The following is a 281,101-nucleotide window of genomic DNA, read 5'->3' as shown; positions in this document are numbered from 1 at the left end:
ACAAGCATTGTGCCATAGAGTACAGGATTAAATAAAAATAAAAATCAGAGACAGGAGAATCCATTTGTTTTACTATTTAAATAAAAGTGTTTTTCCTAACCATTTCCAAGAAGGAAAGCAGCCCCTCAGTCAAACAAATGCTTATTAAGTCATAATTCTCTAGGAAATAATACCCTTTGCTCCTGAAGAAACACATCAAGAGCATTGCTTTTGACTTGTACACTTCCTAGTCACTGACCATCAAATTTTTAAAATGCTGACTTCTGAGATGAGGGCTCCTAAGCTTTTGGACTGCTTTTGGACCTGTGCTTAGACTTTTCTGAATCCATCACCTTATTTATATTGGCTCTTGGCCTTTCACCTGTCTCCACGATTTGCTTTCTCAGCGATGAGGGGCAGTTAACTCTACAAAAATATCAAATGCTGAGTTACCTCTATTTCACAAACCATTCAGAGAGAAAAAAGCATTATATACACCTTGTAGGTAAGAAACCTGTGGCAGAGGTTAAGGACAAACTTTTCAAAACATGCCCTCCTAGTTCTGAGATTCCAACAGAAGAGAGCAAGCAGTTCAGCGCATACAAATAAGTAATGCCTGTAGTGGAAATTACAAGTGCTCGGACACCTTGAGGTGGGTTCAGAAATACACAGAGCCACAAAATGACCTATTTCTCTCACAAGTTTAACAAGGTTGCTCAGATGCAAGTCAAGAGTGGAAACCAGAACCTCAGATGTTTCATTTCTGTGTTTTCAGACCAAATCACCAGGACAACGAAGGCAGACAAGCATCCACAGAAATGCCTACAGCAGGATGTAAAACTATGTAAAGAATCTATTTCAGTTTCTTTACAGTGCTGCCGTATGCAGGCAACATGACACACATATGGCTACACTGCTTCCTCCTGTGCTGTTTGGTGATACCACCTGCCAGAAGAGGTGGCAATACTGGGCAAAACCTCTGAGGGTTGCTTTAGCTTGTGCCAAGATCCAGCAAGACATTTGGCCAGTCCGAAGGTTTTTAGAGCATGTGATTGCAGCTACTTTTTGACTCAATTCCTGAGTGGCATTTAATTTCATAATGGCATATACCTCAAAAAACATAACCCCACCCTCTTGCATATGTGCCTCTTCCCCCCCACTTTAAGCAAAACCCACATTGCAATAAAACTGCACACTCTCCCATCCCTCTGCCTCTGCTCCACCTCAGGGGGTAACTGAATGGAAAAGGCAAGTGACAGGGTTACAAATTTTCTCCTTTGCTTTGCAAAGCTTAAAATCCTTCAGAAATTCCCTAATTTCAGTCTTCTCCCCCATTTTAGCCAGACGCTATTTACATGCCAGATGGGTTTTCCCCAAGCTCTCACACCACTAAGAAAACTGCAGCATTTTTTGTTAATTTATCACTGCATTAAAATATACGTGAACCATACATAGATAAAATGAATTATAGGTGTACCTCCCATACATTCTGTACATCATGCTAAGCAAAAGCTGTGTTGTGTTAACTGTCAAGCTGAGAAATAGCTGACATTTGTTATTTTAATTAATAGTTTACTGTGCTGAAATAAGCTTCTATGAGAAGCTATGGCTTTTATTAAATCTTCACTGCAGCATTATTTTCACAGATTGGGAGGCAAAAACTAATTTTCAAAACCGCTTTGCCCTACAAGGTCACCGCCAACAGCTTGAATGCACATGTCAAGGAGACATCTGCTTCAGAGATACCAATCTATGTTAAATGTGCATTATTTCAAAAACTTAAGATACTTTTCATTGAAAAAAATGCTTATTCAGTAATTACAAAGTTTTTAACTGGTGTTTAGTAGTAAAGATTTTATCCCCTGTGAATTTTTTTAGTATTTCGTAACTGCCACCCTGAATTCTTAGACCTCAGCATTCACTTTAGAAATCACAGCAAAGCACACCCATGGATGAATTCAGACAGACAAGCTGTCTGTCACTGATGTAAATCATTATACTATTACACAGTAAGTTTATACATTTTCTTTGCCCAAATATTCTGAGGTCATCGATGAGACCAGAAAATTTCTCATTTCTCTTTTGTATGAAAAGAACCACTTTATTATCAACTAAGCAAATTTATTCCATTTCAAACCAGTGCAAGTATGCTTGGCAAATGAGAAAACTTCCCGGTACACTGACCCAGTGATTCTCTGGATGTAGTTCTTAACTTAGAAGTTTCACAGGCTGTACTGTCATTGGTTTTAGAAGAGCTCATGTGTAAAGCAGACACTGTGTTCTGGAGAGCCAGACCTTTTCTTCTGATTCTTGATCCACTTGAAGACTGTAAAGCAGGATTCTGTTACAAACAGCACAATTTTTTTTTTCTTTTTTGACATCAGCATACGAAGATCAATAAATCAATTGATATCTATGAATTATATTTCACTTAATTTTTTTTTTATTGAGGTCTAGCCTTACAATGAATAAAACTTGTGCTTTCGGGATTGATCTGTTGCTTCATGTTAATGGAAAGATTCCCACTGACTTCAAGCTCTCAGTGCTAGAAATAACAAGCCTGAATGTTTATGACTCTGTAGTGTAACTGCAGGCAGGTAATAGCTCGCTCTGCCTCCACTCTGAAGTGATTAAAAGTTCCACTGTCAAGATTAAAATAGACCTATTGGGGTTTTTTTTTTATTATTATTATTATTATTATTTGTTGCTATATATATACTATGTTTTGAATTTTAGAAGATGGAAAGTTCTGCTCATCACTTAGATATTTTGGGGTTATTTTTTGAAGAAAGGAGAATTCTTTTTTTGCTGTTCAAAAGTATAGTAGTAAAGCTGTTATAGCCAACTTTGGTCTTCAGGATCCAAGAGCAGCATAGGTTATGGAAAGAAAGAAAATAATTACACCTATATTGGAAAAATGGACAGAGTTTGGGGCTAAAAACCTTTCATTAGGGTTTTTATAATAGAAATATACTAGAAACAAAAGAAAGAAATATACATTTGCTTGAATATAAATTCACTAACAGGCATATGCAAGAGACTGTTTCTTTCATGCTTTCCCTTACAAGCAATGAAGGCTGCTGATCCTGTGCGTTCTCTTCTCCCATGGTCCTCAGGATCTTATCACTGACCCAATGGGACCACCCAGCAGCAGCTGGTAGCCAGGATTGGGACATCTAGTACATCGGTGTTTACGCTTTCTTTGCTTATACCTGTCCCTCTTTCCACATTCAAAAAAAATGACTTTCAAAATCCTCCTACAAAATTCTTGGTTTCATAAAGCACCTTTCAGTTAATAGGTTTTTTGCAGGAGGTATTACCTGATTCCCAGTTCTGGAGGAATTCTGGGTTTAAGGAGCAAGCCAGATGTTGCAAATTGCATGGCTGACCTGTAACTGCACGCCTTCGTGTAGCTTCTGTAGCATCCCCACTGCACACATTCACGGATGAACTGCACTGGTGACAGGTCTGATTTTGTTTCTGCAGGAGTCAGCTATACTGTCCTGCCTCAGGCCTGAACCTGCTGCAGCTTAATCAAGTATTTGCTGAGCCCTAGGCCGTAACCTGCTGCTGCTGCCTTCGTCTTTTATTTGATAACTGCCTGATGCCACCTGTCTACCTCACATGATACAGCAATTGGAACCAGATTGTCTCCACCACACAGAAAGCTGGAAATAAATGTCCCTCCGGTGTGTTTATAACTCCACTGATATAACAGGAAGATATTTTCTCTTGGAACTGAAAGAGCACAAAAACGCTCCCATCACAGCTCAAATGGAACAACTTTCAATTCAAGTATCTCTGGAAAGGCAGAGAGATCAGGTTTGCAGCATATTAGGAGAGAGTCAAACAGCTAAGTTACATGCAACCCAGGGACATCTGAGTCATGGGATCTCCTTCCTGACAAAACTGTGTGATAATAAAATAATTCCTCATTATAACCTTATTTATCAAATGCTGTGCTTACTGTGTGGTAACAATGCAAAGACAGATCTTCAGAGGAGAGCAGGATCAAGAGTAAAGCCTTGCTGAACCCCAGCAAACCATCTGTACTGATCTCATCGCCATAAAACTGTGATGCACCAAAGGAAGCTTGCAACCCTGTTCAACTGGCCATCTCAAAGAGTTGGAAGACACAGGAATGCAATTCTTTTCTAATTAGTTTCTACAATTTTCCGTAAATGCCACTTATTATAATCTAAATTACTGCAAAAACATGATTTTCTTTTTGTTTGTTTGTTTTAGAAGAATAAGTTGAGATTCTTTTACATTAATAATATCAAATTATGTTTTAAACTTCTACATATATTAAAATATTATCACAACTTACACACAAACACTGCATTGCTGTCTATTCATATATAGTATTAAAAAGTAAAAATAGAAATAATAATGGAAATTATAAAGGTAAAACAAAAATTTCAGTGACTTTCATCAACTATAGACCTATATCTGAAATCTGGGATGGGGTTTAAATAAATAAGAGGAATAAAAGGGGTTTATAATGCAGGGAAACCATTACTTCAGCCTTTTATCTTTGTTTGGCCAGGGAACAACAATATATACATTTATTGCCTATTAACATCTGCCAACAACAAAACAAGATGATATCAATCAATTTTATAAGGTATATAAAGATATTTATTGAAGTCATGTCATTCATTTTCAGTTCCTGGCAGTTTATGAAAATTCAAACTATACATCATTGCTTAGCAATAATCCCGAATACTGGGAAATAAATATTACAAACCAGCACTAAAGGAAAAGATAAACCTAATAGCAAACAATTCTGACATTTGCTTTTAACTGCATTTTTTGTATAATTGCTATGTACTTTCCAATAGGATAAAAGGCAATATACAACATATAACCTTTTTAATACGGAAAGGCAATCACCTTTGAAGCTTTCCTAAGAGCTAACAGAGTGGTAACTAGTAAATATACAGATACAAAGTAGACGCTTGCAAGGTAACATTCAGACTGCATGCAGGGAAACAAGCAGCACTTGAATGGTTAATCCCATGTATTTTTAAAGAAAAAATATTTACTGGTTTTGTTTTCTCCAGCTCTATCATCAATAATGCAACTCTGCTTTGTTTACATATTTCTTACAAGTCACCTGGGCTTTATTCTCCTTCCTGTCTCCTCTCCACCCTACATTTCTAAGCTCATTTGTTTTGGGGAAAAAAAAAAAACACACCACCACCAAACAACATAATATTAGGATCTTTTATGGCTGAGAACTATTAGGATGAAATGTAACAGATATTAAACACAGGGAAGTTGTTAAAAATGTGCTAACACAAGTGAAATCCCAAAAAACTAAGGTGTGTGAGAAGCATATAAAATTATTTTACGCATGTCCTTCAAAAAGTTTAATACATAGTCAGGTCACATTATTGCACATCAAATTCTCCAGGTCTCTAGCTGCCAGTAGCAATTATCTGTAAGAGAACATATTTTCCCTCGTGACTAGCTATCGGGAATTTTTGACTATACCTAAGCATAGCCTTGAGCAAAACTCCTACGGGGCATATTTGGAATAGAGTATTTCATTTGGATGAAATATTAAGGTTTCCATGCAATATGTCTGTCTATATATTTATACATCTGTTTCAACATATTGATCTGTTTATCTGTTTACTTTAATTACATGAAATAGTTGTATTAAAATGTAAATAGTTCTGAATCTGTGTATTTCTGTGCAGAGTTTTAGAAAGTATGGCTTCCTGGCTCCTGAGGCTGTCATCTGTAACAATGCATCCCGCATCACCAGCTCCCACCAGGCCAGGCTGCCAGGGGGGACCCCAGGGCTCAGCCCTGGGGCTGCATCACTGCACCCCTCACTCGGCTCAAAGACCCCTCATGCTACATCAGCTCAGGGTAATGGGACATGCTGGTGCTTGTTGCAGCAGGACTGATGATCATACATGCAACCGGGGGGGGTAAAGAACAAAAACAAAACCCAAAAGGGTGGAGTCTTTAAGGAAAAAGAGCAAATTCCATCACTGCAGAGGGAATGTAAAGTCCTGTAATTGATCATCTTTAAAAATGTATGAGGCAATCCAGCTTGCTAGAGGACTTTAAATAGTGCCTGCTGTGGTGGTTTACAAACCTCTGCGTACCCCAGGGTCAAGTTTGCTACCACAGGTTTTCACACCAGTTTCTATTTTCACTGCGCACTAGATGGAAGCATGTTCTGAAGTTTTCTAGAAATATGGTGCCTATAAAAAGCACAGGAAAAGAAAATTGTGTAGCTGGATGATAATGGTCCCACAGCATACAGGAACCGCTGGACTCCACTAATAAGAAACACAATGCAAGTGTGTAGTAAACCTACTAATGAATGAGATGAATTTAATTTTTATCTTGTTAACACAGGTGCAGCCACCTGCTTTCAACTGAGATTATGTTGGTTTCAGTTTGATATGGGCTGGGGTTCAACTGCACATTAACTGTAAGAACAGTTACCTGGTCTCATACTATACTCGCTGAAGTCTACAATAATCTTTCCATTTATTTTAGAAGCAGTCAGATCAAATCCTTTACATTTATGCATTATGCATGTATATTTATTGTATAACCACATTTAAATGTATGACAACATAGCTGTAAAAATTAAGAGACTATTATTCAAACAGAGAGAGTAAACTTTATCAGGAGGCTAGTGAAAAATTTCTAACAGCAACAGACAATCACTAATTTCCATTCAGGAGTCTGAATAAATGCAAGAGCAACTATAGCAAAGACTTTGATAGCTTTTATATGCACTTCTATTACTGCAAAAGAAAACAGCATTATGGCTTTGACAAATGAAATACTCTGTGAGTCTTTATAGCTCTGCTAGAACAAGAGTTCATACTTTCAAATGACCATGAGATGTATGAAAAAGCAAAAAAGCAGAAATTCTCATGTCTCCTCTTAATAATACATTTGCAGCCTTAAATGGTGATCTTCCTTCCTTTGGATTTTTCCAAATCTATCCTATTTATCTGATTGGATTTCTGTCCTATCTTTCCACATACTACAGCTAATTAGTACCCCCCGATGAGAAACAGTCCACCGATGGAAAAAGCAGTTGGATAAGATCTACATTAACAAATGTAGTTCATTTAATATCATTTGTACTGCTGCATTATTAATAATACATAATTACCCTATGCAGGCTGCAAGGGGGAAGAATAAAATCATTCATTAATTTCTTGGCCTTTACAGAAAGAGTATTATATTTGCCAGGAAAAAAAAACCAAGGCAAAAAGTATTGGACTTACAGGCTGCCATTCATCAGCTTTGGATGTCACACTAAAATATTAAACTTTTTGCATCAAAAGTATTGCTATATTCAAATGAGATCCTTACACTAGCCCAAGATATGATGTGCCGTGCTGCTGCTGGAACCCTAACTTGTTATTCTGAAAGCACTGAACAAAGAAACATGACAGCCGACTTCTAAAAGTTGAGATTTCCAGACAGCCACCAAGGGATCTTTTCGATTCATACAAACTCCAGGACAAAAAAACAAACCCACATAGAATTTCCCATGACCTACACCAGGCTATATTTATCTAATCATATATTTGGGGGGCGGGGGGGTTCAGTTACTTCAGGCTTTGCATACTGCAGGAAGCAAACACAGACCTGCCTTATTTTTGTCCCCCCTCTTTAGTCCAAATCAGCATGATTACATTTTACACCAGACACAGAATGATGTAAGAGCCTACTAAATTGCAGACTAAAAGTACCTTTTAGGATATAGGACAAATTAATCCAAATGTGAGTCAAAAATCTGTTATTCTCACTCCAGTAGCAGTCACAGTGTTGTTGTGAAGTTGTTGTGTTTGCCTGAAGAATTGATATTTTTGATTTCTGACCCTCGCTATAACTTTATCAGACATACCGAGCTATTCTGCATAGCCACCCTTTCTAGAACTCTCATGTTCTTTAAAGACTGAAAGAGAGAGAGCAAAAGAGCATGCTAAAACCCAGAACTATGTCTCTATATTTTTCCTGGAAGCAAGGGTCCGGTTGTCTCCTAATGCTGTAATACACATGCCTGCAATCATTAAAGGAGGAAGGTTCATGTCTCTAATGCACCTTCCCTCTGACCAGACGTGGGAGAGATGAGGCAGTGACATATGAAACATCTGACTCTCTTTTTCAGTAAGATTTTGGATCACAATCTGACTTGCTCTCAGAAATGCTTAGCTCAGCTGAGACAGTACCTCAGAAATTCTGGGGAGTATTCCTAGTACTTTCTACATACTTCCTAGAATAGACTCTGATTTAAAGACACAATTCAGCTGTGCCAAAGTAATCTTCTGTAGGATACCGTGTTCATGTTTAGAAAGGGCTACAAGACTGAATGCACTGCTGGAGTTGCTGGATGGGAAGGGCCATCTCCAGGTTTGGGCACAACTGGGACCCACCGGCTCAAATATGTTCAGCTCAGGAACATAAATGGAAATACAAAATATTACCAATGGATCAAAACACAGTGGTATGCTAGCACTGAAACAAAGCATGGAAGAAGAAGAAAATATTACAAGGAAAAAGAAAAGGTAAATTAATGTCTTCTCATATAAAAGTAACAGGTTAGAGGCCCTTGAAATGAAGACAGAGGTATAAAAATGTGAGAAGAGAAAAATTAAAAAAAAAAAAGTAAAAGCTGTGTGTGTGAGAGGCAACAATATTAGCTATTAAAAAAAAACCCACACTGAAAATCGAGAAAGAGAACATTAAAATGCATGCACAAGACAGAAAACAGAGTATGACAGATATCACTAAAATCAGAGATTTTCCAGGTACAAGACAGGCTGAGTTCACAAGACAGAGTTGAGCTCTTCCTGAGGAGAGGGGGAAAAGGTTCATTCTGTGTGAATTGAATTAACATACCTGCATGACAGAGTATGTGGGAGAAGCGCCCAGCTCAATTAAAGATGATCAGCAGGAAAAAAACAGAGTACAGTGAATACAGTTTGTCCCACTCAGTTAACCACAGAAAAGAACAGGAGTCGTTGTGTCTGCACTACTGTAACAGAGGGGATAATTTGGATTCGGGTTGTTAAATGTTACAGATTATTTAGCAGAATGCCTAGAAACATACTGCCAAGCAAAACGTTGCAGTGAAGCTGCTTTCTGAAGGGATGACCTAACAGTGGACACAAGGTCACCTGAAACTGTTTCTATCATTTGGTACAAGCCTGAGGGGGAAAAAAAAAAAATACAACAAACCTCTAATATTGAATTGTAGCAGAAGGAAGTGTGGGGGTCATGCTTTACGCTGAGAAGTCAGCACGCAGCTCTCCTCAGGTCCCCAGTTGGAAATGAGACATGCAGAAGAGAAGACCATATAGCAACAGCAAGGAGTCGGATCCATCTGGACTCAGCAAAAGTTGCACAGCCAAAATTATAATGCTTAGAGACAAACTTAAAGTGAATAGCCTTCTGTTTGACAGTGCTGAGGAGGGAAATTTAACCCACCTCTGGAGGTACTGCAGACCCTTGCAACACCTGCATCCTTTTCACATTTCCTCCATCACCCCCCAGGAAAAAAACAAAACCAAAAAAACCCCAAAGCCTCTCACCTAACAGAGAGAGAGCCAACAAGAAAACTGTGCAAGAAAGTAGAAGATCCTTTTAAAGGACTTAAAGACGTATTTCCAAAAGATGAAATGCAGTGAAGCAGCGTAATAGAGACTAACTTGAAGTTTGGAGTATAAAATGCATTCCAGAAAGATATGACCTGTTTGAAATCAAATATTTTGTTTGGTTGAGTTCTCAAGCTACTTATTTTAATTCTATCAAGTGTGAGCAATCTGAAAGGTTTCAAGTGACTATTAAGTGTTTTAGAAAAAACAATATTAACTAACATATGATCAGACAGGACTTTTAGGATTGTTCTGATTACTGTGTGTCTTATTATGGTCTTTTACTTTTTTCCTAAGAATCACAACATTAAGGCATGTTCTTCATCTGGTTTTCACATACAGCTACACAGTGATGCGTGTGTCTATAGCAACACTTTAAATTAATGAAACCATACGGTCTCAAATCTCCAAACTAAGACTACTCTACACGCAAAGCCTGTGAATTCTGAATTATTCGAAAGCCATTATCTGACTGATACAACAAATGAAAAAGTTGTATCTTATTAAATAGCGTAGGAATCAGCAGTACATGTACCACCTTTTATTTTGAGAAGTCACAAAATGTCATTATATCCCAAGTATTTTCTCAAAATGTATTCAATTGAATATATTCTATATATGTTCAATATAAATAATATATATTTAAATAAATATAAAAATATATTTCTTTATAAATAATGCAATTCTAAAGGACCAGAAAAGACTTCTAATCTATTTTAAGTCATACAATACAACTGAATTCAACTTTATCCTAAGTAGTGTTCACTGCCAACAAGTCCTAGTTTCACTGTATTTACTACAGGATGCCACACTGAAGATCTATCACAATATAAAATAGATGATAACAAATAGGAAAAGCTAGAAAACAAGACAACTAACATTAAATGAAGGAAAACCAACACACAACAGAGGACATCAACTTGACAATCAGTCCAAATCCCCTCAATATAAATGTCCCATAACTAATCCATCATGACTCACACATGTCACTAGCAGCTGTGAGAACAGGGGCCTGACAGTACCTTCCCCAACATAAGCTGCTGGCTCACCACAAGCAGAGTTTCGAGGCAGCAGAGGCTTTTTTTCCTCACTGGCTATTCTAACATAGCTGGGTATTCCTCCCCACTTTCCCACAAGGGTCGGAGACCTTTATTCTGCTCAACCCAGTTGCTGTACATGATGATCAGGAATTCCTGGAGAGAGGAAACTCACAGGATACATTCAGAGAAGCTGAAACTGTATCTTATTTTTATCTACTTGATTAAATATTCCAAAAGAATATTCAAAGTATTCGAAGTTATGATCTACTCCCTAATGATCAGAGATGCTTTGGAAGTAATCCACTCCCCTTAATCGAGAAAAGATGGAAAGAGAAAGCCAGAAGTCATTCAGCAATTTGTCATTCTCTCATTCTTCTCCTCACCATAGGCTGTGCTGAATGGCAGTGGGGTTTTGTTGGGGTTTTTTTAAGATTTCTACAATGTTTAGGTTCAGACAGATTGTGTGAAACTGAAGCGCACAGATCACATTGCAGCTTAATGATTCAGATGCTCTTGAAAAATTGGGCATGTTTATTTCTACAAATGATACACTAGCATCCAGAGCTTGAAACAGGCAGCTTTAATAAATTAATATTAAACATTACATGAGTAACATCTTTCCATACCTCTCCTCCAGGTAAGACTGAACATTGTACTACATCCCACCTCACCACTCAGCCTTTGCTTCCATGACAAAAGACGGAGAGACCACAGTCATTGCTGGCACATTTATATTGATGGGATTTTTGGCAATCCATGCTGACTTTTTAGTAGTGACTATATTACAGCCCTGTCTGCCAACGAACTACTGTCTGCACTAAGAAGCATAATTTGTTTCCTTCATCACAACTGTTGTTAGCGGTATACACCAGCAGTAACACTGCTGAAGACACTGCAAGGAGTAATGTAGCAAACTGTCCTACATGGATGTGTATGGTAGGGATTTGCTGACTCCACAGACCCAGCCTCTGAGCTATCATCCACAAGCCACTGTAACAAGTTTCTTCATTCTGCCTTCACTGAGATACTAATTTCCGTCTTTGTTAACTGAAAATGCTTTACACCTGAGGTTTTGTTTCTCTAAAACCAGAAGGAAGAAAAGGAATGCAACACCTAAAATTGCATTAACGAAATTAAGTCCCCTAACACATACTGCAAAGCATTCACACCATGAAGTCGAAGCCTGTGTACATTTGGTCATGTTTTTTAATTTGTGCATTAGCCAACTGGGATAACAGTATTCTTAATGCCCTTGAAGTGAAAACATATTTTTTACTCAAGATTTTTAAAGCTGTCACATATCTAAACCATAAACGAGACTTGGTCACTCTGTTTTCCCTTCCTCCCTACCAAAGGCAGGCGCAGTGCTTTGTGCTCTGTCTGCCTCCAGCAGCTTCCTGCTCCTCCTCTCCTGGCTCACCAGCACCTGGGAACAGTGAGCTTCCTACTCGCTACAGCTTCAGACCAGGGTTTGTAATTCTACTCTATTAAAATACAGCATCATTTCAGCAGGCAAATTATTACATGGAAATATTTTAAAAGTAGGATTTTTTTTTTTAATTTTATATATATATATTTTATTTTTTTTTAAAGAGCAGGCCAAAATTCACTGAAGTTTGCATATAATGAAAATATTTCAACAAGTGAAGCATAACAATGCAATAGTAAGTCTAATATTGGTGACATTTCACAGATCTTGTTAAAAACTAGGGAGCAGGCTTTATTTGAACTTTGTTGCCCTTATATTAGATTTCTTCTTTAGAATTAATTTATTTCCTTGTAGTTCTCATTATGTTTTTATTGCATTCATGGAATAGTGGAGCATTTCTCTAACTAATTTAACACCTGTAAATTCCCATGGCTGCTAATGAAAGATTGTGTAGACTACCAGATAAATTTCTAATTCATATTTCAAAGGTTGTGAGTTCAAATCCTATTAAGGTTGTACTTATTAATGTTTCTATTAACTCTTTTCCATATCTGAAGTTTTAGATTGAATTAATACTTTCAGTTTTTCTAAAAAAGACACGGCTGCTCCAAAATGTCACACAAAGAGAGGACAACGAAGGAGAAGGGAACAAACTTAGTAAAGGGACAGTTCAGATGCAACGTCTGCACTTTTCAAAGGGATAATGCCATTCTTGCAATTAAAGGCAAAACCCACTGAACTACACGTCTTGAATCCTTCAAGTAAAAATAAATTCTGGTGTATAAGAAATGGTGAAAATCCATAGTTTCTTCCATATAGTACAACTGCATCAACTGAAGCTTTGGCTTCTATTCCTACCTTTCCAACACACTTTTCTTTCCAACATTCATCATTTAACCTCCCACTGCCTCAGTTTATTCTTCTGTAAAATGGATGCAATACTTATTGACCTCCTAGTTTAATAATCCTTAATCCTTTGCACATCTATAGCTATTTCCATTAGAATTTTAAAACTAATAAATTAAATGCAACTCCAATGGGATTTTGTCAGATATAATTCATTAGTTATGAGATTCTTAATGGAACAGCGATAGATGTTCAAAGGATTAATTATAGCTAAAAAACAAGCACTTTTAGTGCTTTATTTAGAAATAACCCTGCCCAATGAGACCAGGAGCTAAGCAACCTCTAATATTGCCCTTGACTGACATAACTTTAAACACAGGAGCATTCTGGAACAATGCTCTAATTTATGCTGACACAGTATCTACATCTGTTATCACGAATAATTATGCAAAAGGTTGGAGTATATTTTTTTTAATATATTGTTTTGCATATTCGATAACATCTGAGGAGCTGTATTTTGCACAGCCATTAAGGAAAATAATTTGAGATTCCCTTCTCATTTCTTGAATGGTAATTACTTTTTTCAAAAACACATCATTTTTGTCAGTGTAACATCATGTTTTCCCCCTGTATTTGCAATTTACTATTCACTGTACCCTTACACTGACCTGCAAGTCATGGGGCTAAAAAAGTGGGTTGTTACCTTCATTCATTTCTTTAGCTTATTTTGCTTCTCAATCACTTCTTAATTAGTTTATAGCATATATTTCCAATTAATGCATACAACTTCCTATTGAATTTCAAATAATCCATCTGGACCCAAAAATCTGCACCTATCATTTACCTAGGTTCAAAAATCCCACCAAAAAAATATTCAAAAAAAACACGGGAATTTTTGAGCCGGAATCTGAATCATCATTTCTGTGGCTTATACATACAAGCATTAGAAACACCTTTATTTATCTGGTAATTTAAAATGCAGCTTATTCTCCCACTTGGCTTTCTCTGTAATTAATCAATGTAAAACTGCTCAGACCCATTAGGCTCCAGTTCAGAGACAAAAACACCTATTTTCTCTACATATGCTACAACAGCATGAGTCACCAAAAACTCCAAAGTGTACAGTTTCTGGTGGAAAGGCTTGTGAGCAGTACACCCTAACTGACAGTGCCGTACGTCCTGATTCACAGGAGCCACCGTACAAGGTCAGAAACTTTTTGACCAACTTCTTGCATTAATTTTAGCACTGCTTTGCACTGTGCCTCATGTTCGGGCCACGTTTATACCTTTAGCCCAATGACAGCTGCAGACTGTAGCTTCCCTGCCGGAATTTGTTTTGAAAAAGACTGACTGACAAGTTCCTCTTTGTTCATTTTCTGGGAAAAAAATAACATATATATCTGAGGGTCATGCTCCTGGTATTTTCAGAGCTCTAAAAACTCTAGAGACGTAAGGGAGACAGAACTGACTTCTTGCAGTTGATCACAAACTCCATCACAAGGAGAAAGAAGATTGAGGCCTTGATGTAGATTGTCAGGATTTATACCAAAGGGGTCTGTCTTCAAAAGAAGGCTGTGGATAAATAAAAAGCCAGATATCAGGCTCTTCAGACAGAGCATTAGAATGAAGGTGCATGGGCTGAGAAGCCCATCAATAGTATTTCTGCAACAACAACCTGCCAAGAAAACTAGGAAAGCTCTGAAAAATGAGTGAACGGGGAATGGGACAAAGAGTTTGTTTATCCATATGGTAACAACATTCACATGGCTCCTAGTAACATGCAAGATGTAGTAATGTACTTGAGAGGAAATCATTTTAAAATATATTGTCTCCAAACTCTTATGATTCATACTAGCTTATGAAATCCTTAGGGCCAAATACCACAGTCCCTCCTCAGCCCTCATTCAAGGAAAATCTGCTCAAAATCAATAGGAGTTTGCTTATATAAGGAAAAAGTGAAAACTAAGGATAAAATAGGGCTATGATTCACAGTACACATGAAAATTATTCTGGTTGTTCAAAATACATCATAATAAAAAGATGCTGTCCCACTGATGACCTAGTCTTCAAAATCTGTACACATTTATTAATGTAACTGAACACAAACTTCAGCGTATGTGCAAAACCAAAGTGTTTCTATCACCTGGCTGCCAGTTTACACATTTGAATGCCCTGGTCCTTCTCATAAGTGTCCCGAAACCATCAGCCCCCTACATTGCACGAGTTTTCTTGTTCACACAACTGCGTAGGAGTGTTTTGAGAAAAGACTGTATGTTAGGATGGGAAATGTTCTACATTTTTTACAGTGCCTCTGCATAAAATTAACAGTCCTATCTATTTATTTTTTAATTTTTTAGTTTTTTTACCTTCTAATAACACAATCTGGGATTTATTTTGGAAGATTTGAGTGCTTCAGAATAATTCATCTCTCACAAAAAACATTACCATGACAAATATTTAGCTATTACGCAGGTCATGTTTAATTCATTTTACTAAGCAAGAATGTTATTAGTACAGACGCTTATGAAAATAAGTAGGATTGGTTTATTATTTGTAAATAATTTGTAGTGAATTTTCCCAAACAAACATGAAAAGGACAAAGGCATTTCACAAAATATGTAAATCACACAGAAAATTATTAGTCATACTCTTTTATTACTTTTATTTTTTAAAAAATGGAGACAGAAAAGTCTGCTCAGCATCAGACACTGATGCAGATTTTAGGGCTTCCTGCATTTAATCATCTTCGCGGAGAAGTATGAGCCAATGGATTTCAGCCAGTTCTACACCACTTCTCTCATTATATTTTCACTTCTTTCATTCACCTTAACTTATTCCACTCACTGATACCAGGTTCTTATTTTAGACTACAAATGCAGAAAATAATACAATAAACCAAAACTGCCCAAATTTTAGCAGTATGTGTACTACTGCTTTTCCTTTTCCATTATTTCTTTTTATTTTGTATTCATTCTTTACCCCACCCCTTCGTCATCATTCTCTGCTCAGACACACCATTGCAAACCTCTCCCCACCCAATCACTTTCATACTTCTAATTTGCTTGTGCTCTCACTTCCTCCTATCGGCAGGTCTATTTTCCAAACTGTTTCATGATACTTAAAGCTCTCCTTTCCTCTCTCTTTTACCATCTTCCCTCTTTTCCACTTTTAGTTCCTAACAGCCTTTACATCTCCATCGCTCACATTCAGCACAGCACATTTAGGAATTTAGCTTTTTTCCCTTCCTTATCTTTTTTTCACAATACCTACTCTCTCTCCTGCACCCTGGTCCCTCCCCTGCTGCAAAATTTCCCTTTGAAGTGAGTTTTTCACACCCTCTTTCTCCAAGATGTTTTCTGAAGACAAAGCAAGATTTCTCATCAGCTTCTTTGCTGACACATTAGTGCATCTCTCCCTCTTACTATGCAGCAGAACAGCCTGTGTGTGCATAATGGGGTGTATATTCTAGCAGATTGCAAGGATGGTGGGTGTTAAAAATGCATAAATGTGTGTATATGTGCATGCTGGTATGTGTGGGTGCGCATATAGATGCCAGTTGCCAGCTACGTTCCTAGACTCTATGAATGACTGCAACATGCACCAGAACTTTATCGTTATTAAATTCTACTTCCAAATCATACTGTAAAAATATTTTGCCTTAAGCAAATTAAAGCAGATACAGAAGCATAGTATGAAATACAAAATGTCTCCACCTGATATCCTTGAATCTGTTAGAGAGTCTGAACTGAAACTAGAACACAAGGACAGTACAAGTGACAGAATTATTATATTTTTTTAATGTAATAAAAAAATAAAACTGCTGAGTCTCAGGATATGATATTCAAAGGAATTATTCTGCTACTGGACTGCAGAAGTTAGAGAAGCAGCTGCCTGTTGACACGGGGCAGTTATGAGCACAGGGGACAAGAATCCATGGGAATGCCGCAGACTCTGGCTAAGAACAGAAGATAAAGGAACAACAATATCCAGCTAATAGGCAAGGACAAGCACGCAAATGTTGAAATCTCCTGAACCTGAGCTAATCTCTAAACTGAGGGGCCCCATGGTCTGATAATAGACGTGTTCTCTTTAGATGAACAAAATGTATTTCAAATCCTTAACTCTTTCCTGGAACTAGAAACTGAGATATGAGCATGCATGTACAACTTAACTTGGCAGTTCCTAGTGCACGCCCATGAAAAAAGGTTTATTCCATGAAGGGAAGTGTAACGAGACAGGAATCTCACTTGTCATTTTCTAGATTCCTTAAGAATTTCAAACAACACTCAAACTATCTCTGTCTCACAAATGAAATATAAACTACTGACATATCTGTTTTCCAGAAGCCTATCTTTTTTTCATATAATTTCTTTGCAGTGAAGCACCATGACTAAGGAGACTATGCCTGCTGCTAACCTCTCACCTCCAGATTCTGCTGTTGCCTCTTTATTCTTCTTTTACACCTGCTGTTTTTCAGTGCAGACTGGTAACCTGGAGGTCACGCTAATCGTCATGTAGCAAGCCAACCGCATTTCATCTGAGTTACTAATATGAGAGACACTTGAGTGCTACTGCACCTCTGAAAGTACTACCTGGATGGTTCACTGCACATATAAGAGGTTGTGTTTCCCATTCACTAGAAAGAAAATGCATGCAGAAAAAAACTTTTTTCAAATGTAATATAAGATGGGCTACTACACCATATATTAGCCCAGTAATACGTTGTTAACCACTAGTTGTGACTGTTGCTGAGTTGCCATCCCTTTGCTCCCCAAGAGCTTGGTAAAGCAAGTTCACTTCTTTGTGTATCTTGATTTGACAAACAGTAAAACATGGAAGTTTTGAGTACTCCAAGATTTAAAGGCCAAAAGTCTGTGTCAGGCAAACAGCCTAAAAGAGCAAGAACAGTTTTACAGTTAAGATACACTCAAGTAAGCTGATTTTAATCTGCACCCAAAATACAGGGAAAATCGTTTCATCTCTCATGTAATTTATTTTGAAACATTTTCTCTCTTCTGTTTCTCTGTCTCCCCACTTTCATAGAATAAAAAGAAGCAACTACACTCACTGCCGACACTCTTCAAGAAGAGTAAGTGTGATAACCAGAATTAAATGTAAACACAGGACATTGGCAGAATAATACCAGAGACAGGAATAACTTCACGAGTCACCTCACATTTACCTACTCATCAGTTCTACAAACTGGAACGTGCTCAGCTTTCTATATTGAAATAAAAGGTCGTCTTTTCAAAAATAAAGAAAATACATATAAAGGTAAATGCAAACCTCTCTTTCACAAGATATATATATATATAATAGTGCTAATGTTTGGTGACATTTTTTTTCATTACTGCAGCTATGTGCTGACTACATTCAATTTAGTCCTGTCACCCTGCTTCAGTTCCACAGACATATAATTGTTATTACATTTCCATCAATACCTAATTTACTTGGAAAATATAACAGTCTCTGTCCATCCACGTCTAGATAGAAAATTATTTTTGTTTCTTATCCACCATTGCTGCAATACTGAAATATCTCCAGAATTATTGTCAGATATGTTTCTTTTTTGAAATGACATCATTACACAGTGCCCCATGACAACCAGAGATGAAGAAAGAATAACTTTTCAGAAGTCACATTTCTCAATCAACACGGGCTTACGATTTTAATAGTGCCATCAGTCAGATGGACATAGAAGTGATTGTGTATTTCATAAGATTCCAGAACTACTGTCAGCCAGGAGTTATGTGTCACATCCATACAGGAAAAACACTGGAAATATAAATTATCCTTCTGTCTTCTGTAATGTATTTATACACTGACTCTATTGAGCAGCATATAATGAAGAGACTTGTGACTAACAGAACAGCAGCATGCTCAGTATGTGGAAAATCAGGCAGAAAAGTGTATTTTTGTCATTTTCAGCAGTAGAGAGACACCTAACTTTTCACCTACTAGTTTCACCAATTTTGTCAGAGCTGAACAGCAGTTCAGGCCACCCGACCTTGCTTCCTTGATCTTCAAGCCATCAGCAAAGTGTCCCAGTTCAGAGGATGGACACAGTGCAACTAACGCACACAGCAGGAACTGAAATCACCAAGTAATGTCACTGTCATGGCCACTAGAAGTTATGGTGGCCCAAGGCCAGCCAGCTGGTACACATAAAAGATGGAACCACCACATCCACAACTCCAATGTAGAGGGTGAGATGACTCTTGTCAATTTGATGTTTTTATCCACTACGTGCATTTAGTAAGTTACTGCAACAAGGAGATGAGTGGTTATGAACTCTCCACAAAATGCAGGACTTAATATAAATGGTGGTTAATGACTAGCTTGAGATGAGAGATGTTATTATTCTGACGGAGGTCTTGGCCTTTTCCAGAAGCTTCTCCCGTACACTCTGTGCCTTTGAAAGAAATTGCTAGCCTATTCTCTGTAAACAGTAGGCAGAAAGTGTCAAGTTTTCTGGAGGCAGAAATCCAAACCCTGCATTACATGGTCAAATTCCTAAATCATTCCTACCCATCCAGGACTTTGATCATATTGCATTAACCCATGACTGCTCTCTATGATGACCAGTGTCTCTCCTCTTTGCACACATTACTTATTTAGACTACACAGAACAAACTGACAGGCCTACATACTGTAACATACAATCATTTCAAAATGAGCATTAAAACCATGAACGGAACTAGTACATCAGAAGAGCATCAGAATGGTACAAGCAGTGAAGATCCCTTGTAACTTCTCTGTCTCACCAGGGGCATGATAGCCGAGTGGTGAATATTCTTCTATTTCATACTTAGTAAGTATTAAAATATATATTTTCCCTTGAAATTCATGGTTGGATCATCTGTAGGAAGAAAATACAGAGTGCATCTAATGCAGTTCTTTGCAGTTGCCTGCAGTTGCCTTCGGTTTTTTTTAATGGAAGCGTAGCAGGTTCTTTTTCTTCATCTTGTGCTTATCTAACTTATTGCCATTAAACTTGAAGATAATAAGTCTTCCATCTTCTTCTCTATGATAGAAATGAAATAAACTCATCCCACTTCAGCACTGCTTTGAAACTCTCCCTTCTGATGTGTCATCAAAGCAGTCCCAAATGGGCTTTAAAATGAGAGGGTTAAATGAACTGCAATTCTGCCGTGCTTCCTCCTCCCACCTGTTGAATCCCATGACCTACAAGTGAAAAAGCCACCTGCACCCGTACCTGCTAGCTCAAACTGCTCCTTGTAATTACTGCAGCTGTATTCAGGATGCAACAGTGGGACACAGACCATAACAAATAGTACTGAGACAACAGCAGAACTAAGTGAAATTCAGAAAAGCAAACAACATAATTGGGGGCAAGCTAACGGCTACCTGGACAGACAGATCTACCTTCCTCAGTACACATCCACCGTAACTGACATACAACTGTTACAGTCTGACCCGGCAGCATTTCATTTCATTAAAATATCGCTGTTCTTAAATTAAGACAGAAGGACCCCAGACGCGTAATTTTTCTTCCACCCAAAGGATACTGCTGTTTTGGAAAACATCCCAGTCTCCAGTCTCCAGATTATGAGAAATCCCAATCCATTAATACTCTTCCTTAGGAGTTAATTTCATCTCTACGTAAGTCTATAAAAGGGTTCTTACATGGAGGGCAATAGAGTTGAACTAAAGCTGTGCAAAATGTTCAAAGAGCCACATGAACCTATATAAAACTCACCAGGTCTAAAGAGTGCACTAATAATTTGAACCAGCAGGGCTTTGCTCTAAATTTTATTGAGCCAGGATACCTTCCACTAAAATCAGAAATGTAATATTGAGCACTATCTGGAATTGTACACATTTCTGGAGGCTAATTATTTCACTTTTGTCCCCCCGCCCAGTTCCCCTTCCAGGTTGAATGCTGTGGCTATTGCACAAAGCCACTGGTCTAAGTTTCATGGTTAGACTTCTGGAAGCCTAATTGGCTCCGTGTGACCAGCATGACACCGGCTGCAGCTAAGCAGAGCCTCTCTGTGGCTATTTACAAAAAGTAAAGTTCTAAAAAACTCTTTTAAACACTAACACATTGTATTCCAGTCTCCCACTGCGACTGCCCCGAAGAGAACAGCCGCCCGTCACAGCTCGCAGTGAGCACATCAGTCCTTTGGCTCAGCAGCAGAAGTCTGTGCTTTGGAGGGAGAGGTCTCAGGTTCACTCCCTCTGACAAAGCAATTATGGTGTTACAAACCTCTACTAGTTTCCACACAAAGTTTCACTACCTATTTGTGTAACCAGGGAGAAGGAAGTAAATCAGTGTTAACTCTTTATCTGGCTCTCCTAAAAAAAACCCAGAATAGGGATTTAAATTTGAAACATAAACTATTCTTCACATGATTCTGTCATCTCATTCAGGTTTCAAGGCTACAGTAAATCCAATGGTAGAGCACTAAGAAACACTTGTTTTCAGCAATTCTATTGTTAATAACTCTCCCTTAAAGTGTTTAAGTATAACATATGCGCTCCATTCTCTTGATTACATATGCAGTATGAGCACTTCAACAGCCAAAAACTGTTTATAAGTATGCAAGTTCTACATTCATGCATACTGATGAAAACTTTTTGGATACACCGTTTATTTGGGGGAACTGGAGCTTCATCAATCCTCAACTTATATAAGCCTGGTTATCACAGCACTTGTATGAACAGATGCATAAAACAAGAGCAGTAGCAACTCCTTATACATAAAAAAATAAAATAAAAGTGGAAAGATCTCCCTGGGAAGGGAAAAACTTTCACAGAAACACTAACTGGACCAGGTAAGGTGTGAAAGTCAAAGGGTGAGCTTTGGCGTATCATTCTCATCACTGTTATTTTTATTTAAATAGTTTTAATTCAAGTTACAAGAAACCTGCTCTATTAAAATGTACGTGAACTAAAAATTTTGATAATAATTGAACCTTTTAGACAAAACAGGATCAAAGACCTGGAAATGCTGGTATAGATTTTAGTGATTACAAAATAAGACACCACTGAATTTGATGAGGGCAATCAGAGCAAAAAGATGCAAGACGTGAAAGAAATAAGAGAGATTAAAATTTAATAAGAACTGGATGACCTTAAGAACTCCAGAGAGATTAAATTGGATAATAAGCTGTTATTAAGCTAAAAGCTTGAAAAATAATAATTAAAGATGACCATAACCGACAGATGACCCATGGTAAAGTTAAGCAAGCACCCTGTGCTGCAAAGCCATGGTGTCATGGACTTCCAGGATCTGCGTATCAGTGTAAGGCTTGCTTTAAAAATAAATAAATAAATAAATAAAGGAAATTTGTTGGCGATATCCTTTATTGACCATGGCCTGGCAGTAGACATACAGCATTCTGTCTTGCCTCCTGAATATTTGGAAGTAGTAGACATCAGGATTTACTTTGCTTATTTTAAGGGTGGAACATTCAGCATCTGTTTAAAAGCACAAAATTATACTAGCAAACAGTTCGTGATCAAAAAAAACCCAACCATACTGTAGTGTGAAAATGACCCTGAGAGTCACCAATGAGGAATAAATAATTATGGAGAGTAATTAAATTCCCATCTTTGTTAGCACTTGGAAACTATTTTTCCCCCCACAGACATCTGAAACACTGAACTATCTTCATTTTTCGGTCATTGTGAGGGTCTTTTTGTTGTTTTTTTAAACAAAGTCTCCCTTTAACCTGAGCAACTGCTCACAGCCGCCTTCTGAAACTGGGAATTTTGTTCCTTTGCATGCCCTACACCCTCCTGACACACCATAAAAAGTAACGCTGAGAAGTGGGCACAAGCAGCATATGTGCTAATCATCATGTTTTCCTTTCCCTTCACCATTCCAGAAGCAAATTTTCACTGTAAACCACAGAAAACCAGACTCCACTGTGTCTTCTTTCCTTCCACCCACAGTTTCATTTCAAGCCTCAGCTCACAGAAACATTTTTCAGAGAAAGAAAAAAAAGGGGAAAAGAAAAAAGAAAATCAACTTTTCCCAGTGCTTTTTTCCAGTTGATTGCTACTCCTTGGCACCAATTATAAGTAACTGCTTCACAGCTGAACCAAAGCAGCACAGTCAGCAAAATCACGGCCTCTCCATCCTCAAGCAATCAGAGACTCGATGCAAAGGAACAAAGGTGAGACAGACACCAACCTAATAGGCCAAGGAGGAATATGCCCCTAGTTCTCCCCAGTCCAAGCAGCCTGGTTGGTCTGAATGTAAATTTGTGGTAAACAATTTCACTGCCTGTCTGACAAAGAACTGCAAACTCAGTAGACAGTACAAAACCACTGGGACAAGCAGGACTGCAGATCCTGCCACACTGAAGTCAGTGTTAAAAATAAAAGCATGTAATAAACTTGCTTCCCAGCTGGGGTGAGGCACCTCTGGTCACTGGTCAGTAGCGACAGAGGTAACAGAAAACAAAGCCCACATTCGATGCATCTGCTTAATGACAGGAGACATCAAACAGCTGTCTGTACAAGCAACCTACTGGGAACTTGCAGTCTGCCTCAATACCATACTTCGCACCTTGATTCCTGGGTCTGGTCCTTGATCCTGCTTCCTTGCTGCTCAGCCCTGATTCCTCTTACATTTTCATAATCCTGTCCTCTGTCCTCTCTGCATTACAGCTTGTCCCTAGCTGGCCTGCTTGACCAGCTCCAGCACTGCATGCTGGCCTCTGCCTCGCTGCCTGCAGTCCTTGGCAGCTTCTCTCAGACCTAAACAATTCCCTCAACCCTGAACTGATGTATTTTTTAATTACTGCGGGTCCTTAATTATGACCCCAGAGCTGATTTGCTACTCTCTCATCAGCTTCATCTGCCTCGAAGCACAATCATCCTATCCAGGTGATGCAGGATTCGGTTCTTCAGGTCAGATTTTCTTTGAACTCCACTAGAAGTCAGCACCACAGCATAGGGGGTCTCTTCACATCTCTACTGCTTACAAGCTTTAGCAGAGAAGACAGCTTTATTAGGTTTGACTCAGTCTCCTGAACAGAGCTCAGTCCTGCATGGTCAGGTTTAACTGATAAGTACCACAGAAGGGGAATGAAGAAACATGATATAGATAGATATGCATAACACAGAAGGCAGCTCAGATCACTTTGATACCACACCCTGCTAACTGTTGGCAAGTGATTTAGGGGTTTAGCAGTAATTTTGGGTACAGTTTTTTGCACAGATCACCACAGAAGTGCCTGTCCTTACCATTAAATAATGTCCCTGGCTGATCTAGTAATAGTATCAGTAGATGCCAAAGTGGATTATATTAACCTATTTCCCTGTATTCATAATGAACTGCTATGTGGTCTCCCTTAAAAGAGATTGAAAAATAATAACCAGCACACAGCGAGAGTTATAGCACAAGCATGAAAGCTGCAGGCTGGAGCAGGCAGTAAAGTCTCAAGTTAGAAATCCTTTCCTGCTCCCGTGGCAGTACAGGTCTCCTCCACACTGGCTCAGTGGCAGCAGAGGGCACAGGCTTCTTGGAAACATGCTATACATCACCAATGAAGGGACATTGATCAGCTGGTAAACCCCAGCCATCAGTACTAATGCTACCTCCAAGAAGCATTTAGCTACACTAAAGGGAAGAAGGAACTGACAGAGCAGGATAAAAATATCATGGGCAGATATGGGGTGAATACCCACTACTAGAGAAGGATACAGCACACCATGCAAATAAAGAAACTTTGAAAGCATTTCTGAGAAAATGATAGTCAAGGCATTTTCAAACAAGAATGTGATCTGGGAAATCTAATTTTAATAATCTAAATTTAATTTAAGTTCACCATGACCCAGCACTGTGCACTCACAGCCTAGAAACCAACTGCATCAAAAGGAGCGTGGCCAGCAGGTCGAGGGAGGGGATTTTCCCTCTCTACTCTGCTCTTGTGAGACCCCCCACTGTAGTACTGTGTCCAGCTCTGGGGCCCCCAACACAAGGGGGACGTGGAGCCGCACAAGTAGGTCCAGAGGTGGCCACAAAGATGTTTAGAGGCATGGAGCACCTCTGCTATGGAGACAGGCAGACACCTGGGCTTGTTCAGCCTGGGGAAGAGAAGGGTCCAGGGAGACCTTAGAGCAGCTTCCACTGCTTAAAGGAGGCCTACAAGAAATCTGGAGAGGGACTTTTTACAAGGGCATGTAGTGACAGGACAAGGGGGAATGGCTTGAAACTGAAAGAGGAGAGATTAATCTTAGATTAGATATGAGGAAGAAATTCTTTACTATGAGACGCTGGCTGGTGAGACACTGGCACGAGTTGCCGAGAGAAGCTGTGGCTGCCCCATCCCTGGCAGTGTTCAAGGCCAGGTTGGACACAGGGGCTTGGAGCAATCTGCTCTAGTGGAAGGTGTCCCTGCCCATGGCAGGGGGTTGGAACTGGATCAGCTTTAAGGTCCCTTCCAACCCAAACCAGTCTGGGATTCAATGAAATAAATTCGCTGTCAGCCAACTCAAACTACAGTACCACCAGCTGGACGAGCTGCCTATCATTGAGTGACCAAGGATTGCAAGATCCTCTCTAGCCTAGGGCCAGGCTGCTCTGCAATCCTTCAACACTTCATTAATAGTAACTGTTACTTTGTTGGTGTATATAGAGGTCAGAAGTCCAATAGCTGGTGCAACTCTTTGTCTCTTTCACTTTCTATTTATACATTGACCTTGCTGACTTTCCTTATTCACTCTGCTAAAAATAGTACTACCTGTGAATGGCTACAAACTGTAGAACTCCCCTTTGCCCCCCCCAAAAAAGAAACCCCTTCCTCGTTTCCTTGTTGCACACTCTAGAAGACATGGACACCACCTGCACTACGCAGCCAATTTGAATGTACATAATTTTCTCAAATCCTCCCCAAAATTTAAGACAGGAACTTAGATAAAGCCTACCAAAGACATGTCCACTGACCATCTCCATGAGCAGAAGTTCAGGGATGATAATCCAGAAAGCCTGTTGCAAACATGTCATTGTTTGTCTTGCAACTGTGGGGAAAAGTGGGGTTGAAGCACATGTCCTATGTCACACAGGAAATCACAGTAGAGACTGACAGTGATCTGAGAATCAATGCTTCTTTTACGGGTTAGTCATTTTTAGAGGACACTCCTGCATCCTCTCTAAGGTAGCTGAATTAAATTATTGTCATGCTTTCTTGTTCTACAATTCATCATAAGAATTGCATTTAGGATTCTTTTTAAACATTCATATCATTTGACAATGAAAATTCCTATTAATGCAGAAGTCATAAGCAATACTTACTGTGATGTTCTCTTCCATGGGTCTTTCATTTCTCACAAACATGAAAAACTACACAACAACCAAACTAACAAACAGTATTTCATCACTTTTCTTTCACTTTCAATAATTCATAGCCCTAATATTTACTCTATTACCTGTACAGCATAAATATTAATGACATGCCACTACAAACTTTAGAGTATTTTCTGACTATATCAACCAAGGAACTCTCGCCCTTGGCCTAAAGACAAAAAGATTGTCACTGTGATTAATAACAAAAACGACAAAATCTTGTAAGTACAATCAAGAAACATTTTCTTTTAGAGAAATATTTCACTAGTTTCTACATGCATTTCACAAAGACTTGAGATGTGTTTTATAAAACATCTCAGAAAACACACCCTGAAATTATTGTACTGCATGGAAGTACTTGCAATCTTTATTATTGCATTGCAACATTCCGAAAGATCTATGCCTCATGTTTAACAGGTCTTCCATTTCATATGTTTAATGTTACAATGCATTAGTAAAACTGAAGGTTGCTCCCCTCTTTCCCTGAATGATTAATTTCACCTCAGTTCCTCAGTTTTAGAGGAAAGAAAATGTAAATCTTATGTAAGGGGGGAGAATGGAAGGCACTGTGCCACCAAACGATCCACCTATACACAAATAAATTAAACAGGACTCTTTCTTCCAGTCTTCCCTGAAGTAAAAACAAAACTCATCTACATTTCATTGAGTTAATCTACTCAAAACCTAGAAACTTTCGTTGACACAAATCTGCTAGCGCATTCAAAAGGTTCTTGCATTTCCCTAATGCTACTAACTAATAATGCTTTATCTTAAATTTCTTTAATACACAAAATTCTATTCGGTGCAGTACTACCTACTGCCTCTTGATGAGCCAAGGTTAGCATTCACACAGTGCTGGCACAAATACAGTTAGCCAAAGTAGGAATCTGCAACTCTGTCATTCTTTAAAGAGTTGTGTCTGGTGAGAGACTGTCACCATATACAGTCAAAGACAATCTGGACTGCTGGACTCTAAACGAATACTCATTCTAGTTAACACAGACAGCGTCCTTTTCCCCCCTCTGAGGCACCTCCTCCCCCAGATTTTCTCAATTTACTGAAGGAAGAAAACAAGAAGATACTTCCACACACACCCACCTCATGAAGCTGTAAATCTTCAAATGCATTTCTGACATTTGGACAATTATTGACAGTCCTCTATTAACTGGGGGCTGCCTGAGATAGGCAGCTCTCTCTTCCACAACATTCAGGAAGAACTCAATATCAAGTCAGATGTTTAGTAGCAGATGAGTGTAGTGTTTTGGCAACCTTCACCACTCTTTGTTCTTCAATTTCGTTCAGCTCTTCTATGTTTGGCTTGCTGACCAAAGTCCAAAATGTGAGGGCTACAACATGCCTAGTTTAGCACGCAAATGCAAAGATCAAAAGCACCCCTCCTTTTCATGAACACACACGCACTCTCTTAGTCAACAACCAGATACATCCCACTTCTGGTTTTGCCATGGGGAATATGAGATCCAAATTAGATTCAGAGGACAGGAGAGAGAAAATTAGTGGTGTGTCAGTTCCACTCATTCTAGCACAGTTAGCCATGAGCTGTGGCATAAGCAAGAATTTATATACTATGAAATTTCAAATAATTACAGTCACTCAGCGTATAATTCCAGTGTTTATCTGTTTCTTTACTTTGCCTTTATGTAAATACTACTCTGAGTATAAAATAATTTTCTGGACTGCTCAAGCATATGGAGGCAGGGATATCTGGACCCGTCATTCAGGTAGAGAATGACCTGTGCTCCAAGCATGGACAAGGAAATTCACTTTGAGTAGAGAGAAAGCGATAACCAGTGTCATCCCCTAATGTCATTTAGCTCTCAAATTTAAAACCTAGCAATTCAGACTGACGAGGAACTACTCCGACACAAGGACAAGACTTCTCTCTTCACTTTCCTGTAATTTATAAACCTTCCCTACAAATGGTCCCTTCTGCTTCAGGGAACCCATCTGTAGTTCTCCCTTGATACGTCCATCAGAGTATATACTGAGTTATCTTCAAGATCAGAGTTTGATAGCTTTTTAAATAACATCACCTCTGATCCTTTTTTCGCCAAGGACTTCCTTTTTTGCTTTATGCAAACATTGCCTTTCTATTGCCACAGTGACAGCTTTTCCTCTTCTTAAAAAAAAAAAAAAAAAAAAATGTTAGAATAGAATATTTCAGTTGGAAGGGACCTGCAGTGATTATCTACTCTGACTGCCTGACCAATGCAGGGCTGACCAAAAGTTAGAGCATGGTATCAAGGGCGTTGTCCAAATGCCTCTTAAACACTGACAGGCTTAGAGCATCCACAAGGAGCCCTGAGGGAGCCTGTTCCAGTGTTCGACCACCCTTTCAGTAAAGAAATGCTTCCCAATGGCCAGTCCAAACCTCCCCTGGCATAGCTTTGAAGCATTCCCATGCGTCCTGTTGCTGGATACCAGGGAGAAGAGATCAGCTTGGAACAAATTAAGGAAGGCCACGGAACAAATGAGGAAAAGCATTAGGAAGAGCAAGATGTACAGTAGTCAACTATGGAGGAATTACATGTTATTTAGGTGTTTGAGTCCCATTCCTGCCATCCCTCTCCACCAAACAAATCTGAGGGAACAGAGCAGAACACTCCCTCAGGTTAATGCTTTCACAGGTCCTGAGTCAGAGTCAATACTTATAGAGAATGATATAATTTTTACAGAAAAGCTGGAGACTCAGTGTTACCCTAATCTGATCATAAAGCAGAAAGGATTGTTCAATATACCCTACTAAAGAAACTGGAAGAAAAAAGAGGCCTTAACCTAGTCTACCATTCAGTGAATTCCTGAGTTGGTAAATAAAAGGATCAGATCATTAGGGGAGGAACGTGGACAGTTTCTATTGATCCTTCCAAGGCCATTTAATTATTTATAATTTCCTTGATTACATGTGAGAGGGGTCAAATCACTTTTGTAACATGTAAGGTTTTTATGTCATTTTTCAGCTGGCAAGGTAAATGATTATGGCTTTTTCCCTCTAGCTCCAGATGGGCTATTGTTGTTAATGTCTGTTATGTTAATAGAGTATGCAATATTAAGGAATATAAGATATTTATAACAAGTTATAACAGAGCTATGACCCAAACAAATCAGGTATAAAATTTTAATGAATTGGTCCCTGAGCCTATTAATTTAGTCAGAGGGTAGAAAGCTAGCAAATATATTCTGCCTCTCTCAGGCACTGCAACAGGAGCAAAACATTGGCCAGGGTCAAACGCTGTTGTACACCACTAAAAGAAAAGAGTATGTTCGAAGGTGACATACAGTTTAATTTCAGGAGATTTCCTACTAACATCACTAATTCTAAACAAAAAGCTGAACTGCTTTTTCCACAAGATGTTCCTCTGTATCATACAATGTTGAAAATACACATATATAAAAACCAAGATTGTAAAAACCTAGCAATGGTCCCTGTTGAATTTACCATTATTTGTAGCAGAGTAATGTTATATCTGCAGTCACAATGGTTTCAGTTCCTTCTGGGAAACAAAGAATGTCTTTTTGCATATGTGAATACATATGCATATAAACACATCGGATATACTGATCTCAAGGAATATTTCCTTGGGATACATTCTTCATAAATTCCTACAGGTTAGCTTTACAAACTGCTTAGAAAGTACATCAGCTTTTTTCCAGAAAAATGCATTCAACTTCTGTAGAATTCTTCTCCAGCTTTTTTATAAAGTTCCTCTGGAAAAAGCCTAAGAAAATTATTAGTGATTAAAAAAAATGCATTCTACAGATCATACTGTAAACTCTATTTTCTGCAGCCTTATTAGGCTACTGGTAGCATTCGGTACCAAACACAAGGTTTTTGCCAATAAATTAATGAATCAATCAATCAAGGGGGGTTTGTTTTATTTTAAGAGATTGCTTGCTAACTTATAACCAGGAATGTGTAATAGCTGCACACAAATTCATTTGATATTCTAATGAATATCAATCCAACAATGAATATCAATCCAACTATGTGACTTGCTGTTACACAAGGCTTTAACCTGGACATTTAATTTTGTTCCTTTTCTCTTCCTCTCCTTCACTTCTATACTCAAATTTCTCACTTCATCTGACTCAATTACCCTTCAGGATAATCTGTCCATACTTTTCTATATACCCACTTAATTAATAGCTCTGCCATTGCATTATGACTGTCAGAAATGTTACATTGGAAAGTGTTGGAAGTTATTTAATTACACTGTATTAAACCATTCATTCCCATCAAAATTATATTCCTGTACGCCCCCATGCCTACGGAAATAAACAGAGATTTAATTCCCTCTTTTCGCTGGCTCTTGACCACAAACATCAGTACTGCATAACTGAAATTATACCTCCTTGAACCAAACCAACCCAGATCCCTCTCAGAAATACTAGTTCAGCTGCTGCAAGTGACAACCCCACTGCGTCATGCGTGACTCATCTGCAAGGCGCTCATGCTTCTGACACAGCAGTGACTTCAAGAACAGCTCTAGACGGCTGCCAGCGGACAATGTGTCTGGCATCCACTGCTAAGGCCTCTTGCCAGCTCTGTACCAGTAAAAGCTTACCCAGATAGAGTCAGGGCTCAGCTTGCCTTGCTGGTTTGTTGGTTTGGGTTTTTTTCCCTAACATATTTGTTGTCTTTTGTGATTCTTGGCAGCCTCCAGGATTTGTGTTTTTTTATATTTCAATTGCCATATAAACCATTAAAAGCTCCCATAAACACAAATATTAATGTACTAATAATGCATACTGATCTGCGCTGCAGAATAACTTACTTTTACTGCAGTTCTGCTTTGTATAGGGTGCAATAAAAACAGCATCTTGGCATTTTATATTCATATCCTCTCAATTACTTTAATATCATTAATTAAGTTCTAAGTTTACAAGTTAAATGTTGTTTACTTTTCTGCTTGCCAACATGCAAATACGATATCAAATCTGAGAGTCAGGCTAGGTCATCTTCTACTTCATGAACAACAGTCAGCAGAAGTCGAATCTACCACTTAACTCTTTGCTTAGTGTTATCTGTGGAAATTCACAGAGCATTTCCCAGCTGGGGCACGCTATTCTGGAGATTTTCCTGACTGGAGAAAACCAGAAAGGCAGGGAAAATTCCTAACCGCTGCTTTTTTTACTTGGTCAAAAAGGTATTAAATAGATATCATGGTTCACAAGATTCAACATTTGGAAGCCTTGACTTGTGACTGCTTTCTGTGAAATAATTGCTTATTGATATCTCTGCGCTCTGTTTCCCATTTCCCTTCAAGTACTTCTCCAAGCACACAAAGAATTGATCTCAGTGGAATCAAACCAGTTGAAAGCTGCTTCTGAGAAGTGCTCGGAAACAATCTCTCACAGTCATACAACATGAAGAGTCTTATTCAACGGGGGACAGGGGAAATCTATTCTTAGTTATACCTTATACTGAGATTTATGAATTTTTTTCCATCATATTTGGAAAAATATCAGAACAAAGTGGATTTCCAGGAGAAACATGAGTCAAGCTTGTTTGGATTCACTGCCTCTAGCCAATGGCTTGGTAAAAGTTTAATTCAGGACACCAGGATCCAGCCATCTATGAAGAGACTAAAAGGGAGGACCAGAAACTAACCAACATGGAAGGGCTCTGGCTGACCTTTAACACAACTGCTACATGACAAATAAGATCTCTTTGCAGAAGCAACACGGAAGCATAAGACGATCTAGTGAGAAGAGTATCACATTCTACTTGGCACACTCCCTTTTCTGTAGCGTGCAGGACTAGGGTTAGACCACCATACTCACCACAGTTGGTTCCACACAAAGAGCAAGCGGGAAGTCAAAAGTCACCCTTAGAAGACTCATGAGGAGAATGTGTTCCTCATGACAAAACCAGAGCACTTTGGCTCACACGGGGGCTAAACTGCTGACATTCCACATCCCATGCTATGGAAAGAGAATTTTAAAGCATCTTCTAAGATAATTTCTCACTAACAAGTACCTTGGAATTCGAGACACTGCCTATATTTCACAAACAGTTTACTGAAAACTCAAATATTTAATTGTCATCAGATCACAGAGCTCACATTTTTCTCCACTCTGAGGCAAGACATTCAGCAAGGAAACCAAAAAAATCTTGTGAATGCTGAAACAATAAAATAACAACTAGTTGCATTAGATATCTCATTAAAAAATTTCATAGTCTGATAAAGTAGCAGAAAGGGAAAACATCTGGATGACAACTTATCAACTGTCTTCTATCCATTAATCTCAGGGCCTTTGAAATCTACTATAAAGTTCATCCCTGGACAGCAAGTATTATAACCATCATGTCACTGAGAGGTAAACTGGGATAGAGAGATCTTTGCGTCTGAAGTCTCTAAAAAGAGGGGGAAAAAAAATCATGCCAGGAGAAAACAGCAGAATGAAATCAGCAGTTTCTGTTCTTTTAGCTACCATACCACCCTTTCTCTCTGCTTTATCTGAACAAAACAAAAGAATATTAGAAACTGTCCTCATCAACAGCTACAACCGCCATCTCATTCTCTCTTCCCAGTCATACAAGTACCAGACCTGCCACCAATAAATGAATAAAGGCTGTATGAACTGTGCTGGTTCCAACATCCAGAAACTCTTCCCACTCGGAAGATGCTTATACAAAGCTTGTATGCCTTCAGATCTGCAGTCACCTCTGCATAATGACACACACTAATCCTTCTATTATGTAGAAGAAACTACCCAGGTGCATGAAGCTAAGTAATATTACAAGCTCTACATAAAGAAATAAATTTTCTTACTTTGTCATTATGTCAGTAAACCACTGAAGAACTTTGAGACTGTTCCTAATGCCTGAAGATTTAGTTCTCAGGGAACAACAATGGGCAAGGAGTTCTGTTTATTCAAAATTTTAAATATATGCACACAAAGATTTCCAAACTGTGCTTGATAAAATGCATCACATAGCTAATAATTACATAGAGTACACATACGTACTTGCTACAATTGTTAAGTAGACCAAATACTATGTACTGCTCCAGCAAGCATAAAGAAGAAAAAGCTCTGTGTGTACTGATCAGAAGCTGGCAGCTGTAGCGGGTGCCCAGGAAGGCCAAATCCTACGGCTGACGCTGCCTTTCCTCCACTATCCCTGCCACTCTGGAGAGCTGGGAGTTCCAGCTTGGGGAGGAGAAGGCAGCAAAAAAGGTCAATAGTGGCCACTGTGACACTATGTTAATTTTCAGTGTAAAATATTCATTACCAAAGTACAACTTTTCCCCACTTCTCTCTAGAGGAGCCCAGCTGCAGAAGTCAGGAACACCGCAGGGCACTGAAGTGGTGCAGAAGTTCAGCATATATTTTAAATTCCAGATTTTAGAAAATAACTTCCTTTTTTGTTCTCAGGCCTCAGGCTGACAGGAGATCGAGAGAACTCTGCAGTCACAGTGTTCCAAATATCCCTCGCACCATCCCAACCCAGGGATAACCCCGAGCACTTGAGCTGCGAACTTTCCCTCTCCATGACTACTGGGGCATGGAATACAGAGGTATAAATGAAATACTCACTTCTCTTTCTCTCCACTCAGCATGGCCATTCTCAAAATCACTACCTGCTATATTTAGGTTTAATCCTAATTATGAGAAAACAAGCAGTCATCGTATCAAAAAGCAACTTTAACATACCAATGCCTCTTAGCTCAAAGTCCATTCTGTGTTTCTCAAAAAAAAAAACCAATTAACAATAAACAAGCCCACAGACTATGAGTTTTATTAACAGCTGGGTTTTTTCAGGCATTAACAGGACAAGAGTATAATACTACAGAAATTTTACTATAAGACTAAAAAGAAGAGTTATTTTGTGGAAAAATGGTAAAGAAATTCTATATTAAAGCAGCAGAGGAACGGATTTGGAAGCTGTATGGCAGCTGTTTCAAATAACCATAATTTGCAACTATACTACAGATTTTTTATTTTACCTTGATAAAGTAACACAAATCTTTATGAACTGCATACTGTTGAATTTTGGATTAAAGCATTACAGTTAGGGCTGTTTATTTCAGATATACAGAAGACAGTAAAGCTCATTTTCAAATAAAATTATCCATGGATCAGAAAGCTATGTAGAGATGAAATCGTACTGGGAAGAAATTCAAGCTAGAAGCAAATCATAGAAACATTGCCTTACATTGCCTTGTGTACAGTCTAGTTCAGTGCATGTATATATAGTGTGGCTTGTTGTATTTAGAGATCATCGTTAAGAGTTTTATGAGCATCACAGCTCTGTTAAAAAGCACTTCTTTTCTTGAAAAGCAGACACACATTTTCCTTCTGAGCCTGTTACTTTGTTCATTTTTTAAACAGCCCTTCATGAGGGTACTATATAACTAAATACAAAGTGATAGTTCTCATTTCTCTTCTTTAGAGTGATGATGCCACTTTTTAACAAACAGTTGACTTCTGTTTTACATCACCCTTTCATTAGCTCATCTTGCTCCCCTAGGTTATCCTAGCCATACATCACTCCGAATTACATGTAAAAATAAGTCCAAAAATCATCTGATTGCTATCCTCTCATACTTGCACAACTTCCACCACAAAGCATGGGAGCGCAGTCTTTTAACCATTAAGGGGGAAGAAGGAGGAAACACATAGGCTCAGTTCTGGTTCTATTCAAATCTTTCACTGTCCCTAACCTGTAAGAAAAGCGTCAAATATTTTAGGGCATTTGCCCGTCTGCAAGTGGCTTGTGCACTTGTGTGAGAAAATTAACAAGGAGCTAATCTAAACTGATAGATGTTGTACTTCCATCTGAAACTTATTTCTGTGGCCCGTCTTATCCGTGAAAAGGGTGAGCTCCGCCCTCTGACCCATGCTGGTCACTGGAGCCCTCCAAACCTCTTGCCGGGGGCTGCTGCCGGCAGAGCCAGGCTGGAGAGCCCCGCCACATCTCTCAGGCAGCCACAACCACAGTCAAGCTGTCGTCTTCCCCTTAGAACTTCCCAAATCAAACGAGGCAAACTCTTTTAAAGCCCCTATCCATCTTAATAAACATTGCTGAACAAGAGGTGCCTCAGACGATGCAGGGCTCAGCTCAATCCTTGTCTGATCTCAACTCTCTGAAAGCGGGTCATAAAGCAATCCAACTGCCCACAGATGCCTCACTCCTCCCCTGCAGGTATTTGACAGCCGCTCTACTAACCTGCGTGACTTCACAGTTCTCCAAAGCCAGTTTTGGGTTTGAGATGCCCAGCCTTTTCCTCCTAAAGTCTATCTTTACTACAGAAAATGGCTTTTTAATGTCCTCTGTGCCAGAGTTTATCTGTTATAAAGGTAAAATATTTCAGGCAGCAGCATGACTGACATTAAGAAAATACTGAGCATAGAGCAGCATGGATTCCAGTCAGGCTAGATTGCAAGAGACAGAAGTACATGTTTGCAACAACAGCAACATGCGACAAAAATAAAACTATCTTTTCCACCAGCGCTAATAAATGATGCGTATTTCTTTTGTCAGCAGTTATTTTTTCCCTTTTCAACTTCTATAGCATTCAAAAAAATATCTTAGACCATAACTCAAGTTAGAATAAAAGACGGTCCAAGGAAAACAGTGACTATAGGCAACATAGTGACTTGCAGCCCATCACGGATGAGAGCTGCCTGAACGCAGTGTGCTGTAACTGTTGCAGATTTTTCACACTTCCAAAGCATACCTTTTTTAATGCTTGGTTTACAAATGTTTATAACCACTAAAAGTGTTTAGTGGTTATGTAGGAATCAGAAAAAAATGTAATTGAAGGTTATGGGATAAATTAATTTGTACCAAAGTAACTACAGATTCCCATAGATTTTGCTTTGTCGAGTTGGGGTTTTTTTTTCCTCCTACAAAGCTATTCCAAATGTGTGATAACATTAGTGAAAACAAAACCACACGAGTAGGAGGAAATAAAGGAAGGACCAGCATATCTCTTGCTGAGTTTGTACAACCTCTACAGATGCACTTACCAGCCATACAGTGTTCTCTCTCAATAGTGCCTACATTTGCTGAATTAATATTTCTCTTCCAATGACATACACTTTGAAACAAAAATGGATTAAATGTGTTGCTTGAGTTTCCAGAGAGATATAACAGCTCCATTAATATGACCATATTTAGGGAAAAACACCAAAAAGGTTATTTTTATTTGTTGATCTTAAGGAAACTTGGAGTCAAGATCAAAGGGCACTTTGATTTGTTTGAAAGTTGTAAATGATCCATTTCCAGATTTTCTGTAGTTAGTGTGCAATCTGTGAGTACTTGTGCCATAATGGAGAAGGAAGGCTCTTCAGCTTCACATGTCAATGCTGTAAACATGTAAATCTGGAAAATATTTTCCAAGCAGGCAGCCATGTGTAAAATTTACAGAACCTGTCATGAAAGAACTGCAGCTGCAGAAGTGCAAACTTCTCGCTGCATCTTGAAGAATCCAGATGGGGGGATGTGAGAGATTTTTTTTCCCAATATGGAGGGTTCCAGCTGGATTGAGTTGCTGGTGCCATCAACTTTTAAAGCAACACTTCACCCAGTAATGAAACACTGATTATTCAATCACAAACAACAGAACAGAGGAATCTCTTTAAAAATAAAATAGGAAAAAACCTTAAGTTAATTACAGCAGTATGTGAAAGACTGTGGGCTAATTTATGACCATTTTGCAGCATGTCCAGATGTCACTGCGCTGAGACCACCAAAGTTATATTACATGAAACCAGCAAAAATAAAGGAAAAATACCAATTCAGAACTGAAGAGCAAACCAGACACGCTCTTGAAAAGCAAAGGCATGAAACTGAGGTTTGATATATATGTATTTATACGGTGCATAGTGCATATATATACACACAAACCCAGTCAGTCTCAAAATCCCCTCACCTTACAGTCCTTCTATGGAATCTTAGGTGGCATAAAGCTTTGACCACCTCTTTAGCCAAGTACTTTCATCACTGTGGAGAAATGGGAAAGCAGAGCCATGTTCTTCCCTTACTAACACTGTGGTCTCAACTGCTTGGCACCAGACCTCTATTCACCCACTGCCACCGCCAGCATGCTTGAACGTGCCAGCACAGATCAGTCACTGTAAGCATACACAATGAAGAATAATTCTGGGAAGGCTGAAGAGGAGTGATAAGCACATCCCACCCATTTTCCTGCATGCTACTTAGTCATCTATTCTTTTCTACGTCATCTTCTTTGAAGATGCCAGGAAATAGAGACTAATATGCAGCAAAAATCTTTGTCAAGGCTTAAAGTATCACTATCCACCAAAGCTCAGTGAAGTAGGAAGAGTTAAGCAGAGAATCCAGTGATCAGCTTTCAAAAAGAAAGGAAAAGCCCCATTTCCAGTTGAGGTAAGCTACCACAGTCCCACAGCTGCTGCATGTAAATAAGAATGTAGTTGAAGAATACACTGAACAGTCTCAAACAAAAATCACTATTAAATCACATACCTACAAAGATACAATTGTCAAATTTAAATCCAGGACCTCCCTGTAACTGTTCAGAAAAGTCTAGACTTCTGGTTTAAAGTTTGTCACTTGACACTGAAGCCAATTCTGGGTGATCATTTGTGCCAACCATCTTTTAAAATCTTCACAGAACTATGCAGTAGTTGCTTTCCATTTATAGTTATATTAAAAACCTCTTAGGATATATTTAAAAATGACATGTATAAACTACCAGATGGCACAGAAAATAGACAATTTGATGAATATAGAAATCAGTGCAACTATTTCTAACACCACTAATATGTAATATTTGTGATATGTAATAATCTGGTATAATATATACTATTTCAAAATGAAATCTGCACTTAAATGCCAATATCCTCTCCTTCTGGCTTCTCACTTTATGACACTAACATAGGATCTCATTCACCAAGCCAATTGAAATTTTAATAAAAGAAAGCTGGAGTTTCTAATAAACTCCTGCAGCGAGCGGATAATACTAAACATCTTTAGCAGCATGGTGTTTTTTATTATTATTTTAGCTGTATATTAATATGCTAGTATTTGTAAACTCTCTAGTGTCACCAGATTTATTTCAAAAGGCTTCTCTGCATTCTTTTGCGAAAAGTGTATGTGACAATGAAATAATAATTTCTGTGGGTCTTTACTATATAGATGTCTAAACTGAAAAAGAAGATACATCTCACCTTAAAAAGGAAACTTTCGATATTACTTATTTGCCATCTGGGAAGACAGTATATTGAATTTTCTTGTTGAGGGTAAAATTATAACAGCAAGACTGGCAGCATCCACTATGTGAAGATTTATTACAGATTTTGACACAGACAAATGCACATGCTTTTTCCTGCTTCTGTTCTGCATGCACAGCCAGGTGAAATGTGCATGGGATGCATTGCCCAAACAAACACTGGCCCAAACCCACAACTGCTCACAGCCAGCAGCACACCGGGTGGTTAGAGAACAATTGCTTTACATATTTTTCAGACCTCATCAGCATCACTTGCAGCCCTGCAAAGCGCCGTCCATCCACAGAGAGCACTGGAAGGCATCAGAGCCCAGAAGCAAGCTTTTGCTTTCCCCCTGGCAACAAAGAGCTTTTCCCTATGGGACCCAGGCTACTAGTCTGCTCAGTCTCCTCTCCTGTCCCCAAGGCCTCTAGGATTTTAATGCCACTGGCATTAGTAGATTAGTAGTTGCAAGAGACCTAATAGAGCCTTTGAAATCAATCCCAACACAGCCTTTTGTCTTCAGCAGACATAAGGTAAGACATCTAGGAATCAAGTTCTCCTCTTTCGAGCACAAAAATCTGTCTACAGTGTTTAATTCAAGCAGGTTGCCTCCAGTATTTGTGTGGCAAATCAATTAGCAGCATGTTTAACAACATTTACATAAAACCTTGTACTGATTTTCATAGATATTAAATTTAGCTTTCAGTTGCCGAAAACACACATACACAACTTTCTTATCTCATTTCAGGATAATAGCTGTGATTGTCATTGACAAAAAAAAATCATTTATTTGATTCCTAAGCTGCCTTTACACTACCATTAATTCATTATCTCTTTCAACTTATTAGTTATGTTCTCAAGCTGTACACTGCACAAACACTAATTTGAACAGTAACCTGCCCTTAAAATGCCAAAGTTTGTATTAGGTTTTGGCAACTTGCAAAAAAAAACAACCCTGCATTCATTGGCTTGCAAATGAAATGTAGTCACAGAAAAAAAATCCTCCCATAAGCTGAAGCTCATCATTAACATTCAAGGAATGTGAACACAGGCTTCATAGAAAAACCATTAAAATATAAGGCAGCTTTCAGCCTATTTTAAGAATTTCAGAGAAATTTTGCATTCCATTTCCCATGATGCCATGGTGATGTCAGGCTGCATTTCAAATAAAATGACAATGAAATCATTTCAATTCCATGCAATGTGCAAAAAAAAGTCAATTTTTCTCTTGGCAAACCGAAGTCTAAAGTAATTAAGCACTGCTGTGTGGGTGGCAGCTTCTTCCTCTGAAGTCAGCCTGAGATAATTACCATATTAAAGTCAAAACATCATGTGCTGCGCTGATAGATAGATGGATGGAGAGATTGGGCATCTATTAAATGATCCATTTTGTTATGCTCCCTGGGAAATGTGCCATTGATGCCAATTAAAAATATACATTCCAAGTGAGTATTTCTAAGTGACAAAACTTCTATTCAGTAAACTGAATTTACTATTTACTGATCATGAAGTACTTAAAGACATAAAAAAGCCGATAGATAAGAACTTAGAAGGAGAATGACATACATTACAAAGTTTACACACCCTCATTACCCAATTGCCACATTCACATACTGTGCTCTACAACACCATTTTTAGCTATAATACCAAGCTATTTCTCTTCCATCATAAAATCCTTACTAAGGTGGAAATACAATACAGTAGATATAACAAACATCATCTAAGACTTCTGAACTCACAAATGTTCTGTTGTAAAAAAAGTTCTTTTTCAATTTTAATAATAAAATATCCCTCAGTACATATTCATAATCAAATATCTTCAAGTCTACATTTTTGGCGTCAGAAAAGTAAATGGACCACAACTAAGGCATACCAGCAATGATTAATCGGTGCTATTTGTTGAGATGTATCTCTGCGAGGCTTAGCATGATAAAAACACCCAAAAATTTCCATATGTAACTAGTATTAACATGTATTACCAACATTGTCTTTAGTGCATACTACTGTCACTTGCAACAGTGAAAGGTTTCCTCTATTAGGATGTGAAGAAAATGCTTTCACTAAAGTTTAAAGGTAGCACTCGTTTTTCTGCATTAGATTTGGATTTCATTTGCAGTGGTTTCGGAGCACAGCCGCTCATATTCACACTGATTTAACCTGGTATCGTAACACATTTATGTCGTGCTTTAACAACAAAGGGCTAAAGGCAAGGGTTTGCTATCAGAAGCATTATGAAAAAGAGCTAAATCTCCATACTATCAACTCTGCAGGTTATATTTGCTCTCATTTAAATGCTTTGAATGAGATTTACTCTTCACTGTTGCTATGATAAAGGTCACAGAACTAAAACTATATCTCTTTAAAATTAAGGATAGGAATTTCTGAGGCTCGGAAGAAGGGCTTTTTCATATTGACCAAACATAAATTAAAAGAATGTCATATGAAAATACACATGCGCTGATATTAAAATGCAAATGGGTTTTCTCAGCAAGAAATCAAAACAATCCATATTTTATCTTTAATATTAGATTCAGCTCTTGCTCTGAAGCACCTTGCACGAGGTAGGTAGATTCCAGAGAGGCCAGCATTTGAGTAAGCCCAGCATTTATGCTACTGTCTACAGAAAACTCTAACAGTCAGTCTTAAGACCTTTCTGTTTAACAGCTTTAAGCTAAAACCCTAGGCTGAGTGAAGCTTTAAAGTGATCCTGAGGAAAGTTTAAGAATCTGCAAGGGCTCAGCCTCACAGCAACTGCAAGCCAAATATATGATTTGTAACAGTACAATTTATTCAGAGTTTGTGTTGTATTTTCAATACCAGCATAATTCAATTTTTGATGCACAATATAATACACATCATTTTCGGTATACTAACATGCACATACCTTTGCTACCTCTTATGAGGTATTTAGCACAATGACACAGAGCTGTGAGAATGAAAAATCTACATGTTCAAAAGGAAAAAAAAAAAAAGGAAAAAATGGTCCTGTAAAATACTCCAAGTGGGACAGAGCAAACAGAATGAGGGGGACTCTACTTGCCATCCCCTTATTCAAGATGAATGGAGTTACCGCAGAGTTACTTTAGTCTAATGAAAACAATTCTATCAAATTCTGACAACAAATTCAAATCCTTCCAAAATTAAGATGTTAAATACTAGCACTAGTAAACAAAAGATTTATAAATAAATAAAAAAGGATTAAAAATTAACAATGAAGTGACTTTAAAAAATGGTACTTAAAAATAACCTACGTAAAGCTTGTTTTAAATGGCTCCCCATTTTGAACTGTTCTCATTGTTCACTTCTGAGCATTTTTTCAAGCTTTTCTTTGTAACCTTGAAATTTTCCTTACAATTAATGAAATTTCAAATTCTCTAATACTAATATGAACTCAAGGGGTAACATTCTGAAAACCAGAAAGATTTCATAAGGCAAGCAATCAGGCAACAGGAGTGCTTTTTCTGTGGAAAAATCAGCCTTTAATTTAAAAGGCGATTGATTATTGCCGATAGCTTCCAACACACACTCCCCCCACCTCAGTTGTCCTTGACAGTCCATTTGCTTTTTGGTTCCCCAGTGCTGCTGATCAGCTGCTGCTTAAGAAAACGCAGAATATTTAAATTCTTTACAAGTTATAAGGTTTTTTCTTATTTAAACTGCATTTTTTGGTGGTAGCTTAGGATACTTTCATTAGTTTATGCATTTTATTTTAGGAATATCCAAATGTAAAATGTAAATAATCTCTGGTAATTAAAATCTAGAATTTGTACAAAAATGCATTTGATTTACTGCCATTCCTCTCACCTTCCTCTCAAAATTTATCCACAATCATAATGCTCAATTTAAAAAATAACAAATAAATCTATAAATAAATAAATCAAGAAGCAGTTCTCAAATAATCCCCAAGAACATTCATCCTCCCATCATCATAACAAACAGCACTTGATTATAAATTTTGAGGACAAATCAACATAAAATGACATCTTGGCACACCTACTCTTCAGTCTAAAGTGAAGTCACCTTCCACAGGAAGCAAAACCACTTACAGACCTGTAGGTGTCCTAATTACTAATAAATCTCCCTTCAATTTCTGGCATTGCACCTGCATTACTCATCAACCCTGCCTGTAGACAGGTTTTCTGTTTTAACACAGAGAAGGAACTTATCGGGGCCTGTCCACCAGTAGAACTTTTGGAAGGATTAGGAAAACTGAACTTCACGGGTCTGACTTTCCCCTCATTAAAATTTGTACAAACAAAGCCATTTTTGACTTGTGCCATCATCAGGCACACTGTTACTATTTCTTTCATCAGACTATGATCAGATTTATCAAAATTTTACTCTTATTCTCTGTAGACACAATGGCCTTGATATCAGAGCTCTAGAAAAAAAATCCTCTAAAGTACTATAAATGCAAGTGTTCATTGTCCAGTTCTTTCAAAAGAATACCACCTCATCTCTAGGAAAGCTTAAATCAGGACTTCATATCCCCTCCAGCTGTCTCTCAACTGATCATGAAGTAACTGAGGCTATCACAGCAACTGAGGCTGTCAGAGACCTCTCTGTGAGTGCAGAGACCACTCTGCATCTCATGTGCCGAGAATGGACCAGATGACAGCCAGGTTTGCAAAGCCTTCCAGGTGCAGCATTCAGTGAAGCCAGAGAACTGGCAGGTTCTCAACCAGAGACCTTCTCACCACTCTCTTGAGCAGATGCCCTTTCTTTTTCTTTATTTCCTCAATAGCAACAGCTACTCATTACTTACTTGATGTGCTACAGTCCTATATGGTTTTATAGTAGATGTAATATATATTCATTGTATGTCATCATCAGAACTAATTCGAGGAGCTTTACAGTGTTTGCAAAACTTTGTGTTCCTACAACATTCTGCCAGTGAAATTTCTTTTTTAAAATGCAGAAACATTTTTTATTTATAGAGAAGGACACCAAGGCTCAAAGAAATAGAATAATTTATCAACTGTCGCAAAGGAAAAGTCAGTATGTGAAGTAGGCAAACAGCACAGGTGTCCTAAATGCCAACCTCAATGAGCTCTTCCAACCTTTGGTCATGGTTTCTTCCCTCATTTATCCAGCTGAAGCCCCTCAACAGTCACACCAGCAAAGTGGACATCACAGCAGATCCAAAGATCTCTTCCCCTGCCCTCTGCAGTGTGTTGCAGAGCATATAGATGTGTAACTTCCTCAGCTGCTGGAGGCACAATTCGACTTTTTCCGTCTTAAAATCCAACACCTTTTTGCAAAGGACAACTTTACAAAGTAGAGCATTGTCCAAAAGCCCAAGGATTAATTTAAATCATGAGTGTAGAAAATCAGGACAAGTGACAGGTTACCAGGTATTCACTTGCCTCTAGTACATCCTATTAACCATTTCAGTGTTGAAAAACAGATGAGAAACACGAGGCAACAGATGTTGCCCATCTGGGGTGAAGACTGAAGGAATTCTCCTGCAAGCTGAAGCAGAAGACCAAGAGAGTAACCCGCTCAGCAAGAAAAACTGAGAACTTCAGATGAATGTACTCTTAAATAATCAACACTGCACATTGTTAGTAGTCCTATTTATAACAGCAGCAATACAGGTGCTCAGGAGAGTGTTACTTTGTCATGTTACTTGCAATTATGTTTTGCTGTAACCCATAAATCTGTCAAAACAAAGAAAGCAATTAGGAATTTCCACATGAACAGGCAAGGTTTCTCCTTCCCACAGAAATGGCACAAGTAAACACCTTAACCCATGTGCTGGGTGGGGATTAGGCACCGAAACCTCCTCCTGCCTAGTGCTGCCAAGTTTTGTGCTGCTCCATGCGCAACGCTCTTATGCCAATTATTAAATGAACTGATTTGCAGTTACAAATAACATGCATATTAACTAGGAACTTCGATTTACAGACTAAGTAAAAAGAGATGTAGAAAAAAGGAAAAAATAGAAAAATAAACAGAAGGAAGGAGCATATGCACATTACAGAAAGGCGAAGGACAGGAGGTAGCTGGAAGGAAAATGTCTTGGGAGGAAGCTGAGGTACAGCTGAAGGTCTCTCGCCATCATTGTTCCTGTCTTGAATGTAGTCCCTGTTTGTCCTTGGTGTCAGCAGCTGGTCCTTCTCCACTTGCAGCTTTCAGGGGAGCAGCAAGAGGAAGAGCAGAGGGAGAAGGCCATATGGCTTCCAGCACACGAAGCATTAGTGAGCTCCCGACGGCAAGCTGCAGCGATGGCAAAATGGCCAGCTCATGGTTTCTCTGCCATGGAGACAAAATGCTATTTTCTGCCAGCCCAGTTGCAGGGAACAGAAAAACTATTATTCTGCTTTTCATTAAAAAAAAAAAAAGTATGAAAATGTACGTAAATTCTTAAAACCTGGGAGCCTGGAAGGGTGGAAGGCAAGTGCTTCAAAGCAGTAAGAGGTCAGGTACAGCGGAATAAACAGCAAAATGTTGTGCTGCATCCATTTTCCAGATATTTTTGAAAATTGCAGTTATCAAATAGAAACACACAGCCAGGTAGAATGGGTAAGTTTCACCCAGCTTTAGAAAGCTCCAGATTACTTCAGACCGTCTAATTTCCCATTAAAAAGTTGTTTTAATAGTTAAAAAGAAATGGACTCCATTCATTTCTACTTATTACAATAAGCAGCGTTCAAAATAGTCAATTAATAAAGCATTTTACTTTGATGACTATAATTTAGTTTGTCCCTTGTCATAAACAGGGTAAGCACTCAGAAATGTTTAGAAGTACTGTATCTTTTATACAGTACAAGGCACAACGTTTGTATTCTTGAAGACAGAGTGACATCTAAAGGGATTCTGAAAAACTCAAACCTTGCACACTGAATCCAAACTGACAAAGTCAAGGGCATGTCATATTTTTGAAAACTGATGAGTTTTCAGGTTTGCTGTGGTTGATTGTCCCAAGTAACCATGAAAAGAGGATCAAATTCCAATTTTAATGACATGCCTCAGGGTGCCCTGAGGACAACTGCCATTTTTATCTTAGATTCTGCAGGTCCTCAGTGAACAAAAGGGGGAAATCAGCTTTGAATGGATTCCTTGCACTGTTGTCAAAAGTAATCCAACTGCTTTAAATATCTATATCCTAAAATATTTTCTTACAGCAGTTTTTATTAACCTGAAGCATTAACAGAGCAGAAAATTTAAATGGCATTTTTAGCTACCAATTCTCCGAGCAGATCTCCTGTTCCCTAACCAATAGGTATTACAGCTGCAGTCTTTCATAACTGGAACCTCTCTCTTCATTACACGCACACACGCAAACAAAGAAAAATGAAAATACAGTATCTAATAGCCACTTTTGGGATCCAGGATAGTATTCTCATGCATACAAACAGATTTCTAACATATGGTAGAAATATTATTTAAATTATATCATTCTAGATATACTCCTGAATATAAAATCTGATTTAGGGAAAAAGAAAAAATCAAGTTTATAATATCAAAGACAACAGCACAGCAGAAATGGGCAGCATGCATGTGGTAATGATGAGTTAGGTGCCTTTACAATGGACCTTTATTTCATTCTCCTGTTAAGTATCTTCCTGAACTCACTGACAGGAAAAAAAAAAAAATACCTACATTAAAAACATATTTTCCCCTCTTGGGTTGGAATCATAGTAAACTCCTGTGAATTTGTTTCTAGGGATTTGAAGTGGGGAGTGGACACGGACACTATCTTTAACTGTCTATTCCTTAGAAGTAGAACGTCTTCTGATGCAGTTTTATTTATTTATGAAAAAGATCACGAACAGTTGTCAGGATGCTGTATCTCATTTACAGTCACAATGCCCCAATGAACTACTTAAATGTGGCTCAGCAGCAAAGCGCTGGCAAGCTGAGTTAACTCTTTCCAGCTAAAGAGACAACATACCTCAGCTCTGAGACTTGTAAATACTTGGTGACAAGTACTTACTAGAGGAGGGAAAACCAGGCATTTCATCAGCAAAGTAATACTCGTAGCAAACCTGGGGTAAGAAGACAATATGGAAAACAGCTCTGAAAAGCTGTTCAAAAGAATATTTCCTGTGTATCAGTTGTAAGAAAGTGATGTCTTCTGTCTTAAGATAAAATTTATTAATGCAATTTTAAGATAATGCATAATTAATATAATATTATATAATAATATTAAGATAACTTCTTTTTTTATTATTATTATTATTATTTGGTTGGTTTGTTGGTTTGGTTTGGGGGAGGGGGCTTGTGGGTTTGATTTTGGTTTTTTTTAATGGAAAGTCTCATGCCTACTAAACTTGACTAAAATTTCACTATTTCCTTTTCAAGCCAGAGGCAGTTGGTGCAGCTAATGTAAAACAAAAAGTGGGACCTGAGGCATTCAGACAATAAATAATGACAGAGCCTCTCAGCAAGTCTTAATCAGGGAGATTAAAGCAACATGTAACTCTAGATGCATGTTAATAAAACAAGTGGTGAAAAATAATAAATGGAACATACAGAAAGATACCTATCTCTATGCTTCAATTAGTCTTTGTGAACACTATCTTTTTTCTTCCTCCCCCAGCACTTTCAAATATATTGTAACCGTCTTAATTTTTTGATGATTTTCAAAAGAAGAGTTCACATAAAGAGGAACATTTAAGTTCTTATTTAAAACATTATTCTTTAATCCAGTCCATTTTTTTGGTAGGCTATTTGAAACAGCCTGTGACTAGCGCTGGGTTTGGGCCCCGTTCAGATCCTGACCTGTTTCCGAGGATGATCCATGTTCTCACCCCATCTGCTACAATTCTGTTAAGGATTCACAGACAGACAGACAGGGCTCTAAAGTCTTGAAGAAAGGACAGCATTAGCATTAGACTGGTCTTTATTAGACCATGGATGAGTGTCTATGGCTGCAAAGAAATTCATTTGCGCTATATCTACAATGCAGTTTGAACTTTCCCTTCGTTTGGCAAAGCACATCAAGCCTGATTTAACAATTCTCTTTGTGGCTTTGCTTTTCTCTCTACAGCTTCATATATTTACAAAAGGACAGATGCATGAAGACTTCTGATCAAGTATAAAAAAAATAGCCAATACTATACTATAGTCGTACACAACTGAGAACCATCACCTTATGAGGAAAACAGCATTAAGAGAAAATATGAGTTATAAAAATCTCTGCATATCAACATCATGACGTCAGCTGCCAGCATTTTATAAGTCATGGTCATTTACTGCATTAAGGTAAAACACAAACCTCATTTTGCATTAAGAAAGCAATCATTTAGCTTTCCAGCTAACAATGTGAAAGGAAAAGCTGGTTTCCATAAAGCTGAACTGAGTCTCTGGCGTGAACTGCTTACAAGTAGCACCTACTACACAATTCACATGCTGTCAATACTGACATCACATTTTATTCCTGAAGCAGTCCTAGTTAACAATAGTCACAAGCAAAACAAAAAAGTTACAGTTTGTTCAGCAGCAGCAACCTGGAGTTTTGATACAGGAGAGAACAGGAGTGCACTGGGAGAGGCCCCCTCCAGACAGTGGTAAGGGACTGTCCCTGTTTTGAACACCTCAACACGGAATTAGCAGGAGGAAGGAATGCAAAGCAGAGCAACATAGGTTTGCCCAAGCTCGGTGACAGGAAAGGGGGTTCCTGACTGCCCAGCAGGTCATGCAGCCTCTTTTTGAGTCCACAAAAGATAACACAGGATTTACCTAATGAAGAAGAAGAAATGTAGCCCTACAGGCAATGCAAAATACAGACCTATACAGATTGAAAGTACTTTTTCAAAACCAAAAGTTAAATTGGGCAGATTTATCTTACATCAATTCTGCTTTTTGTTTTGTTGTTCTTTCTCTTTTGAAATTTAAAGCAATTATGTTGCTATGGAGTAGATCAAGTGGAGATCTGAATTTGACTTTTAGAGGATGTATGCAGAAAAATATTCACCATTAATTCACTGAAATTACCAAATTTTAAAATACAAATAATAAGCCACAGGATATTATTTTTTTTCCCCCAAACATTCTTTAAACTAGAGGAAGGGTTTGTTCATTTAATGGAATATATATATATCAATGCTTTTCTAAAGGGTAAAGAGCCTAAGAAAATAATATATTCAGTTCACAGTAGAATGAGTCACAGATGCAAAATCTCCAATATTCAGCTATCTTTGCTACAGCTTATGCACATATCAGTTTCAGCAGAAGAAAAGGCAAGCTCAAATAACAAGAAGATTGATCAGGCAACAAAGGAACACAGAAAATGAGACAATAGCGAAAATTAATGAAGTAAATATACCTGAGTACATCTCTTGTGTGCATGTAAGCAGAAACAAACTCCATTACTTTATGAATGTCCAGTTGTCTGAATGTCTGAGCAGTCATCCTGCTGCCACTGCACCCTCCTTCCCCAATTTTTCTATATAAATATTCACATTATAAATTACCTAGAGCCAGGAGCAGATTTTCGGTTTCTCTAAATTACACATCCCTGAGCCCGGATGTGCAGACATAGCGGGCAGCAAGGACTGGCATGCAAAACCATTGCACTTCAGAAATATTTGGAGAAATGGGACAGAAATAGACACTCTTTGCTCAACTTCCTTTCATTTTTGCTGGACCCCTGTTGTCTCCCTGAAGCATAAAAAGAGAAGAAGCAGAGGCAGAGGGTACTCACACATTCAGTGCATGTTCCAAGTATCTGCCAGCATTAGCTCATTCGGTGCACTCCTACCCTGCCCCTCATGAGGGGCACCCCTTCATTCAGAACCAGGAGCAGGACACAGATAAGGCCAATGCTTGGCTTTTGTCAGAGCTACAGACCTTCTTCCTAAATATCCTAAACCTTTCTTCTCTCTATCATCTTGGTGCATAATCAAATAAAACACATTTATCAGGAAGGACTGTGAGAAACCCATAACAGAACAGCATACCACAAACAATAAATTAAGGTCATCTTGGAAAGTGTCCAAACCAGAGACATCCCGGTTAGTCAAAGAAGAATGTCTCTAATACACATGAAAAAGGTGCCAAGTTTCCCCCAACTTCTGTACAGAGCTCAGTTCAGTTAAGTAAGTTAAGTATTCAGATGTGTAGATTTACGCACATCAAATACAAACACCAATGAAAATTAAAATCAAACTAAAGCCCTCCAGTGACACTCCAAGAATTCATTTAAAATGAATGGGTTCAACGGATAGATTAGCAAAATCTAAATTTGCCAGTGCCCACTTCTTGGAATAATCTTAAATCTCAAGTACAAGACAGATGCTTCTAACTTCTCAATTAAATTAAAGGAGTAGTCAGTAAGACATGACCAGTAATTTACTTAAGACATTTTTTCCAGTATTTCATGCTGCTCTTTTATAGTAGGCTCAGTAACTCTGGTGTTTACAGATCAAGAGAAAAGTTAACCAAAACAAGCTATTCCAAGATTCGTAATCCTGAAGCTTGCTCTAAGTTACATACGTATTTTAATTCACATGCTCAGTCTTTGAAAACTGAGATCTCAGAACATTATTCTGACATTTCATCCCAGTTCAAGAAAATAACACGAACACAGCTATTTAGGAACGCATCAGTATAGGAAATATACTGGAGAAGACCTCCTACATTATTCAGTGATGGTTATACTACAGCATGTCTTATACCACCATATGGATATGTGCACATACCAACGATGGTACACGATGATAAGAAACTTTTCATTTCCAATTTAACTGCAAGCATTCCACATCTATTTGTTGGTATTTGAACATTGCCCTTCAGCTTCCAGAACTTTTCCTCTGTGTTGTCATAAAATAGGCTTTCTACTGCCCTAAGCACTCCAGAAGACCTCTCACCCATCCTACACTAATTTATCATTCTTGACTAGGGCTTATCAAGAATGTACAATGGTTGTAATACTTACCTGTCCTTACTGGAAAGGCAACACCTGATGAATGCTATTACCACTTTTACTGTTTTCAATGCCGGTGAAAATGGCTGTTTTTACAGCCACCCCTGTAACCGACTCTCATAACTGTCTTTGAGAAGGGGGGTGACTGGGGGTGGGGGTTTAGTTGAATTTTTTTCTCCTTTTTCTGTTACACCTTACTTTGAAGCCCTTCAACATTAAAGCAAACAGCCTGATTTCAGCTGAAGAGCATTTTGCATCAGAACGCCAAACTCTAGGCCAGGGCTCCCTTTAGTCTGCGTAAGGAAGGCCAGGGGTAGGGGAGGAAGGAGGGGAATCAATGACCAACTGAAGGTGGCATTGAACAGGAAGAAGGGAAAAAAAACAATATAATGGAAAAAAGAAAAACATTGTATAGGAAACCCTGGTACTACCTTAAAGAGGTCAGTTAAGAAATCATTCTGAATACCAGAGTCTTTCCAATGTACAGTTTCCACTATATATAGCACAGTGCCGGATAGCTAAGTTGCTTTGTCAATGCTTTGCTTTCAGAAACCAACTCAGATCTTCAGAATCACAGTATCCTTTAGCCCAAATTCCTCACATTAACTACCTGCTAGTAAGTAGAGCCTTTCTATGTTAATAAAGGTTATTTCTATTCACTGCCCACATCTACTTGCATGTATTATAGCAGCTTTTTTTGTCCTTTCTGAAAAATATATCAATAGGAAAACTCCAAAGCTCTCCCCCCGCACCCTCCAATCTCTTTCACAGTACTAAGAATTGAGAAAATCGCTTTATGTAAAAAGTCTGGAGTATTCAGTCTTGTAGAGAAAAGCAGAACATAGATAAAAGTTCATCTGACATAAAAAAGAAGGATGGTCAAGATAAAGTGTGCTTTGTGAACAGCAAGCCTCAGTGGCCTTCTGAATGGAGAATGGTCCTTCCCGAGGTTAGGAGGCATCTTTTTTCACTGTGGGTGATCCAGGATTAATCTCAAGCAAAGTAGTAATGATTACAAATTACAGACCAATTTCTATCTTGCCTGCTGTGACAAAGATTACTGAAAAATTGGTTCACTCACCAATGATGAGCTCTCCAACATGGTACACACTAAAATTATACAGAACTACCATCCAGATTTTTGGCACCTGATGGAACTCAAATGGCCGTGGAAATGTGACCAGTAGTTTCTTCTGCACACAGATCAAGAGTCACATTTCTGGGTCTGTGGTCATGAATTCACAAGCCTTGGGGATTTGGGGTTTTATTTTAGTTTTACTTTTTCCTGAATTTATATCAGTATACTGCAGCAATGAAGCCGGCTAGTGAATACACTCCAATTGTGAGGCTAGCCCTCAGTGGGTGCCTCGATTTGCTTTTTCACAATGTTCAGGTGGGTCTGGGGAAACAAAGAATGGCTCATTTCATGTTTAAATTCCCTTGAGCATGTAACTCATAACAACTAGGTCTACTCATAGAACCCCAAAATGGAACCATATTTATTTCTGAAGGATGTATTGCTGTATCCGAAGTCAATAGTATTGCAATACCCAAGGAGAGGGCAGGTACTGAACGGTGGAGAAGATGCTTTTATGAGATATATGAGAATTTAACAAGAACAATACAAAAACAAATGTCCTGAGGAACAGGTCTTACTAGGCTGGAATAAGGTGCTGTCTCCTCCGATCCTCAGATCTCTATTCTAACTGGTTTATAAACTGTTATCTTTGGATGCTCTCAATGCATTTTACAAGCACAGAAAATGCAGAAAAGCAATATTCTTCCACAGTGGTGTTTCATTCAATATGGTACAGGAAACCTATGCTCTAGAATTGTTTTTTTCCAGCTCAAGGGCTTTTTGAGTTACAGAAAAATAAGAGCAAAATTCTCCCCCACAAAAGAATGAGAGGGGCCTCTCTGACTAGCTGGAAAGGAGGGAAGGCAGATTGGACAAATCAGAACAATGACTATAACAAGGCTGATAACCCCAGTACTGGTTGAATTTGGAAACAAGACAAATGATAAAAGTAGATCATGACACAAATACTCAGGTAGGAGGTTACTGTGTACTAAGATAGTGAGCTAGGGTTAAGATGGGGGGAGCAGGCTGGGGGTTAATGCATCTTTGCCAAAAAGCATCTTCCAATTGAGAATATTACAGCATTTTAAGAAGGGCAGGATGAAGTGTTAGTCTCTCCAGTTTACGCATAAAGAAACTGAAGAATGGAAAGGCAGATTACTGAGTGTCACACAATAAGATGTAAAGAGGGCAGAAACAGACCCCAGGTCTCTTGATCGCAAAATCTCTCCATCTCATTTAATGAACTTCCCTCCCAGATGCAGAGATATATTATAGTGCCTTAGGGCAAATCCAGATTTTCATAACTAAGCAGAATGTGAATCAAAATGGATAAGAAATTTCATCCTAAGTAAAATTCTTGCTTAAGATATAAAAAAGCAAAGATGTGTTTTAAAATGTCAAACAGTTTGGAAAGAGACCTTCGTTCAACAAAGCAGAAGAGTTTTCTCACCCTGCCTCACCCTCTACAACAAACTCATAGAATATACATTTGAAATTTCCCCAGATGAGCTATCAGTTTGGGTGCTTTGTAAGTTCTACAATATGCAGGAAACTGGGAGCATGGGGAGGCTGGATGTGAAGAATAAATAAATGGGCACTTTCAACATTTCTGCCATTAGAAAGATCTTCAAGAATGGCACAATGAGCAGGGCAGGTGTGCCCTACCCCAGGGATGCACAGGACAAAGTTGGAAAAAACTTGACAGGCAACAATTCCCAACCCATGTTTCATACTGTTAATAGTCATCAGATATTTAAAGCAATACTGAGCACAAGAGGCAAAGCATGATGCTGTCCACAGCATGCCACTTGTTCAGTACTGTCACCAATGGACCTGCCAGGATGATTGGAAAAATGCTGCTCTAATTTCATTTAGCCCACTTAAAGACCGGAAGAAAACAGAAATACAGCTTTATTTAATGCTCTAAACCACTCTAAGTGTATGAGGTGCTTGGACAGCCATGCCAGTTTGTGTTCAATCTGCACGTTATGTTCAATCTGCACGTTATGTTTATGTGAGCTTATATCTTTCTAATGCAGCACGGTTACACTTACAGCAGTTTGCAGCTTCCCCAGGAAACCATTGTAAATGGGACCTGTGCCCAATTGTTTTTATCCCAGTTAAGTAAATAAATGAAATATGCTAATTAGCACCCTATTAGCTCACAGCAGGGAGTAATCCAGTGCATTTTTATTGGAAATTATTCTGTCATCCAGGAAGCTGCTCTGTAACAGAATGTAAACTGGCCCAATTTTCTCTTTTTACCAACTGTGGATGTCATCCAAATAATGGAGACGCCACTGAGCACTATCTATAGGACATGGTGATGTTGCAATGAAACCCCCTTTCAGTCTCCCACAAGTCTGGCCTAGAGATAGGCTGGCAAATCCGAGGACTAGAGACACTGTCTGCATTTAAATTTGGGGGTCATTTTGTCAAAATCGCTGTCAAGCACATAGTTTATTTTCCTCCCTGTAACTAATATTTCAAATATTACTCCAGAATACTTTCTGAATTTATACAAATCCATATTAATGTTAACTCTTTTTTTTTTTTTTTAATGCCAGAAATATTGAGGCTGCGACACACCAGAGGTACATCTGTAGAGTACAGGAAAATGTGGGATAAAATAGTCTTAAATTCCCAACTTCAATATTTGCAAATGGTAAGCAAAACCAATTACATTTTTATATAATTTATATAAAATATATAGTTTAAATACACGTAATTATATACATTTTACCTCTTTGCTAACAAAGCAGAGTTGCTAGCCTAGTTAGTGCAGATCTATACAGTCAGCCTGACAACAAGATGACGCTGGAAGTAATGCAGGCACTGGGAGAGAAAGCTTAATGAAAAGGCAGCATGTTTCCCAATCCGGTCTTTCAGAAACACCCATTTTCAAAGAGCTCTGGGGCTTTGGGGGATTAGAAGCTATGACACATCTCTCAGGTTGCCCCTGAGCATGTCGAAATCTCCATCATGGTTTGAGTTATGCAATGAAGCTTAGTTATGTTCTAGAGATACTGGTAGCATGCTTTCTTTTGTTATCAAACTTATATGAAAAGTTACAGGGATTACTTGTGGATTTTCTGACTGCTATTTAAACCAGAGAAGAGCATCCATCTTTATTCTGCTGAATAGAAAGGCAGTTAGGAATGAGCTCTATAAAACTTCCACGTCTTCCTTCTGAAAAGGCCCCATTGAAGCATCACTATATTGCATAGATTTAAGGCCTCAGAAACAAAATAAAAATATTTTTTATATTAAAAACATGTCTTGATAACAAGCATTTTTGTTTCTATTTAAGCAGTAGAATCAATTGACATAAGATCTAGTTTTGCTTTGTATGAAATTACAGTCTTAATTCATTAATAAAATGGTGCTGCTCATGTTCACTATAGATTCTGCCACAGTTATTTAATCTTGATATCCATTTAGGCCACAATTGCAGGATTTACATATGTGAGTGCCAGCCACTGGAACCAATATTTTAAATTGCAGAGGTTCCATTTTGAAGTTGGGAAATTCAAATTAAGAAAAAGAAAACAAGAAGACCTTGAGTAGCACACCAGAGTCCTCTAGTGTTTCAAATCTATGCTAATTACTTTTTCAAAAGGGAATTTTTTATACATAAAGGAAGTGAAGACCATACTATCAAGTAGCTAATGTAATATGGGTTTGCTGCCTTCAGCTTAGAAATGCCAGTTAGGTCACCCAAGGATTAGGTCTTGCTTGTGTTCTCAGGAAGGATAGTTTTATTCTGTATGCTGACAATCCCTAACACAATGTGACTCTAATTCTCAGGAATCTTCTCCTTTAATAACTAAGAATATTGCATGTGGTATATCCAGGACTGTTCAGAAACGTACTCAATGGCCTTGTTCACAATGAGTTTATTTCGGTTTTATTTTTCTTTTACAACCAAGATGGCGGGGTCTTCGCTGAAAATTAATTAGGAAACATCAGTGACTCACAGCATGATGCGAATGGACTCAAAGGACTGTTTATAGATCTGTAGAGAATATACGACATGTACATCTTTCTACCTTTTGGGAATGACCCCTTTTATTTTTAGAATATATGCTTTCACTCATACAGAATGGCACCTTGGTTTTTTCAATACAGAATAAAAACCTCACAGCCCCGCCAGCATAACACCTAAGAAAGTAGTATTTAGACAAATGAAGCAGTTCAGAAAACTGGCCCTCTGACCCAGCACTGCTCCTGAGCACAGCCACAGAAGTACCCAGCCATGACAGAGAACTTGGTGGGGGAAAACCCACCTGTGGAGTATCTTGCAAATACCCTCACTCTAGGTCTGATCTCAGAGCAGATCCAAGTCCATCTGTTCCTTCATTGCTGGCAAATGTTTACTGAGGGAAAACTAAAAAGCAACATGTGTCTCACCAGTAGATAATATCATCAAGTCAGCATCAGAGAACACCAGAATATCCCCAAAGAAACCAGGAGGACTGAAATGCTGCAGTTCTGGCGAGGAGACACCATGGCCAGCTTAGTATTTATCTGCTCCAGTAACTGTGGATCATGTAGTTGAATATCTGTCTGCTACATATGTTTATTTAAACTGTTGAAAAGTCATGTGGAGAGGAGAATGAGCTCTGAATGCTTTTACACATTTACAGTTGCTGGGAAAAACATTTCCTTGAAATCCACATGTTCAATATATCCATCTCACTTGGAGTCTGGCCTTCTGAAAGGAAAATTCTTGGCCTGGTATTGGGAATGAAAAAACGGAGAAGAAACCCTATTGACACATTAAATTAGACATGTTTGCAGGGCCGCCAGAGATAGCAATTACTCTGCTGCAGCTTCTGTGGACGAATTACAGCAGAAAACACTGACTGCTACCAGGTAATTCTACCTGCTAATTACTTGGGAAGACTCAGGTACTAAACTGACCTGAATGTTTTCATGGGTCCTGGGACCCATTAAAGGAAAGAATTTTACAAAGCCACACAGTGATGCTGACAGGAACTCTGGAGCTGTTGAAAATCCATCAAAAATATTCTTGCAGTATAATGATTAGAGTTTCAGTCAGCCCCAATCTGTGCAGGCATTCACATTTACCAGCAGTTACAACAAAAAGAAGTACTTTAATGGGGTGGTGATATTTTTTTCCCCCCATCTATTTTTTTATTTTATTGCAAATTATGACTATAAAAAGCACCCACAGAGCTGGTCCTGGTGACTGCCAAGCAGTGAGGCACCGCCAGTTTCAGCTGAGGGGAGGTTAGAGGGTCTTGAAATGCTGCTATTTCGAAACAGGGTGGTTGCATTCGCTATGTGGAACGGATAATCAAAGCGGGGGGGAAACGGGAAGCCCAAAGCGGGAGGAATTCAAGCGGTTTCGTGGCGCCACCTCCCGCCACAGCCCTCCCCGCCGCCGCGCAGCGCCCCGGCCCGCCCGCCCCGCCAGGCCAAGGCGCCGGCGGCTTCCAGGAGAAATACCCCACGCTTTAATCTAAAATGGCTTCTTCTCCAGCGAAAGTCGCAATCTGGGGAGGGGGGCACTCACTGGCAGCAGCACGGCAAGGTGCGTTGCTCTAGCGAGGAGATGGCAGGTAACAGAAACCCGCGGGACACCCGGTTTACCTTGCCTTGTCGGTCTGCCCTCCCCTCGTCAGCCCAAACCGCGGGGGCCGAAGCGAAACGCTGATGCCGAGACCCCGCTGCGTGTTTTGGCTTCACTTCACCACAAACCAAACAAACGGGAGCTAACACAGGCGGCATTCTCTGCTGCGGAATGGCCCCAAGCAGTTCATTTTGCCTTGCTAGGCAGGACAGGTCAGTCCTGTGACGCGATGTCTTCTACGGCACAGCGAGCTCTGGTGCCACTGCTTTGAGCCATCAGGCCTCCAGCACTGCTCCCTAGGGCTTGCAGGGTGTGCAGGCGGGGAGGGGGTAAAATAGACTGTCAGATCCAAACCTTTAACTCTCCAAAGAGGTGATGCCTTGCAATTTTTCTGGTGCCATGCTGAGACAATACCTGCAACGTTCAGAACTGGGGACCCAAGTTGCAAGCCACTTTCTACTGTGGCAATAACCTGCCTCTAACCCTGCTGCCAAAGAATGCTCCGGTCAGCAAATCCTCCTTTCTTTTGCAGTTTATTTATTTGCAGAAAGAACATTTAACTGTGGGATGTCCTAAAAGAAACCCAGACTGAGACGCAAAGATCTTTCCTTCACAAAGAGGGTTCTGCATGCAGTCACCAAGACAGGAGAAAAACCAGAAGGAAGCTTTCTGTAAATAAATCTGCATCTACCACCACCTTCGACCCAGCACACTGCCCCCGTGGGGGACTGGAGTTGTCCAGTGTCAGACAATAAATTGGGTCAGGGTGTCATGGCCAGGAGCATGTAACAAATGTTGCAGACATGCTGCTAACTTCACATCTCTTTGCAGCATTTCTTTCAGTGTCGCCTACAGTACAAAGGAGAGTGGAAAAATCTGTCAAAGCTCCAATACACAGGCAAAGCCCAGATAATCCAGGATCCACACAATCTGCATTTCACATCTAAAAATTCAAATCTTCTACCACTGAGACAACCTGCCATTTGTCATTCTGTAAGAATTTGGGTATAATTAAATACTGCTAGAGATGCAAGGAAAGCTGTGTTATTTCCTGTGAGGAGAAAAAGGTGACTTAGAGGTTTTTAATATTATAGTTATTGCTTTTCAGAAAGTCTCCTCAGGAAACGTTGGAAAATCCCTTCTCTCCAAATAGACAAGCCTAAAATTACAGATTCATTAAATCAGTGTGTGGGTAAGAAGTCTCTTCATATAGTATCACTATGTTTAAAACAGAGAAAACACAATCTCCTTTCATCTGCTGAGGATGAGAAACCTATAACAAAAAGGGAATACATAAACAAAGCACGCTGCTCCTTGGCACAGTCTTTGCTGTCAAAACTTGCTCCTGCTCAGGGTCCTTTTCCCCATCCTACTTACATTTAAACTATCACTGTCCCAAACTGTTATTTCAAGGTTGCATTTAACACTTCAGGATTTACTTAGTGAGCAGTGATGCCACCAGCTCTTCAGCGTGATACCAGAAACATCCGATCGAGCCTCTGCAACAGAATTTAATCCACGAGGCAGCTGCCTAACATGAGAAAATATTCTCTGCAGAATGCATCTCATCACACACTTCTGTATGAAAATATTCTCTTTATCAAACCCAACAAATAACTAATCTTTTTTTTTTTTTTTTTTTGAGATCATCACATACATAAAAGTATTAAGAACAGTGCAGCAGGGACATTAAATACACAAGGCCCACGGACCAAAGCAGTTGGAAACTACTAGATATGTGCAGTTTAGATCAATCTGGTTATCTTCTAGTGAGTGTAACTAAACAAAATGAGCAGAGAGTAAACACTTTCATAAACTTAAGTACTTTGAGCTGCACTAATTTATCTATTCCATCAGGCTAATCTAATTTATCTGAGTCAGTAAACAACAAAAATATGTGAGCTGCTCACATTTTCCCACAAATAATATCCCACCATGTTGTCTGTGACCACGACAACTCTCAGCTGCATTCCACCAGACTAACACAAATATTACCATTAGGAACTATTTTTTCTCCTCCAGGCTTCACTTCTCTTCTGTAAAATGAGCAGCTATTATCGACATGCTAGTTCTCCAGCTAGAAAGGGAACCAGGTGTCCAAATCAGGGCTCAGTGGAAGCTGATAATTATGTATGTCTACAGATTCTCTGGTTTAGCGGATCCGTGCTACCTCCCGAGCCACACACAACTCTTGATAATGAGGCACAGAGGCAGCAGCTGCCCTCTGGCTCTGTACTTCTGCAGAGGTGCAAACCTCTTTATGGCATCTTTGTTAAAGCTGGATTTTGAGTTTCTTGCCTACGACTATACTTTGCTTCAACAAGGTGCTTAGATCTGTAAGCTGCTTTAAAAAGGACAACAGTCCCACCAAAAACAGAGGTCCAATGGCCTTACAATTAACTGTGCACCTGATAGCCTTGCTCAGTAGTTCCTTATTTCCGTAGTTCTCCAGATAGTTGCCAGAGCAGTTTACTGCAGAGGTGCAGTACGTTCAGATGCAGTAAGCTGGTGACACACTACACAGATACACTGAGAAAACACTCAGAAGGATCATATTGAATGCAGGAGAGGCAAACAGGTTTCCCTAAGGCTTACGCCAAGTTACAAGTCTGTAAGAAAGTAATTTTGTTTCTAGGCTCTGTTGTCAATACTTAAAAGGGACTAATATTTGCATAACAACATCTCACCAGCTCATAGAATACCGCAAACATTAATGTCCGTAAAGCACAATGGGCAGGAGACTGATAAGACTTACTATTCCTACTCCAAGACCGCCCCCAGTGGCTCATTAGCAGTTGACTTTACAGTTATACATGCAATTTTTCACATGGGCCACTTCCTAGGGAAAACAGATGGTGAGAAAGAGCATTTCTTCCCCTTACCACCATCCCCCCAAAGAAGTAACTTCTCCATTTTGACAGGTTTTTTCCCACCATTAACATTTAACTTCACAAAAAGAAAAAAGGATTGGTGTGTCTTGGGCAAATAGGTATACACAGGAGAAGCTAAGACATTAAAAGGGCTATTTCTGTATTTGGAAAATTAGATATGTATTTGTGCCTTACCCCCACCCCCTCCTTCCAGGAAGCCTCTTAATGTTAGAGACATATTTGGTCAGTGCTTCCCCTGGACTATAAAACACTACTATACAGCAGATGACAGATAAAATTATCTTTTATAGATATAGTTGGCTTATACATATATGCTCTAGACTTTCCCAGTTTTGTTCTCACAGACATACAAGAATGCAAGAGAATTAAAATGTATAGCTAGTTCCAACAGAACAATTCTGTCTCTTACACAGCTCAAATAAAACTGTGTCATATCTGGATATTTTAGTCACTCCATGGAGAACTTTATCTGTTTCACATTGTGGCAGTGGTCCTAATGCCAAGGAGGGCAAATAAAGCCTCATGGTCCGACTCTGACAATGCAATAATATTTATCTACAAGTAAAACCCACATACAAATCACTGGGTCCTATTTTCTCCTGACACAGGCATGTGGATTTAGATAAAGCCACAGAGACGAAGCTTCCTTCTTCGACACTGACACAAAATGTTCCAAAAAGACATTCAAAGGAAGGACCATGTATTTCTGAAAGGTGGAGATATTCTCCCCAGATCACCCATGTTTCATATCTATTTCTCTGATGATGTTGTAATTGATTTAATGGTATTTTTAGAAGACAACGATTTGGGTATTTAACTGCTCATACCTTTGAATGGAAAAGGATGCAAGAGGACCATTAAAGGTCTGACACTCCAGAAACTCTCTGCTTCCAGCAGCCCAGCACATATGCAGAAGCACATCTACTAACGAACTGGCTAGCTCTTCAATAACAGCTGATTTATATAAACTACAATGGTTTCTACTGAGTTAAATGTATTTATAACACATTGCAACATATAAATATGCAGCAGGAGGGGACCCCATGCTTTGCATGTCTTTTGATCAGGCACTGTGTTTATTGTCACTCATTTTGAAATTAGATGCCAAAGTAGAAGGGACTTCAATCACAGTAACCCTATCTCGTGGTGGTGGTTTCAGAGAGCACCCTCCAGCAAAACGGCTAATTAGCATCATTTTCTGAAGAATTGGGGCACCCAACTTGAGACAATCTGCGTCTGATTTCCAGAAATGCTGAACATCCAGAGTTTGCATTGGATCAGCAACAGCACGAGGTAGCTCAGCCTGGAAAGGCAGAGATGCTTCAGAAGACCCAGCATTACAAGACATACAATGGGTGGTCACTTCAGTCTGAACACGCACCAAGCAGCATCAGAAAACATTACATATCGCCTGATTCCATCAGCATAAAGTTAAGCTGCTTGTTAACAGACAAACAAAATTAAAAGGAAATTCCTGTTTTGTATTTGAACTGCTGTTTTAAAGATTGTGGCATCTGTTGGTACGTATCTGTTGCAGAGTTAAGCATGAGCAGCAACCCATGCAGAGACTCATTTATCTTGGTATGCATTCTCTACACTTTAAGTTGTTCTTAATTTCTATTTCTTTCCCTAAGATTCCTTACGTATAGAAGTGTGATTCTGCAATCATAAGGTACACTCAGGCACTACTTGAAAGTATTCCTTACAGCAAGCATGAAACTCAAGAAATTCAGATAAGTTTACGAAATGTCTCGATAATGCTAGAATTAAAAGGATACAGGAAGAGAATTCCTATGCCTCCAGCACTTTGAAGTAAAAGAAACAGATATTCTTTCTTTCCTTCTTTGTCAGGAAAAAAGCAAACAAGGTGTTAAGACAGCTAAAATGGATCACAGAACAAAAATGGTCATGTTTCCTTTACTTATGGAGTGCCACCGGATAGATAGAATATTTATAACACAAAAAATTCTACATTTAGACAAGTCAAGAAAGAAAATGCTTGGTCTGGAGAGTGTGGCAACTTTTTCCTGGTGAGGGGGTAATTTTGGAGTTTTGAAAGTCTAATGAATAATATTTTTGCTTTATAGCTTCTTTTAGAGCTGGTGGTTTTGCAGCTGACGTGACTGGCATTGGTGGGAAAACACTGCAATAAGGGCAGCAAGCATCCAAAGGCTGACCCAAACAAAAGTGATGTCATGGCCGCAAAGATTTGAGTTCAAATGCTTGCAATTACTCAACTTCATTTTTACTTTTTGGCTACAGGGTGATGCAGGCACAATGTTACATAAAATAGACCCACTGGGGGGAAAGCAGACACCAAACTCTAATGGTAGTCTCCAGCTGAGAACTATTTGAACTGTTCCAGACATGTACTCATGGGAAAGTGAAACAAGCGTCTGAATTTAGACAACTGTTACGAAAGCAATAGTTTATCTAGTAGAGTTACTGCTTTAAAAACAAACATTTCCAGTCCGTGCAAGGAAATGGGCTCTAAAGTATCAGAAGGTATAATTCTCTATTCCCATGAGCATAAACTAGTTGAAAATTTTGCGCTGGGAAAATTTCAGCTTGTTGTGACTTACAAGTTTCATTGCTACAGCAAGTGACTGGCAGAGTGTTTATACGCTCCACAAAGAATCAATATCCTCTGCGCCCATCACAATATGTTGGTAAACCCATTTACTCTTCATGGAAGCGGTAAAGGAAGGATAAGCACTGCACTCTCCAATAAAAAAAAAAAAAAAGCTGCCAGCCCACAGTTGTTAATCTCTTCCACTCAAGAATTATGAAGAAGAAAGTAATATAGACTGTAAATTGTGCAGCCAGCCCAGAAAGCTCAGTTCAGCGGCACTCCACGTCACTCATATGGCCATGGCATGACTTGTTAACAGTCTTTATAGAATTCTTGGTGAGGAGGGTCAGGATGAGGAGGGCAGCTTCTCCAGGCAATTTACAGCCCAGAGGATCTGGCAGCTTCTCTTTCCCCATATGAGACAGATGCTTTATAAACATAGTTTTCTCATGGATGGCTTAGAGAACAAGAGCGTAGAGAAGGCACCCGGTCCACGGCATTGCCACCACACAGCCATAGGCTCAGTAACACGGATGCTGAAGTAAAAGTCAGGGTCATGTCCAGAAGATAAGGTTCTCCAACAGACAAAACCAAACATGCGATCACTACAGAAATCATAAGCAAACTGACAGGCACCCTACCAGTGTCTCTGTTTTCTAGCAGCAGAATCTCCATGTGGCTGCGTCTTTCTTTGGATTAATTCACCAATTAGTTCAAATGGATCTTGACTTCTTCCTGCCTTGCAAAATTTTTCACTGTGCTTTCACCCTGCTAAAATGAGTGGCATTGTGTTGCTTCACAATTTCAAAGTCTGTCCTAGAACAGGATCTTCAGGTTCAGAGTTGGCAGAAATGCAGCCCATCAAAAGCTGCTGCAGCCATGCTGTTCTGGAATAGCGACGGCCCTTACCTTGAGAACTGATCCACAGCTGTACCTCAGCTCCACTACAGAGGAAGCCCAAACCAAGGGATGAACGTGATATTTGCTGTTCAATCTTGTACAGATTGAAGAAGCAGGTCAAGTCTAATGATAGGGAGCAAAATATTATCTATGTTACTACTACAATTAGTAAAATGAAAGCTTGGATTTCACAGTAACAGCTATGATCTGAAACAAAAAACAAATTATGTACAGTATCACCCTCCATACTGCACATCCAGGAATTGTGAAGAGAAGGGAAAACCCAGTCTGCATTGCTGGGGAAAGTTATAAAAAATTCAGAAGTATTTAATAATTTACACAGTCGGACCACTGACCTTAAAAGTTGTGTTAAAAAATTAAGAACCTCAAAGAAAATTTATTCATAAATACAGACTGTACTTAAAACAGATTATTAGTTCCCCAAAGTTATTAAATATGACTGAATTTAATAACAAATTAAGTATTAACACAATTATGTGTATTAGTAAATGCGATCACATCTTGGAACTTCAGAGCACAGCTATGCAGCATCAAGCTGAGGCAGTGAGTGAGTGTGACACCTACAGAAAAAGCCTACCTGAGACACTAACAACTCTCATCTGTGCTCAGCTGCTGTCTGGCATAATACCGAGGACATTTGCAGCCTGGCAAAATACTTATTGTGAAACTCATCTGAATTTAGATTTCATTATAAATGAGACAACAGCCCCTTTCTCCACCATAGCTCATGTATGAAAAATTATCTCTAAACATCGGATTCTTCCCTTCCACCTTATTACTTCTAATCTATTCACCACACAGGCCAAAGTAAAACAGCACTTGAACAGTGATTTAAGAAACATGGGTATGATCTGAAACCTGGTATAAACAAGGATGTGTTTGTTAACTGTCACATTCAGTGGAACAAGTGTTAACATGCTACAGGAACAAAATTCAAGATGCAATTAAAAGTAAAGAATATATTCCTCACATCTCATTAAAGTTGTCATACAGATTTATTAATACAAAATATCAGTATTCTGGGTCAGCTGGCCAATGAGTAATCCCTAGATAGGCACTCTGTAAAGTACTTCATGATTCACTGTGCAGAAATAATGTCTGGACTATTATTTTACTGTACACACCACAAAGATAAGAAGCCCTTCACTTGAGAGAAATACCTTTTGGTTTTCAGTAAAAAGAACAAAAAAAACCGTGTTAACCTGCATGCATGAAAAGTGCATCTTTGATTGTCAGGTGCTGAAATATCTTGTTCAATTTGCCTTGACTCAGGAAGTGCTCTCTGATCTCAAAATTGTTGTTGCTAAAAAAAGTGCATTGTCTTAAAAGAGCAGAGCAGACAGCACTATAAAAATAATGAGCTGGGAAGACTCTTAAGCCTTTTACATAATAGAACCTCTCACTGCACTGAGGAAGATTCCCTCAAGGCCCAGTATAGCTCTTTACTTTTATTTTGGCTTAAACAGGCAAACACCATAGTGTCAATTAGAGAGGCCACTTATTTACTAAGCATTCAAAGTCTACAGCAGTTAAGAGGATTAATTGTCTTCATGCATATAAAATTTAAACATAAGAGATTAAAGACAAACCAACCTGGTCACACACAACTAACTTCAATTAACCTATCTGTGCTCCCTAAGCATTTTTATTAATAAGCACAGACCACTGGTCCCAGTTCAGACCCTGATCCTGCAACAAGTTTTCTCCACGTGAATTGTGAGGAGAACTGTCAGGACAGAGCTTCAGAAGGAAACAAAAAATGACAACTCTTGAAATTAAAGCAGGGGCTGGAAGAGTATGCCACCTAAACCACAGTGGAAAACATATGGAGGCATCCATAGTCACCTTCAGAAACTACTAGCATTTGAGCATCTAAACACTGGAAGCAACTTTACTATAATCTGAAATTTGAAAACAACTCTGCTAATGATAGGAGAGAAAACCATCCAACAGTAGAAGATATGGCTGCTCCATTCATGGCAGTGGATTTATTGTGCTGAAGCGACTTACATCTATCACATTAAACATCCCAAAATGGGGACCTAGAGCCACTTTATCCTTACATAATTAAATTAATGCCAGTTTTGAGCTTCAGCTCTGCCTGGTTAGGAGCCTGTGTTCTTTCTGACCTTTACTGCACAGGAGACTGCCAGCAAAGAGCTGCAGCAGTAGTCAGGCTTGAACAGTACACACTTGTCGATATTGGTTTTCAGTATTAAAATCAAGTCCAATTCTTCTTAGTGAGGCCTTTTTCACAACTAAATACTATCTTTAAATCTTCCTGTGCTCTACTACTTGCAGTCATTGCTATGGGCAAGTGCTGGGGGAGTGGAGGAGGGAGGAAAGGTTGTTAAAGACTGCCAGTGTTGTAAGCATGGGGTTTATTTACCCAGACTGTACAGGATTTGGCCATAACAAAGACAAGAAATTTCATTTAAGCCTAAGAACAACACTTTTTTCCTGTAGGGGCAATTGAACATTGGAACACCTTGCCCAGAAATGTCTCCATCCATGGAGATGTTCAAAACCCAGCTGGGGACAGCTTCAAACAACCTGCTCTAGATGGCCCTGCTCCGAGCAGGAGGGTTGTAGTAGGTGATCTCCAGAGGTTCCTGCATACCCCGATTTCTCTGTGATTCTGTGACAACAGTAACAGAAAACCTCTTCCTGTGCCTCAGTCAACAAGAACACCAGTAACACAAAACCCCCACTCCACAAAGCCAGACACCTCTGTAACTCACCTGCAGTGCTGAAGTTTCCATACTACCTAGCTTCTGATACTTTGATTTCAAGCCACAATGCATCTTCAACCAGCACCCTTAAAGTATCATAACACAAGTCCCACATTCAACATAAGATGTGATGGGGGTTTTAAATTGATATATTTTTTTAACAGAAGTAGATAGCACTGACAGCTGTCACACTGTGTGCCTTCCCACTGAACAGCAGACTAATTACATGACAATTAGGTAACAGAGAAGAGTCACATAGCAAAGCTAAACCTAGTATCTCTACTTTTCCTGGTTAATAGTTTACCAGAAGTAGTCTTGAGATAATACTAGTTTTAACCAATAGCTTCATTGCAAAACTGCCTATTCAGACAGCTATTTTTCCCATTTGTACTCCTGCTAGCCCTGTGCACATAATCACTCCGACCAGCTGCACAGGACTGTGAATTTTACTTCTCCTTCTGAACTGCCAGCAGAATTATTGACTAATTCCACTAATTTCCAACCCGTTACACCTGTGCAAGCCCATGGGCTCTTCATAGATGAAAGCAATATCAGAACTTGGCCTGATGAATCTCTACTGCTGGTGATGGCACAGGAAGAACATCCCACAGAAACTGTGCAGAACTGCCAGTTCAGAAGGGTACACCTGGCTGTTACACCTCCTCTTCCCCAGAGCCAGGCTTTTCTTACTGCACACCCTTCCTACCAACAGGCCACCTAACTCTAGGTACCTGGAGAAATCCTCCACTCTAGATTAGGAAGACTTTATGGTTTGGGGTTTTTTTTAATCAAGTTAGATTAAAATATCTCTTTTAAATAACTATGTATTTGAGCAGAACCATATATCTTCTTCTTCTAGACAGCTCCTCCAATGTCTGGTGTCAACTGTTCCTTTTTGGCCATAGGAATAATTAGTTCATTTGTTAAAAAAAAAAACCAAAGAGCTTCAATGTAGCTCTTTGTATGTATGTATGCTCTCCCACATTTTATAGCCAGCCAGCTGACTGCATGATTTCCAGGCATCTAAATTTTGGATGTAGAAAGATAACAGTGAATCTAATTGGGGACAGATGGGCCATTGCACATTTCAATAGTTCCTCAGTGATTGCAACCTTTCTGCTAATAAACCCACCCAGTGAACCTATGAAGGTTCTTTAAAATAGAAGTGGTTATATATCCAGTGGAATATAGACTTAAGGCAGAGAAGCAGCCTATATACCTCTTGCCTGTAATTTCCCTAAGCGTTCAGGTAAGAACAGTGTGTTTATTGCCCCATTTTCAGGGGAACGGGATGATACATCATCTGAAGGCTCTCCCTGCATATTCTCATGTCCTTCAGCTTTATCTATTCTAGAAATCATTGGTTTATGTTTCCTTCTTGAAGGCCCCTTCAGTATTCAAAGCAATGAAACACAAAGCTTGGCTTTGTTGTAAAATATTGCATGTGGTAACATCTGGAAGTGCTGTAACAGGATTCTAGAATCAGGGAACTGGTTTATTGTTTGAGGTTTTTTTAAATGTAGAGCTTGAACAATGTAGCAAACGGTTCACAGAAGTATAAACAGTACTCAATTGCAATAACTCTCTCTCTTTTTCCTATATGCAAGCTGGATAGTATTTATGTAAATATCACCAGCAGAGGAACAAAATCAGGACCCAGGACCAAAAAAAAAAAAGAGTTTTTAAATCAACTCTTGATTTTTTTTTACAATTGAAACACAATTACAGAGGTAAGGCCTTATGTGTTATACAAGCTACGTCCAGATGTATATAAAAATTGACAGGAAAATAAATTGTCATGTGATAATTACATGGGAAAAAGTGCAATTATTCATTTAATAACATCTTTCCCAATCTATTTAGGCAGAAACAATCTGACAGTAGATATTGAGTAGTGAAGGTCTTTCACAGTCATATTTTATGAAACGCAGGCCAGTTGCAAAAGCTAGGCATTCAGCAAGCAGAACCAACTGGTTTTGAACGAAGATCCAAACAGAAACAGTAGATTAAACTGAAACTAAGTTATGTGGAAGTCTGCCAGTTTAGTGCGCCTCTGCAGCTGGCTTAGCGAAGCCATTTCACGCTTGGCTGAAACACCTACCGACACAATGCGGTATCTGAACACCTTCTAATCTTCACCATGCAACACTGACATGACAAAGGCTGTTGATACTCTCTGTTTTACAAGTGGAAAGGTGCAGAGAAATTAAGGGCTTGATCCACAAGAGCAGCTTGTGTAGCAAGTACTGACTGCGCTGTGCAACTCCCAGCCACCAGGCACTGGGCCCTCAGTGCAACACCAGCACTGGTGGGAAGCTCCCAGCAGTCAGAGGTGAGACAGGGGAGAAAGAGGTGAGGCCAAGCTCAGGTGCCCAAGTGACTGATCCAGTCCACAGACAGTTACCTGTTGAACACCTGCTAAAAATACAGAGCTAAGTTCCATTTCTCAACCTGCAAAAGGCCACCACTGCTTTATATAAAACCCCTACTCCTAAAACAAACAAACACAAAATAATTCTAAATACCTCATAACCTTGAATGAGGTTTTTCTCACTCTGGGCAAGCATTACGACCAGAACATCTCAGCACAGCATAGCTTCTCTGCTCTTGGTTTCATCCACTTTGTGCATGAGCAGCTTTCAGCTGCTGTCAGCTCAGAAAGTGCTTCAGCAATTCAGCTTCACTGATCATCTTGCAGAGCTCTGGCTTCAAATGAAGCTTCAAACAAATGGTTGGCTACAACGTATTCATAACTGGTGGAGGTAGCAAGGGCTGGATGATTTCAAAAACATCGCTGCCACTTAAAAGGCAAATCAAATGCCTAAGGGCTTACATGGTTGTTCAAGTACATTTGAGAATCTGAGCCCAAGTTATCATTCAAAAGTCAAGAAGAAAGTCTGAGCCTCCAGGAACCAAAGCACTTTAATCACAGCCTCTTACTTTCCTTTAGCATATTGTATACACGAGCAGAAAGCATATGTGTAATTTTAGAAAGAGAGCAGAATTGAACAGCCCCCTCACCCTGCTCTCTACTGCAGTACTACTGCCTTACCTCATTAACTTAACTGGTAGAGTGTTCCCACCAATAGAAACAGTATTAGGCACATCAACTCGGATAAACTGGCCAAAAAAGGTGCTGAATAACATAGGGTAGATGTTTTGTAAGGGTTCTCCACGCAGGCACTCAACTCCTCAGTAACAGCTATTTTGTTTCAGAGGGATTAGGGCAATACCAAGGGGACAGGCGCACAGAATAAACCACCAAGTCTGGAATTAAATGGTTCCTTGAAAAGATAAACCCTTGCTTCTGAAAACCCTTATTACTCCACAGACAGTAAAATTAACATCAAACCAACCAAGAGAGGCTTCCCTTCCCTCAGCCAGCCTGGAAGGAAGACAACTTCTTCCACATTCTCCCTTCTTTTATAGCCCTGAATAGTTCCATGGACCAAGGTGCCACCAGATTTGCCTGCACTGTGACACTGACGCCATATTACTGATTCCCATTTGCAAACAGTGTCTGTGAATGTGGGGATGAAGGTCTGAAATCCGCTCTCCAATCTTATCAGTATAGGAGGAATATACTATAGGACACTGTAGTACTAAACCCAAATGTTAATTTGAGGCATCAAGCTTCCTCAATATAGACACACTGGGCTTTATCTAAACATTTAACACCAGACTGCACTTTGGCAAATGTCAAAAATCCCAAACAAGTCATCTTTTATTCCTAAACCTTTGCTTCCCTTAAGTTTAGATACAAGTCCATAGCCAGCTATAGCCCACGTATCGTACACGATATGATTTTTAAAATTATGTAGAACACAAATTTCTGGGAAACGATGCGGTATTCCCATGTATTGCAGTGTTGATTACCCAAATCTCAGTTATCCAAAGTTCCTGCTAGCTGAAATAAGGTTCTATGCTGCTGTATCTAACTATCAGGGGAACTTATTTAACGTGATTGACTGAAACTCTGATCCTCTGAATTCACACTCCCTCTGACATTTGGATTATTAAAGCTATAACTGCTTTGAAAAAGAAAAGGCTAAAATGAGCTAAGAGGCAAAGACTATTCTAATGACATTGTTATTTTAAAAAGAACACCAGGTGCTTACCCGGGCAAGCAGAAGACAGAGTCCCTCACTTCAAATGGTGTACTACAGTGTACTTGGACATGGTGCTCAAAGGCACAGAAGGGCCCAAGACAGAAGAGTACATGAGTTACAGTAATATGATTACACAGTTCATAGTTAAGGAATGTAAAAATCTTGATGGTTCAGTTGCAAGTCTGATGGTCATTTTGTGTGTGTAATTATTATTGATTTACTTCTTCAGAGAATCTCAGGGAAAGCACGGAAAAAAGATTTGAACAAGAAGATCCAGATGTAAATGCAGATTTTAAACAGTGTTTTCACTTGGCATTAATTATTTTAATGGTATTTTTAATGCTGTTTTCTAAGATATGATTTTTTTCTCTCTTGACTTCAAGTTATCATGTACTTTCCTGTAGCAAAATAAAGCAATCGAGTGTGGAATGGGCACTGAAGGCAAAGACTCAATAAAAGAGCAGCATGCTTTTCAATCTGGCCTTTTAAAACATCCACTATCAGAGGGCTTTGGAGGTTTAAGGGATTAGATACCATGGCACATCTGTCAGATTATTATGTAAGAAAACTCTCCTGCTGTTTTCTGTGGGTAGAATGTCTGCTGTGGAATATTTTAAAATAGTTTTAAAAACAAAGCCACACAAAACAGGCAGTATTTCAGTTGCTTCAAAGTGTGTTTCATGGGAAAAAAATGTAACTTATTTTTCCTGGCTTAAAAACAAGTTCTGTTTAGCGCTCTGACTTCAGGCTGGTATCTGAATATGGATTAGCAGAATACACATGCTTTTACTGTTCACAACAGAGATTATGCAAAAACATCAGGATTTGTAGGTTGGCCTAATTTAGCTGTAATTTATAGAGCCAGGAATCACCAATAGCATGCAAAGAATAGATGAAATATGAAATGATAATTTATGTTACATTTCAGTTATATGCTTAAAAGCATTTTAAATGACTGCTGATCTTAGGGAGCTTTTCTATATAAAACAAAAGACAAAATAATTTCATGAAAAATACCTAATACCATCCCACTGCTTTCATGCTTTGCCTCAATAACACAGTTACATCTTGTAAAGTGGTGTGGCACTGTTGCTGAGGGCACTGCAGAGCAACAACCAATCTCCAAATTCACATCATACATGGCCAGAAAGCTGCAGCTTCATTAAAGTTATTATGAGAAGCAGAAGTCTGAAGCCATCATCCACCACCAGTCGGATACTACAGATTTAAACAACTATTGTAAATTCTGTATTGGTCAATTCCAATCTTCAAGTTCTGCAATTCTCATGCCCCTGCTGTGCTCTTTTAGACATCTCACCCTCACAGCAGGGGATGAGATGATGCAGGGCTGTTTAGGTGGTAAGAGCTACAGTACTGTGTTACACAAACAAATCACAGAAGCAAACACAGCAAGAGTTGAATTGGAAGTTTCTCCCGTTCCAATAATTCCTCTTAGCAGCTGAAATCTACCTTTGCCAGAAATTCCATTACCAACTGCACAAAGCATTTTAGGCTCTGCTTTGCGTAGACAGATGAGCAGAAAATAGTTGTCAATAGATGGAAACTAGAAAGAGGCAGACTGGAACACCGCTGTAGATTTGGATCACTAATAAATATGGCTAAAATACAGGGAAACAGATGGCAGATTTTTTTTTTTTTTTAAATAAACATATGTGTGTATGTATAAAGTTTCTCCCAAACCTGACCCTCACAGGAGCACAGTTTGACCTTGAAAACGTATTCCCTGCTCAAGGATCAACCCTAAATGGGATTTTATGCTGCCGTTATCATAGTTTGGAGCAAGAGGGCTCCAGTCCCAAGAACTAGGCCATTACTCTCAAAGGGTGCAGGTTAAAGCAAGAAACTTCTGTGCAGGTGCAATGTATATTAGGGCATTTCATGAGCACACAAAGCTCTCAGCACAGACATACTCACCACTTCAGCAATATCTGTAGGGCCACGTACACTGTGGCCCTCATTTCTTAGAAGTTTTCCTTACTTTCAGTGAGTGGGATCCTAAAGACAAGTTCTCAACCACAGAAACTCACTTCAAAACTTCCCAGAACTTCTGATCTACAACTAGTAGTTTCACTGTTTCACTGTTTGCATTCCTGCAAACCAGAGCATCAGGAGCGGAAAGTTTCCACTGATAAATGAACAGAGCAGCAACACTCATGAAAATTACACTCCTTGCTCCAAATAAGGATGGTTCAATAACAACACTGCAGATCATATTGGCCAATATATACCTTGCTAATACCTTTTGTTCACAGGAATTGTAAAAACTTTGTCTGGAAACACTGAGTCTTCTTTTGTGTCTCTGTGTACCACTGACATTCATACTGAGGCCAGTTGAATTCACATTTAGAAGCTCACACAATAGGTAAAATTCCATTCCTGACTGGTTGCGTAAATACACAGACAACTACTACAGTGAATCTTCCAGTGAGCCTTCCAGTATCTGAAGGGGGCCAACAAGGATGCTGGAGGGGGACTCTTCGTTAAGAACTGTAGTGGCAGGGCAAGGGGTAACGGCTTCAAACTTAAAACAGAGGAAGTTTAGATTAGAATTAAGGAATAAGTTCTTTACTGTGAGGGTGGTGAGGCACTGGAATGGGTTGCCTATGGAAGTTGTGAATGCTCCATCCCTGGCAGTGTTCGAGGCCAGGCGGGATGGAGTCTTGGGTGTCATGGTTTAGTGTGAGCTGTCCCTGCCCATGGCAGGAGGGTTGGAACTAGATGATCTTAAGGTCCTTTCCAACCCTAACTATTCTATGATTCTAAAAGAACAGTCAGTTCAACAATACAACACTTTTCACAAAAAAATAATTTCTGGGAAATATCCTTCCCCCCCCCCCAACTATGTATGAAAATGTAGGTTCACAAATCCATGAGGATTCATGATACCTCTTGTGCAAACACTCCTTCCTAGCCTGGCAGTTTAACCCATGATGAATCTCATTAATTCAGAAAGAGGGAAAACTCTTGTCACATATTGGGAGTCAGCATTAGGAAAGCAAGTTCAGACTATAAAATGAAGTGATCCATAAGGTCCTAGATCAGCCTTTCTGAATTCAGCTTTTAAAACTAAGCTAAACACCTCTCATTTTGACAGAATCAGTGTACCCCCACTCTGCATAAAACTAGCCAAGATTACTTGGCAAGAGCCCGTATTTTTGAAACAGGAGTTTCAGAAATGCTCTATTGCCACCTCAGATGTGAAGCATCCGGAGTCCTAAGTCTCAAATGCTTCAGGAGCCTCAGAATTATTAGTTTATGCTTATTTAGTCTGAATATATTTGGAAAAAGGAAGACGTCTTGGCTAGTAGTCAGAAAAACATACTTTTATTGAACAATCTATTCTTCCCAAATTCTGGATTTAAATATTTTAAGAAAAATTCACATGTACACATGCATGTAGATCTGTAAATATATACATATTTTGGCTTATTTACATGCAATCCCTTCATTTAAACTTTGGGCAGCTTATGCAGACATCTCTTCTAGTGGGAGTGAAAAACAGGTTCAATCCAGTGCTTATGCGCAGCTGGCAGAGAGATGTGAGAGCAGCTCTTCAGGGGCAGAGTCTGCCTGGCACAAACAGGGTCACTCTCTGTGCACAGAGGTCTCAGATGAAGAGCTACTTATTCCAGACACACCACAACAAACAAACACAGGCTCAAAGCCTCCGGCACAGCCAAATCTTCCTGTATCTTTGCTTAGCTCTCCCGAGCCCAACACACTCTCAGTCCTACACCAAACATCTATTGGAGCTACCTTTTTGTTCTTCACAGGGAACTGTCACAGAATACTGAACTGAAATTAACATTTTTTTAAAATTATTTTATTTTTAAATAGAAATAAATAGGGACATATATATTCAAATATCCGGGCGATAGAAGAACATAATTTTCTTTCCAGCGACCCGCACACCAAGAACTTCTTGGCTCCAGCAAGCCTTTCATGCGAGGTTTCTAACTATTAAAAACATACTATTGTTTGTGTTGCCTCTGGCCACATTTAGATTCAAACTCACTTCTATTTTACATACACCTCATGTTTCATTTCTGTTACTATGCATCAGCCACATTCTAAATAAACATGGTGCAATGCTTGTTCTGCTACAGCAATTCTTTAGCATCTCCATTTTCCCTATTTTCCTCCTCTCTGACCCCCTCCCTGAAGATGTCCTTCAGTTGTCATTTTATTAGACCCCCTTAAGCAAATCCTAGTAAAACCATTTGGACTACAGGATCTTTCCAAGAGTCTTTGCAGAGTTCAGGACATGCCTGAGGGCACCCATGCTCTTGAGCCCCGTGCAGCCAGCTTTGTATCCGACTGGCACAAGCTTTGTATTGGACCTCTGGCACCATCACTGCCCGAGGGCCCCAGTTCACAGTATGTCCTCACAAACACAGGTCCACTATGTGCAGTCAGTGTTACAGTACTGAAGAAATGTCTGTTACTGGGATACTGGAAGTGACTGGAAAGTTTACAGCACTTAGTTCCTAGTGGCTAGCAGAAAAATAGCTGCAACAATCTTGGACCTGTTTTATTTCAACCTCTAGATTACACATGAAATTAAACAAGGAAAAAGGAATCAAACCATTTGTTCTCTCCTGCGTACGAGAGAGAGGAGAAAACTGCTCTTCTCAGCCTGGCACAGGACAGACTTTTTGCTCATCTCCCCCTTTCCATTGCCTGCTGCATTAAAAGCCACCCCTGTTTCAGGCTACACAGATCCTAGGATCTAGTGCTGCTCTAAATGAGGTCACAAGACGGTGCCCCCACACTTTTATGCCAGCTGAGGCCCACAAGGTATAGCAGTATATAGACAATGCAAACAACCAACTTGCTAATTACCAATCCCAAACCCAAGTTCCAAGAAAATGTCCATAACTTAGGTTATGGACACCGCAGATAAGTACTTGTTGTCTGAAAATAACCTTGTACATTACAAATCCCTTGTTCTTTTTATTTGAGGATTGCTTATCTCATGTTTTGCTTTAAAAAAATCCACGGTTACTAACTTAAAATGGACATAATAATTTAGGAAAGAGACTTCAAAGAACTTCCACATACTTACCTAAACAAGTATCTTGACATATCTGAGTGCATATGTCAGCTTTGGGTCTAAAGGGATTATTCAGTGAATGTAAAATAAAACAGTCTCTACACACTCAGGAGATTGACAATAATTAATACCAAAAAAATGCACTTTTTTTTCAAGTTAATCAAAAATATAGCTGGTACCATGCCAGAGCATTTAAGAAAACTAAAAATGTTAAGTACATTTTAATGACTTTAGCTAAAAAAAAAAAAAAAAAAAAGATCGCAAAGTCTGCTGTTGAAAAAAGAAAGTTTCTAACAGTAAAAAAAGCAGCAACATTTCAGCAAATGTATAAACATGCATCCTAAATGCACTCATAACAAATGAGGAAACATATTGTACATAAACATCTGAAAGACAAAAATATGATCCATAAAACATACATTATCAATAGCCATAAAGCTAACTAATAATTGCACCACATCCATCATATTCTGAGACAGGTAAAATACAGACTCTAAACCAGAGGACAATATGTTCCTGCTTATAGTGTAAAATGGCCACTTGCATTAATACGTACAGTGTGCCTATGTTGCTCTCTTTTGGTGGTTGTGCAGTACTGACACATACTTCTCTGAAACAATTCCAGCCCTTAAAAAATATTTATTCTATTCTCATTCCAAATGTGATCTTACAAAAAACCCTAAGTTTCTGATTTTAAATACTTTAGAATGCTGATTATATTTTTCATCATTATTTCAGCTAAGAAATTGCTAATAATGCAAGCTTAGCTGCTTTTATTTTAGCTCCTTCATCAGGCTATGCCACAGGCTACTTTACTAAAGTAATCGATATCATATCTACATGCACAAAAAATATTAATAAAACTATAAATGTTGAAAGGGAAGAATAATTTGGGGAAACAAGATTAACATAAGTTGTTTTGTTTCTTTAATGTGGCAAAGGCAGCCGTACTTTCCTGCTCTTGATGTTAAGGTAAGAAAAGCAGAGACGAGCGAACAGTAAAGCATTCACTGAAAATTTCAGTGTAGATACAGTTATTTGTGCATAGTGGCAGAATAGAATAAACAGGATATGACAATTAAAAAACAAACTGATCCATTCACTTCATGGTTTAGCTCGTTGGGAGAGCCTCATCACTGCTCATACAGAATACACCTAGCATGGCACCCTAGCGCAGCCCTTCCCACTTTGTATACTCTCCTGGATCTCACCATCAGTGGACCTTCTTACCCTCACAAACCACCTGGTTTGAATTCTTCCTTACCTGGCACCTTCTCACCAGTGGTATCTCTATATCCTTGTTTTCCTCAGCTGTTGTCCTACTTTGTCTCCTCTCTGTTAGACTGTTTGCATGTGCATCTGTTGTGCTATAAAAACATTCAATAATAGTCCCTGTCCTTTCCACCTGGGCTGCACAGAACTGCAGTAATAATGTTTATAACCAGTTCCATGTGGTAGTTACACAGGGCCAAGTAACCTTCAGGATATTTCTCATTCAGGGCAAATAATCTAAATTAAAAGAGATTAATCCTTAGGGTACACATGGGTTTACAGGTACTAAGGGAGGGCAAATATTTTTCTCCTTTTTGTGTGTGTGAATAAGTCTACTCAACAAAGGACAATCTTCTTAAAATAAGCACCTAAAATAAAGCATTCAAAGCTACATGTGTAAAAATAGATGAGAATTATTCCTCATTAACACAGAAAAATGCTTAATATTCTCTTGGATTTCAGTGGCACAAAATGAAATGCTCAGTACTTTTAAATCCTCTCTCTTTTACTGAGATGTATTAATACATCTTTGGCATATAATTTTAGCCACCACAGTTTGAAAGCTTTGTCCTCCTTTTTCTGTGAACAACAAACAAACACATAGATTTTGCATAAGCATAAAAAAAATAACTACTGAAGAACTTAGTCATATTTAGAAAAATCTAACCATTTAATAGCTTTCAAAAAGCAGTTTATCCTGCATGATCCAGATGTACCCACCTAATCTGTAAATCAAAGGAAATCACACCAGGAAGTTAGAGAGTTAAATCAGATGAGAGTTTCTGAACACCATTAAAACTTCCCTAAAAATCTATGAGGGAATTTGCATAGCTCAATTGCTTCAGCCATACACAGAACAGAGTATTACCAGAAGAATTGTTGTGACCATGCCATTTAATTAGTATTCCCGCTACAGCTGCTGCCCCTGGTGTAACTAAAAGAAGATATACTTAATGCAGCTATCCTGATGAGTGAAATTTTAAACTAATTATTACATACAAATAGTGAAGAGAGAGATTAATGGAGCCACACTTCAGTCGAATGATTCTTCCAGAGTCATGAATGGTAAGAACATAAACTGAGTTAAATCATAAACAGCACCACACCTCTGGAGCAGAAATTTAGCTGTTTTAACTAACTGCCCTAATGTGTATCATCTTTGCAACTTACAAACAATCAAAACAGTAGTGTACTTCAGGAGAAGCAATAACAGATATGCTGTAATAATAGAAACTGATATCAAGAGCACCAGAATGAAAATCTGATAATAGGAAAAATTGAGCTTATAACATTCTAGAAGAGAAGACAAAAAGATGATCGCTAGTAATGCAAAGAAATTAACGCAGTGCAAAAACAATTTTAAAATAAGGCCTAATTATTGCTTATTTAAAGTATTATCTGCGTTAAATAAAAATGACAAAATCAATTACTGATAATTCAAGTTTGAACCAGATATCAAACAAGCACAACTAAAATGACACTTAAAACTGGCCCCAAATCAATAGGTGTGAAAAGTTATAGAAGAACCCTGAGAAATGGTCTGCTGCAGCTCTTCTCAGCCCCCTCCTCCTGCAAGTGGTTTCAGAACTCTGTCCTGAGGCATCAATCTGTTCACAAGGATGCAGCCGTAGGACCACAGCTTGGATAGCAAAATGTACAGAGGAAACATTCTACTCAACCCACAACTACTACTTCAAGAGTACTTCAGAGCAAAAATCAAGCAGGAGATATCTGGGATCAGCACAAGGATGAACCTTGTGGGTCACAGCTGAAGTGTCTAGTGTCTACGCTCACTGCTCATACGCTTTCAATGGGTACTCTTTGCAGTTTGCAATACAGCCACAATTCTTTGTTTCTCACTGGAATACTGCCTGCGAGCACCTCAACAGGGGTTGTGCAATTACTTCGAGTCAGGCAGAAGACAGCGCTGCTTTAAAGGAAAAGTATATGAATCCCCCTAAACTAATTGCAGAACAAACATTTTTAGGTTTCAGCTGCCCTCAGATACAGACTTGTCACTTGTGAGACAAACTACAACACAAGCAATCATGTTTTAAAACTCCTCTGCAACGTATAAATGTTCAATCTTTCAAACACTTCACGAAAGTTTAGGTGTAATGCTTGCTAACACAGGAAGAGTCACAGTGATGCCTATGCATCCCGCCGGAGTTTGTAGAATCACTTGTTTCACAGAATACCACCCACTGCATCACCTCTCTGGAAATAAGCCCTGAGAAACTGCAAAGCAATTTTCTACTCAACGCTAGTAATTGTCTCTTGATCCCCCTGGAAGGACCACCCTGCCGCACAGCTCAGCATCCCACCCCTCTTCCACTTCTGCCACTCTGCAAGCCAACTCTAGACAGCAGGAGAGAAGCTGCTGCAGCCTGGAGACTAAGGAGAAGGGAAGATTAAGGCTCCATTCACCTTTTCAGGTTGGAGCTCTCTGCAGCTAGCAGGATGCAGCCTTTTACATCCATGTCCCTTCACAGTTCAGACCAGTTCATACACTGTTGCTGGTCTGAACTACACCTTAACTGAAACAATTTCAGTTACAGTTGAGCCCACACGTGAACAGAAAGCAGATATTTGCCAGTTACAGTCCCTCAACACAGCTGATATATCTACGAGCAACTTTCCACCACTGAGGTTTTAAGGGTCACACAGATTATTTAGCCTTTTAATTTACAGCTTACAGAATGAATGCAAGGTTAAATACCAAATCCCAATAACCCATAGTAAGTGGGGCAAAAATGTCCTGAAATACCAAGCTTTAAAAATTCAATTAAAAATATAAATAAATAAATAGCCAATCACTGGTTTTGCAATTATTTTAACTTTGATCTTTAAAATCTGCAAGTTGACTTATATCCTATTACGACAGAAATCAAACATTTTTACAGTTGATAAACACTCAAGTTTACTAGTTAATTAAATCCTTTCTGGATTTTTTTCCCTCTTTCGATTTTAAGAGAGAAAAAGTTTAAGCTTTTAATAGCAAACTGGAGCAGCATAATATAATTCTTTTGCTTGATGTTCTTAATTGCAATTACGGGTTTAAACTAGAGAGCTCCTTTGGGGGGAGCTTGAGAGGAGTTTGGGGTTTTCTTCCTTAACTAGAGCAGTAATTAGAAAATACTTGGCTTTTACATACCTTTGATAATCTGCCTTTCTCTCTTCCAAACAACTTCAACGTTCCATATTGCTAAGATTACATGAATTAGGTTTACAAGTTAATCCCCAAATTATCTGTGATGTTAGTTCATACAAATTACATATTGGTGACACTTCGGACTCCTGAGTAACACTAATATTTTATATTGTGTTATAAAAAGTACTAAAAATGTAATTTTCACATGATGCCACACAGCTCAAAATACATAGGTAAAGCAAATTGCTTTTAAAAATCAGTAAACTTAAGGACATCACCTTTGATTTGTATTTTTGTATGTGACCATTATAGGCTTGATCCTGCCAGCATTTTTTACTAAGCACAGTTCACCGCGCTTTGAAAAGAAGCCCTCATATTAGCAACTGCTCAGCCTAAGAAATATTACAACCCAGTGGAGCCTGACTGAACTTGATTCAAAGCATATGGTTTTCCAGAAACCATCATGACAGATTTCCTTGCAACCTGCCAACCTAATACTGATAGCTTAAACTCACTCACTCCTGCTGCCCAAGCCCATCTCCTCTGCAGCCTGACTGCCCACAGTTCTCATGGCCTCACAGATCTCCCAAAAAGGGACAGTGAGGCAGTTGCAGAGCAGGGCTGGGTTTGCCTGAGGTTACCTGTGAGGACAAAGACCATCAACCCTGAAGGGCTTGGTGCATGCCTAATTGCCTCATAGTTCCTGAAGATGAATGCTTCTCAAACTACCGTCTGGCGGTATCTCCTAGAGAAACTGATGCATTATGGTCTTGCCAAGTGGTCAGTATGGTGGGTAGGGAGCCAGCTGATCGGCAGCACCCACAGCATGGTGGTGAATAAAGACTTTTCCAGCTGGCGACCTGCCACTAGTGAGGTCACCCAGGGATCAATTTTGTGCCCAATGTTGTTCAATGTCTTCATAGGTAATCTGGATGATGGGATCAAATGTACCCTGATGAAGTCTGTCAATAACACCAAACTGAGTGGGGAAGTGGACTCAGTTTGAAGGTAGAGCCACCCTGCAGGATGACCTGGAGAGGCTTGAGAAGTGGGCTAACAAGAACCTTATGAAATTCAATAAGGACAAGCATAAGGTCTTGCACCCGGGTAAACACAATCCAAGAATGTAGCACAGGCTGGGACCTACCTGGCTGGGCAGCAGCTCTGTGGAAAGGGAGCTGCGGGTCTTGGTGGACAACAAGCTCAGTATGAGCGGACAGCGTGCTGCTGCAGCAAAGAAATCCAACAGGATGTCAGGTTACATCAACAAGGGCATCACCAGCAGAGATAAAGGAGACATTATGCCACTCAGCTTTTCTTAGGCCACACCTGGAATACTGTGTTCAGTTTCGGCCCCTGCTATACAAAAAAGCTGTGGACAGGCTGGAAAGGGCCCAGAGAAGGGCCACAAAGAGGATCAAAGGACTGAGAAGCTGCCATATGAGGAAAGGCTGAGACAACTGGGTTTGCTCAGCCTAGAGAAAAGAGGGCTCAGGGGAGACCTTATCACCATATTCCAGTATTTAAAGGGTGGCTACTGAGAAGACAGAGACTCCCTTTTCACAAAGAGTCATGCGGAAAGGACAAGGGGTATGAGCACAAGTTACTCCTGGGGAGATTCCAACTGGACACAAGAGGAAAATCTTTCACAATGAGGACTGATCCTTGAGGTCCCTTCCGACTTGTATTCTATGATTCTGTTAATATCTGATTGCACAAATATTGCTGGCCCTTATATTCCACCTGCTACAGTAACATGGGAGGAGGTGTTAAAAAAAATATCTACAGATACTTACTTGATATTAATTTTTAGAAAACTACTCTTAAGAATTGCTCCTCAGTTAACGGTAGAGTCATTTGCATAATTTGATTAAAAAGAAAGAGTGTCCACAGGAATTCAAGCTTCCAGAAGACATTTTTCCCAGTAACCAATAATTACCAGTACAAAAAGGCTAGGGCAATTATTGCTAGACTGCTCTCTCACTTGACCTTGGCCACAAGAAAAAGTTAAGTTGGGAAAAATCTCCCTCCCTTCTCCAGCAATTTTGTACAAAAGAGTAATAATAATAGCTAAGAAAAATCATCATTGGTAGTGCTGAAGTAATTCCTTTATTGCCATAGAACCACAAAACCTTAGTCCTTTTTGATGAAGGGCTTTAGGTTGAACATGGATTATTCTCCTGATGTTTTGAAAAACCATATCCTGCGAGCTGAGACAGGCCTCCCTTCTCAGAAAGAATTCCTTTTTATTAGCTTGCCCATGCAGACTTACAGAACCAAAATACAAACAAAGCCCAGCGTCAGAGGGATGGGAGGAGGGGGACTTCTTGCAGACGACAAACTCTGCCTGATGCAGGCCCTGCTATCAGTATCTTTGCTATTAGAAATACTGGTTATGGTGTGCGGTGTAACTGGTGACATTACTGACACCTGCTGAGGACCAGAGCTGAGACAGAATGCTGTGCAGGCAGTATGATAGCACACTATCTGCAGTACATTGGTCCTTTGTCATGTGCTTTTCGATTTCCACATACAGTTCCCAGAACTAGTAATAATCTCAGCACTCAGCAGTCTAAGACCAACACAACCAACCTGTGAAACTATTTCTCCCCACAGAATAGCAAAACTTGGTATTAAATTTTATAGGGGTACAGATGCAAGAAGGAGGCATTACTAGACTCCAATTACTAGACAATATTGAAGAGCAATGGTTCACCAGCAGATGTGCAAGGAAAGCAAAGCTGCTTCTGAAAGATACGATGTTTTCTTTAAAACGAATAAAACACAATAGCACAATACAGGAAAGTACAATTTACTGTTGATTAAATAATTACAGTACAGTGTTATACTTCCTGCTGAGGCTCTGCAAGCTAAACTGTAACTCAGGTGAGATGTAAATTCCTAAATAACAAAAATGCTGACATGACTATATGCATATTAGTGTTACTGGATGTTGTTACTGTTGACACAAAAAAAGATATACAATTGTCCTCCTAGAATTGTAGAACAGGTTATACAGCAGGCAACTAAAACAAAAACCAATTTTATTTACTTGGCCTGACTGTAATAGCCAGTAAAGCTATTCTCACCATGCTGTTGCAGCCTGTACAGGGGAAAAAATAATACTGTGAAATAGATCACATAGTTCCAAAAGCTTCACTAAGAGACAAGCTGCTTCCCAGTGTTGGTGTTTCTCAAGTAAGAATAGCCATCCAATTACTTCAGATTTCTAATCCTAAATAGGTTTTCTATTGTCACTAACACATGTATTTGTGTACTTGAAAGAAGATACGTAACAGGCAAAGATGTTAGAAAGTATGTTAATTGGACAGTGTTTGGGCAACTCAAACATGTTTTCTGAAAAAAGAGTTGTATCCAAATACAGACAGAAAGGTATACTAGCATAGTTTGAACACTGATTCACATTAGATAAAAATTCATAGTGTTATTAAAGCTTTTTCCTCAACCCCAGGTTTGTTAACATTTGGAAGTTATAAGACATATAAAGCTTACTGTCTCCTCCACCTGAGCAAGCTGGGGTGGGGGAAAGAAGGGAAGAAAAACTGCAAACTTTCACAGTTCAGACAAAACAGTCTGCATTAGTGGTGCCTCCCTCTACCAGAGTGAACAGCCACGCTATTCTGACAGCTGTAGCAATGAGTGTGAGCAACGTACCAACAGCTTGTAAGCTTGCAAGTATAAAACTACCACACTGTACACTGTTTTTCCAGGCTATGTTCCCATTATTCACCAGTTGTGACCAGTACTGTCATACCCAGTGGCACACCTGTGGAGCAAACCATTTAGCTTCTCAGTATGTCAAAAGGCATGTCACATCCGAAGGAAGTTAGGGAGCCATCTCTGGTTCACATCCCACCTTTCAAAACAAAACCAGAGGCTGCGGTGACAAGAGAGGAACACATACTCTGCAAACACTGCAGACAAAACTGAAGGTATATACAAACTCTGCACTTGGCGTGCAACATAGTGAAGTTTAGTGCACTCTGAGTATAACCCAACTGTGCAGCTGCAGGCAATCATGCTGATTAATCTGGCAAATCATCCCACAAATGAAGTAAATTAAACATTGGAAGGATGCTGTCAGGTCCAGCTTACCAATGCTGGTAGAAATTATTCTAAGTGCCAGAGAAACTTATTCTTCACTATGCCAATAAGCTTTCTCAATTGCCTCTGGTTGTATTAAATACCAAAGCAACCAACAATAACGTGACTAAACTTATACTGCCCTATAGCATATTTGTCTAGTACTATGTCATTTTGACACAGCTACTTTATCATTCTCTGAATCAGAATAAAAGAAATCAGATGGCTTGAATCCAGCACAATTGTGAAAATCGGTTCACTCCCTTGAACAGCACAAGCCCTGCATGGGAGGGAGGAGGCTGTATGCCCAATGACATTACTCAGCAGGGTCCGAACAGGAAAGGGTAGCTGGGCTGGAGAAACTCTCCCACACCTGGAGATTGCTCACTGTTTACCAACATGGTCAGTTACTAAAAATATGTCTACACTGCCCCCTAATTCATGAGGTACCAGAGAAAGTACAGAGGTACACAGAAGGCACAAACCTCTGCCCAGGCCAACTGACCCTACTTCTCATTTGCAATGTCTAGTTGTTTGACTAATTTCCTGTCTTTGTAAAGGATATCGCCTATCCGTTATTTTACCAAAAACACACCTGTACTAGCGAAACCTGCAGCTGTATGTGACCCAGAAGTCCCTGGCAGAGCAAGCAATGTCAGAGTTGCCAGGAAGTGACTTTAGCAAGAGCTGAGACCACTCAGCAGAGAGCTGCCTGCATGCAAGGGCTGCCTAGGGCACAGGTGCATGCTCCTGTAAACACATCCCAAGTTCCCTCTCTGTTCTTGTGCCAGATGCACCATTGCTGAGAATTGCTGAGTCCACTTGCGTCACTCAGACAGTATTGTCCTTTGCAAAGTAAATTAATCCCATCCCTCTTGTGCAATGACAACCAGAGTGTTTCTGATACCCAAGTTAGATCAAGAAATCTGTGCACTACATAGAAGTTTGCAATACACGTATGGCATGACTTTTTTATATCTTGAAATGGAAAGCTTCTGTTTAGAAAATAGGGTCTTCCATGTCCTTCCTTAGAGAAGCTTCTAAGAGAGACAGTGGATTGTGTGGAATTGTGGCAGGAACAACTGAGTGGGTATAATGCTATAGATGGTCAGATGACAATATGCCACTCAGTTAAAAGTTATACAGAGCTTTAAATGAAAGCCTTTTGTCCTGCTGCAACAGAACAAGTCATTTCCACAACAATGGGCGCAAGGGAAAAAACCTTTAGTGTGAAACCTACTCCAGGATAATGCATTTTCTCACCAGATGTCTTGACTTCTCACACCTGTTTTGGTGTCTGCTCCACTTCATGACTGCCACCCTCCACATTCAAAGCCAGTGCTTTGCAGCGAGTGAACTGCCTATGCTGCCAACTCCCACTGCAGCAGCACGCTGCGTGATGATGCTCAGCAAAACTGCGTGACAGTCGCCATGAGCGGTGGTTTGGTGAGGGCGCAGCAGGAAAGGCAGGTACGGGTCACTGTCCTGTGCTCCTCCCTGCTTTGCAATGCTGCTGACAACTCCTGACAGGGGCAGGCGCAGAGGGTGACCCAGCACTGTGCGGCCACCTGAGCCAGCACAGCAAACTAAGTAGGTTCTAAGCACCTGTGTCAGCCACCACTTCAGCCAGGTACAGGCTCCATGGCACTAAGAGCAGGCAGACGCGTTCAGAGGTCACATAGGGGCCATGCACAGCAGTTCTATCTGCATTATTTTATAGTATGGGTAATAATATCTGCGTGAAAGGAGGGCAGTTCTAAGTTCAGTATTAAGAGTTCTTACTAAGTCGATGTTGCCTTTTGTTTTAAAAGAAAAAATGGGACGTTTTGGAACTAGATGATCTTAAGGGTTTTTTTCTAAGCAATTTTCTGAACCATTCTATGATTCTGTATTAGAACACCAAGAATGCACCTGTCTTGCTCCCCCACAAGCAGAATCTTCTCCTGTTCCATATACACAAATGACAAAATTACCCCCGATTTCCTTAAGAGTCCTAAAGTGCTGCAGGTATTTACACACCAACAAAGACTCCTCTACATTAACAAGCAATTTCAGCAATGTAGGGAGCTGCACAGAGGTGGCTGGCAGAGAACAAAGAACACAGATGCAGAGTAAGAACTAATGCATGAGAATTTTACCACATACAGAAAAAATTACAAATGTTTTTAGCAAATGCTGGAGTGAAAGATTTCCCAATAAGTATGCCATTTAACAGCAAATTATTTTCTCCTGGAAACTGGAATAAATGCTTCGAGGTGACTGTTTTAACGCTGCATGCAAAGCTGACTTGCAAATATTCACATTTGCTAACACCTAAATTAGATGTTGTAAGTGTCAATGCAATTCAGTCTTTTCACTTGAATACACTGGGAAAGTGAAAACTGTGAACTTATGGGCTTATATTTAAAAATGAGATCTTGAACTCCTACCCCAGCTAAATAACCATTCAGATGTAATTTTAAAAACTTATGACTTTGTTCATAACAAATTTTTCCTGTATAGACAATCAACAATTAGAGACTAATTTTCCCATAACAAGGACAAAACATTCATTTCTAGACAGGACTTTAACCCAAGGCTGAGGTCTACCAAACGGGTATCCTTATGCGGTATTTTAAGTAATCTTTCCTTTAACATTATTTCGCCACAGCAATGCTTTCAAAACCGTATTTTCCTTGCTCGTTGGACCACAGACAAAGCGTGAAGCCTTTGTGAGGTTTCGTAACTGGCATTTCCGAGTCCATCCCCACAGCTGCTCATCCTGCCCTCGCACTAGCGCGGTGCGAAAACCAGAGCACGGAGCACTGAATCGGCGTCCACATTGCGACGCCCATACCAGAGTAGGCTCCTTCCAAACAACTCCACACAGGAGTCTGCTATAACCGCACCACTATCAACGCGAGTTCAAGACAACAAACGCCGGGGACGAGCATCTTTGACGGCGATTGTGGTTACCCACACCCCTGCGTAAGAAGCCACCACCTCACCAGCGAAGCCTTCCCGCCGCCCTCAGCTGCCCCTTACCTGCCACCCCTCCGGGCCGGACGGGCACCGGTCTCCCGGCTCTCCGGGGCTGCCGCTCACCGCTCCCGCCACCGGGGGTCAGGAAGGCCGGGCGATGTCAGGCCGCCGGGTCGCCGCTCCCAGCACAGCAGTTAGGGTGACAGGGCAGCGCAGGGCTCTGCAGACGGGGCTCTTCGCAGACCGTGAGCCCGCGCTCCCCCTCAGGCGCCGCGCGGCGTGTGAGGTGAGGTGCGTTTCCTCGCGGCGCCTCCCGCCGGGCTCGAGCCGCGAGCGCACGTGGCGCCGCCTGCCCCGGAGGCACCCGCGAGGCGCTGTGAGGCGGAGGCGCGCGGCGGTAACGCTGCCGAGCACCCAGCGGCGGGCCGGCGGTGCGGTTGCGTGCAGTTACTAACGCTGCCGTGCACCGTTACCAAACCCCCGACCGAATTTTGTTCGTGTCTTCAGTTTTTTACCTCAGGTTCATCGTTACGCATGCATCGGTGTTGTTTTCCTTCTAATTGCGACTCTGATACAACACCTGAGGTCCTGTTGTACCATGGAAGGCATTGAGGAAGCTCGTTGCACCTCCATGATTGATTTGTTTTGATGGTGGGGCCATGATGAGGGGCAGCAGATCTGCTGCTCCTCAGGGTGAGGGTTCAGCCGCAGCGGTGCCTGCAGGAGCTAATTACTTTTTAAAGGCCCATTTAGTAGCACAAAGGAAATGCTGCTGTTTTGCAGAAGGAGCAAACGCTGCTTCCATCCTGCAGCACTACCTGGAGTGGAACTGTAGGTGCAGCCCATCAACGACCCACAGACTATACACACCGGTTCTGAGGAGCTGGCAGGAAAGTGTAGCATTACATTTATTGGAAGTATTGATTCACACATTATTAGGAACATAGTACCACTTTAGGCAAGGTTATCAGAAATATGAATATAGTAAGTAATGTCAGATGCAAACCAACCATCTGGTCCAATTTTGTACACACTAAATGTATTTTTTCTTTTCTAGATCTGACCATACCACATAGGTATGGTTAGTAGCCCTCTTTCTGCTGACAGAGTATTCTGTACAGATTGACTGTCCCTGCACTGGCTTCTGAAAATAGAGATCATAATGTAACTTAAAAGAAGGAAAAAGAAAACCCAAAAAGAGGGGTTGGGGGGAGGGAAAGCATGTGAACCTACTCTCCTAAGGCTCTGTTTGAGTCTGGCAAGCTAAGCTGGAAGCTGGTTTTATCCATATGGCCAAAAGCAGAATGCAGTGAAAGTCTCCCCCAAGAGAGAATTTACAGCTTTTATTAGGTCTTACAGATAACTATAGTATGCGCTTTATCAGTGGTCGCTGTACGGACCAAAAGAGATATACAATTATTATGAATGTACTATGCTACTAAACGAGTATTACCACAAAAATGAAGAAGACTTTACCAGACCAGAAGACTGCTTATATCTGGCTAATATCAAGAGGGTTTTTTAATTGTTTACAAATAATTTCATTATCATATATCCTGCAGTTCTAGAGCTGAGGCACTACAGCACAGGCATCAAAAATCTCACCCAAATTCCCAGTTTTATATATGCAATGACTGAAGTTTAAAAAAAAATCATTTCCAGACAACTCCAGTCTCACATCTCTTAAGTCTCTTAAATTTGTCTTAAATCTCTGGATATCAAAAACCTCTAACATACTTGCTCCTGAGGATACCTGAAATATATTGATAATTTATAAACATGTTTCAGGGTTACATGATTGGTAAGTAAACAAGTCTTTGGTAAATAATAACTACTCTGTCCTTTACTCAGTTAAAAAAATCCATTTTTAAATCTACTTTAACTGATTTTTTTTAATAATTATTTCTATAGTGAATAAGGCTCATGGCATAATGCTGAGTGGGATGAATTGTATGTAGCAAAACTTGAATGATGTTTTCAGTTACAAATCCTGTTAGAGCAAATACTAGGTTCCTGCTCTGGCTTGTTTTCTTTTTGTGCCTTTCAGCCAGGCCCAGGACGCTGAAGCTGAATGAGAGCTTTCTGATGAATTAGATTTCCAGCATGTAAAGGTGTCAGAAATCTAGAAAATACTGTCCATTCCAAGGATACATTCTACAGTAGGTACTGAATTGTATGCTAAAAACTACAACAAACCAATAAGTTTAAGGTTGAAATAGCACATTATAGCTGCAGTATTTCCTAAAAGTGTCTGCTTTACCATTTGTGCAGTAAAACAGAAAAACTATGCACTATGCATGCTTGTGCAAGTTGAACATGACTTCTTGCTCCCAAAAGAAACTTAAAGGCACAGGACATAGGTAATGTGAATGAAAACCTGGTAACAAACATTGGCTTCCGTTTTATTACAAGAATCCAATTAGAAACCGAATGCCTAAACTGATATTTTTTTTGTTTGTGTACTAGATGTCTTCACTTTGGCTAAAAGATACTATACCAGGTCCCTTATAAAAAATAGCAGCATTAAATAGATTTTGTAATTTCAGAGGAGAAATAAAAAGATGTCTGCTTTAGGTTTGGTTTACAGAGTTTTGGGGATTATTTTGAACATGTCCAAGAAATTAGCAGATTATTTTCACTGATTGTTACAGTTTACTGTTCTATTACATTTTTTTAATCATTTGCCTTGTTAAAAGATCAGTTACATTTGAGACAATAAATATGCTTTACAATAAATAATATTCAAGTCGATGTATTGTACTTACAAAATAATGTGACACTATAATAGGATCTTCAACTCTATTTTATATATTCTGCAGCAAAAATAACATTTCTAGTAGGAAGGAATTACTTATAAATTTAGCAAGATCTACACATTCACATGTGTGTGTAAACAACTTAACAAGGTTTATTATCTTTCCAGGAAAGCTATGCTTTTACAGTAGGTTTCAGCTAAATGTTATCATAATATGGTAGTAAGTATGTAACAGTGCTTATATTTAGCTCCATCACAAATTTGAATTTGAAAGAAAGAAGAAAAAAAAAAGGAAAAAAGAAAAGGAGTGCCGTTATTTACAAAGAACAGCAACTTTTCTTTTGCTTCACAAGTGACTGTATCTGTGTGTGAACAAAATGCTAGGGTGAGACATTCCAGATGAACTGCAGCTAATGTTGGACGAAGATGATTTCATGATGAACAGTGAAGGTCCTGGTAATAAACACCTAGAAAGGATATGAAAAATATAGCAGAGTTTACTGGCAAAGTGACATTCAAGAGCAAAAGAATTAGTTTTTCATTTATCGTACCTTATAATCATCGTGTGCAAGAAATTATGTACAACAAATATTGTTTACAAAACATACAGGGCATTAGGCAGTAGCTAATTCAGGAAACAGACCTAAACCCAGAGAAACTCTTAGAAAAATTTCAAGATGTTGTATGAGGACCAAAATCTTTCCAGTCCTTCGTGTTTAAAGCAAGTAGGTAAACAAACAATGGTATCTCATGTAACACTACCACCAAAAATTAATACTTCAGCCATTGTTGTCTGTTATTACAGTACTATTTATTTAATTTAAACTGGGTAAAACCTGCAATTGATGTTAACCAGCTTATAAAAAGTCCAGTTGTAAAAAAAAAAAAAAACCTGATTAGAGAAAACCCAGAAATTTTCAGTTTTGTTCCCCAGCTCTTAATTATCTAGAAGTAGACACGCTATCATCACTGCTCTAGTAATGCAAGGAACAATGATGCTGCAATGTAGTAAGTCACATCAGTGACTACTTACCTTTTAAATACAGGCAACTGCATCACCTCTCTTTTATGTAATACTACAAACAATAATTTATCGTGTGCCTATTATTCATTCTTAAATCTATCATTTCCTAGTGATAGGAGTATTAGTTAATTGTAGAAGTCATTAAATGAGCACAGTAAGTGTGCAAAAATAACATCCACATTAAATCACCATTTTGTAATGAATTATGTCAATGTTAGGATGGATTAACACAACACATTGTATAAATTATTGCTTAAAATTTTTTTGTGTCATTCTAGTGTGGTTCTTTTTATTATCTTTTTCTTCCTCGCTGTACAAATAAATTTTCCCAGCTAAAGAGGTATCTACTTGTAATCTTTGAAAGCTTTAGTTTCACAAACATTTTTTTCATAAACAGAAACAAAAAAAAAAAGGTTTGTGCTCAGAAAAAAATAAAGTTCTTCAAATTAGATTTATAAAGTCTTAAAAAAAAGACTTCTTGTACATTTATTGTACTCTGATCTTTTCTTGCACTTCATACAATTTTACAGAGAGTCAAGAAAACTATTATTAGTAGTGCAGATTCTTATATCATTTAAAAACAGAAAACTAGATAAAAAGTGAAATAGTATTGTGGCTCTTCCATTTTTAGAAAAATAGTTCATTACCTTACAGTTGTGGGGCATAATGAGAAAGAGCATTTATTTCCATTGTGTCTTTCTTTTCACAAATTCAGAATATCATGGTTAACTAGTAGTTAGCTTATTATTAGCAGTTAATATATTGCTGTATCCACACTATATATGTAACATTTGTGGAGATTTATATAAAAACTAATTTTAATCAGAATTATCATTACACTCTGTTGCTGAAGACATACTGACATTAGGAGATAGAGGGCTTAGATTCCTCTAGCCTGTGAAATTTATGAATAAGCTTCCATTCAGCATCCAAAGAAACACAGAAACTGGAGATGAGAAAGTTCTGTTGGACCATCCCTTTCACTGCTTCCCAAATGCAAGCCTGTTAGCTGCAGCACATTAGAGTAATCCGATTGGTTTGAATAGTTTGTGGTTGGTCATGATGAAAAATTTTCTGCAGTATTAACAGTAAAAGCAGTAAAAACCTCAAGGTTGAAGATTTTCTGGTCTTAGCTTATCCAAATGACTTCACCACACTCCTGCTATAGCTCAGTTGACGTTAATATTGAATATGATTTGTTTTGTGGCTAGCATACTTCTATTTTTGCTGAGACCAAACAAATTCAGTTTCTGGTTGGTTTTAAATTATATAAGAGTGCCTTGAGATCCATACGACAATACCAAATGGGTTCAGTGTATCAAATAACTAGTCTGAGATATAGCAAGTAAGCAATTAAGTCATAAAATAAGTTTAACAGGTAATATATCAAAGGTTTGCTTTTCATGTAATATTTAACTCATAAAGCTCTTCTATGAAATAATGTCTGTAAGATGTTTTATATAAACAAAGCATTTGTAAGTTTATATACATAATAATTCAAATTGCCTTTATGGATAGAATTTGGAACCTATGTAATTTGAAGCTTACATTTAATTCTCCAGCTACGACTGTTAAATTGTAGATCGTTAACTCCCACAGTTGGAGCATTTTCAGTAATCCCTATACTGACAATATTATAATCCCTATTGTATCCGGTTGGAGAACTAAACCAGCCAATGGAGAATCAGGTAAGTGCCAAATAATTTTTTACTATATGATGCTGTTTTGCAAGGTTTGAAAATATTTTTATGCTCCATAAAATGAAATAATAAAACTTTCAATCTGTAAGTTTTGGAAATCAACTTTGCAAAACTGTGCAATACAGTAAATCAGATGGCACTTACCTGACCCTTGGTTGGAGCTGTGCCCCTATAGCATCCCACTGCGAATATGAAGCCAGAAGTATCACACCTGTTAGGATACCTCTAGGAATGCAAATCTGGAATCAGTGACTTTGAGGGATCTGAGAAGGGGAAGAAAGGAAATTTTCAGTTCACTGTATGGAAAGCCTTTGCTGCAGCTACTTAGGCAGTAGGCAAGACTTTAATAAGTGTAGTTTTATACAAAATGTGTATATCAAGTCTCTTTTAGCAGCACTTCAAGAGTGGGCTAGAGAGATTAGAATGATAGAAACTCAGGATCAAGGGAAATGTTGGGGGGGGTGCCTTTTTTTTTAATATATAGTGAACTAGGCTTAAAGAGAAGTGCAGTGGTAGCAACATAGACTGAAACCTGTTCTGATAGTATCCTTTATAATTATAATTTAGTGAGAGAATATTAAAATTTATACCTTCTATCATCCCAGTGGGGGCTATTCCCAGTTGGGGATCCTCTTGAGTCTGATGAATATTTGTAAACCACCAGCAGGCAGTGTTTACAAAGCTGTACTATTCGTTGGCAGCACTGGAGTTGCACAGGAGTCACCACCTCTGTGCTTTTACTCAGTATGGTTTCCCAAGAGTTCCTGTTATGGAAGAAGACTAGAGTTCATGTTTTCTGTCACAAATTGCAGTCTAGGAGCTTTACTGCTTTATATCACATTTAACAAGAGAAAAAGCATGACCTTGCCTGTTTACCGGAAAGGTCTATACTATTTAACACAAATGCTGGCAGATGCAGAGTCCAAAACACAAATTAAGTTCATCTTCATATGTGAAATTTTCACAGCCATTTTTCACATGATTTGTTCCCTAAAGCCTTTATAAGGCCATTACGTAGGTTTAGCACATAAAGATTTATTGTCACATAATTGTGTATGTGTCTTACAACAGAAATAACAAAAGCCACTTACTATTTTTAACAGGCTACCACCTGAATGCAAATGTGACGTGATATTAAAGGAATTATCAAAGTAATAAATTATTTCTAAATGTCTACACAGCATAATAGTAGTCATCTTCTAATTTAAGTACATGATACCAAGAAACAGATATGAAATTAATTTACAGGTGATTAGTATGTGCTCTGCTTCCTTATCCAAATAAACATGTGGAGAGTTTCTCAGTTTAGTCATTCAAATACTACTTCTTCCATCTGGTCATATGGGGTTGGTCTTCTAAAATTAAGTGCAACTTGCCAAGTGTATCTAAAGCAGCATTCTTTTTTGACATACAGACCATCATCCTTTTGTTTTCTTAAAAAGCCATGTCTCTTTCCAAAAAAACCCAAAACCATACCATACCAACATAAACCAGGTATGTTTTACCACAGAAGATTACAATAGTTCTTTGCATACACCTCAACACCCCTGCTGTGCCAAACTCCAACCAGATTACAGATGATTACATCTGTTTTAGGGGCACCGTGGTCCCTGTGAAGACACTTTTTGGTCAAAACATTATCCAGGTTTGTAAGCTTGAGGGGAGGGAGGGGGGTTGTTTATTGAAGAAGCACTTCATAAAGTGAGGAGAATTTGCTGCACCTAGCTTCAACATAGCATCCAGGATGATTTAGCCTTGTCCACTGAGATCAGCAGTAGATTTCACAAACCTGGTATAGGAAGTTTGTCCTTAAAACAAAATCAAAGAACCAGCAAGCTTACTTCTGCCTAGTGAGATTTTTAATATTATGCTGTATTAGGATTGAATTATAAACATCAATGACTAAAAGATAAGCTGTATGTATAGCCAACTGTATGTATAGCTAACTGACTTTTCAGCCTGGCTCCTCAGTCTAAATGATATTTTCCAGCTGAAACTGTTCAGTCCTACAGAATTTCCACTGCACATGTAATTTTCAAGTGATGCAAGCATTTCTCCTGAATTATTATCCATCTAATGAATTCTTTAAGAAATATTGTTTATCAGGCACCAAAACTGTTTCATATCAAAGGCAGAATAATCTACTAGTTGAAGAGCTACTATTTCCTTCAACATACTTTTGTCAATATTGTTTCCTGTCTGTGAGCTTTCCACATGTATTTTTACATGAAAATTAATCTATTGTCTTTGTTCTTTCCTTATGAAATCATGTGATGGTTTGTAGAAAGCAGCAAGATGAAGTTCTGAGTGTTACAGTCATTCATAGTGCAACACATAATTATATTCTAATTCAATCCATAAATCTCAAAAATCCCATGGAAGAAACTCTCTTGATAAATTCTTTAAGTTCTGGGCTTTGAGGTCTGTGATCACTTTCCCACTGCTAGGAGGGATTTTATCAGTGAAGAATAATGTGACCTGCTGTAACTACAGTCAATTATGAACACAGTGGTATAGAGTTAGCCTAACAACAAAAACTGAGATTTAGAACTATGTATGTGAATTTTAATGAACTTTCATATAAATGTGCCTGCGCAATCTCCTCCGTGTGCTACACAGATTCAGTTCATATTCCATTATACTGCAATCAACAGGGATCAGAGTACTATTACCTAAGGAAGCTTAATTTGTTACGCTGTAAGTTTAGTTTCCATACATTAGTAAGAAATCATGGACTCCTTGCCAGATCTGGAAAAGAGTATTATGCTTGATTGTGCACTATTGTCAATAATGTGTTATTCTTTTTATAACCATCTGAACTCAACTGGTTCTACCAGTTTTCACTTATTAACTTTATTATACAGTAAATCAAATGTAGCGCTCTGAGCTTTTCTTTGCTTCTTTATTCATTCTTGCTAAAATAGCATATGCCTAGAAGAGATCTAACCAGCAAGAGGAAACCTTAAGGCTATCAGCTCTGCTTTTCTCCCAAGACATAAATCTTGTGAATAGTCAAAGTACTATACTCCTCAATATATTTTCATATACTTGCATTGTTTCTGAATTAGCACATTAATACCCCTGTCCTACATGTTTCCCCAAATTCTACACATGTCCTATGTTTATTCCAATCTGTTCTTTAAAATAGCACAAGGAACTCTAGGGAAGAGTGATGAGAAGTTGGCCTCTCTGCTACAGAGGTCCTGTCCTAAATTCTTTGTTGGGGATTACATGGCAAGAAGGATGCTTGTAACGGAGTAAATAACATACTGGGAAAGTACAAACAGCCTTTCTGTTTTCCTCTGTGAGTTCTGTAGTAAGTGTATTACATGCAGAGTGATCTCTGCACATACTGGGTATTTGTATATTACTTTTATAGTATTTTTAGAATCTTTCACATAGCAAAGAATGCAAAGCTGACTCCACTTTGGAATCAGCTGTCTTGTTCTGCATGAATGAAATAATGCTAGATGAGAGATCCTACTCTTCATTGAACTCTTCTGCTGGCTCCAAGACTCTTCTCCCAAGCCATGTGAGCAGCAGAGTTGTTCAAAGGAAAACCATTTTCTGTAGAGAAAAAAAAAATCTAGAGGTTTTCATGCATATTAGATTTGCACACTAAAAATAAATTCAAAATTCAAAATAATAGCAGCATTATTAAAAGGGAAGGTAATTGTAATATTTTATTACAACAAAAATGGAGCTTGGACCCAAGACTTCACACACCTCTGCTGGCATGAAGAAGGGATCCTGCAACTACTGAGGATTATACCAAAAAAAAGTTTTGGATCGGAAACACAGAAACCTTTTCTCACCCTACTTTAACTTTCGGAGTATGCTGCATTGCCAATACCTACCTGTAGCAAACCTTAAGGCTGACATTACCTGCATGTTCCCATGGCTCATCTCGGTGAAAAATAATGTAAAGACTCCTAATGGCTTGCACAACAAGCCTTCAGCAATGAGAAGATAATGGTAAAAAAAGCCCCAAAACCTCATGACCTTTTGGATACCCTTAGATCCCTCTTCTTCTTGCTACCCATTTTGTTGGGAAACAATTAACAAGTGCATTATGTGCATTCTTTACATAGGACAAATGATTATGTGTGAAGAACATATTGACCTGATTCCTTTGTACATACAATATCCACCAGCATACTGTTGTGTTTGTTATGCAAGCTAATCAAACCCCCTCCCATTCTTTATACATTCTATATACTTAAATAAAAATGTCTTTTTGTGTGCAATATATTTCATATTTAAGCATTTGTATTCTTATTAATAAATTGAGGCACGGGGGATTATTTTACACCTATGATCTGGTCCTCCAAACCTATCCTTACATGAATGCCTTTGATTTCAGGAATGTAGATTTGGAAGTGTAGAATACTGAACTTGCAATACATGGCCTGATCTCTTTTTCCCCATAAAAAACTTGTATTTGCTACCCAAACCAAAACCTTCTGCTTACCTCAGTGTGGACATTTCCTATTCTCCGTATACTTAAATTCCCACCAGTGTGGAAAACAATGAATATAATCAAGCATAGTAATTCAAACTCATTATTGGTAAATCACAGAACTGACACTGCATTTGGCATGAGATGTCAGCTGCACTTGTGACTGAATTCTCCCCTTGTAAGTCTTGAGCTCATATAAATATCATAGTAATTTATGTTGATGGTAAGTCCACATTTGACACTCAGAGTGGACTGGCCTCAAAATTGTGCACCATCCTATGAAAGAGTTGACCTAAAGCTCAGACATTTTGAAAAGTCAATTTTTTTTGCTTAGATTATTATATTTGTAAATACATTACTAAATGTCTGATTCCATTAGTGAAATGCTGGCCTAGATTAACAGATTTCTAATTCTACTATATCTATAGATGGTTTTAAAACGAGTTCAATGTATTACAGCGTTCTCTTGAATGAAAATGAGCAAAAAAGTATGCTAGCATTGATTGTAGTTGTGATGTTATGAAGAAGACTAAGATAAGAAAAATAGGCTTACCCTGAATTACAGAAACAGTTCCATAGGCCTTGACCATGGCTCCAAAGTAAGCGATTAAATACACGGTTAAAGAGACGGTATAGATGTAAATTTTCAATGTCTGGAGCCTTCCAGACATGCTGTAGAACGGCATGAACACTTGTCTTGACTATATCCAAAATCTAGGAAAGAGTATTCCAAGCAAATCAAAGCAAGGGCATATTGCAAAACCTAAACCAAACTGTTTGCTGATTCACTGCACACATACACACACAAACACACACTCACAGATGACTGCATAGCTATAAATTCCCACAGATGTCTGTTTCATTTCTGTGCATTCATCAGCAAACTTTTATGATATGCCTTTTCTGTCAATAACATTTTGCAAAACCAAATAAAAATATTTTATTTTTTTACAGTAAAGTTCATTTCTATTTTTTTTCAGTCAGTTCAATACTAGTTCGTTTAAATAACAGAAAGAGTTTAAAAAGAAATAAAATGGACACAATTACAGACTAGAAGCAACATAATTAACAATCCAAATATTATCTATTTGAAGATTATACCTTCTTTTTTCCCCACTTTCCTTTAAAATACTATCTATTTTATAAAGAACTAAAATATCCTGAAAAGCTACAATATGCTTTTAGTTTAATGTCTGTTTAAGCTCAGTGTTAGCCTAGATCAAGCCATTTTAGTTTAACTTTCATGCACAAAACTGTGTAGTGAAATAAGTAAGAAAATAACCAGCAAGATATTTAAAATAGCTATTTTTTATAGAAATGCAACGGATTTATTATATATAGACTACATTTAAATGCAAGTGTGTAAAGATGTGGGTGAAGAAAATGCTAAGCTGCATTCGGTATAGCACTGAGCATTCTACACAGTAAGTCTTAGCTACTCAGTGCTCACACATGCTTACAAGGTAGTTGCACATCCAGCTCATCAGATTCCTCTTGGATACACCTTTGCACATCCCATTGAACCGGGACACGGAAAGTGGGATTCATCTTGCCTGCTTTTAAACATCTGTACGTCCTCCTAAGTCAGGCCTCTAGGTTCCCTCCATAATCACTGGAGAGAAATGGGCTCCAGAGTGTCTTGGCTTCTGTTTATTTAGATACTATCAGCAAGACTGAGAATAGTTTTGTGACCAAAGTAGTATTTAGGCTCCACACTGGCACTCTAAACAGTGGAAAATCTGTCCTAAAAAAAGCCTATGCTGCATATAACCTGCTAACAAAAAAGTCAGTTAAATCAACATGATTACCTATAGAGACACTCTTATTGCCTCTTTTGTAAAACAGACTCAAGTGGGTGGTGAACCGATGGAGGTATTATTTATTTGATATAAGATGTTGCAAATTAGGTGGTATAATACTTTCCCAGGAAACTTTGAGATCAGTATGACAAACTGATTCGTGTAGTGAAACATCTGACTCTCAAAAGGTGAATGAGATTTAGTAGAACAGTAAAGTATGGAAACATGGTAGAGAATTGCAGGTTTTGGTCCTGGAAAACAAACTGTTGTTTATAAATAGTCTGATTAGACATAATGAAGGAAACAAAGCATAAATAAACAAAATGCTTGCAATAGAACAGTGAAGCTACATAGTAAAGAGTAATACTTAATGGGCAGAAAATCTATACATACCTGATAATGACAACCTCGATGAAATGTGTCATTTAAATGTTATTTAACCTCTTTTTGAAGACCTAGGACTAGTCTGCATGCACAGGTCTTGCACTAATTCCATACACACAATAACCCAATGCAAGTACAGTGCATTGTATTCTCTCTGCTGAGAATCTTTATGAATGCAGGTGTCTACCATTAAACACCACACTTGTGGTCTCTTCTTCGCAGAATGAGATAAAAAGAGTAGTAAATTATAACCTAAGAATAGTGACCTTGTTTAGTAACTGCAGGAGCTAAGCCCAGGTTTTGGACTGCTCCATGGAGCAGTGGAATGGGCCCAGATTTTCAGACATTCCCTTAGCAGCATTAGTCTACTATCTTAATGCTTCTCAAGCAGTCTTTTCCCTGTGTCTCGCCTAATTAAGGCTTTCCCCACACAAAAGGCCAGCTGTGATTGCATACACCCATTTGAACTGAGTCCCTAAATTACATAAAGGATCAACAACACATTCCTTTGCAATGTTACACGACTGACAGTAATTTATCTCTGTGTGTAAAACAGAACAGTTCCACGCTGTATAGATTCTCTCACTAGTCCAAAAGACATGACCTAAGAACTATGATGCCAGTGTAGAGCTTTTTCTCTTACTTTAGCACCTGGAGTTGAAGAAAACTAAGGACTGAACCTTGCATCTTAAAGCAAGCTGTAGACTGCCAGGTACTCTGGAAAAGAAAAAAAAACAAACCAACTTTCTTGTTGTTTTTACTGTGTTGATATTGCCAATACGCCAGAGGGGAAAAATGTCCCAGTTAATTGTTCTTAATTTGCAAACATGGCCTCAATCATCCATTTAAGAAAAGAGACAAGCCATCACATACGAGCTGGAACTTCATGAAACCTACATCCTCGTTTTTCAAAGTTAATTTCCCTAGTTTGCCTTCATCTTTCTGTTTAATTTACGTCATTTACTTTAACATAACCAATTATCTAGGTGTAATAGAACAAGATGTTATGAAAGAGCATATTCAGAACCCTCTGGTAACCATCAAAACACTTTTAAAGAAATTATGTAAAGTGATGTAACACGAAGCAGTCACAACTCCTCCCATACAAGTCTCTCTTGCCTGTAAGTCTTGGGAGACTAAATTTCATTTTAGCATCAGTTTACTCTCAACTTGCTTCTAAAATGCCTCCTGTAGCTCTGCTGTAATGACAGAATATTACACGCTAAGAATATGAGCAGAAGTTAAATTTTTCTACATTGTGCTGAATAATTGTTAAGCAAATATAGCTGTCAGGGATGAACATTGTGAAATCTAGTACATTGCGCAGGTATTTTCTTCTTGTGTGTTAGAATTTCGTAGTAAGTATAGTGAAGGGGACTGAGTTTCTGTTTTATATTTCACAAAGTTGCAGAAGGTACCTTTGAGACACGGATTCCTTACTTGCATAAATATTCTGCACCTTGAGCTCACTTCTCCTTTACCCACCTCATTGGAATATAAAACATACTTCTTTCAAATCAACAAAAGCTTACACATTTGGCAGTCCTCAGCTGCAATGTCATTGTCAAAGTTAATCCATTTTTATAAACTACCTTTCTAAGAATAACTATCTGATTGCTTGAAGGGATTGAGGTTAAAAGCAGTTTAAAAAAATAAAGGCAAATCATTTCCCGTGCAAGCAAAGATGAAGGGCCCACTAATGCTTTCAGGAATTATAAGCCTCCTAAGTTGTAAAAGATGTCCTTACAAGAAGAGCAAAGAAATCCACATTTCTGATTGTGCAGTTTTTGCTAATAACGATCTGGCATATCAACTTGTATCATCCTGACTTTGTACATGTGCCCTTGGACTGTCAGTCATATAAAGGACAGAACTAGCCTTTATTGTAGGTAAATTAAGCCAGATGCCCAAAAGGAGGTTAGGAAAAGCAGTTGAAGAGTGCATAGTAAAAAGTCGCAGTCCCTCAAAGAGCAGATTTATCACTCTCCCTGTGGCAACTCCTTCACAAAGTTTTGTGGAATGACTTATGGGGAAGGGTTGAAAAAAAAAAACCCCTTAACCAGGCTTGTGTGAAGCCCCATATCTCAGTTGCAATGGTGGGCCCAATCTGGTGACTTCTTTCCACGCTTGTGACATCATAGATTAAAGTGAGCAATTCCAGCAACATGTCCCTGTCTCCCACCAGTTCCAACTGTCCCAAAGATGCCTGCTGAGAAAATGACATCTCCACTGTAACAGCAGTGTGAATTTTGGGCCCTATTATCTATGTACGTATGTACATATGTATCTACCGATCTATTCCTCCCTCCTAGCAGCTCTTTCTCCATATTACCATTTTCTACAAACCCCCACTAAAAGTCTCTCTGGTTTGGGGCTAAAGGCTACAACTGCCAAATGCACACAATAGAAAAGACCTATGCACATGTATATTGGGGTTACAGCACTCTTTCCTGTAATTAAAAAGGAATAAGATCATTTTAAGCAAAGGACTATTCAGTAGAATAACAGTAGATATCAAACGAGAAATGACACCATTTCAGCCAATGGAGATGGTTGCTATACTGATTCCTGTCAATGGCAGAAGAAATAATTCTGCTAAATTATAGAGCTGTGCTGCCATTTGACATGGTTTGAGAAGAATTTTGATTAAACTATATCCTCCTACATTTCCAAGTTCTTCTTCAGTTTGTCATGTCTAATTTAGTTCTAAAAAGCTGTGTGGACACATACTCCATTTAATATCTGAACTTAAATTGAATAGTCAAATATAATTCTATCTCATGACATCACACTGAATGAACGTTTTCTCTGTCCAGTGTGAAAATACAAGCATTTAATGAAATATTCAATAAAATACAATTTGAAAGACTGAGGATCATACTGCTGATTTTATAAAAAGTAATTTGAGATGAAGATCTGAAATAGTTCTTCTGTTCTTCTATAACCATCTACCAACCTTTTCCATTTTTAATATTTATCATGTATACAGCATTTTGATTGTCTCTTTCTTTTATGGTCTATAAAAATAGATTGTGAAACTGAGACACACAGAGATTAAATGCCTGGGCCTGATATGCTAATCCACATAATGTGTCAGTGGCTGAGGCAGAGAAAGACCCAAAATATTGCTTTAGGGGCACCAAAGTATTACTAATAGATATAATTTCTGCTATATTAAGGAAAACAGATATTACACTGGGAAGATTATTTTGACTGACATATGACATACAGATATGGCTGACATACCAGCGTATGTCAGCTTTTAAACAGATTAAAAACTCCTTAGATGCTACGCACAACAGTAACTCCTAGATAGCAGACGAGTGAAGACAGAATGATAAACAAATATAATTAGTCCTTTGCAAGACTAAACCAGTTAGTTGAACGTTATAACAATGTCAATAATCTTTTCTTGGTAGGTCTATTTTTTGCTTAACATGATCTTCATAATACTGTGAGTCAGAGATTTAAATAACCAAGTATGGTATCACTAAGTCTAATGAAGTTTTAATATGCCTGGTCTGAAACTGCTGAATGGTTCATCCCTTATCAATCAAATCTTCTGAATCTATACACTTCTAAGAATGTTTGCTAAAAATCAGGTATTTAAGCACTAATCATTTATTTGTTTGCTTTTCTTTCAACAGACTAATCTTTTAAGGAATTGTTTCTGAAATTACATTCCAGGATAATTATGCTTATCTAAATATGGAGCAACATAATTTCCTGTAATGGAATTAATTCATATATATGTTAGTATTAATAGCCAGTATTTTAGTATCTCAAGTCATGCCCAGCTACTGCTAAACACCAGTAGAAATACTGGTATGTGTCTGCGTCACATGATTTTCAGAAAATGAAATATAGGTCACTTACTTTTCGTTGTTTTACAGAATCCAGTTTTATCAACCAATAAGATGCCACTTTTGTTTTGTGATACTTCCAGTTATCCATGATCTGTAGTCATTGCAAAACACAAGATAAAAGAAATATACATAAAACCGACTGAAATCTGGCATTTCATTCATGAGCATTCCTAAGGCTAAAAAGTGTGAGCATCTAAAAGACCTCTGTGAAAAGAACTTTTCTCTAAAAGAGACAGAAAAATATTTGCAAATTTATGTGGAGGAACATTTGCACAGATGTGTGCAATCTTTCAGTTTAATCCTACCCTCTTTTCCACCTGATTCTGACATTCATACACTATAAAGCAGGTAAAATCTCATCTTGAGTGACTCAGCTCAGATTCCTTGACCACAGCAATAAGTTCAACAATGCATAAACTGTTAATCTAGTCAACAGTGAGGGGTTTTGCTGCATAAAGGACATTAGACATACCTTGAAAATATCCTTTCTATAAATGATCATATATTAACTGCAATACACTGCTTTTATGATATCTAAGTACTACCAAAATAGCTTGAGCTGTGAACATACATTTTTTTTTAATTTTGTTATTTTATCTTTCTATTCTATTCCAGACCTATGACAAGTTCTACCTCACTGACAAGTAATATACCATTACTTTTTTCCTTCCATGATGAAATAGTATTTCCTATCAGAAACTGGTTGAGGCCAGAAGAATTTATGAAAGAATTCTGCAATAATAAAGTGTATTTAAGACTGTGCTAACATTGCATGAGAAAGCACCACTAGATGGAGTGCATACACACACACATACTCCCATATGTACAGATATGCACACACACGTGTCTGAAAGGGAAAATTTAATGAAGCATTTTATTTCTGTTTCTAGGATGAGAAACTCAATATGCTAGTTATGAATACTATCTTCCAGAATCACCCAAATCAACCATTGCTACAGGAGAATTCCTTTCCACTCTGGTGTAGTTGCACAGATTACTGGAGGCATAATCAACATTTTGAAAGCTCACAGAGCAAAGGACAGTCCTGGAAGGACAATGAATTAGATGAATTTTAAACACACTGTGGACTGTGCTTACTACAACAGAATACAGGTGTTAGTGTAAGTTACTAGATACCTCCATATTTCTACTAGACTGCTCTAAGTGACCCTGCCTTGGCAGGGAGGTTGGACTAGACGATCTCCAAAGGTCCCTTCCAAGCCCAACTATTCTGTGATTCTGTGAAAATAACTTCTATCTTCATTTTTTTTTTCTTTTCCAAGCTGATGTTAGTTTCTTTGCACTAGATATTTAAAAGGGATTTAGGTAACCTGTATTTTCTTCTTATATGTCTTAATATTAGATGTTGCTTTTTAATTGCCCTTTGGATTGGGCATTGTTTCATGTGGCTTTGATATCAATTTATGAGGCTCAGGACAATGTTGGATGTAAGAAAGGGTAACCTGGCAGACTAGATGAGTGTGACTGGTGTTCTTTATGACTACCAAACTTCCAGCATGTCTTGCAGCATGCCATTCCAAGTTCTCTAGTATGTCTATGCAAGAGAAGTTAAACATGTCAAGATCTGTACTAACAATATCAGATGAAATATGCATTGTAACATTCTTTTTAGCTTACTTAAAAGTTTGAACTTTCTCCACAATGAAAAAATGAATTTTCCTAACCGTCCTGATTGTTTCTCATGTATTTTATAAGGACATAGGAATGTTTTCATTGTGGCTCTTTTAAGGTCAGAAAGCATGCAAAGCTCCAAGCTTTTGAAATCTTTTGAACTGTCCTGAGTTTTGGAAGTTTTAAGGCCACAGAAGCTCATGAATCATAAATTGAGCTTTCTATTGTCCTTCATTTTAGTGGCCTAAACAGTAAGTGTCCAGCCTTATTCTTTTCTTATTTTTAGATACTTACATCTTCTATAATAAATTCTGATTCTTCATCTGTTTTTCCTGGGAACTTCATTCTCATGTCACTGATAATGAGAAGAGTCTCTTTTGTCAAAGCCATTTCTTGCTCTTTCGTTTTCTGTTGCAGCAAAGACTCACTCTAAAAACCAATATGAAGCAGAGGAAAAATTGCAGGCATGTCATTAGATCACATTACAAAGGTGTTTCCTTGACAAAAATACATTCTAAATAGGGTGACATAAAATATATTAGTAAAGTGTATAGACGTTATTTAATTATTAACTCATGTACACACATATGCCTCATGTACACTAATGCATCACCATTACCTACAGTTGTCAAGAAATTAAAAGAAAAACTGTTCAAATATTTGTTGGAAACAGAATAAAGAAATATATATTCAATATTTATGATGCCCACCATTTAAAATATAAATTTGAAATGTAAGTAGCAGGCTTGGAATTTATATTCAACATAATAAAAAAATTATTAGCCATAAAAAGCTTCCTTTCAATTCTGCACTGCAACAATTTAACAAAACCTGCCAATTATATGTCATTGTGCCAAGATTTCAGGAAGCATTAAAAAGTAAGGACACTTTGCTCCTGCTGTGGTCAGTGGGGGTTCTGACAGTGTCTTTGGTTGTCCAGGATTCTGTTTAAAATAGCAGTGCTTTTGATACCCACAGCAGCTTGAACCCCTACAGTGTCTGAGTAAGACCATCTCTGGAAGGTTTGAGGGTTTTCTTTACATCTTAGACATTAGTTAGAAGTATTTCTGATCCTCTTTCTTTACTTTTGCATACTTTTGCATTTGCAAGATTAAGTGGGCTTAATTTTACATTTTTTCAAGCATGAAATTTGAAATTTTTAGGCATTTCTAAATCTTTGTATGTTGTAAGAACTACAATACTTACTTCGTGATATTTTTGCTTAAGTGATAAATATTTTCAAGCATAACATTTTACTATATGATGCATAATAATGTGGCTGAAATAATAACATAGCAAGTATTCCCAAATCCACTTTTGTCTATAACTCCTATAATAATGTGCCTGTAATTCCCAATGGCAAATTGCTTATTCTATAGTTTCCATACCTTTAGAACATTTGGATCTCTGCAGCCTCCATAAATGGCAATAAACTGCTCTTTTCTTGCCCAAAGGATAGATAAACTAATACTTTATCACACACAAATTATTTCTTCTTAGTAAGTTACAGTTTATTAATTTTAAATTTATTCTAGCAGTAATATATAGTATATTATTCTTAGTTGCAAAAATAATTATGAACAGAGTTCCATTCAGAATACAGTGCTAAATTATGAGTACTTCTTATCCATTCTGTAAGTAATTTTATTCACATTATTTTAAGAAGCATGACCTAAGCTCTATCACCCAACATAATTGTTCTGCATATCAGGATCGTTTCCGTGGTGGAGCTTTCCCCATGAAAAAGAGAGTATGGTTTCTTACTAATGTTAATTTAAGTGACTAGCCCATTTTTAATGTCAGATGGTAAGAGACTGTTTTTAATCTTTCAGTAATTTGTATTTGATATAAAGTTAATGTGAATAGAAAAATCTATATTAGCCATGTCTCATTAAACTCTCAGAGTACATCTCAATGATAAAAGGGTAGTTTTTAAACTTGAGATAGCTAATATGATAAAAAATACCTTTAACACGTTGTGGTGAAGACACACTCCTAATGTCTTTCCAATTCTATTAGCTGACTTTAAAGATGGAAAACCATGTTAAGGAGTATTTCACAAGATGTCAGCACAAAATTTTAAAAGGATCCTTTTTCATCATTTAGACAAAACCTCACAGGCAAAACAGACAATGAGCGTTCTACCGGATAGAAATGATGATTAGAGATAGTAAACACTATGAAGCAAGTTAATTAGCATTACAAAAGGATTTCTCACAATCAAAGCTCACCACAATAGAGAAAGGCTGCAAATATGGATGAAAAGTTCCAATTTGCTTTCCCCATCTCCACCTGAATTATTTGGGTGATGAAATATATAGGTCAGGCACCACAGCATGAATGGAAATACACTGGCACTAGCACGCAGTACAGTACTGAACGAGGTTGTGGACTGATCCCAGCAAACGCTACCCAGGGATAAGTGGATATGTGGTCCATCACGCAAACATAAAAGAAGAAATGCCTGGACTGTGAAGGAGATACCAAAGGGGATGACAGTCTGGTCACAAAAGGAAAAAATGTATGGTTCAGAAGTACATTGGGAAATTACAGCTAGCCACACAAATTCTAAGCAGCTATAAGTGTTTAATCTGATTTATTAATTCTATTAATTATTTAGTTAGACTACCCAGGTCTAAATGTTTGTCTTAGGGACAGGCTTCAAAATGAAAGAAGTTTTATCTTCACTTAAAAAAAAAAAAAGAAACAAAGATGGCTTCTAAGACAGTTATTGCAGTGGCAAATCCTAAAGACAACAAGGACTATCTGTAAATTTGAAAATGTTCACTTTGCAAGTAGAGCTCTACTCCAGTGGCATAATGTATGCCAAATAGGTACAGTTGGTTGAAAATTAATTACACCTTCTTCTCCACTGGACACTCATACGAAGTTTTACTTATGTTTTATTCTGGTACAATGTATTTAGCCTTGCAATAAATAGTGGTTTTGAAATACGTATTTTTGTGACTGTCGAGATTTTGAAGGGAGGTACATCCTTATTTTAGAACCAGCAGTCCTCAATCAAACCAGAGGAACTTTTATAAGGAAGGTAAAAACTTCCTATATTCAAAAAACTGTTTAGGAAAGAAGGTTTCCCAGTCACAGAAACTCTTAAGTTTCTGTTCTCAAAAAATGTAAAATCTCTATTGCTACACCAGAAACTGAAACATCACATCCAGCACTCACTTTAAGTCATATGCAAGTCTAGAAGTCTTATATTCCAGAGTTTCTGTCAAAATAGCATTGACTACAGTACCTCAGGTTTTCTGACACTGTAAGATTAGTAAGGTATTTATTGAGTTTTAGAGCAATACAACACATTTTGAATGGAACTGCTGTTAACTCACCCCTGAAGAGTTCACAGTTCCCACGCTGGATGCCTGAGAGACTCTGGCCGAAGTTGGGCTACGATTTAAAGAATGAGACCTATTCACTGAAGATGCACGCTGCATTTGCAGAGATGTTTTTGCTGACAAGGGACGTTGCTCAGCTGCCTGTGACTGCATAGTCAATATTGATATCGAACGAGGGCAGCTTACAGAACGTCTTATTGGACCTGTGGATGATGTGGGGGATGAATGTGATGGAGATTTTGTATTTTTAATTGAAGGTTTCCAGTTCGTTCTACCTGCGGACAAATTAAATGAATGATGTAATTACTTCTTAATCTCTTAACACCCATTTTTCAGTCTTTGTAACTATCAACATATATGACCAACAGATGTGCACATATGTGGTACTATAATGTATGTTAAATAATAACTATATATGTAGCAGTCAGTCATGTCAGATTCCCTAATAATACATACTTTACATACTCTATAAGATCATTCAGCCTGCAGAAGAGAAGGCTGCGTGGAGACCTCATAGCAGCCTTCCAGTATCTGAAGGGGGCCTATAAGGATGCTGGGGAGGGACTCTTCCTTAGGGACTGTGGTGGCAGGACAAGGGGTAATGGGTTCAAACTTAAACAGGGGAAGTTTAGATTAGATATAAGGAAGAAGTTCTTTACAGTGAGGGTGGTGAAGCACTGGAATGGGTTGCCCAGGGAGGTTGTGGATGCTCCATCCCTGGCAGTGTTCAAGGCCAGGTTGGACAGAGCCTGGGGCGACATGGTTTAGTGCAAGGTGTCCCTGCCCACAGCAGGGGGGTTGGAACTAGATGATCTTGAGGTCCTTTCCAACCCTTACTATTCTATGATTCTATGATTTATTTCTTCCTCATAGTCAGCTTTAATCAGGTAGACTCCAGTCCTCTATAACATGCATCAGATGCCCTATAGGTCAAGAAGTATGTGGCTACTGTGTGTGGCTTCCTGACTGTAGGAGTATGGAAGCAGAAGAGAAAATTTGGTTGATGAAGCCCATATTTGCAGATCCAGATCCTACAGAGCTGTTGTCTTCTGCAAAATAAAGGATGCTGCTATGAAAAATAAAATTTTAAAGGCAGCATTATATGTGTGCAATAACACGATTCTTTGAGACAATACAATGCTAAAACAAAAAAATAACATGCTGTATCTACCACGTTCAACAGAACATGCTCACACTAATGCTCTGCAGCAAGCAAGAGAACAATCACAAAAAAAACCTGCAGGGATCTCATCTGGAATAATTTACCTTCTGTATGTCTCCAGATAAATTTCTTTATCCTTTCTATATTCCAGTGAATTCAAGCTTAATAAGACTATCTTTCACAGAGAAAAAAATCATTCACACCATTTCCAAGTGCAGCCCAGGTGTATCTTTCTCTTTAGCATTCCTGGCAAAAGAATATCCATTTTATCTGCGTTTTTTTTTTTTTAATTTATTTTCATTCATTTATAGAATCATAGAATAGTAAGGGTCGGAAAGGACCTTAAGATCATCTAGTTCCAACTCCCCTGCCATGGGCAGGGACACCTTGCACTAAACCATGTCACCCAAGGCTCTGTCCAACCTGGCCTTGAACACTGCCAGGGATGAAGCATTCACAGCTTCCTTGGGCAACCCATTCCAGTGCCTCACCACCCTTGCTGCAAAGAACTTCTTCCTTAATTCTAATCTAAACTTCCCCTGTTTAAGTTTGAACCCATTACCCCTTGTCCTACCACTACAGTCCCTAAGGAAGAGTCCCTCCCCAGCATCCTTATAGACCCCCTACAGATACTGGAAGGCTGCTATGAGGTCTCCACGCAGCCTTCTCTTCTCCACGCTGAACAGCCCCAACTCTCTCAGCCTGTCTTCATAGGGGAGGTGCTCCAGCCCCCTTATCATCCTCGTGGCCCTCCTCTGGACTCGCTCCAACAGCTCCATGTCCTTCTTATGTTGAGGACACCAGAACTGTACGCAGTACTCCAACTGAGGTCTCATGAGAGCAGAGTAGAGGGGCAGGATCACCTCCTTCGACCTGCTGGTCACGCTTCTTTTGATGCAGCCCAGGACACGGTTGGCTTTCTGGGCTGCAAGTGCACACTGCCGGCTCATGTTAAATTTCTCATCAACCACCACTCCCAAGTCCTTCTCCCCAGGGCTGCTCTGAATCTCTTCTCCACCCAACCTGTAGCTGTGCCTGGGATTGCCCCAACCCAGAACAGAAAAAATTTTAGAGATGACAAAACAAGGAAACCAGTGTTAAACTGGTTACAAATGTTGATACATTCTACAATACTGAAGTATTTTATATAACTTGTTGTAAACGCCAGACTGACTTACTTGCAAAAGTGGTCATTTAACTTACCTGATCGTTCCAAAGATTTGTATTTATTTTCTTCAAGATCATATGAAACCTTTTTCTCTTTTTTTTCATTGTGATCTTCCTTTTGATCTTCCTTTTCAGTTTCTTCTGCTGATTCTGAAATACTGCTACTGCTGTCGCAGGTACTATCACTATTGTAGTACTTAAGTTTCCTTAAGGGCTGTGCACTTTCTGGCATTGAATACAGGGGCTAAAAAAAAAAAAAGGAAAAAGAAAAAAAAAACACCCAAGAAATTCAATTCCTTCATAATCCCAAAAGAATGCCTTACTATCACACTAGGTCCCCGATTCAGGCACGTTCATTTGTACGTATTTAAAACACTCCAAATTAGATGGGAAGTTTATCCTTAATTTTAGAATAAATGCTTAAATAGTCACTACACAGTAATCCTAATCTTTCTTACATGAACAGCAGCATAACATAGTAAAGGAAAAAAAAAAATGTTCTATTTCAAGTATGACTTACACTACCAAACATTTTTAATTATAGTTTGAAATCATAAATCAAGTGATACAGAATACATTTACCATCAGTTTCAATCCCTTACTGATATTTGCAATAACGTTTAACAGTGATCAACATGAAGTAAAGAAATACATCGGGGAACTCTGGCTGGCATACTTCTGAAAGAGAAAGTGATTAATCCACATCCTGCAGAAAGGAGAAACTGTAAGAATACAGCAAGCTACACTAGGTGTGTTTGGCGTCCCATATGCACATGGGATTCAGTGTCATTGGGAATTAATCTTGTGTTATTACCAAGAATACTGTGAGACAAAAATCAAAACGTTGAAGACAGAAACTGATGGAAGAACAGAAACTACAAATGAAAATATTTCTTCTTCCATCTGTCATCAGGCAGACAAGAAAAATGCAATATCCTCCAAAATATCCATTATCCTAAGAAGACTTACGTGGTCACTTTTTTTCCCCGAAACCTTTTCTTTCCAGTAATTTTCTCTTAGTTATAATAACCTATGGTGATGGCCTCATCTTCCTAGTCATCTAATGGACTCCAATGAAAACTCAGATTTAAAAAAATTAATATAATTTCTGAACATATTTTGGGTCAGAGTGAAATAGAAGTACTCTCAGGGTGAATTTAAATTGCCCTATTATCTTAGCATAATATAATGCACCAAGATTTATTGTGAAGGGCAATAGAAAAAACCCCCAAGATATCCTGCAAGATACACTCTATAACTAAACATATTCTATCTAAACTTCTATTCCAGACAATAAAGAAAAGAGATTTCTGCCATTAACTTAAAATCAACAGTATGTTTATGCAAGCCCAAGCTGTTAGATCAGATAAGGAAGAGCTGAAGAAGAATATTCCATTGAGAAGAGCCCTGGCAATTATTCAATTACACAGGGAATATTTTGATATCTACTTGCCAAAAGGAGAAATTAAGGTGCCTCAACACTTAACTGCTGTCTCAAAAATAGCTGTCCTAACCCTGATATGCTGTATATCACAGAGATACATTGATCAGACATTCCTGATGAGTTATACAAGGTGTAATAAACATTTTCAGTGAAAACTCACAGGGGCTTTAAAGTAGATCTCACTCCCACTTGTCATATACATGTTCCTCACACATTTTACACTAAACAATAAGAACATCCTGGCTAAGACTTCACATCAATTAACAAAGAAGAATAGAAAGAAAGGTCAAAGAAATTACAAAAAGCAATAATGATAAATAATAGCTAGATCTGGGTTTAAACTGACCTCTTAAAATAAGAGATATTTGATTGCTTAGCAATTCTAATCACCTTGATTTTCCCCTGATGCTGACCTGATTTTTCTTTGATTAAACTCATCTGGTTTTATACCAGAAGAATAAAAATACAAGTAATTGCTCTTTTCCTCTAAAATATCTGTTATTTTATTTCCTTAGTTCTTTTTCCTGCACAAACAGGTGCAATGCAATAAACATGAATAAACCTTGCAGTGTGTAAGTATAAGGTGCCCTCTAGAGGCTACAAACAAACCAGACATTTTCAGAAGGCATTTGTCATTCTAAGTAGAATTCAGTAATATTTTAATTGCAAGCAAAAACGCCTTCTGTGAAATTCTTGTCTTTTTTCCTCCTCTGAGCTCCTCATATATATGATATGAGCCCTCATATATAGATATATGTATGTATGCATAAATGCCTATGTGTGTGTATATATATGTTTCTATGTATGGAGGAGGATGGAGAGGAAAACGCTTTTCTCTCCTAACTATTCCAGCTGTTCTGTATAGAGTTTTCTGAGTCCTGACTGATCTTTTTTCCAAGGAAGAGAGCGTGCCCAAGGCAGAGCATCTGCCAGTAGCATCTGCCAGCAGGCCAGCCGCTGACTTTTAATGGAGGAGAGGACTCTATGACCTTCCAAAAGAATCTTTCATGTTGGGTAACATGACATCAAAAGTACTGTTCCCTCAGGTTTGTTTTGTCTGTTAGATCTTGCATATGTTAGTTCTTTGCTATGCTAATGAATCTTTATTTGTGGGATTTATGACTACAAGAAGGTGAGTTTTACAGCTGGATTATTCTCTTACCTGATAGATTACTGGGCAAAAGTAAATTCTACTGCCTACCTCACTCACCAGAGTTCTATACCGATATATGTTTAGATAATACATATCTCATAGCAGATCCTTTACAAAAAGGTGGCTAATTAAATGCATATTATTAGCCATATGCACCTTACCCCTTACAGGAAAAAGGTGATGCTCTTTTGGTCAAGATACAAGGACCATCCGCAATGGTCATCTGTATTTCAAAGGGAGTGCATAGGATATTATGCAACCAGGGAAGTCTCCAGTCACATGGCTTCACTGTAGGCATGGTTTAAAGGATTGAGAAGTGTATCAGGACCCTGAAAAAGACGCAGGAATAGAGATCCTGCATGAAGTGCGCATACTGCAAAGAAAAGAAACAATCTCCTTGGATAAGCTAGTTTTATTGCCTTCCCTTTTGATTTAATCAATCTTATGAGTAGGAAAAAAAAAAAAGTGGGAATTTTGGTCATAAACAATTTTTTCTGTCTCCTGTAATTGCAAACTATATTGTAATGGTAAAGCAGCTTGTAAGCTACAGAATCCATTTGCCTGCTATAAATTAGGACCATGTCATATAGTCTCACTCAGAAATTGATCAAACTTCATCTTAAAACTAATTAAGAAAGGCTCATCAATTTGGGCTCAGTACTCTATTAAATGTTTATGGCCTCCAGCTTGGGAATGGCTTGTGTGCAACCAGTGTAGAGATAGTATACATCAAGTCTCTGTGCACACAGTCAACCAGACAGATGATCTCTGAGGGCTGCTAGGAAAAGATAGTCTTCTGGAAAAAAAGGAAATATGTGACTGAGAATAAACTTGAATTAAGTGACCCTGTGTTAAAGAACTGAAAAAAAAAAAAAAAATCTCAAGGAAAAGAATCCCTGAAGAATGTAGATTAAGTGTGTTACTGAATGGACTGGATTTTTTTTTTCCTCTCTTCTTTAAATGAATCTACCACCGTTAAAACACTAGCTCACAAAAATCCCTATATTTGTAATGAGGTTCCTGCAAATCTATCTTAATACCAGATTGGGTATGCAGATCCTCTTTCCAGTATGCATGCCTGTAATAAGATGTAGCTCTTTGGATTCTTGCACACATCTAAAGTACCCCTGCAAGCTCAGGACAATTGTCTGCATTCATTTTGTACAGAAATTCCCAGATTTGTACACCATGTCATCAGAAACGTAAAATGCTGCAGAAAAATTTACACACATCTATAAACAAATCCATCAGTGCTCAGGAACGTAAATGTAGGCTCTTCTAAGCAGACTTGACCTAAAATGTTTGCAGGATATAAGAAATATACTTATTTTAGCCAAGCACAAACTATTTATCTTTACTGGCTTAGAGAGATACGCAGTGTATTTAAGGCAAAGACTTGCATGAACTATGCACACAACCAGAATCCATCAAGCTAAAAATAATATACATTCACTTTAAAAGCAGATTTTGGATATGGAACTGGCTCCAAGATATACCATGAAAGAATTTTAGCAAGTAAGCAAGCTACAAATACATAATAATCATATTCAATCCTTAGAGGCTCCATAATGCATTTTACCCCATGATCTCAAAATTCTTCATTTTGGCACTAACTGTTTAAAGATGAAAGCATTCTTTTGGGATAGGCTATGGATATGAAAATCATATCTGAATTCTGAATACACACTGAAATCAAGCAATCTCTTGTACAACAATTGTTGCCAGGCACAATTCCTCAAAATTGTTTAGACAGGAAAAGAAGGATCTCATATCCAGTTAAAATTTTAGTGGGATTTACTTGGACAAAAGGTAGTTATGCTTCTCTTCATACTTAAAAAAAAAAAATGGCTAATGGCAGTCTGAGGAAGAAAACTTCCACCAGGATCAGCTAACTACATTCCCCACTTAAAATTTTCAGACTTCCTCTCTACAGAGTGAAATAAAAAAATTGGTATCTAAAAATCAAATACCTTAGGTCCTCGCTGCCTGGTGCACTTTTCCATTAGCTTTTCATCATCTATTTCACACTGCTCCAGAAGATCCAAAATGTCCTCCTCCTAGAAACAGGAATTTCACTACAATTAATTCAAAGCAGCACATATCCTATCCTTCCAAAATTCAAGCACCAAGTAGTAGGAATTTGAAATTACTTTGATTACTAATTCCTGAAATAAGACTATGCATCCCTCCACAGGAGGATATAAAAGTATTTCTTCTGATGCATGCATCTCTGCTTACAATCAACATGAAATTGAAAGTTAAAATCAAGTCTCAACATTTATTAATGATAAAAGTCTGAAGAAATGGTTGAACAAAGATTCCTGTAAAACTGCTGGGTGATGCCAACTACAAAGATGGGAAATTATTTCTCAGATTTCAAATTAAATCACACTAGTTGGTTATTTTAAATATAACCATTTTCCTAGGCTATCAGGGAGAGGTTTTGGATGTCTGGAACTAGTGGAGCTGGTTTTATGATATCTCTCGATCCAGTCCACACAAGTGGATGAATAGGCTGGGGACATTACTGGAGGAAGAAGGAGGCAATTACCAGCTCAAAAGCAGTTTCTGCCAACCTCTGGTTTGGCCAGGGGTAAGGCTGAGGAAATGGTAAAGTAGCTTAAAGCCATCTAGCCTGTCTCCACCCTGGGTCCACTGCAGTTCATCTAGATTCAAGGATCTGGCCCACAGGCTGCACAAAGAATAATAATAAAATGATGGAAACATTATCAAGCACCATTTATTAGCCATCACACATGATTATCGTGAAACTAATCCACAAGGTCACAAAATCAGATAAATAACTCCTAGAGCAAATACTTTTTGTGCTGTAGTACCTTCATTCTTTTTAAAGGGTTATTCATTTCCCGTTGAAGAGAAGCTGCCCTCCCAGCAAGAAATGTCTGGAAAGCAGTGGCTAACAAACTCTCGTACTTTTCAAGTAATGTCTTATCATCAGGAGGGTAAATTCGCCTAAAATAGAGGAGAAAAACTGAGTTTAAGATAGAAGCTGATTTACCTATCACACTAGGAACAAAAGTAATGCAGTTAATTCACAGTCTATTCTATAATGCATATGCATCCCATCTATGATAATTATATAATATCACATCATGAAACATATACTCCGAACATCGCTCTCTAAATCTAATTTTAATTCTGTGAACACATTCATGTTTAAACCAGCAATTAGCCAGTCAAAAAAATACCATGCAGGTCATTCCAGAGATATACCAAAACTCAGTTTTGCAGTGCTCTGAAATTTTAGTGGGTGTGAATGATGCATGCGGGTGTGAATGATTCATGAAATATTAACAAAATATTGCATGTAAAATTCAGAGCCACAAAACAATTTGCATTGGCAGTAAAAGGACACAAAACAGTGAAAATCTGAACAATTGCTTTCAGTTAATGGGCATGATGTAAAATAAAACTTGAGTATGTGCTGCACTTGAATGCTAAATCCTTCAAAATAATGAACAGGAAGAAAGAGGTACTATAAGAAAAACAATTTTTCTGGTACACAGATGTACAGGGTGACTGATTTTCCACTAGAGCAGATATGCTATTATTCTTTAAATTCACAGGTAAGGAGATTATGACAATATGAGAAGCAGCACTTGGTGATTTATTCATGCTCATCAAGCAACAATGGGCTTTGAAGAAAACCACTCCAATCCATTGGTCATGAATGCCTGAAACACAGCCAGAAATTGCGAAGGTGGAAGACTAATTTCTAATGTATTGTAAAGGAGTAATCCGTAAGTTAATTCTGCCTGCACTGTGCAAAAGCATAGGTACCCTTTATGGCTTTATATGACTTTTATGATTTTGTAGCCTTTTGTAAACTTTTTACAATGTTCTGGGAAGATAAAAATCGAGGATAACATTTATCAACCTCAGCAGGCTTTGATTTAATCTATGGATGTCAGTTCAGCAATTGGCTTAGTCAAGTATCTGCAAGCACAAACAGCCCACTGATTCCAGTAGGAGTCCTGGGGTAACAGGAAAATACAAAGCTGTTCTATCCTTTTACATGCGCATATTCCTCATGAAATGACCCTTCTCTTTTCCCTAAGGAAAACAAAGTATTTTTGTCTTTTTATTGATTTACAGTAACCAAAAAGCTCAATAAAGAGAACATTTGGTTCATTTTCAGTCAAGAACTGGATAAGAAACCTAAAATGTGATTAGTTAGAAGTTAAACGTTCAAGTTATTGAAAAAGCAAAATGTATTAAAACATCACGTTTCTCTCTTGTAGTATAAGGAGCATGAAAATAACTGCTTCATTTTGGGGCACTTTTTTGATGTACTGGCTTAGCTCCACATCAAGAAAAGATGTAATTAAAACTGGGAATGTTACAAAGAAAGACTTTTTGTAAGCAAAACCTTAATTCATCAAAAATGAAAATTTCACAGAAAAATTTATCTGTTTAAATGAGAGTTTTACTGAGAATTATAGAACATTTGTTCCAAAAAGCAGAGATGAAGAATAGCAGTAAAGGCTTTCTGACTAATTCAGAATAAAAGACGTGAAGTCAGACATCCCATGTCCTGGATGAATGTTAAAAAGAGTGGGCAAATACGCCCATCACCTCTTCCTAGCCATACTCCGCTCCCTTTTGCCAAGTATTCATAGGCCTCGCTTTCACTTCTCATTGAAGCAAATATAAAGAAATAACAACAACAACAATATCAAAACACAAAATTCTTGGTTTCTGGCCAATGCCTATTATAACCAACAAGTTATAATAGCTTCCTTCTGAACATATTTTACAAAGGAATCTGAAGATACTTCTGTTTAAGCTTACTAAGATACAAAATCAAAGCGCAAAAATATGAATATAGAATCTCAAATGCCATTATATCAAAAATGGTGGAAGCACCAATAAATTTCCTGATCTTTTGGCAAGCTCATAGATAACCTGGTCTACATATATATATTTTCTATAAATTCCTACACATAAAAATGCAAAAATTATCATCTACCCCATATACTTGTTTATGTTATTCCTAAAGGCGGCCTTGAATACTTCCTAATAATACAGTCAAAAATAGTTACCTGTAGTTCCCCATGTGTCTATTTTCATGCTCCTCTTTGGAAATCTGTTTACGTACTTGTGCAAGTCTTTCCTTCTACAAATCAGGAAAATAAGACAATTAAAACAAAAAGCAACATAAGCCACAAGCAATAAACAGCACATTTTTTGCCTTCCTACCAGCTCTTCTTTTCTCCTTTCCAGTGTGTGGCGCTGCCTCTCCCAGTCTGAGGAACCTGGCAACAGTTTTTTCATTGAACCTTGACCATACAGTCTTTTTTGAGACTCAGCCTTCTGTTGAGCTAAATTTTTCCTTTTATCACTTGTCCTGAAACACAGATGTTATTATGTCAACCCAATGCTGCTGCAATGAGATGCACTTTCTTCTCATATGTATCATCTGTATTTTCCAGTCAGTCATATCCACTTTGTGATACAAAATCACAATTGAAACTCTCATTAAGATTTTTTTTGAAATACTAACTTTTATGGCTACAATATTTTCACGCGTTAAGGTGTTCTTTGATGACTCTGTACTATAATTTACTATACAAACATCATTCTATCTATTTTCCTGAGGTGTAGATTTTTTTTCCAACATTTCCCAACTACAAAGTTTTCCTGTAGGGTGGGGAGTACGGCTGCTGACTGTATGTGAAACTATCACCAGCATATTTCCTATGTGGCCACATGCCCATGACTGCACTCCTATCCCCACTTTAGGACCTGTTTGGAAAATCAATTTTTTAAGAAGTATGAAAATTACTATTACCACTTATTTTTTGCAAGCACATGAGCAAGAAGAAGAAAAATCAAGTCTGGGTTAATTTCAGTAGCAAAACTGCCAGCATGGGAAACATCTATATTTTGAAAATACCAAGGTGGGAAAAAAGGTTTTAATTTTCTCATAGCCCAGTTCAAATTTCAAACAAACAAAAGAAAAAAATACCAAATCAAAGCAAATGAGAGCCAGACTGAAGAGGACAAGTTTACCGTATGTTGAGAAGCTTTAATGCATTTAGCAGAACGCCTTTTTTTACATCATAGTCTATTTTTTGATCAGTTCCAAAGCTCGGGGCACGATTAATCTGAAAAAAAACAAGATACAGAAGACTCAGGAATGTTCAGGTTCACTGGGGACACATCTACTTTAACAGGCTTTGGAGAAACAATTTTTTCAAATATAGCAGAGATTAAGAGAATATATGTTGAGAAGCTCATTTCCGTTTCTGTTTTTATTAAAAAATAGAGCATTGAGTATCACAGGTTCTGGAGCCAGGAGATGTACCTTTCAGCCACCAAGTTATCCAGAACTTACAATGAATACCATTCAAGTACTGGTACTCTGAATAATCCAGTCTAATGTATTCCTGGTTGCTTCAAATAGAAAATTTACCATGAAAAGTGCTGTTAAACACAGGATAACAGAGTATGTGCCATGCTACAGTAATCCAGCACAGGAAGAGTTTAACTCTTTCCTAGTTCCCACTCTGAAAGCAACTTTGAATACTTCTCTAAAAAGTAACAACCATATTAGGACAGAAAGGGGCTCTAATTCAAGGTTTTCTGAAGTATATTTAAGTAACTATTCAGATACACCCTGCAGCAACACCTAGAAATCTAAGTTACTAAATCAGTACATAGTGTGAACACATAAACCAATTAACAGTCTCAGGAACAAAAGGCTTAAAAGATAAGTACAAGATAAGAGATTTAAAATGTTACCATAAATATAAAGGAACAAGGGAAATGCAACTGAGAATCAGTAAGACTAAATCACACACTCAACAGCCACGAGTCTCAACCAACTACCGTATATCCACTGCCAAGCTTTGAAGCCTCTGCATAAGAACTTTATTTTTCGGAAAGCTGTGAGGAAGGATAATGAAGTAGCTGCATCAACATTCCTAGGAACACCTTCCAAGCAGGTAAAAAAGTGTATACATGAGCAATGGGTGCTAATGGGAGGCAGGAATCTCGCCTTGATAGTGACTGAGCAAGCAGTACTGGTTACAGAAGGGACAGATACTAAAGAGCTTCAGAAGATAAAACTAATACCTTGTGCCCCACGCAAGTAAGAAGTGGGATACACGTAAAGTGTTCAAAGCAGAGGGCAAAAGCAGTTCATTAAAATTGTGTTGTAATACTTCAGATACATTAGAGTATCTTAGAGCCTTGACAGCTGTGGGGCAGAACTATTTTGGCTGGCGAGCCACCAACTGTCCTGTTGCTGAGTCCCAGCTGCCCCGTCACTTATGGTGATAGCCAAGGTACCTTTTGGCTTTGAGAATCAGTTTACTGGTTTTGCAGACAGGCTGGCAAAGTGAGTAATGAGATCTGACGTTGAAAGAAAAATCATGAAAATTCAGCAGAAATAGTGAAAAAGTGTATACATATTCTTTTTTAGAAGACTTTCATCCAAATGTTTAATTGACCAACCTCCTTAAACTGATCTGCTCATCTCCTGTCACATCACAAGGACTAAATTTTTTTTCTATACTGTGATAGTGCAAATATTTTATTGACAACCATGTTTAAAAAATGTGAATTTTCCACTTTCAGCTAAGCCAACATGTAAACATTCAGAGAAATGAACACAAGGATTAAAACCCAGTTCAACATTTCATTAGAGAATACTGCTAGTTGACAAGACCACAGACACGCTGCATCTCATTTTTAACATGAAGTTTAAACAAAACAACTGCATTGATTAAATACAGCTGATAACTGAAATAAGCTGGAAATATTCTGATTTTGAGATACCATATTGTCTAATTCAGGAAGGATTATGTATGTTTAAAAACATATGTGTGAAGATCCAGTATGGAGTCTTATGCTTCAGTCAAGCAAATACTGAAGTACACAAAAAGCTCACTGGACTGAAAAGAGAAATCAAAGCTCAGAAAATCAAGCTCAGACTCCATATTCAGGAGAAATATTAGATGTTGAACAAAATTATAGTCTGTACCATGTATTAAACTTTTTAATCTATATTAACATGTTCCAACTAAAAATATTCTTTGAAATAATGTTTTTGCAAGCATTAAAAACAGGCGAACAGACAAAAATAGATTTATTAAAACTTCCAACAAATGAATTTCTACTTTTTTATGTACACTGAATCCTTAAATCCAGTGAGACTGCAGTTAGATACGGGGACTTATCTGGAATATGTAAAATGCTATGTTGGTCCAATACTGAATTCATAGATATGCACAGACACATGCTCACACAGCACTGATGCATAAACTTGAGAGCATAAAAAAGTGCACACTGTTGTATTTATGTTTGGTTTAGGTACTTCCTAGATTTACAACAATATGAACTACAATATTAGGCATAAATTCTGCATTACTAAAATTTTATAAAAGCGTTACTTATATGATCACCAGTGAGAATTAACACTATGAAAAGTGTAAAATAATTTAAATAACAGTTTCTCTCCTACAGGGTGAATTTTGCCAAAAATCTACATCTGGCACTTCTGAACAAATGAAACCATACTGACTGTGTTTATTAAGCAGAAAATTAAAGTGAGGTTAGGAAATATATAAGTAGGCATTTGAATTGCTATTATGAAGCAAAATGCTATTGTGAGACATAACACAATCACTCAACACTAAGGTTTCTGTCACTTTAGTGCAGTCATTTAAGAGGCTGAAAAGCTATGGCATTCATAGTTAAAACTGGAGCATTGTTGTATCACCTGCATCCTCAATTTTCTGACATTCCATTTATGACTAATGTTTGAAATCCCAATACTACTGTGACTTCAATCCTGAGGAGTAACCAGAGGGGCAGTAAAAACAGTAACCCAGTTCTGGATAGCTATTGCAAACTTGGCTTGGGGCAATATGTTTCAGGTAGCAGTAGACACAAGTCCAGTACAAATAAAATCTGAGCAACTGAGTACATCAGTTAATAATACATAAAAGATTAATACATAAAAAGTTAAATACATGAAGTTAACACATAAAAAGCAGGTGTGAATTTAAAGTTCATTAGTACTTCTATATTTACTATGTGTATACCCATAGGTTGCTTTGGATAATTTGTCTTTAAAACTTCAAATTTTCTAATCTGTTGTGTACAGCAACACACAGAAAACCTGCTTGATAAATACAATATTCCTCTATATAGACTCATGGACATAATGTTTCTTACATCTATTATGTTTGCAATATCACAGTTTTATCTCTTTACTGGTGATGATACTTTAGCTTCTTTACTTTCTATGACTTTCCAGTAACTACAGAACTGAATTGTCCACATAAATTTTTACTTCCTCCAACGAGAAACCTTCAACTTGGTTTCATAATTAAAATCTCACTGAAAATTACAGTTTTCACATACAATTAATCAAACTGCTTGTAAGCACAGCAGTTGTGTAACTCGGTGTATTTCACAATTACATACTTGTAAGTAGAGGACCACATATCTGTAATGCTTAAATTAAGAAGCGTAAGTTGAAGTACATCCTGTAAGATCTGTAATGCTTAAATTAAGAAGCATAAGTTGAAGTACATCCTGTGAGGGCTCCCATCCAGAGTTACATTTGCAAAGGATTCTGATTTTAGAAATATTACACTCCATAAATGTGCAAGATACACCATTTCCATCTTCACCAAGACATGGGACAAACTTCAGCCTGGCATTTCACCTCTTTACCAAACCAGTCAAAGATCATAATCTCACCTGCCACTGCTGCAGCCTATTAGTATGGAGTAGGAAAAGAAATTTTCCACTACCTATCATGCATATCTATTGAAAAGACATTTCAAATATAAAGGGAGGTCACATGAATGACTTTAAACCTAAAATCAATTGAATAAAATGTTATACCCTTTCAGTAATAGGGATTTAATCTCTGTTCAATCTGTAGGACAGCATGAATGTTTTGGGAAGGATCTCATTCTTTATTAAAATGATGGAGATTTCTAATAATAGAATTTGAAAGGCAAAAGAAATTTATAAGCCATAAAAAATCCTGTTACACAGAATGCTGTTAGTGCCTACCATTGAGCAGATCTCTGATTAGAGACAATCATGAAATTCATCCTAATCGCTCATTTCTAAACTTCACAAATTGTGCAGTGCTAGTCACCTTTTTGTTAGCTTCAGCAGAATGGTGGTTTTCCATAGCAGTTCAAACTAAAACAATTGACTGTTGTAGAAGTGCTTTGTGAAACAGATACAGTTTTTACTGAAGAATACAAGTGAAACAGGTGCTCGCTGTTGCAAACCTACAAAGAAAACTAACTGTTCCTCTTCAAACTTACAATAAGCTGCAAAAGAGGTTTTAAGGAAATGGTAGTTAAATCAATGAATATTTGAAAAAAAAAAAAAATCCACCATTGTGTGGGTCCAGTTACTCAATATCACTGTAAGTGAATGTTGACTCAGCTCAACACAGAGAGACAAGGTATGACTGAATTCAGTGTATTTTGCTGAAGTTTGGTCGTTTTACACCAGCCACATTACTGACTGAAATGCAGAACTTGATATCAAACAAGTTCTGCATAAGACTACATTTATGCAGCAGCTTTATGAAAAAGAGTCTCACAGGAACAAGTGCCAATGAAACGCGATGAGATATGTCTGAAATGTACTACTTGGACTAGAGTAGAAATACAAGAAATGCAAATACCATAACCCTATATATTCAGCTGTTTGACATCTGCATATAATTTTACTCATGTAAGGGGCTAAATACTGACTACAACCAAGTGTCTTGTTTTGTTAAATGTGATCATGGGTAAGAATCTTGAGAAGTCTTGGGCAAAAACTTTATGGACGGTACTGTACTAATCTTGATAATGTACCAGTAATACTGTCACAATAGGTATTCAAAATAATCTGGTTACCAAAGCATTGTATAAGCATCTGTTGGCTGAGAAACGATTATTTAATGTTTAGTGATCCGAGAACTGGGACATACACATGACTAGGTTGTGTTAATATAACATTAGTAATTTTAGCAGGAGGGCACATCTTGAATATAGTTGACAAAAACAGGATTGCGTGAGGGGCCCCAAAAAAGTACAAGCAAATAATGAGAGCAAAGGCCTTGAAAATCCAGAGATTCTGAGATATACACCGGTCACAGCGGCCAAGTAGTGTTCGCTGCAGAAATGCAACCTTGTGAATTAGATAACACTGGGTCGAGGGATAACAAAGAGAACACAGACCAGAATGGAGGAAATGTAAAACAAACCACTTACAGTAAAACTTGGAGCAATCTGAAATTGCTGGCCAGCGAATGAACAGTCAGTGTATGATGGCAGCAAATGAATAAAAATAACCCTAAGAGAAGCTAAGAGCAAAAAGGAAGAAACCTTCACCATCAACAGTGTGTTCTTCACCAGGAAGAACACAAGACCTGACAACTTGCTATAACCACCTACCCATACTTTTTTTGAGAAGTAGACTTCTCCTGCCCTTGCTGGCCTTTGGATGTCCAAAGACATAGGAAGGGTAAGAATAATACACGAGAAAGGAGTAGATACCAGAAAGCTTGTGTATGTGAGTTTTAACTACTTTATTAATAGGAATCAGCAGTAATTGGATTCTTTGGCCTAAGATGTCCAAAGTAATTTTAAGCGGACTGATAAAGTTTTGAATAGATATTCCTAGATCAGTTACACTAAATATTAAGTTTATGGGTCTGTATATAAGGTGAGTTTCTCTCACCCACATAAATCACAAGAGAAGTTGGGTACCCTGCATTTATAAAAAGCAGTTATAAAAAGGTGACCTTTTTCTCCAATGATCACAACTTTGTGGTTTCAGCTGGATATAATGAGGTTGAACAAGGCTGAAGTCCACCTAATAACTTCAACTGTATGATTTTCTTACTTACATAAAATAACCTAACTTGTAAATTTTGGTCAGAAAGAATAGAACTGGATTTTCTGGGAACCAAAGGGCGATCTAGGTAATTGTTGCTACTCAGAAAGGATGGAGGCTGCTGGGACTGCACAGGTGCTTGCCAGAAACCTTTGGTGCCACAAGATGGCAATCATGCATTTCCCACAGCCCTCACTTCTGTAGAAGGTTCCGGAAGTTCAGTAGCATCAAGGAGCAGGAGATCTACACTGCATCAAGGCAGTATAAACAAAAGTCATCTCAGGAAAACAGAGTCATTATAATGTTGCATTTCTCATAACAGTTTATTAAGGTATCTTTATAACAGAAAAGCTACATGAGGTATGGAAACATGAAACTGGATTTACCATCCTAATCCTATTTTGGCAATTTTCCCATAACGCCGGGAACAGTCAGGACCTTGTCATTAGTACTTGCTACCACTGTTAGAAAGAATTCACTCTTCTAAGGGGGTTTTGGCAAGAGGGAAATGGTGGAAAGAGGTAAGTGTGGAAAGCTGGGGAAAAGCCAGAACTGGATTAAGAAAAACAAACAAGCAAAAAACCCACACCGCTATTATAGATAGATATACACGTGTACACAGAGTATATATATTATGTATAGTGTGTGCATATATATACACACTGTATGTTTGATCTTTACTAGACTACATATAGCATACATAGTGTGCATACATATATATACTGTATGTTTGTTCTGAGAGTACTGCAAAACACACAAACAAGCACAGTAAAAAATAGTGGATGAGTATAGAAACTGAATTACTAAGTTTCAAAGTTTGAAATTTCTGTTTAATTCAATGTCTAGCAAAATAAGTTGAAGGATACCTGTATCACCAAAAGCAGAGAAGGAAATAATTAGACTTCTGTATTTAAAAAAATAATAACGAGGTACACAACTCCAAGTCCTGAAGTATTCTACAGCAACCCAAAATACCAGAGGAGCACTTACTACTTTTTGGGATGCCTCCCTCTTAAACAAGGAGTCTGGGACAGTATGAGTCTCCTCTGAGACCCATTATCATAAATGGTGAGTCAAACTCCCTAAAACCTCCATGCTGTTTATAAACATCCAAGGAGATAGAGGGATATCCTTCAGAATAGATTCACTACACAGGTTGACTCACCATCTTTCATAGAAGGGGTCTGTCACCGTTTGCTACAAGGCTGGATGAAATGCGTTCACACACCAACTTCAGTCTGTACTTAAACAACTACATACACTTATACGCAAGCTACAGGCAAGCTATAGATTATACTCTGGAAGTGTAGAGCTAAATAAAAGGGATAGTAGGCTTCGCTTGACAGAAACAGAAGACGTCAGTGTAATGAAGACTAAGTTCATGTCATGTGCTGCTTTTAGCTAGCACATCAAAGCCACCAAATATGCCTACGCATGGCAATGGTGAAGGAATTTTAGCTTTCTAACTAAAACTATACTGAAGCCCTGAAAGAAGCATGACAAAACAATTGTTGAGAGCATTAATGGCCTGAGAACAAGGTTATAATTCAGTAAGTTACTTGTATACATTTTGCTCATCAGTAGCCAAATAATATTCATGACTTATTGTCAGTAGACAGATTTTTAATACATTTTGCGTTTTTCCTCCAGCTGTACAGCCTCCCAACCAGTTAACATCATGATATAAGACAATCTGAAAAAAGACAAGTGAACTTCATCTATATACTATTAATAGTGTTATTAAAAAGACACAATAGACAAACCACAAACATTCCCAGTTGAAAATGTGTGTGAGCACCTTTTAAGCTTAACTGTGCCACTAACATATCAGAGAGGAAACATTCCTTCCAGTACATTCATGACAATTGTTTGACAGCATTTCATGTATACTGAATTAGTTTCCTCTGTTTATGTGGGTGCTTTTAAAAGCCATGGGAAAGGAAAAGAACACATATCCCCAAAAAAGAAAATGAAGACCATACAGTCACAAAAGTTGCCAGAGCCATACTGCAAAGCATCATGAAGGAAATCTGTGTAGCACCTGATTGCTATAAACAATGTCCTGCAGCTACAGTAGCAACTGGATTAACATCACATTTCTCATTAAACTTTCATAAACATCTGAAATGCAACATTCCTTCAGGAAAACAATTACATTTACCTGAGTCTACAAAAATCAGGCAGTGTTTCCATATGGATGCTGCAGAAAAAGCACAATCTATGCACTCAACAACAGTATCTCCTGCAATGCGCAGATTTTCTTTGGAGTTTTCTTACATAGACATGGATTCAGTTGGGGGCTTCGTTAACTTTACTCTTAAAAATTTACGTTTGTTTAAAGAGGTTTACCTCTAGGAGCCATGGTTTTAGTTTTCTGTCCAGCAGAATATCAAATCCCAGGACTTCAAAGCAGACACTGTCACTTCCTGGTGCTTGCCCCGGCCTGCACATGCGATAAGCATGAAGAACATGTGGCTCTGCAACTATGAGAGTCTTCACTACTAACTCCTGTAGGGATTTTTTTCAGAAAAATTCATCAGGAGAGAAGACACCAGTATATATTGAACTAATGTGTTTCATACGTTAATCTTTGAAATTTCATTAAAGTATCTACTAAAAAAATATTTAAAATACCAAATAAATGCTCTATAATAAACTATTCCCCTGGAGTACCAGATATACTTTTTATATAGCTCTAGAATATCTTGTTATACTTTTTATAGTACATACATACTTTTAGATATGTAATAACTTACATTCTAAGGGCATATTGGGAACAAAGTATAGTATAGTATACCAAATCTTTACCCATTTCATTTTGCAACATAATTTTCAATAACTGTTCTCAGAATCATACATACAGATAGTGCCTAAGCTCTAACAATCTCAGACCTATTCCTCACCTAAAGACACCTGTAACATAACCGCTGACTTCAGTGGTACAGGTTCAAGTCCACAGATACATGCAACGCTGACTACGATTTTGTAAATATTCACACATAAAATTCACTTTGTGCTTTAGAGAAGTCTCCAAGAATTTAAATGGGATGGTTCCTTTGTTTCTTATGTGAATAATTGTTTGAAAGGGCTTTTGTCCCTCAGAAAAAGTTCAACATTGAATTTATAATCAGTCTCTGAATTTAGTTTTTTAAAAAAGATAATCATCATTTATAGTAGTATAGTCCTTTGTGGCATGCATTGCTGAGAATTTGGATTAACTTTCAAAAAATCATTCTGGATTCCAGAAGCAATTAAATTTCTAAGAATACACACAATAAAGAAAAGGCATATTAGTTTTATCTTACTGAAATATCATCCCAGAATTTGGAGACATCAAGATTATTTGTTTGTAGAAACTCAGTAAACCATTTTATGGAGCGTTTGCTTCCTTTGTCTTCTGTTTCATCCCGTTCAAAGTGCTCATTATGTTTATTGACAGAGTAGTTAGTCAGATGCATATACAATTGACTCTGAAAAAAGAAAAGGAGAAAAGACATTAAAAAAAACCCCCAAACCTCAAACACTTAAACACAACTCTAGAATGGTCAATTTTCAAAATAATGAAAAGAAAAATACATTAAAGCAATAATGACATAGTTCATATTTGCAAATACACCATGTGCAGACTTAGTGTTTCTGATTCTTGGAGATTTCACCCACTGAATGTTCTAGCCGCCTTATAACAAAACCTGTGCTCATATTTAAGCCCATTGTAGCCAACTGATCTACTGCTCAACATCTGGGTAGGCATATATATCTGCCATTTTTACAGGTCTGTATCTAAACAAGTACCCCAAAAAAGAGAAGAGCAATTATGATAACTTACAGAATGATTACATTGCATAAGAAGCAAACAATAAAGACGGTATTTTGAAGTGCTACTTTAAAAGTGCTAAAAAACACTCTGGCATCTGTTTCATAGACAATCCCACATTTCAGTTTTCACTGTAGTTTATTTATGAGAAATGTTTCTTATGATAGTGGTACTTTAAAATATCTTTTACGTATTAACTCATCTGCCACATTGATATCTGCCAAAATTGCTCATTTTTGAGTGGCTGATGGCCATACATCAGAGGGAGGTAAATTTCAAGATACACATTACACCAGTGAGTGTTATAGTTCCTGTATGAAGCAAAATGTCACCAACAATAGACTCGTGTTATCAGTTGCATGGAAAAAAAATAACTACCTTTCCAAGGCCAAGTTATGAATCATGACTTATATATATTTTTATATGTTTGTATCCTGCAAGTACAGATTACTGTACAGATTAATTCAGCTTTCCACTTCCACTACCATGATGACTGTCCTCATCACAGTGACAGTCTCTGTCATATGTGATTCCTTACTTGAGTGTAGTTGATATTCTAATCTGACCATAAACCTTCTGTTCCAATTCCTTTTTGGTAAGACAGCCAATAGATAACACAAGCTGCCTGCTGTCATTTATCTCACTGCACTTACTCATGTTTAAAACATCTTAATGACATTAACAAAACCAATCAATTTAACTGCAAGTTAATTAACAATATATTGTATTAGCACTACAAGTAATGAATTTCTCCCACGGCTTCCAATTACTGCTTTGAGAATAATTCTGAAAACTACTGGTTTTGAGTTGTTATAACTGTCATCTTTCCATGAAATTCAAATTATTTCAGACAAAACAATTACTTTTCAGACTACAAAACATGAAACTGTTTTGTTCAACATCTGAAGTAATCTTTAATCTGAAGTTATCTTGTACAATGTCACTGTGGAACAATGACATCCGAAGAACAATGTCATTAGTGATGAAGCCAGGTTATTCCATACAATAGACAAACTACAACACGAACAGTGTGAGAACACAGAAACAACTGCCTGTTCTGTTCATCCACTCAGAGCTGATTTCAGTGCTGCTAATGCTGAGATCAGTAATGATAAAATAACATTCAAAGTAAATTATTTCAAATATAATATTGGAACCCTTCCAAATATACCACTTGTACTGGGATCCAAATTATACCTGCATTCTTCAAAGGTGCACTACAAGACAGTCACAATGTTCAGTGACAAGCAGGGAGAAGGCTCTCATGTGTTGTCCCTTGCGTAATTACACTGAAGCAGCTCTAAAGTATACGGCATGGAAAAGGAATGATACAGTAGCAACGAGTACAGAGGTATAAAACCCAAATCTACTGATGCCTCCCAGTGCTTCAGATCTATTTCTTTCTTAAGAGACATATGAGTTTTTGGTCTGTGCCAGAAGAGATGGGTTATACCTCTCAGCAGGGGAGGAGATGCAATACAGTGAAGAAGAGGATTAAAGTGTCCAAAAACTTCAGCGTGCCCCTTACCATTTCTTTCTGCAAGTTTATAGGCAACCTGAAGCTGTTAAGTACATACTCCTTTCCCTGCTGAAGTGGTCACTGACAAACAGTACCAGCAATAGATTCCCTCATATTCAGGGATTGCAGTGACCAATCTCAGGCAGTGGTCTTTTGTATCACTGTTTCTCCGTTTACTGCATAGGTTCCCAGCACAATGGCTAAAATATTGCAGGATCCTCAGCAGAAGCTCCAGACTTCAGGGATGTTAAAAATGATCTAGCAGGAGATTAACCTTATCGCCATACCCCACCCCGAACTGAGTCTCAGATAAATATAAAAGCAATGTAACAATTCTTTAAGTTATTTTATTTTGCCTCCTCCAAACACTGCACAGGTAAAAGAAATGTCTACATGCAAAAGTAATAGATTGGAATGAACTCCAACTTACCAAATTTGAGTCACTGGGGGGATGGTACTTTTCTGTGCCCATTCTCACTAGTCCATCATGATATAAAAATACTTTTAATGGATCACAGGAGGTGACAAGAATATACACACGTAAATCAAACTTGTAGCCTTCCATAAGAAATGGCTTGTCAAGATATTCCTGAACAATCAAGTGATCCTGAGCTTGTAACTTTTCTGCATTTCTTATTAAAGAGATCCTGGTAAAAACAAAAGCTATTTTAAAAACATGGAACTTACTTTAACATTACTCTTCAAAATAGATTCTCGTGGTCACCCAGCCAAGTAGTCAGGCTAAGGTCTACCTGCAGAAACAGACTCACATATCTGATTTGTAGGGTAGAGAAAAAGTTCTTTCTTTACCTGGTTTTTGATTTCCTGTCTTTTATGGTCTTCACTGGATGAAAAAAAGGCAATGAGCCATTTCAAAATAACTTTCTGCTTCCTTTGATTCAACAACTTGTAATAACAGGTTCCCTCTACACTTACAAATTGGCAGAACGACCAGCCTCCAGCTTCTGCAATTATTCCCCATGCAGCTCTAAAAATAGGCTTCTAGTCTTTGTCACAACTTCTGCTGAGGTACAGGTTGCAAAGAACTTTCAGTGCTAACCTGGCCTAGTGATGATGTTTGCAAAGCAGGAGACTGGTAAGTACGATTGTGGATGGCATACATTAAGCTCAGTATTTCTGTATTCCAGATTCCTCACATCAGAATGAAAAATTATTTATATACACACTATAAACTGTTAGTCCCTAACTACACAGACTTTTAAGTAACTGTAATAGCTAATATTTTTCAGTGTCCAATTATTAACCTCGAGTTCCCATAGCTTTGTTGCCTTAATCTTATCCTCTATTATTTATGATACATTTCAGTGTTTCAGAGCTTTAGTATATAAGTAATATAATTTTGTATAAGTAAAATGATATTAAAAGCAGTAAAAGTTAAAATTGCAATATCTAAAACCAGGAACAGAGTTGTGAATGAGTTTGCAATATTTATCTCATTGTTTTTTACTGTGCAGCCCTGTCACAGGCAAAATTGTCTCAACTCAACTGCAGGTCACAGCCTCTTCGGGGGTATTCCTCCTCTGGCACTGGCACCACCACCTTCCATGAGTGTGTACCTCCAGCCACATCCCCAAAAGCATCTCCTCTGTTTCACCTACACCTATGGCTGCCAATCTTAAATATGTTTGTGCTGCTCTGACTGGATGCAGCTTTGGTATGCAATGGGGTGGTTGGGCTGCTCTCATAGCTGTGGAAGATCCTGGCTTTCTCCCACATAACACACCTGCAGCCCCCAGCCACCAAAACCCTGCCATTTATGCCAAATACAATCTCACCCCATAAGTCTAAGTGCAACAGATAAATTCACGATAAAAATAATCCTGGTCTTAAGAATTCTTTGAGCTTCATAAAAAAAAAATGCATTCTCTAATTATGCTACATTCAGAACAGTATTAAAATACCACTTCAATTTAGCTTTATATTTTAGCTGTTTGTTTGTTAAGCCTTTGTCCAATACATGAGCTTTCAGACAACTTGAAATATGGTCTTCTTACTAATACACAGCTTCTGTTAATGTAAACAACATTGGATTCCACCTTTAATGGGTAAGAAGACTGAAGTTAGCCGGCAACTTACCCATGTCCCATTGCACCATTAGCTGGTTTGACTATGAAAGTTTTCTGTCTACGTTTCTTCTTCAGTTCTTTTACGTAGTTCTGAAACTGTGTGTATTCTGCAGGGAAGATCCATGTTCGAGGAATAAAACTATACTCCTGAGGCTGACTCTTGATCATTCTGCAAAAAAATGTCATTGAGTTAAAATCTTTCAACTACTTTGATGTTTCAATACTCAGGATTAAAAAGCATTTACAATAATTTGACAAGGAAGCTTTGTTAGGAAAATACTGTAATATTAAAGCAAACTTCTGCACCTGTTTAAGAATAGTTACGAGCTCTGTCACATATTCATATGCATATAAAAAAAGCAGACTATCGTGTTGTGCATCTTTGCTTATTATCATATCGCGTTTGCTTATTATGTTACTGTCATCGATCTCATTTCTTGGCATCTATCTCACTTCTTGGCATCCATCTCACTCCTGCTATAGTTTTTGTTCAGTTACTCAGATGATGATAGTCCTATTCTTAGAAATATTAAACTTACAATAGACCATGTGATTATAGACCTTTCCCTACCGAGCAGATTACTGAATTCCTCTTTTCGTGCCCCCCTTTTTTTTATCCTTGAAGGGACAGGGATATTTGTCAAGCATTTTAATTTTCATATTGATATGTGTATGTGTTTGGGGATGTATGAGGATCAACGCACACAAAAAAGAGCACCTGGGATACTTGAAGTTTCTTCATGAGTGCAAAAAATATTAGTAACAAGGACCAAATTTAAAATTAACATAGAAGCAACTTAGGAAGGTTTTGTTTCTTTCTAGTCTTTAGAAGGAATTTGAAAAGTAAGGAATTGTAGTAAATATACTTTGACACAGGCCAAACAACTGCTCTTACACCTCTACTATAGGACAAAACACACAAGCTTGGATTTGTGTGCTATTAGCGTATTGTGATTAAGGTTCCCTCAGTACCTTATTTAGTCAAAAGAAAGCAAAGAAATGCAAAGCAAGACAAGGGGGGGGGGAAGAAGAGATAAAATAAAAATAAAGTTAAAACATCACAGGGAACAATTTCTGAAACTGAATCTGATTAAAGGATGCAGCAAGGTCCTGATCTCCCTGCTTTAGCAGTTGTGGTAGCTGAGGTAGCGAGCACATCTCATTTTATGGCTATGTTGTCTGTGCAGGAAAGACAAACAGAAGAGGAAAAATGGTAAAGAACTTAGCAGAAATTTCCGTCACCCAAAGCTGTGTATCTGGCATATAGGAAGCATATGATCTTGAAGGTCTTTTCAAACTAGTTGATTCCATAATATATCCACACCAGACTGGCAGTATGTACTAGCTACATATGGGTTAGCTTTAAATAAAGTAGCTTTACTACTGGTTAACAGCCAAGTTATAGGAGCAATGTGGAATTGGTGGTGCTACGCAGACACAGTTCCCAGCAGAATAAATTTAGTTTCTGCTGAGTTAAATACTGGTGCAGCTAGCTTGTTTCAGGTACTTGGATTACCTAAACTTCATATATAACCTCACATGGAATTTGTTTGTGTAACTCAAGACTACTTTGTAACATCGGGTGGATGCATCTAAAAATACAAATATCCACAGACCAACAGAAAATGACTGGATGTTTAAAAAGAAATTAACTGACACAGGAAGTTCCTCAACTTTGATTTTTTTAAAAAATGGCACTATGGTGAATTTTAATACTATTTAATTAATTACAGATTTAGATATACTTCTCTTTTTGCAATGAAGACTAATAATATCAGGAGAACTTAAATTTAAAAGAGACTTACAGTATCATTTCAATTTTTTATTTCTACTATGAGCCCATGTAATGCTTTTGATGCAGCATAAGTCACTTTTTCTTTAAGTGGCTCAAATACTAACGGAAAAAACAGAGCTGCCAACTGCATCTGTAAGGCCAGGACTGTAGCCAAGCCCTACTGGTATAATAGATACACTGTCACCAAATTGTTTAGCCAACTACCCAACAAACACTCCGCAGAAACCACAATTGCTATAGTAGTCTTGAAGTACTGCATGAGGTTCAGTGTTTCTGCAGCTTCATTTTAACTATTAGTTTTACAAATCTGGTTTGATGAAAGGCACCAAGTATTCAGAGAGAGTTTTAAAAAACAGAAATAGTTAATTCATGATTCATGCATATTTTTAAACTACTCTCCATCTGCTATATATTTACAAATGTTATTACCTTGCTAACTGAATAACTTATCTAGTCAGAAATTATCCTATTTAGGCAAAAAGCAATTGTGTCACTTTCCATCCCTCTCCAAATTATTTATCATTTGCATCCTGAAGTGTTATATGATACAGACTTGCCACTTAACTTAGAGGTTTCAATACACATATTCCCTATTCAATGAATATACCTTCAAGGTAATCTAGAAATATTATTTTGTGGCTGCAAGTACATCAATTCTATATGCCTTTTTCTGTCTAAACCACAACACATGCATAACTGGGTAGACTACAGTGGAAGACTTAACCACTGTTTACAAGTACTGGTGCTCACTAAAACTTTCCACAAAAGAATTCAGCTCTGTTCTTTCCCTGCTTGGCCCTATTCAGAGATGGCTTAGTAACATCATCAAGTAGCTTGTGGAATCAAGACCTATTCCACTACAATAGCCCTATTTTCCAGCACATCTGCTATCCACTACTGTGGGTAACCACTTTTTCACTCTGCTGCTCTATCCTTTAGCCTTTGCAGTCCTTACTAGGAGGTCTGAGAATTAAACAGCAAATGATTGTTCTTCCGAGTGCTATTTTAGCTCACAGATGTGGTCAGACTGTGCTCTTGTTTCTCAGAGTGCTTTCTGTGCAAAAGCATCAAAGTTGCCGAACAAAACGTAGGTTACTAAAGACATGATTTGTCAGTCTAATAACACTGGTTCCGCTGCCTAGGTTTCAAGCTCCTCTGACTTTTCAAGTATGAAAGGAGGTTAGCGGGTAGGTTTGGATGAGAACAATTCTTCGTCCATGATCAGTTCACAAATCTTTTAAACATAAACAACAAAGGTGCTGCAAAAAAGACCATCTCACACATGGGTCTATTCTCCTTCCCATTCATCCTGTACATCATCTCCTCCACTTATTGTGTTAATTCTGTAACCATGCTTACCATTCACATGAGAAGATCTCATCTAAGAAACCATTTACAGAAATTAAGATCTAGTTGGCCCTACAATGGCACCTCTGTTCTGATTATTCCCCTTGAAAATGATGCTCGTGCCCCCTTTTGTTCTCAATCACATTCCTGTTCCTATCTGTTCCATTGCTCTTTGTCACTACACTTTCTGTGCTGGGTTGTCTTCTTTCATATTACACTATGTATTACACTGCTTCCTTCTACCCTTGTACATGTGAAAACCACATTGTCCTGTGATCCAGAGCGCCTGGATATTGGCTGTAAGAGGAATTCCTGCAATTCCTCCTGAATAGCATTTGCGTCTCAAGAGTCCAGTAGATTTGTTCTTTCACTGCATTTCCAATAGCTTGCATAAAATGAAGGGTAAGATCAGTATAACAACAAAAGTAAAAGTAAAACAAAAAGGAGTCTACTCTCCACCAATTCTCACCAGTTGTTTCATGAACTCTCAATGGTACAAAACCCAGAGCTATTCAGTAGCAGCAATAGAAAACACTGCATGCAGCAGAAAAGTAAGGAAACAGAATTAGTGTTTCTGCACAATCCTGTTCAAATGAATTTTAAGACAGAACAGCAGCTGCGTGGAACAAAATCCTCCACTCTACAGACAAGAGCCTGCTTCACCACGTATCCCAGCTGACTTATGATTTCACAAGCAGTCTAAAGGAATATCATTTTGATTTTTATAAATTATGAATACTAAGCATTGAATTGTGAGGCTAGAACTACAAAAACCAGACTGATTAAAACCCTGCTATATCTACTAGTACTAAGTGAAGTCACAACATAGATATGTCTGACCCAGAGTTATCATATCAGAGAAATTATTCCCATTTTATCTATAATATGTGCAATCTCCACATGAATACCCTTTAAACTGGGGGTACTGCTATTATCTACTGATATTAAGTGAAGTCACAACATAGACATGTTTGACCCAGAGTTATCGTATCAATTATTCCCATTTTATCTGTAATATGTACAATCTCCACATGAATAGCCTTTAAACCATGTTTAAAACTCAGAATTCAGTAGGTTGAGAGAGGTATAATCAGACAGTATTTGAAAATAATGTGTGCATGATAACAAGAGCCTTTTGTCCATTTTGCACATTTTTTTTAAATCACAGAACTGTAACAATACAGGGGGATGCTACTGCCTACCAAACTGACCAGCGTTCCTTCGTTTCCAAGACCTCTCCAAATCACTGTTTGCGCCTCAATGTGCTACCTCTATGTTTTTACTTAAAGTCTGGAAGGAGGAGTGAAAAGTGCTTGTGTAGTGCGTATTGACACAAGGGAGTTCTGGCCCATATGTAGGACATGTAGACACCATAGCAATGCACATAATATTTGTATTGTAATAGTTGCATACATTCTACATGTTATGTGTCATATTTACAAAACAGAAAAGGAGTGGGGAGAGGGAAGAGATATCACATTAATTACACTAATTAATACATGCAAAGAATTCTGTTCTGGTAACAGGAAATGCAGTGTAGGTAATATTTGGGGCCAAACGATTAAATCTATTAATAATTCCTCTTTAAACTAATTTAGATTAGAAGAATCAAAATATTCACACACACTTAACTCTAACTTTTCCTTATTACCAGGCCATTGAATCATTATTTTGTATTGTTTTCTTACAGGTCTTACAGATTCTCAGCTACCAGTTATTCCACTGGAGTGAGGAAAATTCATAATTAGATAAATGAACCTCTATGACTTATTTCCTATGTAAACAGTAAGATGCTTCAGGTTGTTTTTTTAAATTTGATATACACAAAAATATAGTAATTAATTATTTTAATCAAATAATATCCATCCACATACTAGTTATTTTTTCTGTTCTACCATTACAGGATATATGCCTGGGTATATTATGTATGAAATGTATTGTACATAACTTAAGGCTCTCCTACATTCTGCAATGTGTAGACAGAGAACTGAACATAATCTTCCACTGAAGTCAACTGGAGAGATACAGTCGCCCACTCCAATACTACAGATCCAGGATCAAAGCCAAAGTTATTAAGGAACTTGGGAAGTTATTCTCAGTCCTCTTATAGCCTTTTAGTAAAAATAAACAAAACTTAACTGTACTGCATTAAATACTATGGCTGAAAAACTTCTTAATATTAAAAGAAAGATTACTTAGTCATGTTTCTTGCCAGAAAATCCTTTCTGCAGATCTCTCCCATTCCTGGAAAATGGTTTATTCTCTGAGGAAGGAGAAGAAAAGAAAGTTCGTTGGTACTTTTTAGTTTTCCTGGCATACCTAATACAATCATTTAAAACACTCAACTGCACACTCAAGCAAACATTATTAGTGTTCCACATAAACTATTTATGATAATACCTTATATTATGCTACATATTCTTAGCAATAGAAAAGATGCTATAAGTTGTATTCTCTTCCACCATCACAAGTGTGCATTGATTTCATTTCAGACATGAGACTATCATACTCTTACTCAGAAAGCTACCTAGAAACAAAGAATGCTGTCACAAAGTAATGGTAAATAAAGGAATTATTTATTCACAGAAACTGCAGAGAGAGCTCTGCTTGTTAACGTACTGCTTAAAAGCTTATGAGCAACTTAAAAATGATGTTTTGCATCTTCTTTTAAACTCTGATCTTTCACAACACCCAACTGGCAGACAAAAGCATGAAAGAACAACCTCAAATATTTAAACAGCAGATTCCAAATGGTATGAAGAGATAACTCTAGAAAAGAGAATAGGATTTTAAAATATGTAGCGGTGTAGCCTTACTGCTTGGTGGTATTTTGTGGTGGGGTGTTTTTTTTTCTGTCCATACAAATGTAACTTACCAAAAGTGACACATTACTGAATGTTTCAGAATGAAGCGGTTTCATGAAACATGTCAGAAATCCTGACTACCACTCTACCTGATAGTTCCGAAGCTCAGCAATCTTTTCTTGTTGCACAGCAGAATCACTCCATATAAGATTAGCTGTTTCATCTTCATCACGTGTTTTCACAAATCCCATTTCTCGTATTACTACACGTACTATGGAGAAATCACATACTTAACGAATATTTTGAATCTCTAAAATAGATTTTCAAAATTTAAAATGTCAATTAAGATTTTAAACACTTCCAATATTCAATCCTTTCTCTGAGAACAACGTTAGCATGCAAACTATTATTTATCTCACAGTATTTCCATCAGTCTATTGCAAACCTGTCATTACAACATTATACAGCACCTTGTACTGTGGCTGGAATTGGAGCACAACCACTGATGGGAACTCTAAAGAGCTGCAGTGCATTCCCCAGTCACCTAGTAAAAGTACACTTGCATGGCTTTTTTACTTAATCTTGGCTATCACATATGTTAATTTTAAATTTACAGTGATGACTGTAAGTGTCACTGCAGATAAGGGATGAGAATGCCTCTTCAGTCAAGTTACAAAAGTAAATGCATACCTTATTTTAATATAAAAAAACCAAACAAAAAAAAAGATCTTCCAAACACATACATAATTTGTAATTAGAAGGTTTTCCACAGCCTTCTTGATTACTTAAGTTTTTGCATTTCAAGGCTCTTCTCTGAGTAAAAAATGGGGAGTAATAGCTGCAGTGTTCAAAGCTATCAATTCAATGTCACAAAAAAAGAACAAAGGTTTCTTACAAAAGAAAATCCTTTGGAAATGTCTCACTGTCAGCTTGATGCAAAGTCCATTAATTCACCCCATTAGTTAGTAATTCACTCACGTCAATGGTTATTACTATTAGGAGGAAAACAAAATATGTAGCTTCCTACCAATTTCATATTTTGTGCCAGCGACATTTGCAGTGATGACTCCATTCTTCTTCTTTCTGACTTTTCTTTTAATTGTGCTTTGATAGGGTAGTCCCGAAGTCAAAGCCAGGGGAGCAGTTCTATGGTTATCTGAAAAGTAATGTTGTAACTGTTAACATCTTTATATCTCAAGTAAAAATACAAACATTCACTTTGTTACAACTTAGAGGTACAAGCATACTGAATAATTAACAGACAATATTAAAAATCCAAGACTAACATACCTCTCTCATTAGGCAAGGATGGCATTATAACCTAGAGTAGCGTAGAAGTAGAGCCCAAAATTCTGTCCCAAGTTCTCAGAAAATGATGAAGCTGGAAAAGCTGAATTATTTAAAACTCCAGTCATACCATTTCATTCTCTAGTAGGAGCAAATATTAGTTCTGGAATGGATAGATATCTATGTGGGGAAAAAAAAAAAAAAAAAAATGTGAGAAGCTTTGTTATAGAGGAATCCTGAAAAAATATTAACAGCTGAAAAGTAACTATGGAAATGCTTTTAATAACAAGTCACAAGGAATGTTTCTTTTAAAAGACTGATCAAGTTCTGTTCATATAAAACTTTGTTCACTACAATTCAATTGGGTTTTTTCTAATAAAAATGCTTTTGTAGTATTAATTTTAAAAATTATATTATATTACCTCATTTTCTTATTTTCATTTGTGTATAGGAGATTTTGGGCACGAAAATATGTAACACTGAATTCCATCAATACTGCAAACTTCTATCTCTACAAAGCTCACTGGATTTATGGCAATTTTAAACCATATTTTAATTAAAAATTTAAAATCAGATACACTGTATTGTGTGTTTTCAGGTACCAAATTGGAAATAGATGTAATCAACTTAGTAATCTTCCTCCACTTTTTCATTTTTCAACATTTTTTTAAAGCAGTTGTCCAATAATCACTTGGTAGCACACGGCTGCAGTTTCGTGACCACTCCATGACATGACGGACATAATTTCAAAGACACTTGGAGTTGGCAAGTATCTAAATTGTCAGTTTCTTAAATGAGTAATTGTTTGCTTAAAATGCTATTTTTCATGTCTACACTGATGCAAAATCCCGTTTCTTTTTCTCTATGAATACACTACCGCACGTGAAAATCCCACATTAAAAAGTTGTGTAGGTCCAGCTTAAGCACATAAGAACAATGGGCTAAAATATCAGGGGGGAAAAATCAGGAATGAAATTCTTCTAAACACACTGCTACATGACTTCAGGCATGCAGCACTGTTACAACAAAGTCTGCAAGGAAACAAATGTTGTCTTTGGCAGGCTGCCTCAAACAAATCGACAAGTTTTTGAAACATATACAATATAAGTTACTGATTTTTAAATGCCTTCATTTATTTTCTGCAATTATATGTGTAGCTGAAGTTCCTTACACTAGCTTTAGATTAGTTTACAGATTAGATTAGATCTGATTGCAAGACTTATTTAAAATCACTTTATATAAAGCATGAGGAATTTCTTCTGCTATAAATAGCAGAAAATTACAGTAAAGTCAAATTCAGCCATGACATGATGTGAACATATTTGGCCATAAAATTGTACAAGACGTGCATTAGCAAAATTACCAAAACATTACTGATAAATCCTTATTTTTTATTTGCGTGTTTGCGTGTGTGTACAGACATGTCAGAGAGAGAGAGAGACAATTCTATTGTAGACAAGTTACCCTCTAAGTAAGAAAATACAAAAGGAGACACCTTGATCTGCAAGATCTTATATCCTCTGAAGACAGAACCTTACCTTTAACAGTCCATTAATACAAGAGGATAAAAAGAACAGATATGGTCGTTTGTGATTGTCTTTAATGTACTAGGGACCAAATTTGGCTTTGTAATAAGACAACCCTAAATGCTCCTCATATCCATTTAGTGGAGTGCCACAAATTAAAACTTAGCACTGTCTATTTATCCAGAAAGTAAGAACGGGAGATATTTTATACACAATGTTCCACACCGTGACAGTAACACCCAACCATACCTACTTGCAACATACTTTGCTGAACCAGAACTACCTAAGAAAAATCTCCTCAGACTGAACTAAAACTGGCTGGTCATTTTTACACTTTAATGTTTCAGATGCCATCATCAGAGAAGGTGGCCTGAAGTCCCCTTGCCCGTTGGCCTGCTAGAATTAAACACAGAGATGGGAAAGCAAAGCATTTATCCTCCTTAAAACCAATATGAAGGAAAAGCAGTGCTGGGCACAGTGACTCACTGAATATTGCATGTTATCTGCTTCTCAAGCTAAGAATACCACCAGAGTACAAGACATGTTTAGTTCCTGGGAATAATACTGAAGTACATCTGTTAGCTAATTAAGGACTTCTATGCACATACTCAAACCACTAGCAGTTGTTCCTCCCTTGTACTGGCTAAAAACTTTTAACAAATTTGGAAGAATATCAAGACAACTAGTATTTCCCTGTGAGAAATGCCAGCCCTTTCTAATACAGCATGATTACAAGCTATGATGTGGCAATAAAAAACAAGCAGCTCACAGAGTTTTCATTCAGCTTATAATCACAGAAAAAATACCTGCCCAAAGCTACTATAACACATTCTGAAGGTGGACCATAAAGCTCCAAACTGCGCTACATTGTGGTATTACTATTTTTCTTTACACAGAAACTCTTCCACTCTTTTGAGAACACTCTTTAGAGTTTAAATAGAAAGCATGACACTCAAGGTCCATGACTTCGAACTAGTCAACTTTTTAGCATGAATACATGAGTTAATGGTAAAGATTTATGGTCACCTTTAGAGTATTATATGGGCAATTAGTAATTTGGTCATATGAAAAACAAATTAATTGGACTAACTCTCACAAAAATCTCTGCAAACTGTTCACTGAAGTAACTCTTTTCTTGACAAGATTATGGATGACATAATTTTTATCATGCCAGCTGAAGCATGCACTTCTCTAATGATGTTAAAGCTTGTTACAAAGACACATGCGGTCTATTTGTCAAATCCTGATTTAAACTGAATTCTTCAAAGACAAAAGGGATTATAACTGTACTCTGTATTCAAACTTATTCTAGGATTTTGACTTCTCACAAGCCCTGTCTTATACCAGCAAAGTTAAAATGTATTCTGCCTTAAGCTTGTTTATAATCATTCAAAATTGCTTTACAACTGCTTCGCTTAAGTCACCCGTCTCCAAACAACCTTTTCACTGAATACAAAAACACCAGCAGTTCTAAATTAGTAGTTTTCCAAAATATTTTACATAGGATGCAGTTCTTTCCTTTGTTCCTACTGGAACGATCTCCTTTCCAAAGGGCAAATACAAGTGCAATGAAAACACAGTCTCAGCTTTTCTTCCCACCATGTCAAGTGACAGATGAGAGGTACAGCATCTCATATGGGGGAACACATTACCCAGAGCACTAGCTATGAATTGCAGGCTAAGCCATGGGAGCAATAGAGTTGCTCCTGCTTAGACCTCCATGCTTTGTATGTCCCCAGTGCAGTGCCATGAGTGCAAGAAAACCTAAGACCAGGCTACTGAGGAAGCTGAAATCCTCCAAAGTAATTTGCAACTATTCCTCAGACCACACTTTAGATAAGCAGTTCTCCAACTGGGGGAATAGGTGACCTGGGAGAGACAGGAATACATCTCCAAGAGCAATAAATGAATGGCTGTTGCTGAAGGGAGGAGGGAGCTGGAAGGAGAGGGGTGTACACTGACAGAGCATTGAGATACAACACTGCAATGCCACAGGTCCTGGCAGCCAGGAGCTCCCACACGTCTTTCCTTTTTTGAATTCTATACAGCAGAAATCACCCCAGAGTCACTTCATTCTCTGACCCAGGTCCTCCCCAGGTGCGTTTTTCTAGCTCACACCTTGATTTGTTATCACTGCCCAGCCCCATTCCAGGGTCAGTGCACAGTTGTCTCAAGCATGCTGAAGGAAAAAAAACTTGCAGCACAGCCTGCTTTGCGGGCAGCCTCTGCCAGCCCCACAGAAATCGCCAGTCACAGGGCAAAGCTTATTGCAGGACCCACCAGATCACACAACAATGATTTTTACTTACAAAGATTTTTACTTACAAAAGTAAGCATAACCTATAACCTGCATTCAGCTACAACCGTGTAGACGCATATCTTTATAGTAACCTACCTGAAAGATCCGTTTCAAAGAGATTGCTTTTAAAAACATGGAAAAAAGTATTCTATTTCCAAATTGGGACTGACAGAACTTGCTTAACCTTGGCAACTCAGCCACTCACACAGAACTCACAGAACTCAACTCACACTCACACAGAAAAAAGGATCACAGATCCTGCTGTATATACCATTTCCCTCCTGAAATCGTGATAAACACAAATTGGTGAAGGTTTGTTGCTCACCCACAGTGACTCTGAACAAAAAAGGTTAAACCATAAATAGAGAAAGGCTTGTGAAGAAGAAATGAATGCACCTTCATCAGGTTAGCACATTCTTATACAAATAAGCACTTTTATTCAAAGTGTTCTACGGGGGGGGGGGGGTGCGGGGGGAAGATGAGATGTTTCTTCACTCTTGCCTGGCAAAGGTGTGAGAGAGCCAGCAAGAGAAGTAGACTGCGCACAATCCTATCCTAAAAAGAGACAGAAGAAAACGAAGAAGAAAAGAAGGAGGCTTTGTTCCTCCAGGGACAGCAAGAGGCACTTCCATCTCTCACTGGAGAGGGAAGTGCTGCACACAGACAGGGATCAAAGCAGATGCCCGAGTCCTAAGGGGATCTAAGGGGAAAGACTGAGCAGGGTACAAAGGTGTCCGAGTGAAGAGCAGGGAACAGTGGCTTCACAGTTAATGGAATGATCCATGTTGTAAAAAATTAAAAATTAAGAGTATTTTTTCTGTTCCACAAATGAGGTGTATCGTAAGAGGTTAGTATATTGCCTGAAAAATATTCTTCTGGCCTAGATTATACAAAAGTATTTTCGAACAAATCCATCTCATGTCCTAAGTTATTTGCTCCAAACTGCTCACAAGTGACCTCTGCGTTTCATAATCCTTCAATTCACCTCCTGATGCAGTGTGGAGCTGAAAAGGTTGGGTTTAATCTCTAAATAGGAATTGCATGCCATTAGACCATTGTGTGTTCCCCCCTCTCCCCCAAAGAGTAAACATCCCAGAGAAAAAGGTTGAATTCATCAGATCAAAATAGAGAAGGGGGAGTCAAACTCAAGCTTAAAATAAAGTGATGCAATTTAAGAACCTATTCCAAAGAACACCCAATGAGATTCTTCAAGCTAACTTGGATCATATAGTAACTACGAAACCACTACCATGTACTTCAACAAAAAGAGACTAGATTGCATATGCATATTTAAAATAGATTTCATCTAATAGAATTAAGCATTAAGAAAGGTAGAATCACCTTCTATCAAAATGTCTCATTTCCAAAGCAAGAGACAACACTGTATATCACTCAATGCACTGTTTTCAATGTTAATTTCTACCTTCCTTCTAGCTGTTGTGATGCTACTGGTGACCATGAGCTATGCATGTGCTTACCTTTACATACCAGAACTGGAAACGTGACTTCAGATCACATGCCATGGTACATATGACAAGTCCTCTCAAAGACAACTAACATTTCTTTAAGTGTCTTCCTATTTACATAGGTGAAATGCTACAAAAACTAGATTGTCAGTTTTCTTTTCATTTGCTGCATTCTTTGTGTACAGGTAAGTAATCACTCACCAACAGTGGAATATTTTAGAATAGATTTTAAAACCAGCAGACAGTTTTCCTCTGAGCCCATTAGTGCAATTTACTCAGTGCTGTCAAAATTGTCTGGAAACGCACAGTAGCTGGAAAGAAATCCACAAAGCTCCTGACATAAGGAGCTTTCACTCTGAAATGGAGACACACTGAATATAGAGTTACAGAACTTGGCCGGTGACCACAGGGAGGGAAGGAGAGCATCACGGCACTGTAATCCCCACTCCCTAGCTAGCTGGAAAATTAAAATAACAAAAAATTCACAGAAGCATGAAAAAGAAAGAAGTGAAAATAGTCTTCAGAGCATTGACCTAGCAAACATCTGAGTTCTGTTTTGTTCAGTTTAACCTAGGTTTTTTGCTCCCTTAGATCTTAGAGCGTGAAAGTCTAGATATACAGTAGTGAGGGGTCTGTTATTTATTACAGTTATACAAACAATAATCTCCTGTTGATCTGGAATTAAGCTATAAAATACAGATTCAGAATGAGATTAAGACATCAACAGAAAATATAATACAGAAAAATGCCTTTTTCAGTACCACCCTCAAATACTAAGGTAATAACAAATTAATATAACAAAATAACAAAAATAACAAAGTAATTGAACTGAAGAATTAAAAGCCTTATACCCTTTCACATCCTTCTTTTAAATGTGTCTTGACAAAACATATGTTGATGTGTTCCTGCTACAAGCAAACACAGCCAAGCAGTTTTATTGGAACAATTTGGTAAAAAGTTCTCACTCCTACAGAGAAATTCTAACTACAAAAAACAATCCTCATTTTGAGGCTCAATGTGTCAAAGTGATAAGCTTGTTTTTAAAAGGCTGTCTGTCAGATGGCTTAAAAATGCATACACATTAGGGTTTGGTTCAAAATATTCTGATCTCAAATGAAATCTATTAATTTCAACACCCTTTGCTCTCACCATCAGATGATATGTCTATTCAGCAGTTCTTACAGATAAAGTGAATGTACAGAGTTATCAGATGCTTGGTTTGCTAAACGGACAAGCTTGCTACAAGCTACACAAGAATACAAACAGCATGATTTACACAACACTTTTTTGAATCATGCAGTTCTGTTAAACAATTCTCTGAAGTAGAGAATTCATATGGCCAGCATTTCTAAAACTTCCAAAATTTCTCTGAGCTACCAAACAAACTACCAAAACAACCAAACCAAGCTATGGTAACAGCACTCTACCTCTGAATCCATAATTTACAGTTACTTTAGTGAGAATTTAACCATACAACTGCCATTTCCCATTCAAGATCCCAATCAGTAAAGGACCTAGAATCAGTCTTAGCCTTCTGCAACACAGCTTATACAATAAACATAATTTTACAAAGCCTATTTAGTAATACTGAAAGCATAAACTATCCTGACCCTTCCAGTCTACCTGCGAAACACAATGCAAAGCAGAATCTGCATCACAGTTGAGAACCTGCGTCTTTTGCTGGATAACACAGAAGGTCTATGAAATGGTAAGTATATATCCCTGATTCAGAAAACAGGAAATGTATTAGAAACTGTTAAGGTGGTGGAAGTATCACAACATAAGGAGTTTCACAGGAAATAATCATCTCCTACTCTGGGCACAGAAGCCATTTGTTTCATTTCAGTGTTGTCTTGAAACAATATTGCTTCTTTCTGCATTCATCTATTTTCCAAAATCGAAAATCCTTGGCCAAATTTAAATCGATGTCAAAGCTTTCAAAGCTAAAGATTGATTTTCTCCTTAAAAAATGACCTCCAACATGTCTTTCATAGCAGAGCACACAACGTGACTATCTGTTGGCTCATTCTCACCCTTCAAAAGCCCTTTCTAATGTGATAACATATTTCAGACTGTTAGCAAATTGAGTACTATAGAGTTTCATAGCTATGTTCTGAATGTTGAAAGAGGGCCATCAAAGAAAGTGAGACAGAATTAGACTACAGTAAAAAGGACAATGCTTGAACCTTTTTATTGTCCAGTAAAACAGAGGAAATACATTAATTGACAAGGCAAAGAGCCTGTATGACTTACAAATCAATAATTCATAAATAAAACTCAGGGAACTTTTTAATAAACATCTTTTTTACATTCACAGTTGGAAGGAAAAATATTGACAAAATAGCCCAAACAACCCAAAGTGTAACCATGTTTTTATACAGTAAAATCGTAATTTCAGAAAATATATATCTGCATCACTCACTGCTAAAGAAATATCTACTTTAATGCTCTACTCTCAGCAAAAAGTGTAGACAATGCATAGGTCTCATACTACTGTTCACCACTTCAGTAAGTGTTGATAACACCATAAATCTGTCAGCAAGACAGCATTTCCCTAACTCTAGAACAGAAAGTGTTCCTAGCTCCTGATCACAGTAAGTTCGACTGAACACTGCTGAATGAAAACCCACTTCTACCTACCTCAGCAACCCCAACAACCATTCCACCTTCATTTAAAATAGCATTGGAGTGATCTAGGCATTTTCAGCCTAGAAACATACACAATGTTAGAGTGCGTTGGCCACATCAGCTCTTCAACCAACAGCTGAGTGACATGATGCCTACCACTCACAGGAGGGCTGAGCCCCTGTCACCTCAAATGAAGCACTCCTTTTAAAACAAACAGCTGAAGGACCCTTGTTTGATTTATCTTGAGGACCACAAGTGCAGGAAGCCGTGCTGACTGCCCAACTGCCGCACACTGAGGGGCAAAGCTCTTTGTGGTGAGACAGCCATGGCCACTAATGAGAGAAACTGAGACGATAAAGTGCAGTAATGATTATATGTAATAGCAATATTGAAGTCTGACATTAACGGTGTGGGTTTGGTAGGAGAAAGGGTAAACAAGAGAGGAGAGGAATTGAGTTGTAGCACCTGTAGAAATGTGTCTGCTCTGCTTTTAACATTGCAAAGTGTGCTGTCCATGCTCTTCATTACAGCACGTCAACATACACCAACATGTATTACAGAGTGTTTTAAATCGTGTACAGCACACACTAATCACTGCTGGAATTAAACTATTCCTTTCTTTTTCTATTATTCACTTCTCAAAATATTTCTCTAGCAACAGCTAGAGATCTTAGGGATCTACAAGATAGGACAACTTTAACATTTACATTTATCATAGTGGTCCTAGTATAACAGAAAAAGCACTAATCCTTCAGTGAAGCCGATATATTTGCAATGTTTCATGGTGTTATAAATAGCCCTTGGGGGGAGATTTGCCAAGGATCTTAGGGAAGGGGAAAAAGAAAAACCAACATTAAAAAAAGGGTATCTTTAGAAGGTTCCCCTCAAACATCAAATTCTGCCCCCCCCTTTCCCCTCCTTGCTTCAAGTTGATGGCATTGGCTTGGTAGGAAACCAGCCTCAAGTTCACGGACACAAGAACACAAATATAGTTAAAATAATTTCTACAGACCTCTGTGTATTGCAAGAGCTATACCTTTGCCTCACATGAAGTCTGCCCCATTCTATCTTATATTTTACAGGCCTACAATACATAGATCTATTTCAGCATCTCTAGACACGGACTGCAGTCATCACACACAGCCCACGAGGACTCTGATTGAGGATTACATCATCCTAATTCACATGCTGCCACATAACAATCTTTCCTAGTTTAGCAACAAGGATGACACTCCCACAGCAGCCTGAAATACAAATTGGCAGACATCAGCTTGCAGTTTCAGCACCTGATGTGCAAACATTAAACAAAAATCAGGCCTTGAATAACCTACCAAGTACACTCACAAGAAACATCTATTCAAAACCTTCTTGACCACAAAAGTACAAGAAAGGTGCTCTTACACCATCACCGAATTGTTTATCACATTACACTGACACTTCCAACTATGGATCAATTTGCTCAGCTCAACTGGGAATACTCGCAGGCTTATATATGAGGGCTGGTAGACCTCTCATATTTTAATGACTGTGCCATATACTTCTACTCTGTAAAGAATAAATGACAGTCAGAAATATTCACAGTTGGCCTTAGTTGACCAAGACTACTGCAGCCAACACTCCCTACTAGTAATATTTTACAAACAGCTGATACAGCCAGCCAGAAACTCCAGCAGCTACCAAACATTTCAGCAAAAACATGCTTTCCTCCCCACAACTTAGTATTTGGGGCCCGATGGGGTACCACTGATTTGAAAATCTTTTTTCAAATGAAAACAGGAGAAAATCAGCAGTTTCAAAAGGATGTGAGTCCTCAGAAGCTTCTCTAACTGGAATTGACCCGATTTATTAAAAATCCTTTAAAAGGCTGGATTGGTTCCAAACCCTCTGTGTCATGCTATTTTTATCCATTGTAGGGGATCTAAATGGAGTCACTATCCTCATCAGTAACAAGACGAGACTCCAGTATCCTACTACACGAATATTTTGTGTATATACTGCTCACCTGTAGAGAAATAAAGCATGTAGTCAGAAAGCCTAGAAAAATAACATGACTTCAAAATGAATACTTTGAATACCCCAAACAAGAAAGCTTACATGCATCAGACTTTAGACACACCAGCTTTAATTTTTGCTTAGAAGAACAAAGCATGAGAATTTTCCAGGATATGCTTGAACTCATAGGATCAGAATAATGTACCTTCTGAATGATGGGTACAGCATTACTGATGCAATCCTGTACTATTGAACAGTTCATTTTCTGAGTAATCATGCATTGCCTCTAAGCTACACAGACCATACTGACAATGGCATCATAGCTTTAATGTAGTTTAAAATAACTCCAACATCTGAGGAGATAAATGCCCTAAGCACGCCTATTTGCCTTCATGACTTTAATCACAGCAGCACCTCAGTTCCAAGTTTGGAACAATATCACAGTTAGTCCTGTCCTCATCCATCTTCATCAACTCCCAGAAAGCAACACTTAAAGGCAATTGGCTCTGGAGTGTGTGTTTGGGTTCATTTTGTTTTATTTTTTAAAAAAGTCATTGTGTGTTAGTTAAGAGCTACACTTGAGAAATGTATTGAAATAAAAGTCCTCAGCCAAAGGCCAGAGCAGTGGTGTATTCAGTTCATTTAGCAGGGCTCTATTTGATTTTTCATTGCTCTAATCTTATATTTTTAAAGGTGCATTCTTAATGAAGCAGAAGGGCATAAAGTTATGTAGCCAGCATGTATTTGACTGTAAAGTTAGCTGGTTTTCAAATATTCAAAAGAATGAAATACATTAATTTCTTATTATGTTATAGCAATAATCACCACCACCCCCCAAAATAAAACATGACTGAGAACTGATTCACACACTCTTGTTTTTAATCATATCCTTTTAGGCTGAAAATTACAATGTTTATTGTTTTGTGCTTCTGACTTTCAAATATAGCACATCCTTCATACTACAGAAGAATTTTCTGTAGCCAGGGAGTATTATATTTACCTGATAACCACAAATAAGGAAAAAAGAAATGCACCAACCTGAGCCAAATGCATTTTTAAATACAAAGGTATGGAAAACTTAAAACACATCTAATAACCAGAAGAATAAATCTTTCAGGAAATGTTTAATGCAAAGTGTTACTACAAATAAGAATGAAGGAGAAGACCACTGATAATCCAAACAGAAAGAAAAAGAGAATAAACTGGGATTTGTAGTTCATTATTGATCCAGGACTCTGAATATTATTTCACAAATATGAAACTTCTTCCCAAATTTTATGCTCTTTTGATTGCTCAAAGGAAGAAAGAACTTTTCTCGAGGAAATTTCCCAATTCCATCATTCACAAGAAATGTACGCAAAGCTCAAAATTTGTTTCAAGTCAATAGTGTAAATGAGATCAAGCCATATGTAACAGGATCTTCTCTGTAGCCCAGTGGAGTAAATACAGAAATTTCTATTGACTTTTGTGCACTTTTTATCATAGTGTTTCAGTTCCAGAACAGCCCTGGTGGTGGCACAATTCAGGAACATAATGAAGACACAGACTCACTCAGTTACAAGACCAACCCACATCTCATCCAAGTCAAAACTACAGTCCATTTAAATCAAACTCTCATCACAGTAGAGATTACAACTAAAAATAACTGAGTTGCCTCTGAATTTCCCTCTTTCTTGACAAAGATTTCAAGCTTCAAGTATCACTTTCAGAACTGCTTGGCTGTCTAGAGGCAGTGCTTCATATTTCATAGCTCATGTAGGATTCACAGGTTCAGAAACAGGGATTACTGTGCAGGTAATATATAGATATAATGCCACAGAAAAAGCTTCATACTGTTCTTCAGAAGTACATTTTTTTCTGGCTAATGGATCAAGATTTACTATATTCAGAAGATGCTCCTGAATCTAGGTCTCCATTATAAGGTAAGATAAATTGTTAGCTCAAGGATGGATGAGAAAGAGCGTAAAGACAGAAAAAGAGCAAGAATCCTGGAAAAAGAACTCATTCCAAAATACATGTGGTGGGCAGAATGCATAAGCATTCAAACTGAAGGTAATGTATTTCAATTAACATAGTCTGCAATAGGGAACAACTCGGGGCGGGGGGGGGGCAGACACAAAAAAGCAAACACACGCACAAACCAAACACACACTTTGCAGCAGCATGTGGCAGGATGACACACCAAATTCTTCTGCATACAAATTACTGATAAGAGTGCAAAATGTTTATTTATCATGGATTTAACTGACAAGATTACATACTGCAGAATAAACAGTCATACTAAGACCTCCCACTGATATGGAAACAGATTTAAAATAATTCTGCAGTAGAAGTAACAAAATGGAATCACTTACCATTAGTGTTGCATTGCTGAAACTAGCTGAAGAGTCAGCCCTCTGGAAACAGATTTTTCTATCAATAATTGACAGCTGATACATTTTCAGGCAGTGCTGGTACACCAGGGAAAGACATGCTGCAGAAGCAGCTCCTTCCCATTTAGCCTATCCCTTGCTCGTTTTAGATCTCTTTCTTAACCCTTTCTAGGTATTTTCTCCCTGTGCTTTGGGTGAAAAGAGAAAGGCATGATATATGTTATAAGAAAAGAATGCATTATTTCCCACTTTACTTGGAGTGTGACAAGAGCCGTGGGAAGAAAGTCAGTAGGATTTAGTCATAACAATAAGCTGAAGAGAAGTAAAATCTAAAAACAGAAAATGACTCAGTGACTGGAAAGGAGTTATATCAGAGAAATGAGGTACTGTAACCAGAACACTGATTTCTTCAAATGTAGAACTAAGAGGTCAAGACCACAATAACATCAAATAGCAGCAAAGAAGTAAACTAAAGAAGATGAACAGTTCAAAATTTGCTATAAGAAAATTGGTTATGATTCCCTTCCAGCATTGGACCACTGAGATTGAGGTTTACAAATTAACCCTATTTGGTTTCAGTGAGGCCAGGATTACAACCTTATAAAGCAATCTTTAAACCAAATGAAATCTTAAGTGAAGTGATGGAAAGAGAAACATTATTTCCTTTCCTGGGATAACAATTTCTGTAGTATTCTGAAACCATTCACATTTCTTAAATTTGGTTGTTTTCTTTTACAATGCCAATTTATATCAATGAGAAATTTTTTCTGACATCATTTCACATGACTTTTCTTCGTCATACTACTTTTCTTCCTCCTTCAGAAAAGATTGGTCTGATCTGATGGCTGAGACCATTTCAATAAGGGTGGACTATGGATCATGAATGCCATCTGACAATAAAAGATTTTGAAAATTCTTTTGTTCAAATGGGTTATTTCTCCTCACAGAAAAAAGAAAGGGGAGGAGGGAACAAAGAAGAAAACTCTGGAGAAATCAACTGCGCTTCGTTATGCCAGTTTTATAGTAGGCAGGCCCACTGCATTCCCAGACAAGACCAACTACACCACTACTGTCACACCTGTTCTACAAAGGCAAAGTATTGCGGAGAACTAGATTCTTGTAATATGGAGAAGGATGTATTCACATAAACCTTTTGTAGTCCTATTAGCTGTAGTGCCATCCTTCTGGAATCATATACAGGTAGAATGAAGGTGGGAGCTGAATGTGCAAAGGCTACAATATACTTAAAAGACATTTCCTTACTTCCTCGTCCTTAGTTTATGGATTGTAAGAGTAGATGTTTTCTCTGAACCACAGAGAATGTCTGTCTTGCTCACCCATTCATATAAAACAGAAAATCAAACAAATGTGCATATTTGCACCGCAAGTACAAAGAACTGAGGCTCTGAAAATTCAATAGCTCTATCAACAGTTTGTTGCCATTTTCCCCAGTTCATATGAAGTATGGTTCTCCCTTTCACACAAATCAGTACAATGAAATCCCACAGATGACATTGCAAGCACATTTATTCCTCAAATATAAGGACACAACAATGGATTCATCTGTAAAAATGCAGATTTGTTGAGCTCGTTTCTCTGGGCTGCCTTGACAGACAGCCTACATATAGTCACTGTAGGCAGCTGCAGGTATCTAGATTTTAGATGTATAAACACTGGTGAGATGAATCCCAAGTTGCTCAGCATGAAAATCTCGCACTACCTAGAAGAAATAACAATAAAAACCACCAAGGATTAAGGCCTCTACTTGGGCCATGATTGGACAGGTATATTTTCCAAAATTGAAGAAAATATGAATTCAAGGACTTTGAAACAGGGTAGGCATTAGAGCAGAAAACTCAGTGCAACCGATACACAGTTGCCTGTGGAAGCACAGAATTGGGAGTGAAAAGTGGACATCTATCTTGAAGTCTCTTCCCACAGATGACTTCTCCCCATGGCTCGTCATATTATCTTGGTTCCAATTTTCTTACATCCAGCTGTTGCAGAGAGTCAGCCTCAACTGGACCATTAATCTATTGTCCTCAAACAGCTGGAACAGCATTCTGCATGCATGTCCCACGACTGACAGTTACTTCTTTTTTAGTTATCAATGAACTAAATGGCATGCTGACTATCTGCATCAGACATTGACAAACACCCACTGACAAGAATATATCTTCTTTATTTTCATTTCTCATAAATTTTATTTCATTTTCTCAGAAAATCAAAGACTTGCTTCCTATATATGTTTGTATTCCTGAGTGTTGCTTTTTGCAGAAAGGCCACAATGTCCTTTCATTTTCTCTTCATATCTAAAGGCAACAGAAGAAAAATCGGCTTTTTCAGGCAACTGCTTTGGGTTATTAACTGCACCATTCTAAGCTGGTGTCCAGAATTTCAATCTAACTCTGCACTGTTCCTTTACTTTTCTTCTATTTTTCACTTGCGGATGCCACTCTGGGTCTGTCTCATCATGCAGTAACTCTTCATTTTACTTACTGAATATATCCTCTCCATCCTCAGAAACATTCTTTTCAGTAAATGCTTCCATTTTCTATATTTTAAATGGTACAAAATGTACCAAAGTCGGTTCTCACATCACTCTTGTTCATTTTTAAACAAAAATTCTTCTATTCAACTTAATGTTAATGCTCACTAGTAATTTATAGTCTTTCAAAGACTTCAAGTTGACATAACGATAAAAAGTTAGGATAATATTATATCCCTCTAAAAAGCCACATGAAATAAAATGCAGTAAAAGAGGGTGGTTTTTCCTGGGTGAATAAATTGCACATCTTTCAGATCTCTTCCATCAATAATTCATATTAAGTATTTTAGCACATATCTCCCACCACCAAGATAAGCTTGAAAGGATAAAACAATGTAACAAATTCACAGAAATTTCAAGTTCAAGGAACACTAAACACAACAACCACCCACAAAAACAAAGAAAATGCAGACTTCCATCACATAGCTCTATTCTATATTTCTGAAGGAAAGTCCATTCTGAGCCAGCAATTTCCCCATCAAATCTCAGTCTTCTGCCCTGTCAGTCCACTCTTTTGCGTGCTCATAAACAGTATCTAGATCTGTGCCTTTTCACCTGCATGAATTCATTATTAAGCATGGGATTTCATTTTTTCATGCTATACTCCAATGCTTCCACTGCACCCTATAGAGATAGTACTGTGCTGGTTTTCAAGCACTAAAAATAAAACAAACACATGTCAACCCAAGGACAAAGTTGGAAGGAAACATACTTTAATGTAACCAAAGAAGAATATATTTAGCATTTTGCTACTAAGCAAGGATGAAAATAAACTTGTCAACACATCGCTGTACCTAACTGTGAAGCCCACGCCCCACTCAATTCTTTCTGTGGCATTTATTATATATGAAAAGCAGATTTAGTCTTTCTTTCTTTCTTCTTAAGAGTAACTGTTAGTACTCCTTTTCTCCTGCTGGCCAGAAGGGGCTTCTGAACTGCTGTGTAAAGCACTTCCACCCTTTTAGGCAACCATTTTTATATCAATTAACAGTTATGTAGCCATCTAAGGTGCATTTGAGCAGTGGTGCATATCAGACTTCAATCTGGAATCCTGCCAAAACCAAATACAAGCGTAAGTGGGAATTGGCATGCCACCCACTCCACAAAAAGGAAAGAGAAAAATGAGTCCTAAATCAGAATGTTGTTTCCTTTTGTGTTTCTTTCATTATTATTGTTAATTTGGGCTTTCCATAAAGCAGTACTGTTTCTGTGTCCCTAGAGAAGAATGCTCATTAAAAAATTCCAAGTGATTATATTCCTTAAATATTGCCTTTGAAGCAAAGATATTTTTTAAATGAATACCTAGTCATTTAAATGTTTTTAACTATTAACGTTTTTAACGTTTACAACTATTCGAACTTCTATTTTTAACATTGGGAAAAGAAACATGACATCTGTATGCATTGGTCTTAATTTTGGAGATCCCGTGTTCTGATTAAAACTGATATTGAAGGCAAGAACCATTATGCCTGCTTTATTTAGTCCTTTAAAACACAAAGCCAAAAATTTATTCTGTAATGTTAGAGCTTGTTTCCTGGTCTATGAAATTCAAGGCAAGAGCAAAAATGCTGATAAATGAGTATAAATTACTGAGGTAGTATTTCAAAACCAGTTTGTACAGCCGTATGAACATTTAAGAGAGAAGACAAGAAAGAACATTGGGAACAAGCAAAAAGCTGACTTAAACCTGTGCAGAACCTGTAGTTTCCCACATTTACCACCAGAAAGAAGAGTATCCAGTAGAGAGAGCACTCTGGAACCTCCTGGTCTGGAAGAGCTTCTGGCTCCAAGATGGGTGCTACTGTGGAACAGTATGATTTGTTCTAATACCCAACAGACTGACAATGTTTTTTCTCCCATATCCATTCTCAATTACAGATTCTTAGCCATCAGTGTAGTAAGCATCTACAAATTCCATTATAAAATTAAAATACATTAGTATTTTAAATATTAATGTTGAAAAGGTTCATCAGTTCCAGTAAACTTTAAAGGAAGCTCATAATGGCTGTGAAAGGAGCAGTTGCAAAGTACCATTCTGGTTTTAGATAAGCATTAATGGAGCTCTAAAGAGCTTCCTCGTGCTTAATAAGGGCCATTTGAATCATCTGAATTCTACTGCCAGAAGTCGAATAGCACCAATTAACTTCCTAGGTGTGTAGAAAATAAAAGTGAATCTAAGGCTAAACAATCTAAAGCTCACAGGGGAAAAACAAAATCCAGCTAATATCCTCCAATATGCATACGGTGGTATTTGCAATCAATTTTCTTAACTTTGACAGTTTATATACATCTTTCAAAATAAAAGGAACTCCCACTATCTTCATACAGACTCTAGCCCTCTTTTAGGAAAATATGACTATTCCCTCCCCCCTCTCATTAGAGAGTCACTGTGTCAACTCTGGATGATGGAAATACCTCATCACAAAGTAAAAGACTGACAAGCATCCATCTTTTTCTTCAGGGACTGACACAAAGCCTGTCTATACAATTCAGTGTCTTTATGATTTAGGATTGGCCAAAAAGTCACGACACTCCAAGGCAGTAATAACACTCTAAGTTTTCTCATTTTAATTTTCTTGGTTTTCTAAGGATTTCCATTTTTAAATTAACGTGTCCTCAATTTGTATGAGATGTCTGCAAGTATCTATTAAAAGCAAAAATATTCCTTAATACCACATTAAAACATAGGGAAGGAAAAAAAAAAAAACCACCACCCAAAAAAACCCAGAACATTAGAAGATGTGGAAATTCAGGAAATTCAAGAAATGACTCATTTGCCATATGTACCCTAGAGAGATTTTTTAAACTTATAATGCGTATCCACAGATGGAGATTCGAATCAAGAAATCATACTTCAGTCTTTCTTGATGCTGACAATTCAGAGCAAGCACAATCAGTAGTCAGCATTACTCTGCGACATTTCACCTTCAAAAATATGTTTATGGCTTTCACTATCAACATACAGCAGCATATAGATCTTAGAAAAAATCCTAACTATAGACAAGACTGCAAGACGGTTTAGTGTCTAACTGCTTGTCGACTAATTCATCTCCCAGACCTTCAGACCTGTCCACAGCTTAATCTACACTGCTAATTTAACACTGTCGGCTTTAGAAGAGCATGGGAACAAACCCTGATTTGATTGCAAACCTGAGCCTCAGATTACTAAAATGATTGTTAGATTACTTGAATAATTACCTAATAACTGCTGACAGGCTTGATCTCCTGGACTCTTCTAATGCTCCCAAAGTGGTGGGCAGCTCCCTTTGGAAGTATGTGGAATGTATCCAAACCATCAGAAATACAGAAAGGGGTGTTTTTCTAAAAAAAGAAAAAAAAAAGGAAAATCTTTTTTTTTTTAAAGACAAATATTGTTCTAGACTTTCTTGCATAATATTGCCGATACCTACAGGTAAAAACATGTCCTTTCCTTATGAAATACAGTCCGTATTCTGTACAAAATAGCTCATGTAATCTGCTGACACATTTTTCTTCAGAAAACCTGGCTTCAAAAATTATACTTCCATATGTCATTACAGAAATTATATTTACTCACCATGTAAGGACACCCTTGGTGTAACAACTGCTTCTGTCAGTTTTTGTTCAAAGTAGCACTGACACATAACCTATTTCTATTAAAAACTACATCCTAGTACTTAAAACAGGGACAAAAGCTTCTGCGGATGCCAAGTGGCTGTATATTTTGAGATACTCTGTGGAATTTGTGGGGGATAACCAATTCCCACACAGAAAAGTGCTTCTAGTCTTTCAATTGTGAAAACTGGCAGGATTTCTCTGAGTGTTACTTAGATAGATACTAACACCCGGGTACATAAAATTAATGAAGAATTCAGGCAGAAAATAATTCAGAGGGACAGTCCTTGGGTAGTTTAGGGGGTTTTGAGAAGGAATAAAATCTTATTTTGGTACTTAAACTGAAAACAGGTACGAAAGGCACAAAAGCAATCACTATTAGGACCTTCAGTCAGTTTCACAGAGTTCAGCAGTACATTCAAATTCCAGCATCAATTGCTTTTCTCTTTTGCTTACAATTACGTGTGGTTTCAATAGCAGAAATTCAAAAGATTCTACAGACGACGAGCTTTCAACTAAGCACAGAAAGCACGGGAAGATACTTGACTTGCATCTCCAGGGATTTTAACTTGCTCTACATTTTAGCCTCTCCTGGGTACCACTGCCAGCAGGTGATCCCGTTTTAACCTTAACCGGCTCCGAAAAGACCTGGCCGTACGTGCGAAACGACCGGCACAGATGATAGACTTCACATGCAAAATTGGGGGGGGAAGAGGACAAGATGTTAGAGAACATTAATACCTTTAAACCCGGAACGACTCCTTACTCCTCACACGACACGCTCGCAGTTACCCTCCCCTCCCGACACGAGGGCTGCCCGCTGCAGGCAGGACATCCCGGTGCGGGGCCGGGGGCCGGTTCTGCAAACGGCACTTAACCGGGCACCCGAGCAGCAGTGGGGTGCTCCCGCCACGGAGCATCGGTCCCAGCCGGCGACAGACCGCTCTCCGGCACGGTACCCCCGGGCTGCCCTGCCCGCTCCCCGGCTCCCGCAGCCTCCAAGCGCGGCAGGGCAGGGCTGCCCTTGCCTGCCGCACCTCCTTTACGGGCGGCGATGCTGAATCACGGCGGGCAGCCGCTCCGCCGGCTCTCCCCGCGGACGGCAGCCTGAGGCGGCGGGCCGAGAGGCGGCGGGTGAGGCGAAGCGCGGGCGGTGTGGGCGAGCGCCCCATCGACCCCCCAACCGTTACCTGTCGGCGCTCCGGTCCTCCCAGGCGACGCAGGGGTGCCGCGGGGCCCGGCCGGTAGCGTCCGGCGCCTCACGGACGCCGCGGCGGGGCTCTCCCGGCTGGCAGCATCCGAGCCCGGCACCGGCGGGAGGAGGAGCGGGACGTTACGGCGGGGAGCTGGAAGCAACCATTCCCCGAGAGGGAGCACCGCCAGTGGCCGGCCAGGCGGGGCGGCGAGGATGGGCCCTCCCACAGAGGTATGTGCGAGGAGAGCGCCTGAGGAGAGGCGGGCGGTGGCCGCGGAGCGGGGCGGGCGGCGCCGGGAGCGGTGGCCAGCCCTCCCGAGCCACCGGTCTCCCCCGCCGCCGCTCAGCGGTGGAAGCGGCCCGCGCTGTTTCTGTGCCCGAGGACGCGAGCAGAGGACCTAGCAACCGCGCGGGGCGCGAGCTGCGCGCCGCGCTCTCCCGCCGCCGCCGGGCGAGGGGACCTCGGGGCCTGGCTTCGGCTGACGGGAGGCGGCTCCGACCCCTGCAGGCGCTGCCGCGGGCGGGCCGGGCACTCCCCGCCGGCCCCGGCCTGGTACCCCCGCGGGGGCACCGAGAGGGCACCGCCGCGGCGTGCGGGGCCTCGGCGGAGGCACAAGCGGGGCCCTGCGGGATGGCGGCCTGGGAGGTGCCGGCCGTTTGCAGAAAGGCGGCGGGCCTGGCGCGTCCTCCCGTCACCTGTGGGCCTGTGCTGGTTTGTCCGCGTTTTCAGACCGTTTTTTCCTCCTTCCCGCTTGGACTAGTAACCAGCGTTTCCCCCCTGTGTGCAGAGCTGCTGTTTGCCGCTCTGAAAGAGCCACGTCAGTCTTTGCCTGAAATACTTTGCCTCCTAGCATGAGGCACATGACCTAATGGCATCAATGCATTAAAGATCAAAATTAAAAAAAAAATAATTGGAGAAACGTTTGTCAAATCAAGATTTAATTTTTAATTTTATCAAGATAATAAAAACCTTGGGGGAAAAAAAGCCCTATCTTTTTGGAAAATAATAAATAAAAGCCCAACTGAAATTTTTATCGCAATAGATTACGCAATACCCTCTCTGTTTATCAAGGTTAAGAGCCAAATTCAGCAGCAGTGGAAAGCACCGTGACATTGGATTTAGGCTGCCTTATGGCTGCTGTGGAACTAGCAGTAATCGTTTATTGACTTCTGATTGCTAATGCTTGTGGTTTTTTCCGGTTTATGAAAATTAACTTACTTTATCCATATTATTACATTCTTACACCACATATTCCTCTTTACTACATACCTTTAAAATCAATTTCAGCCTAACTTTTTCTGCACAATCTCATGGCCAAAGTAAGCCTTCCGTGAGATTTTGTATAACTGCCTTTTAGAGGTAGTTAGAAATAAATACATTCAGCAAGCTTAAAGTTTTCTTGGTCAGAAAGAACTGGAATGGAGAAAGTTGACAGTGTTAAATGATGTGAAGCAAGTTGAAAATTTTATCAGCATTATGTTTTTTTGTTCTACTTTTAACACCTAGCAAGGTAAAGTGATACTTTAGTAAGAACAGATTGTGGGCTTCTTGCAAATACTAGAGTGATTGTTAAGGACAGAAAGCCACATGAAAAATCCTTTAGGCAATCCTGGAGAGATTTCAGACTGTTTCCTCATGTGTGGAATGGATTTATAGCTTATAAAGTTCAAGAATTTCTTTTTACAGATGTATTTTTGATAAGGTTTGATTACAGTTTACATTGTGTTTCTTACTGATACACAGAAATTATCATTTATTTACCACTCAAACCTTTGTTAGGCTTGTCAAAAAAAGCAGAGGTATAATTTCTGCCCACAAACATGTAATCTCATGGAAATTCACATGCTAGTTTGTGTAGGTAAGTGTCTGTATGAACAGATCTAAATTTTAATGATAGAAATCCCATGCTAAAGCGGAGGCAGCGGGATCTAAGCTTGTCCCTATGTAAGCATTCTTCATTTTCCTCACAGCTGTGAGAAGCTATGTTACAAGATGCTCGTAAGGAAAGGTTTGATTTTGTTTCTGTTAGTCATTTGGAATGCTGCCACTGACTGCAGATGAAAGCATTTACAAGGTTTACATGCACGGCATGTTATCTCCAGGTCAAAGCTTGCTTCAGGCCTGCAGCAGATCCTGCCTACTTTTAGTGCTATGCCCTTATCCCACACCCGAAACCAAAGCCTGAGGTGCACCTCTCTGCTGAGCAAATTATGTTCTTTATTATTGTTCTGTTATTAATGGGAAGAGCAGCAAATCACAAATGAGAGTTTGTACCCAGCTTTATAGTTTGCAGGCGAACCTGGAGCCTGGCAATACAACCATGCCCTGCTCTGCTCCTGGGAAGCTTTATCTAACCCCTCACCTCCAAGATGCAGCTAACACTTCCCCTTTCCAGACAAGGGCTGGGAAGCTGGGTGCCAGTATCAGCTGGGAAGTCACAACCTAGGACACAGCCTCCCAGCAAAGACCAGAGCCTGACAGCATAAATGCTTTCTCATCTCCATTCCTGGGAGGCAGGAGGCATTAATCTCCTCCAGAATGTGCTTTTAGTTGTTGTTTCCCAGAAGCAGATCAGATTTACTTTTTTTTTTTTTTTATGTGATCTGCATTCTGAATCACTCTGAAAGTAGAGTGCCTCCATGTTGAAACATTAGAGCTAACAAAATTTAGTAAGAAACCAAAACAGAGTACTAAGTATACAGATGCTTGGTTAGGAGTATTAGAGTTATTTTTAATATTGAGCTAGTTTAAATATTGAACATGGATGCATTTGAGAACAGATGTGCCTAGATAATTATTGTAAATAGAACTATCAAAAATACCTTTTATGGCATGAAGATCATATGAATTTCTCAAACATAGGCAAACCAGAAAACCAAAAAACGCTTTCTCAGAAATCTACTTATTTCTATGAATTTTATGGTTTTTTTCTTGCTTTCCCATCCAGGGATCCTGGGTACCTTCATGACCTTTAATTGTTATAGTAGAAGAATGATGGGGGCAATCTGATCAATACTACCCTTCAGAGAAAAGTTGATTATTTATTTGAGCACAGTTCCTATTTTACCCGTTATGTTATTAGTAATATATTCCCTAATTACAAGTGTTGTAATGCTGCATATATGTAATCCATCTCAAAGCCAGTGAATAATTTCTTCAAAATACAAAAAGGATAATTAAATTCTCTGAAGAATATTGGTCTTTGAACAAAGTCACAATACAGACTTTGAAATGCAAACCTATTTATCCTGTCCATTCAACTTAGAGTGCTGCAGTAGGATGCAGTCTGTCATGGTCCAGAAAACTTGAAGCTGCATTTTGACTCTGCTGTTGAGACAGGTTATATCATCATACAACTGTTGGTGCTGAGGAATGCCAAAAAGATGAAGTTTCAAAACATTAAAAGTAACAAACATGACTTTCAAAAGCTTTGAAATAAAACCAGCATGTAGCTATATAATAGGAAACTTAGCTATTCCAAGTGTTTTTTCTCTTGTTTGCATGACATTCATCTTGGAAGATATTTACTAAGTAGTTAATTATGCTTCTCTGAACAGGTGCATTTTCCCACTTGCTATAAAAGTATGTCCAAACATAGTCTGTGCTGTCAAGAACAAACCATTTCCTATGCCTGACTAGAAAACATTACCAATGAAGAAACAAGGTTCAGTTTAAGTTCCCTTCCTTTATATTCCCCAAGGATTCTTGCTACAAGACTTCTCAGTCCATAGTGTTTTTTGCTTCAGAAAGCAACACCCATTTCTTTTATAAGCCATCTGCTCAGTGCATTAACAAAATCTGTGCAACAGCTTCCCAGCAGCACCAACACCTGCTAATAGGGGATGGGGTTTCAGGCAGATACTACCAGCCTGTCACAGCTTCTTATCTCTCTAATCTTCAGAGCACTGTCTGGGATTATCTCCTCGAAATCAAATGCCCAGCAAGATGGCTTGTTATTTTTTTTATAAATCAGCAAACATGTTCTCAATTGAGTTCATTACCACTGTAAACATCCTTTATTATACAGATCACTGGGAATTTACAAGCTGTAGCAGTACAATATTGACATAACATAGCATTTCATATAGAATAACTTTTTATTGTCATCACTCCAAACACTCTCTGGGTGAGATTCAGTACTGATGTAAGCAGATGCCATAAAACCAAAGGTGTGCATAGACTACAGTCAATTACAATCAAGCTTAATGGGGCCCCTTTCAGGCATATTTTTGAATGGCTTTAAGATATGAACACTCCTATTTTTAACCACACAAAGTATTATTTCAGAGGGTTTTTTTTCTGTTTAGTAATCAAAGCTTGGAGGTTGTTCTTCAAATAATATCTTCAAGTTCCCATCTGCTTTGGGATGTTTGCCCCATTTAAGAAAAAGGGAGTCCAAGAACCCCAGCAGTTTTAAGAGGTGTTTTTCTGTTGAGCAGTTATCAAGCCAGTAAAAAAGATAATTTCCACTGTATGAAGGCTGTAAGATCAAATGAGGCATAAGATGAAGGAAAGGGTAAGTTTATCCCTGCTGGTCAACTAAGTTAATGTGGTCATTCAGGAAATAAAAACTGTTTTCATAAATACTCACAAATTGGGGTAAGATCCTGTCATTTAGGGTAAGTAAAGGCTACTTATGCTATTGCTGGCCTGAAGGCCCAAGTAGAGGGAGGGTCACTCCTCCTTCACAGTTGGACACAGGAATCAAACCATTATTTAAACAATATGGTCAGGAATCACTGAGAAAAGTAGGAATGAAAGAGATTTCTGCCCAGCAAAGTTGTGCTGTTTCTCTTTTAGTTAATTTGTCTCCGTATCCATTTAATCCAGGCCTTACCAGGTGTAATTTGAGAATGGTTTCATACAGGGTTATTGAAATAAGGCTGAAGTGATCCGTTCATTAATTTGATGTATTGCAGTGTAACAACTATTGTGTGTTATGTTGTATTACTACCACCATAACCATTCTTAAAGATAATTGGTATCTAAGCTTTATGACCTAAAGAAGCTCTAAATCTTTTGATTCAATTGACAGGGAAAAGTGTGCACTTATTTTCATTATTAGGGTCTCAATGCCTTTTTAATTTAAATTTGGGCTGGGAGGAGAAAGAATTAAATGATTTTGCATAGAATATTAGAATTTGTTTAGACAGGCTAGTATACCTTTGTAATTAGCAAAGCTTTAATTCACGTGACAATACTGTACAAGAATTACAACATTCCTATGAGGTAAATATTATGCATCTCTATCAAGGCAGTAGATACAGATTCAAATTTATTCCAATGCCATTGGTTCAATGTCGTCAGCAATAAGCTTGTGTGTAAGTACATTGTCAAAAGCCACACAAGAGATAATGATCTATGTGCAAGGTTCAGAAAAATCTATTTTCAGCATTTGTTTAATTTACTTCAAAATTTGTACACTGCTTGGAACACGACCTCTGGACATGACTCTGGCAGAATGAAGTGCACACGTCCTCGCAGATCCCATTCATGTGCTCAGTGGATTAAATGTCAGTGTCTTACAAGATGTATTAATTTAGAGCCTTGTGATTTTTCTTAATATAGTTTAAAATAATCCTCAGACAATATCTTCAGAATTTGTGTTCTGCAAAGCATTCCTACAGTAGAATTAACTAGCAAAACCGTTTCCAAAATCTTAGTTGTAGGTACAAGTCTTTACATTAGCTAAACTACATAGAACTTCAAACCACAGAAATACAATATTTTTCATACAAAAAGGACTATTGAAGAGTTGATCTTTACTGAAATAGTCAAAATTGCATGCAGACTATTAATCTGAAGTTTGGATTTCATTAATATACACCATTAAAGCATTGAAACATGCAAGTTCCTCACTGTTTCTACATACGATTCTCAAAAATCCTAGGTGATACAAGAACCTCCTTATTTTGGCCTACCACTGTACCTCAAAACAGTTTCCATATGCATGCAACTGTAAACTTATCTTGCAGTGTTGACGAACACTTTTTAATGACAACAACAGGACTGTAGAATCCTTTTAGATTTTTTCTAGTATGTATGCTTCCCCCTCCCCCCCCCCCAAAAAAAAATAGAAATATTTGGCTTTCTTTATAAGGGCATGCTAGATGTATCTGTACCACAAGATACACTGAAGGGTCAAAATATTTCCATGTCCACAGTCATTTCACTACTAGGTAGGTGTTTGTGAGAAACCAGCATAGTGAGATGACATCAGAATCAATACTGACTTCTTCAGGGCAGCAAGATAGAGAAATTTCATTAGCAGTGGAAAACTCTTCATAACACAATTACTGCAAGATGCACCAGGCTGTGTCATGCAAAGTCATGCCTGTTAGCCTGGCAAGGTGGGCAACTTGAAGTCAGCACACATCATTTCTCACCACTCAAACTGGATGTTGCAGTAGAGAACTTAAGAGTGCTAGAAATGGCAAGACATTTCTGTAGAGAGAAAGTGGAAGTTACTGTAGTGGGGATAAGGACTACCCATTTGCATTTATAGGAATGGTTAAGCATAGAATTATAGTAGCCTCTTTTGCAACATAGAATAAATCCTACCAAATCTGAGTTTGTGCCATACAGCACAAAGGAATGCAGGAACAGTATCTATTTAGATGGGTCAGCTCTGCATGCAAGAAATACAGAACACAGAAGGCACCAAATGGAAGCACTCACTGGATCTGAGCAGCAGTCTGGGTCTTCTGCATATTACATGAACCTTTAAGAGTTCAGATTTATATTACAAAGATGCACCATGTCAGGAGGCAGCAAGAGCAGAGCTACTTGCTAAGAGAACATGCATCAGCAGAGATCCACAATTCCAGGGACCAGCCCCACAGCACCCAAGCAAAGAACACAAGACAAACCTGAAGTTGGCAGACAGACCCAGCCAAGAGCCCATACCAAAAGGCAGTACCATGGTGATGAAGCAGGTCCAAGATCAGGTCTGGAAGTCAGTCCATAGGCAAACATAAGATCCAACAATTGTCAGGCAGGGCCATAACAACAAGGCAGGACTGATATCGAGCTAGGAAGCCACCCTACAGGCTAGGGATAAACAGGGACCACAGCCAGGCTGTAACTGCAGGAGATTAATGCTCCTCCAACATAGCTCTAAGAAGAAATAAGAAGCTCAGGGCTGAATTTAAATAGAGCTCAGGAGCCCATGGGTGTGATGGAGGCTCCAGGTGAGGCTAGTGAGGGCTGTTAGGGCTTATTAGTGCCCTCAGTGCCCTGCTGCAATAGGGTTCAGAGGAACTTGGAATTTGAGTGTCTTTCCTTTGAAATTCTGTAGTGTTTTTCATTTTGTGTTATCTTTCACTAAGACCTTTTGTATTGCATATCTCATATTAACTTAATCAGTGTTTGTCTGGGTAGGTATGTGATATTTAATTCACAGTGTAGAAGGAACTTCCCTGTTCAGCAACAGAGTTTTGTTTACCTAGCCCTTTCAATCGAATCTTGCTTGCTATTTGCAACAGAAATATCTGGTTCTAGAAAAGATAAACAATATAGGGGCTAGCTTGCAGGAGAACTAAGAATACCCCAACATAGGTAATATTTTGTACAGGCCGAATAATGTTTATTTGCTCTTATTGTATCATTTTTAGAGACTGAAAATGTCTCTTTATTGTGTAGCATTCACCAACAGGAAATAAACTGAAGTGTGTGGAGTGAGGGCTTGTAGAATAGCACATTATGAAATGATCTTACTGAGTTTATGTGCATTTCCTGCAAAAAATAGCTTGTCTTGAAAGCGGTTTTATCCCTCTTTAAGGTAATGACTAGGATGCAAATGTAGAAAGGATAGCCTGATAATAACCCTCATTTCTTCAAAGCACGATGCTTCTGTTTAAAAATAGGAGACTTTTTCAGGTGATCATCCACAGCAGACAGTGACAGATGATGGGTTTACTACTCTCCAAGTCCCATCCTACCCCTCTATTGGACTAAAAGTCTATTGCAACAAAGCCTCATAGAAGAGAAATGGCTCAGTACAATTTCACATTTTATAAAGCGCACTGGAATCAGCAGGTCCATGAAGACTTGACAAGCTTTTTCCATTCAAAGTTGCAATCACAGTTACACAAGATTTAAAGTCAGTTGATTTAAATTCAATTGAATTGTTCTGCATTTTCCCCTGTTTTGACTCAGTTATATATTCTGGTTACTTTGCTCTCCTTTGAAAGACTCTGAGATTTAGGATGATATGAATTTGGATTACATAAACAAGAATTGCTTTAAATTCCCTTTTCTCTCCCAGAAAAATGAACAGAAAAGTGACATTCACAGGCTTCAACTGGAAGTTCCAAATAATTTCATATTCATTTGTGAGATTCAGTTCATCTAATTAAGTTAATCCTTCAGATTTTTTCATCATTTAATTACAAAACCATAGGTTTTATACATGAAATAATAACACATTATGCCATGAGTATTTCATAACTAAAGTTTAAGAGGTATATTCCTATATCAAGTATAAGTTACAAAGCTACAATGTTAACAAGAACTAAATGGAGATTTTATTCTTAAATAATACAGACATAAAAAGGAGGTCAAAGTTAACTTGTTCATATATGACCTATCTATATATATCTCCCACAGATAGCAATTATTTTATAGACAGCAATGAAAGGGATGGATGTGTAGGAAGAGTATCACATTTTAAATCCAGAGAAGTAGTAGTGTAATAACATATATAGCAGTAACAATTTTCTGAGGCAATGCATTGTAATGAAACACTGCCAGGGGAGGAGATAAACTAGACAAGCTTCTAAACTCATTTCTAACACATTGTCTTCAAAAAAAAGAAAAAGAAAGGGGAAAAAAAAAAAAGAGTTCTAAAATATCAGGGACACAGAACCACCAGATTGTTGGGATTTTAATTCTCCAGAATTCTATATAAGAAAGAACCTGCTGTTTCACATCCACATGAACAAGCTTCGAAATACTTATCAGCTAGCTAATATTTAACCCCTCTATTTACGATGTCTAATTGGCAACTCATATTGCAAAGGGTAACATTTTCACTCTTATTTGAATTTCCCCAGTATTTTTTAATTCACTTTCTAATAGGCTTTTCAACTTGCTTAAGCTACCGCCTCAAAAGGCACAATAAAAACACTCTATCAAAATACAAGAGTGAGCAGAGTTGTCACTTTCGTATACTGAAAGTCTTCTTTCTCATATTCTTCTTTCATTATATATAAATATTTAATCAGTAAATATTCATGTCACAACAGAAAGCAATATACAAAGCAAGAAAAAAGCTACTGCCAGAAACCATGTTATTTTTATATATCCTAAATTAAAACAGACCGTAAAAGCATGAAGCATTCCGAAAGAAATGTGAAAAGTAAGTCTCTGCAAAAGCATATATCTCCTCATACAGGTACAGATACACAGGGTCTGTCTATCCCCAAATGACCACCTAGTTTTTCCTCAATGTCCCCAGCTTTTTGAAGACCACATGTTGTTCTAGTGATGTTTACAGGGGTTGTCCTAAGCAACCAGATAAAACAGAGAGGTCTAAAGAGGCCTGTCCTCTCTGTGCTACAGTCTCCAAAATCACAAAAAGGAAAGCTTTGCAGAGCCCATGCCTGTGGAGAAATGCACAGCCTGAGGTGGGACAATCCTGCAAATTCTTCACAACTATTTGTTGCAGCAAAGAAATAAGAGACTGCTATAATTATACTTTACATAGACATGATTTGGGGCTTTCGATCAGTCTATGGATTGTAATTTTTGTGAATATAATAGATAATATAATTTACATTTCCCTATTAGCTTATGGGATTTTTATGTCCAAGAAGAGATAGTGACAATGTTATTCAGTGATTATGATTTATTATTTCAATTAGGGTAGAAAAGAGAGACCCCATTCAAAATTAGATCCCAGTTGAGATGCAGCTGTCCAAACTTGTATTAAAATACCGTGTCCAGACCAGCAAAGTCTGCAAATTATTCCACTCAGAGCTATCAAGCAGTAAGTAGAGAGCTCCGTGCACAGAGCAGGGATAAACCTGGACTATGTATGTATTGCCAAGATTGTAACAAAATTACAGGTTCTCCGACTTACAAGCAACTCTTTTTCTCTCCAAATGAAATGGGTTATATCCCCTACTATTTTGCTCTTTAAAAGACCATATTGCATATTTTCCTATTGAACTAGGCAAGTTCTACAAGTTCTCATCCATAATGTTATCTGTTTTCCTTTCTCTGCTCCAATTCTGGCTTCGTTTTCTCCTCTCTTTAGCATTTTCAAGCTTTCTTCTCCTCTGTTCCTGCACTGTTTCATTCCTTTACCAGTTACCATGCTCTCCTCTCCATGACAGGATGAAGCTGCCCTCCCCAAGGGGTTCTGCTGCTCTGCCTGTACCTCCTTCAGCCTTTCTCCTCTCTCCTTCCTGATTTCAATCCCAGCTGCCGTGGGACTGCCACTCTCCAACACCACTGAAACTTTCAGAAGCCTCTGACTTCATCTGACTCTCTCACCCCGAGACTTACGGATGAAAAAGCACTGCATAAATGCTAAGTATTGGTATCAATTGTATTATTAATATTTGCATGTTAAAAGATCATTATACAAACCATTTAGCTCTCCCTTCAAAGAGGTAGTGGATAGAAAGGAAATATCCCTCCCCTGTCCTCCATAGGGAAAGTGCTTTTAACTGAAGGAGAGCAACATAAGCTGCATTTATCATTCCTAAGAAATTGTAGGAATAAATTGTTTACCCAGGAGAACCATTTCTAACATGTCTTTTGTGCCCATTCAGTATATGGTCCTATGCTAAACTTGAGAGAATGGATATGGCTAATTATACTTTTGTCTCTGCAATAAATGGATGAAATGTTATGGCAGAAATGAAAGAGACCACGTAAGCAAAATATTTTCTTTAAGGTAGTTTATGAGATGTAACAGCTGCAAAAATAGAAATCCAGCCGAGGCGGGGTGTTGCAGGTAACATCTTGATGTTACTGATGACAAAACTTCGAGTATACAGAAAGCAAGATTTCATTCTAGACTTCACAAAAGTATTTTCTCCTCAGCTATCACTTTTATGGCCTTTGCCCCTGTGTATGTGTGTTCAGGGGATTAGAAATCTCAACTGTGGTTTGTCTTTTCAGTAATGACCAGGTAGGGCCCCAGCTGATTTAGACATGTCTGCACCTTTATGTTCAACTCTATTAGTGAAAATAACATCTAATGTTCCAGTTGTTTGGATGAAGCAAGGGATGCTGAACACCACCGAAGTGTGCTACTGAATTTCGTCAGCTTTGCGAACTCTTACAGAATAATGATTCTGGTAGTAAATTTGCGGTACAGTGAAGGAAAAGAGCAAGTAAATAGAACAGGGTGGGAGAGGGGATGAAGGAAGGCCAAAAGGGATAGAAAAGGGGAAAAGCAGAGGGCATGACTAAAGGCATATTAAGTCTTTGGGGTACAGAAAATGACATTTCCTGGAGAAAAAATTATTTTTTTTCTTTTTTTTTTTTTTTTTTTTAATTTTAGCAATATAAACAAGTAAAACTAGGAGGAACAAAAGAAACCTATGTTTAAATCTGAGGATAATCTTTATTGTGATAAAAAATAAAGTAGACAGAAGGGAAGAATTCTGAGGAGAGATATCAAAGGCCAAAAAAGCAGCTGTTTCAAGTGATCTACATATAAAATCCTACCACCTCTGAGTTCAAATGTTGCACCTGAACATAACAAGTAAGTGCAGGCGTTATTCCTAACATAGTCAGGCTTCTATACATCTTCTGTTAGAGACCTTGATTAATTGTCTTCACCAGAAATTATTTGAAAGGAACTACAGCAACAAGAAATGCTTGAGTGTAATTTTTATATGTAGACATTTATTGGTTAATATGTTACTTGGGAATGGATCTGCCCTTTGCACAAAATGGAATGCATGGAGTTCTTTCATGTAAATGTGATGATTAAATGGTAATACCTAATACCAATTAAAAAGCCCAGTCTTTCATATTCCTATGGGGAAAAAACCCGTATTTCATATGGTTACCATCTCTTAATATGGATTAAAAAAATTAAAGTTTCACTGGAAGTGCTATATTTATTTCAACTATTATCAGGAAATTAGCTCAACATTTCAGATGTGAAACTGAGTTTAAAGAAAATCTGGCTTGGACTAAATGCAAGTAGAACGCAAGTTCTCTGTTTCGTAAGATTAAAAAAAAAATGCTTGAAAACATTCAATTTCTCTTTCTTGGTCTATCAGTCATGCATCTATCAAGTACACAAAACATCTACTAGTATCAATGCACATTCTGCCAATGGCTTCTCAGATTCTGGAAATGAGAGGAAAAGCTTTTACATTGACATTTGCATTACAATCACTTGAAATAGCCACTTCTTTGTGTTGTGTTCTTTGTGTTAAAACCATAGATATTTCTCCTTCTAGCTTTGTCAAACACAAACCAAAAGTAGATCTACAAATACTAAATAAAATTTCTAAGTTGGTTTCTTGGCTGCTTTTTTTTCAGATGTAAAGTGGCTTTTACTATTTGTTTCTTGCATGGTTTTGTTTTTGGGGTTTTTTTTCAACAGATTCACACCTATAAATATGATATTGTAATTTTTTAGCTTATTATTTCTCCTAATGAAAGGTTACTGGTCTAAATGTTCTTTTAGAGGTGTAGCTTTCTGGCTTGTAACTGTTAGGAAAAGGCACTGCAGACATACATGATTAAACAGCATCTACTGTAATCCTCTGAGCTTGGAATGAGTCCTCATTCGTTGCAGTAGCAATAAAAAGAAATCAAAGAAAGACAGAAGAAATTGGAGCATTTAAAGGCTCAAACTCTGGAAATACCAGAAACTACTGGAAAAGAAGGCAAGAACACTTAAATGTACATCTAGAAGCAGTAAGTGTTATTTAAAAGCAAGTCAACCAGGAGGAGGTTTTCCTTCTGTGAAAATAGCAAGTGCTGATGCATTTGGCATATTTAACAGTTTCCAGCAATCCAAGCAAAGGAGGACATTCATGTCACTGTTACAAAAAATTGAGGAGTATTGCATTCTAAATAAAAATGAAGCATATGAAAGTTATATGCTTTGAACCTGGAGGTTTAAAAGTATTTTGTAGTTTGTAAGATTGGGGAGACAATTTTATCTATTACAGTTTTTATGATAAAGCATGGCATTAGCCTGCCTCAGGGTAAGATCTAATGAAGAATTGTAGATTAAAAACCCCACAACTTCCAACTTTAAAAAGCCACTGGTTTTCAATAGAAAGTGGAGCAAGTAATACAGAAATAGACTCCTGGGAGAAGCAGACTCCAGATGAGGTAATTCAGAATCTGCCAAGAAACTAATACTTGAATAAGCGTTGGACTGGACAGTGCTCTGACACCTTAGATATGACCAAGAGCTCAAAATAGCATAAGACAAAGATATTAGAGGCAGAAAAGCCTGAAGAGCTTGAAAGCATAAGCAAGGAATAACACCACAACTAAAGCAGATGGGAGAAGCTGAATGTTAAGTGAAAGCTTGTATTAATTTGACTGCAAGTGCCAGGGGACTGAACCATGAACAAACTGCATGTTGCTGACACCTTTGCCTTGGATGACTGTTTTCTTAAGAATAAAGAACACTTTCAGAAAAAGATGTTATGTGCAGAAGAAATAATAACCATGAGAGCAAATGGAACATATTACTTTTAATTAGTCATATGTGTACAACTCCCAGTATTTCTAGGAACTGTGCTGTAACCTTAAATCAACAGGTTGTAGAAAGATAAATGGGTAAAATTTCAGGTTTAGTAAAGTGATTCTGTTGCTATTTAAAAAACTATGCTTCTAGAAGTTAATAACAAACCAGGAAAAACATCTTAGACTGGTTTATTATTTTTAGATGGGACTACTAGAGATATTTCATTATGCATTATGAATTATGCATTAAAAAGCTGATTATGCATTAAAAAGCTTTTTAGCTAGACTTCTTTACCCAATACAGTGATATCTGACAGTGGGACACAATTTAAAGGACATACATTTGAGCAGAATACAGTGAAGTTTAGGTTTAGATATGTGACTTCTAGTCCTCATCACTCCTAATTTATTGGGTGCAGAGTACAAAAGCCTGGTGAAACCTTTGTGTGAACTCTCTTAGTCAGAATTAAAGTGGCCTTCATCTAACATAGCCTATTTCACTGCCAAAGTGAGTTAGGCTAAATTGAATTAAGGTCATTTTTAATTCTGAAGAAAAATACATACTGAGGCATTTAATATAGCTTAGTCTACTTTAAATTAATAGCTGTAATTAACTTGGAGATCTCTGTAGAAAAGACCTAAAAGGAGAAATTAAAAAATACCACTATTTTTGCTATTTAATCTTCTTTATTGTGTAAAAGGCGATTCAGAGTCTCAATATACAGCAAGAACAAACAAACATCAGTATAATATTGATGACCTCTCAATTACGGTGAGCATGCAGATAATGAAGCCAACTACCGTGAAAGTGTTTTACTATATAGCTTTTTAAAACAGCTATGCATTTGAATAACTTCAACTGCACAAGTAGTATTTCTATTCAGATCTGTGTGACTAGACTAGAATCTAATGTCAGACAACTATACCATCAATTCTAAGTTTCATTCCTTCTTTATTTCATGCGCAGCAATGCAAGTATGTTGCTGAACTACTAAAATTACAAGAAAAAGGAAAAAAAAGGGTAATTGATTTTTTTTTTGGTTGGTTGGTTTTTTTCTTTACTAGATTTTTTTACACGATCAATCGCACAGAAGTGCAACAAACCAAAATAATATAAAATGTTTTGCATTTCTTGGGCTGAGCAATCTATCATGGATTCCAAAAGTTTGGAACACCTGTGTAGGAAAGCAAAGGACTTCTCACAATGTGAATACGAAAACTTTTAAAATGAGGCTGATGGCAGCCAGATACCCACAAAAGGATCACAAAGTCAGTTACAGAGGCAGGTCAGTAAGGATGTTCCTTAACAGTAATGCGCAATTTATTCTGAATCACAAATTTGCAGGCAGTATCTTCTACAAATATGGAATAATCTGCAGAACAATTATAAGCAACTGAAAAAAGTGCTGCTTGGCTGATAGCAAGAAACTACACCCCTTCTCCCAAATGATCATAGGAGATAAAGGCCAAGAACTGAGCAGCTGGACTTGCCCATTAAGAAAGTCTGTAGTTTATCTCTGCGAGAAACATGTCTACATGTCTACTCAGCAGGACACTAATCACAAACCACCACTTGCCACCTCCCATGAATGAATATATAGCCACTATCCACAGAAAATTCAACAAATGCTGTCTCGTCAAGGGGCAATGCTGATGGCAAAAGCATAGACCATATACACCTGTTTCTTTATGTGTAAAACATCAGAAAAAAAACAACCCACCTTGTAATTTTATGGCTTTTGAGAGGTTTGTGGTGAAACGTGTAGTTAAAAATCAATAAGGGAATATATAAACCCTTTGCTTCTATGTTTACACAGTTTTCTTTGACGAGCAGCTATCTTGGGAAACATCTAATGCAAAAAATGGAAGGTGAAGTGTTGGCTGCTGCTGTAAACTTCCTTTGGAGCTTTTAGCTCTAAGTGCACCTAGTCATGTTGAAGGAAGCCCAAGTCACCCATAATTAAGAATCCTTCCTTCCTTGAACCAAAATGTCCCTCAAAATTTTAAGTTACATTGTGCAGAACACTGTCCTGAGGCTCCAGATTTCTTCTGGATTCACAGTCAGAGGGCATCAAAGAACATTTGTCAGGAGATCTGGCAGAGCAAGTTGTTGGCCAAGTTGCTCCAGTTTCATTGTGCATTCAGGGGCTGGCAATCTCAGATATTGTGGAAACATGATGTAAGACCTTTCACTCCTCTCTGTGAGGATGGGTCCTCAAAAGAAATTAATTTGGCATCAGTGGGTTTGGCCTTACCTGCACAAGGATGTGCTTCATCGCTTTTTGTATAGCTAGTGCAGGGAGCAAGGGGAATTGCCATACTCCTGCTTTCATCCTTTCCCTTAGCACATCTACATGACATAACTGATATATTCTTGGCAGGGCTGAAATTATGCTGCAGTGATGAATATTCCTGTTTCTGGGTCAGAAGCTGTAAAATTTGGAAAATAACTTCCACATTCACAAAGAGATACATATGCTTCTTGGCACGTTAGCAACCTGCTAGAAAAACATCCCACGCTGGCAGAGCAGGGGTTAGCTGAGAGCAGGAAATGTGCCAGTAGCCTGGAACAACCCGAAAGGAAAACAAACAGTTAAATGCCAAATATATCCTTCTGTTTAGGCGTAGAGAAGGAACCTGCCAGGGGTACACAAAGGTGCAGGAATGTGGGATTTGGGGAAGAGCAGTCAAAGCCAGTATTCAAACCCCTGCAGTGTACAAGCAGTGCTGCAATGGTAAGGCAGGCTGGCCATATAAAGAGAATTACAACTAATGCAGGTACATATTCATAACCTGAGCAGAGCCTACATCCTCAGGGTACGAATTATCACTATGGATGGGCAAACCCATCACTCCCTTGCAGGCACACCTTAAATGCGAGGGAAGAAAATTAAGATGCGTGATGATTTAAATTTAGTGACTCCTTTCAAATGTGTATTGACAACAACTGCTATAGTTGCTACAGAAATGCCACTATCTCATCTAGAAATTGGAATAATTATGGAGTGAAATGATATGTGGCTCCAGAAGTAATTACTGTACGAAAAGGTGGTTTCCATTTAAAGCACGTGAGAGCCTTTGATCTAACAGAAATTTATCTTTTCTGTCCTGAAATAACCCTCTCATTTTTAGTTCTATCTAGAATGGAATATGCAAGTTTCATGAGGGAACTGTACATCTGCTACAGGGCTTTAGGCTTTATCAGAGAAACAGATTGATCTTGCTAGGATATTCCCAATCAATAGTTCCAACAAATATGTAGAAAAATGGATTAAAACCCACAGTGAGTCACTGAAACCGCATCAGTAAATGTGTACAGTTCTAAAGCTGCTCAGCTGACTTTCTTACAGTATAGCTATTTTTTTAAAAATCTTACACAGATCAGCAAAACAAATGAAATTTGGTATTTTATTTTTAGATTGCACCATTACTTACATATTCTAACATATCCAAACAGAACATTTTTCATATTTGCATGATTTGATTTTTTAACCAGTTGTGTTGAAAGAAAGAAGACAAACTACTTTTGTATGAACAGTAATATGAAGCATTTCAGCATCAAAGGATTTTACATAAGAAAACCAAAGGATTATATATAGGAAAATTAGGGCAATCTGAAGGTTAGGGCTGAAATAAGAGTTGATGCTCTGAATGCTACATATACTACATTGGTATGTTCTGCCATTAATTTATAGCCTAAGTTGTGTAAGTGGTGTGAACAAGAATGCACATGTCCAGCCCTAAGTCCTTGTTTCTGTTACTTTCGCTCAGACATGCAATGCTAAGATCGTGGAAGTGGCTCATTTAATGTTCCACAGCACTGTTGACTTACATTTGCTATGTTGACTATGGAGGTGTTTGGGTATAAGCATTTATGCAAATCCATCAGTGCTGCATGTGTATTCAGAGAATGTGCTTATTGGAGAACTAGTACCATGCATTGCTGCACATGTGTATGCAGTGCTACATGTGCATCTATTGGATTTTGCTGGAGTACCTGCAACGACCAGCTGATCCTTGTCCACCAAATCCCAAAGGGCTGCAATGACTATTGGACCTTGCTGGATTGTCACTTATGGCGCCTATGCAGTATAATTCGCTAGTGAAGGGATGAGCTGTAATGCCAGGAATATGCTAAAGATGCTGCAGCGTATCTCATTTGTTAGTGATGCTGCTGCTGTCTTCTCAAGGATATCAAAATGCCTGTCAGCACCTGGATGAAAATCAGCTGACTCAGATTCAATCTGGCCAAAATGAAAATGATGATGGCTGGAGCGGGAACAATGTTTAAAACTGGGATAACATCTTTGCTTCCCTGTGATACCATCTTCAGACATTTATTTAAATACTACAGCACCTCAGGTTTCTATTTTTTGTGATTGTCTGAATGATGAAGATGGTCGATGGCAAAGGTACCCTATTCTTTACACAAGCTTAACTTCTCCTCCTGGTGCAGATCTGGCCATTGCAACCTTTGTGCCCTTCCCTGACAGACTGAATTACTGGTAACGTGCTGAACCTCTGGGTCAGTGCATAAAGAATGCAGAGACTCCAGCTTTGGCAAAATGAGACAGCCCTCTTCAATAGTAGCAGCTTCTCCGCCCCCAATGGTTTGCAGGTTATTTCCTCGCTCTGTCTAAATCATGTTTCTGATCTTCAAAGCAATAAAGACCTGGCTTCCCCAGAGCCTGCTTCTTTAACCATAAAACCACAGGTACTCCTCTGAAGCAAGCAGTATCACAGAGATCAGGATAATGCAAGTGAAAAGGTGAACACCAAGAGGAAGTCCCTCAACTGTAGTGTTCATTGACAGAACTTCAACCTCAAAACATCAAGACAATTCAGGTAAGTGTTCCCAAAACTCTGCAGCTGGATAATCCGGGCAGCTTGTACCGCTGTCAAGGTAGAGGAACACACTAGCTAGATATGCCCAGTGTTCACACAGTGTGCTCCAGAGCACAGCCACAGGAGACTGGAAACTTACCAGAAGTATCTGCTTTCATGTGCAGACACTGGGAAGTGGATGTGTACAAAATCCCATCTTAGAGAGAGTAAGGTAATTCAGCATTGGGCCACGGCAGCGTGTGCAGCCCCGGCAGGCAGCCCACAGCATCAGGGGAGGGTTTTCATAGTCCCTGTGAAAGATGGTAGCCCAGACGGCTGCCGCCAGAGTAACTCATGCAGCCTGCAGCCTTGGAGAAACAATGCTGCCAGAATAGGCAGGGCATCACATAAATTGTCCTGGCAGAATATATATGGTTTGTGATCCCTGAGATTAGCACTTCTGCTCTCCACTCTCCCCACTTAAAGGCACACAGAATAGAGCCTTCTTTTTGATAAGCATTTCCTTCCCGAGCTAAAACACTCGAAGTGTTTTACATGGTAAATATATATATTCAAAGAGTGCTATTATCAACTCGAAAGTCACAATACCGTTTGAAAATGCATAGTGTAGCTATTTATGACATGAGTGGCAGCAAAAGGGGGGAGTAAAAAAACCCTCTTTCCTGGCAGCTCTGTGTATTTTTTTTCCTGTAGTCTGTTGAGCCGTGTAAAAACAGTCTGTGAACAGGCGGCAAGCACGACTTTCCTCATATTCGCTGCCGCGGCGCAGGCCCGGCCACGACGGGTCGGGATGACCCAGCCGGCGGCGCGGGCCACGGGATGGCGGCCCCGCGGAGCGCCCATCCCCGAGCGGCCGGGGCTCTTCGGGGGGATGCGGCCGAGCCCCCGGCGCGGGCGGGCGCAGCCGCAGGGCCGCGAAGCACTCGGCCGCTGGGGTCACCTTGGGCCCAGCGTGGCGCTCCCCCGCGTCAGGAGCCGCGCTGGCCCAGGACAGCCGGAGGAGGGCCGCTTCCACACCGCCGCCCGGTGAGGCCGGGCGCTGGCCGAGGGTACGCGGAGGCGGCCGCGCCCCCGCCGCGGAGGCCGAGGGCAATCCGCCCGCCCCGGCCCTCTGTGCACCAGCGCTGGCACGGGCGGGCGCCGCCCCAAGCTCCTGCAGTCCCCTCCGTCTGTCCGGCCCTTTCCTCCCTTCCTCCACTCGGGCCCGGCGGCCGGGGCAGCGCCCCCCGCCTTCGGCGGCGGCCGGGCCCGTGGACGGCGGCATCCCGCGCCCCGCGCGCCCCCGGCGGGCGGCGTAGCAGGGAGGAGGCGCCGCCCCGGCCGTCATTTCCGCCGTGTGTCGGGGTGGGGGAGGGGGGCAGAGCGCTCGCCTCCTCCTCCGCGGCGGCCGGAGACACAGAGACCCAGCGCGGGGTGAGGGGAACCAGCCGCCGCCGCCGCGCCCGCGGGCCGCGCCGCCCCGCCAGCAGAGCCCTGCCCCCGCCCGCCGCAGCCGCCCGGCATCCTTCCCGCCCCCCCCCGCCCCGCGCCGCCCCGGCCCGGCCATGGGGAACGCAGCCACCGCCAAGAAGGGCAACGAGATCGAGAGCGGTGAGTGAGGGGGATCCGCCGCCTCCGCCCGGCGCCTGGCTCCGCTCCCCGAGGAGGGGCCGGCGGGCTGGGCCCGGCGCGCCCGCCCCGCGCCGCCGCCGCAGGCCCCGCGGCCTAGTGGCTGAGGCGCCGAGCCCCCCGCCCCGCGCAGGCCTATGCGCGTCGGTCCGTGGCTCGGCGCGGCCTGGTTGTCCCCGCGGGGAGCTCGCCTGCGGGTTTAGTGCCTGAGGCAATAAGCGGGATAAATCCGCCTGCGGCTGCCGGGCCGAGGCCGCAGCCGGGCCGCGCGTCCGGCTGTCCCGCAGCAGGTGTCCATCCCCGGCCAAGGAGGAGCCGCTCCGCGGCGGGGCCGGGATGTCGGCGGGCAGGTGTCAGCTCCTCCGCCAGCCTCCATCCTGGCCCCGGCCAGCTCGCTTTCCCCACCCCTGAACACACCCTTGCCGGCGGGGGAGGCCGCCCGCCGCTCCGCGCTCCGTCTGCGGCGGGAGGGTTTTCATCCCACTGCGGGGAATGTAGGTCAGAAACTCCTGAGCCTGCCCGGATCGTGCAGCCCCGGTGACCCCGCCGGTTCTGCCGCTCCCCGGGGCACGGCCCCAGCCCCGCGGCGTGTTTACATCGGGAGCGCGCCGGGAGAGCAAACGCTGCTCTCCAGATCCGTGGGTAAAATGGAAGATAAAAGCATTGATCGGAACTTGTCATTGCAGGGTGCTTTTTGCTGTTTTGTTTTCTTTTTCCTAAATATTTCAGCATAATCTTAAAACGATATAAAGCTGATTCAGTTGGAGGGAATACAGACTTTATTTTTAGCAAGTTAACTTCCTTACTTTGCTTCTAGTGGAAAACTTCGGGTATGTTTGTGATGGATAAGAGAAAAGCCAAGACATAGAGAGCAGCCAGTTGTGCAAGCTCAGTGTTTGTACAACAATACCCTTTGTTACTGGAAATTCCTTGGGCTGTGTTAAAATGGAAAGAAGTTTAAACATCCAAGTTACTTTTTTTTTGGCAGTTTGTTTACTTTTTCTGTGTTTACTACTTGAGGCCTGGGGTAGAACCGGGTAACCCCATTTGCGTCGGCTAGCACCTACCCACACATTTCTCTGCTCCCGGGGAGCTGTATGGGTGCCTCCAGCTGTGGGACCTGGGCTCTGCTTCACCTACCCAGTCCTGCTCTATGGTTTTGCCTTTCAGTTCTTGCGTCTTATCTCAGTATTATCATTATTATTATTACTATTATTATAGATTTCACAATCCAAATGTTTATGAGTATTTGACCATTGCTGTTTAGTGTTTTTTATTCATTTATCGGAGTGCATTAATTTTTGATAGGGAGTATTTTAGCCTACCTGTAAAGATATGTGTGGGGAGAGAGAGGGACAGTGGGTGGATTGTTTGAAGTACTTCAGATGACAAAACACTGCATTTTGTACTTCATAGTAGCTCTGTCACTATTAATCTGTACAGTTAAATAACACTACACCACACATTGTTTATTTCTAATTCTTAATGAATTCTTTTCTTATATTACCAAATACAGTGATTTTTACGTTGCAGGAGGAGTTTGCTTCAGAACTCCTCTCTCCTTCTGTTAGAGTTTAAAAATGAAATGCCACTGAAGATATCAAGCTCAGATGTTCAATTACTCAGTATATTTAGCAGCAAAAAGCTCTGTAAGGTTTCAACTTCTGTAACTAAGAGAAGAGATTGATCATCATTGCCATACTGCTGGGAAAGTCCAGGATTCACTTACTATGGAGGATCAATAGTATATGAATACTATACACATAATAAATTACTAGGAAAAATACTTGGTTTTCTGGTAGTGAAAGTTGATGTGTAGTCTGTTGATGCAATACATGACAACTGAAAACTGAGAAAACATAAAATGTGACGGAGCTTTACTATTTCTGATATGTATTTGCATTGTTGGACCAGTTTTCCTGGTTTGCATGTTAAGTGTCCTTAGTAGCACATATTCTAAACTTCAGAACTCTGAAAATTAAGTTATTTGAAGTGGTTAAAGAAAAATATCCAGGTTTGACTCGTAAAGGTGATGTTATGCCCTTGATCTGTGCCTGGAGTTTATGGTATTGTGTGGATCAAGGACATGCTAAGGTCCCTGAAAGAACAATGAAGGGTAACGCAGCTTCCACTGATAACTATTCTTCATGAAGTTCATGAAGTGTAATTTGAGACCTCTTTCACTATCTGTGGTCAGCACAGTAAATGCGGTTCACCTCACTGCGGCCCTTATATTCTTCTTGTTTACTTTAGCTTTCCATTTATATTCAGATACCTTCAATACTTGTTACTTCACTTGGGCTGCGAAGAGGAATAAAACCAGTTATAGGTGAACACCGGTAATAGAATGGAGCAAATGTTTCAGAGTATTTCTGGGCAGAAGTTGCAGGTGAATGAAATCTGAATGCTGGTTAATTTTCTTAAGGTTAGCCACCAAAAAAGTGAACCAAGCTTGCATAACAGGGTGGGATACATGGTTGTATAGACAGAAGATGGGAAGCTTCACTGTAGCCTGTTAAGGCTTTCCTCCCATGCCCTTCTGTTCCAGATTCTCCTAATACGCAGTGGCTTTTGATTTTGAGGATCAAAATAAGAAGTGATCCTTTACTAAAGAGAAGCTTAAGGGTTCTGTACCCATTTTAAACTCTGTACCTGTTTTAAATGGGTTCATGGTTTTCCACAGGGCACAGCAGCCTACAAATTCTAAGGGTCTTTTAGAAAATAGTGTAAGTATTTTTCATTTGGAGTCTGAAGAGACACAGTTGTCAGTTGTCTTAATAGTTTGTCTAAGTTTGATCCCGCATACTAGTATTCATTTTAATTATTCACTTCATTGTTTGGATTTGTTGGGTTTTTTTTTTCAGCTGCTGATTTACAGTAGTTGAGAAAACTTCTTTTGCAACCTATGAGTTAGAAATGTCAACATGTAGTAAATTACATTTGGAAAAAAGGTAAAGCCACAGGCAGTCTACCTTGTTGCAATTACTGTAGGAAAATGTTAGCTGCTTTAATATTCATTGTCTTGGAATCATAGCACACAACATAAAGAAAATGTAACTACAACACATCTCTGAGTTTAAAAAAGGCTATATAGTATTTTTTTTAATCCGGTAAGTGAATCTGTTACTTTCAAGATCATTATTGATTTTATGTGAAACAGGAATGTTTTAACCTCGCTAGAACTATTTTCTGAGCTGGAATTAATGTCAGCCCTGCAAATTGTAAAGTCTGTAGAAAGCTGTAGCATTGGGGTTTTTGGCGTTTTGATTTTTTTCCTTAAGATAACTTGATAATACAGATTTTTTTTCAGTAATTACTATGTGTGTCTCTGAATTATTTGCTCCTTTAGATATGCAACGTAATGTCATACAAGATAGCAAAATGTTTGTTTATAAATTAATTAGTAATCTCAGTTGGTGCTTTGGTTTGTTTAGTTTGTTTTTTCCCTAGATTCAATCATACTTAGCCGTGATATTATCTGTCTGTTTCTTTTTAATCACCAAACTGGATCAGAGACCAGGTGATTAGAACACACTCTTGGGTGACTGGCAGATTTATATACTTTCTGTTCTTCCAACAGATCTTGAAACCACATAGGCTTGGCTTCTGGGTTATGTTAGCCAGGATTCAAATGGTCTTTGCTGCTTTTTCTATAGCAATATGTGGTAGTAAATTGCTCTTAAAATGTATGTTTAAAATTAAACTGTGCATGATTTTCAAAACTTAATTCTGTACCCATACTTTCTTACCTGGTAGCCATATCTCCAGCTTCCAGTGCTGGAGGAATTTATTAATCCAGTATGGCTTTACTAACTTCAACTTCTGTGATCTTTAAGTAGCCAAGCACAGCGTGTGTGATGTGTATTCTGCATGTGAGTTTTATGTTCATTCACTCCTCCTCAAAGTGTTCCCACTACAGTATATTCAGTATGACAGAATTCCTATTATAGTCAGTTCTTCCCTTTTTAACTCTTATAATTATTCTGTAAGTAGTGCTCCTTTGAAATGTGCTTGACAGGAAGATGCAGCCTCCTTCATTTTCCTTTGCCAGTAGATTTTAACCTCCTCAGGGGACATTTCTTGGAACTGAGATTTTAATTTTTTTTTTTTCTTATTTTTCATGTGCATTCAGTGCTGGGTCATTCTACTGTATTTACTCATTGAGGACCAAAAGAGACCACAAGTTTGTTTCTTGTAAAGACTGGATGAGGCAATGCTCTGTCATTGCTGACCTTGATTAGATTAAAATCAGTCAAGTGGAGGTGAGAAGCTCCTTGTCCATTACTTTTCCAAGCTTACCAATTTCCTGTGGCTCTTCCAGAGACCTTCCTTCAGTGTTTTTAAGTGTAGTTTTGTTCAATAGTTGTTTTTATTTTGCTGCGTGTGTTTATGTGCTCTGATTTTGAAATGGGTAGCTTTTGAGGCCTTGCTTACACGTTTTAGAACATCAGTTATAGTATGTATTGTATAAATAGTAATTAACTATATATATTCCAGTGATGCTGGAGTGGACTGTATGGATAACCTCTCTAAACAATGTATAAAAAGCTTTTTTCCTTATACTTTTGAGCTTGTGTTGTCTTACTATTCATCAGTTAGGTTTCAGCAATAAGGAACTGCATTGTCTGAAAATCACAAGTAGTTATAATTACCTGCTGAAGCAAGATCTAAAAATTCCATTGCTGTAATAACCAATGTAAGACTGCCAGTATACACCATCTGAAAAGAGGCACCATCTGAAAATTCCGCTTTAATTAAAATCAAAATGCTTATTCACAGCTTGGACTAGCAAGAGAGGCTATCATTCAGTAAATGATAGCCACATGGTAGCATAACAAAAGGTCAGAAGGACCTCCAAGTGACAAATTAGTTTATGTATTTAGCTGTTGCAGTTAGGCCTTTATTACAGGCTCAGACTGCTTTAAAGATGGAATATTTTAAATTACTTGACATTCCCTTGTTGCTGGGTTTCTTTAGTGTTTGTTCATGTACCCATATATCCACATTCATAGAAATGACACAATCAAAAGTAACATCTTGAAAAATTCTCAGATTTCTCATATTTTTGGCAGCAGTCACATTGTTCCTCAGTGTAATTAAGGCTGTGTCTGTGCTGCAGAAACTGTCTCATTAGTACAGGGAGCAGAATGTGGACAGAGAAGTAAATGAAAAACCTGTGAGGATGCAACACGGTGAGTTATGGTGTTCCAGGCTGCCTGCTCCACAGCGTGTCAGGCTGTCGGGGAGTCTTCTCCAGTTTGTTAATTTCTTCCGTAACTGAAACATCTCTCCTTTGGACAGAGCTGTGGAAAGGCCTTTGGATGGCTGTCAGATTTTGTGTGTTTTGCCTTCATCCTTACTATAGACATCATGAAGGGCTTGTTTGCCCAGAAGCTCCTTTTTTTTTTTTAAACTACAGCAGTTAGTTTAATAAAGGATATTGTCTGTGCTACACAGCAGGTTAGTTCTGGATCAGATCCAAGTAGAGTGCATTTTTTTTAATCAGAGCTTCTGGTCATTTAAGCTTGCAGAACTTTCAGTGTTAGAAACCTTGAGTCGGTGAGGATTTTTCTTATAAACTTGTGAAACTTAGGGTTAGAACTTTGCAAAGAGTCTGCCTTGCAGTGCTGCTCTCAAGCTTTGTCTTTGTTACAAGTGCAAGGTGCTGTTTCATAAGCATTTCTTTCAGTTGCAGTTATGCTTTTGTGTGCCTACCACTTTTCCTGCCTCTGTGCCCTCGAGTGTGCTGGAGCAACTATTTATGAGACAACAAGGTGAACTGAATTTGAGATTGATCTAGGTTAAAAATAACCCTGCAGAAAAGGGAAAGCAGAAGAGAGTTCATTTAACCTGGACCAGCTTCCTGATCCAGTTCGTTGCAGCTGCCCTAGCAATTGTGCCAGTGCAGGTACGACACAGAGGTGGCACTGGATAGCAGGCGAAAAATAGGGGCTGCCTGACCTACTGCTGTTACTAAAAGGAGAGCTGTGGTGCTGTGGTTTCAGACTGTACTGCAAGTCTTTTTCTACTGTAAATGGTTTCTACACTTTGAGGTAGAAATGCTTCCTGGAGAATGGGAGAGAGGACAAAGTAGCAGTGAAACTGTGAGAAGGTAAGTGAAGCGAGAAATGTGTTGTCTTAGGAGTTTTGAAACCAAAAGATAAAATCATAAAATCCTTTTCCTTTTTTTTTCCTTCCCCCCCCCCCCCCTTCTTTCGCTACCCCTGTTATGGTTGGGAAAGGATTACACACATTCCTCTGTGTAATTTTATTTATTTGTGTTATCCTGGTGTTCAGTAGGGCTAGTCGTGAATCAGGGCCCCATTTTGTTTGTACAAACAACAAGCAGACAATTTATTCTCCCAAACCTACATGTTTTGTTGTTGAATACAGACAGATGGGAAATACAAGATGAGACTATTTGTCTGTGTTGCAGGAGAATCAGGAGAATCAGTATAAAGCAGTTTGAAGGTATGTTTGTAGATGTTGCTGTGCAGGAAGCTGAAAGGAAGATACTGGGGTAGCCATGTCTGTGGTGTTCAGGATCAGCAGCAGTAAATGACGGTCTCTTGAGTGCTTGGTTGAGCCTGTCTCTTTGGCATCCTGCTTGCTGTTTCTTCAGCATCACAGCAGAACAATGTCCACTATGAGTAAGGTTTCACAAAATAGCTGAGCCCATTTGGTGGCTTATACTGTTGAAAAATCAGGTTTTATTCCTAGACCCTTCACAGGTCAGAGTTTGAGTGTTTTTTCTGATCCATTGATAAGCTGTTTTACATAGGCAGAAAACTATGTGGGTTTTATCTCTTTGGTTATCTATAATTGTTTTGCATGCCAAATCAATTCGCTGAGGTGTCAGATGGCAATAGACAGATCCAAAGGAAGCGCTGAAAGCACTGTTGGTAATGAAATGGTGAGGTGGCAAGGAGTCTCTTTTCTTAGCATTGAGCTGTTAGATTAACTTGATAGTTTCCTAAGACCTCACTCTGCTAACTTGGAAAAGTGATTACTCCAAACTACCTCATTGTCTGCCTTTGTTCATCTAATGAATTATTTCAAGGGTTGAAGGTTTTAGTGAGAGATGTTAGCACCTAGCAGTTAGGCTTCACTTTTTAAAGCTTTTAGATTTATTCGAAGATAGAGAAAAATAAGGCACAACATTACTTCTTTCCATCTCCACACTTACCATATAGATCTTTAAGAGAATAGTATTTTAGAAGAGGTTTTTTTCTTAATTTTTTCATTTTGTATTTAGTTTCAGTTTTCTTTTTGCCAGTTTGATATTCAAACTAAGAAATGTTCTGAAGTTTTTATTCATTCATTTTCTCATCATTACACTATTTTCTACTTTTCGCCTGTCCAGAGGGGTTCATCTGTAACCATAGAGGGCTTGCTAGCTTGTGATATAATGAGTTCTGGTATGTATTCCTAGATACACATGTAGTAAGGGTTAGACTAGCTCTGTGGGTTGCTTAACATTTTACCGTGTACTAAAGGTGTGGAAACACCTTGTTGTTTTTTTTTTTTATGGCAGTTTGGTTTTGTTTTAAAAAAGCCACGAATTTCATGACTTCAGGCTAAACTACTTTGTTTTCAATGGTTCTTTACATTGGGGTATCATCTATCTGTAATTTTGAGCCATAGTTTTGAATGTTTTAGAAAATCTTTTGGAAAATCATAGGGGTATATATAAATACACTCTTCCTGTTAAACCGACCTCCAGACTCTGAGAAAGCAAAAAATGTTTTCCATGACATAGCTGTTCTCTACGAGAGAAAGCCTGATGAGCATTTTGAGCCAAGTTCTCTCCTTAGGAAGGGCAGGGAATTACTGTTCTACCTTTCACTGTTTCTTCTGAGAGATATAGTATCTGTGTGGTAGACTGACACTGAAATCTTTCATGTGGTGTTAAAACAAGAGGCACAGAAAATCATCCCTCAACACACTAAGATGAATATCTAATCCGCTGGGTGATTTGTAGAGGTAAACATTAGTTTAGTTACCCCTCTGCCTCTTGTTAACTTTGTGTTAAAATACTGTAAGGTTTCAATAGAGGACATCAGGAACTTTTTGTTTATTTTCATTCAAGTTAGGCTGTTTCCAGCAAATATGTACTTGTTAACCTACTGCACTTGCTGTTAGCGCTTGTCTGGAAACCCCCAGACTTCCACAGCTGCAGTGTGGTTCACAAAATTAAAACAAAGGAAACTGCATTTCTGGCACGAAGATGGAAACTTTAAAGATAGAAAAGATAGTTATTTTGTCTGTGCCCAGAATCCGTTGCTCTTCCCTCTCATGAAATGACATAATTAAGGGTGTATGTACTCAGATACATCAGCAGGTGCACTGTAATAGTAATTAAGGTTAGTTTTGATTACTATGATATTAGGCAGTTTGAAATTCTTTGTTTGTCTTCTAGCAGGTAACAGTAATAGGTTTATTGTCTATTTAAATTCTAATTGTTAAGCATATGATAATCTAGCCTTACTTTGCACAGGGGGAAATGTGACTTAACTGCACCAAAGTCTATCATTAAGATGAAGTTTTTAATGCAAATTACCTGTATTCAAGCATTTTATTAACTGATCCATAGATTAATGTGGAGCCTAGAGGTTTTAATCAGGGTTTCTCATTGAAAAGCAGGGTAGGTGGTGAGAGAGAGGAAAAAAAGCATTACATAGCTAAAACCATGCCAAACCAATTTGAAAGATCACAGTATTTGCTTCTAACAGGTGTCATTATGATGAAAGGAGGTAAGTTTTCATTGACTTGTTGAGGAGTATTTTATATCAGTCAGTTTTTAAAAATTCAGCGTTTCAGTCATGCATTTGGTCCTTGTGAAAACTTGTGTAAATGAGAACTAGGGGTCTCATCGGAATTGAGGGCTATGGATGCACTGCAATCCCGGTGCTGGTACTCTGCTTTGGGAATTACGGGTTAAACATCCTAGAGCAGTAGGCTGCAACAGAGCATCCCATGGTCAAACTCGTTTCTCTCTATAGCTTAAAAATGTACATTGTAATGGTAGTTGATTATGTGAACCGAACTCCAGAGTGAAATAAGGTGCTAGATTATTTAGTTTAATAGCTTATATGAATATCAAATTGCAAAACAAGTAAGTTTTGTGATTACTTTAAATTTACAACAGCTTCATGGGATGAGGAATTGCCTGGGAGGTTCAGGGTGTATAGTGCTTTGCAATGGTTCTTATGGATGGTTGTCTACTGGTTCTTTTGCAAATTAGCAGATTTTTTTAATCCCTGTCTGTTGAGGACTAGTGATCAGATGCAAAACTGACACAAACCAAAAATGAACTTCATTTTTTCACACAGGTTGCACCAATACCTAATAACAGTTCAGTTCCTACCTAAATTTTGTCTATTGTTATGACACACTCTCTGCCAAAAGATTTCTCTTTTGATGCTACCTACATCATAATCCAACTGCTCGTTTAGTATCGAAATGCAGAAATTATTTCATTTGCATATTAGGTTATTTATTTTGGACTCCAAGGTAGAACATTCTTGAACTTTAAATTAGTATGTCCACAGGTCTTGGGGGTTCTCTTCCTCCTTCTGGTTTCATTGCTGATAACATTTGTTGCCATTTGTAGATAGCAATCATATCAAACATGTTGCATCTGAGGTGAATACTCAGGAAAAGCTTGGCAAGGATGGCAAAAGGTACTGAATGATTTCCATATGAAGAATTACGACTTGACATCTCTTCTATCTAGAATCGATAGAGGATATGATCTGTAAAATTCTGTGTGGCATGAGAAATGAGGAGCATCCTATACTTGCCCTGTTCTTGCTTTTGTTAAGCAGCCACTTTGAGTCACTGTTTCTGTTGGCTTTTTCCTGAGGGACAGATACCAATTTAGTCCTAATAAAACATTAGAGCCCGCCTTGAGATGAGGAGCTGCAGAAAAAGAGAATGGAGAGAAACCGGGCAACAGCTAGTAAAAGCAGTGTGAGTCAAGATATTTAAAAACAGGGAGACAAAAGGAGCCGTTAGACGAGTATAGTGTGGGTCTTGTCCATGTTCTTCTGCCCTGGAAGAGGGACCTGATGAAGGCTGGCCAGAGATGTTCTGCCTGAAGAGGTGGAAGTAAACGCCAGAGGTGTCAAGGTCACCCTGTGAAGCTTCTTCCTTCTAGCTGCAGCTTGGTCAGAGCCAGTGGAGTTGATGAGGAGATCCTGCATCACGTAGAGCCTTAGAGAGGAAGTGCATAAACATAAAGGTGAGCAAAGAGAATCTTAATAAGAGATTTTGGAGAAGCTGGAGGAGGGGTTGCTATTTTTCCCACTCAGGCCATGGCACGTGTGTGTGTTCTACAGGGAGCTAAACTCTTGGGACTTCATTATCAGTATGGATGTGCCCATTCTTTAAAGTATTTTTCCTGGCTGGGCTCTGGGTTTAGCCCAGTGTACAGGTGGGTCCACCTGGCATCTTGCATTTTCTGATGGTAGGAGGTCTTGTCTTCTCCGGTCTGGGCAGGGCTAAAGGTGAGAAAGTGAAGTAGAAGTGCATAATGGAATTTTCCAAGATGAGGTGGGAAGACGAACTGGATGTCATGAAGCTGACTGGAAATACTGTGTGGGGAAGCACGTGTATATCGGAGGGACAACAATCTTCTGCTGGTGTTGCAGTTGCCTCAAGAATTGCAGTGTAGAGGCGGCATTGAAGGTCAGGGCACCGGTGACTAGCTTCATGCCAGATACCCAAAGCCACATTCTGTTTTATGGTTCTGCCACAGATGCCAAGTATACGTGGCGTGTTGGTGGTTGGATTGCCTGAAGAGGGCAAGAGTTATATGAAAAGCTGTTGTGATTTCCTGTTGAAAGTATATTTAGTCATGAAAAAAATGAGACATTTGGTGAGGTTGGGGAAAATGTATGCTGAAATGCTAAGCATCTTTAGCATTTTCGTTTGATACCTGTTACAGTGAGTCCCTTATTTACGTACAGTTCTAGTCTTCTTGATGCACTTAACTGTATTCCTTGCAGTCCTCACCTATGTTTTCCTGAAGTCTGCATGAGACAGTTTTACATTGCATTAAAAAATTTGTTTCCTGTACCAAAGACGTACTTTTGTCTGTTCTTTTTATCATGATAATTGTAGGTGCTACTTGTGTACCTTCAAACTGTTGTTTGTTTGGCGGGTTTTGTTGTTATTATTTTAATGGGTAGTGTCTCTTTAGAAGCTTGCTATTTTCAGGAGCTAAAGTGATATTATAAACTTGTTCCCTTCAGAAGAGTTTGGTTTTTTTGGTGGTGATGGGTTTGGAGTTTTGTTTTTTTTTTTTTTAAGCAGATGCTTGAAACTATGCCATTTATTAAACAAAAGCTTTTGCAAAGTAATTAGCAGAAGGAATATGGGACATAATTTGGCTGAATAACTCTTGGCTTTTCAACTGTAGGATAGTGTTGTATGATGGTTTATTTGAATTTTTAAATCAGTTATAGCCACAATTACTTGTTGGTATTACTGATGCTTTTTTCAGGACCTCTTTTAGAAGCAGTTTTATGGTTTCCGCTGGGCAAGAGCTGTGTTTTCAGAGTAGAACCCAATTTTTGCTGGTATGATGGGGTGTTTTTTAAGAAAAAAAATCCAAAACCAACAAACAAAACTCAAACCAACCAAACAAACAAAAAACCATGTTTGTCTTGTCTCCATCTTCAGGTTTCAGGCTATAATTATGAAACTTTCTTCAAATTGTTGCTTACAGAGTAGCTACATGACTAGTTTTCTTTGGCAGTAAAGCTGACTTGAAAAATTCCTGTCCTGACTACCCCTGCAGCTCTGGGCTACAATTTGCAACTCCTCAAGCGCCAATGCAGCTGTTTGAGGATTGCTCTGAAGTGTCATCAAAATGGTTAAATCCCTTGTTCCTGCCTGGCTCTGCTCTTTTAACCCCTTGATTTCATGGACCTCTCTTAAACTGTGGCCTAACTTTGTGTTGGACTGATACAAAGGAGGGAAGTGAAAGAAAGGGTGAAACATTGTTGTAAGCGGATTTTGCCACTGAAGAAAATGTATGAAGCATTTCTATAAAGGGAGAGAGAAAATGCTAGTGTCACACAGTGTGGGTCTAAGCTTTTAGATACGTTAACCTGAGATGGTTTTTAATTTGAGGGGCTCTTTGGAGTCTTCCTTTGAACCAGAGATGCTGCTTGACTGACTTCTGTAATGATGTGCTTCAACACACCATTCTCAAATACTGTCAGTGAAAGTTGTCCCATTTATGCTTACTACTGAGACTAAAATAGTATTTGTACATTTTAGTTCTTAAATGTGATTGCCCTCATGGTCATCAGAGCAAAATTTATTTTGACAAAGTTATCAAAAGGATCACCAGTCTTCGTATTTTTAATTACTCCAGAATGTACTCAATTTTTGGTTAGGACAAATAAAACTGGAAGATGACTAAAACATACACACTTATTTTAGATACAGCATGTGAGTAGAGAGTAACAGGAGGAAGGAGACATGCAGATCTGCGTAGTAGCACAATGAGAGATGTGAAAGAACCAGATATCAAAACTAGCCTAAATTATATAATAAGGCTAGAGGTATAAGCACTGCAAATTCAGTATGATCTTCAACAAGAAAAATGAAGGCATCTCTTGCATTTACCTTTTCTGCAGCTGAACTGAATTTTCCACTTGATGGTGAAGATACCGATTTTTCTGCAGGATACAGTTTTCATTTAAAGTGAACATAAAGTTTGTAGCCTTACTGCCCTTTCTTTCAAAAGATTACTTGTGGTAGTTCTGCCCTTCTTTGTGTGAAAATAATCCCCAACAGAAAATAGTAGTTGGCTGGTTTTTCACAGTTCTATTCAGAACACTGTAATTTTCTCCACCAACTAAATTGACTCATTCATTTCCACTAATACATACAAACTTACTTGTTCTGCTGCCAGTCCTCTTGTGAAGGGGACTAGCCCAAAACGCAGTGGCTGGGAGAACAGAGTAGTAGATGTTCAGTGTGGAAAGCCTGTAAAACACAAGGTTTTCATACACAGTCCTTTCGGACTTGGACATAGGAGGGAGGTTTTTCACAATGAGAACAGTCAGCCATTGGAATAATCACCACAGGGAAGTGGTGAATTCCCCAACATTGGAGACTTTTAAGATTTGGCTGAACAGAGTGCTGGGCCATCTTGTCTAGACCACGCTTTTGCCAAGAAAGGCTGAACCAGATGATCCTTGAGGTCCCTTCCAGCCTGGTTTCTATGATTCTGTGATGTGTAATGCTGAAGCTGAGTAGCAAAGCAAGTCTGTTGAGATTGTTTGTTACTTGTACAGCACTTGAGAGGGGCTTATAGAAAGTGGCTGCATGTTGGGATGGAGAGAATAGAGATGAGGTACATTTATGAGAAGTAGAACAGTGGTGAGAATTTGGATTTCTCTCAAACGGCGAGTTGGTGGTTGGATTGCCTGAAGAGGGCAAGAGTTATATGAAAAGCTGTTGTGATTTCCTGTTGAATGTACATTTAATCATGAAAAAAAGGAGACATTTAGTGAGCTTGGAGAAAATGTATGCTGCAGTTGCAAAAGACAGAATATATTCATATTATGGGCATAAGGCACAATATTGGCAGTTTTCTGAGAGTTAAAGTAGTAGTAAATACTGAAAAAGAAAGATGCAATGGAATGAAGCAATATTATTATTAGTCCCTATTAAGCATTTACTAATGATACAAGTAGCAGCAAAAGCATTATAGCATGAGGAATATTCTCCCTCTTCCAGAATAGAGAAGCACACTAGTGTTATGTGTAAATATGTATACATACACACACACACAAATACATATACATATATATGTGTGTATATATATACACACACATAAAAAAATCTCTGACCTATGTAAAAGCCCAGATTTTCTTTATTGGAAATAAGGAATATTAACTTTTTGATGTGTCAGGAAAAAAAATCTGATCATTCTCTGTTACACAAATCTCTTAATGTTACTTTTCTTTGAGGCCTTCACTGTCAAGAAGCCATTGGACCTTTCCTTGCACTCCAAGAATATGATGAAACAGTGAATCTCCCTATTTGTGGTTACATTATGAACTGTTGAATAAAAGGTAGCATTACTTCCCCCCCCCGATGCTTTCTCATATGGGAGAGCATATTCTCTCATGAAAGATTAAATTGCAGATGCTGCTGACATCTGTTACTGTTTGGGAGGTTCTTGTTTCTTTGTGTATTTGGAGGAGGGTTATCCAAATTGTAATTACTTGTCTCCTGCAGCAGCAACAACTTTTCAGTATCCTTTTGTAGGAGACAGTTTGGAACCACAAACAAAAACAGTACTTCATTTTTATAGCTATCTGTTCTTACTGGTGTGGTTTTGTGGTCTAAACACAGCTTAATTGTCACAGTGTTGGATAGTGTAGAACTGAACTTAGAGGACTGCTATGTGAAGTACTAAAATACTGTGCTTAGAATTAGGCATTGTTGCTGCTTAAAAAGTGCTTCCAGAAAATCATTCTTCTCAAGTACTTCTTCAGTGGTGATGGTATTTAAGAAGGGACAGCAAAATTAGAACAGTTTTGAAAGATGACCTACAAGCAGATGTAACAACTTGAAGGACCAGATTTACAATTTAAGAAGGCAAAAATGTAGTCATAACAGTAGCCTGATATTTATAGCTACTTTATACTGAAGTACACGTATACTGTATGTGTAGATGTAATTCACTTAACTGAAGGAAAATCTCTGAACAAGGGGAGGAGGGTATTTTCCACTGCCACCATTTTATGACTTTTTCACATTAAATAAAGTGAGAAGAGTAACAGTGTTATTGCAGCAAATGTAATTATGCTCTAGGTAAGATCACTGTTTATAAACATCTTACTGTATTTTGACAAATACCATGTTGGTGAGTGATACACAGGAGTTAGAAAAATGGGAAGAAATGGTAGTTAATTTATTAAGAGTTACAGCTTGGGCATTCATGTATTAGTAATTCAAAATTCTGTAATATCCATTAATAATCTGTAGAGGTACATGAGATACTACAGGAAATTTGGGATAATTTTACCTTTTTTTAAGTAAATGTACAAAAGAGTGGAGATGGTGGCCATTTAATGTTCCTTTCTCATCTTAGTCATTGATTTTGCCAAAGCAACCAAAATAATAAGACTGTTTCAAGAGAAGTTTTTTTATTATGTTGTGTTGGTTTGGTTTGGTTTTTCATCAGGTGTATTTGTTTCATTGTATAAAAGGAAATAAAGTGTATTTGGTGTATTTATACTCTTAAGAGATTTTTTTCATGTGAATCTCAGAATGTATGGATGATGCTACTATTGCAAACAGCAGTAATTTTGATCAGGAGATAATGGTATTTATGTAACCTTGTAAAGAGGCTATAAATTATTGACAGTCTAGTGGTGCTGGTGAGGTAGTTCTATTTTGTAATTTGAGTGTCTAAGGTTAGAAAAAAATTGGACATTTACATTCAGAGTTAAATTTTAAAAACTATTTCATTAATGGGTAAGGGATCTGCTTTTCTTCTATTGGCACGTGTTCATGCTATTAATTTTTTTCTTACCTCAGTTTTTTAGCTTCTTAGCCAAAGCATTTTTAAGAAGTCATTTTCACTTTAAGAAACTGAAAAGCTTTTTACAATGAAATCAGATATTCTGGTGTTCTATTAGACAATATAAATACAACATCTTCATTAATTCAAGTTGCATGATGCAGTATTACTTGGCAATTTATTAACAGGAAGCCTAGCTCAGGAACAAATTGTTTTATGAGTATTGAGACTGTTTTAATTCAGTGTTTCTTTTATAGTTCATGTAGCAACGTCATGAAAGTATATTCTTTATTGAAGAGTGTTTTCTGTTGTTTCCATAAAGTGATTTTAATCTCAGGCACTGTTAGTATTCAGACTAATACGTTTCACATAAGAAAATACTTCGAATTTGGGGTGTATTTTTCCTGTCAACAGGTGTTTACATACCATGTTCCTACCTCTTTCTGTTTTGTTGTCTAAAATCTAGCACAGAAATTACCACCAGAAATTAACAGGCTGGCAGAATTGTCATTTTTGTTGAACTTTACCCCTCAGATCCTGCACCCATTCAGTTAATCTGGAAGACATCTCCACTTTTAAAAAAAGAAATGTGCATCTTGTTGAAACAAGGTGTCATAGGGTACTTTTTAACTCTTTGTATTTCAAGAAGGTATTATATCATATTTCAGGATAACAAGGATATTTTAAATTGTGAACACTGGTGTGTACTTAAGATTAAAAGCTTTGCATGTTAGTATTTTTAACTATAATACTAGTTTAAAATGGCTTTGCTTAAAGTAAAGATTACACTATTTCAGTGTGGTTTTCAGTATCTTACTTTACCTGATATGAACACGATTATTCAAACCCTTTACAATATGTTTCTTTTACTGCTCCTTCTTGCTATGACATTTTATGGTATTATGGGTGGGATAAATTGTTAGTGAAAGTGAAGGATGGAAATGCAGCTTTGCTGTTCTTGGTAAATTAAACAAAAAAATCAAATCAAAGTAGTGTTTTCAATTAAAAAAACCCCAAACAACCAAACAAAAATCATAAACAAAGAAACAAACAAAAAAACCAATCCAAAAACCAGGCAGCACACTCCTGAAATAGTTCAGAAAGCAGAACTGTAGCACTTGAGGAGTGCACCTGCGTATCATTTGGTGCAGTTGGTAGAGATGTGTGTGCGTATGCTTCTGATCAGAATAAAAAGCACAGCAAGAAAGCCCCAGATACAGTCTGAGCAAATGGTGGAACATGACCTGTGGAAAAATGTAGCAAGGTATTTTTTGGCAGAGCATGGCTAAATAAGCCTTATTATGGACTTCTTAGGTTCATTTCTTCTTTGTAGAGGTAGGCTTTTATATGTTCTTTGTAAATACCCAAGACCAAATCAAGCTAATCTGCAGAGAGCACCATCTCACCCATTTCTGTTCGAGTGGGGAGTGCATGATGGAAACAGGTAACCAGCTGAGGTCAAATAGTGATGTGCATTTTGTGTAAGCACCATGGTTTTTTACTTTTTTGACTGACAGCTGTAATGATATGTATTGTCCTGAAGATTATTTTGCTGTATTATGTAGTCATATTTCTTTGCTTTTGATTTATGGTTTATTATTTATATCAACAAGCTAAAACGTGAATTTTCAACTGATCCATCAGTTTCCTTTCCTGGGCAGTTAAATACCAATATATGCTTTCTCTATAGAAAGCTTCTCAGAGATGTGATCGCATGCCACCGGATACACAGTGTGTGTCAGTTTATTTTGCAAAGCTGATGATTTGCTGCTAAGAAAGTTTGCAATTCTTATATAAATGTATAAGCTTAAAAAAAAAATTCTGATGTGACTCTTCCAGTTCTGTCAGACCTTTATTGTACATGAATAAAGGGTCATCTTAAAAAATTAATTTTAATGGTCATAAAGCTCTGATAACAATTGAAGGATTCCTTGCTTGGGCAAATTCAAACAGTATCATGGGTGAGGGGAAAGGTTTTTATTAAGGAATTGAACTTGTTTCTCTTATTCCTATGCATTCTTATGATTCTTCTTGAAATACTTTCAGATGTAATTAGCATATTTCATACACATCTTTTTTTGTTGTCGTTGCACCTTTTTTCAAGCTTGCTTTCTATCCAGGTCTGTTTTGGCCAGATTAACTTTATGTCTCCATTATGGTTTTGTTCAGATTGGAATTTATACAGTATCATACATGCATCACTTCAAAGAATTTTCTGTTGAAGTTCTGTGAGAAAGTTAATTGATTTGCTATGTTACCCAAAGTTTAGCAATACAGTGGATAGAGAATAAAATGAAACCATAGTTTCCTCCCTGCTTCCAGTCTTACCGTCCTAATCACTGTGGAACAAAAAGTATTATATGCTCCTCCTCCTTCACCACCCCCAAAGAATCTTGCTACTTTCAGTGCTTGAGACGTTGGTCAGTACTCATTAAGCAAGTTTTATTTATTATATTGTTATTTTCAGTGCATGTTGGTCTGCCTTATTTACTGCGCGTTATTCTTTTCATTGGGAGCTGTTTACAAAAGTCATTATTTTAGTTTATGACTGTTTTGCAAACATCAAATTTACCTTTATAACATCCTGCTAAATGAGGAAGTTTCTTATTCCTGTTTTATGAATAGGAAACTAAGGTACAGAGATTAAGGTAAAATGTTTCTCTTTATTTAGGGAGCCCTTTCTGATGTGATAAAGACTTTATTTCTTGAGGCACATAACACGTTAAGTCCTCTGAAGTGTACAGGTGCTGTTTATATAGATTTTTGTGGCAGTTACAGTTATTTCTTCATCTTTGTGAAACAGGCATCCAAGTACCTTTTGGTCATTATGAGGAATCAAAAAGCAGCAGTATGTTAAGCTGAAAATAGTGTGGTTTAAGGAACTTGTCTTGGAGCAGGGATAGTGTCCACTCCTCAAGGATGGCATTCAGTAGCCCTCATCATCAGTGTCCTGCTGCTTCCCAGAGTTGTGTAGATCTTTCCACCCTACATAAAGGAGCCCTGCAGATACATTCCCTTCACCGCCTAATCCTGATTGACTGTCAGAGCAGTTCAATACACTGTACTGCAGAAGGTATCAGTCTGTGAAGATATGAATACATGACTGTTTTTACAAAGCACAGGTAAAAGAGGGCTATGATGAGATTACTAAACTGATGCTAATTCTGACTTTTTTCTATGCTTTTGAATACCAAAATGTGAAATATAAATAATGTTTTAAAACATAGTTTTCTGTTCGAAATTACATGGACAAGTACCTGTTTATATGGTTTGATTTGTAAATGTCTTCTTATAAAAAGGCAGTAACATTTACTAGTCAGTTACTATCCTTATTCATAAACACTCATAATTAGTAAGACAGTAGGTGGGTAGTGAATTAGTTCACTTTATCCAGTGTTGGTTGAATTTCTGCTTACTTATCAAAAATACAGTAAAGCTAAGGGCAGTACAGTAGCTCAGTGGCAAAGTTTGTAGCTTCTATGTTTTTATGTCAGGTTGGAGGCATTTATTAAAAATTTTGAGAAGACGTCGATTTGATAGATTTACCTCAAGTTTAACAAAGAAAGCTTGGGATCTTGAGAAGGGAATAGGTACCAGTGGTAAGCCTTTGCTTACTGGAACTATTAGGAAGGTCTTTTACTAAACTTACAGAAGCACTCTTGAAAACCTCATAAAAAGCCCACCTGGCTGTGTTTTGTAAGAAAACCAGAAATATGTCAGGTTATGGTATCACAGTATGGAAATTGTTTGTAGATACAATTTGGCTCTTATCCGAGGTCAAACCACAGTATTTATTGACCTTCCTACTTAGCCTTGATGCACTGAAAATCTGGGCTGTTAAACTTGTGAGTCATATGATTGTCTAAATCCTTATTTCTCAGTTGTGATGTTCTAGAAAAACAAGGCAGAGGCAGTGCAATCGGGCTTAGCAGTCCTGTTGCTTTTAACCATTTCTGAATTTCAGTTAGGGAGGGTATGGCTTTTAGGAAAATTATTAGCTTTTTTAAATTAGTTGGCACTATTAAGCAGCTTTCATGTGAAAACTGACAACTAACTGCAAATATTTATTAGTCAATTAACTTTTTAGAAGACTGAGGCATACAGCAGTACAGTGAAATGACTTATAATTGCTGTAGGCTTATAGTAACACTTCTAGTAACTTAAAATCATGTGTATCTTCATTTTTCACCAGTCATGCATTTAAATTAGCAAGTCTGTTACAGAGAGAAAACTATACCTTATTTTATGGCAATTAGTATATCGATTTACTTCACGTTCTCAAAGTGCTTATTAATTTTAGCTCAAAATAGATCAAATGTACCACATGTGACTGCTGTATCATAATACTACTTGTCTATTTTTAAATCTAAATGGACTCTGGGAAAGTACTTCGCAAACTTCTGGCCTCTGTCGCAGAGCAGGTTTCCTATGTATTTCTGGGTAAAGTGCCTCCTAATGGGGTCCTGTATTATCCGTTGGTCTTTCTGGCCATGTTTCAAGGCTTTTGTGTTTGTTAAACCCTGAAATAAATCAGGTGCATTGTGTAAATGCTTTTTCAAAATGAGCAAGCTGGGAAGACTCCATCTTCTTCGTTGCAGTCCTGAAAATGTTCTGATATTACAGTGGAAAATGAGATATATGCTGTAGGTCGTGACCGAAGAATTGTATTATTCTATTTTGTTTTGTAAGCATTTTCTCTGTGAACTTATTTTCAGCTCCAAAGAAATAATTATTTTTCCCTGAGTGTATGCTACAAGCTTTTCAAAATGTATTAAGTGTCTCGTATTAAAAATATATTGACTAATGGAAAGCAATCGGTCTTCACCTTTCTTGGTCTGCAGTAATGGAGTTATGGCTCAAAAGTTATGTATGAGTTAATTTATTATTTTTTTTTAATGGTCAGTTGGGTTCCACTGCATGTGGTCCAAAGTTAAATGTTAGGACTTTTCTAGCAGGATATCACCTCACTAAATTATCATAGTTGTGAAAATGAGTAAAGAAAAAGAGAATCTCAAAAGGCAATGAAGAATTTTAGTATTTTTGAGTTTGAAGGCAGCGGTAAACTAAGACAGATAAATAAGAGGAGAGCAGATGAAACGTTACTGAACTGGTTGGTTCCATGGTTGCATCTGAATATACAGTTGTGTTGTACACTAACTGTAGTTTGGCTTTTGAGCATAAATCTGTGTAATTACCATTTGAGAGTTACAAAGACAAAAATACCAACAAGAAGCAGCACTGCAGAGATGATATCAGTATTTAACAGAACATTATAAAGGAACATTAATTATCTTTGCAGTCTGAACTGCATCACAATTTGGGATCCAAGGGAGTACCCTTAGGTTGGCAAACTGTCCACAGTAGATGGTGGATATTTGCATTGCTTAGCCTGTGAGCCAAATAGCAGTAGTGCTGCTTGGGTTTTCTGAAGTTACTCTTCATGCTGCAATCTTGTCTCTTGCTGAAGAGAAAGAACCCCAAGGTCAGATTATTTATTTATTTGTTTTCATATAAAGGCATCAGCATTTGGTGATGCTGCAGCCACTAAGTTTTACAGCTTAAACATCTCAATCAGTATCTGTAACAACAACAGATACAAATTAAGGAAGATAGCAAATAACAGCAGTGTTTCAGGCATTCTTTTTTCTCAGCATGCCTAAAGTGTATCTGTAGTTTGTTATTCATATCCTGAGTCAGCTATTGCTAAGTCAGAAGTTGTTAAAATATTGAAGAATATTAAAGAAGTGGGTGTTTTGTCTTTCATTTGTGCACAGTTGGCAGTCAGTAACTAAATTCAGTTTTCATTTCAGTTCCAGAACTGAAATGAAGAGTTGATATAATAAGATTGTGTTGAATCAGTTTTTGGCCTTTGACCTTCTAAAATTAATGTCTAAAACAGAATTAAGAGTGGAATTGTATATTGACACGGAGTGTTTTCCTTCAGATGGCTGAAAAATCAGGGCAGTGAGGGGTTAGGCTTTTTTCTTTTCTCCATTAACAGTGATAGGCCAGGCCTCTCTGCATCTAGAAAAATTTTGCCTATGCTTTTGGGGACTTGCATTGTGCAATATCTCTCATTTTTTGACTGATTCTGTTTATTTTTTTAGTGAGGCCATAGTTGGCACCTGACTCCCTCGCTCCCCCCTCTCTTTTAGCATGAGAGAATAGAACTATTCTAATTGTTAGGGAAAATACTGGTGAAGATGCCTTAGTTGCTCTATACCTTACACTCAAACTCAGGTTTTGCTTCCTCTCACAGTAGCTGTTTCAGATGCAGCACCCTCATCCTGTCCTCCCTTAGCTCCTTGTTTCAGTTTTGCCTCTGTCTCGTGTCAGCTCCTTAATGCAGTCTTGCGTCAGGACTCAATTCCTTGCCTGTTACCCCTGTTAGCCCTTCCTCTGCTTTTTTGTTTTTAATTTTTTTTTCCACCACTCCCCCCCCCCCAGTTCTCTTGCGAAACTTTTATTTTTGAGTGAAAGTCAAAGACCTTCTGGTGAATTCTAATGTCTTATGTTCCCCATGTTTGTATCATAGTTGCTCCTGAAGTGGAAACTTAATAGCAGACAATAGGAAAATAATGTAATTTTAAACTGTGTAGTAACAGCTCACTAATTATTTGTAAGCAAAGAAAACATAGTTTCCTTTATCTTTCATATTTCAGCCTGTTGCATCAATAACTAATCTCAAAGTTGCCCATGTAAATATTACTATAATATCTTTAAAAGATCTGTTTCACTCTTTTGAATCAGCATGTTTTCTTAGGAGGCCCTAATTTCTTAGTACAAGACTTAGTACTTAGACTTAGTACAAGAGTCAGACCTTATTAAATGTGGTGCTTGTTTCTGTATACTTTTTATTCTCTTAATCTGTAATATGTCAGCCAACTTAAATTGTTTACTGCCAGAAGTCTGATTTTAGTCCATTTTCTTGGCTGATGCAAAAAATTTTAAGTATTTGAACTTAAGTATGCCAATTTAGGCATATGAAACACTAAGTTATTTTTAATTCAAACAAAACCCAGTCAACTTTATTTTAAATTGCTTCCATATTTAAGCCTTAGTTTTATATTAAATTTTAGGCTAGCAATTATTTTTAGACTACACTTACAAATTAATGAAAACAGATGGAATGTATTATTAGAAATTTTGGCATATTGAGCAGTCAGGCTGAACTGAAAAATACTTGAATGTATAATATGTGGGACAAAATTATATCAAAGAGCTATTTGATTGCAAAACCAACGGTGCAAAAAGATGCTTTGAAGAAAGGGAGAGATAACATCAGAGCTTGACCCCACTGAACACTGTACAGGATGTGAATGTGTGGCTTCTTGTCTCCCAAATGGCTGTGTCCCTGTCATGTGTCTGGATACTTGTATGTATAGATATGAATTCAGTCCTTTAAGGGAGTGAAAACGATAATTTCACTAAAAGCTGTCCAAATAATGAGGAGGGAGGGAGAAAGTCTGGTTTCAAACACACTGATTAACATATATATTCGTATAATGATGCTCATGTATGATGTTCAGAATTTAAATATTTACTAAGAAGCATGGGTTGCTTTTTTTTTTTTTTTTTAAATACCATTGAGAAGAATTTGTCTTTGTGGACAAGGAGAAGACTTAAAGGTTCATGCTAGGTTTGTTGCCCTGATATTTTCATATCTATTCTAGGTGGCTGCCAGCATTTTGCTATCAGGGTTGTTAGTTACAGTTTTGTTTGGAGTGCTGCCGAAAGTATGCTTTTCTTATCTGTATTCCTTGAGCTGGTTGCTTTAAGTAGGACAAAACTTGTACCCAGGATATCAGCTTTTCTTTTCGTTTTCTCAGGGTGCATACATACATACTCCTTCTTTAGAGGAAGGAAGGAAGGAAAGGAAGGAAGGAAGAGAAACTTTGTGTTGCAGCATGGGTGGCTAAGAGGCTGCAAGTTTTCCAACACAGTATAAAGCTTTGATCTTTAGCTGAAGTTGTTGTAATTAAGGAGTAAGAGAAACTGATTTTATAAAAGATTTATAAATCTTTTCTGTGTAGGCTGGGTAGGGTATTTGGAAGAAACTCAATAAGCTACATCCAAGTGAATGCTTGTGAAGCAAGAGTAAGAGAAGATGGAAACAAATTTGGTATCCTGTATTTGCTTTTGAACAATTTGCCAAGTGTGCTTTGTTAATTCTGTGAAATAAGAGGTTGATGAACTATATACAATTTTAAATGCTACAGTCTTGGTGGAGGGTGGTGATGATCATTAATGTGGTGCTTTTAATAAAGACTGTTTTTGAGTCTGAACTAGTGGTGTATACTTTTCAGTTATGAGGATAGCTTATGCTGCCTTGTTCCTAGAGTTCATGAATTGGGTTATCCTACACAAAATGAGGAGATATCTTCAGAGCTTGACATCCATCTGGTGTATTTTTAGTGGGCTTGGAATGCCGTTCTCCATAGGAGCTGGAGCTGCACACAGACTACTCCAGTTGCAGGTTGACGTAATGTAGAGTTACTGAAGCGGACATTGTTAATGGAGTATGGACTAATACTGTATTTAATCTGTTCTTAATTAGCTCATGCACAGAGGTCTTAATAAAGATATACCTGAAGATAATAATGAGGGTACAGAGATGCAGTTAATCCAGTAATTGTGACAAGTGTATCTCCAGAAAGAAGAATTCATTCTACCCTCTGGAAAGTTCTTTATGAAACTGTATTCAGTGTCCCAAAGTAGTATTTTACTTTGGTGGCTAAAGTAGGGTTTGCACAGATTTGAGGCATGCATGAAAAGGTAATTCAGTTGTATGGTTCAAACTAGGTAGAACTTAAAACCACATTTAACATGGAGTCCCAAAAGCCATTCATCTTTAGAACTTGGCCATGTTTGACATGCTGAATGCCCAACAAACCCTCTGGGAACCATGCAGAGTTGCATTAGACAGCATGTTAGCATGGTTAACGTTTTGCAACTTTTCAGAAAAATTAGGTACCAGAAGTGTTTTCAAAAATTACGATAATACATCATTTGCCTTATTTGGCTGATATATTAGTTGTTCTTTTCTTCTGAATGTGTTGTCTTTACAGAGGCAAAGGAATGTAAATGTCAAAGCAGGTTACCGAATAATACATGAACTATCCTTGTCGCTTCAGATAAGTATTCATTTAGGTTTTAATTTCTGCCTCATTTAAGTGTTGGGGTTTTTTCTATCATATAAGAAGGGTTCACTGTTTTGATACTTCACTTAAATGCGATGCCATGCATTTCCTCCCACCCCCCAAGAGCGGGGGAAGGTGGATCTTATAGTGGAAATAAGTTTAAAGATTCACACAATGTATTGCAACTGGGACCTCATTTTGGCAGTTTTCTTGGGCAGAGTTTAACTTGAGAGGATTTGGAAGAAAACCAGGATCTTCCCACATGCCATGTGACTCCCAGAAATAACAACTCTATTGAGGTTGTTAGGGAGAGTTAAGAGCATCTGAGACCAGCCCTAAGTGAAACATGTTTGTTCTTCCAGGAGGAAGAAAAGAAGCCTCTGGCTAGTTATGAAATTTAGACATTTTTCTCAAAAAGTAAATTAAGATAATAAATTCAAGAGATAATGTCTTCCAATCCCGCCAAATTAGAGGGATTTTTGGTTTCCAGAAATCAGAATGGTGCGCACATTGCTATCGTAAGGTAGAATTTCAAATTCAAAACAGGAAATATATTCCTATTCAAAATAGGAATATACAAAACTTTTTTTAGTAGTAATCGTGGATAGGATGAGCATATCACTACGCAACTAAGGATAACATTCCCAGTTATTACTGGGAACCCCTCAAATGGTAAAGCCTGTGTAGGCAAATTCTCTGTTTTCCCTGCACGCGGTCTGCAGTGGAGGTATGTGGTGAAGCTGTCAGATATTTCAGACATGCACATTTCTGCAACTGCAGACTTTTTGGCAGATTCTCATTTCAAGATGAAAATATTTGGACGTTTGTAACTTGTCACAGTTCTCAAATTCTGACCTGTGTAGGTTTTCTGTCATGGTTTGGGGTGGGTTTTCTTTGCAAAAGTTCTGCTAATGAGGAGAAATTAAAAATACCAGTGGCATCTCTCAAAAACAAACAAAAAACCCTTCTTTGAACAGTTACTTGTTTTTCTTGGCTCCTTTTCATACATAACAGTCATCACATCATAAGCCTCAGCAATTTATAGTTAATCTGGGGAAGGTCAGAGCAAGACTCTCAAAGCTCTGGCTGGGAATTGTTAGCTCTTGGGTCTGTGACAACCATTTGTTATCGGGTAGGTCTGTTGGCTTCTGAGACCAAGTGGCAATGGAGTTACAGTGTAAATGTTGAGATGACTTGCATTGCGGTGAGCAGTTCTTTTCTGAAAATATCAGAAATAGGAACCAGTGGAAAGAAAATTGGAGAGTGAACTTTGGTAGTGTTGTTCAGTATCAAATGCATTGGATCTGTGCTGCAAAAATTTCTTTACCTGTGAGAGTGTTCGTTACTGTGGTCAAATTTTGCTTGAATACAAGTTTGGGGAATTCTTTGGATGACAGTGGTATAGAAAAGTCTTGCAATATCTTCGTTTAAGAGAATATGGGGTTGATTTTCAGTGCTCTGAGGTGACCTTCTGTGCTATTAGTGGCATTTCATAATGTGAAATACAGTGATTTTCAGAGTACATTTTTAATTATTGTTTGCTCCTATTTATCTTTAAAGCAAATTAAAGGTAAATACAATTACAACTAATGGATGTTCTTGTTTCTAATTAAAAAATAATTCCAAGATTTAGCTAACAGGTTTAAACCTGTCAGCTAAAAGTTTATATTACACTTAAAGAAAAAAAATACTGTTGAACTGTGGAAAAGTTCATTCCTTATGCAGTCGAATAAAGTGAGCTATAATAGAGCTAGCCAGCATAATGAGAACCTGCTTATTAGAAAGAAAATCCTCGATTTTTAAACAAAATGCAGAATTGTTGAACTTCTTGGGATAAAGATGCATTATCAAGCACTGATTTTACACTAAAAATAAGCAAAAATCATATGTTCAACACAGCTTGTAACTTACTCTCTGTAAGCTGGCAAAGGACATCACTAGTTTCTTTTGATCTTATTTAAAAAACAATCTTTGATCATTTTGCTTTGAGAGTGAAAATGCAATTGCAAGGTTGTGGCTGCTTGAGGATACAGTATTAAGGAGTTGTATCTTTGCTGTCTTTCCTACTGCATGTGGAGCTGACATGCCATGTGAATTGTTTGATTTTTGTCACAGAATTACAAGTAATGGTGTATTTTTTCCACACTTGCTTCTAAAGCTTTTGTCAGAGCTCTGTTTGTGGATAGGTTTAGATAACAACTTTTAGAATTTTGGTTTATGGATTCTTAATTACTATTCCTAAAATTGTCTTGTATTAATAAATATCAAGTGAAATAGCATCTTGGTAAGTTTATGTTAAGAAAAAGAAAAGAACCAGTTATGCATTTAATCTTGTAGTATTTCTATCCTGGAAAGTGCTTTTTGCTTTCCTGTGCTTGAAACAAATACTAGAATAAATAAAATATATTTGTGGTCATGTATTTCTCTCATTTTTTGTAAGACTAAAAGACAGATCTTCTGATTGCCTACTGGCAATTGTATCTTGCAGTCCAAAGTTTTCTCAGTTTCAAGATAGCCATCTCAGCTTTAGTTGTTTTGGCCTTTATTGTAAAGTAACACTGGGGAATGCCAAAGGATACTAGGGACTGAGAAGCAAAGTGCCTTTTTGCTTACCAGTAGCTGGAAAAGACATTTCGTAAATAGCAGAAGAGAAATATTTAATTTTATGTATTTTTTTTTTTTAACCTGGTAAATTTCTATTATATCCAAACAACAATTCTACTTAAGAATGTATCCTTACTGCTAATAAATAAATTCACTTTACATGAAAGGAATTAGATATAATTTATAAATGAAAACCCCTCTCAGTAAGATCTGTGCACTTTGCTGCTACCTCATTAAGAAAAATAACTAGTAATTAGAAAGGTGGGGTGTGAATTATTTCCTCTCTAAAAAATCTAAGATCTTTAATTGTGTTTATATAACACATTACCAATAAACCGAGTACTTTTACAACTTACTGTTCAGTATTACAGTTTTCATACCTCACACTTTGGTCTTAAACCAGTAGATGGCATCTGTCACTCAATTTAGGTGTAGACTGACAAATTTTGTAAACCCGATGTCATCATCTTCAGTATGTGGAGGAATCCTGTGATCTGGAGTGTACTTCTCATGCCTCTGTATTCATGCAAGTTCCTGTAACTGGGATATTTCTTGCTTAGCACAATGTGTGTTAGGAGCATCTAACAAACTTTGAAATATCCTCTTACGCGTTCTACAGTCTCTTGTTTTGGGGCCAGCAGCATCCCCTCTACTTTTCAAGGATTTAGTGCTGATTTTCCACTCTGTCTGCTGTGGGGGATAGTGCTAGCTCTATACTAATTCAGTCTTTCTACTGTTTAGTAGAATATCTGAAACTGAGCAGGCTGGTAGGAGTGGAGGGACCAGGACGCTCCCCAGGACAGTCTGTAGTCTGGCAGTAAGGCACAGGAATACAGGATCTGTTCCTAACACAAGTAGACACATGCCCGTCTCCACATCACATGAACAGATCTTCTGTGCTTTAGACCATACTTTGAAAGCCATTACTGTATTTGCACTCTCTACACTTTCATTCTATGAAAAAGCACTTTCCAATGAATTAACTTTGGGTTTGCTTTCTTTCCTGTTTGGGTATTTTCCTAATTATTGCCTAAATGCCATATAATTTGAAGAAAACAAATGTATGAATTTAAATTATTTAGCTCAAAGTGGAGTCAGTTGTTTTTGTTTTGTTTTATTCCCCTGGTCATTTAAAATGCAGACAGGCTTCCTGAAAGGGATACTAAAGTGAATCTACTTACTCTAGTATTTATCATTCTGTTCTTTTCCTGTACGATACAGAATCTGATACTAGAGTGTATACTAATCTGATACTAATATAGTAAAGATTCTTATCTACAAGACTTTAGTTTTCGTGAGCATTTTACTACTGTCCTTTCTCTTACTTCCTCCTGTTGTCCTATATCAGGAATTAGCTCTAAATGTGACTGCAGATCTCTCAGGTTTAATCATCATTCGTTATGTGAGGCACTCGGGACTTGGGACACGTAACACTCGATTTGTCTTGAGCAGGGTTTTTCAAACACAAATGTGCCTCTTATGGGGAGGTTCCTTAATACAGCTCAGTGGCTAAACCAAGGAAAGGTACACCAAACCGGCATATTCTAGAAAAAGTAAAGCTCCTCTGCTCAGAGCTTTCTGTAGCCAAGATGCCCTCCACACCAGCTGCTTACCTGCAGGAGCCTTTACTGTTTCTGTGAGACGCAGATCTTCAGCATCATTGTTCTGATGGGAGGTTGGCCAGAATCCAAGCAGGTAGCATCTCCTTTAACACAGTCAGATATTGAGCAAAATGAGTCTTCTAGTCCAGGAACTTCATTTTACTCATTTTGGTGGATAGCCCATTAATGCTTATTAGTAATCAACAGCAGAAATTATTTTGATGTACATTAAGTGGACAAAACCTTTTGTCTGCTGTTAGTTTTTTCAGAGGGAGAGAGTTACTGAGGTCATATGCTAACTCTCTTCCAAATTTACCCTTGGATTTTAATTTAAGTAAGTCCATACACATACCTATTTTTTCTAGACCTCACTTGTTCAAAAGCAAGAACACCTTACATAGTCTCGGCAGACAACTATTTTTTGGAAGTGTAACAAAAACTACTTATACAGGTCTCAGGGTACTTTCTCTTTTGCTGGAACCTAACAAGGTTTGGACAGAACTTCTGGTCATATATCAAACTATCTTAAATTGTGCTAGGAAGCAACTATGGAGAGTTATTTGAGTAGCATGTGATCTGGAAGGGCACGGACCAAACAGATTTCTACAAGTACTTTCAGAAAGTTTCTTATACTTACGTGAAGGCAGCTGTTTCAAAGATGGATCCTCACTAAACTTTGTTTTCTTATGGAATGATTGCATAATTTTTATTCACATTCTGTGAACCTCTATCTTGTAATGTGTCAGTCAGACTTGTAAGCACCAGTGAGCACATCATCTTGAAGGAAGCTGTTAAAAAAGCAAGGAGGAAGTAGCTGTGTTAGAAAAGAGAGAAATCCAGTTCTCTTTGGTGAGTTGGAGAGTTTTGTGGAAGATTTGGCTTGCAATGAAAGAGTTCTCTGTCCCCTTCTCAGTGCTAGATGGGGGACTATGACTACAAGCTATTTGATTTCAAAATAACTTATAATGTGTTGATAGCAATGAGGAAACTTGATCTGCTGCCACAGTGTATGTGGAAAATCGCATCATCTTTGATGATGAGTTTGTCAAATTTTGACAGAAAAAGTGATGGAAAGACTGAGAGATTTTACTTGCATATGAAAAATCAGATGCTGAATTTGACTTCCTCTCGCCCCCCCCCCCCCTCCCCCCCCCCCGGGGTTCTCAGTTACTTTTTAATTCCTTTGGTATCATCGTGGATAAAGAATAAGCTGTGCTGTTGGACCATGTGAGCCTTCATTTATGCTTCCTGATGAGAGATGAAAGTATTAGACATCTGCTGCAATTAAGCTTGTGTACAGTAGATGCCAGTAGAGCTCTACTGAGCCAAAATAGAAATATGACCAGCATTTCCATAGCAACAACTTCCTCTTGGCAGTCCTATTTATAGAAGTGCTGCAGTCCCAGCCTTAGCACTGATCTCAGAGGGGCTCTCTAGTAAGGGTTAACCTTCTTAGAAAAAAACGTTCACGTAGAGCTGCACTAAGACTGCAAAGGTTTACTTGCTTGTGTTTTATTAAACAGTGAAGTTACTGGTTGTGTTTATTTTGTTAATGCACATTTTGAAAAATCTTTGTTTCAAAATGGAAAGCCATTAAATTTGTGAGGTACTAACAAATACTGCTTTTCCTTCCGTGTGTTTAAAAAGAAATACAAGCTAGTGGTGTAGTGCTGGATGTAGAGTGAAAATCAAAATACATCTGCTTTTTCAAGAAGCCTTTTTCTGCCTCTACTTCTACCCATAATTCTTTCTGAAATATACATGCCTGGCAAGACTGAATGGATTGTGTTTACATAATTTCTAATGAAAATGTTCTCTTTTTTTAGTTATGAAATGGCTGTCTATATATTTTGGTTTATGACCTTTCCTCTCAAGATTTATATAACTAGAAAAATACATGTATTTCCTTAAGCTTATAGCACAGAATGCTTTAGGTTCTTTAGTATATCTTATTTAACAAATTTTAGATGTCATTATGAATGTTTATACATGTTTATATTTTCTAATTCAAAATCAGACAAAGTACTTCCTTCTTATTAAATTGTGTTGGCTACATCTTTCAACTTAGAAATATTTCATTGGTCAATCAGAGACCTGCCAAATTCAGCAACATCCTCAAGCTCTTAGAAATGGAGGAATCATCAGTAACACTTTATATCGAATAATTGCTCACTCCTTTCATAATAAATAATAAATACTAAAGCTGGACTTTCTTGAAATAGCTGATGCATAAGGGAAAAGATGTGCCTTATCAAGCCATCAATTTTTAAAGCAAATAAACTTTCTTTAACCTCTAGAAAAAAGTTTATTATAATAATAAAGAACAAATAATATAAATAATAATAAAGAATAAATGAATTTTTATTAATTTACAAGGTTTCTGTAATTTTTTCCGTAATTCACAAACAAAATGAATATGCAGAAAATGTCACAGTATGTCTTTTTTTACTTTTGGTTGGAGGCCACTGCTGAAAAGGAGAAATATTAATTTTAAATATTTAAAATAAGAAGACAGAAAAGAATATTTTTATTTAGCCCTTAAAGAGAAGTAGAACATGCGTAAACAGGCAGATTGAGGCTTGGCTTCATAAGTAACCAGGAAATACTGGATTTGAACGTTTGGAATTAAGACTTAAATTTTAGTTAGCTGTAGGTGTTCTGAAATTTGTCTTGTATCGTGGATCCATTTTCCAAGGTCCTTGCAAAGAATACAGTTAATTGTCTTTAAAACTCCTATATGTTTTTGATTGCAAGGTGTTCATGGTTAACCTTCATTAACACTAGAGAGGACACTCCCAGTTTTGATATAGCATGAGGAAATTTCGGTTCTGTGTATGAAACTAAGAGGTATGGGATTAGATCCTAGGCGTAAAGTAAATACATTTCAAAGATATATAGGTGTGCTGTATTTTTTAATGTTTTTCTATTCTGTACTTCTTTAAAATTCAGGAATTCCATGGTAACTACATGGGAAACATTTTAAATATTTTAATATGATAATATGTGCGTTTTTCTGTATTTAATTAAAGCAGGAGTGTACAAATCATGCTGTTACTCAACCATCTCGGTTCTTTGAGGAAGGGAGGGTGCTTGCTTTCTTAATCCTTAATTTTTAAGGCTTGACTGGTTGGGAAGAATTGCTTCTTGGGAATTGAGAAATTATGTTCTAGCAGAGATTAAAATAAATTGTTCATGTAGCTGCATTATTCCTGATTCATTTTGAGCACGAAGCTGAAAGAGTCTGTCGCTGGGTTATGGTGCTGTGTGGTGGTACCTATGGTTGAGAGACACATACAGGGCATCGGCCACTGGGAAATGCACACAAGGTTATGGGTTGGCTGTCAGGAAAAGTGTAAATGGTTTTGTTGCCTGTATCAGATTAGAGGACCACAATGTTAGTCCTTTTACTTTTTTTTTTTTTTTTTTAAATTTTGGGGAGAGTACCTTAAAAATTTTTACCAAAATACTATTTATCAAAATACTGTAACTTACACATATAGTGTTCGCATTCATAGCTGAATCTCTTACCCATGGCTCTGGGGTTTTTAGTGTGTTCTAAAATACTGCCGAGATTTAGTGGCTAGAATTTAGTGAAAATAAAGGAAATTCTTCATGTTCCTGTGTTGACTTTGGCTGCAAGGAGAAGTTGGAACTTTTGCTATCTCTTGTAGAGAAAAAATTTTAGAAACTGGTTAGAAACATTGAAGCAACTCTGTCTTACATTTTTCTGTGTAGTTCTTTCTTTAAATTGTGTGCCTAGCTGGTTTGAAGTGAGTGTGTTTCTGAGCGCTTTGGAAGAGATGGAGCTCTGCAGGCAAAGGATATCACAGCATTGACACCAAGCCCTAGCGTTCTGAGCTGCCATGGGGGATTTTCAACACAGCTGAGCTGTAGAAACTAATAGGAGACCTAGATGGCAACTGACTAGTCTTAGTTTCTTCAAATGTTAATTGTTTTTTAAATAACTGACCTAAAGTAAGCCATTTCTTTTGTAAAAGAAAGGTTTCCTGGGCCGCAGAGACTGTGGAGTAAAAGTTAGGGTGGAAGTTAAATACATCCTGATCAGGCCTGATATTATGTGGGTCACATACCTGTGTGCAGAAGTTGACACACACCTGATCTGACTTCTGTAGCATTGAGTGGGTAGAACATATGAATGTTCACGGTCTCGCTGGAATACAGCCAGCTTTTGCTCTTTTGGGAGGAAGCACGAGCTTAACCACAAACAGTGCACAGCTTTACATCAAAGCTGGCTCAGGTTCTTCTTGCAGCTTAGAGCATGAGTAAGATGACCTCAAGTCTGCTTGCACATATCTGTATAAGCATTTAATTGTATTTAAAGATTTACAAACTGTAAACTAAGGAAAAGCAATACTGGCTAGCAAGTGGAAATCCTAAGACAAGCAGAACGCAGAATTTTGCCTTTGATAAGCTTTTGGGTGGTAAAATACTCTGTCAGACCTTGTGGATTCTGTGCTTCATATATAACATAAAATACTTCGTGTGGATAAGTTAACGTCGCACAGATTTGGAAGATTAGTATGTCAATAAGATGAAAGATTAATTAAAAGGAGATAGACGGTTCCACCTTTAAAAACCGTGGACTTCATTTGAAGAGATGTGGGCTTCACAGAAAGTCTGTGTGGTAGTTATTGTGTATTATCGTTGGACAATGCCAATCAATGCATTGAAAAAATCTACATTAGGAAGGTGTGTATTTGTACACTATCTGTGTACAATTATGACCTGTACTTTCTTCTCATGTTTTGCATGTACAGTGTTCACTGCCAATAGTTTGTAAAATTCTGTCAAATCCAGTTTTTTTCTTAGGATATCTTTGAGCAATCCCTTTTTGATAACCTGTTTTCACTTTAACCAGTTAACTCCTATGATCTCAGAGGATGGATGTTTCTGCTTGTTATTTTTGGCACCCAATTCAAGCGTCCAGGTTAGTTGGGTGCATTCAGAGCTCTGAATTTTGGTGGGCAGAGTTGCTCTCTGAGAGTTCCCGCACCTCTGCATTGACTGTAGAGGGTTGGCAGACTCTAACTTACGTAATGTGAAGCAATGCGAATTTTGTAAATTACCCTCTTTCACATCAGGGAAACAAAATGGTTTAGTTGGAGACTTGAGTGAAGGATAAGATGGCAGTAGTGTAAAGGCTCAGAACCGAGCAGAGGAGAGAGACAAGATGAGCACACCATCATACCAGGTGCCTTTATTTACTGGAGAAAACAGCCAAGGTCAGAGAAAATCATAGTCTCTTGGAAGGATTCTCTGGGTACCCAGAGACTTGCAGTGAGCTACAGGGGAGCATGGCTGCCCAATTCCAGAGGGGCTCTTCCAGCCCCGGAAAGTTCACCAGGCGGAGAAATAAGTATCTTGTTACTGTCAAAGTATTTCTTATACTGCTGTATCACAGGCAGCATAGCATTACTCTGCCATATAATATTTGGTTATATATGGCACATAAGAAATCCCCTCTGGTTATTTGTAACCCCTGGTAAGACAAACAGATCACCATAGTTTTCACCAGCTCTTGTTTCTCCCAGCAGTCTTGAACTGCTGGGATGTCATGAAAGTCAGCATTGATCTTGCAACAAAGCAGGTGAAAAGCTGGAAAGTGAAGGGTGGAGAACTTGAAAGGGGCTGGCATCCAGGGAAGGTTGCAGCACCTGACCCTGACCAGGGAGAGCAGCCTGGTCACCAGACAGATAGCAGGTGCTCATCCAGTTTTGCAGACTGGTACGTAAATTGTAAGTGTTTGGACAGTTGGTTCCAAATTTTGAACAGGTTCTGTAGAAAGAAAATACGTTTTCAAGTGTATCTGGAGCCTGAAAGCAAAGGGCATTCCTGTGCTTTGCGTACAGTCTCTAGAAATTTAAACTGTTGTGTTGACCGAGGCCAGTACCAGGAAGTTAAGAAGTGCCCGTTATGAGGAATGTAGCCAAATCCGTAAAGTCTGTCCAGCGGCATTTTTATTGTTTTATCGTTATCCCAGGCAGTTTGTCATCATAGTTTTTTTTCTGAAGCACAGAGCTGTTATGAAATAGTTATATAATGTCCAAGGATGGATATCTGCTGACATTTGAAAACTATTCAGTGAGAAGTATGATGGTAAAAAATGAGAGGTATGTCTTTAACACGTGTTGACTGTAAGACAGGAGACAGATTGTGGGAAAGTTATTTCAATCTTTCTTAAGAGTAGCCTACATTTTTAAGAAGCCGCATCTTACATGTGCAGAGGGTATACTGGGAAACCTGCCTAATGTATGTGTTTCCATTTTCACAAAATGAATATTTAGTATTGCCCATCGTAAGCATGCAAAATTTATGTAATTTGCAAATTAATATAATTTAATGTTAAATGCAGCTTTCAATTTATTTCCCTATGGTTTGTGCCATTAAAAATGATGCTTTATAGACTTACTGTACAGTTGAAAATACTTGGATTTCTTTTGAATGAAAAAGTTTCTTACACAATTCCAGCATGCAGAGCTTTTACATAAGCAGTGTCAGGAGCTGGTGACCGTGACTTTGTGACTCTCCTTCCGGCGGCCTTTGAGGCTGGAAGAGTGAGCATGCTGCTAGATAAGGATCTGCCTGTGCTGGATGTTCTGGTACTTTATTCTTGAAAAAAGTTAAAAGCATTTGGTTCATTCCTAGAGTAAACAGAACCCAATTTGGAGAAGTATAATGCAGTTGTGTTTATATGAATGTTAGAATTCAACTTCTTCAGTCTGATTTTTCTCAAAGAAGAAAAATAATACTTTTCCCTTCCACCCATAATAAAATAATAGTTTATTCAGCAGTTTGTGCAAGTAAGATCCTTACTTAGAAAGTTGTTTAGTTGAAAACATGAGATTACTGGTGATTAGATTACAACTGGTTATGTTTGCTGTGATGATGGTGGTACTCCATCTTAATAACAGGGGAGGAACTGCAGAACAGTCACTTTTGTTCGCGCATGGTTGTGGTAAATTAAAAAAAAAATAGATCTACCTTTTGATCTTTACTTCTGAACAAGTTGTTTGTAGTATTTTAACATAAAATGTATATTTAAATATAAAATATGAGGCATTAAAAAGCTGTGAGAACACATGCTGGAGCAATTATTGCACATTTAAAAACAAACAAAACAAACCCACTTTTTGATTGGCATAAAAAGAGACTTTGAGCAGTATAAACCAGTACATTATAGAGCTTTTCTTAACAGGAAGTAGAAGAGAGTAGTGGTTAGAAAACACTGCATACAGGAAGCTTGACACATGCATAGCTCTGAGTGGCTCTGGGTTGTCCAGCTCCCTTTCGATATTTTCTCTTTTGCTTTTGTAAAAGTCACTGGTGTCTATAGATGGCAGCTCAGAAGGAGGTACCTTGTAACCAGTGCACAGGGACGGCCACAGCGCTGCAGAGGCTGGAAGGTTTTGCTAATCGCCTTTTCCATAGGCAATCAAAGAGTGGTGTGCATGAACAGAGAGCGGCTCTGGAAAATGAGAGCCAACATTGCTCTGAGCTTGCTGTCCTATGGGACAAATCAAGTAAGTAGGGGGGTTGTTTATAGATACTTGCTCTTCATTTGCCTAGGAAGTGAAGAACTTGCATGTCTGTAATCAGATATGAACACTGATCTGTGTTATGTTCCAGAGGCAATTTTATTATTCATTACCTAACGGTATTAATTTGAAGAATAGCATATTGCATCTGGCAGGGGGACAGAGGGGCTAGTTCATGGACTGGTGGCTGGCAGGAGAATTCATCCCTTGTCACTTCTTTTCTCATAAAACATAGTTGACTTGTTTGGGCAAGCCCCCACCCCAGTGTTTACTTCTAAATTATTTCCTTCTTTTTCAAATTGAATCAGGTAGTTCAGCAGAAATAGAAAACTCATTAAAGATTGCAGTGTTTAAACTCTATAATAGGCAGGCATTGCTGCACAGATTAAACTTCTAATTACAGGGCTTCTTATCATTCGTCATTTTATTTTAAGGTATATATATCTATACATATACTCTATACAGTATTAAACTATTAAATTGTGTTTGGTTTTAACTATTATTTACTAATTTAATGCGCTATCATTAGTTTTAATTTCTTGATTACTGCACGGTCTACAGTATTATTTCTATGGATTAAAACTTTTCATGATTGCATTTTGGGTAGTAAGTGAGAGATTTCAAAAAATACCACAATCTAAATAAATTGACATTTGATTTTCATATTTTTCTTTTAAAGCCACGCATTATTTTGCAAAGCAATTATTGTCTCTGTGGTTAAATACTCATTTTAAAATGTTACAATATGGTAATAGATGATAATTTTGTTCCAGATTTCAGATTCATTGATGGATTTGAGATAGCACAATTATTTCAGTGGAAAATATGCCTTATTGGAAATGCTTAGCATCACAGTATTACCATGAAGAAAATCTGTGTTTATACATCTCCCTGCTTGCAATTTAAAATATTATTTGAGTAGGGAGTGAATCTGTTCTCAGAGGATAAGCAGTAAACATGGAAACAAAAAGGTGTTAATGCATTGGCCTAAAATAGATTAAATCTAGGGCTCCCAAATGAGATGGGAAAGGATCGACTAGTTTTGTTGGGAAGATAAATGATGGAAGTAAATGAATTCTGAGCTTACACTTCTCCAAAATGTTTTTAGCTTGGTAAAAATAGAGGCATACTTGTGTTTGTGTAGAAGCTCTTCTTTTTTTTATGTAAATAGCTATTTGAAAAAATAATTCTGAAGCATTTTTGTTTATATAACATCAAGAAAAAAATGGTATTGACCTACTGACACTTACAAATTGTGACCTGTTTGTGTACAAGTCTCTACTATTTTTTTTCCCCTCTAAGGCAGGCTTCCTCGTATGACATGCTTGATGAGGAAATGGACTGTCGTGTCTCTTGATGATAAACATGGTGAAAATGGCTGTTCCGTGAATGCTATTTTAAGTCATAATTAAGCACAGTGGTTGCGTGCAGTTTTTCTGAGCCAAAGTTACTGAGCTGGTAACTGAATGGTGGTTAATTATGTAGCTTTAGTTTGGGGGTGAAATTCATAATCTTTATCCTGAACTTTTAATCTCAATTTGCAATTATTTTTAAAAAATGATAAAATACTGTAGGTGCACATGGACTAAGTCTGCGTTTCAGGATTCTCATTTCACTACCACTGTAGCTCAAGGACTGATAGAGAAGATAAGGAGTACAGTGGAGGGAGTGTTTCTGTCTACAACTGACTCCTAATTGTATCTTCAGAAAAATAGATCATTTGTGAGAAATGAAAGCAAAACAGAGTGTTGGGCTTTTTGTTTGTTTTTTTATACTTGAGAGTTCAATGTCATAGAATTGCAAAGCATCGCTGAATTCGGGTAGTAGATTAATTTCACAGAAAGTTTAATGAAAAAGCGTTGGTTAAGAAATGTACTCGTGTTTGACTTGTAAGGATATTTGAATATTCTCAATTATTTGCCCCATATCACAGCAACTTAGAAATACTGGTGTAAGCTACATAGCAGACAGCACGATTTACTCTTTAAATTTGAGGCAAAAGCGCTGGTTTTAGTCCCTGAAAAAAGTTTGGAAAGTGACTTTCAGATTTATGCTGGTTTAGGTTTCAGATAGAATCCATTTGAAAAGGAAGTTAATGTATTTATACTTTCTGGTGTAACGAGGTACTGTAACAGGTCCAGTTTTATGTATGTCCTTCTACAAGCAGTTACTGATGAAGCTATAGGTTTGGCGAAGGGGAAGGAGCTGCATCTTGTTGGGTGAACTTTTTGTTTGAGTTGTCTGTCTGCTGTTGTGGGTTTGAGTAATTTGCCATGTGGTCTATGGTCTTAGGGTTTTTTCAGTGATTGGTTTTGAAATAGAATGTCTTTGTTGCATTATTTTGATATGTAAAACATAGTTTTTCTAACGTGCTTTGGATGATTCTTGGTTGATGCATTAAATGAATGTGTTGTGTAAAATCCGCAGAATCCAGTCGGGCAGAGGTGGGTCAGGGCACTGTGGGCCTTGGAATCTGGTTTAAAAAGCTGAGCGCATGTGTGATTGTACAGCCTGAACTGGTAACCCGGTTGGTTGTGCTGCACAGCCAAAGGGTGAAAGGGCTGTGATGGTAGCCATCGGAACGGTGTATTTCGTTCTTAGTTTAGACATCTTGATTGTAACTTCTTATAGCTGTATGGAACCTACATTTTGATTTTGTTACGTTTTCTAAGTTGCTTGTTGCTCTTTCAATCTCAAAGATTGAAATTGGAAAGGGAAGGAGAATGAGGCTGCTTGGTTTTGAATATAAAGACAGCAAGATCAGTCTGAATCTCTTATTCTTGAACTGATACAGATATTTTGCGAATCTGTGCATAATAAGAGAACACATTATCAATTAGCATAACTCAAATGGTCAGGAGAGTCACCATTAGTGCGTCTTTTTATCATCTATCATAGTCTCTAAATTGCAAACGATGAATAGTGATGAATAGTCAAAGGAATATTATTCGGTCTCGAACTGATTCAAAATAATATCAGTATACTTCCCAATACCATGGAATGACTTACAGAGATTTAGATGAATAATTACTATATATATGTGTGTGCGTAGAGAAAAATACATGTGAAATATGAAATAATGTACAGAGTACATTTTGTGAATTGATTCAAGCTTTAGAATAACTGCTACTTGGGTACAAGTCAACAGATAATTCTGGTCTAAGGTTGCCATGGAAACAACCAGTGCTTGATATAATTGAGAACATCTTAAAACCTCCTGGTGTTTGCATGCTTTTTTTTCCCCCTGCCATTTTGCGTTGCTTTAGACATGAATAGGTAGCACTGGTCGGAACAGTAGTAGTTTAATGAGCAAAACCTAATCCCTGTGTCCTGAATATTGATTTTGGTTTACTACTGGTATCTTGTGCTTCTTAGTTTTTTTGCATCGCAAGGAGCTTATAAGGAAGAGCAGCTCTCTGGATTTTGTGTGCTCTCTCTTTCCAGTTACTGTATAAGTGTGTTTAGATATTGGAGCACTGATTTGGTAGAGATTAACTTACTTCATCAGCTGTTGGATTAATATTAGGAGCAATATGTTTCTGAAAGCTGGCTTTTCAACATGAATGGTAAGTCTTTTCTGTTTCCTTTAACATGATCTTTTTGTTCAATCTTCAGAGTCAGGAAAAATCTACTAGGTTTCTCTTTCTTGTCTGCATAGCTGCATTGACTACTGATCTCTTTGTTTTTGTAATCGGCTCACTGTGGGTTTCTGTTAAAAATGACTAGTCTTAAAGTATTGCAGTTTTTATTAAATATTTTGCTTTGCATAACTGGTGTTTAGTATTTGAAATTTTATTTTAAATATTTCTTTTAGAAATAACTGTTACAAATCATTAAGGCACAATCTGATTTGGAAAATTTAATAATTGAATGATATACATATTGGTTCACTTAATTTTCTGTGCCACTCATAATAAATTATTTTGTGTGAATTGATACAAATCAGAGAGGCCTTCTGAAATTATTATAATTGTCACCTAAAAATTCTAAATTGGCATTTGTTGATTTTCATCTGAACCAGCTTATTCTTCTGTGGATTTATTCTTTCTAAATGATGGGATAGCGGAATAGTTGAGGTCATTCATGGAAGTAGGGGAGGGGATTCTCATTTGAAATGAGATACTATAATAGATCTAGTAAACTTGCAGGCAGGTATTTGCTTTCCAAAGCCTTTGTGACTCCTTATTATAAGGTACTTTGATGTTAGTGGAATTATGAAGTACTATATTCTTTCTTGGAATAATATTGAAAGTTGTATCTAAATATGTGAACTCTGCACATTTATTTCCTTGGAAACAGCTATCAATTGAAATTATTTGCAGAAAGCCCTAATATGTTTGTTCCTGAAATGCTGCTTTTTTGTTTCAAGCAGATATTCTGGACCTTTGGAAAATGTCTTGAGATGCTTAGAGATTGCTTGAAAAGAATAAACAGTTAATCATGTATATGGGGTTTGTGTGTTTCTGTGTGGTTTTGCTTTTTTCTGTGAATTTAAAGGACCATTTTTACAAAGGTTTCACTTTTGTACATGGCATGAGATAAAGAGTGGGAGGAGCCATCCCACTGCCTTATCTAATATCTTATATATATATAGCTTATACATATATTTACCTCATACGAATGTGTTGAGGTCATCTTCTCTGCAATTAGAAAGTGTGGCTGTTGTTTCCTTGGTGTACAAAGTACAATAGACAGATGTCAGAACTGGTGCAGTTATAAGACAAGGCTTCAGAACTTTATATGTACATTATGGAGATTTAGGTTACAGCATTGTGGCTGTTCAAGTAGACCTTAATGCAGTCTGTCCCTGAAAGAGGTGGCCTGGCCTCCACTGTGTGCTCCCAGCAGCCCTTTGGGGGTGCTGGCAGGCAGGATGCTGGTGGGGAGCTGGTGTACACAGCAGCCGGACCTCCCCAATGGCACCTGCCCCTGCTCAGCCTCTCTGCAAGTGAGGGTGAAACTACAGCCTCACTGCACTTCTCTACGTCACATGGCTGCCTTCGTCCACTGATGGAGAGGTCTCTCGTTGGGTCAGAAAGTCTCTGCTTTTCACCAGTGACCAGGCTGGGTTTTCCATAACCTTTTCCTCTGTTTCCCTTACTGTTAGGTTGTAGCTTCCTCAGGAATTAAGGTTCGTGGAAATCGGCTCTATGAATTCTGAATTTTGCTGCTTGGGTGTTGTGGTATTTTGAGGGGTTATTCTGGTATGATTGAGTCATCTTAAGGGAATAAATTTCTTTACGAATGAGGTGAAAAAGAGGTTAAAGATGTTTTGTTGATTGGATTTTTTATTTTTTTTTTTTCCTAGGGAGTGGTGGGCTTGATTTGGGGTTTTTTTCCCCTGGGGCTTTATTCCGCAATTTGCATTTGTAGATTTCATTCATCTTGACATCCAGGCTCCCAATTCCATTAAAAATAGAAATAAATAGCTGCAACTTTTACCAAGTGTCAGTTCCCAGTCAAAAAGGTCTATAAATGAGAAGTCTAATTTTGACAAGGGGAAGGTGACAAAATCCTGCTTTATAAAGTGAGGATTAGATTGTCTTTGCTGTAAACATTTCCCCATGTAAACCACTTCTGCTTTTCAGTGCACCTTTGTCGTGATCTTCACTGCAGCAGTGTCACTTTGCACCATCAGTGCACAAAATCAGATCCTCCTTTTGTGAGAAATTGCCAAGATTTTATTCAATTGCAGGTACAATTGGTTTACTTCTCCCCTCTTTGCACCCCCACCCCGGAGAGCTCCACTTATATGATTGTTTTTCTGAAAAGACTTGAAAGAAGGAAAAACTCTTTTTCTATTTCTTTGATTTTGGGGTTTTGTTTTGAGCAGCAGAACATTCTTGAACAGATAAAACTGGAAGGCCAAGTAACTTCCGTAGCCCCAGCTCTTAGTTCTGAAAGGTGCTACTCTGCACCTAGATCTTCTCTTTTGCTAGGAATAGGCTTAATACTCCCAAGTATCACCAAGTACGTGGTGTGCTAGTACTTTCAAGTACTGCAGATAGAGGTAATTGCTGATACAGACATTTACACTCGTAATATAGTACCAAATGTGTGCAGAGACAGATGGAACAGTATGAGAAAAGAGGGTGAGCAATGCTGGCACTGCTGAATTATTGTCCAGTTTTGTCTACACTGGAGAATAGGAGTGGTTCAGGAGTGAGCATAAAGGGAAGTAGTGTACATATCTTAGTTACGTGCATTGGGAACATCCTTTAAGGGCGAAGGACGAGAAACAGCAACTAATTATTCCTACTGCTGAAAAGACTGCAGAAAATGGAAGGATGCTGTGGAATTTCCAGGTGCCATATCTTCCTGCATGCGACTCATGGGACTGATGGAGTCTTCCTTTCAAAAATTCCCCGATGTTACACGTTAGCCTCTGACAGTGGAACTAGGATAATTTCTTCGGTGTTGATCTGGGTTCATGCTTTGTTCTGATTCTTGTACAAAATTTTGGAAAAAAGAAAAGGCAACACAAGAGTTGGGTTGATGTAGTTCTTAAATTGCATTCATACAGTGAACAGTCCCTCAGGTTGCGTGGTTTGGGGTATAAGCAAAAAGTTAGTTTAATAAAATGAAGGTTTCTTCTAAAGGAAGGGGTATTTGGTATGTTTCAGTTTTGTATTTCTTGAATTGTGACTTACTCTAGTCCCAGTTTTTACATTTCTTATGTGTATTTGTTAAGAGAATAATTTTCTTCTTTTCTTTGTTTTCAGTTTACATCTCAAATTGTTTATATAATTATTTATTGCTGGTTCCTCTAAGAATTGCTGCTGGTATTGCTGTTGCAGACCAAAGTTCACAACAGGAGTTTTCCAGCTTTAATTATTGAGGTTCTTACAGGCTGTTTTGTAACTTGAATAATGTTTTTGGTGTTTTCCTTTATTCATTCCAGTTGCTGACAGATACTCCAGCCCATTCAGAATTCATGTGGTTTAGGGTTTGGTGTTTTTTTTTTTTTTTGCAGGGTTTGCAACTCAATTCTCTGCAAGTTTCATGCCTGACTTTTATCCAAATAAGCACTGACTTTAACCAGTTTCTCTCTAAAGTCCCATTCTTTATCAGAATGGATGGTAAACACTCTTACCTACTTCTTGCCTGCCCTAATCCTGAGGCAAACAAATTTTTTGTTCAGTCAGTGTGTTGAATTGTGAAGTGTGTTTATTTATATAAGACTTCCTTATTCAGGAAGTCACCCTCTCTGCTATTTAAGGTTATAAATGACCTTCTGCTTGGCTAGTTACTGCAGGCAACCCTTTCCTGTAAATACTGAAAGCCCGTTCTGCAGGAGATATGTCAGTATGGCGACGTGTCAGAAGCTCAAATCTTGCAAAGAGATGAAGAGCTATTTTGCTGATTTACCCTGACAGCTGTGAAGATGTGTCTTACTGATCCCAGTGCATGTATATGAAAATCTGTGTTGTTTTGTTAATGTGAGAACTGGGACGAGGTAGCTTTTGTGGGAAGCAGACTTAGACATGAGTGCAGTTGAACCAAGATTGGAGTATCTACAAGTATTTTGATGCCTTGTATGAAATATTTGAAAAAAGAAAAAGCAAGACAAGAGTTGCCCTTTTCAAGTCACTTGTAAAATGCATCCAAGCAGTGAACAGCCCCTACAGTTGTTTAGTTTGGAGTATAAGGAAGAAAAGAGTTTAGTAAAATTTGGGTTGCTTCTAAAGAAAAGGGTATTTGTCCATGAGCGTATATCTAGTATTATGAGAGGCATTGCCTGCTTCAGGGGATTTATTAGTCAATATGGGGATGACATCAACTACCTGATTACAGTTTCTAATAATCTAACTGTAAGACATACTTCCAGTGATAGCTGCCCAGTAATATGTTATCCTTTTTAGTCACTGAACTTTTACAAAGAGGGAAGGTGGAGCAGTAATATGGAGAGGAAAGTTGGTGCTAGCCAGTTAGACAGGATCTTAAACAGCATGGAGGGGCGAATGGCTTACCTGGAGGAAAACTGCAGGAAGTGCCATAAACATTGTGCTCGGTATGTAGTTTTGATGGTAAGAGGAAAATTTGATATTTTGTATTTTAGTATTTAACTACTAGAATTTGCTAAAAACCTTTACTCAAGAATCAGGTATGTTTACAAGATATTTTATAGTAGTACCTTAGAAAATCTTGCTCTTGGAACTCATTCTTAAAATGTATTGGGGTTTTTTTCGCACATGGTAACCATGGAAATATATGCACTGTAGAAACATGAGGTGTTTGAATTTTCACAATTCTCACACAGTTTTCTTTTTCTTTGTAAAGTAATACCTGTTACATTTCACAGAGCAAAGGGGGTCTTTTAACACTATAGGTCCTGTGGTAGTTGCAGCGTTTTAGATTACAGTGGATAATGTTTAGCTACAGTAGGTGGTACTGCACAGGTGAAGCTTAATTCCTGATTGCTCACAAAGCACATCAATGTCTGATAATTGAGGATTCCACATGTTAAGATTTCTTCACAAAAGCTTTTCTGTATAAACTAATTTTATATGTAGGGAGTGTTAAGTACTGCATTTGAAAGTAATTCTATTAAACTTAGAATTTATTAATTTGAAATTTTAAGTTAATAGCATTAACTTATCTAATAATTGAAAATTAATAATTTAAAATTAAAATTACTTATCAGAAGCCTGTTCAGTAGGCATTGCCACACTTCCATGGTCACATTACACTAGCACAAACTGGTACTTCTTAAGAAAAGGAGCAGTTCTCCTGACCCACATACTTGCCCATTTCCACCCCACATCTCCCTTCCCTCACCCCAGGAGAAGCTTTCATGTGATGAAAAGACCTGGGAGTTGCTCTGTATTAAAATCAGCTTCCCTTGGCCTGCCCTGCCTTCTGTCCATTACTTTTTAATCTGGCCTAATTCCCTGACCTGGCTTGGCAGTCAGCCATAAGGATGCTTTTGCTCTTTCAAGGAAGGTCATGATAGAGTGGCAGGAATGAGTGGCTGGGGAAGGACGGGACTGGGATACTTTGTATTTATACCAGCCCATACTGAACACTGAACAGCAGCGTAACAAATCAAACCGCTATTTCGTGCGCGTTTAAGCCTCTAAGTGTGGAATTGTTGCAAGAGGAAGCAGATTTACAGATGTGTCATCTCCAGCAGTCTGGAATAATTCCTTTCAATGAACACTTTAAGGGCAGGAAGAAGGAATGAGAGAAACTCCTTTCCTTAGGCCAGAGCTTAGTTTTAACATATTCCAGAACTAACTGGATGCCAATTCTAAGTGGTTGGTTCACAGAACTGGGAAAAAAAAAACGCTTCTAATCAATCAGCAAAAGGTTGCTAATAATGCTTTAATTTGAAAGGAAAGCTTGGTTAAGAAAGAGTCCTGAGGGAGCAAAATGCCCAGAGATGGAATACCTCTTTCCCACCAGGAATCTGCAGGAGACTTTAGGTCATGTCCTGTGCTTGGATGTTTAGATGAAGCTATTCTGCTTGTCTACATTGAGGAAGTCTTGCATATAATCAATAATTTAGCATTTGAATAAGAAATCCTAGCTTGGTTCATAGAATCATAGAATGATTTGGGTTGGAAAGGACCTTAAGATCATCTAGTTCCAACCCCCCTGCCACGGGCAGAGATGCCTCACCCTAGACCATGTCGCCCAAAGCTCTGTCCAACCTGGCTTTGAACACTGCCAGGGATGGAGCATTTACCACTTCATAGGCTTTGGTTGTTTGTTTCCATTTTTTGATGTTTATCTGTGTGTATTTTGAGGTAGGAGTCACTTTTTTTAATTGGGTCTGGATTATTCTTTAGACTAAGAAAGCAGAGCTTTTGTCTCATCTGTATTTTTTATGTTGGAAAATGACTGAATCAGGACATACACACATGTACAACTCTGCTGAGCAGAGCTAGTACAAGATTTGATATGTTCGTGACTGAATAAATTTACTGATTTACATAAGTTTGGGGGAGTTTAAGCAAGATTTCAGGGATTCACATTGAGTGACTCTGTTAGTTGGGTTTGGTCCTGTCTCCACAGAGTGTTCTGTCATGCTGTACTTTCAGCCTTAGCAAGGTTCACTCCCTTTGTTTGGAGCTGTACTTTATGATTTAAGGAAAAAAAAAAGGGGGAGGGGGAAGACTCAAAATTGGATTTGGAAACAAAATTGATTTTATTCTCTCTAAAAATAGAAGACGGAAGAAGGAAGTGAGTCTGACTGCAGTAGTTGTGTGCAGTAGAGCATCTACCACTCAGAATTTGACAAAGATGGGTATTATCTCTGGTAGTGAAAATCTGGCTCCTGTTTTGGTTTGTTTAAATCTGTCACATCTCTTTTGCAGGCTCTTGCTGTCTAGCCAGCCAAGAGGAGAGGTGAACATTAAGACTTCAGCTTTAACTTACAGCTTAAAATTACAGTCTTGTAGCACTGAAAACTAAAATTAAGGAGGGGAGCAAGAAGGGAAGGAAGAAAAGCTGGGCTCTTTACAGAACACTTAATTGTTGTAAATTTGCTTTTATAAAACTGACAAAATACAGTCTAGCTCAAAACTTCAAAAATCCGGACAAGATTAAAGTAAGATTTTGCCTGTGTTCCAAATTTCGAGTTGTAATGAATAAGAACAATTTGTATTTCCCAATTGTTGCACATTGGAAATTAATTCCTGCATGTTTCCCTTCCCGCCCTCCCAAAAATCAGGTTCCAGTGCTCTCTTCTAGTCTCTGGGCACTGCAGCTGTGATTGGTCTTAATTTACTGTTTATCCTTTTGCTCCCTCAACTTTCTCCATGGTTTTTCCATGCCCTTCTGATCTCTATATCTTACCAGTCCTTCCCGGGATTCCATAGAAATGCTTACAGCATGCAGTTAGATTATTAGCGCTTCCATTTAGACGCAAATTTGGATGCAGTTAATAATTCCTACATGATCATTCATGTTTTGTATTCCAGCAAATAGGGTCTTCCAGAACTGCACCATATGGTTTTGGTTTTTGGGGTTTTGTTTTGTTTTTAACTGAAGGAAAGTTCTTAGCCATTGAAACTGGTAAATTAGTTTGCTCTGCATCATCTCTTTTTATCATAGTTAGTGTTTAAAAGAAATATAAGATCAAAACACTGTTCTCAAAGTAAAAAACTTGATAAATGAGATTAAATTGATGCAGAGTTTATTGATCCAGCCTTAGTGACTTTTCAACTCTTAAAGCAGAAACAAGACAAAATCATAGCTGGTCAATTTTTCACAAGAGGGCTGGTATGTGTGTCTCACTGCAGTGCTAAGACAAGATTGACTTGCCCTCTGCCAGGCTTATATCACATTGGATTTCTTTTCCCCATCATTTTTATATCGTGAGAAACAAAGCCTTTTGTACTTGTTGATAGTCTGTTTAATGATACCATTTTAGATTGTGTTTTGAAGCGTTTCCCTGCTATTAAAATGTTAACGGGTGCTCACACTATTTCCTCTGAGTGTGTAATAATATTTAACACTTAGTTGTGTTCATTTTCAAACACTTGCCAGGGTAGAGAAAATTTGTTCTAAGTCTTGTGATATTACTCCTGCTAATAAAGAGAAACCTAAAGAAATTTAAGGTAACCGGTTAATCATGTAAGAGGGAGACTTAGCTTGAGTCATATTCTTCTCACTTGCTTCTGAAACATGGTACCATAACCACAGGATGCACTGAGGCATCTATATACATCTCCATAATGTTTACGGCTATAAATACCATTTTTCTAAAAATGAATATACATATATATTTACCAGAATCTCTTCATACGTATTCAGTTTTCCATTACATGGAATTTGGAGATTTAATTAAATAGCCCATTTAATTCTAACTTCAAGTGATTATATTACAGTTTTGGAACAAAAATTGAATTGTATTTTGATAAAGGGCATTTTAAATACCAAGCAGAGATTGGCATTTAACACAGCAGATGGGGGTTTGTAGTGGTGCCCAATGTTTAGTCTTAATCAGTTTAGTTCTTGCTTTCTTGCCATGAATCCTATTGAATCCTATCCAAATACTTCCCCCCAACACTTCCCCCCCCAAAAAAAAATCTGGCTTGCTGGCTCTTGTGGGAGATGTGCTTGAGAATAACAAATACAGTGCATGTGGGAGGTGGGAGAAAGGCACAGTAATTAATGGTAACTCTTCAGGACTGCTCCATCTGTGACCCCTTCCCCTCTGCTGTCATTTCATCCCTGCAACTGGGAGGTCTTAACCCTTTTAAATTTTTTTTTCGGGAGCTTTCCTCGGATTCACTTGCTTTTAAACCATGTTTTAGGCAGAGTACTGTTAATAGTACTCATACCCTTTGTTAACAATTCTTTGTTATAAGCTTGCTAACTTTTCATACAAAAGTTAATCAATAAACCAAACAAAAATATTGTGCGTTGTGTGAATATACTTTTAGATAACAATCTGCTTTTGGGGATTCATGTGGGTTCAGGGGGGTTTTGGTTTGGGTTGGGTTTGGGTTTTTTTTAATGCCTCTTTGTATGCTGGTATTACCTAGGATCCTTTGGATCTTGAGTTCCACTTCCCTTAGAAGTCTCTTACAGCAGGTTTCCTGCTTATCACCATGTTGCCTTGCTTCTGAGTACAGCTCTCTACAGGCAAAGTCCCACACCACCTGTGATACGCAAGGGGATAGCTTATATCTTGTCCAGCTCTACGTGCACCTGTAGCATTTCTTCTGACCACAGTTTGAACTGAAGCAGGCAGAAGTCATAAAACTGCTTGAAGTCTTTTGGTTGTGACTCCTTGGCCATTACTCTTACAACCGTTTTTGTGAATCTCCCCAGATTTCTACTATATGCTTCGGGTGTTTACATTGCATAAAACTTGCTGCTTCTACCAACAATTGTTCTTGCTGGGCACAAAGAGCTAGGTTTGTGCTGTGTGTTTGTGCTTACCCAATCTCTGGACCACTGGTGCATCCGCTCCAGTTCCAGCTGCTGTCCTTCCTGACGCATTGTCAGGATCCGACTGGAGAAAACCCCGGTGTCGGAAATACTTTGTTCATGATCCCGAGTGAAATTAAGGTACAAGCGAGGTCAAGTACTGTAATCGATCAGTTTGTTTATTATGAAAAGATAATTATTAAAAAGATTATTATTATAAAAAAGATAGCGATAGGACAGATTGTGGGGGAAAAAAAAAGATAGAAATCAAGCAAGCGTTCAAGAGTGCAGAGAGATAGTCACCACTATGGATCTGGCGGTGTCCCGAGGGTCCGTAGTCATCATCGTTGGTGGTAGGAGTCCTCCAGGGTCCGTAGTTGTCATCAGTGGAGGATGTCCAACACGGCAATTACCTTTTTCCCCTTCTATTATGTGTTGGGGGGAGTACCTGTGTTCTGAATGTCACTTACTACACATTGCTGGTGGAATCACGTGCATCCAGTTTCGCTACTCTTGTAGCCACCTCTTCAATTCTTGAGATAATGGGCAGCAATTCCTCACACCAGTCCTTGCAATAATGGACTGAGAAGTCTTATCTCAGCTCCTCCCACCCATCTCTCAGACAGTGGACAGTGGAGTCCCATTTCAGCTCCTCACACCCATCTCTTGGGCAATGGACAGTGGAGTTCCATCTCAGCTTCTCATACCAATCCTTGAGACAATGGACGGTGGAGTCTGATTTCAGTTTGCTCTCATAGGCGTCTAGTTGTTTTGAGCACTACTGTCACCCTCGCCAGTGCTGTTACTCATGTTTGCTCTGTCCTTCCAGCACCTTCCTTTCTTGAGCAAGAGCTTTTCTTCCTTTAGTTTCAGCCTCCTTTGCTCCTATTTGTGCTGGACCAGTGAAACCAGTCTGAATAGGGTCTGTTGGCTGATCTTTGCATGCACTCCTTGCACCCTCATCTTTATTTCACTCAACTGTTTAAGAGTGATCCTTGCTCTTCAGTGTTTATGGGAACCTTTCTATCAACATTTCTTTCCTGAGTTCTTTTTTTATTTTGACGGTCTTACAAAATTAAATCATACCATTGTATGGTGACCGTACAGGATTCCCATATGCATTCCAGTTTGCATACAGCAACTTGGGCTGTGCAGTTGAGACTTTTTGAGAGGTTTTGCTGCTGTTGGGTAACAGGACTGAAATTTGATTGTGATTTTTTTTTTTTTTTTTTTTTTTTTTTTTTTTTTTTTTTTCTTTTTGGAGACTGCTTGCCATTTCTGTGCTATCCACCACATGCCATGCAATTCACACATGCTGTCTTTTGGAACAAAGTGCTAAGTAGTGGGAAGATCACCCGATTACAGGTTTTATTGTGATCCAGCATGCTGCGATGAAGATAGATACTCTTTTGTTAGCAACAGTCCTTGGATGTGTGTCCTGGAATAGATTAATGATTAAAGATGCCAACTTGATCTGTTGAAGTTTTGTAAGCTGTGCTTATTTCTGTGATGCATCATCTTTTTTTCATACTGAATTTAGCTGCCTTTAGGTTTGGTTTTTTTTTCCTCTTTTCTTTGCTCAAACATTCTGTGATTTAGCATGAGTCATTTTGTCTGTGTGGGAAAGGGTTGGTTTGTTAAAGGGTCCGTTCTTGAGTGGGGAGGGGAAAGGGTGGAATGTATTTGTGTTTTCTATGTGTTTATTGTGGAAATGCATAAAACTTTTTTTTTTTTTTTTTCCTTCTCTTTCTTTCCTCTCTTCATCATCTCATCTGTGTGGGTGAATGTTCCTGCAAACCCTTGTGGAACCTATAGAGACTTTTGGTATGCTCATTCCTTCACTAGTGCCCAAAGTCACAGATGCTAGGAATAGTTTAAAGACTAGCAAAGCAAACAGGAGGCACATTGTCCCAATATAAGGTGGCTAAAAATGTGCACTTGAGGAAATCTTCTAAGTCATCATCTAATAAACCTATTTGTTTGCATCATCACAGTAATACCAATGGCCACTACTATCTAGTTGGTATAAATTTTAATTCTGTGCTTGAAAAGTAGAAATGAAATGTGTTCTCCTGTAGCAAGAACTAATGTTTTGTGATTGAGAGAGACTTTTCAAAACTACATATCTTGGTCCAAATTCTAAGTCAGAAGTGACTGAAGTGTATGCACTTTGGTTGCCTAAATTCTATTTGAAATCACATACCAAATGATGATGTGGTGTAGGAGCCCGGGTGACCTCTGAAAATGAGAACCAGGCACAATTTGGCCCATTTCCTCCTTAGGAAGGAAAAGTAATTCTAATAAAACATGCCACAAATATGAAATAATTTTTAAAAGATACCAGTTTTAAGATAGATGAGTGCCATTAGATAGCTTTATTTTGAAAACATGTTCAGTGCTGCTTTCCAAGAAAAAAGGGTGAAAATAAAGTTAAATACGGTAGAGGTTTAATTGAAGGAGACCTTGTGGCTTATTGATATTCTAGGAATGAGAGATTTTTTTCATGCTTCCACAATTTGAATATTTCCAGCTGCATCACATTTTTTCATAGATACCATTCTTTATTCCAGAAGTAGAACAGAAGGATGACTATATGTAAATGTCATTGTTTTCATAAATACAGAATAAATTATATTTCAGTGCAAAATATGTGGAAACTTAAAACATTTATATGAACAATGGAGATAGTGTGAGGAATATTTAAGGTTTGTACTGTAATAACATTAAAAAATGAGACCACTTATTTTGCGATTTGGCTGTGCTATATAGTGTAAAAGTTAATGTTCATTTCTAAGCTACAGGCACTTCAGTTTGAAGGCTTGGCTCTTTGGAAATCTTAATGATCATCTTAGGGTTTTTTTTCTTGTCATTAAGAGAAAGTAATGTTCATGCTATTTTGACATAAATTGATGTTTTAAAACTTTATCACTAGTCATCACTTTATCAAGTCATCTCTGTTCTCCTGAATGGAAGAAGGATCATCAGGCATGAATTTGGACACTGTTAGCTTCCCTTTTTTGTGTTGAGAAATTATTTCATGCCACAGGAAATCCTGTCCTTTTCTCAAATTAGGATCATTAGAAGTCATTACATGAGTAACCCCCGTAATTTAAAAACAATGGAAATATTTTCCCCACACAGGATAAATATGTCAAACATTTTTACTGATTACCTGCTAAAATATTTTTAACTCTTAGTGAGTTTTAATACCAGTTTAAAATAGTTCTTTTCATAGAAACTATGTCTTTCTTACTCTGCTTAGCTATACACTTAGGGTAATAAATATGTTCCTCCTCTCTGATACTGCTTGTGATCTCATTGTGAGTGGATCTCATGCTTCAAATGCTATTTGGACCTTGAGGTCTGGGAGAACTTTTGACATTTTTTCTGAAATTTCAGTTATTTGCTCCTCCATCAGAGCCAGTGACTGTGGGAGCCATAAACCTCCCTTGAGTATTTTGTGGTAGTTGAGTCCCATAGCGCATTTGAGAGGGAGTCAAAAAGGAACACAAAGCAATTCAGCCTTCTCCAGGGCTGCCGTTGCTTTTCCTGCTGCTGTAAACTCCACCAGTACTAGAAAAGAATTTTTAAAAATGTCTCTGCGTAGACTCCAGTATTCTCTGAAAAGCACAAAAAAGTTCTGATTCGACAGACGATTGTTTACAACCCCATAAACCTAATTTTTTATGACCATTGGAAGGTAAATTACTGTTGCTAAAACATGTATTTCTAGATATTAACCAGAATACTTTTGGCACACTGCTCAGTATTTTTAGAAGTTGCTTGTGGCAGAACATCACAGTGCAGAAAATCTGCTGTTATTAATGCTGTATTATGTGAAATGATTCAGAGAACACAAAAACAGTAGGATATTTTCTTCTTGATTCTGTGACTCTTTCGGAACCTCAGCAATGTCTAAAACACCTCCTTTGTATGACTCTGCATTAAGTAATCTGCCTTGATCTGGCTGAGAATTGACATTAAAAAAAAAATAGAATAGCTGAAAAACGATCTAAACAAAATATGTTGGTGCACATTTTAAATAGCCATCTGGAATTTTACTGTTATACATTCCTTCAATTTCAAGTGAAAATCAATATTAAAAATACTTACTCTCTGACTGTGGGCATGCCTAATGTGCAGTGTCAGTGTAGCCCTGTGCTTTGTCTTTGCTTGCAGTAATGCTGTCCATTCGTTACTTGAGCTTGCAAACAGCCTTTAAATGAAGGTGATGAGGGGAAAAAGCAATGAGATTGGCATTATGCTTAATCAGCTGAAAGAAAATGTAACTTTTATTTAACAAAAATAGATTAAAAGTCTATCTTTGTGGAATGGCTATTGTAAATGTCAGGTGTTTGTGGTTTTTTCCCAGTCAAATTAAGAACATCTTGCATCACCTTAAAGCCTGCTTGCGTACACAGTATTGTGAGATAATAGAGCTGGTGTAGAATTTCTGTAGAATGATGTAGTTGCTCCAGAAAGCTTAGAGACCACCTGGAGATACTGTAAAAGTTCTAGAGGCATTGGTGCTTGCTTTCATACATGGGGAAAATAGTGTATTATGAGCTGAAGAAATAAGTTGATAATGAAGTATGCATACTTTGCTAACAAAGCATCTCCATTGCATCCATGACGAATTACATGAATTAAAATGTACTTTTTTTGTCTGCTTTCAGTGAAAGAGTTCCTAGCCAAAGCCAAAGAAGACTTTCTAAGAAAATGGGAAAGCCCCCCTCAGGTATCCGTCATTTAAGCATTCAATAATTTTCTCTATTGCAATTTTTTATGGTGTTATGTGTTATTAGTCTGTAATGAGCGGTGCAGAAAACAGAAATAAGTTTTATGCCATTTTTAAAGGAGTTTCCATTTTTAATGTCCGTCTCGTCATTGGAGTTCATCAGCAAAGACTTTTGGGTCTTCTCCATATTTGAGTCAATGATACGAATGATATTCTTCGTAAACATGACAAGACTCAAATCCTACTGGCATGGTTTAGCTGGCTTTTTATAACAATAAGCATCGGTACATCTGTCATCTACCCTGTTAATAACGGTATTAAGGGGAATTGAAGGTATTAAATCTACTGCATAGGACTTGGGGCAGGTTAAGGAGCTTGTTAGAGAGAAATCTCTTAAAAGCTGAACTTGGTTTGGCTTTTTGGGAAAGGGTCATTGTTTTTAAAGCAGCATTTGAAATGCCATGGTACTGAATATCTGAGAAAACTTACTCAGTGATATGTTCTCCAGACAGCTCTAATGTAGAACTGTCTCTAGAGCTTGGGGTTTTTTGCATGTTCTGATATTATTTTTTGTTAAGTATGAGGGTGTTATTTATCTGCATGTTAAATTCATGATCTGTTTACTCCATTTCTTACTAAGCATGTGTCATCTGTATGGACAAGTTATGGAAGTGTTGATACAATTCAGTTAAGTCTTTTTCTGTTATAATGAGTGCAATGTAAAATCTCTTATTAAAATTTGACAGGCATGAAATTGTAACAACAGTATAGTGGGCTATCATCTTTGATAAATGTAATTTTACTCAATTTTCTTTCATAAATTAATCCTGTTCATACAGTTAAAATTGTCTTTGGGTACTAGATTGTAAATAATGTCATTATATCCTTGTACATGTAGAATACTGCTGGCCTAGATGATTTTGAGAGGCAAAAAACCCTTGGAACAGGATCATTCGGGAGAGTAATGATGGTGAAACATAAAGCCACAGAACAGTATTATGCTATGAAGATACTGGACAAACAGAAGGTTGGTGTAACTTATAGTGGGATTTGTGGTACAAAAGAGTTTTATATAGATCAAGATCTGGTAACTGTGGCTAAATTGTGTTGAACAACTGTGCTTTTGCTTATCACATTTGGGTACTGGTGATACATGAAAAGCTTGGCTTTCTCTTTTAACCTGCTAATTCAGCTGTTGGGGCTGTGTCAAATTCTTACAACAGCCAATAACGTTCTTGGCAAGCTAAAGAGGCCCTAAGTAGTGTCCAAGGCATTAGTAAAATATTGTCAGTTAAATTCTTTGCTTAGCTTTTTGTAAGGTGGCCTATATATTCTTTGGCAAAACCAAAATGTAGTGCTGTAGTTAAATAAATAAATACACCTTTGCAGTGTAGCTCAAAATTCTGGAAGACTCTTTGGATCAGAAATTAACAAAATTTTCAATTGTAAACCATAATTTAACAAATAATTTCTTTTCCATTCTTGATCCCATGAGGTATTAACTTTTGTATGCATAATTATGTAATAATCCCATTGCACCTCCAGTAACTGCATAGATAGAACAGTGACCTCTCTCTCTGAACAGCTGTCACACAGTAGACATTTTCTGTGTTGAAAACTTAAATGCTGTAGTCTGAATCTGTATTGTTACTCCAGCCTGATTTAACAGTTTATTACTCTTAGATTAAGTAAGCAGCATCACTTGATAAAGTTTAAACTTTAAATAAAACAGAATTCTAGAATGCTAAGATGTATTTTAAAGGAATTTATCAATACAATTAGTTTTTAATGGTTTTGACAAGCCTTTCAGAAGTACATTATTTAGATTAGTAGATTCTTAGGTCCTCAATATAGGAGCTTTTCTTACTTTGTAAGGCGCTGTAAATAACTTTACTACTGTACAACAAAAATCATATTAAGAAAATATTAATCTGGCAAAGAGAACTTAATGATCAGCAACTGATAAAATGAAGTCAGCATTATCTCAATGTGGACTCTTGCACTTAGGCATTATTACATTCCTGAGTAATTATAGATAATGGAATTATGGCAGTGGCATAAACGGGTCCTTTATGAAATACACACTGTTTCAACGCAGCATACATAATTTTATGTCTATGTATTCTATTAGAAATATATTAGTGTTATATTAGTAACTTCTATTAACGGATCACAAAAATAAAAGATGGTTTAGGGAGAACCCATTTCTGTCACTTTCTATATTCTAGAAAACATACAGGTGTTTAAAATTAGACAGCTTGCAGGCTGCCTGTGATTTTTCGTTTACCTTTTACTTGAAAAAAGAGAAGGCATGTTGTGTATCCCTTTGTTATCCAGTCTTATGCTTGGTTCATCATGACATGTAGTAGATGTTGATGTAGCCAGAAGTTTTGTGTGTAAGGTTGTTAGTCCTTTATTTGTCTGGCTTGATTTAGGAAGGCTGTAGCATACTATTGCCTGGCTAGTTTAATTAATAATTGTTTTTAAAAAAAAAAAAAAAAAATTGTTAACAAAAACTTAGACACAAACAAGCTGCTGGAGAATCTGCCATTACTAGGTACCATTCGATCTACGAGAGGCTGTCATTAGACATGCCCTGAGCCTGAGCTTAAATGTGAGCAAAGGCGTGTTATCTGAGGTTCCAGTTCGATATTACAAAGTGTTAAGCAGCAGCTTCAGCCTGTGGTATTGCTGCCATCACTCTCCAGTATGTAACCAGCAGAAGATGGAGGAAGGGTGGTAAAGTCTTGTCTAGCATTGCAACTGAATGCCTCACAATATCAAATTAAAACCTGAGCTTGCTTGCTTTGATCACCAAGGTAATTCCAGAACCATAGCTTTTTTAGGGATGAAGCAGACGCTTCCCACACAAATGAGCTGATTTAAGCAAAATTTTTATTTGGTCCCTGAAGATCTGTGATTCAAAAGAGATTTAATATTTTTATCTCAGTATTTCTTTTGTATGACATTTATTTCAAAACGGGAGTGGTTTTTTTAGGTTCTACCTTTTGAATCTAAAAGTTAAATTTAAACATAGTTTCAATCAGGGTTGGAATATCTTGCTTATCTGTTATTTATAGCTGTTAGATTTGATTTCCAAACATGTAAAAACAGACTTGTTTTGATCACTCTTGTATGTTTTCTCCTTGTTTCCTTGGGAGGGGGGGGAAGGGGAAGTAACTTTTCTTGGAAATCATGCCATTCTCAAAATGAGATATATCTATATTGTGCAATAGGGATTAAGTAAAATAGAAAGAATTGATTATGCAATGTTGGGATTTTACACAAGGAAACCAATTGTTAATTACTGAAAAAAAGCAATCATCAGAAATCTGCCGTTTGCTGCCTTGTTAGCAGCTTAACATTATAATAGATTCCAAGAAGGTACCATTTAGATCTTTAATACTTTTGCTAAGCAGGAAAGCAAAACCCACTGAAAGGTCTGGCAGAGGTAACAATTGTTTATAAGAATGGAAATTTTGTATGTGTATTCTCCTGAGTCTTCTCCTCACTACTGTGTGAGCTATATCAAATAAGTCAGTTTACTGCTGTTCACACATAACAAAATTCATAATTAAATGTGTCTGACACAATTTCCTGCCTTTCTTAGCAAAGGGTCCAGGGACCAAATGGATTTTATTGAACTGTCATCTAGCTGCAGAAGTATTTCCATTACAAATGCAAGCAATTGTTACGAAAACATAGAGATGTTTTCCTGTTTCCTATATTTAGCAAGTAGTAAGAAACACTATTTCTACAGTTATCTGTGAACCATATTGCATCAGTATTACTTTTTAAAATGTTGTTAGACTTTTTAATCCTTCCTCCACACTGCTATTGTACTAGTAAACCATAAGGTTTTTTATTAACTGTAAAGTTACGAGCTTGCTTTCAGCTAATTGTTCTACACTGAAAAATATATCAACAACTGTAAAATGTCATACTTAAGACTGTTTTTCCTCTTCTAGGTCGTCAAACTGAAGCAAATAGAACACACACTGAATGAGAAGAGAATATTACAAGCGGTGAACTTTCCTTTCCTTGTAAAACTGGAGTATTCTTTTAAGGTAATCATTATTTTGAAAGTAGTTGTTTGGGTTTCAGGAAAGTGTGTGTTCAAACTTACATATTAAACCATTTAACTTTTATAGTACAATAGTTAAAGGGTTTTTGTTTCCAAAGATGCTTCACATGGCGCTGTTGCCAGGTCTTGAGCTTCAGTTCCTGCATTTGTGTGTACACTTGCACACACCCCAGATCATCAGGTGATGACTGAAAGGATATCTCCAAATAAATAAAAATTTAAAGAAATTAAACTAAATTCTTGGAGGTTTCGGAGGGAAACTGGCTTTTGTACAGCAGAGAGCTTGTAATCATCATTCTGTCTTTGAGAAAAAACAAAGGATGTATTTCTGTACCAGTATATTAAATGGTAAATTTGTAATTGTTCTGCAGGCTTTTTAGCAGAGATTTATATCTGAGGCAGGTCTTAGTGACAATCTTAACCACAAAGGAAGGAACTTCTCATAGCTTCTAATTTCATGGCATTATGTGTTTGTCTGTCTGTAAAGAAATCAGTATTTTCCTAATTTAGAGAATGGTATGTGTCCTCTATAATTCCTTCCTATTTTTTTTTCTTCTTCTTTCTTCTCTTTTAATACCAGTTAAAATGAGCAAAGATGTTCTACCTTAATCCTTACAGTTTTGAATTTTGGGGCAGGGGCTGTGGGAGACAAGTATATCTCAGTCTATCAATTCGGAACTTTTAAGAGTGGAAGGTCTTATCTTGCAGTAGGCATGTTATCCTCTCTTCCTTCACATCACTTACACACCATTCTGTGTCAGGAACTCACTGATTATTCAGATTTGCTTTAAAACAGATTTGTAGAGATACACGATGCTCCTTTTGTCATGCGCGTCTGCAGTCTTCCAAGAATTTCTACCTTTCTTGCTTTGCATTTAAGGTCATTTGATGACAATCTTTAGTTTACATTCTTTAATAGAATATATTGCATGTAGGAATTAGAGAGATTATAACATGCCTAATATGTATTCATGTGTGTTTACTTGCTTCCTTAGGACAATTCTAATTTATACATGGTAATGGAGTATGTTCCTGGTGGTGAAATGTTTTCACATCTAAGAAGAATCGGAAGGTTCAGGTGAGAGTATTAATAACATTATTTCTTTAAAAAGGCTTATATTGCTAAATTGAGAAGAGGGTTTTATAAAATTTGTTAGTATTGAAGAGAAAATTCTGAAGGGTTAAATGCATTTAAATTACTCCTCTTTCAGCGCTGAAACTAGTTAGGCAATGCAAAACTCATAATTATTTTTTATTTTTCAGTTAGTTAATGCAGGCATTTGTGATTTATGCATGATAGAATCTTGGAATTCCTATGCATATTGTCACTGAAATTGATGTTAGTTTCTAAAAGTAAAATTTAAAGTCTAAGCTCTGTGTTTTGGGATACATTTATTCCTGATTTGCATGTGTATTTCAGCTGCAAGACTTAAATACAGGAAATGATTGTATCAATTCTAAAATGTTTGCTGTTTGCTGGTTTGGTTTTTTTTCCCTTGTTACACAGGAAAAGAATCAGTTATAAGATACTTAATTTGTCTATCCCTGGCAGTTACATGGTTTTTTTCAGTATCTTAGCATAGCATTGGGGTACTTTAATATTCTTTTAATTCTTCACAGTGAACCACATGCACGGTTTTATGCAGCTCAGATAGTGCTAACATTTGAGTACCTCCATTCATTAGACCTCATCTACAGAGATCTAAAGCCTGAAAATCTTTTAATTGATCAGCAAGGATACATCCAGGTATGATGTTCTTCATATATTTAGATAGTGGAGTCTTGTGTTACAGTAAGGTTGGGTGATTCTAGAAAATGTGTTTAGAATAAATAGTCTTGAAGCTGGTTGGTATGTATTTAGGGAGCATTAAAATGCCCTACTGCTTAGTAATGGTTAAAACCATTGGATTTTACTTCCTCTGATAAGTATGCACAATGGAGCTGTCTGCGGTTGAGTGAGTTGTCAAGGTTTCCCTTGGGGTTTGTGGTGTGAAGTAGGTGATTACATGGCTCTGTTCATCTGACCTATTTTAGATGTCTGCCCTAGAACAAGACAAACAGTGCCCTAAAATGTCTGGTTCTCTGCATTGTCTATATAAATGGTTTAGGATAACCAGCTTAGATGTCAACACCAACACTGTAGTACTTCATTCAGATGAATCCCACCCTTGGATTCACAGCACACCTGGAATAAGAGCTGAGCTGAGACAAGATCAGAATTGCAGTGCTGCAAATGGCGGCTTTGGTTTTACAACAGCCTCTTATGGCAGCTCCTCACCTTCCTTTTAGCTCTTCTGTTTTTTATAACTGGCAAATGGTATACAGTTGTATACCAAAAGGTGGTATACAGTAACAAGCACTCTGCAGTGCTTTGCAGTCCTTAAATGATAGGAGCAATTCTTTCCTCATTGTGTCAGCTTTTGCCATAGCAGAATCTAACGGGAGAAAACATAATAAGAATGTTTGAGAGAAGTAGAAAGGGTTCATATCTTATGTTGTTTATAAGTGTAAAATAATCTTGTATGGAGAATAAAATAACACCGTAGGGAGAAGTACAAGTTCTATTACTGTGATTGGGGAACACCATTAATGTAAAGCTATGAATGGTGTACTCCAGAATTGGTGACTCTATGTGGCAACAGTATGGTTTTGTAATGGTGGGCATACTGCAAATGTTAATGGGTCCAGCAGTCACTCTTTCCGTGTGAAATTGGTTCACTTCTGCTTCTGAACGGGGTGGGGGGTGTGTGTGTGTGTCATACATTGATACTGCAGCTCCAGCTTAATTTTTGTTTAGAAACTGCATTAAGTTTTAATTTTAAAGCCATTACCGTTTGTCTCATGTCTGCAGTGTATTTTTCTTATGTAGGCTGTGCATTCACAAACACAGCAATGATTCTTTGCTGACTGAAGCAGGTCTGTCTAGCCAGTACGTCACCCTCTCTGTTCAGTTCCAGCTGTGATTGCTGTTTCTACCAAAAACAAAGCAAAAAAAGCTGCCTTGATAGTTTGGAGTTTGGATCGTTTAATTGTGACAGTAGTGTATCAGAAACATCAACATAGGATATTGTATAATTAGCAATTACTATTGTGGTATAGTATGTTTTCTCAGGAAGTGGGTTGAAAAAGGTACAAAGAAGGAGGAAACAAAAGAAACAGATCTCCAAACTTGATGACTTGAAACTGACCCTAGAGTTTCACATGAAATTCCCTGGCTTTCCGTATTTATTCCACAATACAGTCCAGCAAAAATCACACACCTATCATCACATACAAAGTTCTGAAACTTACTGCAGAAACCATGACAAGTGGAATGAGGAGCTTATAATGGCCAATAACTTGCCATTTGTGAATACAGTTACTGCTGCATTTCCCCCGCCCCAGTCCTCAAATAAACAAGCTTGAGTCTGGTGATGCTTTCAAAGATACTCAGAATCAGAAGTTACTGGAAGACCTCTTTCATGTTGTCTTATTCCCACACTAATTTTACATGTAACCTTTATACACTTATGCAATAAAATTCTAAATTTACAAGACTGGCAGATATCTTGACCCTTTTTGTGATTCATGTATTTGTTAACTAAAGGAAAAGATAAATATTTGTTCATATTCATGTTCTTTAAACTTCCAGCAGTATAAACAGTCTGATGTAAAAAGTATAAGTGATTAATGTGATTGCAGAACATGTGGGAGATAAGTAAGCCATAGTTCCCGCTGATTTTTTAAATTATAAATGGAAGCTTGAGTCAGGGGGAAGATGTATTTTGTTACTTTTATCATGTCATTTTATCATGGGAAACCTTTTATCTGTCTTAATTGGAAGTATCAGAAGGACTAGCTATTACAGGTACATCTGACTATATGATACTACGTGATTAGAAAAACAAATGCTTCCTCTGTATAAAATAGCTTGCTAAAATATTTCAAAAGTACTTGATTTTAAATTTCTTCATGCAAATGCACTTACAATTTATTTCTTCTGCTGACAGGTCACGGACTTTGGCTTTGCAAAAAGAGTAAAAGGAAGAACTTGGACGTTATGTGGGACTCCAGAATACCTGGCACCTGAAATAATTCTCAGCAAGGTACTTAGTCTTGTTACTTAGCCATGTACTTGATGCAGTTCGAACTTATCACCCAATTATTAAACTCAGAGGCATAACCGATTGCCAATACTTCCAAAAATCAAATCTTGACTAGTCAACTCTTGATGATAATTACACAAAGTGCAGTTGTTGCATTCTAAATATTTTTTAGCATGCTAAAATGTACTCCAGAGCAGAGATTTTCACATAACTGTACACAACTTTCTACATATGTTTGCCATGTAACTTGTGAGGTAAAAAGGGATTTAAAGAATCTCTAACGAGGTAATTTAACTGGCATCCTTGTCAGAAAGCAGATGTGAATGTTTATATTCTGAAGTGTTAACAGACTAGAACAGGAGCTCCAGAGCTATCGAGAACCACATTGGGTGAGTCAGTAGTCATTAAATAATTAGTTGCAGAGTGTTTCAGGTTTAAGGCACTTTACATGAAGTCAAACATAACAAACCACTGCTCTTACACATCAAGTACATGCAGTCCAACCTTATTATTGAGGACTTTGTCTCTTTACTTGCACTAAGTGTTAAAATAGAAGAAATATCATATAGGTGCTCAACTGCAGCCCTTCATTTTTTTGCAAAGGTAAAAAGCAGTTCCATAAACTGTATATGATACAGTCACAATTTATAATGTTAAATTGTGCATTTAATATACAGTATTGTGCATTTAATATGCAGTTTAAATACCCTTTGAGGTCTAAAAGTAAACAAAACATACTTTTATTCAGGGAGAAAATGTTTGTCATTTGAAGCTTTTTTGCCCCTATGTAGCTAAAGCAGCAGAATAAATTGCAGTGTATCTACTACAAATTCTCCATAGTAGATTTTTGAGGAAAGTCCAATCATAACCCTGAGCTTTGTAAAAGATCTCGGAGAAAACATAAAATTCATGGGGTTGGTGGGGTTTTCTATCTTCCTCTCCCCTCCCTCCCCCCCCCAGTATTAAATAGGATTTCCTAATTCTTTTCTCTTCAGGCTTTAAAGATCTTGTTATAAATGAGTCTATAACAACTAATTTACTAAACCTAAGCCCTTGTAGCTAGTTGACTAAATATGAAAACCAATGTTCTGAAATGTGGATAATCAAGCAAAAATATATACAGTATAGGAAGTATTGTTATATTTCATGAAATTTTCCTAAGCTTTGAAAGATGTTTCATTCTTTAACAAGATTATTTTGATTTAAATAAATAAATAAGTAAATTGTGGCCATTTCTGTCACTTGGGGAGTCTTTGTCACATCAGTGTAAAGACATCGCTGAAACTCAGCCCAGGAATATGTGCAAAATGTTTCACTTTCATCACTGTTTCACGGTCATCACTGCATTAGGTTTTAAGTACATTGCTGTTGGAATCTGTGAGCTTCAGGAATCTGTGAGCTTCAGAGATCTGTGAGCTTTGGTTTGAACGAGGTTATAAGTTCTGTATGAAACAAGCAATAATGCATTTGCTTTCTTTCTATTCCATGGATAGATACTGAAAATCTTTTAACTGTGTTAGAAATGGTACTAACAGTAGTATTTCTCCTTTTATCCAGGGTTACAACAAGGCAGTGGATTGGTGGGCATTAGGAGTGCTAATCTATGAAATGGCAGCTGGATATCCCCCATTCTTTGCAGATCAGCCCATTCAAATTTACGAGAAGATTGTGTCTGGCAAGGTGAGTGAAGGCTTTGTGTATTTTTGCAAACGTAGTTGTTTGTCTTTGCAGAACCTGTTTTTTGTGTGGAGTAGATGCAGAATTTACTGGCTACTAGACAGTGAGTGATTTGGAAAGAACATGAGAAAAGTTTGTAATGTATACTTCTTAAGGACAGACCTTGTTACAGTAATATTAAAAATAAAAGGTCTAAAAATCTGTTCCCCGCCTTCAAATGCAAGTTAATAAATTTACAGACATTGTGGTATTATATCCTTTTATGCTTGGATAAAAATGATCTAATGACTATTAACAGTTATTAGCTGCATGCTTTATTTGCCTAGCTATTTTCTTTTCTAGAAATATTTTTGAGAAGCTCTAAGGAGTTTCCATAATTCATAGTAGATTTCTTTACTTCTGCAGTCCTGTAGTTTGAGACATGTCAAATGTTCTGTTCAGCTTTCATTGTTGTATAAAATTTTTAAGCAATGCTCCCAACTTTTCCCTTTTATTTTTTCATGAATAGCTCTTAGTGAGATGTGATTATTCTGTTGTTTCTCCTGCCAGCCAATGTTGTCTCTTCATGTTTCTTTGTGCTCACTTGATTTGTTATGGTTCTTCTCTTCCTTGTCCCTACATAAACACATGCTGTGCCACTTCTTATGTACTTCTGGAATTCTAATCAGGGGAAGGAGCCTCAGTAGGCCCTGTGGTATGCTGCAATGAGACTGATTCCTGTCTAGGACCGTATTTAAATCAGGAAGGTGGTTGCTGTAATACTGTGACCCTTCAGCTGTCTCCATGAATATACAGGAATTTATTTACTAAGATACACTTTTAAAGAAATGTTTATCTTCTAAAGTAAGAAAACTAGGGCCTTTTTTTTTTCAGTTGTATCTAATTTGCTCAACATTTGTACTGTTAATCGTCTACCTTTTTTACGGTGTCCACGGATGGTTGCAGAAACAGCACTGGATGTGAACTCTGGAAACTCAAAAATTCAGTTCTCAGCTAGCAGTATGTTTCCGTTATAGCCTTAAGTCTTTTATTTAATCTACCTTATGCACCTAGTTCTCTACTTAAAAATTGAGTTAGTGTTTCCTTACTGCTCAGATGTCTAGGTATTACATTCATTAAAATCTGTGAATTTTTTTGTACTACAGTAGAGCCGTACTGACAGATAAACTGAACCAGTGACCTTGATTATCAGATCTCTTGATTTTGCAACACTTTTTGTGTGTTTGACATAATGTATTTTAACATTTTTATGTAAATAATTCCATCTTCTGCATTTACATCATAACTGATCAGCTGGATGTACGGAGTGTCAGACGCTGAGACTATAGGCAAATACGACTTTCTGCCTGTTCTTTTCCCCTTTCTTCTCTCTGCCATCTCAAATGGTATCAGCAGATCTTTTGCTAGTAAACCCCATGTAATTACATTCCATGAGTGATCTTCAAATATTTCTTAGCCAGGTTTGATTGAATTGTATTGGCAAGTCACTTCAAATAGTGCTGTATTATTTATCCAATGATGTTGGTGTGTTCAATTATCAGACACAGATTACAGTACAGCAGAAAGTTCCAGATTGAATTTTCATATATGATTGCTGAATGATACTTCAGAGCATACATATGCTTTAATATACTGTATCTCCTATGTGTGTGTATATATACACAATATAACCTAAAAATTTATTCCTAGAAGATAGTTAAAAATGCCTTGAGATGATGTGCTGGTGAGACACCAAGTTAAATTTAGCTTTGATATTATTATTACATTAATATTTTTCCCCAACTCAATCAGATCTAGAAACGTTCAGTTCAGAAAATGGTAGATGGACAAGGTAATGCTATTGAAAAAGGCTCTGTGAAACAGAAATACATGTGCAACAGTAATAATAGCTCTTTTCATGCATTCCTACTTGATTTGTATTTAGAGGAAGAATAAGAAGTGGCACAATGTTTCATTTTGTGTGAATGTTGGTTTACTTTGCAGGCGGAAGAATCAAACTTCTGTATTGTTTTTTAATGTTGTGGATGTATAATTTTAGGTAAGGTTCCCATCGCACTTCAGTTCAGACCTAAAGGATCTTCTAAGAAATTTACTCCAGGTAGATTTGACCAAACGATATGGAAATCTCAAGAATGGTGTAAATGACATAAAGAATCACAAGTGGTTTGCAACTACAGATTGGATTGCCATTTATCAGAGAAAGGTAAGACCCTTCCTGATTAGAACTATTACAGGTCTTTAAGGAGTTAAAATAAAATTTCTGATTAGTTTGTTTATTTTTTGCTTTCCTAAATCTGTCACTTGTAGTTAAAGTGAGAAAAGGTGACAGTAGTTTAAGACTCTGAAGAATATATACTGATTGAATTATGTTTGTTTCTCGTTGGTATTTTACCCTAGACCTCTGTGTACATTCATGTTCTCTTAACACTTGTTGTGCTTTAGTCTATTTCTGGAATATCTCAGAATGAGCCATCTCCTGCCTCTCTCGCTTCTCATTTAACCCGTGCTATAGTGGCATCTATAAATACTCCTCCACAGCAGAGAGGAATCTCTTTTCCTTTCCAGCTAGTTCTTAGCAGTCAGGCTGTGCTTCAGTGCAGAGAAGCTCTAGCCAAAGCTGGAGCTTTTCTTTTTCTGCTAAAGAAGCACGCCGCCGCCTCCTTGCTCTTGCTTTATCTGTGACTGGGGCTGCATCATGCAGAGAATGTCTATGCTCAGTCCTCAGTATCTACTGAGGAGTTTTTGTCTTCTGACACTACACGTTAATTGACTGCAGTTCCAGTGGCAAAAGCCGTGCGAATTGCTTTTTTCTGGCATTTTTAGAATGGCTTTCTAGACCTGCCTGACCAACATGACTTGTAATGTGGTTTTTAGAAAGTCCATGCCCAGTCCACGCTATAAAATTTGGGCCTGCATAAGAATGAAAGCAACAGAGACAATTGGGAATATTTTCAGAGCACAAGCAGCCAGTAGTGTGTCAGAGGGGAGCACATCAGTAGCTTCCAGGATGAATGAAGCATAGCTGGGAGAGGAAGCTGAAGAAAGGGATGAGGATGATGACAATTCAGTCTAGGTCTGTCTTTCAGTAGCTCCAAAGCTCCTTCTCCCCTTGAGGGTAGAATTAAAGTTAAATATCTGTAAATCAGTGTGGAAGCACATTCCTAAGAAATTAATTGTTCTCTTAAATGCAACCTCTGAATTCTCTTTTTCTTTTTAAATGGGCAACCAATAAAAAACTAAAATAACTTCATTGGTGTTGCCCCAGAATGCTCAGGTGGAAAAATAATTTTGTGTCCAGATACTGGTAAAAATGTTAGTTAAGTGATAGTATTTGGAAGAATTGGTTTGAATTTGAAACACTAACAGTCTTCACTATAAAGGCACGAACTTGCTGCTGTAACAGCAGTATTTTAAAGGCCAAACCTAAAAACTAACAATAGTTTATAAAAAGAAACTGGTTGTTTGGCTACACAAATTGACAGTACAGTTGTTGTATTATTCACTAATGTATTAATTACTACAAGACAGGGTACAATTAACACATCCTGTGTTCTTTGTAGTAAGTATAGATGTTTTTAAGAAAAGATTCCCCATTGCAGAATTGTAATTATCTTTTCTTTGCTTTCTTAATGCCTGTTTACAAGGCAGATTTACATGCACTGAGTTTCATTTGCCACTATGCTGTCTGGGGACACCAAGGCCCCATAATAAATATTAAGTCAGATGTTTTAATACTGTGCTGAATATTCTTAGCATTGCTAGTGCACTGCTGTGGAGAATTACTTTCACAGAAACAAGAAGTATTTTAAAACATGAACAAGTAATACAGTCAGAATAGCTATTACTAGTTTTAAAGGATTGTGAAAAGTGATGCTGAATGAGTTGGGAACTTCTCTTTATAAGGAATAAATACTGTAATATTGAGGGTCTGAAACAACAGCATGGATCGTAGTATCATCTAAGCAGCCATAGAAATACAGCAGTAAATTCGAGGTTTATACCAGCTTTTCACAGCAGCTGCTACCACAGCATGTATTTTCCTGAATCCCCTTGGCAGCTAATGTAATGTGAATAATTTGTTAGGCTACAGTTGTAAGTGAACCAGTCAATTACTTAGTATTTCAGATAAGATCAAGTCTCGTTTTCTTTCTTTGTGTGGCTGTTTATTAAAATGCTGCCTGATTATATGGTTGTACCTAGGGCAGACCAGGTATTTCTGCTATAACCAGTGTTATCTCCTGCAGTGTCCTTTTAGCAATTTCCTTAGTGAAGATAATAGGAAAAAGTCTGAGGCATCTGATTTGAACATGTTCTAAAATTCCAGCAGTAATAAGATACTTCATGTGCTCTGAGCTTTGTTGTAAGAGAGTTCTTGAAAATCAATTTGAGAAGACACAGAGACAGAATTCAGGTGATGACAACTGTGTGGCTTTGTAGGCTAGGTATGTACACAGACTGTGTATTCTGTCAGGATAAATTGCCTAAACACTTACATTGTTTCAGGAACAAAAGGTACACACATACCAATTATAGCACAGTCTATAAATGCCAGAAGTTAGTGTTATTTCTTGGGGGTGTATAGTGTTATCACCCAAACTCAGCAGAGCTTAGTTGGTATTAGTATGTGGTGTAACTCTTTAATTTACTGATTTCTACACACACACCACATCTACCCAGGGCAATGAGCAGTTCCACAGTTGCACAGTATGATCTGATCCCCTGCCTCAGCTGGAGCTATGCCTGCCCTGCTTATCTGTCTCCCCACCGTGTTGCCTCTGGCACACATACTCCTTGGGACGTCCCCAAGAGAGATACTTGTCTGATTACTTTGCATTTCCAGGTTTAAATTTGCATCAGCTCAATGATTTTGCTGTAATTTTGCTTACTGCAAAGGTGGATAAATTAGGTACCTCTCAAATGAAAAAGAGAAATGCAGTACTGATAATCATCGCCTCACACTTCTGTTTGTCCTAGACCTACTGTTGTTACAGTAGAGCATCTCTCCTTCTCCCTGGTCTTCCACTCTCTCTGGTCCCTCCCTTACCATCCATTCTTCATCACTGCCTCCCATCAACCCCGAATCTTGCATATTCCTTCTTCCAGCATGCAGCTGATTCTAAAATTTCACTTACTTTAAAAAGTAATTAAGCTTAATTTTGAACTTTTTGACATGTGATAGACTAGAAGGATTAATATTTGAATTAATATTAGCTAAGTGAAGGTAGAGTTTAGTAGTCTGATCCCTAAAATAGCATTTCAGTGTCTGCAAGTTGGCAACAATTTCGTTTTTCTTCCCTCCACCTCTCCACTTTTCTCCCTCTTCCCCTGACTGTGTAGGGACAGTAAAATGCAGGTATGTCCCTGTGCAGATCCGCATCTTCATTTATTGTCATTTCAGTTTAACTTCCAAGATGAGTAGAGGCTGAAAGTAGGGACAGATTAAGACTGTTCAGTTGTATCCAAACCCAAGGATTTTATTGTAAGATCGACTTCAGGAAGCTGTAGGTTCCCTCAATTTTAAGAAACAGCAGTTAAGAGGGTCCTGGAAAATGGCTGGTTCCAATACCTGAGTGTGAATGGCTTACTGCCATACAGCTGACATCAGACGTATTGAATCTCATGGCCAATCGAGTATATATGTGGATCCAAGAGGATATGCAGGTAGTCTTTACCAGAACGGTTTTTTCATCATTAATTAGAGCTGTGCTGGCTTTCTGTACAGTCTTTAGCAACCTCTTCAAGACACTGCTTGTCTCTCACTTGTGGCCTAGTTTCAGAAAGGCTTTCACTTCTCACAGTTAGGTCCCAGGAGGAACTTTGCAGGAAATGCAGAACAAATTGTTTTAAACTTGTATTAGTTTAGTTTTCATCTGGAAATGGAGGATTGATGTAAGTAGGAGGAGAGGGATTCCAAACTGATTTTTGGGTAGTGTTGATGGTAATCAACCTACTCTGCTTCCGCTGTGACTATGTGACGGTGCTGTGCAGCCTGCGCTGTGCTGGGAGCTGCACCACGCAGCTGATGAGCTGCAGGGAGCAGGATCCCTTCTGCAAGAAGAGAACTAAGCTTTGTTTTGAAGCGGGAGCAATTTTTAATTGATGATGGTCAGTGAGATACTAGTCTCTTTCAGCTTACATTCATAGATCTAGACCTGTACCTTCTTAGACTGGTTTTATTTGTGCCATGACTTTAAGCTGTAATACCTAGTTTCTTGGCAGGACGGGAATATTGTTGTGCTCATTATCACAATGTTAATTCTAAGGGTATTAGGGCAATAACATTTCAAGTGCCTCTTTTTTTTTCCTTTTTCCTCACCAAATACAGGTAGAAGCTCCATTCATACCAAAGTGCAGAGGCCCTGGAGATACCAGCAACTTTGATGACTATGAAGAAGAAGATATTCGTGCGTCTCTAACAGAAAAATGTGCAAAAGAATTTGCTGATTTTTAGTAGGAGTAAGAGGACAAGATGACATCAGGGCTCACATTGGGATCTTTGCACTCTGTTAACAGATGAGGTGGAGCTGAGACCATCATATGTCAAAACAGTTACCTAGTTACTTCATTCCACAAAGCTGACTGAGGTCTTTATTGCCATCTTCCATGTGTGCAGTTTGCACCAACCCTTCTAACTAGGCACAATTAAGCAAGCACTGTTTGTGCAGTAACACAGAATAATAGACCACTTTCCTACTTAACTTTGGTTTCTGTCGTTCTTTGTTTCTGTGTATTGTTCATTTTCCCCCTTTAAAATGAAGTAGTTTTTTACCCAAGAATGCTCCATTTTATTTTGAATAATGTATTATTTGTGTGAGTGAAATGGAAGGTGTTGCGGCTAGTGTGATTTAGACTGAAGTGAAAGATAAATGTTGCTTCTAGTCTGTGCCAGCCAATAATTCTTGTCTGTCTTGTGTCTGATGCTACAATTTATAATAATTTTTTAGTAGCTCAGACTAAACCTAGCCAACATTTTTAGCATTTTTGAAGGTAGTATTTATCGCCATATAAATGTCTGCTAAATTAACTTAAAAACATTTCTTCCTGGAGACTGACCAAAATTCAGTAGAATCAATTGGATGGCTTATGTAGGGGACAGTAGCTAGACCCCGTGCCTTGGTTTTCTACATCCCTGTGGTTTTTGTCACTGCCTCCTTCCTTTCTATTTCCCACCTAGGCAGTAGGTAAATTGCCATAACCAGACTGTACCATGGAGAGCTTACAGTCTTGTGAGAGGGAGTAATTCTACGTGGTCTGGATTTTGGACCGTATCTAACCAAGTCAACTTACCAGCATTTCAGTTGGCAGGTATGAAATGGTTTTTTTAAGAACATGAACCCTAAACTCTTAAAGAAACTTTTGGTCAGTATTGTAGAGAATATGATTCATTTTGATTCACGTTTTCTTTCTTCTTTTAAAGCCAATGTTTGGGCTCCCCGAGTATTCCTTGGTTTTGAGCCTTTTTTGATTGAAAAAGGCACCCATTAAAATAACCACCACCACACAACAAAAAGCAAAATGCGCTCTGCCATTAGCTATGACAAACAAATGGTTTAGCAAATGCAACATAATGTTCTAGATGCATCGCTGGATGAACACGGTTATTTTTTGTTAGCTGTTAAGAATAAGAGGTTCTTGCCAAGTTTTTATTCTGGTATACTATATTAGTAAACTGAGGATGGAGTACTGCTACAATCATTTTCTTTTTAATTACAGCACTTCATTCACGAAGAAAAGTTTCAAAACTGCAACAGCTGGTTTGGTTTTAGTTGCATTGTGTCTTCATTTCTAACCTACTTTCTTTCAATCAAACAGAATGTATGGTCACACAGATATAAGTATTTGGGCTTAATTGTTTTGTATACTCTCACCAACTGACTTAAAAGATACCGCTATCATGTGCTAGCTTTGGGCACTTTTACACATTTAATTCAATGTTAATAATCAGTGGCTCAGCACTTTTTGGGGGTTGCTTTTAAACTTATTCATAGTAGTTTTATTTGTACACTTGATTCCGGCTGTCTCAGTGACCTGTCTTAAAACAGCACATCTAAACAATTTAAACTAGACTCATATTTTATGATCAATTTACATGCATACAAGGATGAATTGTTTTTAAAGAAAATGAGCTATATTGGTATGTAGCCATTGTATTTGTTTGAATGCCAATGCAAATACACCACTGGCATTCCCTCCTTTTAATCTGTTTGACACTCCTTTAAGAAAAGCCTTTGTAGACATTTTACAAAAGAATGAGAGACGTACCATCAACATTCTGTATGTTTAGGTTGTTGAGCATTTTTGCACAACGTCATTAGGAGGCTGACACTGAATGCAGTCTTTGTCCACCCATATTTACATATGTGCAAGAAAAGTATAAGATACTTTGCTGTAGCAAATTTTATGTAACAAAGATATATCGTCACATTAATAAATTTAAAGAAATCCTTTGTATGAAAATGTTAAAATCTTTTGTATTTCATTTAGACCAAGGACATGCTGCTGTATGCTAGCTGTATGCGATAAATTCTACAGTAACTTTGTTGTCGTTTATGAACTTTAAAAGATTTTAATAAATGTTGGAGATCACAATTTGATTCTGTTATGATTTTAATTTTTAATCATTACCTTTATAATTCTAGTAAGGATCAGAGATTTTTTTTCTGTTTTGTAAAATACTGTAATCATTCATCTTGCGTGTACAATAAGACAAAAGTCTAGGATTGGTTCTGACGTGTCTGATATCCAGATTAAACTCTACATGGGCATAAGTGGAAAAGTCATCTTAACACCGTGATATTATGCTAGTTTTTAATTTTATGAAAATCCTGTTAGAAAGTAAAATACTTTTCCAATATGGCATAATAGACTTCAGTATGGAAATGAGATTCTATTTTGGAAAAGGAGGGGAAGTGTGCAATTTCCAAGGCATTAGTGAGTACATTTGACAATGTGAGTATTATACAACCCTCTCATTTAAACACAGTCATAAAATATAACTACAGAATATTATGTTACCTGTATTTAATTTGAAAAATCCTTTTCACAATATGGAAAAATTGTATATCTATGACAGTAGAAGCTTGTTAATTTTACACATTTGAGGAATTAAGTGTTGAACTATATGGTATATTTTAATTGTATTCTAGTTGTATGTAACTTTCATTTCCAACATAAAGGATTGTATCTCATTAAGTAAATTGCTTTTTTTATTATCTTGTCAGTTGCATTAAAACCCTTATTTTTAAATCCTTTAAAGTATTTTACTAATTTTTGCAAATAATTAGATGTTTTTAAGTGCTGCAATAGTGTGCAATATAGTAAACATTTATATACAGAAGTGCAAATTAAATTATGTACAACACTTGTGCTGCTTCTTTGTGAATCAGAATGTTGTATGATGAGAGTCGTTGCATCTCCCCATACACTGCAAACAGGGTTTGAAAGTCAGAGGAAAAGGTTATGAAACATACCGTACATACTAGTTGGGACACATTAAGCTTTACACTGACTAGGGGGTTTGGAGAAGATGGTGTGGAGAACATGAAAGGCACTGTGAGATGTCAGTGAATTGGACGTCATAGACAATCAAAAGCAAGCAAGGTGATCATTAGCAGCAATATTGTTTGTCTTCATATTTTCACCTTCAGACTCGATGCTTTTTATTAAAGATAATTGCCTGTTTTTAAACTGTCTGCAGATCCTGCTGTACAAACTTTGTGCTGTGTCTCATTGTGCTGTGAAACAACTGATAGAAGTAAAGACTGTTCATGGTCTTGGCATTGTCTGTCTTGAGGCTTTTTCCGCAAGTGGTGTTCGGAGAGGCTCTGGTACCTGCTCTCTGTAAGGCAGCTCCTCCTCTTCCCGCTTTTGGAGCGGAGCTTCGGCCTCTTTGCTTCTGCTGCTGTACGCCTACTGACTGTGGTTTTGTGTTCTTCATGGTTTCGTGGTACAAATGCTGTATTACATTTTAAAGACCTTTGTACTTTTTCTAAAGCTGAGCTAAGAAACTGTAAAAAGGTTGTCTTTGCTTTTACTACAGCTCCCATGCAAACACGGCATGTCGAGCAGCAGATTTGAAGGTGTCATTCAAATCTGTTGTTGTTCTCATTTGCCGCGTGTAAGGAGGACTTATCCCAGATAAGAATTTGATAGCCATTCCATAAGAAACTGGTAGGAAGATTATTCCATTCTCCAGGTGGGGTGTGTGTAGCTGATCTGGATATGTGTGTGACAAAAAGTTTTATGAGCACCATAGTTTTACAAGTGTGGGTCTTGCACACATTTTAAGAATGTTTTTAATAGAGAGCTGGAGGAATCAACTCATCTGAGGCCTCTGAGGGAGCGATAAAATGAATGTTTGGGGTCAGGTTGGGCAGTGATCACTTCCAGTAAAAGGGTTAGAGGTCCACAAGGATGTTTAAATGTCTTACAGATAGTACATATTTGTCATCTTACATCATAGAAATTATGTGAAGTGTTGCATTTTTTTAGAAGGATGAAATGGGCATCTTGAGATAGCTTCCCTTCTTTTCAATTCGATGATGAATAGAGGTTCAAGTTAGATCTGAGGTCTGGTGACATTTAACCTTTTGCTGTTGAGTTGGGGGGGTATACTACAAAAAAGGGGTGCCTGCCTGAAGGAACTTGCATATATTGAAAATGTAATTTATTCTTATAATTTACTACTGCAAAAGATTCCTACCTCAGTGGGATAACGGCAGCTTGAGGTTTCCGTGAAATCACTGGGATGAGCTCCCAGTGGTCTATTTCAAAGCCAGTAAAATTTCCTTTAGAATCCTTAATCTGGTTGTCCTGTTCCCTCCCTCAGAGGGTCAAATATAAATGTCTTTGCAAAAATGTATTTCTAAAAATTGTGTTTATGTGGCTTTTTGCTTTAAATTTTAAAAGCAACATATTTGTGGTGTTCATTTGCATTAGCTCATGGGCAGTGAAGGGTGTAAGAAAGACCCAGTGACAGATTTGCACATTCCTTACTAGTGCTCAGCTTACAAGATTCAGATTTTGAGAGATCACACAGTGGCAATCTAGTATCTAGTTGCAAATTCTGCTCTCTGTGTTGAGAAGCAGTTTATCTGAGGATGAGAGGTCTTTGCCAAGGATGAGACAGAGAAAGCACAGCTTAACGTGTGGGCATGGTGTCAGCACAGAAGCTCTTTAGGATGAAAAGTTCTAGCTGGAAGGAGTTTGAGGACAGAGGGCAGTGATCTGTTCCCATACGTACACAACCACAGTAAAAGATACTTTCCTTTCCTGGGAGGTAGAGGTTAGAGACTTACTCCTTCGCCTTTGCTTCCAAGATGCAGTAGATCAGAAAGGATACACTGTAGGTATATTAACACAAATGGAGCAAGGTCTCAGCAGCCTAGCATGTAGTGCGTATGTTCAAGTGTGTCTAGTCAGTTCCAGGAAAAAATACCAGTGATTAGGGCAATGAAGAGAAAAGTGGAGTGCTGGAAAGGCTTGATCCTGAGATTCTGCACCACCGAGATAATCTGATTCAATATATTAAAAAAGAAAAAAAAAAAAAAAATCCCTAATCCAGTCCAACACCACCTCATTTACGTTTAATGGTGTATCAATGCTTTAATCTGTAGAGCAATATTACAATAACTGTCCTCTACCGGAAGTATTGTTCTTTACTGTGTATCTGCGTTGCTACTTTGAATGTATATATAGTTACCTAAGTAATAGTCAGTTCAACAAAATAGATGTCCTTTCAATCTCTTCTTTCTACTTAATGTTTGGATAAAATGGGGATCTAGGCATCGGGACTCCACTAATGATAGATAACATCTTCGATGAGTAAAACAATGTAATTCACCCATCTCACAGGTATGTTAATTGAGGCTAAGCAATCAATATTCAGTTATTTCATAAATGCACAGAATTTATAAAACAATACAAAAAAAAAAGTGTCCCCAGGAATTATTAACATTATTCTCTTACCATATACATGAGGAAGTATGCATCTGGCAGGGTTGCTTACTGGTGGGAAAAGCTAAGAGAGGAGCTGAGCACAAAGTCTTAGTAAAAACATAATGTACCAGAAACAAGATCCTGGTGGCAGAATCAGTCTGAGGGCTACACAATATAATGTGTATAACGCAGTGATAGCTTGTTAATGTTAGCACGTTAGTTTATGTCAGGAGCGTGGTTCTACTTCTATAGAAGCATCTGCTCTGTAGTTCAGGACGTAATGCAGGGACTTGGCTTGAGGAGGACACCCACATCAGGCAGGCACCTCCTGTTACCAAAGCCCCTATAGCTCATTCATTCTGTAAGGGAATTTCAGACCAGGTCTGGGTTGGCTGCAAGGTATGCTTCCTGCCAAGAGAAGTATTGGCAATACAAATGTTTTTTGTAAAAAAAGTCTCAATACAAATGTTTTGGTTTTTTTTTTTTTACTCGGGATTTGTACAACCCAAAGCTATGCTTTATAGCTTTCCTAGTATTATGTTTGAAGTTATTAAACTGGTCTTCATTCTGCAGCTACTTATTGACTAACGGAACTCAACTCTGACTCTTCTTGATTTATTTTTTTTTTTTTTAGTGTTCCAGGTTACTACGAAAACCTGTAAAATTAGATGAATCACGATTCCACCTTCCCCTAGTGCCTCTAGAACAAAAAGCTCTCGTTGCATTCGTTTGCCAGTAGATGGCACATTTATATGGCATGGAACAGTGTGTGCAAGAAATGTCAGCTCCAGTGCATGGTAAGAACAAGAGGGGTGGAAAATATTTAAGAGCAGCAGAGAATGAGAAATTCTGACTAGCAGTCACATAATCTGTCAGATAATACATGCAATACCAACATGCAATACCAATACATGCAATACCAACAACCATTTATTCTTTATGTATTAGTAGATTTTGCCTTTAATCCTTGCAATATTTAAATACTTGCAATATTTTTCTACTGATTTTCATATCAGCATCAGCAAAAAAAGATTGACACTAAATTGAACAAAAGCATGGTTTTCATGATATATTATTGCATGAGCTGTATGAAAATTCCACTAAAATCCCTGACTGATAAATCCTGTTTTCATGAGAGGCTAGAATTGGTGGGGCTGCTTTAATAGCGCACAATCACATTTCTGTATTATGTGCACTTGAAAGTTCGGAAATACGCTGCTTTTAACCAAAGATTGCCACCAAAAAAAAAAAAAATTGAAAAGTGCTTCTAAGCTGGTTCATTAAATATACAGTATTTATAGTAGAGAGAATATACATTTTTTAAAGAGTTGGATGTATCTCTGCTAATCGAAGTTACAATGTTTACAGGCAAAATGCATTTTCCTGAATTATGTGACCACCAGAATAGTCAAGAGAAGGTGAAGTTACAGCGTGTTCTTGAGAGCACCTCTGTTCTCCCTTGAGCCTCATCAACCAATTTAGAGCTGACCAGATTTTTAAAAGGTCGGTTTAACTGTTGTAAGCTTAATGCACAACTTTTGAATGTCTGTTGTGCCTGCTCATGTTCACGTGTGAGCATCTGGTTATATCAAAGGAGAGAGTAGAGAGGGGAAACAGGGCCATCTAACGTGTGTCTGGAACACTTCCCCTGCTGTAACAGTGGGTCCTTTCTTGCAGTCAGCGGCAGTTTTGGCAACCACTTGCCAAACAACATGCGTGTCCTTTGATCTTTCATATTTACACACAAAGCACAGGGTTGTCATGATTTCTTTTGGTTTTCTTATAGTTCAGTGCCTACAAGCAGATAAAGAGCCCGTAAGATCCCCACTGGCACAGTGACTGAGAGCTGCTGAAAACACCCTTCTCCGGGCCTGTGGTGCTTTCAGTGGGCTGAGGAGCAGCACCCTCCATGGCTGGTCAATGGAAGAAATGCCACATTCTGGTCTTCCACACCTGCTGTCAGTTATACCAGAACTGTAACATGTAAGGAAGATGCCAGAATTTACCAGCACATGTGTGCTTCACGAATCTTAGAAATTACTTTACAGATCTTAGAAATCTGCATGTTTCTGAAGCAGGCTAAAACTGCCTGCCACTGGCTAACTCTGCCGGCCTGCTGGGTATCTGGGGGAAAAACCTCACAGCCCTAGAAACTCACTGAATGGTCTGCCTGTGCACCTCTGAAATACTATCATTCCCCAAATGGCTGTGGTTAGCAAAGGCGGACCCCCTTCAAGAGCTTGCCACTATCCAGGTGTGGCATAGATCTCTGTGCATGCCCAGAATATTTATTCAGAAGAAAACCATGAAGGAATGGACTGGTTTGGCTGGACTCCTGATACCAAGGTGAGTTTGTGTCTAAGCTTCTGCCTCTCTTTTCTTTGTCGAGTGAATACATGGGCCTGGATCTTAGCAACCTTGGCTTCTAAGAAAACCTCTTGATGGGAAGGTGATTTCCTGGGGGAAAAAAGCTTCCCAGCAAAGTGGGAAAAACCTAGCAAGCATCAGCATGTTGTGCTTTTTCCTTTGCCTCACTTCATACAACCTTTCAGGTTTTCCATAGATTTAACAGCTATTTCACTGACATGTCTGAGCCATATTTATATAAAATATTTTTGTTAGGCTGGATTCTGTTTTACAGTGTTGGTATTTCATATGAATAATTTTCATAAGCTTCTTGCTACATTATCACAAGCTAGGCAAATATGTGTCAGGTACTACTGCTAGTATGGGCAGAATGAGTTGTGGTTTGTATGATGATTTTTTCATATAAAGTATAAGCTTTAAAATAACAAGGGTTTAAGTCTGGACAGTAGCTTTATTAAATATGAGCTACTACCAGAATAAGAAGGAGCACAACAGAATAAGTAGGGCAGGAAATGCTCAGTGAAGTGGATATAATTCACATGCAGGAGGATTTATTTAAGCAATTCAGTCCTGGAAAACAGAGGAAGCAAAAGCAGGAAGGTGCCACTGGCCTTGCATTGCAGTCAGCTGCTGAACACATTCAGTTTCAGCCTGGTGTGAAGAGGGTGCAACTCTAGTCATCTTATTGGAAATTCATGCGATTACCAGAAAAAAAGGGTTGTATAATGCTTGTTGTGCAAAAAGGACCTGAGCATACTAAAGCAAAGGTTTAATGGAGTCCCCATCAGATCAGAACAGAACAGAGGGTCTTTGCCATCCCGTTAATTACTGCCTTATCAGCGAGGCAGAGCAGCGCTCCTCCCCGCCAGGCGTGCAGGGAGCTGGGCTGCCGATGCGGCACTGTGCACCTGCAGAGCTGTTAACCCGTGCGCCGATCCTGAAACACAGCGCTTTCACAAAACTTCCTGCACATCTGTGGACCCCCATTTTAACCTGTGAGGGTGTACCCAGGTAACCATGTGGAGTACAAATCCAGGCTGAATGGCTCTTGAATGGCTCTTGTGCTCTGACCTAGTATTTAAACACGCACTTCAACTTAATTGCCTCAGAAGTGAATGCTGGGTTGGTACAGGTCCCTCTGCTGTGCTCTTGCCACAGGTTTTCTGCCTTTCCTCTCTCCATACTTGCTTTACACTGATGCCATCTTTGGCCTTTTGTCCAGGCTGTATGCAGAACTTCAGAGCAACATGGCAATGCTCAGCCATACAAAAAATCCTGGCAGGTCAGACACAGCAGGGCTTTTTAACGACCTCCCTGGCCAAGGCAGGAATTGGAGAGGCGCTTCATTGCTGGACTCTGCAGGCACACTGGAGTACCTTGCTGGGAACTGTCCCTCATTCCTCTATGCAATGCCGAATTAGAGAAGGGAGAGCAGGACAACGGATATTAAGCTGTCGATGCTGTGGAGCAAGGTAAGAGGCAATCTAGAAAGAATATGGACTGGAGTGGAAAAGACCTTAACTAAGGAAAGATAGTTTTCTGAGAGAAAAGTGTGGAAAGGTGCAACCTGGACCAGCAACAGGGACTTTGCCTCTTTCTGAGTGTACAGTAATTGCCAGGCACTCTGGAAAAGACACTCCATTAGTGTGGAGCTAGGGGCTATTCAGAGCAGACAGGGAAGGTAGAAGTTACTGCTGAGACCCTGTTGCACCTCAGGGTGCACCCCAAATATCTGCACCTGGGAGGCAAATGTACACAAAGGGGAAGGGGAGACAAGCTCAGAACATGCAGAGCTTATTACAGAGAGGATCTAAAAGGGCTCTGGCCATTCAGACAGCTTAGTCTATATAAGCAAGTAAACACCACAGAAACAGAGAAGTCAACTATTGAACTGAACAGTATTACTACAGGAACAAATAGGTATTAACTGTTTGTGGATTTTTCAAGTTGTGAATTGAAAGTTCTTAACCACCAGTAAAGGGGAGCTTGACACAGACTTTCTGACTAGCAGAGTGGGGTGAGATTCCTTATGGGCTCAAAACCAGCACTAGATGCGGACATGGTTATGTGAGGGTTTGTGTGGGGTGGCAAGAGATCAAACTCCACGGCCTGGAAGGTCCCTTTTTAGTCCTGTATTGCTAGGAAGGAAATGATGCAAAAGGGATTTTTAGACTACTGTTATTAATAGACTGGAAATAGCTATAAATTAATTCAGATTGGGTAGCAAGCAGTCATCTTGAACCTGTGTCGCTTCCACATCTGTGACAAGAATTACTTAAAACCAGCCTGCGCCACGTTTGTTTCCCCTGCCCTCAGTGTTGCACATTAAGAGGGGTTGATGATTTTTGGTCACTAGTCACGTTTGCATGAAATCTCTCAGCGTTTTGCCTATCTCTGGTTTACTTTCTTCCTCGCAGTGAGCAGCATTTCCAATCTGGCCGACAGGAACCACAAATGATCACTGCCAGCCCCGAAATGTCCCCCTGAGCACCCCGAGGAAAAGCATGTCGCCTTCCAGCGCTATCGCTCAGTCAGCAGCGGCAGCCGGCTGCTGCGACAGCCGCGTCCCAGGCTCCACACCACCGGTGCTGCGCCCGGGGCGCGGGCAGAGGGACCGCTGCGGGGCGGCCCCTCAGGGACTTCAGCTCCCGGCAGGCCCCGCGGCGATTGGCGGGGCGGTGCGCGGGCACTGGCGGTGCCGCCGGCCGTTACTGCCGCCTCGCGGGTGTGGCGCGTGCGGCCTGTCCCCCACGGCCCCTGCGCCTGAGGGGGTGACGTTGGAGCGTTCGGTCGCTGACACAGAAATACGTGTTTTACACACGGATGTCGTCCGTTCTACTCTGCATAAGCCTAGTTTACAAAGAGGAGCTTTCCTCGCCTCTCTCAACGTGAAACCGCAGAAGTCCTTCCTTGTTTTCTCACTCCGCTTTACCTATGAACGTGTTTAGCCATGATTTTACCCAGGACTTTGGAACAAGAAAGGTTTAAAGGGCTTTATTTTGCTCTGGGGGAGCTGAAATTCGGTACCTGTTGCATAGTTAACAGGGTACTATGCTCTCCTTAGCCACATGTGCGATGCATTTTGTCCTCCTGTTGCTGTCACTTCCAGGGACAAAAGTATAATAATAGTTCTCAGTAGAAAGCTATTGGTGTTTTCCAGTCCCCAAACCCCAGGGTCATCAGTGTTCAGTATCTACCCTGATTTCTGTGTGTTTCTCCTTGTGTAATAGCAGAAGCTCAGAAACGTGGAGTTGATCCCTTAACCTGGGTCTACCAACCCTGGTCTCGCTTCGTTCCCTAGATGGCCTGGAACTGTTTTTGTGCCAGAAGCGGGATGCAAATAGTCAAACAAAAGTCTAATTCACTTTCCTGCTTTGTCTCCCTCCAGGCATGATCTTGTTTTAATTAAATTACCTTACCCCAATGAATGAAAATACAAACTACTGATCATATCCACATTGAATTTTTGCACAGCCTGTTTTCCTCTCTCTGCTCTTCAAGGTCTTTTAGACAGAATGCACGCACTGCGTGAGCCTCACTTCAAATACTCCAAGGATTAATTGAAGAACATGATGGAAGGAAGGGGAGAGCGTGAGTAAAATAGCTGGTTTATATTTGTATCCTCAAATGTCAGTTCATTACCAAAGTTAGAAACCAGCTGATGCAGAAAACTCATTATGGCCTCATTTAGAATGCTTATTTCTTGAGAGACAAAAAAGAATTGCCTTACTTGTCCAACACAAATATGCTACGTTCTACAGCACACTTTGGGATGTGAAGTAAAGAGGGTTTTCTTTAGGGTGCAGTATGTTTAATACTCTATTTAACTTGTTCATCTGAATTTATTTAAATTCAAAAGACTCCTGCTGCTCTCTGTTCTCAATGCTCCTATCAATACTTGAGTCCCATTATTTGCATAGTTTTTGTGAGCATTGGTTATTTATTTGGCAGCATGTAAGTTGGGCAAAATGAAATGGTTGTGGAAGTCACATCTACTGTCCTTTGCACAAAAGTGAGCTTTTTCTGTGATTTTAGTGCTTGTAACTGTCTGGTTAGCAGTTAAGTGACTCAGATCTCTGCCCATGCGTGCAGCCAGGATGCACCCAGCTGCTTCTGTGAGTGAGACAGATGCAGGGTGCCTATGCCAGCCCCATGCCCGCTCTGCTCGTGCCGGCTGGGGCACTTGTGGCACAGAGCCGTAACTTGCTCTGCGGAAATCGGCTGAAGTCACCAGCTGATTCTGTATAAATCCCCAGGTAGCTTCGAATGTCCTCTTGCCTCTCGGTAAACTGCAAGGGTGTAGTTTGAGTCGTTTGACTCAGAGGGAAATTCTACAAGTAAAACATCCCACAAATTTGTACTAACCCAGGCTGTTAAGGTCACAGCATCTGAGTTGTGGTTGGGAACGCAGCCCTGGTGTGGAGCGGGTCTGCAAAGCGGGCGTGTGGGGAAGGCAGGGTGGGTTGGTTGGTATTGCTCGATTTCCCTAGCGCTGGCAGCGTGTCATCCATGTAACGCTTCTACGCCATTAGAAAACAGCCTGAATCAAGAGAAGGTTGGGAGAAGAAATTAAAAAATTAGTGTAATTAAAAAAAAAAAAGTGCAACTGTTGGAGAAATGTGCCAACATTTGTATTAATCTTTGTGGGTGAGATTTGATTGCCAGTGGACCAGACTTAGTCAACTGCTTGTGGGCACTTTGAGTTGTACCTCACTGCACAGCAAATCCCGTGGGTATCTGTGGGTCTCCTTGTGAAATAAGATATGGCGCTTATGCAAGTAAGAGGTGTAGCTGTCCCTGGGAATCGCTGTCTCCATCTCCACTTTTCCCCCAGTGCTGGTGGTGGTGCTGCCCTTCGTTGCTCCCCTTTCCTGGCTCTTGCGGATGCTCCAGTTCGAGAGAAAACCAAGTGTCTGATAGCCACCTGCAAGTTGACGAACTTGTCCTAGAAACGAATTTTACGTAACTTTTTAATTTTCCCGAGATCTGGTTGTTCCCCTTTCTCACCTTGTGTAAATTTCTTCGGCTCAGTACCGCATCCTTCAAAAAACATCTGCGGATTTTTTCCCTTTTCCCCCACTCGTACCATTATTTCATACACCCCACTCGGTAGGAGGAGTAGAAATGTTTACAAGGAGGTCCCAAAAAACTCAGGTCATGAATCTGGCACTGAGCACTCCTCTCCGGCCCTGCAGCCGCCCGTGCCAGCAGCCCGCCGCCGCCCTGACCGCGGCTGCCCCGCAGGTAAGCGCTGCCGGAGGGAAGCCGCTCCCCGGAGGGGTCGGTCGCTGCTCCCATCCCGTCCGACAAACTCCCCGGGGTGCCCTCCGCCGAGCGGGCGCCTGCGAGGAAAGGAGCTGCTGCGGGGCGGCGGGCGGGGGGACCCCGCGGGCCCCGGGCCGGGCGGGGGGAGCTGGGGAGGCGGTGCAGCGCTGCGCCTTTAAAACGGGCGCCATGACGCGGGCGGCGGTTGGTGCGGGCCGTGTGTGGCGGGCGCGTCAGGCGGGCCGGGCGCCAGGCGGGGCTGCTGCCCGGTGTCAAACTGAGCCGCCTCAGAGCGCCCCGCTGCCGGCGGGGGGGGCGGGAGCCGCGGGCTCCGGAGCAGCCCGTAGCAATGCTTTGGTTTAGTTGCTCGTAGGTAGGTTTTTCTGTCTTACTTCCCCCTCACCCCTTACCCCCCCCCCCCCCCCAGCCAAAAAATGACAATGTGGTGCAGTGCTGCCTGGCGAACGGTCTCGGAGATGCTTGTAAAATGGTGAACGCGTGCCACACAGCCCCGGAGGAGCCGGCTCCTCCCGCCGCGGGGGAAGGGGAGAGCCCCGGGAGCCCCGCGCCGCCCCGGTGGCCGCGGGCTCCCTCCGCGGGAGGTGCCGTGCCCCGAGCCTGGGGTGGCCGCGGGTCCTGCGCGGCCGGGGTGAGGGACCTCCCGCAGGCGGGCTGGTGCGGTTGTCGTTTTGCAGGCACCTCAGGTGAACCAAGAAGTGTTTCGAGGAAATGCGTTATTTGGTCAGCGGTGCAGGAAGAAGCATCTTTTTGATTAGTTCGTTACTGTTTTGCTGGTACTTTGTGTGCTGCTAGCTGTGTAATAAAGGGTCTTTTTAAAAAATTTTTTTTTTTAACAGCAATATTAATTGCTCCTCTCTGGTTTTGCAAAGTTTTAGCTGAAGAGCATGATTTCCCTATTCTGTACTTCCCAGAGCTCTGTGACATTTCACTGGCATCCATTAATGCTACAGCAAGAACATCCTGAGTCCTTGGTCAGTTCTTTGGTGCTTTCTGAAATAGAAATGGCTTACTCGAGAATAGAAAGAACAGGCTTGGGTCATTTCTGCATGTTCTGGGGAGCGGTGGGAAAAGCTGTGTAGTGGAAGTATTCCAGCATGCTGCAAGGAGGGAAGCAAACTGGATTTTCTCCTGTGTCCTTCGTATGCTCTTTTCCTTTTCAGAGTCCAGTGTACAGTACCTATAGAAGACGCTGTGCTAGTGAAGGAAGGATGGTCTTACCGATAAGATACAGATTTAGGCCTCAGGAGTTTGGCACTCAGTTATTAACTCTCTTTACCTTATGTGTGAAATGAGTATAAGTCACTTTGTGCTGATCTATATCCTGGATTCCCCATTTGTAGGACAAGGCTATGTATTTCAAAACCTCACATCTTATCCTCACTAGGGATAAGATCATACGTCTGTTTGGATCCTCTGTATAGCAGGATGACTGAAGGCATAATAAGCTCCCTTGATATCTAGCTACATATTGCACGTCAATCTCTACACGTATGGATATATAGTTTGATAAAATTTTTACCAGTTTCAAGAAGGATCAAATGTAACATTACCTTCCTTTATTTTTCAGGTGTAAAATATTTCTTGTGTTTGAAGCACAGGTCACTATTTCCTAATTCATTAGTTATTATCAGCTTTGACAGGCTTCTGAGGAAAACAGTCTTTTGACAGCACCTGTGCTCTCAAGTGGAAACATGGTTGTGTCCTGGTAGAATGCTTGTTTCTGTTACATTATGTCGCTCTTTTCATACTACCAATAATTAAACACAGTTTTTCTCCCCCTTATTGATCAGTTGCTGAAGTAAAAGAAACCTCTATCCTCCCCATGCTAACTGTTGACATGGAAAACAAGGAAAATGGCTCTCTGGATGTCAAAAAGTAAGTGAATCCATAGTGTTCAGTTTATGTAAACAGCACATGGATATTGATTGTAGTTTTTCTTTGACCTAATGAGACTGGCAATGGTGGGCACCTCCATCTTTGCTCATTTCAAACTCATTTCCCTGTTCTCAATTACTTTTGTTGTATTTCAGCTTCAAAACGTAAAAGTCTGAGGCACTGAATATATGTGATATGTAGAATGGAGAGATATAGAAGCTAGTAACTTAAGTGGGAGTACCTTTCTCCATTGATTTCTCCTCTCAACCAGAGTCTAAAACAAGTGGTAGCCCTGTAACCAGTATCCTTCGTCTGCTCACCTGTCTGCTAGTGGCTTTTGTAGAGCCAGTTCCTGAGGGAGAGGTGTGTCCTATGCGGAAGTCTCCTCTCTGTCTCATTCGAGAGACATATGCCCTTCTCTGCTGACTGCCCAGCATCGCTGAGAAGTAGAAGCAGCAGCATGTGTCTTTGGTGTCAGTTCTCTTTTGGAAGACATATTTTAAGCTGTTCACTGGAGAAGGCCTAAACTGGGTTTTTACTTCAGATCTAGGGTGAGAATAAAGTATAGACGTGGTGTGCACTGCTCTACAATTTTCCTTTAGTGTGGTAGACTGCAGGCTGTTCTGGAGGCATTTCTGTATCCTCAGAGGTCAGCAATTCTTAGATCAGGACTGGCAATTCTCAATTCTGAGTGATGTTACGATCTGAGAAGTGGAGTTCTGTGTGGAAAAATTTGGCCTTGCTGCTTTAACATTATAGAAGCTGTAGTAAGATAGATATATACATATATGGATATATTAAAAAAAAAACACAAACCCAAACCAAAAAAACCAACAAAAAACCCCCCCCACAAAACCCCACAAACAAAACCCAAGGAAAACCAAAACAAAATGGAAAAAACCCCAAAACACAAATAAAGGTACTAGAGTGTGTTCTTAGTCTGTCCTTTCAAACTGCAACACTTCTGCAAAGCTGCACCTCATTCGTCTCCTTCAGATCTCTTTTCCACAAGCCTTCTAAGAAAACTTGACAATGCTTTGGCTTCCAGGCACTAGAGGAGGAGTAGTAGTAATCATCATCATCATCATCACTTCAAGATGCTGATAAAACACCTGATTATGACACAGCATCAAAAGATCTGATGGCAGCCATTAAAATCTGCATGCTCCCCCTTCTCTTGAGACATTGCTTACACCACACCAACATAAAATACGTTTTCCTATTCATTGACTATGAATAGATCGTGTCGTGTGTGTGTCCCTCAGAAGCCACCTTCAGTTGGCAGTATTGCTTCTACAATGAGGACTCTGGTGGGAGAAGAAAGGAGGCCGTCAGTGCAAGGACAGTTTACATTTAATCATTTCCCCCTGAGGCTTAGGTGATAAAGGCTCAACTACTACTGGCAAAGTTGGCTTTTTAGATGGGGATTGTATTTAAACTGATCAGGAGCTGTGGTTTCTAAATGAATATAGTATGTATGTGCATGTATCTACAAAGGAAGTATTTGGCACTTTCTTGAAGTGGTTATAAATAGCTTGGCTAAAAATCTGTTTATTCACGGCTATATCCTTGCAAGCCTTGCTGCTTCTGCCACATGATGGCAATAAAGGCACAGGGACAGTGGTGAAAAGCAGACAAGCCTAATCTTTATTCATTGTCAGTGCATCTAGTATCTAGTTACAAAGCCTAAAATGCCAGTTCTCTTAAGATACTACAGCATCCAGAATGTCTGGCATAAACGGGTGTATGGCTACACCACGGCTGTTACATATTCCCTTTTCTTGTCTAAAGAATAGAGCCATGTGCAACAGCAGGGCAAGGAGAAGACAAAGTCTAGAAGCCAAATGAGCATCTGTGTGGGTAGATGGGTTAAAATCCAGCCAGCCTCCAACAGTCTGCCACATGCCTTTGAGTCTTCTGCAACTGTAGCTGTGGAAATTGGCTCCATTTGAGGTGCAGCGTGATGCTATTCCTTGAGGCAGAAACTTGCAATTATTTCCTGTGATTAGTTAATGACTAAGGTAGAGCCCCTGCAGTCATTGCAGTTGACCCTGGGATGGGGCTGGACCAAGCTGTAGTTCCATAACGGTAAAAGAAAAGCTACATGAAGAACTAACACGTGGGCTGAAATATGAAATTGTGGGAAGGAGGGTTTGGGACCATACTTAGCTGGGAATTAGTGTGTTTCAGGAAGTAAGCAAAATAAAATCAGGTATTTTTACAGATTGAATATTTTATTTGCTGTTTAGGAACAAATAAATTTAGTATCTTTTAGGATTTATTATGTTGTTGGTTTTATTTTTTTAATACCGAGGAGTTGGGGGTTTGTCCGTTTAGTTTTAAGTAGAAGATGAGTCATTGAAAGTGATAGTCTAGGGGAAGATGCAAAGATGTAAATATAATACTTCAAATAGTGCCTTTACAAATATGTATATGTTTTTTCTGGTGCTTTTCACATTTTACTTCTTAAGCTTCAGAATGTGCACAGCACCAAAAATCTTAATTGAAAGACATTCTTTGATTAAAAAAAAAGTGCAGTTCTGATAAGGCTGCATACTCTCATTTTCAATTTTGCTGAGTGTTGCCTTTCTGTGTAATCACAATCAGTGAAGCAATTCATGAAGTCAGTCGTTACTTGATGAACAAAAGTAAGACTCTGGCCCTTTACTCATTGCTCTGCGATTTGTATATATTCCATGTGATAAGTGAAAGAAACTGCTTTTAGAAAGCTAAGTGCAGCATTCAGTGTGATATTGAGGTTGCAGTGTGAGTCCCTAGGACCAGAATTTTGTTGCCATGTTGACAGATACATTCCAAGAGTTAGGAGAGAAGGAAAAATCATTGTGTTCATGAGTCCTCCTTCCCAGGGCTGAGCTACTTATACCAGTTGACTGATTACCTTTGGCTAATGCGAAGATTCGTATACTTTATTCTTTTCTGAAGGGACAGGTACCTCAGTTGTCCCCAGCATCAGGTCTTTGAAACGGAAGAGAACAGGAATGGCTGTTCTGTACAAGGGCATGGGGAGGTGTGTCAAAGGATACTTTTCCTGGAGGAACAAGGAAGGAGGGGGTGCACACGGGGTGTGCACAAAGAAGTAGCAGACGCTCTGCACACAGTTAGTGATTACTTGTCTGGATTTGTACTTTGCAGTTCAGTAGAGAATGGGAGACCTCCGGATCCTGCTGACTGGGCTGTTACCGATGTTGTGAATTATTTCAGAACAGCTGGGTTTGAAGAACAAGCCAATGCTTTTCAAGAACAGGTAAATCTGTTAGGAAACACCTATTGACTGCAACCAGTTTCTCACATGGCACATTTTTGTCATGGACTTGGTTATATACTGTTAAATGGGAGTGAAAACCCCACATTAGTCAAGAGTTAAAATCTATGGGACAATGATCTTTGAGTAATAATATTGTTCAACAAGGTGTGAACTTGACTAAGAGAGTCACGTGAAAGGTGAGGAATCTAAACAAATTTTCTGCCTTGGCCTCCGGCATCTTGTACAACCCACTCAGTTTCACTATCCTGTTATTTAAAATGTGAATGGTAATTCCTGTCTTCCTTAGTGTATTGTGCAGATACATTTATGACTATTTATACAATCTGGGGCTCCTAAGAAGGAAGTAGCTTTTGAAAACCTAGGATAACAAAGGGGCTGCTGGGTTGCATTGAACTTGGCAGTGCAAGCAAACAGGGAAAGGACAATTTGGTAGTAAAGGGGAGGAATCTTTTTAGGCACTGGAGCAGCATGTTTGTCTGAGAAAGAGGTTGGGTCTTCGTTTCTGGGCCTTGTAACTGCTGATGCTAATGGATGGCTTCTTTTGGTAGATTTGATGAGCAAAGAGTTTAACAGTTATATGGCCTCTTGCAACTTACCTGTCAGCACACTGGTGAGGTGTATTACTGTGGTGGAATAGGGAAGTTGGCTTACTTGGCCTACAGCCCACCTATTCCATAGAGAAGAAACTTACATCTCCAGATTGTCAGTTCAGCACCTTCCCTGGTAAGTCTGTAGGTTTGTGTGCAACTACCAGGAAATTAGTTAACCAACACCTGCATCTAGTAATCAAAATAGATGTCTTGACCTTCCAAAGCACTGAGCAAGTACCAGTTATGGGCAGCTTTGTAGGAAAACTGCAAATCTAATGTGAAATGCCATTACTGTTGGTCAGGTTAATCGTGCTGACCTTCAGCACCTGAGCAGTGAAATCCCATGAGATTGGAATTGGTGACTATAACAGTATCTAAATTTACCTCTTTGTTCTTGCAGGTGAAAAGCCTGGTGTTGAGTAGTTCTCTTGCAGGGTGCAGAGAGAGGCTCTTTCTGCAACTGCTACTAATTTTTCAGAATTTGAAGATGGGTAAACAGGCAAAAAAATTGTTTAAGTGTATCCATTCCTAAATACCAGCATCCATGTCTCCTCCACAGCCCTGGAAATGTGGTTTAAAAAAAACACACAGGCAACGTAATTGCAGCCTCTGGGAGTTTTTTTCCTTATACTGACAGATACCTCTGACTTTCATCAAATAACCTCTCTACACCTCAGCCGGCTTGTCAATAATACTGCAGTATTACTACTTATCTAACAGCAGCAAGGTGAGACTAACTCATGAGTTTTGGCAAAGCAATTTGCAACGTCTGATGGAAAGCAGCATAGAAGTAGAGTGTAAAGGTTTTATTAGTATTCTGCAGTGAGGGCAAGCGGCTTAAGGAGGATAGCTGAAGTAAGCTGCTTTTTAGCAATGTATTGCCAGGGCTCTGCTAGGGTAGCCATGAGCAGAAATGTGGCTGTGATTCCACTGCTAACTTCACTTTATGCCAAAGCCTTAGAGAGGGAGGCTAACAGCTGCCATCAGGATGCAGCCAGCAAATGTGGGACAGACATTCACAGCAGAAGTTATTGCCACATCCTTCCCTCTCCATTCCCTTAGCAGCACGAGGAGCAGCAAGTACCTGGTCCTCCATGCCAGCTCTGCCAGCCCATTCCTTGTCTGCACCAGGAACAGTTCCAGGAATAACCCTGTTCCTAACGTCTTACCAGTGGTCGTGTTCTGTTTCCTTTATGTTGTATACTAGTCACTAACTTTAACTCTGTGTACTTATGGCATTTGTTATCAAACTCTTCCAGGCCTTCCATGTATGGCAGTGCTATCGGGTTCACTTTGAACCCTTAGCCGTCCTCAGTCTGTAGAGTCACCAGGCATGCAGCTGAAGCTCTGGCCACCTCCATTTTTCTCTGCCATTTGTAATGCAGCTTGCCTGGGCCCCAGAAACCCAAATTAACTTGATCTGCTATTGCACTGAATATGTACTGGAAGGGGAACGAGGTTGTAAATGGTAAAGGAACGTATTCTGTTTCACCTACAACACTGGGAAATTGTTTTCCACTGATCTGCTTCAGTAGGGGTAGCACAATGGTTTCCTTACAAAACATCCATAGCTCAGAATGTAATCATGAGATCTGTTACTGCATTCAGCTTTTGCACAACAGTAACTGAGTCCACACTTTCTTTTGATGAATCTGAATGCATCCGGACTCACCCAAAGCAAGTGACGCAAAGAACTTTTAAGACCGGATTTTTTTCTGACAACGTTTTAAAGAAAAGGAGAAATCATTTTAAGGGCTGCAGAATGTTTTATTAAAACTGTGTTGTAAGTGCTGGTAAGAAGTGATGATTGTATGATGATTATACATTATTCCTTTTTGGAGTTCCACTGATGTCAGCAAGTCAAGAGAGCTCACTGATGAAAAAAGATTCAACTGAAATATGTTGCCCAGTAACAAAAAAACCATAACATCAGAAAGCAAATCAGAGAAGCCGAGAAGCTGGAGGCCCAGGATAACCAAAGAGGGAAGCAGACCAGATGCGGGATGAGGGTGTGAACACCTTCAAATAACCACTGCCTCTCAGTACGTGGCTAAGCTTTCTCTAGAAGCCCTGGGAGTGCATGGGGCTGTGGCTCACTCAAAAACTGAAGCTATTTGCCATGTCTTGAGACATGCTAGTGCTATGCCTGACTTTTATTGTTGCCCAAGTGGCTTCTTAACCGTTAGTATTGTGATAGCCAGATAAGCCCAAGAAACCCAGTGGTAGTTTGCTGGCCTCACTGCAATGCCTTACCAGAAGGGGAACTGGGGTTTAATGCTAGCTTGTGTCCACTGCTGCTTTCTAGCAGAGCCATGGCATGGAGGAGCATGGGAACATGCTGGCTGCCCTGCTTTCATGTTACCTGTACTGTAAAACCTTGCAGTGCTCAGTCACTTGGAGAAAGAGCAGAAAGAATGCTGGGAGAACTTGAACCAAAACTAGTCCTCTGGTCATTTACTGAAGACAACATGCTATTGCTGCTGAGGTCATCCTGGCACAGTGAAGAATTACTATTAGCTCTATTTGTGCAGAGGGGTCCCTCTGCAGATGCCATTAAAAAGGCATAACAAAAGCTGCCATTGAAGTTGCGTCCTGAAAAAAATCCAGAAAATAGAGAAGTAGCAGAGAAGAAATTCAGAGAAGTCACCAAAGCATACAAAAGCTTACCTGGTACCAAAAATTGGACAGACTAACAAATCTACAGAAGCAGGTTTAAGTGGAAAACTAAAAAGAAGTGGAAGACTTTACAATACACACAAAGATATCACTCATTTCTACCCATATATGTTTAGAGAATCAGTTTTCTATTCAATTCATCAACATTTCTAGAATCCACGGGGACCGCTGTGGAAGAAGAAGGGAAAGGAGTCAATGCTTTTTTCCTGTTCTTGGAGTGTCTCCTGTTCCAGATACTGGATTTATTTCATTTGGATCCTATCAAGCTGGAGGCTGTTCTTCCTCCATAGCATAATTGAACAACAGCAGAAAAGGCAGCTTCAGGATAGGTCACAGCAATAAGCAAAATACGGGTGTCAAAATTCCCATAGAAAGAATTGTGATGAATGGAAAAGAGAGGGTAGAAACTGCTTTTAACTGTTAACATTCTCAGCAGTAATTGGAAAGAGGCACCTGATAGAATTGGGTAAAAAGTTACTGGAAACTTTTTTCTTTTAGGACTACTGTTATGTCGTGCTCCCTTGAGGGACTGGCAGTCATATCTCTTGGGGAGATATTAAAGAAATTCTGCTTACAGCTGACCTTTGACTATGTTGTGGTTTGCCCATGTATTTTGTACTTACAACCTTTCCCAAATCATATGAGAGATTAGTCTGGACAAATTCATGCTGAACTCTAATGTAAGTCTTCCTTTTTTTATGTTGAGTTGAAATCAAGGATGGGATATCTGACATTTCCAAGACAACAGTAAGTATTTCTAAGATGCTGCAGTGGGATAAATCGATGTGTGATGTTTGTAATATTTATAAAAATACAAAATTTTGGCAATATGTTATCATGAACAACAACAATATATGCAAGCATTTGAACTGGTTGTTGGCTCTTGATAACAAATTTAACAATTTATTTTTTTTAATTAAAAGTAAAAAAGAATGCAACAGCAGAGTGAAGTTCAGTCCTTATAGCAGGAGAGTGCCATAAGGCTATATACTTCTTTGGGCTACAACAACCTTGGGCGGTCTCGCTGTGTTGTGGCACACCACAATGCATTAGCTGTAGCTCCTGTTTCCTGAGCAGTGCACTGTGATTGAACTGTAGGGATGTGTGAAGAAAAGGATGGTCCCATGTCTAAAACAGAGATGGGAGTTGAGAGGTATAGATTCTTTCTCTTCCATTTTGATCTTTGAAAAATCATTTACAGGTAGTTTTCAAACGTACAACAAGGTTTTGAAGTGAAAAAAAAAAAAAACCAACCCTAAAGCCTGCAGGATTTTAATCTAAATAGGTCAGAAAGCCAAAGTTTGAGAGAAAAACAAACAAAACCCCCCAAAACAATCAATCAAACAAAAAAGTTCCCTCCGAGTGTTGAGCTCCACAGTAGTCTAAATAGTAAATAGTAAAAGTAGTTCTAAAATTTCAGATTGCAGGAGTCTTCTCCTCCCTTCCCCCCAGGACACATGGGAAGGTTCGCCTTTTAAAGAAGGCACCTGAAGTTATTAGCAGATACTGATTAGTCCAAACTTGCCTATCGCTGTCAATGGTAATTCTCCTGGAATGCACTTTATAAGCTGCCTTCTTAAGAGTGTCCTTCTCTTAATGTTGATAATTAGGCAATCTGCACATGTACCTATTAATTTGAAATGGATTTACAAGGAGGGAATTTTGAAATAAAGCTCATTTGGGTTTTGTGCTTGAGTACATAGTATTTATGCTTTAGTCAGCACAGGTGAGCACTTGAAAAGCCGACAGCAGAATTTAGCAGCTATAAACACAGTTTAAGGAAAATAAAAGCTACTATTTCTTTTCTCATTGATCCTCTGCAATAGTCCTCCATTTGTTGCATGACTGTTCTCATCTGTTAGATATGTGCATTTGTCTTTATCAACTCTTTAATTCTTCTTATAGGAAATTGATGGCAAATCATTACTCTTGATGACAAGAAATGATGTACTGACTGGACTTTCATTAAAACTGGGGCCTGCGCTGAAAATCTATGAATATCACGTTAAACCTCTACAGACACAACATCTAAAGAACAACTCTTTATAGCGAATTGTCTAATTGGGGTCATGTTGTGCCTCAAACAATAAATAAGCAATTTGGTTTCATGTGATGGAACTTTGTAAAGAGAGAATATATCTATTAAGAATTTAAACCAAATTATGATATATATCCTATTGGATAGAGTTGGCAATATACTATATACTGAGTCTGAACTGAGAGTGGTGGTGTGTATTTTTTACATAGTACATAATGATTTTCTCTTTTAGGAAGTGTCAGTGAGCATGTTGAGATAGCTACATCACTGTATCCAGAACAAAAGGGAGGTATGTCATTCTCATTTTTGAGCCAGACATGTTCTTGATTTCATGAACTAAAATACCAAAAAAAAACCCAAACCCAAATAAAGTTTACATGCATCTTTGGGAGAGAGAAACCAGTTAAGGTAGGTTTTGGTTTACACTAAAGACCTACTAAAATTATTGCTACTTGTAATTTTAGGATGGGACTGACACTTGCCAAGTCACCCTTTTTTGCAGAGGGTCCTATTTTGACCTTATTAAGGTTTACTCGTGGTATGCTGCAATGTTTAGATCTGTACATACAACTAACATAACCCCTTCGATAGCAGAAGGTGTTGCCAACAGGTGAAACTGGGTTGTGTATTTTTTGCTGTCCTTTAAATTTTCAGCTTGTTTTCACCTGTTTTGAATAGTAGTTCTATGTAAAGTATAGTTGGTTTTTAAAAGTTTGTGTTGCTTTGCAAAATAAAAATTAAAAAAAAAAAAGCTTTGTTTTATTCCTTTTTTTTAATTTATAAAAAGAGTAAAATTCTGCTCATTTTTAATATTGTCTGTCATTGATGTTGTAATGGTTGATTTTTTTTTTTTTTAATGCTTTACTTAACAGTTTGAATCCTTGTTTTAAAACTGAAAGAAGCTGTCTCGTCACCATACATCTCTGTTAAAAGAGAGTCTTGTTCAATCTGTTTGTACCAGTTCCCTATTTGATAGGTTGCTTGCTATATCCCAATAAAACATTGCTTATGTTTGGATTCAGTTTATTTTACAGATCCTTTACTTTCTCTGTTTCTTTGTTGTGGTATGTTTGACCTCCTGGTTTTCTCTATTTTCACATTAAAAAGGTACCAAAACCTACTTAATATTCTATGTTCTTGTGATTACTTTTAATACCTTCTACCAAGATATTTAAAAACGTAATTATTTTTGCTTTTTCTTATCTAGTGTTATATACTGCTGAAGGAGAAGCCCTGGTCACAGTTCAACAGTAACATCAGTGCTTCTCTTACCACTTTTTAGAGCCATCAGTGGTGCAGAGGTGCCATGCTGGCCCTGGTACAACAGGGTGATTTGCCCTAAAATGCCTGAGAGATAGCCTGCCCGTGGTCTATCCATGTCGGCTCACCATCTTCTGGGGCCATGAAAGCTTTGTGATGACCCCGGAAGCTGGGATGTGAGGTTGCATCAGTGAGGCTGAGCAAAGGAACTGGGAAGTAGGAAATAAGCAGGAAAATGTGGTGAAAGTGGAAATAGTGTAGGAGGAAATAGTGAGGGGGTGCAGCTGAGAAGGAAGAAGGTAAGAGAGCATGGTGCTTTCTGCCAAGTGGGGACAGGATTCAGGAAGAGGAAGGAGAAGCTCCTGTAATCTCCTGCCTAGGTGGGGGGCCGTGCCTTCACTTCTGACTGCCAAGTGCGAGGTGGTGGTTGATGCTGCAGTGCTAAAAGAGTTGCTTTAGGTTTCTGGAGTTGAGATTTGAGAAGGGGTAAAGCCATGTTAATAGTTATGCTGTACCTATGAACATTTATCTAGGTAAAGCTCACGTTAAATGGTATAATGCATAAACTATATACAGCAGCATGCTTTCTTGTATACTTCGTTACCTTGTACAACATATTTATTTGGAATTTGAGACACATGATAGGAGATGGGAGTGTATTCACCATTTCTCTTTCTGTCCTTCATACTGTGCTCACTTCAAGTATTGTCTGAATTCTACTTATGATTTTATTTATAGTTTGACAGTGTCCAGATGTACCTACTGGGAGTAGGGATCTTCCTAAATATTTTAATACAGATTTAGGTATGTTTATAAAAGGATTATGTGATCCAGCTGTGTAGAGCAGCCTGGAGATGCCTACCAGCCCTGTATTTGTAGGATTATTGTTGCAGGAGAATACATAGTGCTATGTTACTGAAGGATGAATTGAGTATTCTCTTTTTCTCCATTTGCATGCTTGGTGTGGAATTGACACATTTCATGGATCTATGGATGACACAAAATTAAAACATACTTACTCCATGAGGGAGTAAAAATCTCCACTGTGCAGCCGCGAGAGCACATTTGGTGATCACTGAGCACTGTTTGTTCATTTAATATGTTTTAATGAGCAGATGAGCTGCATTCAGAAACATCCAGATTGTATTTCACCTTTGATCAGCACCACTAACTGGTTTGTACAAGTAGAGACCTAATGGAGGGCTTGCTGCAAAATGTGAAAAGGAATTTGGAGGATGTTGCTCAGAACTGTAACAATTATTTTTTTTAATGTCCCTGATCCTTATTGTAGTTTCCTACTGTTCTCTGAGCTTTCTAATGCTGCTGTTCGCTTTGTGCAGGTGAGTGTTCTGGTTTTGTCAGTTACATTCTCCTTGCTGTTTCTGGGAGAACAAAAAATCTTTTAAAAAGAGACTGTCGGGTTTGAAAGAGGAAGTCAAAGCCAGATTATTTTTAGCTCCCATTCCTCTTGCAGAAAACACAGCTGCTGTTGAGATGAGGAAGCGACTGATGGGCATAACTGGATACCTTGTCAATACGGCAGTTCTGCAGTCGCAGAGTTTGCAGGAATACGGTTTATAACATGCCCTTAATGCGCCTGCAGGTAGGAGAGATCCTCCTCTTTAAGAGCCCTCTCTGTGCTTTGGGTGGTGGTTAAGCTGCCAGTGTCCAACTGCCCAGTTGATGGTGTGAGAGTGAGGATGGTCTCAGTGCTGCAGGTCTCATTGCTTTCATGCTGAACCAGCAATTTAGAGAGTGACCTCCTTCTCCTAGAGGCAGCTTTAAAGGAGCAGAACAACAGTCAGCTCCCTTGCCCTGCTGCCAGTCAGCACAAGAACGGAGACAAGTGCTACAGCCAAGGTCCTGCTATTCCCTTTCCCTCTTCTTACCCTTTTCGTAAGACCACTAGTGCACATTTATCAGAATCTTTCATAGCACTTTTAAAAATGATTTGAAAGCATTCCAGAATGCCTTTTTTGGTATGATGGTTGTGAAATATATATTAGTACTGTTCATCAGCTCTGATGTTCACTTTCCTGTCAAGCTGTAGATACACAATGCATAACATGTTCTCTTTGCATCCAAATATAGTGCCAAGTACCGCATGTAAAGCACATACAAGGCTCCATACATATGGAGGCTGTGGCTGTGTCTATCCACCAAGGTTACTTTCTCAAGCCAGAGAAAATGGGTCGGTCTGCTTGCTGTTACTCCCCTCCCTCTGTGTTTCTTTAAAACAGTTTGCTCTTATAATCCTAGGACAAGACTCGGCAGCTGTAGTGAAGGAAGTCACTCCTAGTTAGAAATGGCCAAGGCAAATGTCACGTTAGGCTCTCACTATGAGTGATTACTCGCTAAATGAACTCTTCCATCTTTTCACTGCTTTTTTCAACAGATTCAAGTTCTACCAAGTCCTTTACTACTTCCTCTTTTTAAAAACAAGCATTTCCATTATCTTCAACACTTCTTTCCACTGTCACACTTCAATTACAATCACAGTAAATTGAGAAGCAGAGGGTCTTACTTTCTGTGAGTCTGGGGGAAGCTACAAATGTATTTTCCTTTTTTTTTTTTTTAGTGGCAATATTACCTGAAATTCAAAGGCTGAGTCTGAGCAGGACCAGAAAAACATTATCTCACTTTGTCTCGACTCTGGTTCTTTACTTCCAAGTCAGAACAGCAGTTCCTTCCCTTCCAGGAATGGGTTTTGGTCTGAAAGTCGTGTGGAAAATTAATTGACTGCAAATTTGCATGTCAGCAATGTAACCATCACTGGCTCAGCAGGCAGTGGAATGAATTGAGCAGTACAGAGAAAGTCTGTTCTGCTCTCACGTTCACCTCAGGAACAATTTAGACAGGCAATGGCTTGGCTTCTGCTTCCTCCAACAGAACAAGAGGACTTGGTTGGTGCTCGGGAACGTCAGCCAGGAAAGCCCATCCACGTCCCGTTCCATCACACTGAACACCTCCCACACCTTCAGCTCTGCGTTGCTCAGTTTTGACAGCAGCTTCCCCAGGGGATGTGCAGAGGGCAGTGACTGTCAACAACCTGCAAGGGCAGTCTCCACTGGAATAATGGGCAGACTGATTTAATACATAGCTTTTGTTCCTGTTGGGAAGGTTGTCTTCTTTCTAATATGATAATGTAACAAGGTCATTAAATTCTTTTTTGCTTAGCCCCTATAATTCAGGAATTGTTTGATATAGTGATGTTCCTTTGGACCCCAGATATGTATTCAACTTACTGCCAGAATAACATTAGATGGTAGATGCTGTAAATCTGGGGGATGGAACTGTAACCTCAAACACCTGGAGAGCCTAAGGGGAGAACCATGAAGACTGTAAGTGGCCCTTGGTCTCCATGTGAGAGTTCCACTGCTTCTGAAGGCTGCTGGTGAGTACCGGAGACCACTGTTGCATTTATATGCTGCACTCGTGAGCATCTTCTTTAAAGGAGCAGTCAGCAGTTGTAACTGCTGTATCATCAGCTGATCTGCTGATAAGGCAACAGCAAATGTCTTGGCATTGGCAGGCTTGCACTCATGTCAGGATGTTCTCTTCCTCTTTTCAGATGATTGCTATAATCCAGATGCCCCTCTATAAGCACTGCAGCACTTGCTACACTGAGGAATGCCCTGACTTTGTAGCAGCTAAATCTTATCAAAAGAGAGAGGGAAGGCTCATCATTTGCATTGATGTCTGATTTGAGAGTAACATTGCTTTATCTTGTGCTATTGGAGTGCAGCAGGAGGAAGGAAGTAAAGAGTAAGGAACTTGCAGCTGAGTTTGTTGCCCAGCTAGTGGCCAAATCACAGGGAGAAGCGTGGAAGTGGGTGTGTGCCTGTGTGTAGCAACCCTGTTTTGCAAGGATACTCCTCTCTCCCTTCTGTGTAAATACTACTTGCCAGTTTACCTGGGCTTCTCTACTTGGAAATACGTGTAATCTAGAAGATTTGGTAACATTGCAGGAGTACAAGGCCATTAAAACTTGAGCTCTTGTCTTTTCCAGCCAGATGTAGATGTTAATATGGGAATTCACGCCTAATGTCGCTCTTGAGGGGTGGCAGAAGCCCCCTTTAGTACTTGGGATTCTGGCTTCTGCTGTTATGTTTCCCTCTGCACCAAAGTGTTTTGTCTACTCCCCTTATTTTTCTACCTATTTTTTTGTCCCTCCAGTATTTGGTTTGGGTTTTTGTTTCCAACTCTGAAGTAGCCAGATGGGAGAGATACATGTCCTTACTGATTTTTTTTTTTATTTATTTTCTTTTACTTTGATTTGTCTGATATTTTTTACTATGAATGTATTTCCCCCTCCTCTTCCCTCCCCCTCAGCTTTGTGCTTATCTTCTAGTGTCTCTCGCCTCTGTTACCTTATGTGCCCCTTCTAGGCTGGCTCTCCTGTGCATGTCCATGTACCAGAGCCTGGGCTACAAATGCTCGTCCCCACAGGCATGCATTTACGTGCAGCAATACCTGACCTGCTATGGTCAGCTAACAGGACTGAATGATTATGTTTGCTTCTGCCATGCAGGTCCTCGAAGTGCTCTCCTCCAGCTCTCTCTGGCAGGCACCTATAGGGTATGTGCCCCTTTCCTGGTTCTCTCCACCACTTGTGTTTTTGTGAGCCTGGCAGAGCTGAACTGCTGTCCTGGGGTGTAATTTAGTATGAACCTTGAGGAGAACGTGGCAGGCTTCAACTCAGTGCAGCAGAAAGTTTGCAAGTCTGTAATAAATTTATGTATCAGCTAACCTCATCTCATGTTGTTTCTTATTTGATTGCCATAGATCAGTAATACATCATTAGATCTAGTAAGTGCAATTTATAATATCTTTTCTAATATATATGTATACCCATGGGACCAGCCTGCTGTGAAGGATCAATCTCAGAAAACAGTTTATATCCTAATTATAGCTGAGATGTGAGTTTACATTTTTGATCCTATATCTGGAGCCATTTAATAGATTTCCTTTCTTGGTACAGCTGTGCACTTTCAGGAAGAAAATGGTTGGCTGTTTATGCACACAAATAGCAGGATTCTAACTTCAAAAGTATTTATATTTGGATTTCTAGCCAGAAAGGGTTTTTTTGGGACACTTTAAAGGTTTAAATGTGTGTTGGAAAGCAGGTAGCCTGAATATATAGGTAGAATAATACAGCCAGTGAAGACAGATCACTTGTACTGACCCTGACAGTGACACTTTATCTGTGTTTTAAATACTGGCTAATGAGTTTAGCTAGTGCATTTTACCTATGTGATGTTGGTTGTGTGTGGAGCATGGTCAGCAGCTGAGGAGGATTGCTGTTGGACTGTCCTGGGCAGTTATCAGAATTGAACAGAAACAGGATGTGAAAGAATCGAATGCTAAAATGATTGTTCATGCACCTGAAATGCTGTGTTTCTTGGTAGAAGGCTCCAGGCCCTATAAACTACTGGGATATAGCCCAAGACCAGCAAGGTTCATGTTGTCAGCAAGAAAACGTATTTTAAATGACAATTCTGTGATCTGCTAGATGCTGCTCATTTTCATCAAGTGTAATTTCATCAGCAAAGCATCACAGCTGCCTCTGAGTAAAACAAAGTAAACAACTTGAACAGCTCTTCAGGACAGGAACTAAAACAAAATATATCTTTCAATTAAAATAATGCAAGTCCACTGTGGAGACTGAATCTAATGAAGCCAGTGGAAATTTGGTCAGGTTTCAGGCCCGGATAAGTCTGGCTAGGTCCCATTTTTGAGAATGATTTATGCCATTGTTATCTGAATCTAATTGCATATGGAAAATTTGGCTTTCTTCCGATTGCCTAAGTACTTTCTTTAGAAGCGATCTGCCCACATAAGTGACTCAGGTTTGCAGTGCTGGATGGAGCTGCGCCGAGATGCCTTTAAAGACTTGCTGAAAGTCTGCTGAAAGTCTCTGAAGGTTTACAGAAACTGCATTGCATGAGTGTAACATGTGTGCTTGTTGCCACAGGAAAGTCTGAACACACAACTGCTTGCTGAGTTGTGTCCTTGTTCTGCCAGGAAGATTAGTCCACTGCTACCTTCCAAGCCCACAAATGAAGCGCAAATAGTAACAAAGGAAACTTTCTGCCTAATGCAATAAACTTCTCATAAGGTAGAGAGGAAGTGGGTTGTGAAGATCTGCCTTGTTTAGAAAGAGGTAAATGCCAAAATATTCAGCAAGATCCTTTTTCATCTATTTTTCCATCTACTAGTAGTGAACTGTCATTTGGAACAAGACTGGTCACTTTATGAGGTAAAACTGGCGACCTAAAACACATTTCTTTACTTGCAGTGTTTTCATTTATATATAGGTAGTAAATGGTTTCATTCCTTATTTGGTAAATAGTCAAATACTAGTTTGTTCTTTTGATGTTGCTCTTTATTTGCCCTTAAAAGATACATTAATAAATTACAAGCACCTGAAAATGGCAGAAGTAGCAAGACATAAGCCCACAAGTACAATACAACACAATCTAACTAGGTATGAAAGAATGTCCCTGGCAAAAGCTGAAAGTGTTGTAAATAAAACTTCTGGAATTGGCTAGTGACTAGAGAACAGCATATCTGGGAGGGCCTCACTCTCTGGTGTCATTTGTCCTGTTGTTTTTCAGGAGATGGCTCAGGCTTGTGAGCAGTGTCTTCCCTTGGCATCTGTTATGTCCTGCTCACCAAGGCAAGTTCCTATCTTGCAAAGCACCTCAAAACGTCACACAGTGCAGGACATGCTCCTCATTTTTGGTGCCTGTGAATTTAATGATTGTACCCAGAGGAATGCTGCAGGTTTGCCAAACTGAGAAGGCACAAACAACCGAATTGCAGTTTTTAGAAGTAACTGGGCAATTCCTGTTGGATTTG

General features: G+C 38.5%; 4 protein-coding genes across 17 annotated transcripts; 3 read left to right on the top strand and 1 right to left on the bottom strand.

Annotated features, from left to right (window-relative positions):
* Positions 1-87,690: 87,690 nt before the first annotated feature.
* Positions 87,691-159,345, bottom strand: TTLL7 (tubulin tyrosine ligase like 7). 8 transcript variants are annotated; one of them, XR_003992940.1, is made up of 24 exons: positions 158,870-159,288; positions 157,284-157,406; positions 139,258-139,434; positions 138,995-139,123; positions 138,117-138,238; positions 137,359-137,426; positions 132,032-132,190; positions 130,365-130,581; positions 127,907-128,071; positions 126,951-127,109; positions 118,749-118,843; positions 117,936-118,083; positions 117,779-117,852; positions 115,553-115,688; positions 114,686-114,772; positions 110,155-110,362; positions 107,784-108,064; positions 106,403-106,459; positions 104,731-104,865; positions 102,815-102,895; positions 97,309-97,469; positions 92,887-93,060; positions 92,441-92,559; positions 87,691-90,039 (listed from the first exon to the last, which is right to left on the bottom strand). XR_003992940.1 is itself a non-coding variant. In XM_030496456.1 (24 exons), the coding sequence occupies exons 3-23, from the start codon at positions 139,280-139,282 to the stop codon at positions 92,511-92,513; spliced, it is 2,730 nt and encodes a 909-aa protein (XP_030352316.1). In that variant the 5' UTR covers positions 139,283-139,434; positions 157,284-157,406; positions 158,870-159,288; the 3' UTR covers positions 89,978-90,039; positions 92,508-92,510. The 8 variants fall into 8 exon arrangements, 6 of the variants coding, with proteins under 6 accessions (XP_030352311.1, XP_030352312.1, XP_030352315.1 ...); XM_030496456.1 differs by having other exon boundaries at positions 89,978-90,039; positions 92,508-92,559; XR_003992941.1 differs by lacking the exon at positions 92,441-92,559 and having other exon boundaries at positions 106,403-106,936.
* Positions 153,310-171,246, top strand: LOC115612223 (translation initiation factor IF-2-like). The gene is made up of 4 exons (XM_030496238.1): positions 153,310-153,321; positions 158,468-158,634; positions 158,755-159,105; positions 169,213-171,246. The coding sequence occupies exons 1-4, from the start codon at positions 153,310-153,312 to the stop codon at positions 169,286-169,288; spliced, it is 606 nt and encodes a 201-aa protein (XP_030352098.1). The 3' UTR covers positions 169,289-171,246.
* Positions 171,247-178,729: 7,483 nt separating this feature from the next.
* On the top strand, positions 178,730-252,704 carry PRKACB (protein kinase cAMP-activated catalytic subunit beta). 5 transcript variants are annotated; one of them, XM_030496448.2, is made up of 11 exons: positions 178,757-178,987; positions 230,157-230,165; positions 233,018-233,079; positions 233,978-234,106; positions 237,048-237,146; positions 238,159-238,241; positions 238,784-238,910; positions 241,153-241,248; positions 242,806-242,928; positions 244,964-245,128; positions 249,251-252,117. In XM_030496448.2, exons 1-11 carry the CDS (start codon positions 178,942-178,944, stop codon positions 249,374-249,376), a joined length of 1,065 nt encoding a protein of 354 aa, XP_030352308.1. In that variant the 5' UTR covers positions 178,757-178,941; the 3' UTR covers positions 249,377-252,117. The 5 variants fall into 5 exon arrangements, with proteins under 5 accessions (XP_030352309.1, XP_030352308.1, XP_030352306.1 ...); XM_030496446.1 differs by lacking the exon at positions 178,757-178,987 and adding an exon at positions 210,366-215,444 and having other exon boundaries at positions 249,251-252,704; XM_030496449.2 differs by lacking the exon at positions 230,157-230,165 and having other exon boundaries at positions 178,730-178,987.
* Positions 252,705-260,768: 8,064 nt separating this feature from the next.
* SAMD13 (sterile alpha motif domain containing 13) lies at positions 260,769-274,001 on the top strand. 3 transcript variants are annotated; one of them, XM_030495875.1, is made up of 5 exons: positions 260,769-260,820; positions 264,306-264,390; positions 267,544-267,655; positions 271,649-271,689; positions 272,848-272,923. In XM_030495875.1, exons 1-5 carry the CDS (start codon positions 260,799-260,801, stop codon positions 272,873-272,875), a joined length of 288 nt encoding a protein of 95 aa, XP_030351735.1. In that variant the 5' UTR covers positions 260,769-260,798; the 3' UTR covers positions 272,876-272,923. The 3 variants fall into 3 exon arrangements, with proteins under 3 accessions (XP_030351735.1, XP_030351733.1, XP_030351734.1); XM_030495873.1 differs by lacking the exon at positions 271,649-271,689 and having other exon boundaries at positions 260,785-260,820; positions 272,848-274,001; XM_030495874.1 differs by lacking the exons at positions 260,769-260,820; positions 271,649-271,689 and adding an exon at positions 262,670-262,867 and having other exon boundaries at positions 272,848-274,001.
* Positions 274,002-281,101: the final 7,100 nt, after the last annotated feature.

Source organism: Strigops habroptila, chromosome 8 (genome assembly GCF_004027225.2).
Source record: "Strigops habroptila isolate Jane chromosome 8, bStrHab1.2.pri, whole genome shotgun sequence".
Lineage (NCBI taxonomy): Eukaryota > Metazoa > Chordata > Aves > Psittaciformes > Psittacidae > Strigops > Strigops habroptila.
Note: the sequence above shows the minus strand (reverse complement) of the source record. Positions and strands in the feature narration are given on the sequence as shown.

What these genes read in the sequence shown, in the direction of transcription:
- TTLL7 (XM_030496451.1), bottom strand. Translation starts at nt 139,282, where the DNA reads ATGCCATCCTTGCCTAATGAGAGAG. An exon ending in AATGGTGCAATGGGACATGG is followed by an intron (nt 130,582 to 132,031) that starts GTAAGTTGCCGG and finishes TGTTTTTACCAG; the next exon opens with GATCTCTTTAATAAGAAATG. An exon ending in TAAAACCATGGCTCCTAGAG is followed by an intron (nt 118,844 to 126,950) that starts GTAAACCTCTTT and finishes GTTTTTTTTCAG; the next exon opens with ATTAATCGTGCCCCGAGCTT.
- LOC115612223 (XM_030496238.1), top strand. An exon ending in ACAGACCGCTCTCCGGCACG is followed by an intron (nt 158,635 to 158,754) that starts GTACCCCCGGGC and finishes CACGGCGGGCAG; the next exon opens with CCGCTCCGCCGGCTCTCCCC. An exon ending in GGATGGGCCCTCCCACAGAG is followed by an intron (nt 159,106 to 169,212) that starts GTATGTGCGAGG and finishes TCTCCATGACAG; the next exon opens with GATGAAGCTGCCCTCCCCAA.
- PRKACB (XM_030496446.1), top strand. Translation starts at nt 215,258, where the DNA reads ATGGCAGCTCAGAAGGAGGTACCTTGTAACCAGTGCACAGGGACGGCC. An exon ending in AGAAGAATCGGAAGGTTCAG is followed by an intron (nt 238,242 to 238,783) that starts GTGAGAGTATTA and finishes AATTCTTCACAG; the next exon opens with TGAACCACATGCACGGTTTT. An exon ending in AGAAGATTGTGTCTGGCAAG is followed by an intron (nt 242,929 to 244,963) that starts GTGAGTGAAGGC and finishes GTATAATTTTAG; the next exon opens with GTAAGGTTCCCATCGCACTT.
- SAMD13 (XM_030495873.1), top strand. Translation starts at nt 260,799, where the DNA reads ATGATGGAAGGAAGGGGAGAGC. An exon ending in GATGGAAGGAAGGGGAGAGC is followed by an intron (nt 260,821 to 264,305) that starts GTGAGTAAAATA and finishes CTTATTGATCAG; the next exon opens with TTGCTGAAGTAAAAGAAACC. An exon ending in CCAATGCTTTTCAAGAACAG is followed by an intron (nt 267,656 to 272,847) that starts GTAAATCTGTTA and finishes TTCTTCTTATAG; the next exon opens with GAAATTGATGGCAAATCATT.